The 288,358-nt window shown below is 44.8% G+C and overlaps 3 protein-coding genes across 8 annotated transcripts in view; all 3 read right to left on the bottom strand.

Moving 5' to 3' along the window:
• Nucleotides 1-21,793: 21,793 nt before the first annotated feature.
• Nucleotides 21,794-76,046, bottom strand: MTF1 (metal regulatory transcription factor 1). Of its 2 annotated transcripts, none has more exons than XM_073572075.1 (10): nt 75,043-76,046; nt 67,558-67,796; nt 63,678-63,809; nt 61,930-62,003; nt 61,703-61,830; nt 61,267-61,344; nt 44,741-44,843; nt 36,919-37,460; nt 35,039-35,099; nt 21,794-23,446 (listed from the first exon to the last, which is right to left on the bottom strand). In XM_073572075.1, exons 1-10 carry the CDS (start codon nt 75,463-75,465, stop codon nt 23,064-23,066), a joined length of 2,163 nt encoding a protein of 720 aa, XP_073428176.1. In that variant the 5' UTR covers nt 75,466-76,046; the 3' UTR covers nt 21,794-23,063. The 2 variants fall into 2 exon arrangements, with proteins under 2 accessions (XP_073428176.1, XP_073428166.1); XM_073572065.1 differs by having other exon boundaries at nt 35,039-35,102; nt 75,043-76,043.
• Nucleotides 76,047-138,383: 62,337 nt separating this feature from the next.
• Nucleotides 138,384-261,541, bottom strand: INPP5B (inositol polyphosphate-5-phosphatase B). Of its 5 annotated transcripts, none has more exons than XM_073572025.1 (20): nt 260,906-260,938; nt 256,957-256,977; nt 256,682-256,759; nt 238,060-238,150; nt 234,351-234,518; nt 234,062-234,163; nt 230,947-231,061; nt 198,965-199,081; nt 197,316-197,500; nt 191,407-191,518; nt 188,879-188,988; nt 170,179-170,314; nt 169,516-169,626; nt 166,370-166,535; nt 156,303-156,538; nt 156,100-156,213; nt 154,967-155,051; nt 153,687-153,814; nt 144,384-144,495; nt 138,384-142,631 (listed from the first exon to the last, which is right to left on the bottom strand). In XM_073572025.1, the coding sequence occupies exons 3-20, from the start codon at nt 256,755-256,757 to the stop codon at nt 142,510-142,512; spliced, it is 2,286 nt and encodes a 761-aa protein (XP_073428126.1). In that variant the 5' UTR covers nt 256,758-256,759; nt 256,957-256,977; nt 260,906-260,938; the 3' UTR covers nt 138,384-142,509. The 5 variants fall into 5 exon arrangements, with proteins under 5 accessions (XP_073428126.1, XP_073428132.1, XP_073428146.1 ...); XM_073572031.1 differs by lacking the exon at nt 260,906-260,938 and adding an exon at nt 257,318-259,293; XM_073572045.1 differs by lacking the exon at nt 256,682-256,759 and having other exon boundaries at nt 260,906-260,973.
• A 26,071-nt stretch (nt 261,542-287,612) lies between these two features.
• Nucleotides 287,613-288,358, bottom strand: part of LOC141088954 (type II inositol 1,4,5-trisphosphate 5-phosphatase-like) — a 20,910-nt gene continuing 20,164 nt past the window's right edge. The window contains exon 4 of the mRNA XM_073575214.1: nt 287,613-287,785. Within this exon, the coding sequence (XP_073431315.1) occupies nt 287,613-287,785 (173 nt within the window). The remainder of the gene's footprint in view (nt 287,786-288,358) is intronic.

The following is a 288,358-nucleotide window of genomic DNA, read 5'->3' as shown; positions in this document are numbered from 1 at the left end:
GGTGAGGATGGAGGGATTGATGTGGACCACCTCATCGATCTCGTCAGAGAAAGGGAGCCGCTCTGGAATATGGCTGACCACCGCCACGCTGACCTTATCGTTACCCGACGACTCTGGGAGGAAATCTGTTCGCTCCTTGTGGACCTCGATGCTTGGGCCCAGATTAAAGAGCGTAAGTATATACAGTACCGGTTGCTTGATTTAAACCAGTGTTTCCCGAACTCCAGTCCTCGTGGTCCCCATGGATCATGTGTTCAGGATTTCTATTTACTTTGGAAATCCTGAAAACATGACCCCTGGGGACCATGAGGACTGGAGTTTGGGAAACACTGATGTTGTATACTAACCACTCCTTTCTCGTTTCAGGGGAGAGAATTGTGAAGCGGTGGCGGTCTGTGAGGGATCGTTTCAAGAAGGAGTTCAATAAAGAGATGCGGGCCCCGAGTGGATCTGGAGGACGCAGGAGCAAGTACAAGTACGCACGAGCCCTGTCGTTCCTCCGGGATACAATGCTCACCAGAAGGTAAATATTACACACCACATGTGACAAAAAAATGTTTAGATGTAACTTTTTTTTTTCAGCCAGGGCCATACCATGTCACTATTTTAATTGTTTTTTTTTCTCTTTATTCCACAGCACGGTGAGCAGCACTCGGGAGCCTGCACGATTGGACCCTTCTGAGGCGATCCCTGAGGAGACCGGCACCGAGGGACACTTCGACCGCCCCGGTACATCTGCACCTTCCCAGCCTTCCCACACATTCGACCCCTCTGTCCCATCCACCAGCACAGGAGCATCGTGGCCGCCTACATTACATGAAGCTGCTGGTGAGGAGATCGCTTTCCCTTTACCCCACCCTTCTGCCCTTGCCACCTCTAGTACACCTGCGGGTACTGGGCGGCAGCGGCAGAGGGGTCAGGAAAAGAGTTATGCGCCAGAGTTCTTGCATCTTTCCAGAACTGTCTAAAAGTCTTGTCAGAGCAACTCTCCGCAGGCTTTCAGCAGATCAACTCCAGCATTCTGGAGGTGAAGACACTTCTGCAAACCATGCATTCAGAAGCAATATCTTCGCCAAATCACACCTTTTTCAGGTCTGTTGTGGAGCGCATGGAAACGCTATCTCCTACCCAGCAGATGCATGTAATGCATTCATGCCACGCTGCTCTACAGCAGGTTACCTCCCAACCTCCACCTCCCACCACTGTAGTTCCTCCACCTGCACCCCCTCCAGCCACTTTCCATCCTCCCCCTCCTATTACATCTGCACCCCCTCCAACCACTTTCCATCCTCCCCCTCCTATTACATCTGCACCCCCTCCAGCCACTTTCCATCCTCCCCCTCCTATTACATACCAGCAACCTCCCCAGTACCAGCAACCTCCCCAGTACCAGACATCTCCCCACTTCCAGCAACCTGCCCCGTACCAAACTCCTTCCCCATACAACTTTCCATCAACATCATCTGCTCCTACAGTCCCTGCCCAACCCTCCACTCCACCGCCCACCACCTCTTCTGCCTCCCACATGTCCACCCATTCTGTAGCTTTTTCCACACCATCACCTCTAACTGTTCCTTCCCCACCACGATCCCAGTCCTCTCTCCACACTCCCATTGTCGAAGTGTCCCGCAGCCCCTCCAGCAGTATTTCCACCCCACACTACACAGATTTATTATGTGTTTTGTAATAAAAATGCCCAGTTGGTTTCAAACCTTTATTAAAAAAGTTTTTTTAACTTTAAAAACAGTTTACAAAAAAAAAAATATTTTAAATAAAAGTTAAATTATTGTTTACACTGGTTGTCTGTCCTTTCTTTCTGCGGCAAAATATGTTTAAAAAAAAGGTTAAATACAGGGTATTTAAAAGGTAAAAAGGTATTCAAAACCAGGTATATAACTGTGGGTAAATTTTAGCTTTTTGCCACAGTTGTGTTCCTGGTTGTGTTTGAAGCAAAGTATTTCACCTAAAAAGTTGTGTTTATTGTTGGTGATTTCCTAACAATGTACACAACTTTTGTTAAAAGGTGAAATACTTTGCATAAAACACAACCAGGTACACACCTGTGGCCTAAAGCTAAAAATAGAGACCATGACAAGATAGCCAACTTTGGTTGCCAAAGGTATATACTGTTGGTACAGAAGGTACACAAGTTTGGTTAAGGGCACAAATCTTTCATACTCTGTCATCCTGCCAGTGTACTCTGCCTTGAGGTGACATAAAGTATAGTGCAAAATTGTCCCTCATTACTGAAACCGTCACAGAACTTCTAGTGGTAATGTCATGGTAATCTTGCAAGGTGGTTTCTTCAGAGGTGTCCTCAATGGAAATGGGTTCCTTGCAGATAACAAAATTGTGGAGTACCACGCAAGCTTTGATCACCTCGTCAACAGTTTCTGTCTTGAGGTTGATCGCAGTCAATAGGACCCGCCATTTGGCTGTCAGAATACCAAAGGTACATTCAACCATTCTTCTTGCTCTTGTGAGGCGGTAATTAAAAATGCGTTTTGGTCTTGTCAATCCTCTGCTAGAGTACGGTTTCAAAAGGTGTTCTGACAGCTGGAAGGCTTCATCCCCTACACAGACAAATGGCATAGGTGGACCAGATGTTTGCGGCAGCGGTCTAGGTGGTGGGAACTGGAAGGTGTTTCCATACAGTTTACGCCCCATGGCAGACAGTTTGAAAACTCGAGAGTCATTGGAGCGGCCATAGGCCCCAATATCAACAGCAATAAATTTGTATTCCGCGTCAGCGATGGCCATGAGGACAATTGAAAAATATTTCTTGTAATTGAAATATTCCGATCCCGATCCGGCTGGCTTTACAATGCGGATATGTTTCCCGTCCACAGCGCCCAAGCAGTTGGGAAACTGACATATCTGTTGAAACTTGTCAGCAATTTCAATCCACCTCTCTGTTGTGGGCTCTGGTAAAAACTCTTCAGCTAAGGAGTACCACAGTGCACGGCATGTGTACTTCACTATTCCAGATATGGTGGAAATCCCGAGTCTGTACTGGAAATGCAGTGACGAAAGGGATTCTCCAGTTGCAAGAAATCTGTGGGGAATTAAAAAACAATAAATTAGTTTTAAATCACAGCATTACATACCAAAACTGAGCTATAACACTTGGAGATACAAACTACCACCAACAAGATTGCAGTGAAAGTGTGCTCTGATGCGATCACATCCAATAAATGTGGCTTACCTTAAAGTCACCATCAGACGCTCTGCGGGTGAAACAGAGAAGCGGCAATAGGTGTCCGCTTTTCTTATGAGGTGTGCAATGCGCTCCACCAAGTAATCAAAATTCTCCATTTTCATCCGAACATATCCAAAAAATTTATCCGGGTTTCGTCTAAGGTCCATGCAGAGTGTAGAATAGACCCCACGCGTCATTCTCTTGGCTGTGATGGGGTGGATCCACAAACGTCGTCTACGATGCCTGATGCGCTGCTGTCTCGCTCTCTCCTTCTCCAGAACAATCACCCTCAAACGATTCGCCTCCGCTATAAAATCCGCCAAATTCTTCAAAATATTTCCAATGACAACATCCATCTTCGCCAGTAACTTGCTCTTCTCTCCAACCTGCACTTTCTCCTCTACAACCTGTCAAAGAAGGGCTGTAGGAACACGCTATATATAGTTTTCCAGTAGCCAATCCCGTTCGGAAGGCCACAAGGGTCAATTTTAAAAACCGGATCCGGCGTAATCTGTCGAAAAACGGATGAGACGGATCCGGTTTTGTCTGTCAAGAACAAACCAGATCCGGCACATCAGGTTTTACAAAACATTTGCCGGATCCGGCGTTCCGGCACGACGCCGGATCGCGCCTGACGCCGAAAACCTGATGTGTGAAAGTAGCCTAAGGCTGGTTTCACATTTGCGTTTTTTTTCCGCAGTAATTTAGCGCTAAATAGCGCATGCGGTTTTTTTTCCTATACTTTGCATGGGATGCGCTTATGTGCGCATACACATGCGTTTGTACGCGTTTTACCGCGCATGCGTTTTTTTGCGGTATGCGCTCGGGCGCACAAAATGCAACTTGTTGCATTTTTTGTGTGTCCGTTTTGCCTCAAAAAAACGCATGCGCGCGCAATGCGTTTTTTTACAGCAAGACACCCAATATAAGTCTATGGGTGCGCATATGTGCGCATTGGCATGCTTATGTATGCGTTTTTTTGCACATGCGTTTTTTTTTGTTAACCATGGAATTTAGGGGTTTGGGTTAGAGTTAGGGTTAGTTAAGGGGGTTTAGGGTTAGGGTTAAGTATGGTTTGGTTAAGGGTCAGGGTTAGGGTTAAGGTTAGTTAGGGTTTGGGTTAGGGTTAAGTATGGTTTGGTTAAGGGTTAGGGTTAGGGTTAAGTATGGTTTGGTTAAGGGTTAGGGTTAAGGTTAGTTAGGGTTTGGGTTAGGGTTAAGTATGGTTTGGTTAAGGGTTAGGGTCAGGGTTAGGGTCAGGGTTAGGGTTAAGGTTAGTTAGGGTTAGGGTTAAGTATGGTTTGGTTAAGGGTTAGGGTCAGGGTTAAGTATGGTTTGGTTAAGGGTTAGGGTCAGGGTTAGGGTTAGTAAAGTCATGGTTTGGGTTAGTGTGAGGGGCCACCTAATGTTGGAAAAACCCGCAAACGCGGTAAAAACGCACTAAAAACGCATACAAACGCACAAAAACGCTGCGTTTTTTTCATGCATGCTCATAAAAATGCTTGAAAAAAACGCAGCAGTTGTATGCTTTTGTATGCGTTTTTCAATGCGTTTTTTTGCGGGAAAAACGCGCTGCAAAAAAAAGCAAGTGTGAAACAGGCCTAACAGCCAAGAGCAAGCGACACTACTGCCCGCCTTTACCTGGACCTGTCCTCTTGCCTTTGACACTGTGGACCAGTGTTCACCAACTTCTGTAGGTTGTGGAATTATTGCCTGTCCAGGTGAGCATGTCTCACCTGTGCAATTTTAAGGGAAATCCTGAAAACATGACCTGTTGGTGACTCTTGAGGAATAGAGTTGGGGAACACTGCTGTAGACCATTCCCTCTTGTTACAGATCTTCTCATCTCTTGGCATCAGAGATTTGGCCTGATCCTGGATCTCGTCATACCTAACAGACCGGACATTCAGTGTCTCCCTCTCCCACCCTACCTCCGCATCTCAGTTCTTGGACCCCTACTCTTCTCTATCTACCCCTTCTGCCTGGGGCAGCTCATAAAATCACACGGTTTGCAGTATCATCTCTATGCTGATGACACGCAGATCTACCTATCTGGACCCGACCTCACCTCCTTACTGACCAAAATCCCACAATGTCTGTCCGCTATTTCATCTTTCTTTTCTGCTCGCTTTTTAAAACTGAACATGGACAAAACAATTCACCATCTTTACCCCCCCCCCCATCTCACTCTACCCCTCCATCAACGTCAATGGCTGCTCACTTTCCCCGCATGCTCGGTGCCTCGGGGTGATCCTCGACTCTGCCCTCTCTTTCAAACCACACATCCAAGCCCTTGCCTTCTTTCTGCTGACTCCAACTCAAAAATATTTCCCTGATCCATACATTCCTTGACCAAGAAACTGCAAAAACGCTCATGCACGCCCTCATCATCTCCCACCTCGACTATTCCAACCTCCTACTCCCTGGCCTCCCTTCCAGCACTCTAGCACCACTCCAATCTATCCTAAACTCTGCTGCCCAACTAATTCACCTGTCGCAACGTTATTCCTCCTCTCTGCCAAGGCTTTCACTGGCTTCCTATTGTCCAGAGGCTCCAGTTCAAAACCCTATGACATACAAAGCCATCCGCAACCTGTCTCCTCCATACATCTGTGACTTGGTCTCTCGGTATTTACCTACACGCAACCTTCAAGCCTCTCAAGATCTTCTCTACTCCCCATTTATCTCTTTTTCCCACAACCGCATAAAAGACTTCTCCCGTGTCTACCCCATACTTTGGAACTCTCTACCGCCTACCACGGAAACCTTCAAGCGGAACCTGAAGACCCATCTCTTCCAGAAAGCCTACAATCTGCAGTGATCCTGAGTCTACTGAAGTGCTGCATGACCAGCTCTACCCTCTCCTAGTGTATCCTCACCCATCCCCTGTAGACAGCCCTCGCAGGCAGGGTCCTCTCTCCTTTTGGTTTTGTGTGTGCCTTGTATTGCTCATGTTTATTGTACCTGTCTTTGTATGCCCCTTTTTCACATGTAAAACGCCATGGAATAAATGGCACTATAAAATGAATAATAATCACACTCTGATCAGAGCTTGATCATAGTGTGATCCGATTTGTCTCCAATCTGTCAGTCTGTGGAAATCTGACTCCAGTCTGGATGTTTTCAATGCACACATTGACTTGCGCGGTCAAGTGCGATCCGATAATTAGATCCAACTATGCATGCTGCAAAATACGCTTGTGTGACCCCGCCATAAGAGTAAGGATGCAGGTAGAGGCAAGCCCCCACACGTATCGCTGCTGTAAGACATCTTCAGGGCAAGACATCCAAGTGCAGTCCGATGTTTCACACACACCCATAAACTTGAATGGGTGCGTGAGATCCAATCATTGGATGCACTCGCAACATGGTTTGATTTTCTCATGTTGAATCAGCATGACAAAATAATCACTGATCTGCACTGCCCCATAGAATAACACTGGGCCAAGCTATCTGGTAAAACCTCGGATAGCACTTGGACATGTTATACTCCAGTGTGAGCCCTTACCTTGATCTAAGTATTTTGCTACACTGATCAGCTATATAGATACATCTATCACTTTCTTTCCAATATCTGTAGTCTTGCTATTTATGCGATACATTGTTTAGATATATATTGTGCATCTGAACTTTACAGGTTGTCATCTAATATATTTTTTATGTCTTTCATAATATTGATGCTACATGTTATATGTTGGTTATTATTAATGACCGTGGCCCTTTTTTTTGCCTGTATGCCTTTAACATACAGTACTTATCTTATTTCCAGTTACTGAATACTACAGGGTGGGCCATTTATATGGGTACACCTAAATAAAATGGGAATGGTTGGTGATATCAACTTCCTGTTTGTGGCACATTAGTATATGGGAGGGGGGAAACTTTTCAAGATGGGTGGTGACCATGGCGGCCATTTTGAAGTCAGCCATTTTGGATCCAACTTTATTTTTTCCAATGGGAAGAGGCTTATGTGACACATCAAACTTATTTAGGAATTTCACAAGAAAAACAATGGTGTGCTTGGTTTTTTTTTTTTATCATAAAGGTTTTTATTGAGTTTTCAGAAAAAATACAAACTTCTCATACAAAAACATCAAGAACAGGAGCAATGAGTAGCAAGAGGTGGAATAACCTCGAGCCATTATTAGAATATCAATCTGGGACATTAAATACCCCTTCCAACAACAACTTGAACATAGAAGCGGGGAGAGGGGGGGGAAGGGGGAAGGGGAAGCAGCTCTACATGCATGGCATTCTTAGGCACAATCAATTTATTTATGGTGTAGGTGTCTGTATCTGGGGGAGGGCCGTTGCATAAAGGGAAGTGGCCCACGGATGCCATTGTTTAAGTCTCACCGTTCTCTTCTCTAGATTGGGGGTCAAGTTGGTTTCGTATAGCCAGTGTAGGTTGGTCCTCTCAATTAGTTCTGTTTTTGTAGGGGGGCTCACCGACCTCCACTTGTATGCCACACAGTACCTGCCGGCTATGAGAATGTGAGAAATGATATTTTTTAAAAGATCCGGGATCCCATCTAGGCCAATGTGTAGCACCGCTAAGGTTGGGTTTGGGGAAAGACGGAGACTAGTAACTTCATGGATTAGATTGAACACCTCCTGCCAGAAGTTAGATAACTTAGGGCAAAACCACCACATATGACACAAGGTGCCCCTGTGGTTGCATCCCCTCCAGCACAAAGGTGACATATGTGGGGAAAAAGAAGCCAGTTTAGTAGGGGAGTTGTACCACCGCAGATGAACCTTTTTTAATTGCTCTATGTGATTGAGACATGAAGAGAATTTGTGGATCCATTTTGAGGCCGCGAACCATTCTTGCGACGGAAGCTGAGAGGCTAGATCTTTTTCCCATTTGAGCATATACGGCAATTGTTTGTCCGGTTCCGGGGAGTTTAGCAGGTTATGGATGTATGAAAGGCCTTTGATTTTGCTATTTTGAAAGAATTTTTTAATTGCGGCGTGGTCGGCTGTTGTGGGAACCGGTAGGTGAGGAGCGGACTGAAGGAAGTGACGTATTTGAAAAAACTGGAATAAACTGTGTCGGGGGAGGTTAAATTTAACACACATTTCTGAGTACGGGAGTAGGACGCCTTCTCTATAGAGATCTGCTAGGGTAATTGGACCTCCACGTGTCCAGGCGGCAAGATTCAAATTCGGAATGAAGGCTTCCAGCGATCTAAGGGGAAGGCTGGGACCTAGAGCCTGTGACACTGGCTTGCTCCATAAGGACCAAGCTTTCTTTAGAGCTGCTGTGGTGGGTAGAAGATCGCCGGGGGGCGAAGGGGTTAGGAGCAGGGAGTCTATGAATTGTTTAGGGGAGTGGGCCTGTGCCCAGGTGTACTCAATCTGTAACCATCTCAAGTCTGAATCATTCTTCCACCAATCTCGAGCCGGTTCCAGGATAGCAGCTCTGTGATATGTTAGAATATTAGGAATACCCATTCCTCCACCACTGAACGGGGCATGCATACATCTCAGGGCTATTCTAGGTTTTTTCCCAGCCCATATAAATTTACTCATTAGCGAATGAATTTTGATGAGATACCATTGCGGAATTGTTAGGGGCAGGCACCGAAGTAAGTAGATAATTTTTGGGAGACAGATCATTTTAAAAGTCTGCATTCTCGCCACCCAAGAGAGCGGGAGAAGAGAAAGGCGAGTAAGTTCTTTATCCAATGAGGTGTGCAGGGTCAGCAGATTTTTCCGGATCACGGAGTGTAGCGGGGCCAGTATAATACCCAGGTAGGGGATTCCCTCGTCTTCCCATTTGAAAGGGTAAAGATGAGAAAGAGTGGCTCTGGTAGAGGCTGGCAAGAAGAGCGGAAAAATTAAGGACTTGGTAATATTAAGCTTGTAATACGAGACTTGAGCGAAGGAGGACAGGATCTCCATTACGTGTTGTAGGGACACCTCTACATTAGTGCAAGATAAAATCACGTCATCTGCATATAGACTGACCACATGATTTATACTCCCCACTCGAATCCCCGAGATCCGAGGGCATTCACAGATAGTCTGCGCCAGAGGCTCTATAGCAAGGGCATAGATGATAGGGGAGAGCGGACACCCCTGGCGTGTCCCATTGGTTAATTCAAAACTCCGAGATATAAATCCGGATGCCAGAACTTTGGCGTTAGGGTTAGAGTACAGCTCCATTATGGCATTAAGTATGGGGCCTTTGAAACCAAACTTGGCCAGAACAGATTTCAGATATCCCCAGTGCACCCTGTCGAACGCCTTCTCTGCGTCCAGGGACAGGAATACACTGGGGATTTTCCTCCCCTCAGCCACCGCAATCAGATCCAGCATACGTCTCGTCCCATCTTTCGCCTGCCTCCCCGCCACAAACCCCACTTGATCCGGGGAAATCAGTGATGGAAGAACTTTATGTATTCTAGCTGAGATTATTTTGGCGTACAATTTTAAGTCGCAGTTTAGGAGGGATATTGGCCTGAAGTTTCCTGGTGAAATAGGGGGTTTTCCTGGTTTTGGCAGGGTAGTTATAATGGCCTCTAGATTATTTGGTGAAATATCTGCTGTGGTCTTGCCAAGAGGAGAAAAGTCTCAGGAGGAAAGGAGACAGGGTTTCAGTGAATTGCCTATAATAGGAGTTAGTGAGGCCGTCTGGGCCTGGAGCTGAATTTCTTTTGGCTGTGGTCACCGCCTGGCGAACCTCTTCCAGAGAAAAAGGGGAATTTAGTTGCTCCAGCTGTACTGCAGATAACCGAGGAAGATTAATATTGTTTAAGAAGGAATTAATTGCCGTTTGGGTAGGCTTTGGGGCAGTGGGGTCATTTTTAAGGTTGTAGAGAGACTGGTAAAAGTCAGCGAATGCGTTGGCTATTTCTGTTGGGTTGCGTATTGTGGCATTAGAACCCGTCACGAGGTATTCAATTTTATTTTGCATTTCTCGTTTTTTAACCCTCCTGGCTAGTAAGGCACCCGCCCTGTCACCCATCACATAGTACCGCTATTTGAGGGATCTTAAGTTTTTCTCATAGTCTGCCATCAACACCTGGCGGAGCTGTGTTCTTAGTTTCCTGAGTTCGTCAGATGTCGACAAGTTTGGGGCAGATTTATTGTGGGCTTCCAAAAGTACTATGTGGGACAGTAGAGCTTTGTAAGTTGCCTGACGCCTCCTTTTCTCCCTAGTGGCAATTTTGATGAATGACCCCCTAATATAGGCCTTGTGTGCAGACCAAAGCGTTTCCTCTGTCACCTCCTTGTTATCATTAAAGTTAAAAAACTCTGCGAGGTCGGCTTGCAACTCCTCAGAGATTTGTCTACAGGCTAGGAGGGAGTCATTCATGCGCCACCGGGCAAAAACAGGCGCGCGGTTTTGCTCCTGAACTGTCAGGTATATGGGGGCGTGGTCCGACCAAGCTATAAGTCCAATTTTTGAATCTGAGCAATCCATAATAAGTGAGCTATCAACCAGAAAGTAGTCCAATCTGCTGTAAGAGGTGAACCGAGGCGAGAAGAATGTGTAGTCCCTCTCATTTGCATGTTGGTATCTCCATATATCATGGAGATGCCTTTCTGAAATTATTGTGCTCATCTCCTTCCTCTTCACAGCAGTATTGGAGCAATCCAGAGTGCTGGACATTACCATGTTAAAATCCCCGCAGATTATTTGCTTACCCTCTTTAACGGATGAAAGCTTGGAAAGAAACCTCCGCAAAAAGCTGATCTGACCAGAGTTGGGGGCGTAAACGGTTGCAATAGTATACTTAGATCCATTTATGGAGCAATTAATAATGGCGTATCTACCGTCAGGGTCTAAATGTTGTGAATGTAGTGTGAACGCAACAGTATTTTTTACACAAATGAATACTCCAGCCTTTTTTTTTTTTCCACAAGCCAGCAGTATGAAAGGAAATTTAGCATTATTTAACCTGTGCGAGTCCCCTTGGAGGAGATGAGACTCCTGACCACATATTACATCACATTTGGATTTAACCACTTCCCGCCAAAACATGGATCTCTTGGCTGGCGAGTTCAGACCCCTAACATTTATAGACATACAGTTCAGTACCATTGTACATGAAAAAAAAGTCTCTTGCCTAGAGCTGCAGGGGGAAAAGGAAGGTTAGGCAGGAAAGAGATAACACTAACAATATTGACATCACTAACATTACTGATGTAGGGAGCATCAGTCCACAAAGAAAAAAGCCCAAAAAAGGGGCCTGCGGTATGGTGGAAATTTACCGCCATTGGGGTTCAGGGTCCTGGTTGAACAGAACCAGCGGACCTTAAAAGTAGCAACTAAGTCTCAGCCGCGACTCAACATATCACATAACTCACACGACGGACCAATCTTCATTCACTTTATCCTGTTGGGATGATCCTGTAGCTCTTGGAGATCTGGCCGGGAGATTTGCCAAGTTCCATGAGGATAGGAGCTTTGCCAACTGCTGTGGGGAATGGCAGGCGTGGGTATTTCCTGCTCGGAAAAGCAGGATCTTTACAGGGAAACCCCATCTATAGGATATAGCTTCATCCCTGAGAACTTTGGTATAAGGAGCAAATTCCCTCCTTTTTGCCAGGGTTCCTGCAGACAGATCTGGAAAAATGGACAGGTGCCGGAATTGCTCAGACAGAGGGGGTCTCTTTCTCAGGGCTTGCAGCAGGGCTTCTTTGGTCTTGTAAAAGTGCAGAGCTAAAGTGTCCCGAGGGACATCAGCACTGAGGGATTTAGGCTTAGGGACTCTGTGTATTCTGTCCACCAGGAAATCAGTTGCAGTCAGGTCTGGGAGCAGCTCCTGCAGCAAGGAGCCCAGAAAACTCTGCAGCCCCTTGTCTGGTATGGCCTCTGGAATTCCTCTGATTCTTATATTATTTCGGCGGGACCTGTCCTCTAAATCCAAGACCTTGGTATGGAGCTTTTGCACTTGTTCCTCCAGTGCTGCATTGGCATCAATGAGGCTATTGTGTGACTTTGTCAGCTCCCCCATTTTAGATTCAATATGTGCTGTGCGGCTGCCTATGGCAGTGATATCTCCCCTCAGCTCAGCCACCATATCTTTCCAATCCTGCTGCAGTGATGAGCGGAGGGCACTGAGCAGTTTCTGCATTGTACCTTTGGTAAGCGGTATATCTGCAGCGTCTGTGTCCAAGTCTGGGCCTGCTGTGGATCCCCTCCTGGATGAGCGTGAGGAAGCTGTGGAGGAGGATGCTGCCGCCATTTCCCCTCGCCCCGTGCTGGAGAAGTCGTCTGTAACTTTCGCCGGGGACGGCTTCTTCTGGGATTTTCCCCTTGGCATGCTACGATCCTGGATACCTCCGCAGCACTCCCCCTCCCCGTGTGCAGAGAGATTGGTGCCGCTGGCGAGCCGCAATGAGCCGATTAGGAGTCGAAGTGGCTGGAGCTCAGCAGCTAAGTGACCGGTGCCATTAGCAAGCAGGCCACGCCCCCCGTGTGCTTGGTTTTAAGGCAACTTTATTCTTTCATGAATTATTTACAAGTTTATGACAAGTTATAAAATGTGTTCAAAGTGCTGCCCATTGTGTTGGATTGTCAATGCAACCCTCTTCTCCCACTCTTGACACACTGATCACAGCACCGCAGAAGAAATGATAACACAGGCTTCCAGTATCCGTTGTTTTCAGAAGCTGCACCACTATGTGGGTATTATTGGTAATACTGGTCATGGGATGGAGGGATTTGTTCTTTAATAGTCTGGAGATACTGAATAACAAATATTAGATGTATGACTTATTTAGATGTATGACTTAAAATTCTTGATGCCATGTTTTTCTGTCATAGTTATATATTGTATTTGCATGGGGCCCACATAACTGAGCAAATTGGGAATTTATGCCCCTAAAGTGATGTAAATTGCAGCAGAGATTTACTCTAGTCTCTGACAGGAGTAATATTTCCGGCAGTTGAAAGATGTGCCAAATTCATTAATAGTTGTGTTTCTTTTGATGAATTAAGCACATCTTACCACAGCACACTCAAAACCTACAAAAGACAAAATGAAAAAAAACCCTGCTATAATTAAATAAGTAAAAGGCAAAAGTGCATTTAAATCATACAGAGTTCTTAGTAATACTGTATTTGATCAAACATAGCATAAAAGCCGTCCCATCATCGACAAGGTGGGACGGCTCCAGCACACTCAAGACTGGAGAATTTTTGTTTTAACCCCTTACCTACAATGGACGTAATATTCCATCCATGTGACCCTGGACCTAATTACCATGGACTGAATATTACGTCCCAGCGATCAGCGGCGCCCACGTGGTGAGTGCCGCTGATCGCGGCCGGGTGTCAGCTGATTATCACAGCTGACACCCGGCACAATGTGTCAGGGGCGGTCACGGACCGCCCCCGACATGTTAACCCCTTGTACACCGCGATCAAACGCGATCGCGGTGTACCGGGGTTTAAAGGGAAGCATCGGCAGGAAGGGGGCTCCCTCCGTGCTTCCCTGAGCCCCCCACAGCAGCGCAATGTGCAGCGCTGTTGCGGGGGTCTCTTTCCCTACAGGCCCCCGGATCCAAGATGGCGACGGGGGCCTGTAGGGAGCTGACTTCCTCACTGCCTGCAAAGCACAGGCATGAGGAAGTCTGCAGAACTGCCTGTGACAGGTAATAAAGTAAAAAAAAAAAAGTTAAAAATAATTTAAAAAAAAATCGCTAAATAAATCAGTAAAAAAAAAAAAAAATATTCCCCAATAAATCCATTTTTTCAAAATAAAAAAAAAACAATTAAAGTACACATTTGTTATCGCCGCGTCCGTAGCGACCCGCCCTATAAAACTGTCCCATTAGTTAACCCCTTTAGCGAACCCCTTAAAAAATAAAAATAAAAAACGAAGCAAAAAATAATGATTTATTATCATACCACCGAACAAAAAGTGCAGTAACGTGCGATCAAAAAGACGCACATAAATATCCATGGTACTGCTGAAAACGTCATCTTGTCCCGCAGAAAACGAGCCACCATACAGCGTCATCCGCAAAAAAATAAAAAAGTTATAGCTCGCAGAATAAAGCGATACAAAAATAATTATTTTTTATATAAAATTGTTTTCATTGCAAAAAACCGACAAAACATAAAAAAACGACCTAAATGAGGTATCACTGTAACCGTACTGACCCGAAGAATAAAACCGCTTTATCAATTTTACCGCACGCAGAACGGTGTAAACGCACCCCCCAAAAGAAATTCATGAAACGCTGGTTTTTGTTCATTCTGCGTCCCAAAAATCTGAATAAAAAGCGATCAAAAAATGTCACGTGCCCAAAAATGGTACCAATGAAAACGTCAACTCGTCCCGCAAAAAATAAGACCTCACATGACTCGGTGGGTCAAAATACGGAAAAATTATAGCTCTCAATATGTGGTGATGCAAAAACTATTTTTACAATAAAAAGCGTCTTTTAGCGTCTGACAGCCACCAAACATAAAAACCGCCATAAATAGTAAATCAAACCCCCCGTTATCACCCCCTTAGTTAGGGAAAAATAATAAAACTAAAAGAAAATGTATTTATTTCCATTTTCCCATTAGGGTTAGGGCTCAGATTAGGGTTAGGGGTGTGTTGGGGTTAGGGTTGGAGTTATAATTGGGGGGGTTTCCACTGTTTGGGCACATCAGGTGCTCTCCAAAGGCAACATGGCGTCTGATCTCAATTCCAGCCAATTCTGCGTTGAAAAAGTCAAATGGTGCTCCTTCCCTTCCAAGCTCTGCCATGCGCCCAAACAGTGTTTTACCCCCACATATGGGGTATCAGCCTACTCAGGACAAATTACAAAACAACTTTTGGGGTCCAATTTCTCCTGTTACCCTTAGGAAAATAAAAAATTGGGGGCAAAAATATAATTTTTGCGGAAAAAAATGATTTTTTTATTTTCACGCCCAGGCGTTATAAGCTTCTGTGAAGCACTTGGAGATTCAAAGTGCTCACCACACATCTAGATAAGTTCCATGGGGGGGGTCTAGTTTCCAAAATGGGGTCACTTGTGGGGGGTTTCCACTGTTTAGGTACATCAGGGGCTCTCCAAAAGCAACATGACACCCGCAGACCATGCCATCAAAGTCTGCATTCCAAAACGTCACTACTTCCCTTCCGAGCCCCGACGTGTGCCCATACAGTAGTTTTCTCCCACATATGAGGTATCAGCGCACTCAGGACAAATTGGACAACAACTTTTGGGATCCAATTTCTCCTGTTACTCTTGGGAAAATAAAAAAATTGGAGACTAATTGATCATGTTTGTGGAAAAAATACGATTTTTTTTATTTTCACGCCCGGGCGTTATAAACTTCTGTGAAGCACTGGGGGGTTCAAAGTGCTCACCACACATCTAGATAAGTTCCTTGGGGGGGTCTAGATTCCAAAATGGTGTCATTTGTTGAGGTTTCCACTGTTTTGGTACATCAGGGGTTTTCCAATCGCGACATGGTGTCCGATCTCAATTCTAGCCAAAAACGTCATGGTGCGGCTTCCCTTCCGAGCTCTGCTATGCGCAGAAATAGTCATTTACACCCACATATGGGGTATCAGCGTACTCAGGACAAATTGCACAATAACTTTTAGGGTCCTGTTACCCTTGGAAAAATAAGAATTGAGGGTGAAAAGATCATTTTTGTGGAAAAAATATGATTTTTTAATTGTACCGCTGTACGTTATAAACTTCTGTGAAGCCCTTGTGGGTTCAAAGTTCTCACCACATATCTAGATAAGTTCCTTGGGGGGTCTAGTTTCCAAAATGGGGTCACTTGCGGGGGTTTCCACTGTTTAGGTACATCAGGGGCTCTCCAAACGCGACATGGCATCCGATCTGAATTCCAGCCAATTTTGCATTGAAAAAGTCAAACGGCGCTCCTTCCCTTCTGAGCTCTGCCATGCGCCGAAACAGTGGTTCCCCCCCACATATCAGGTATCAGCGTACTCAGGACAAATTGCACAATAACTTTTGCAGTCCAATTTCTCCTATTACCCTTGGTAAAATAAAGAAAATTGAACCTGAATTATTTTTTTTGTGAAAAAAAGTTAAATGTTTATTTTTTTTTTAAATATTCAAAAAATTCCTGTGACGCACCTAAAGGGTTAATAAACTTCTTGAATGTGGTTTTGAGCACCTTAAGGGGTGCAGTTTTTAGAATGGTGTCACTTTTGGGTATTTTCTATCATATAGACCCCTCAAAGTGGCTTCAAATGTGATGTGGTCCCTAAAAATAAAATGGTGTTGCAAAAATGAGAAATCGCTGGTCAATTTTTAACCCTTATAACTTCCTAACAAAAAAAAAATTTTGGTTCCAAAATTGTGCTGATGTAAAGTAAACATGTGGGAAATGTTATTTATTCAGTTTTTTGTGTGCCGTATCGCTGTGATTTAAGGGCATAAAAATTCAAAGTTGGAAAATTGCGAAATTTTCAAAATTTTCGCCAAATTTCCGTTTTTTTCACAAATAAGCGCAAGTTATTTGAATGCAATTTTACCACTAACATGAAGTACAATATGTCATGAGAAAACAGTGTCAGAATCACCGGGATCCATGGAAGCGTTTCAGAGTTATTACATCATAAAGGGACAGTGGTCAGAATTGTAAAAATTGGCCCGGGAGTTAACGTGCAAATCACCCTTGGTAGTGAAGGGGTTAATAATTAAGAAAAATACAAAGTTTTAAGACTTGGAATTATAGATTTTATTTTGTAAAATGAACTGTACAATGTATATATTTTAGAAAATGGTGTTTTCTGCATTTTAGTGGGTTTTTTCTTATAAACATTCTCTTTTATACACTTTTCTGGCGGATAGCATTAGGCTGTAGAAATCTTACTTCAAACTTAGAGAAGCAGCATTTACTTATCAATGCAAATAACAAAACATAGCAGCACAGAATATAGGAGGCTCATTTCTGATGTGTCTCCTTGTGTTATACATTTGCACAATAAATATAAGCACGCGCTTGGTGGGTCCTCTCAGTAGCCTCCCCAGGGTTGTGTGATGGGCTCATAACTAGAACCACTAAAACCCTCCATTCTACTGTACTAAACCAAACTTGGATAGCTACATGATATCTGGGTGTTCTATCCAGAATACAATTCAATAGTAGAAAATGCTAGCATTACTCATACATGGTTCTTGATATACACTCCCTGACAATGTCAGTTATCCATGTTATGTAAATAAAAGCTTATAACCTGACGTTAAATTCATCCATTGGTTGTATAAATTATTCTTTTGAAAGCTGAAACCCTCCGAAATGTGGTTTAGGTTAAGAAAATAAATTGCCATCAATGCAGAAATATTGATCATTTAATGGACACAGAATGTTCAGATTTTGGTAAGACAAAAGTTTTGCCGGCCACAGAAAGTAATGTGATATTCAAACAAATAATTAACTCAAAATACAAATATATGTTGCATAACATTGGTGAATGAAGTTGTGGTGCTATGAGTCATATTTAATATTTTGTGTGACTTCCATGAGCTTGAAGGACTGCATCCATGCGGTTCAACAATGATTCATAAAATTTATTAATGAAGTCATCAGGAATTGCAAAGAATGCAGTCTTACATGCCTCCCAGAGTTCATCTAGATTCTTTGGTTTTGTCTTCCAAGCTTCCTCTTTCATCCTACCCCAAACATGCTCAATGATGTTCATGTCTGGTGACTGGGCTGGCCAATCCTTGAGCACCTTGATCTTTTTTGCCTGGAGGAACTTTGTTGTAGAGATGGATGTATGAGATGGAGCACCATCCTGCTGCAGAATTTGATTCCTTTTATGATTTGGAATATAAGAGGTAGCCAATACTTCTTGATATTTTAGGCTATTGATATTGCCTTCCACCTTGCAAATGTTTCGCACACCCCCATACTGAATGTAACCCCCAGACCATGATCTTTCCACCACCAAATTTAACTGTTTTCTGGGTTTATTTTGGATCCATACGGGCTCCAGTAGGTCTCCTGTAGTATTTGCGCAGGCTGTGGTGTAATTCTACTGAAGATTCATCAGAGAAATCCACCTTCTGCCACTTTTCCAGTGTCTGTTTAGCAGGCTGTGGGACTTCACAAATGCCAGTTTTTTATATGCCTTTTGTTTAGTGCTGGCTTCTGGCATGGATTCAACCATGGAGGCCATTTCGAGACAGAATCCTACAAACTGTTCTAGTTGACACAGGGACTTGAGGTGACCAGGCCTGTTGGAGCTCTGCTGCAGTGGAAGAGGGGCTTGCTTTGGATATTCTAACCAACAAACGTTCCTCCTGAGCAGTTGTCTTGCGTGGTCTGTCGGACCTGGGCTTATCAAACACATCTCCAGTCTCTTCGAATCTTTTTTTTAATTCTTTGTACTTGACGCTGAGACACATTAAAGGTGCCATACACCTCTGCAGTGGATCTGGTCTTCAGCCTCTTGATAATCCAGGCTTTGGTCGCAGGGTGGATTTTTGGCATGTTGTCAGAGCTCAAGTTGCAGCTCAAGTGAAGGTCTGGGGTGCTGGGTTTCTATTTATACACACCCACTAATTAACCGATCATTTACTGAGCACAGGTGAGGATGTAAACTAGGATTGGGTGCATTATACGACCAGGCGACAAAACTTTTGTCTTGCCAAAATCTGACCATTCTGTGTCCATTAAATGATCAATATTTCTGCATTGATGCCAATTAATTTTCTTAACCTAAACCACATTTCGGAGGGTTTCAGCTTTCAAAAGAATAATTTATACAACCAATGGATGAATTTAACGTCAGGTTATAAGCCTTTTTTACATAACATAGATAAGCGACATAACTTCTGTCAGGGAGTGTATTGCACACTTTCAGAAGTTTTGGTCAGACATGGTGGTACTCAACTTATAAGGATGCATAATTAACTATTCTACAAGATAAAACTAGCACTCACCACTAACGTAATATAATTTATCATTCGTGGTCATAACATGGAACATGAATAAATGATTATCAGAATGCCTCATTGTTCCATCTTATGACTATGAATGATCAAATAAATAATATCGGATTTATAAGTAGCGAGTGCATTTTTCCACTTTAATCCATAATAAAATCCAGCCCAAGGTCAGTTTCATACATCCTTGAAAAACACAGACCATTCTAGGGTCAGAAGACCCAGCCCGGTACTCCTGACATGAGCCAACTTCTTTGTAGACATATATGAAACAGTAGGAGGCCTGGCTGTCAGGTAGGATCTTCTGATGACAGGACAGTCAATGTTTCACAGATGCTTTACACACATTTAATTTAGAATAGAGCTTGTAGAATATTTAGGCAAGGGATCATAACGTTTCTAAGGGCATTTAGAAAAAGGCCCTGATTCATGAAACCTTTTATGCCATGTCACAGCTTGTCCAATTCATGATGAGCTATGGTATTCCCTACAACGGAAATCTTGGTCACTGTCTGGAGTAAGATTTCTGGCATGGCGCATGCCGCTCATCAGACACTCCAGATTCATGAAGAGATGTGCACCTTTACAGGAATCCAGAACGTCTGACTCCACCACACCCCCTTCATCAAGACCGGCAAGAAAGTCACCAGTCTTGATGAATCGTGGCCTATTGGCCCAACCTATCAAAGCTTTCAAGACAGAATTCTAGCATAAAGTTTTTTTTAAAACATTTCAAAATTTAGGTGCAACTCAAAAGTTATACCAAAGGTTTTTGGGCATTTTCACACCAGTTCCTTCGAGCTCCAAGGAAATAGTTGGACCTGGGGTGAGAAGCCACAGCTTGTCTAAGTCATAACAAGCTGTGGCTTTCCCAGCACCAGAAATCTCATTCCAGTACCGGAATGGAGTAAGATTCCTGGCGAGACACACGCCAATCTTCAGATGTTCCAGATTCATCAAGAGGCATGCAGCTCTTGAATAAGAAGTGTCTGACTCCAGGACTTGAACAACGCCGGCCTTGTTAGAATGCTAGAATGTGTCTAGCATGCTTGGCTGTAACCTTGAAGAAAAATATCAGTCAAGTAATATACCATCCAACATCTAGACCTTGTCATGGCCACGTGTTACTGAAATCTTAAAAGGTATTGTCTGACCCATTATGTTTTTTTTGTAAAACTGTTTAGAATGATGTATAAGGTTAAAAACTAGCAATTCTCAGCTTACCGTACCCCAGGTCACCACTGTTCTCTGTTCTTCCAGCTTCATCTGGTTCAACTGCAGCAGCCAATGACTTACTAGGGTTTTTTTTGGCTGCAGTGTTCACATGTCCACCAGATTAAGTAGAAAGTACAGAAACCCGCAGGGGTCCAAAAGGTGACAGAACGGGAGCCTTGGGTAGGTGGTGTTTTACACTTCTGGGGAAAAAATACCTGTCAACATGGAGCCTGTTTCTTTTTCTGTTGAATTTAAAGTACAAAATCTATATAATATAGGAAGGACCCTATATGGTAGGACCCGATACACTTTATCAGACTGATGTCATCAGTGCCTTATTACATTTCTGTACAATTAAGATTGAAACTAAACCAGCCCCCTCAAAAAAACAAAGGATTCAACTTGACAGAATTGAATCCATGTCATGTACTCTGTATACACCACAGTGTTAATCAATGGCTCCATTCTCACATCAGTCTGCTTACTTCATATACGGCAGCTATAAAAACAACCCAATCTGCAAAGCCTTGTTGTCAGGGCAAGGGAAAAACAACTGTACGTTTATAAACGTTTTGCAAGAAAAAACTACATTATACAAGCGTTGTTTGACAGCACACACTTCCACACTGGGTGATGAGCATTGCCAATGACATTGCGTTCCCACGTACTTGCCATGCATGATTCGTGCACGTCTCCTGGATGAGTGAATAGAACATGTGTTGACAACTGCAGATTGTGCGCGCGTCCTGACAGGTATGTGAGGATGCCACGTAATCAGCACCACTCCCTTCCTCTTTCATTCTAATAGGAGTGCTGAGGATCTGAAATCTCTGACGCTCCCATTAAGAATGAATAAAGCCGTAGTGAGCATGAATGACCTCTGCCCCATTCAGCCGGGGACCTGAAGAGCTCGGGTTCTCAGGATTAGTGGCAACCACGGAGATCAGACCCCCAGCAATCTGAGCGTTATACCCTCAGCAAATAGCAATTAATCCCATATCTTGTGAATAGGGGGTTACTTTTAAACAGACAAATGTTGTGCTGCTCTATTTTGGCACAGTCAGAAGATCCAATAAGCCACTGGCCGCTCAGTATTCACTATGTGGTATGGGAGACGCTATGTACAAAAACAACAAAGGGACATTTTCTTCAGTCTGAATGCCGGTGTTAAGAAATTTGGCGCATATTACATATTTATTTGATTAATATGAGCCTTTTAATAGATCTGACGGATGTTAGGCAACTTGTGCGTCACGTCAAAAATGGTATTTTCACATATGGCATATTTATTGCAGATGCAGTATGTCAGTGACTGGTGGGGGAAAAAAAAAAAAACACATTCAGATGTATAGAATTACAGCAACAAATCTGCCACTTGTGAATCCCTTGTACTGGGTAGCACTACCACGGATCCAGACAGCTTGTTGTGAAAGCAATGGAGCAGCAGAAACACATTTAGTATAGGGCATATTGACGATTGCAAGAAAGATCTTTCCACTTTCACATTTTACTGGCAATGAAAGGCACACTGTAACAATGAAACAAGTCCCTGAATAATTCCTTCCTGATAGCCGCTGAGCCATACAGTTATAGTTTTACACAGAAATAAAAAAAGAAAATACAGAAAACATCTAACATTGTTAAGTTAATGACTTTAATTAGAATTTTTCAGTTCTTTTTCTTGATAAAGAGTACATTATAAATCTGTTGCTACCCTTTTTATTTAAAATAAAAAACATTGGGGTGCTCCAGATTTGGCGATTTTGGTTTTCAACATCTATTAAAGAATGCTGGCAAGTGTCCCTAACGGCCCCAACTTTCTAGCAAAAGTGAGACCCGAAGTCCTGGGATGTGGGATCCCAATATGCAGAGCGAGATCCCACAGCCACTCTCAGAGTGAAAACGTGATATCTAGCTCTTTACACTAACCCAGAGTTGCTGCATCATTTACTAAGCGTTTACCTATTGGTAACATCTTTAGGGTTGTTCATGTTCAGAAACCGCTCAGTAAAGGATGTAGCAATTTAGTTGATAGGATATGCACAATCACGCGTTTTTATTTGAAGAGCATCCATGGAGGGCATCTCCCATGTCTGTACTAGTTACAGGCTAATCCTAGTGGTGGGTTAGGTGTCATACAGTGGACACATATTTTAGAGCACTTAGTAGTGGAAGCATTTGATGTTGTGAACCCTGGGCTTGGCTGCCATGTATTTTCCAGAATCATGCTTTCAGTTTCCCATAGTTGGGCATTTAGATTAAATGCCAAGAGATGAGACGGACAGCGTAGGGTAGTTCCACGAAAGCAACATGAACCCGGGTAAGTTTCCAGCATCTTCTGATGAAATGATGCAAATAAAGCCAATATTAAAATGTGGTCTCTTTTATATATCTGGCCCATTGTAAAATGTCTGGTAACAACATCTCATAAAACATGAACTCCAGTGACTTGCCTATGTCTTAAAATATATATATATTTTCCCCTGAAATTACACAAAAGTGACGTATAGTGCAATAAAGCAATGGGTTACCGTAGACCCGGCTCACAACCCTCATCAGTGCCACAAGGTAAAGCTATTACTTTCCTTCCATCGTGGGCTTCTATACAATAAGAGGACTCTGCTTATCTATCAAAAATTAAAATGCACTGAACGTAGATCCGTCCGTTGTGTTATGTAGCCAGAGACGTGTGCTGAGTGTTGGAAATAAGAAGACTACAAAAATATCCAAAATAACAGTCCATTGGCTGACTTCCAGTCTATTTAGAAAAACCGCTAAGGCTGATGTCATCCCCTTGCAGTAAGGCTTCCACAGGGACCAGAGAGGAGGGATTCTCTGGACTCTGGAGGGATAGGAAGTCTGAGATGTCTATAGAGGAAGGTGTCCATGGCTGAGAGTCTGTAGAGTTCAATAAGTGTCCACTGCTTCCTTCACAGGGGGACGGTGGAAGGGGTACCTTGTCAGGAGGGGGAGGCTCAGCTGCTGGTTTGGGGTCAGAGTTCGATTCTGATGTGGAACTTCTTTTGCGCTTTGTAGAGGTCTCTTTAACAGCGTCTCTGCAGGCACACTGACACTGACAGGACTCTTCTTGCTTTATGATGATAACAGGAAGGCTCAAACCAATCTGCTGTACAGCATTCACTGAAAAAGAAAGCCATAATAAGAATGTAGAATTAAAGTGGACATGGGGTGCACTTGGAGGGTGCCCTCCACCCTAACGTAAGAAATCACCAGGAAAGTGGGGAAAATGAAAGCTATCAAACTGCATAGTTGCTAGCATTGAGAATCTAACACCTCTGACCCTGATCTGTCTAAACACAGCTAGAACCAATTAGTTCTTGGGCAAAAAGCATGACAATCTGAGAAAAGAGGTTAAAGAGAACCTGTCAACAGGTTTCCACTACAGAAACTAAATCTACCACCTTTAAGTCTTTTTACACAGGACTCCAACTTGACTGATGTGACTGACAACTCCTACATCATCCAGTCTGATACATCTGCACAGCATTTGTTCTCTACAGTGGAGGCGCTAGAGTCAAACAGACTCTGTGGATGGCGTAGGAGACGTCCTCCACATCAGTCAATGCAGGAGGATAGAGGTGGCTCCAAGCACATCTACCAGCTACACCCATCAGACTCAACAGCGTTCATCAAAGCGGGAGAATTTGAAAAGATATTAGATACGCTGGATAGCTGAGGTCTTATGAACAGGTTGGTGGAGTACGGTTTAGGAGGACTTAAAAGAGGATATTCCCATCTTCAAGCTCCTATCCCAATATGTAGTAGGTGTAATAATAAGAATAATAGCAAATACCTCCAATTAGAAATGTAGTATAGTTTTTTTAATTTGCCATGTCTCTAACCTCACGTTTATGCATTGCAGGACCTTAGGAATCCATGGTTACTTCCACCGATCAACTAGCTGTCACTTTATCAATGGAAGTAACCATGGATTCCTAAGGTCACCTGCAATGCATAAAAAGGAGGAAAGAGACATGGCGAATAAAAAAAAAACCAAAAAACTATACTACATTTCTAATTGGATGAATTTGCTAATATTATTATTACTACTACTACACCTACTACATATTGTATTGGAACAGGATCCTTTAAGGGTGCGTGCCCATGATGAAGAACTGCTGTGCGTTTGATGCTGCGTACTTATGCAGCAACAAACCTGCAGTAGACAGATGTTACAGCATAGTGGATGGGATTTCTAGAATAGTGGATTGGATTTCAAGAAATCCCATGCCCACTATGCGTCCACAGACGCTTGTGGATCACCCATGGAGATATGCAGTGAGTCGTTCAAGACCGCAGCATGTCAATTTCTCTTTGGAGACACGAGTCTCCGCAACAGAAATTACATCAATAGAAATGTATTGGATGCGGTAAGTATGCATGGTTCAGTGAACTCATGTGGATTTACCTGTGTTCAATAGAAGACAGCACTTTGGACGCAGCGAACACGCAATATGTCCAAAGAGTTACTTCCGGATCGTGGGCACCCTGCCTAAAATGTGGTGGATTCACTTTACATAGGGAAAACCTAGTGACAAGTTCCCTTTAAGGGTATGTGCAGACAGGACTCGAACACACTTCACTAATTTTCACCCAGATGAGTCAAAATTGTGAATTCACACTTTTGCTACATCTTTAGGAAATTATTGAAAACTTTATATAGACTGCATTTTTTGAATGTGGTGGGGGGTTTTTTCGTGGGAGATGAATAATATTCTTGGGATAGCATGTTTTTCTTGCATTTTCCGCTTTAGGTTTTTTTTAAAAGACCTTAAAAGTTGGCTGAAATAAAAAAAAACAAAAAAAAAAAAACCAGGATTTTTGGGTTGCTTACCGTAAAATCTGTTTCTCGGAGCCTTCATTGGGGGACACAGAGACCATGGGGTGTATGCTGCTGCCACTAGGAGGCTGACACTATGCACAAAAAAAAGGTTAGCTCCTCCTCCGCAGTGTACACCCCACCGACCGGCAGGGAATTCCTCAGTTAGTGAGAAAGCACTAGGAGAAGTAACAGAATACAAACAACTCAACTGTAACCAATCAACCAAAGTAAAAACAGGACATGGGAGGGTGCTGTGTCCCCCAATGAAGGCTCCGAGAAACAGATTTTATGGTAAGCAACCCCAAAATCCTGTTTTCTCGTTCGCCTTATTGGGGGACACAGAGACCATGGGACGTCCCAAAGCAGTCCCTGGGGTGGGAAACAAACTTCCATCAGGCCAGTGGACTCACCACCGCTGCCTGCAGAATCCTTCTACCTAGGCTGGTGTCTGCCGAAGCGTAGGTGTGGACTTTGTAGAATTTCACAAATGTGTGAACCGATGACCAGGTTGCAGCTTTGCAAAGCTGTAGTGCGGAGGCTCTGTGGCGTACCGCCCAGGAAGCACCCACTGCCCGGGTAGAGTGCGCTCTGATCCCCGGAGGGGGCCACTCGATGCTTAACCCGGCAGGCCTCCAAAATTGGCGATCTGATCCAGCGAGTAATAGTAGCTTTGGAAGCCGGGTGACCTTTCCGCGCCCCATCTGGAATGATGAAAAGAGAGTGTCTTTCGCAAGGAAGTCGTCCTCGACAGATAGACTCTCATTGCCCTGACCAGATCCAGCTTGTACAGGGACCGCTCCCGAGGGTGAGTTGGACTCGGACAGAAGGACGGCAGAACAATATCCTCATTGAGGTGAAAGGAGGACACCACCTTCGGAAGAAAAGAGGGCGGAGGCCGTAGAACTACCTTGTCCTGGTGAAGTACCAAGAAAGGAGAGCGGCAAGAAAGAGCCGCTAATTCCGACACGTGCCGGATGGAAGTGATGGCCACCAGAAAAGCTACCTTCCAAGAAAGGAGAGAAAGGGAAACATCCCTGAGAGGTTCAAAAGGAGAACCTTGCAGAACCTCAAGAACCAAATTAAGATCCCTTGGATCCACGGGCGCTCGGTACGGAGGAGCCGTGTGAGCCACACCCTGAAGAAAGGTTTTGACCTGAGGGCGGGAGGCCAACGTCTTCTGAAATAAAATGGACAGCGCCGAAACTTGACCCTTCAAGGAACTGAGAGCAAGCCCCGCATCTAGCCCTGCCTGAAGAAACGCCAGAACGGAAGCACATGGGCGCAATGTTATTGGCCTCACACCAAGTGAAATAGGCCTTCCAAGTATGGTAATAAATTTTGGAAGATGATGGCTTCCTGGCTCGGATCATGGTATGAATTACTCAACCGGAGAATCCTGCTCTTTTCAAAACCTCGGTCTCAACAGCCACGCCGTTAAATTGAGCGGCCGAGAATTGGGGTGGCAAATTGGGCCTTGAGACAGCAGGTCTGCCCTGTCTGGAAGCTTCCAGGGGGCGTCTGTGAGAAGGTTGACAATGTCCGCGAACCAAGACCTTCTAGGCCAATTCGGGGCGATGAGAATAACTGGAATCCCTTCTGCTTTGATCTTCTTCAACAGCTTGGGAAGAAGAGGCAGGGGAGGGAACAGGTAGGGGAGCTCGAACTGCGACCAAGGAATGGCCAGAGCGTCAGCGCCCACTGCGAGAGGATCTCGAGCCCTGGATACAAACTGTGGGACTTTCCTGTTGAGGCGAGAAGCTAGCAGATCTACGTCCGGGGTTCCCCCAACGACGGCAAAGCTGAAAAAATACCTCCGGATGTAGGGACCACTCTCCTGCTGCGAGACCCTCGCGGCTGAGAAAATCGGCGGCCCAGTTGTCTACGCCGGGGATGTGTACCGCGGAGATTGTCGGTACCGAAATCTCTGCCCACTGAAGGATCTTGGACACTTCTGCCAGGGCTGAGACACTCCGTGTCCCTCCTTGGCAGTTGACATATGCCACCACTGTGGCATTGTCTGTCTGAATCCGGATAGGCAGTCCCCTGAGGAGCCTCTCCCAGTGGACGAGAGCCAGATGGATCGCTCGTATCTCTAGGACGTTGATCGGCAGAGCTGATTCCTGAGTTGACCAACGACCCTGAACAGTGTGATTGCGGAACACTGCACCCCAGCCGAGGAGGCTAGCATCCGTTGTTACAATCTGCCAGTGAATGGGAAGAAAAGACCGCCCCAAGAAGATGAGAGGTGACGTCAACCACCAGTTGAGTGACGGCTTGATCCGGCATGAAAAACGAACAGGGCGATCCAGGGACAGAGCCGACCTGTTCCACCTCGACAGAATGGTGTGTTGGAGAGGTCTGGCGTGAAATTGGGCAAAGGGAACTGCCTCTATCGCCGCCACCATCTTTCCCAGGACCCTCATGGTTGTTCGGAGGGACGGAAATCGTGTGGTCTGCAGCGATCGTACATCCTGCTGCAGGGAGAGAATCTTCTCTTGTGGGAGAAAGACCCTTGACCGACGGGTGTCGAACAGTAGGCCCAGAAACACAAGACGTTGAGTAGGAACCAGACAGGACTTTTTCCGGTTGACGATCCACCCGAAATTGGAAAGAGTGTCTAGGACGATCGTCAAACTTAGGCGCGCCTGTTGAAAAGAGGGAGCTTTGATCAGAATATCGTCGTGGTACGGAAAAAGAACGAGACCTCTGATCCTCAACAGGGCCATCAACGCAGCCATGATCTTCGTGAAGACTCTGGGAGCGGTGGCGAGACCGAAGGGCAGCGTGACGATCTGGTAATGTTCCTGGCGAACCGCAAAACGCAGGAAATTCTGATGTCCGGAGAAAATGGGAACATGTAGATAGGCATCTTGGATGTCTATTGAACACATGAATTCCTGCTCCTCCATGGAAGCGATTACCGAACGAACCGACTCCATCTGGAAGTGGCGAAGACGGACTCTCTTGTTGAGCCGCTTGAGATCCAAGATGGGTCGGACCGCCCAGTCTTTTTTCGGCACCACGAATAGGTTTGAATAAAACCCTGTGAACCGCTCCGATTCGGGAACGGGCACAATCACCCCGGAACGGAGGAGAGAGGCGATGGCCGCAAAGAACCCCGGGATCAAGGCTGGATCTTTTGGATGACGGGATTCGAAGAAACGATCCCATGGAAGAGAGACAAACTCTATCTTGTATCCTGACGATACAACCTCCCTGACGCAAGCGTCCTCTACTGAGGCCTGCCAGACGTCCTTGAAGAACAAGAGTCGACCTCCCAATTGGAATGGACCCTCGGGAGTCCGAGGATAGTCATGCTGATGTGGACCGTCCAGATCCGGATCTGGGATGGTCTGCCCTGTGAAGAGTGGGATCGCCATGAGGGAGTGGGTCTGAAGGAAACCTTCTTCCTATCTTGGCGTGCCTGCGGTCTTTGTTGGTTGGAGGAGGTCTCCGCCGTATTGAAACGGCGGTAAGCCCGAAAGGGTCGAAACTGACGCCTTAGTGGAAGTCTGCGAGGCTTGGACTGAGGCAGGACAGAACTCGTGCCTCCGGTGGCGTCCTTAATAATCTGGTCCAATTGGGATCCAAAGAGGCGCACTCCCTGAAAAGGCAGATTAGTAAGAGACTTTTTAGAAGACAAGTCCGCCTGCCAGGCCTTGAGCCAAATTGTACGTCGGATTGCCACTACGTTGCTTGACGCCTGAACTGCGCAGGATGCGGCATCCAAAGAAGCAGAGAGCAGATAATCCCCCGCATGGGAAATCTGATTGGCGAGATAGGCCAATCGATCTGGTTGTGCTTTCTCTAGGATGCCCTGACGAAGATCCTCTGCCCAAGTAGCTATGGCCTTTGCTGCCCAAGATGAAGCAAAGATTGGGCATACCGCAGTCGAAGCCGCTTCGAAGGCAGACTTCGCTAGGGATTCTATAATCCTATCATTAGAATCCTTTAGAGACGCCACACCTGAAAGCGGGAGAACCGTGTTATTAGAAAGTCTGGACACGGGCGGGTCCACCGAGGGAGAGGCAGACCAGTTGTCCGTGAGCTCTTTAGCAAACGGGTACAGTACGCCGAGACGCTTTCCTCTTTGAAAGCGTCTGGTCGGAGCTTCTCTTTCCCTGGTAATAATCTTTCTAAACTCGGAATGAAAAGGAAATACCCTGGAGGGTGTATCCTCCCGTCTGAACAAAACCTCCTGATCTGAGGATTTCGCAGGGGAGTCAGAGATTTCGAAGGTGTGGTTAATCGCCGCAATGAGGTTCTGTACTGTAACCTTCATTTCCGCGTCCTGGCCAGATTCCCGCTCTACAATCCCTTCAGAAGACATATCTGAGAACGCTTCACCTGACTCGGGTGAGGAGGCACGGGAGGGCGACTGCTGGGAAGGACTAGGTGCAGATGAGGGGCCAGGAGAGGATTCCGGCTGGAGATCCTGCCGGGGCCTTTTGCGGCTTCTGCTAGCTGGCTCAGATGGAATGTCTTGTGACCTGCTGGACCCTGCAGAAGTGTCCAGGGGCAACTTATCAAGAACGGCCACTAGGGACTGAGACACCCTGGTGAGGTCTGCCACAGATTGTGAAAGAGACGAGGCCCAGCCAGGGATGGGTGGTTCGCTTTCACGTGGCGCAATAGGTGGTTCCTGGACGGGGTCATGCTGAAAGGGATTGCTGCAGTCCAGGCAGATGAGAGTAGGCTGACCTGAGGGAAGTTTGCGATTGCAAGAGGAGCACGCGAAGAACTGGACTAGGGTGCCCGTGGGGACTGGCGGACGGCCACGATCAGACTTAGAATTAGACATGGTGAAGGAAGAGAAGATGAAAACCTGCGGAAATGCCGGAAGGTTGGGGGACAGAAAGGCAGAGTAGGGTGTCAGTCTGCAGTTGCAGAAGTACTCACGGTCTGGTGACCCCGAAAGAGATGTATTAGGCTCTTGCAACTGGTCAGGGACCGACAGGGAGCGCTGGCCTCTGCTTTTAGTCTCCGGCTGTCAGGCTGCAAAGATGGCGACAGCCCGATGTGAGGAAGCAAAAGCGCGGTTTCTGTGCAAGAAAGGCGGAGCTAATCGCCTCCACCAGAGGGCAAACCCGCCCCCCCCTTCCCAGCCACAAGCTTGAAGAGGCGGTGGGAGGGCTTAGGAACGGGCCGGCCTATGAGACTTAACGGGGGCATGGCCGCGACGGGCGCGAAGGCCCAAACTGAAGCCGGGGACTAAATTTGACACGGCAGCCGCCTGTCAGCGCGAGCGGCGCGGAAGAACTGCGGCGCAGCCGCGCCCGCCCCTAAAGAAGACGCCGCCATAGCCCTGCTCCCAGACGCAACCGTCGCAAGGATACCGGCGGTGGGGTGAAGAAGGCCTGCACCGCAACTGGGGCCAAAAGAGATGCGGCGACTGGGAGGTGCAAGCAGCTGATAACCTGCGGTGCTACTTTGGCGCCGCAACCAGGCGTCTCTGTGATCTTCCTGTTCCGGTCCAATAAAGGTACCTTCTGTATCCCACGCTGTCTGTTCATATTCTCCGTCTTCGCGCCTCGTCCAACCGACAGGCTCTGGTGGGCGAGTGGGTGGGAGGCAGGGGGCAAGGACCATCCGTATTCGCTGGCACGTCACCTGTGCTGAGCCTGCGGTCCGCCCGGAGGACTATGAGGATACGGGGTGACAGTACACGCCGTACTCATAGCCTCTTTGTGGGGGTACAGTTGTGACTGTTCACACTGTATCCCTCCTAAGACCTGAAAAGGAACGACACACATCGAGGTAGATATGGGTCCAATGAAGGACCCGTGACCACCTCCTACGAACACTAAGCTAAAACTGAGGAATTCCCTGCCGGTCGGTGGGGTGTACACTGCGGAGGAGGAGCTAACCTTTTTTTGTGCATAGTGTCAGCAGCATACACCCCATGGTCTCTGTGTCCCCCAATAAGGCGAACGAGAAAGTAGCATGATAAAAAAAATCCCCTAAATATGCTATGAAAAATACATGAAATTCATGTTTCTTTTCCTACACGCATTAAAAAAGGATGTGAAAGTGCCTTGGTTCTTTTGAGAATGTGGATCAATAGTAACGGTCTTTCAGATATTATGAAATCTTGGTAAGCATAGAAATGTTGGCAGCAGTCTCACTGTGCCATTACATGCTTATTCCTGCAGTAGTAATCAGATTTTTATGACAATTGTACTACAGTGGCATGTAAAAGTTTGGGCACCCCTGGTTAGAATGACTATTGTGAACAGTTATGCAAGCTGAAGATGAAATGATCTCTAAAAAGGCCTTAAGTTAAAGCGGACACATTTCCTTTGTATTTTAGGCAAAAAAAAGTAATTTTTACATTTAAAAAATTACAAAAGATATAATGTCCCAATGCAAAAGTTTGGGCACCCTTGGAGATTTGTGTGCTCAGCTAACTTTGCCCAAGGTTTCAGACTTTAATTAGCCTGTTAGGGTCATGGCTTGTTCACTATCTTCATAAGGACAGGTTATGCAAATTTCCCAGCTTGATAAAAACCCAGCCTCCTTTGACTTGTGTCAAAAAAAGCAGCCATGAGTTCTTCTAAGCAGCTGCCTAGCACTCTGAAAATGAAAATAGTGCAGGCCCATAAAAGAGGAGAATGCTATTAGAAGATAGCAATGCGTTTTCAAGTTGCCCTTTCCTCAGATCAAAATGTAATTAAGAAATGACAGTTAACGGGCACAGTGGAGATCAAGAAAAGGTCTGGAAGACCAAGCAAAATTTCAGTGAGAGCTGCTCATAGGATTGCTAGAACGGCAAATCTGAAGCCCAGCTTACTGCAAAATACCTTCAGAAAGATTTAGCAGACTCTGGAGTTGTGGTACATTGTTATACTGTTCAGAGACACCTGCACAAATATGAGCTTCATGGAACAGTAAAATTCAGCATCAGAAGTATGCAAAAGAACACCTGAACAAGCCTGATGCATTTTGGAAATAAGTCCTCTTAACCGATGAGATTAACAAATAACTCTATAGCCATAATGATCACAAAGTATGTGTGGAGAAAAAAGGCCACAGAATTTCAGGAAAAGTACACCTAGCCAACCATTAGGCATGGGGGTGGGTCAATCATGCTCTGGGGTAGTGTTGCAGCCAATGACACAGGGAACACTACATGGGTAGAGGGAACAATGATTTCAATGAAATTTCAACAAATTATAGATGCAAACATAACACCATCTGTAAAAAAAACAAAAAACAAATGCTGAAGTTGAATAGATGATGGCTTCTACAATTGGATAATGATCCTAAATCCACAATACACTACCGCAAAAGGCGCTAGCTGAAGGTTTTACAATGGCCGTCACAGTCCCCTGATGTGAACACTATTGAAAATCTGTGACTAGACCTCAAAATAGCAGTGCATGCAACACGACCTAGGAATCTCACAGAACTGGAAGAATGGATGAAAATCCCTCAAACAAGAGCTGAAAGACTCTTGGTTGACTAGAAAAAGCATTTACAAGCTGTGATACTTGCAAAAGGGGGAGCTACTAGGTATTAACCATGCAGGTGTCCAACATTTGAATTGGGCTATTTTCCTTTTTGTAATTTTTAAAATGTAAAAAATTACAACATATATTTTTTGGTGAAATGTGTGATCTTTAACTTAAGGCTTTGTAGAGATCATGTCATCTTCAACTTCCTTAACTGTTCACAACAGTAATTTTGACCAGGGGTGCCCAAGCGTTTACATGCCCAGTGTAGGAAGAGAAGCTCTTCCATACCTGAGGCAGAAATCATGCTGCCGAAACATAGAACATAATAAATATATATATAAATATATATATATATATATATATATATATATATATATATATATATATATATATATATATATATATATATATACACATATATATATATATAAAAATGGTCAGGTCAGGCTCCCTTGTTACAAACTGCTAAGCTTTACCTAAAAAGTAGTTTAACCCCTTAACGACCAGGGGTATTTTTGGTTTTGCATTTTCATTTTTCCCTCCCCTTCTTTCCAGAGCCATAACTTTTTTATTTTTCCGTTTATATGGCCATGTGAGGGCTTATTTTTTGCGGGACGAGTTGTACTTTTAAATGACACCATTGGTTTTAGCATGTCGTATACTCGAAAACGGGAAAAAAATTCCAAGTGCGGTGAAATTGCCAAAAAAGTGCAATCCCACACTTGTTTTTTGCTTGGCTTTTTTGTTAGGTTCACTAGATGCTAAGTCTGACCTGCCATTATGATTCTCCAGGCCATTACAAGTTCATAGACACCAAACATGTCTATGTCCTCTTTTATCTAAGTGGTGAAAAATAATTCCAAAGTTTGCTAAAAAAAAAAAAAAAAATTTGCGCAATTTTCCGAGACCCGTAGCGTCTCCATTTTTCATGATCTGGGGTCGGGTGAGGGCTTATTTTTTCCGTGCCGGACTGACGTTTTTAATGATACCACATTTGTGCAGATACGTTCTTTTGATCGCCCGTTATTGCATTTTAATGCAATGTCTTGGTGACCAAAAAAACGTAATTCTGACGTTTTGAATTTTTTTTCTCGCTACGCCGTTTAGCGATCGGGTTAATGCTTTTTGTTTATTGATAGATCGGGCGATTCTGAACGCAGCGATACCTAATATGTGTATGTGGGATTTTTTTTTTACTGTTTTATTTTGATTGGGGCGAAAGGGGGGTGATTTGAACTTTTATGTTTTTTTTAATTCTTTTTTTATTTTTAAACATTTTTTTTTTGTTACTTTTGGCATGCTTCAATAGCCTCCATAGGAGGCTAGAAGCTTGCGCAACCCGATCGGCTCTGCTACATACGGGCGATGAGCAGATCGCCCATATGTAGCAGATTTACTGCTGTGCTTTCAGCGCCGACCACCGGATGGCGCTGAAAGCCTTATGCCTGGAACAACCATAGAGGTCTCATAGAGACCTCTGGTTGTCCAGGCAACGTGACGCCAACCCCCGATCACGTGACGGGGGTTGGCGATGACGTCATTTCCGGCCCGGCGGCCGGAAATGCTATTTAAATGCCCGCTGTCAGCTTTGACAGCGGCATTTAACTAGTTAATAGGTGCGGGCGGACGGCGATTCCGCTCGCGCCTATTGCGGGCACATGTCAGCTGTTCATAACAGCTGACATGTCCCGGCTTTGATGCGGGCTCAGCGCCGGAGCCCTCATCAAAGCAGGGGAGATGTCCGATGACGGACTGTGTCCGTCATTGGACATTAAGGGGGTTAAAAGTGAGCCAGGAACTGAGAGAAGCAGAATGGGGCGAATCGCTGCTCAGCTTGATAGACAAGTCTCCTCCTATATGTGTAGGAAAACACATGACAATCACGATGAGACAAGCTGATGTGAATCCTCCTTATTCCTCGCTTGTTTTCTAACTATGGGGCAGATTAATTAAAACTGCCAAAGCTTTTGAAAAATATAAACTACTAGATAGTTTTAAAATGTGAGTAATTTAGCACAGTGGCTCCTGTTGGATGATAAATCGGTGCTGCTTTAGTCTTTTTTCGAAGACAGTTTCTATGGCACGGGTAAAAACGGTTTGTAATGGGCCCGTCACAGGTTAACGCTGCCAGTGATTCAGGCGGCACGAGTCCCCTGACAGCTTCTCTGCAATGTCAGTACGTATGCATTGCAGGAGCTAAAAATGTCAAAATACACAAAAACGCTCCTCACTTACTGCTGCGCAAGCATCTTTTACATGGTTCTAACAGTGTTCAATTTTTATTCACCAGTTTTAGGATATTTGGTGCCATAATGTAACCTTGTTATGTTGCATAATTTTCAATAAAACAAGTTAAAAAAAGTAGAAAAAAAAATACAGAAAATGAGTGTTCATAACAATGTTTAGAGATGTAGACATAAAAGTTTTCGGACATACCTCCAGGGCTGGAAAGTGGGACTGTAGTGGTGAAGAACACCTTCTCTACCTTCGGAGCTTGCTGCTGTGTGCAGAAATAAAAGTTCATTATTCAGGCAAAGCATGTCTTTTTTTTTTTTTTTTTTAAAGGGAATCTGTCACCCTATTTTTCGAATATCAGCTGCCGGCACCGCCATCAGGGGCTTATCTACAGCATTCTGTATTGCTGTAGATAAGCCCCCGATGTTACCTGAAAGATAAGAAAAATGAGTTAGATTATACCCACACCAGCGTTCGGTCCGGTACGATGGATGTGGCGGTCCCGTCCGGCGCCTCCCATCTTCTAACGGTGACGTCCTCCTCTTTGCTTCATGTCGTGGCTACTGCGCAGGCGCACTGCTCTGCCCTGTCGAGAGCAGAGCCCTGCAGTGCGCAGGCGCCGGGAGAGGTCTGACACCTGCGCACTGCAGTTTTCTGCTCTGCCCTTAACAGGGGAGAGCTGTGCGCCTGCACAGGAGCCATGACAGGTAGCAAAGAAGAGGACGTCACCGTTAGAAGATGGGAGGCACCGGACAGCAACACCCATCGGACCAAGACCAGACCGCCCCCCGGTAAGTATAATTTAACTCATTTTTCTTATCTTTCAGGCTACATCGGGGGCTTACCTACAGCATTACAGAATGACACTCGAAAAATGGGGTAACAGATTCCCTTTAAATAAGTTCATGTACAAGTAAAGGTAACTGGCAAATACTATTAAAAAGGCTCCTATAAAGCATCTCTTAAGATGACAAACCTAACTCTGATGAAAGGAATGTGTTTCATTGTTCCCATACTCGTATTTTAGATTAAGAGCATCAATTTTATCATCTTCTGCAGGAGGGCACCGTTCCCTCACCTCCCTGCTTATCGCAGATGATGTGCGACTGACAGTACAAACCAGCGAGATCAGAGCGCAGCTGCTCCGCAACTGTGCATTCACTTATGCTGTAAACAGACACCGCTTTGCCTCTGCAGAATGCAGTGGCACTAAAGCTGTCCTTGATCAATGGTAATAGACAATGCAGGACAGGCGAGTGCAGCGCCCGCAATCTGCTTCTATGTTCACTGCCACTGCTTACGTAAAACAAGACGTTGTCAAGGGTTGGAGATAGCAGCAGTGAGCTGCCCCACAGTTTCTACCATCGCCCACAAATAGTCATCAGGGAGTGGATATGGCGTCACTCACAGCTTCTATCACTGCCCCCTGCTGACAGTTTGAAGGAGGTGCTGGAAGCTGCGGGGCAGCGCTGAAGTTTCTCACTGCTTCCATCTCTGCGCCCTGATGACATCTTATTTCATAGTTAGAAGATGCAGCAGCAGCTGAATCAGGGTCTCAGCCCGTAAATCATGCTGCTCTCAGATGGAGTACAAAACCTGTTGATTCTTTTTAACTCAGCCTCTCACAATCAGCTTAGAGAGGGGTTGCCATTGGAAACAACCAGCCAAGTGCACCCCTAAAAACAAACATTTTACAAATCAGTTCAGACTGTTGACTCCTGCAGGCAACAGGGTTCATATTAAATCAAAGCAAGTGAAAATCTTGAAAACCCAGAAGAATTTGTAAGAGTATAAAGGAAAATTGTATAATCTTTCATTGGACAAAAAATAACCCCTTTAAGTATCAATGAAATCAGATGGTAATAAAGATCTATAAAAACCGTAATTAAAAGGTTGGCACAAAATATATAGTAAGTTACAAAATATATTGTAAGTTTGTTTTCAAACAATAATTTCCGATAATTTATGTCCTTTAGACACTATAGTTCTGTGTTTGAATTCAGTTCTGGATTATCAGATCCCAGATAAAAGGGTTTTTTTTTTCCCCACTTTAATTGCATCTGTAGTGAATTGGTACTTACTGATCGCTCATTGTTTTGTGACGCTCCATTTAAGATCCACTGAATGTTTTGCTCATCCATCACCAAGCTGGGCTGCAAGATGGCAGCATTGGGAGTCTGTGTTAATGTTATTGCAGGGTTGCTGCCCAATACTGTACTGGCACTGGAAACGGCAGCCTGCACCAGCGTTGGCAAAACAGTGTCCGAAGTGGCACCTATAGGAAGACTGGGTCCTGCAACCACAGATAATCCCTCTACTAAGGGCTGTGAGGTCTGTGGTGTAATGAAGTTCTCCTGGGTAACTGTGAAATGACTCCCATTAGGAACAGGCACTTCCAGAGGTTGTGGTGCTGTGGTGGACACAGCGGGTGCTGATGGAGTCCCACATCCTATGGTGCCAGATGGTAAAGGTATGGACGCTGTGCTAGGAGCAGACTGCAGGGAAGCCTCGGATACAGTGCTGGCGTTAATAACGGGGATAACCACAGATGGAGGGTCCGTTGTGCTGGTCTCTGTGCAGTCTATCTCCTGTGTTTCCGTACTCCAACTTTTCAAAAGCGCGTCTGTGAAACAGTATAGAAAAAGACTGATTAGTCTACTTTACCACAAGATTAGTCTACAGAAAGCGCTAATAGTTCCGTATCATTCTGATCTTACACAATTCTGTCTAAGCCTGGGTTTGACCACTGAGCCTCCATTCATGACTGCATCATGGGCTTCCTTCTGAACAGCCACAAACACAGGATTTGGACGTGGCCTCCGAAGAAGCAAAGGACTTTAATTAGGCAAGCCGAGTCCAATGCATGCAGCTTTTGATAGCTTTAATCTGGCAAGGTTTGTCTTTTAATTGGAACCTGTCACCAGGTTTTTATCATATAAAGTAGGGCCAGCAACTTTAAGCCCTTATGTACCACACTGTCTTGCTCCAGCACCTCCAATTGCGGTCCTTCTTGCTTCGTGTAGATGACGTGTCCCACGTTGTCCACAGAGTGTCCTCCACAAAGCAAAGTACTGTAGTGCACATGCGTCGGCACTTTGTGGCCTATCCCCATGCATGTGCATTACACCGCTTTGCTCTTCAGTAGGGCAGAGAGAAGTACACCATGTTTTCTCCCTCTAGTCTTCTTCTGTTCCCAGCGCCACTTCTGTCAGTCTCCAGCAGTCTGTGAGCTGCCGGATGGTTCTAGTGTTTGCTAGGAGAGCAGGAGATCACTTCTCTTCATAAGTTTATGAGAGCCAGTATGTGGCCCTCATAGACTTACATAGAGCTTGTGACTGTTACCTATGACTACCGGTCAGTCATAAATTTCGTCTCCTCAAATTTATGACAAGCGGCAGCGTTCACTATGCCACAAGTCTTACGCAGCAGGGACTGGAGTAAGATCTGTGACGGAGCGCACACACAGAGGTGCACAACACTTGTCCAGTGGTTCTGAACACCTCTAAATGAATCAGGAGCATCTCACCCCAGCCCATCTCCTCATTGAGTTGCTCATGCCAGTGTTCATGAATCGGGGCTATTTTTATTTTTTTTTTTTTCTTCATGACACAGCCATACTTATATAGTTATTTTTTTTTAAATTTAGGGTTAATTTTTTTTTTAATTTTATGAAACAAAAAAAAAAAATGTTGGAGACTTAACTGATAGAGCTGTGTGATGGCTTGGTTTTTGTACACTCAGCTATAGTTTTTTTTGCATACTACTCTGGATATACGCAAGGTTTTGATGGCTTTTTATCACTTTCTTTGCGGGTAGAAGGGTTGAGGGAGACGTGCAGCGACAGGAAAAATTCTCAATTTTTCTTTTGGCGTTTAATGATAGGGTCAAATAATTTGACATTTTGTAGACAATACCAAACATATTATTCTTTTAAAAGACGAAGGGAGTGGGAATTTAAACTTTTATAGATTTTTTTTTTTTTTTTTTTTTTACTGTTACTTTATTTCTTAATCTCCTTAGGGTACTTGAACCTGTGATTGCTTTATGCTCATACTACATGGTTGCTCTGTTAAAGGCAAATTTTGAATGTGAAACACAGCCGGTGTGTGACTGTATGGAGTCACACGAGACTTGTGCGGCATAGATATTTAAGGGGATAGTACTGGATAGCAGTTGTTTTTATGAGCCTCATTTTAAACTTAATGGGAATCGGTCACCTCCAGAAATACCATTTACCTGCAGGCATCTCTGCAATCTGCAGGTAAATAGTGTACAAACCATGCTTGGTAGGTTTACTGGAACAGCAGCTACAGGGAGAAAATACATTTATGTTCACCCTGTAGCCGCTCGCTTCCAGTCATTAGGGTGGTGCAGGGAGGGGTTAGTCACTCCTCCCTGTACAGTGAGCGCAGCCATAAGCTCCCTGCACATTGATTCATAGCTTCTCCCGCAACGTATGTGTCAGATGTGTGTATGAGCAGGTTGTCAATGTGCAGAGTAAGAATAGTTTTTGCTCTGTTTTTCACACGGATACCGTTTATTGCCGATCATTTTCAGCACCAAAAACACCACAAAAGTTGATACCGGCATTTTTGCACTTGTTCATTGCTTTCTATGGGTGAAAAATGCTGTAAAAACACTAAGTGACATGCTGCAGTTCTGAAAAACGTAGCAGTTTTACAATTCAATCAGGGGAAAAAAAAAAAGCTGCGCGCATGAGATTTCTGAGATCTCATAGCTTTTGCTGGTACTCCAAAACGCACCTTTTAATTTGCATTTAAAAAAAAAAAATCCACACAGCAAAAATGCACACGTGTGAACAAAGCCTTAGAACTTCCCTGAGCGGCTGCAGGGAGAATAGAACGTTAGAATTTAGTTTTCTACCTGTAGCTGCGCATCAAGTTTACCTGCAAGATAGCATTTCACCACTATTTACCTGCAGATTACCCCCAATATATGCAGGCTCATAATGTTTCTGGTATTTTGCAATTGGATTTTTTTTTCTAACAGTTTATGTTCTGCCACAAGATGATCTGTTCCCTTGTCGCTCAGATCCGTCAGTCAAGCTCACTGAAGGGTGCATCCCCACTCCGCTAAGGAACCCACACAGTTCTGAGCACGAGTATGGTTCTAATATGAAGGAAATAAATGTGTGCCGGGATCTGTCCATATTAACTAAGGCAGAGTTCAAATTATTGACAAAGGTCAATCATGTTTGCAAATTGTGGACTTGTTTAGCTCTATGCGCAGAACTCCAGGAGAATGCTGTTTTCACCATTTGAATAAGTCACCAGCTGATCACAGGTGGTACATGGGGGAAATAAGTATTTGATCCCGTGCTGATTTTGTAAGTTTGCCCACTGACAAAGACATGAACAGTCTATAATTTCAAGGGTAGGTTAATTTTAACATTGAGAGACAGAATAGCAAAAATAACATCCAGAAAATCACATTGTATAAATTATATAAATTTATTTGCATTTTCCAGTGAGAAATTAGCTTAGTTACTCCCAGATAACGGTGTTTCTCGGAACCCATGACAGCACCACGGAGAGAGGGGGTCCGCCCATCAAGGACAGGAACCTACAGATAAAAAGGCAGCACCTCTCCTCCGCCCCCAGTTGGTTACAGAGCATCAGAGGGTCTCCCGGTTAGATAACAACAAAAGTATATACATAACATTATAATATTGCATATTATGGAGAAGCCCCGTGTCTAACAAAAAACACTTTACACACATTAACTCGTGCTCACCGCACACGTGAAAGGGGGGGGAATAAGCGGGTGCTGTCATGGGTTCCGAGAAACACCGTTTCGGTGAGTAACTAAGCTATTCTCTCTCACCCATGACAGCACCACGGAGAGAATTTCAGAGATTGGTAGCTTAGGGAGGGACCACCGCCTGAAGGACCCTTCTCCCGAAGGTCAGGTCAGACGTAGAGGCTAGATCTAAGCGATAGTGCCTAAAAAAGGTAGAAGGTGTTGACCAGGTGGCCGCCTTACTGATCTGCTCTACTGATACCTCTGATCTTTCTGCCCATGAGGTCGCCATTGCCCTTGTAGAGTGAGCTTTTAGACCCTCCGGGATGGTATTCCCACTGGATGAATACGCCAGGGCAATCGCATCCCTTATCCACCTTGCTAGGGTACTCTTGGATGCCTTGAGTCACTTCCGAGGTCCCTGGAAACACACAAAGAGAGACCCTTCTTTCCTACATCCCTTGGTGGCCTCTAGGTACTGAACTAAACACCTCTTCACATCCAGGGTGTGAAATTTCTTCTCTCCCCTATTTCTAGGGTTTGGGCAGAAGGAAGGAAGGACCACTTCTTGGGACCTATGGAAGTGTGTCGACACCTTAGGTAGGTATGCTGGATCAGGTTTTAATATGACTATCGTCCAGGATTTTAGTGAACGGGGGTATTGCAGACAGAGCCTGAATATCGCTCACTCTGCGAGCGGATGTTAGGGCCACTGAAAGTATAGTTTTTAATGATAGGGTTTTTAGGGGTGCTGATTGGATGGGCTCGAATGGGGGCCCTGTTAGTGCAGACAACACTAGGTTTAGATCCCATGACGGTATTTTATGGGTGGTTATTGGCCTAGACCTGGCTGCGGCCCTCATAAACCGTGCCACCCAATGGTTGCCTGCCACATCCTGGTTATAAAGGGCACCTAGAACCGCTATCTGTACCTTCAATGTATTAGTTGCCAGCCCCTGCTCTAACCCTTTTTGTAGGAATTCGAGAATTTTGTCAATTTGGATTCCATCTTGAACCCTTACCCCAGAGCTAGATAGAAATTTCTTCCAAGTTCTACCATAGGCCCTGGTTGTGATCAGTTTCCTACTCTTTTGTAGCGTGGAAACCAGGTTTTCTGAAAACCCTCTCCCCCTCAGCAGTGCCCTTTCAAATTCCATGCTGTTAAATGGAGGTTCACTGCCCGAGGGTGTAACACGGGACCTTGGGACAGAAGGTCGGGGAGATCTGGTAGAACCCAGGGGTCGGTTATTGACAGTATTCTCAGCCAGGAAAACCAAGTTCTTTTTGGCCAAAACGGGGCTATTAGTATCATTCGTGCCCTGTCTTCTCTGACTTTCCTTATGACTGCCGGGATGAGAATGGGCGGCGGAAAGGCATACATTAGGCCCTGCGTCCATGGAAGCATAAACGCATCCAGGGTCCTGGGATTCCCCCTGGGGTCTAGGGAACAAAATGCTTCCACTTTTTTGTTTTTGTGGTCGGCAAACAGATCCATGTCCGGGGTTCCCCACATTTTTACAATTTTCCGAAAAATGGACTGTTTTAGAACCCACTCCCCTTGATGTAGCTGGGTGCGACTTAGAAAGTCTGCTGTCTGGTTTTCTGCTCCCCGTATGTGTAGTGCAGATAGGGACAGTAGGTTTTTCTCGGCTAGCGTTAATATTTCGGAGGATGTGTTCATTAGTGTTCGGGATCTGGTTCCCCCGATGATTTATGTAGGCCACCGTCACTCGATTGTCCGAAAATAATCGGATATGATGTCCCTTTAATACCGGTAGAAAGTGTGTTAGGGCGTAGCCTACTGCCAGCAGTTCCATTTGGTTCGAGGAGGCTTCTAGTTCCAGACCTCCCCATTCCCCCTGAGCCACCCTGTTGCTCATGTGTGCTCCCCATCCCTTGGGACTGGCATCCGTGGTGATTATGTGTGTGACTTATCACCCAGGAAATCCCTTTGGATAGGTTGTCTCTGTTTCCACCAAGCTAGGGAACGAATAGTTTTGGAGTCTAGTGTAACGCAACCTTCCAAGTGACCTCTTAATGCTGACTGGTTGGCTAAAACATCCCATTGGAGATCTCTCGTATGTAGCTGTGCCCTCTGGACCGCCGGCAGGCATGCGGAGAGGGACCCTAACAGTGACATTGCTTTTCTTAGCGTCATGGAAGGGTTCTGCGTTGCTCTTGCTACCATCTGAGCGATCCTCTCCTTTTTGTGGTCTGGCAGGTAACACTCCTGGGTGTTTGAGTCCAGTGTCAGGCCTAGGAACTCCTGGACTTTCCTGGGCTCCAGCCTTGATTTTTTTAGGTTTAGGAGCCATCACCCTGTCCCTCTGTTCCCTGCATCTTTGGGCTGAGTTGCTCGCTATTAAAAAGTCATCCAGATATGGGACTATTAGAACATCTTGTTCTCTTAGGTGAGCCATCATCTCTGCCACTAGTTTTGTGAAGATTAAGGTCTGGAGACTGACTAGGTCACTCCATGACCTTAATGTGCTTCTTTTTGAGCCACTCCTTTGTTGCCTTGGCTGTATGTTTTGCGTCATTATCTTGCTGGAAGACCCAGCCACGACCCATTTTAACGTCCTGGCGGAGTGAAGAAGGTTGTCTCTCAGGATTTTACGGTACATGACTTTAGCAGGGAAACACCCCAAACATGTTTCCACCTCCAACCTCCATGCTTGACAGTGGGGATGGTGTTATTTGGGTCTTAGGCAGCATTTCTGTTCCTCCAAACACGGCGAGTTGAGTTAATGCCAAATAGCTCAGTTTTTGTCACATCTGACCACAGCACCTTCTCCCAATCACTCACAGAATCATCCAGGTGTTCATTGGCAAACTTCACAAGGGCCTGCACATGTGCCTTCTTGACAGGGGAACCTGCGGGCACTGCAGGATCTTAAATGTTTAAGGCGTAATGTGTTACCAATGGATTTCTTGATGACTGTGGTCCCAGCTGCCTTGAGATCATAAACAAGTTCCCCCCGTGTAGTTTTAGGCTGATCTCTCACCTTCGTCATGATCAATGATAGCCCATGAGGTGATATTTTGCATGGTGCCCCAGATTGATGTCGACTGACAGTCATTATGTCTTTCTTCCATTTTCTTACTATTGCACCAACAGTTGTCTCCTCATCCAGCATCTTACTTGTGGTTTCGTAGCCCATTCCTACTTTGTCCAGGTCTATGATCTTGCCCCTGACATCCTTATAAAGCTCTTTGGTCTTGCCCATGTTGTAGAGGTTAGAGTCTGGCTGATTATAATTGTGTCTGTGGACAGGTGTCTTTTATAAAGGTGACTGTGTAAAAGACAGCTGTCTTTAATGCAGGTAACAAGTTGATTAGGAGCGTCTAACTGGTCTGTAGGAGCCAGAACTCTTAAGGGTTGGTAGGGGACCAAATACTTATTTCTCACTGCAAAATGCAAATAAATTTATATAATTTATACCATGTGATTTTCTGGATTTTATTTTTGATATTCTCTCTCTCTCAATGTTAAAATTAACCTACCCTTAAAATTATAGACTGTTCATGTCTTTGTCAGTGGGCAAACTTACAAAATCAGCAAAGGATCAAATACTTATTTCCCCCTACTGTAAGTGGAGGGAGAAGATGGCAGACAGATTTTGTTCTTGTTTGGCAGTGTGTGGGCATGGTTATGCTGAAAAAACTAAAGTGAACCTTTCACCAGTAGACCTCTGGTTGTCATGCCAACGAACCGGTGACCGACGATCACGTGACGGGAGGGGTCATCGGTGGGCTGTTTCCGGCCCGATGGCTGGAAGCACGAGTTAAATGCCGCTGTCAGCATTTGACAGTGACATTTAACAAGAATAGCCACGGGTGGCTCGCGATCCACCCGTGGTTATTATTTTAGGCACATGTTAGCTGTTCAAAACAGCTGACATCTCCCGGGAAAGTTGTGGGCTCACCTCCGGAGCCCACATCAAAGGGAGGGAGTCCGACGTCGGCGTACTATTACGCCTGACGTCGGAAAAAGGTTAAGGAGTGTGACAAAGCATGTACTGCAGATCATAGAGGCCAAACCAGATCAGTCACCATGTAATGACATTGCAAGGAAAATGGCAGAAGTGGAAAATGTATTATATGATAAACAAATTATATGTAACATTTCTGTTATTCTTCTACCTGTCTGATGAGCAGAATCATTATCTTCTGGGTGTTCAGGACTCTGGAACATTGACTGAAATAGGTTTTGCGTTAATAATGAGCCAAGGGCTTGTCCAGAGCTCTAGACAGAATGGAGAGAAAGAAATTTATATTAAATCTATATGCTGAAAAAAAAAATTATATATATTATATATTTTATATTGCAGCGCTGGGGTCCTGGGGTCAAATCCCACCAAGGAAAACATCTGCAAAGAGTTTGTATGTTCTCCATGTGTTTATTAGTTTTCCTCCGGGTTCTCCGGTTTCCTCCCACACTACAAAGACATACTGATAAGGAATTTACATTGTGAGCCCCATTGGGGACAGTGATGATAATGTGTGCAAAACTGTAAAGTGCTGCGGAATATGTTGGCGCTACTAAATAAAAAAATAAAATAACCTATTATATACATACATACACACACAGCTCTGGCAAAATTAATAGACCACTGCAAAATGTTCAGAATGTCTGATTTTTCTCTTTATAGGTGTCTTTTTGAGTAAAATGTAAATTGCTCTTTTATTCTATAAACTACTGACAAAATGTCTTCGAATTTCTAAGCACTAAATTTTGTATTTATTTTCAGAAAATGAGAAATGGTCAAAAGAACAAAAAAATGCAGTGCTTGCAGACCTCAAATAATGCTAAGAAAACAAGTTCATAATCATTTAGAAACAACAATAGTGATGTTTTAACTCAGGAAGAGTTCAGAAATCAATATTTTGTGGAATAACCATGATTTTTAATCACAGCTTTCATGCATCTTTGCAGGCTTTCCACCAGTCTTTCACACTGCTTTTGGAAAAATATTCAGGACTGAGAGTCCTCAGTAGTTGATACTTTTTAATGGCTAACTGAAAAGATGGTAACACATTGCAAGCTTTCGAGACTACTCAGGTCTCTTCATCAGGCTAGACTAATACAAAATCTGAAGTCACATATTTATGCACAATACAGCCTAGAAAAAATGCAATAGATAAGACAAGCGACGTGAAGCAGAACTATCAATATGGGAGAGGGAGAAACATAAATATAAACATTGGACCAGTTCATAGATAAGGAGTCCGGCTGTTTTTTGGTCCTCTGATTGGGGTCTAGTTCTGTGTTGTGATGCCCCCACAAGGTTTTAAAGGAAATTCCTTAATTGATGTAAAAAGACATAAATCCATGCGACACATTCATTCCAGCACTGAGAGTGTTAAAGGTCGTCATAAATTTGTACTCCCAAACTCGTCTCTCTCTGAGAATTGAAGTTACCTTTCAATACCAGTAATTTCATATCCACGTTGCTGTGATCAGGGATACAGAAATGTTTTGCCACAGGTATATCCATTCTTTTTTCTCTTATTGTGTGACGATGAGCATTCATCCTTGTTCTAAGCTTTTGCCCTGTCTCCCCCACATACAGACCCCCAGTTGGACATTTAGTACAAATAATTAAGTACACCACATTAGATGCAATGCAGGTGAAAGTACCTGGGATCTTGTAGTCCTGATGTGAGTTCGGGATCTTTATCTTGTCCGTGGTCATTATAAATGGACAGGTTCTACATTTTTTCTGGTTGCAAGGAAAGGTTCCTGCAGCTGTTGGAGAGGACAGGGAGCTTCTGACAATGATGCTTCTTAAATTTGGAGGCTGCCTAAAACACAGCAGTGGGGGGTCTGGAAAAATGGATTTTAATTGGGCATCTTTTTGTAGTAAAGGTTGTAATTTCCGTGCAGCTCCCCTTAGCACCTCCAGATTTGGGTTGTAGGTGACTACTAGAGGCACTCTGTTATTTTCTTCTTTAGCTTTGTAATGTAGCAGGTGATTCCTTGACAATCTGGTGGCTCTTGTAATTTGGTTTTCAATTGTTCTTGGATGGTAACCCTGATTCAAAAAGGTCTCTTTGAGTCGACCAAGGTGTGTGTCTCTATCCATGGGGTTGGAACATATACGATTGTATCTGATAGCTTGGCTATAGATAATAGAGTTCTTTATGTGTTTTGGATGGAAACTGTCCCATTTAAGGTATGTTGGACGGTCGATTGGCTTCTGATACAGGGATGTCTCTATTTCATTGTTTTTTAGCTTAATGATGGTGTCAAAAAATTAATCTCAGTACTGGAGTAGTTGAGTGTTAAATTGATGGTGGGATGAAATTGATTAAACTGTTCGTGGAACGTCTTTAGCTGTTGCTCAGATTCCGTCCAGATGATTAAAATATCATCAATGAAGCGGTAGTAGGCCAGGGGCCTGATGGGGCATGAGGACAAAAAGTCGCTTTTGGGTGACCTTATGCCAATCCTGGTACAAAAATTTAAGCAGTTCATCCTTTTTTGATGGCTTGTGACTATCCTTCTTCCTCTTGATTACATTCCAGGTTTTCATTGGGGTTCGAGTCGGGAGATTGGGCTGGCCATGACAGTGATTTGATGTGATGGACCTTCATCCACACATTGATTAACCTAGCTGTGTGGCATGGCGCATTGTCCTGCTGGAAAAACCAGCCCTCTGAGTTGGGGAACATTGCCTGAGCAGAAGGAATCAACTGTTTTTCCAGGATAACCTTGTATGCGGCTTGATTCATACGTCCTTTGCATAGATTAACCTGCCCAATTCCAGCCCTGCTGAAGCATCCCCAGATCATCACCGATCCTCCACCAAATTTCACAGTGGGTGCAAGACACTGTGGCTTGTACGCCTCTCCAGATCTCCATCTAACCATTAGACGACAAGGTGTTGAGCAAAGCTGAAAATTAGACTCATCAGAGAAGATTACCTTACTCCAGTCCTCTATGGTCCAATCCTTATGGTCTTTGGCAAACTTCAGCCTGGCTCTCCTTTGCTTCTCAATGATGTAAGGCTTTTTTCTAGCTTTACATGACTTGAGCCCTGTCTCTAGGAACCTGTTACAAACTGTTCTTGCAGTGCATTTCACCCCTGTTGCCATTTGCCATTCCATTTGTAGGTCACTTGATGTCATCCTGCGGTTGCTGAGTGACTTTCGAATAAGATGACGGTCATCCTGGTCAGTGGAGAGTCGTTTTCGGCCTATGCCGGTCTGTAGCTTTGTTGTCCCCAATGTTTGCTGCTTAACCTGGTTGTAATGGACTGCCGTCTTAGAAATTTTAAGGATGAAGGCAACATGACGCTCACTGTGACCCTCTGCTAGTAAAGCCAGAATTGAGACCTTCTTTTCCTCACTCAAGACTTTTCTTTTCAACTCATTTGGCATGGTAACAAGTTATTTTTTCCTTCCTATTATTTTTGGGATATTACTAGCACTTGTTTTGCCATCCAGCTTGTCCTATTGCAACAGGATTGTGAACACCACAGCAGGGTTTTGTTTTTTTTTATACAATTGTGGCCAAAAGTATTGACACCCCTGCAATTTTGTCAAATACTCAGTTTCTTCCTGAAAATGATTGCAAACACAAATTCTTTGGTATTATCTTCATTTAATTTGTCTTAAATGAAAAAACACAAAAAGAATTGTCCTAAAGCCAAATTGGATATAATTCCACACCAAACATAAAAAAGAGGGTGGACAAAAGTATTGGCACTGTTCGAAAAATCATGTGATGCTTCTCTAATTTGTGTAATTAACAGGTGTCGGCAATAACTAAATCACACTTGCAGCCAGTTGACATGGATTAAAGTTGACTCAACCTCTGTCCTGTGTCCTTGTGTGTACCACATTGAGCATGGAGAAAAGAAGACCAAAGAACTGTCTGAGGACTTGAGAAACCAAATTGTGAGGAAGCATGAGCAATCTCAAGGCTACAAGTCCATCTCCAAAGACCTGAATGTTCCCGTGTCTACCGTGCGCAGTGCCATCAAAGTTTAAAGCCCATGGCACTGTGGCTAACCTCCCTAGATGTGGACGGAAAAGAAAAATTGACAAGAGATTTCAATGCAAGATTGTGCGGATGTTGGACAAAGAACCTCGACTAACATCCAAACAAGTTCAAGCTGCCCTGCAGTCCAAGGGTACAACAGTGTCAACCCGTACTATCCGTCGGCACCTGAATGAAAAGGGACTGTATGGTAGGAGACCCAGGAAGACCCCACTTCTTCCCCTGAGACTAGTGTTGAGCATTCCGAAACCGCAAGTATCGGGTATCGGCCGATATTCGCTGTATCGGAATTCCGATACTTAGTTCCGATACTTTTTTCATATCGAATACCGGAATCGGAAGTTCCCATAATGCTAGTAGCCCGCTCGATTTGATTCAGCCAATGGGGATCCTCAGAAGTGTGGGCACATCCTGTTAGGCATGTAGGCATGTTAACTACTGGCATGGCTGTGATTGGCTGCTGAAATGATGTCATGATGCACTATAAAAACCGCAGCAGCCGCCATTTCGGGTTCACTCTGCTGTGAATTCAGTTAGGGACAGGCTGCTGTTGAAGACTGTGAGGGACAGTTAGAAATAGAGATCATCAAACATATCTATTGCTCTACCCAGGCTACATAATCCACCACTGTAGCATTTTTGTAGCCCAGCAGCGCTGTTTTAATAGCTGTCTGCAAGGGCTGTGTGAGTGGATACCCACGCTGTGTAGTGTGTCCTGCAGGCACGTCTGCTTGTAGGCCGCCCAGCGTGTGTGTCTGCCTCATACACATTTTTCTTTTATTGCTGCTTTTTTTTTCTCCTGTATAGTGTGCTTCCATACGTATCCATATACGTTGGTTGCAAACACTAAAGGATTGGACAGCGGAGCCTTTCAGCGCTATAGCCCATTTCTCTGCACTGTTTTTGGCCGTCTGATAGGTCTCTCTGTGTGTGAGTGCAGCTCACGTTGCAGTGTGTTCTACAGCCACCGCTGGTTGTAGTCCGCTCAGCGTGCGTCACTGCTTCATACATAGTCCTTTTTTTACAGCTAATTTGTCCAGATTTTTGCTCCTATATTAGTGTGCTTCCATCCGCATCCATTGTCATTGGTTGGTTGCAAACACTATATAGGATTAGATAGAGGAGCCTTTTTGCTGGCTTGTGCCCTTCAGAGCCAGCCAGACTAGTATCACCCTATTTTTTGGAGCCTCATCAATTGCATTGTAGGTTAGCTTCCTGCATTGTAATCGCTCCAAAAAGTTTGTGATACTATAGCTTTCAAACTTTGGTCACATCCTTTTCTTTTTCCCCCCCCCCCCCAAAAAAAAAGGAAATAAAGTTCACCAAACACTCCACTTTAGAGTTGTGTAGGCCACATTAGATCATATTAAAGTGTAGTACACACACTCATAGCCAAAATAGTGTTTCTTATACTGGTTAGCAGGTGTTCAGGAATAAGAAAGCCACCCCTTTTTTTTACTTTTTATGTTTGCCTATCTTTATCAGTCTACCAAGATGAAGAAGGCAGGGAGTAAGGCACGTGGTCGTGGCCGTGGAGTTTCAGCAGGGAGAGGACGTGGGGATTCAGTGTCTGCTGCGGCCACCAGTGACCCGGCATCCCCCACTTTTACCAGGCAACAGTCCTTCATGCGCAGCTTTGTAGGACCTCGCCATACCCCACTGCTGCGTGACGAACAAATTGAAGCCGTTGTCGGATGGATGGCAGCTAATGCATCAACTTCAATGACTTCCGCATCCTCCCAGGGCCAGAGCACTGAAGAGCAACCATCTGTCTCTTCACCACCTGCCAAATTGCCCAGGCAGTCTGAGAGCCCTGGACAGGAGACATCTCAATCTTTACTTCTGTTCTCAGAATCTGTTGGCTTGGAAAGAGGTGGCCAGCCAAGCAGCATTCTAGAGCGTGAAGAGGGAGTATGCAGTGATGCGCAACTGCTTTGTCCCTCTGAATTTGAAGAGGCGGGTGGGCCAGTGCCTATTGTCAGCACACCTCAGTGCTCATCTGATGAGACTCAGTTGCCAATTTCTGGTGCGTACGGTGCTGGCGAGACAACCCAGGACCAGCCGGTGCTTGAAGAGGGGAGTGGAGATGATGAGGTCCTTGACCCATCATGGCGTCAGCCACAGGAAGGTGGTGGGAGCAGCTCTGAGGAAGAGATTTCCCGAACGGCCAAAAGAGGAGGGAGAGGGCGGGGGCAGACTTGGTTGCCTGTAGCCTCCACTTTGGCACCCGTGAGGAGCAATCCTCTTCCAAAACAGAAAACGGGCGTTCCCAGGACTTGCAGTGCGTGGTCTTTTTTTGACACAGTTGCAGATGACATTTGCTGTCAAATGCAAGCTGTGTCATCAGAAAGTTAAACGAGGGAAAAATGTGAGCAACCTCAATACCACAAATATGTGGAAACATGTGCGTACCAAGCACGAGGTGGAGTTGCACAGACACACTGAAGATGTAGGCCAACCTTCAGCAGCACCTACCACCTCTTCAGCTCGTTTTGGGGCCTCTTCCTCCAGCTCACACACAGCTGGTTCGGCTTCCTCACTGGAACGCCATGGAAGAACCTCTGCCACTGTTGTCCAGTGACCCAGTGAAATTCCACCCACTGAACCACGTTCTCAGTCATCAGCACACTCCCAGGCCACTCACCAGCAATCGGTAGCACAGGCATGGGAGAAAAAGCGGCCATACTCGGCAAATCATCCCAGAGCACTGGCTCTGAATGCCGGCATTGCCAAACTACTGGCCCTTGAGATGCTGTCATTCAGGCTGGTGGAGACTGACACCTTCCGGAACTTGATGTCATTGGCAGTTCCACAATACAATGTGCCCAGCCGCTTTTATTTCAGCAGGCAAGCCGTCCCTGCCCTGCAAAAGCATGTGGAGGGAAAAATTAAAAATGCGCTACTAAACGCCGTCAGTAGCAAGGTCCACCTGACCATCGATGCGTGGACCAGTAGCCATGGACAGGGACGATACCTTTCCCTCACTGCCCATTGGGTCAATGTTGTGGAGCCGGGTACAGATCTGGAGAGTGGCTCTGTACGTATTCTGCCAATTCCAAGGATTGCAGGAATGCAGTCTGTACATATTGAGTCATCCTCCTACTCTAGTTCCTCGGAATCAGCACTGCATGAGCCTGTTAGGCCAGGTATGAGCACAGGTGTGGCCAAACGTCAACAGGCCATCCTTAAATTAATTTCTTTGGGGAATCGGAGCCACACAGCACAGGAGCTCTGGAATGCCATCAAGCAGGAGAGCGATGTGTGGTTTTGTGCCAGCGAATCTCCAGCCAGGTTTGGTAGTGAGTGACAATCGCCAAAATCTAGTGGCAGCTCTGGGCCTAGGCAACCTCACTCACACGTGCTCAATTTGGTCGTGCAGAGCTTTCTGAGGGACTATCCGAATCTTGATGCACTGCTGCACAAGGTTCGCCTAGAGTGTGCTCACTTGCGGCGTTCCAGCATGGCAAATCGCGCATTGCATCTCTGCAACGCCGATTCCGCCTGCCAGAACATCGCATCATATGTGACCTCCCCACCAGGTGGAATTCAACGTTACATATGTTGGAGCGGTTGTGTGAGCAGCAGGCAGCAGTAATGGAGTACCAGCTGCATCAGGCGCAAACAAGTCACACTGTGCGCCGGACACACTTCACCACCACTGAGTGGGCCACTATGAGGGACATCTGCCAAGTTTTGCGTGCCTTCGATGACTCCACGCGGATGGCCAGTGCAGATGATGCACTAGTCAGCATGACTGTCCCCCTTATCTGTCTGCTTCAAAAAACCTTACAAGCACTAAGTGAGGAGGTTTTTGAAGAGGTCGAGGATGAGGAGTCAGAAATGCCATCTGCTTCTGGCAAGTCTGCGCAACGTGCTTCCACACAAAGGCCCAGGCAGGGGACACTTAGTGAGGAGGATGACGAGGAGTCAATGGAGGAGGAGGAACACATCTCTCCAGAGGAGGGAGGTACACAAGGCTCTAGTAGTCAGTGTGTACAGCGAGGGTGGGGTGATGCTGAGCAGGCTGAGATGCTGCCTCAAGCTGGGGACAGCGTTTCCTGTCCAGTTGGCAGTCTGCAGCACATGGTTGATTTCATGCTGCAGTGCTTGTTAAATGACCGCCGCATCACCAACATTCTCCACACGGCTGATTACTGGGTGTACACTAGGGTGACCGCAAAAAATCGATGTCGGAAGAGCACGCTAGGGTTGTAAATCCAAAAGTTAGGAAAGAAAAATTAAAAGAGGTAGGAAGTAACCGACTTTAACGACCTTCTGACAAAAGATGAAGAACAAAAGCAATATGTCCTGCAAGTTGTAAGCAAATGCCGAGCATTATATTCTGACGTTTCAAAAACTACTTTAACAAAAGCTCTAGAATAGATTAGATAACTATGTAAAATTATCAACTCATGTAGGTTAGCGTGCTCTGATGGTTCATCTGTGCTACTGAGCAATTTATTAGCCATTAACAACTTTTCATTGTCTGTAATGGTGGGATCAAAAAACGATAATCCCACCAACTCTGCATTCAAATACCACAAATGGTTCGAAAATTTGGTCAGGGCTATTTCTGCAATGTTGTTGTCACATTCTTTATAGTCTAACAGACTATGCAAAATACCTAAATCTTAAAATACCTCAATTTGGATTTTTTCAAACTTTGAGCGACGAGCGGCACGGGTTAACGTCGTTTGATCGAGCTCAAATTTTGGCTCTCTCAATATCTGGAAAGGGGAATCGTTTTGTGGGGTCCAGACCAACAAGATTCTGACATTTTTTCCCCCCATATGAGATCCGGTCACCCTAGTGTACACCCTCCTAGATCCTCGCTACCGGGACAACTTACAAAGCCTCATACCACAGTTGAACCGGGAGCGTAAAATGCGGGAGTACCAAGAAACACTTGTGCAGGCCATCATGTTCTCCATTCCCCCCGCAAGTGTTGCTGGTAGTGCTTTTCAAAGCAGCCATGTGGGTAGAGGCAGTGGAGGAAGCTCTGCACAAAGAGGTAGCAGAGGCAGTGCCGCAGGACAAGGCAAGGCCAGTATGGCCCAAATGTGGAAAAGTTTTGTGGGTCCGCCACAAACGGCTACACCATCACAGACGGCTCCATTCAGCAGGAGGCAACGTTTCTGTCAGATGGTGACAGACTACTTGTCTTGCCCTGTTAGTGTACTCCCAGACGGCTCTTCCCCGTTCAAGTATTGGGTCTCTAAGCTGGATACATGGCCAGAGCTTAGCCAGTATGCATTGGAGGTGCTGGCTTGCCCTGCTGCCAGTGTATTATCGGAACGTGTCTTTAGTGCTGCAGGTGGTGTGGTAACAGACCGTCGCACGTGACTATCCGCCGATTAGGTTAACCGGCTTACTTTTCTGAAAATGAACAAGGCCTGGATCTCACCTGAATTTGCCAGTCCTCTTCCAGAATAAATAATTGGCTGGCAACAGGATCCAGGTCTCCTGTTGTGTTCATGTTTCTATGACCTGAACTTTATTTCCTGGGCTACAGCAACGCCCGTTGTTGCTCAGAAGTGCTGTCCACACAGACAAAACACTCGCTCATGTGTAAGTGGGGTTCGGTAACGTCAGCTGATCCCCTGCTGTGTGTACGGCAAACTCTCCTGCTGCCTACAACTTCTGACTACCTCTGATTTAATATGTTCTCTGATTTGCCCTCTGTCTCCACTCTGTTTTGAGTATTTCCTCCGGCCTACAACACCGCCTGTTTCTGCTCTCAAGTGCCGTCTGCACAATCAACACTTGTTCCTGTGTTACCTGGGTCCTGTAACATCTGCTCATCTCCAGAGGTGAGTCCGGCAATGTCTCCTGCATTGTCTACATTCCCACTACTTGTAGTGGAAAAGTGGACAGAGCAGGAGACATTGCCTGACTCAGCTCTAGGGAGAAGTTGCTGTTACAGAACCCCAGTAACACAGGAACAAGTGTGGGTTGTGCAGACGGCATTTCAGAGCAGCAACTGGCGTGGTTGGAAGCCAGAGGAAATACTCGAAACAGAGTGAAGACAGAGGCCTAATTGGAGTACGTTGACAATTTGTAGTAGTCTAGAAACAATCGAAAACTGCCACCAAGTAGGCCTCAGCCTACTACCTGATTTTCCCTGGGCTCCGACACCGCCAGTTGGTGCTCAGAAGTGCTGTCCACACAGACAAAACACTCGCTCATGTGTAAGTGGGGTTCGGTAACGTCAGCTGATCCCCTGCTGTGTGTATGGCAAAGTGTCCTGCTCCCTCCACAGTCAAACAACCTCAGATTTACACCTGGTTCCAAGTAGGCCTCGGCCTACTACCTGAATTTCCCTGGGCTCCGACACCGCCAGTTGGTGCTCAGAAGTGCTGTCCGCACAGACAAAACACTCGCTCATGTGTAAGTGGGGTTCGGTAACGTCAGCTGATCCCCTGCTGTGTGGAGGGCAAACTGCTGCTGCCTCCAAATTGTAACTATTTCAGATTTAAACATTCTCTGATTTGGCCTCTGTCTCCACTCTGTCTCTAGTATTTCCCCTGACCTCCAACACCGCCAGTTCCTGCTCACAGTTGCCGTCCACGCATTCCACACTTGTTCCAGTGTTCCTGGTGTTCTGTTACGTGAGCAGATCCCCCAATGTGTGTCCGGCACTGTCTCCTGCGCTGTCCAACTTCCCACTGCAAGCGGAGGGAATGTGGACAGAGCAGGAGACAGAGGCAGACACACATCAGGGGATCTGCTGACATTACAGAATGCCAGTAACACAGGAACACGTGTGAATTGGGCAGACGGCTGCTGTACGCATAAACTGGCAGTGTTGGTGGTCACGTGAAATCCTGGAAACAGAGTGGAGACAGATGCCTAATTGGAGCACGTTGACAGTCTGTTGTAGTCTACAAACAATCTAAAACTACCACCAAGTAGGCCTCGGCCTTCACCATGATTGTCCCTGGGTTCCAACAACGCCAGTTGGTGCTCGGCTGTGTCTTTGGCACGGGTACTCCCTGTTGCCCAGCCTGGTTCCAGCACGCCTGCTGTTTCCGGGTAGTGTCAAGGTCACTATGCCACCAATCCGTTGTCCTGTCGTCTTGCGGCCAGGTTAGCCGACTCTACTGTGTCTGCAGTTTAGGTGACTCCTATGTGGGCTGCGGGAACTGGCACTGAAGGCTTGATCCGTAGTGCCAATGGGACATGGACCCCCTGTAGGACTGTGGGTTTCGGTAACTGCGGCCGGCTTGCGGCCTGGCTGCTTTGCTTTGGATGGGTACCTTCTGCTACCCACCCGGTTCCAGCACTGTCAGCTGGTTCTCGCCAGAGCCTTTGGCCTAGGTGCCTCCATCTCGGTATCCGAAGGTCCAGCACCGTCAGCTGGTCCTTGGTAGTGCTTTCTAGCACAGGTACCTCCTGCCTAGTAACCGTGGTCCAGCAACGTCAGCTGTTCCTCGGTAGTGCCATTGGCTCTTGTAGCTTTTGCTACTCATCTGGGTTCCAGCACCGTCAGCTGGTTCTCGGCAGTGTCTTTGGCACGGGTACTCCCTGTTGCCCAGCCTGGTTCCAGCACACCAGCTGTTTCCGGGTAGTGTCAAGGTCACTATGCCACCAATCCGTTGTCCTGTCGTCTTGCGGCCGGGTTAGCCGACTCTACGGTGCCTGCAGTTTAGGTGACTCCTATGTGGGCTGCGGGAACTGGCACTGAAGGCTGGATCCGTAGTGCCAATGGAACATGGACCCCCTGTAGGACTGTGGGTTTCGGTAACTGCGGCCGGCTTGCGGCCTGGCTACTTTGCTTTGGATGGGTACCTTCTGCTGCCCACCCGGGTTCCAGCACTGTCAGCTGGTTCTCGCCAGAGCCTTTGGCCTAGGTGCCTCCATCTCAGTATCCGAGGTCCAGCACCGTCAGCTTGTCCTTGGTAGTGCTTTTTAGCACAGGTACCTTCTGCTTAGTAACCGTGGTCCAGCCCCGTCAGTTGGTCCTCGGTAGTGCCATTGGCTCTTGTTCCTTCTGCTACCCATCCGGGTGCCAGCACTGTCAGCTGGTTCTCGCCAGAGCCTTTGGCCTAGGTGCCTCCATCTCGGTATCCGAGGTCCAGCACCGTCAGCTGGTCCTTGGTAGTGGTTTCTAGCACAGGTACCTCCTGCATAGCAACCGGGGTCCAGCACCGTCAGCTGTTCCTCAGTAGTGCCATTGGCTCTTGTTCCTTCTGCTGCCACTAGGGGTTCCAGTACTGTCAGCTGGTTCTCGCCAGTTTCTCAGCCTTCTTGTACCTTCTGCTACATTTCCAAGATCAAGCTTTTTGAAATTGTCTTTGGTAATCCTTATTGATCTCCATGACGACGACCCTGATGACGACGACCCTGAAGACCACATCAAAGAAGACCAGAAATATGACCCTAAATAATAAGACCAAGAGGACAAAGAACATGAAGACAACCACCAAGATACAGAACAAAAGACAGAAGAACAAGAAGCAGAATAAGCAAAAGCAGAAGAACAGTAAGCAAAAGAACATTAAGCATAAAACTAAAAATCAACATAGAAAAAACCAAAATTATAAGCAGAAGAAGACGAAGCAGTAAATGGGGGTGAGTCCGTTCCTCCTCGTGGTGCCCCTGGAAAATGCCTGCTGCTGCAGGCCAAACTGAACGCGGACAAATCCTGCTGTAAATCTTTTGTGACAGACAGAACGTAAGGTGTAATCTTATAACTTTTATAGATAAGTACTACAGGAATGCCTGTCACCATAAGAAAATTAAGAAAAAGAAGAATAGGAAGAAGATGAAGAAATAGCATATGAAAATTAATAATAGCTGAATAAGAAGAATATGAAGAATGGAAAAAAAAAAATTAATGGGAAGAAAGGGAAGAAGATGAATAAGGTGAAGAAAAAGTTGATGAAAAAAATGCTACTGCTGCAGATCATGAAGGAGAAAGTGTGGGAGAAGTACAAAAGAAGGTGAAGAGCATGGAAGTTGTGAAACATACATATCTGACTAAATATAAAAAAGGTTAACATAGTCAATATCTTTTTAACTCCGAACGTCTTGAAAAAAAAATTGGAATTAATGCTATGCCATGTGATTTGAATAAACCACTATGCCTTTAATGTCTCCTCCACCTCCCACCATACATTCTACATGACTCTTATTTGTTTTCAATTACGTAGAATTAGCCAACAAGGAAATAAAGGGCTTTTTTAAATTCCGATACCGGAAGTCCCATTGACTTGAATGGGACTTTCGGTATCGGAATCGGCGATACCCGATATTTTTTTTGGATCGGGCGATACCATCCGATACGATATTTTTGGGTATCGAACGGTATCGCTCAACACTACCCGAGACATAAAAAAGCCAGGCTGGAGTTTGCCAAAACTTACCTGAAAATGCCTAAAACGTTTTGGAAGAATGTTCTCTGGTCAGATGAGACAAAAGTAGAGCTTTTTGGGCAAAGGCATCAACATAGAGTTTACAGGAGAAAAAAAAAGAGGCATTCAAAGAAAAGAACACGGTCCCTACAGTCAAACATGGCGGAGGTTCCGTGATGTTTTGGGATTGCTTTGCTGCCTCTTGCACTGGACTGCTTGACCGTGTGCATGGCATTATGAAGTCTGAAGACTACCAACAAATTTTGCAGCATAATGTAGGGCCCAGTGTGAGAAAGCTGGGTCTCCCTCAGAGGTCATGGGTCTTCCAGCAGAACAATGACCCAAAACACACTTCAAAAAGCACTAGAAAATGGTTTGAGAGAAAGCACTGGAGACTTCTAAGGTGGCCAGCAAAGAGTCCAGACCTGAATCCCATAGAACACCTGAGAAGAGATCTAAAAATGGCAGTTTGGAGAAGGCACCCTTCAAATATCAGGGACCTGAAGCAGTTTGCCAAAGAAGAATGGTCTAAAATTCCAGCAGAGCATGGTAAGAAACTCATTGATGGTTACCAGAAGCGGTTGGTCGCAGTTATTTTGGCTAAAGGTTGTGCAACCAAGTATTAGGCTGAGGGTGCCAATACTTTTGTCTGGCCCATTTTTGGAGTTGTGTGTGAAATGATCAATGTTTTTCTTCATTCTCTTTTGTGTTTTTTCATTTAAGACAAATTAAATGAAGATAATACCAAAGAATTTGTTTGCGCAATCATTTTCATTAAGAAACTGAGTATTATCTGACAAAATTGCAGGGGTGTCAATACTTTTGGCCACAACTGTACTTTCCTTCGTTAAATAAGATTTGGTTCAGGTGATCACTTAATCAGAAGCACATTAAGTAGAATGAGGTGTACTCTGGTTGGAATTCAACTGACACTGGAATGGAATGGCTGTCAGACATGTAGAGATGATTTTTATAAAACTGTGCAGTGGTCTCTTAATTTTTGCCAGAGCTGGCTGGCTTTACTTGCAGAAAATAAAGCCCAAATTTTCCTCTTTTAGCTGGCTTGACCATCAAATTACAAGATACTTTTCTTATTTTCTTAAATTGTCTTTTTGTGAGGGGAACACGTGAAACCCCTTCACACTTCAAGATCTATATACATTCTGGAGTGGGTCAAGGTAGGAGAGTGGGCTCAGGACTTTGTTATATAGCCTGCATTTGACTCCAATAGCTGTGCTTTAAATTGCTAAATGTCTCTGTCAATCACTGTCAGTGGCATATAAGTTGTGCCACCCTAGTGGTTCTTCCATTGGCTTTGTCAGCAGAGGCTCTACTATGGGCGTGTTGACAGAAAAATATAACAGATTATTATGTGGGGGCATGATCATTATAAGCTTCCCACTTTACATTGCTGTAATTGGAAAAACTGATTTATATACCACACACTGGAAAATTACAGTTTCATTTAAAATAAGCTCTGGAGGCAGATTCTCAGGAAGATCAGTGTTTGATCCATAGGTCCTAACTGCTTGTTCACATATTAAGAAAAAAAAATGCGGATTTCTAGATAAGACATCCGATCACCAATATTGAGATATTTTATTTATGACCTACATGCCCATATAGATAAGCTTAGGAGGGTCGATCAACGGACATATTCCTTTTAAAGTGTTGTCACAGTGTTTCTTATTGTATCCAAGCAATAAGCTGTAACATCAATGCCTACATTTATAGAAGGGTGACACAATGTGAAACAATGTAGTTTACCAGATGGATGGGTTCTGAATCCCTAGGCAAGGACTTTGCATCCCAGCAGTGCTTGTAATTCCAGCCGAACAGGATACTAACAGTGTTAAAAAACCATACAGAACACAAAGCTGACACAGCATAGCGACCTACGTGTTTCAAAAGTAAAATGTAAGTATTCACAATATAGCTCAAAACACATAGGTCTGTATCCCTGTGTGTCAGCTTTGAGTTCTGTATGGTTTTTAACACTGTTTAGTATAGGATTAAGTGGCTTATCTCTCGTTTAGCTGGGATTACATCGATTTACTGACCGAGGTCTGTGATTTACACTAAGCACTAGAAGTAAGCCATTATGAAGTACTGTGTCACCTTGTCTACAGGTCGAATCAATATATTCATGTGGCCTGCAGGGACAGCTAAGCAAAGCCAACAGGAGAACACAAAGCACAGCGGTTTTTCCAAGTCACACCTTTGACCTAGAGAGCAACAATGTTCAGAAAATAGGATACCAATATCTTTACTCAGAAAACACTTTTAAATTCACTTTCCCAAATTACCGTATATACTCGCATATAAGCCGAGATTTTCAGCCCATTTTTTTGGGCTGAAAATCCCCCCTCTCGGCTTATACGCGAGTCATATACCGGGGAGGGGGAGGGGGATCTGGGGTGTCAGAGACCATACTCACCCCTCCTGGCACGTCTCTGCACCCCTGCTTCTCCCTCGGTCGTCTTCTTCCTGCGTTCAGCGGTCACGTGGTATCACTCATTAAACACATGAATATGCGCATATTCATGAGTTTAATGAACGGTACCACGTGACCGCTGAACGCAAGAAGACGACCGAGGGAGAAGCAGGGGCTGCAGAGAAGACCGTGCGCCAGGAGGGGGTGAGTAGGACGAGGACAGAGCAATATTCACCTGTCCCCGTTCCATCGCCGTCCACCGCTGTCTCTCCCGGGTCTCTGCAGTGACGTAAAGCAGAGGGCACGCACTGACTAAGTCATCGCGCGCCCTCTGCTTTATGTCACTGCAGAGACCCGGGAGACACAGCGGTGGACGGCGATGGAACGAGGACCGGTAAAAATCGCCAGTGCCGGGGGCTCAGGACACCGGTACTTTAGCGAACGAGGACCGGTAAAAATCGCCAGTGCCGGGGGCTCAGGACACCGGTACTTTAGCGAATCCTGCTTTGAGCAGGGGGTTGGACCAGATGGCCCAGGAGGTCCCTTCCAACTCTACGATTCTATGATTCTATGGGGCAGCATTAACCCTTGTGCAGCAGCATATTATGGGGGGTATTTATGAAGCATCTTATGGGGCAGCATTAACCCTTGTGCAGCAGCATATTACGGGGGGTATTTATGGAGCATCTCCTTGGGCCAGCATTAACCCTTGTGCAGCAGCATATGGGGCTTTTTTTTTTTTTTATCTATGGAGCATCTTCTTGGACCACCATTAATCCTCGGCTTATACATGAGTCAATAAGTTTTCCCAGTTTTTTTGTGGCAAAATTGGGGGGGGGGTTAAGTCGGCTTATACGCGAGTATATACGGTACTTACTCCATCTGTATTTTCCCGCAGTTCCGAATCAGTGGATAAAGTGCTTAAATCACTGAGGCAGAGCCAATGATTGGGGTCCTGAAAGAGAAAAGCAGAATCATTAGTATGGCCCAAAAGCAATTATACTATGGCCTTATTTCAACATTTTATATACTCCTATTGGAGGGGGGGAATGTACTACCAATGTATAAAATGCCAAAACAGGATGCATAGCTTGAAAGGGTTAGGGCAGAAAGCGCCTTTTTAAACATATAAGAGCAGATCAGAGTGGCTGGTCGAAATGGTGTGGAACTTGTCTCTGATATACATATGCTTGTAGCTGCATGACTGGGAAAAAGCCATCGGTAAAATGCTGCATCAGGCAGATACTGTGTTCTCATCTCATCAATTGTATACCCACAAGCCTACACGGGGCGCATACAGCATCAGTCAGTACCTCCGCATTGTGAGGGAACTGATCATCCACACCAGTAAGATCGTGACCCTTCATGTGACTTTTTAAGCTGTACTGTGTGCTGAAAGTTTTCTCACATCCATCACTGGTGCAAAAAAACGGTCTTTCCCCTGAAAAAAAAAATACAATAGAGGATCATCAAAACCTGACCCTATAGAACAAATATCCATAACTTTGTACAGACCCTGGCACAGCACTGTACCACTCACCTGTGTGTTTCCGGAAGTGCGTCTTCAGGTGGTGGCTAGCAGCAAATGCCTTGCCACATCCATCATGGTCACATCTGCATCATTAAATAAGGCTACATTAAAATATGTACATATCCTACATTCAATATCCTCTAAATGGAAACTGCTAAAAATCTCTCAGATGGTTTAAACTGTACCACATTTGGTACATCTATCCTACCATAAAGCTTTGCACTCTGGTGACAGGAAATAAGGGCAATATTGAGTTTAGCTTTACGTATAATATGTAAAAATAAGAAACTTGAAATCAATATAAAACATAAATAAAGCATATTTTGATCACTTTTTTTTTTTTTTTTTTTATCTATAAAAGGGTCCTTAATGAGTTTTTTTTTTTTTGCTTTTGTGCCCAAAATAAAAGTTTTTTTTGTCTTGGACATAACTATGATCCCTATAGATATGCACTGGATTTGGTCCAGTAAATAACGGCGATGGAAGATTTTTTCGGAACTCAGCAATTAAGGTGGAAGTGAGGCTGTGATTAACAGCTGTCCTCCTCCCATGTATTGTGAAGGTACAATGGTCATGTCCATGTATTACCAGGACATCTTGTGTAACAGATAATGTATGTAAAGACCTATTCTATGACAAACATTTTTATTTCTATTTTTACAAGATGTACTCACACAAATAAGTATTTATCCATTTATCCACCCCTAACCAATGACTCATTGATCGCTGGGTGTCCAATGGCTGGGGGAACCCAGCGATCCCAAAAGAGGGGCTTTAGAACACCAAAAACAAGGCTCAGCAGCCGAGTCATTAACGGAGCAAAGGTACGCGTGGTCAACCTCTGCTCCATTCACTGTCAATGTGTCTGCTGAGTGCAGTGCTCGGTTATTTCAAGCAGTCCCATGGACAATGAACGGATCTCTGCTACAATAAGGATAGGGATGCTGAGCCCCACTCTCTTTGTTCCAAAGCTCCGATCTCAGCATCACTGAGAGACCAAGTGGTCAGACCCCCAGTGATCAGCAAGGTATACCCTATCCATATCTTGCTTTTTATGGGAATAACCCATACCCTGTACAAAATAAACAATGTTAAACATATAAGTTTAACCTTTCTGTGTAAACAGTATCAGGATTCAGGAGAATGCACAGATTTTGGCTCAATGCAGCAAACACCACGTGATATCACAAATGACAGTCACCATGGTAAAACAGGAAAGATGTATATCTTTGTACCGTGTTAGCCAGTGGATAGAAAAATATTCAGGATTGAGAGTCCTCAGTAGTTGATACCTTTTAATGGCTAACTGAAAAGATGGTAATACATTGCAAGCTTTCGAGACTACTCAGGTCTCTTCATCAGGCTAGACTAATACAAAATCTGAAGTCACATATTTATGCACGATACAGCCTAGAAAAAATGCAATAGATAAGACAAGTGAACGTCACGTCACTTGTCTTATCTATTGCATTTTTTCTAGGCTGTATTGTGCATAAATATGTGACTTCAGATTTTGTATTAGTCTAGCCTGATGAAGAGACCTGAGTAGTCTCGAAAGCTTGCAATGTATTACCATCTTTTCAGTTAGCCATTAAAAGGTATCAACTACTGAGGACTCTCAATCCTGAATATTTTTCATGGTAAAACATAAATTTCAGCACTTGTAATGAGAATGGAGATTATCTGAGATGTCATTCATCTGAAACTGGCATAAGAATGTCTTGGACGGAATATGGGAAGTGCGGACACACACTTACCGGAATGGTTTCTCTCTAGTGTGCGTGCGAATGTGCTTCCGTAAGTCGCTGTGGGTAGTGAAATACTTGCTGCAGCCTTCTGTCACACAGTTAAAAGTTTCACCCGTGTGGAGTCTTTTATGAGCTCTTAACCTACAGAGCGCAAATCATTACATGAAAATTGTTTTCTGACATTTTATTTATGGCATTTAGTTTCATATATAATTCCTCAGAGAATATAGAGCAATAAAAAAGCCTGGTTTACTCAATTATCATACCGTAATAGGAAAGGCCATTTCCTGTCTGCTTGCAATTTTCTTCCGAAATAATTAAAAAAAAAAAAAAAAAAAAGAGTTTGCATTGGTATTTTCCAGGTTGTGTGTGGCTGTCATGTTTATTTATATACCATGGTGATGTAGAGCCATGAATGTCTACAGTGCTGTACAGACATCATCATCACGGTCATCATTGGGGCGCACAGTCTACATTCCCTATGCGTAGGTCTTTGGGGCGTGGGAGGAAATCCACACAAATACAGGGAGAACATACTGTACATGCAGCATTCTGACAAAGCCCCAAAGCCGACGTACAGTGGCATGTAAAAGTTCGGGCAGCCCTGATCAAAATTACTGTTATTGTGAACATAAAGATGAAATAATCTCTAAAAGACCTAAAGTTGGACATGACACATTTTCTTTGTATTTTATGAAAAAAGAAAAAATATATTATATGATATGATAGATATATATATATATCTCTATGTATGTATATATATATATATATATATATATATATATATATATATATATATATATATATATATATATACACACACTCACTGGCCACTTTATTAGGTACACCTGTCCAACTGTGTGTTAAGACTTAATTTCTAATCAGCCAATCACATGGCGGCAACTCAGTGCATTTAGGCATGTAGACATGGTCAAGACAATCTCCTGCAGTTCAAACCGAGCATCAGTATGGGGAAGAAAGGTGATTTGAGTGCCTTTGAACGTGGCATGATTGTTGGTGCCAGAAGGGCTGGTCTGAGAATTTCAGAAACTGCTGATCTACTGGGATTTTCACGCACAACCATCTCTAGGGTTTACAGAGAATGGTCCGAAAAAGAAAAAAAATCCAGTGAGCGGCAGTTCTGTGGCCGGAAATGCCATGTTGATGCCAGAGGTCAGAGGAGAATGGGCAGACTGGTTCGAGCTGATAGAAAGGCAACAGTGACTCAAATTGCCACCCGTTACAACCAAGGTAGGCAGAAGAGCATCTCTGAACGCACAGTGCGTCGAACTTTGAGGCAGATGGGCTACAGCAGCAGAAGACCACACTGGGTACCACTCCTCTCAGCTAAGAACAGGAAACTGAGGCTACAATTTGCACAAGCTCATCGAAATTGGACAGTAGAAGATTGGAAAAACGTTGCCTGGTCTGATGAGTCTCGATTTCTGCTGCGACATTCGGATGGTAGGGTCAGAATTTGGCGTAAACAACATGAAAGCATGGATCCATCCTGCCTTGTATCAACGGTTCAGGCTGGTGGTGGTGGTGTCATGGTGTGGGGAATTTTTTCTGGGCACTCTTTGGGCCCCTTGGTACCAATTGAGCATCGTTGCAACGCCACAGCCTACCTGAGTATTGTTGCTGACCATGTCCATCCCTTTATGACCACAATGTACCCAACATCTGATGGCTACTTTCAGCAGGATAATGCGCCATGTCATAAAGCTCGAATCATCTCAGATTGGTTTCTTGAACATGACAATGAGTTTACTGTACTCAAATGGCCTCCTCAGTCACCAGATCTCAATCCAATAGAGCATCTTTGGGATGTGGTGGAACGGGAGATTCGCATCAGGGATGTGCAGCCGACAAATCTGCGCCAACTGTGTGATGCCATCATGTCAATATGGTCCAAAATCTCTGAGGAATGCTTCCAGCACCTTGTTGAATCTCTGCCACGAAGAATTGAGGCAGTTCTGAAGGCAAAAGGGGGTCCAACCCCTTACTAGCATGGTGTACCTAATAAAGTGGCCAGTGAGTGTATATATATATATTTTTATCATATCAGGATAGGGGATATTTGGACAGAATTGGGGGACATTAGCCCTTTATCAGTGTCCGCAGCACATCCCTCCCACCCCATAACAGTGTGTCATAACCACATTTTTTGCTTCAATTTTTGTTCCTCCTTTAGAACCTAGGTGCATCTTATAGTCCCCAAAATACAGTATACATGCTTAAAATACAAAAGGAAATATAAGTCATCTTTAATTTTAGCCCTTTTAGAAATCATTTCATCTTTAACTTGCTTACCTGTTCATAATAAAAGTAATTTTGAAATAGGGTGCCCAAACTACAGTATTACATGACACTGTATATTCCTAAAACAGAAGTTTTACTGGTTCTACTGGGTGTGAGTGTTATGCATCTATTCAGACTGTCTGGACTTTCTACCTTTCCTCACATCCATATATGATTGTATAAATCTACTTTACTGCATTCATAAAGATATTCTAAGCAAATGGATACAGGCCATCTGGCCCTCTGTTTCTAATCTGTCGTCTTATAGAAGATATAGGAGATTAGGGATAGCCATCGCACGAGCGGGGGCGCCATTCTCGTATTTCTTAGGGTGCCAACCTCCGCACCTAGGTAGGTGTTCAGATAGTCATTTTGTATAGGGCCAGGTCACTCTTTTCTTCACATCGGCTGAGTGAGATTTTTATCAGATGGTAGCACGTATTATCAATTTTTATACATCTTCTTTATGTCCATTTCCCCTTTTTTTCCGTTTTTTGAGGTTTTTGGGCTATAATAGTATTGTGCAGTTTTTAACTGTTATGGTTCAGGTTTTTCTGACCACATGATTGGATTGGCAGATTCAGCTGGTTAGATTTGGTTTGACTGCTATACCTTATCTCTTTCCAGCAATACAATAGCCCGTTTTTTACTAGGCTTTATAATAGGGGACATCTGTGCAATTTTATATTGTTACTTTTGTACTTAATAAAACTTATATTTTAATAGGGTATTTTTTCAGTTAGTCGGTTATAGGTAACCCCTGTTCACATTATACTTGTTAGTTGGTTAAAACAGAAGAATGCCGCGCTGGAACAGAGGAAAGGTCACCATGTTTAGGTAGGTGTCAGACGAAACAATGTAGAAGATTGTAAGTAATTAATCTATACAGGGAAAACAAAAAAAGCAACATGTAGACAAGGACAAACGAAAGACAGCAACAGCTATAATTATCCATAATAAATGACTCCATCTATTAACCAGAGATGAAAAGAGAAATTTGTTGTGTTGTTCTCCTTCGCTTTGTTCCTCTACATTCATTACCTACATAACACAGTCATTAAAAATCATCACAGTCATTAAACTGAGAAAATAAACAACAAGCAGATATATAGGCTGGGCACACAAATTATCGTACATTTAGAAGATAATCCTTGCACATAGCAAGGATAACAGACTGTCTCCTGAACAACATTTAGATCTGCAGTAATCACAGAGTCAGCTTTACTCATGGAAGTAATAGGTCTTGTTTGGGGTGGTGGTGGTGGGGGACGAGAGAGATGGGGTCAAAATTGAAGTTTTACTTTATACAAACCCCATGAGGAAATGTAATGTTGCTCATTTACAGCTGATTTAAAGATTCAAGCCTGAATCATATGTGGTTGATTCTTCGCCCATCACCGATTCCTAAAATGAAAGAGCGCTAAGAAAAGTTTCTGTTCCCAAACAGCCAATGTTATCCTCTATGATACAGGAAAGGCTTATTTTGAGCGGATGTCTCTTTAAGGCCCAGCTTTAATCGGGAAAACTTTTTGAAAGAATTAGGATTTACTTTAATTAGATTTCCTTGGACACCACATGCCTTTCTCACCTGTATAGGGTATTAAAGGCTTTTTCACAGCCTTGCACATCACATTCAAAAGGCTTTTCTTTAGTGTGCACACGGACATGGATCTTGAGGCTGTACGAGGTAAGAAACGCCTTCCCACAGCCCTCCTGGTTGCATACAAAAGTGTATTCCCCTCGGTGCGTTTTCTGATGGGTGCGCAGATTGCCCGCTGTGCTGTATGTACGAAGGCAGCCTTCAAACGTGCACTGATAGCGCTTCACCTGCAAAACAAGAAGCAGCTATATACATTAGCCAATCATTTACTATACTTCATGAAAGGGGTACAGATTTAGATCGCTTCCGGAATTAGAGAAGACAAAAGCTCTTTGAGAAGTCCCCTTTTTTTTTTTTACGGTTCATCAGCAAGTGTGGACCACCTGCATAAAAGCAGAAGTTTTGGAAGTTTGCTGGTCTGGAGCAATTAGGTGTGTGTTAACACGATGCCAACGAGCAAAGACTTCAGCAATGTCTTACAGAGAAAGAAGCAAGTTTGCTGCCCATCAATGTGAGAAGGGTTTATAAGGCCATTTCCAAACAGTTTAGAGTCCATCATTCTTTGGTTAGACAAAATTAAAAATGGAGATGTTTGGCTGGAATGTCCAGTGTAAAGTTTGACAAAAACCAGAGAGAACAATCAGCACAAACGCCTCATTCCATCTGTCAAGCATGATGAAGGAGGGATAACGATTTAGGCTAATTTTTGCAGAAACAGGACTAGAGCATTTTGCAGTTGTTGAGTCGACCATGATGCCTCTATATATCAAAGTACTCAGGAGCCAAATGTGACACCATCTATCCAAAATCTAAAGCTTGGTAAAACCTGGGTCACACAACAGGACAATGATCCCAAGCACATGAGCAAATCTATATAATAATGGCTGAGAAATAAAAGAATCAAGGTGTTGCAAAGGCCTAAAGTCCAAACCTCACTCCAACTGAAATGCTGTAGCCGGACCTCAATAGAGCTGTGCACTAACAAATGCCCACACACCTATACTGAACGTGAGGAGTACCTCATCAATCTGTGGTGCCCTATTTATTTTAAAACTTCCTGGTTGTGGGATTCCAGCTTGCACAATGGATCCCACGTGCCTCCATGGCCATGCTCACAGTGAAAGCATGAGATATCACTCTCTGCACTAACCTAGCACTGATGAATGGTTTAGTCTAAGCAGTGACGATAACCGCTCTAAAGCCCCCGCTACACACTGTGATATCGCTAGCAATATCGCTGTAAAGTCACCGATTTTGTGACGTTGCAGCGATATTACTAGCGATATCGCTACATGTGATACTTACCTCCGACCGGCTCCCCCGCTGATTATCGCTGATCGCGCGAGAAGCTCCTGGACCATTCCTCGTCGGGCGCTTCCTGCTGGGCTTCCTGTGTCGCCGACGAGCGAGGCGTGGAGCCGGGCGGGAGGACGCAGGATCGCCGCGTCTGACAGGTAAGTAGCGATCCCCGACCCCTGCAATGTCGCTGGTGAGATCTGCCTGTGTGGCAGCTCACTAGCGACCACTTAGCGATGCACCAGCGATCCTGACCGCGTCATATCGCTGGTGCATTGCTAGGTGTAACGGTACCCTAAGGCTATGTTCACACTGCATTGTGCTTTTTTACTGAGGGCAAAACTTGCTTTTTTTGGCAGTAAAGAAGCTTCTTAAAAAAGCAATTTTGCTACCTTTTTCACGTACATATTATGTCTCTTGTGCATGCTGACAGTTTAGTGCCTGTTGTTCCTGAGTTTTCTGCACTAAAAACACAGCAGAACCTGATCCCTGCATTTTTTGCTGCTGTGAGAATCATGTGGGAATAGTGGATGAGGGCAGGTATATCTCGCCCAGATACCTTTCCTATGTGGCCTAGTCTGGTCAGTATCGCACCTGGTTACTAATGAATAATGGGAGGCGGATATAAAAGGATGCCAGGTGGTTGTGTGAGTGTCTCAGCCTGGGAACACAGAGAGCCTGTGTGAGAGACACATGTGAGTGAAAGCAGTGCCCACTGCAACTGTGGTTTGGCTGGACGGGAGAAGCCCGCCAGTTGGTAGTTAGGTTGTACCTTGTTTAGTTAGTGCCGGACAGGCGAGGATTTGTTTTATGTTTTATTTCTTTATGCATTGCTTTCACCGTTAATAAACCTGACCCAGTGTCAGTTATACCCGAATCCCAGCTCTGCGCCTGAGTTTCATGCTGAACGCATGTGACCTTTGACCCCAGCAAAGGCGATCCCGGAGTGTTTTATCACACTGCGTATTGCTCTCTATGGGTGCAAAAATGCTGAAAGGGACATGTTGCCGGTTTCAAAAATGAAGCAGCTTTCCAATTAATTCAGAAAAAAAAAATCAATGTGTGCATGTGATTTCTGAAATCTCATAGCTTTTGTTAGTACTATAAAATGTAGCTTTTAATTTGCATACAAAATGCAGCAAAAACACTTGTGATCACAGCCTCAGTCAATGCTTAATAAACAGGGTGGCAGCACGGGTTTATCGCTAAATGCTTAAGGCCTCTTTCACACATCAGTTTTTCGCCGTCAGGCGCGATCCGGCTTTTTTTGTAAAACCGGATCCGGCGAAATGCAATGCCGGATCCAGTTTTTCCCCCATTGACTTGCATTAGCGCCGGATGGCATTGCGTTTCATCCGTTTTTTGCCTGATCCAGCTACTTGTCTCATTCCGGCGTCTGGAAAAAAACGGCTACTGTAACGTTTTTTGTCTCCGGCGAAAAAGCCGGAAGCGCCGGATCCAACGCTTCCGGCTTTTTGCCACAATGAAAGTCTATGGGCGCCGGATCCAGAAAAAGACGGATCCAGCCACCGGATCCGTTTTTTTAAAGTCTGCGAATGCTCAGATCCAATTGGCCAGCCCCCAGGAAACAGATATAACCTGCTAGACGGATCCGGCAGAAAAACGGATCCGTTTCTTCAGTTCTCCAAAATTTATGCCGGATCCATTTTTTCTAAAAATAGCCGAATCCTGCCTGAAGGCAAAAAACTGATGTGTGAAAGTAGCCTAAGCGAACACACAAGAGTTGAAAAGTTTGGGCCTGACTTTTGCTTGACAGGTAAGCCCTTTTACAGGGCATTACGCTGCCTTCTGTGCATTTTGGACTATAACTTTTATTTGTAAAATCATCAGTCTGGGGTTACCCACTCTTAATGAATAAGAAAAGGCAGCACCAGATTGGCGATAGGTTAAGCCATGTTGTAAAGAAGAGTGGTCTAAAATTACTCCAGGGCGATGTGAGACTGATAAATGTCACACTCAAATAGTTTACTTCACAGCTGTTAGGCCGGTTTCACACGTCCTGATATTTCCGGTACCGGAGATATCAGTGTCTGTGTGTTCGTGTGTCCGCGGGTATAACACTTGCGGCACGTGTGGAAACCATGTGCCACATCAGTACCACACGGACAGGCACCAGGGAAGAAGCGCTTAAGTAAACGTTTCCACGCCCGAGCGCCGAGTGCTGAAGAAGGCTTTCACCATTCTCACCAGCAGCTGATTGGACTACTACTCCCATCGGCCTACACCTGCTGCCGCTAATAACCGTGAGAGCAGGAGCGGCTGATGGGAGTATTCCTCACCCGACGGCTGCACTGTAAATAAACAAATAAATGGGGAAAAAACGGCGTGGGTTCCCCTCTATTTTCTATAACCAGCCAGATAGTTTTTATTATTTAAAAAATGACACTTGAGGATGTAATTACCTAATACCGTCTAACTTCTAAGGACCAGATTTTTTTTTTTTTTTAATAAAAAAAGGGTGTATTTAGTTTTGCTTATGACTGCATATAATATAATGAGGTGCAATATAGTGGGTAGCAGCTTGGCACTTATAGAGAATCTGTCAGAAGAATCCCCCAGCCCCCAAACTCCTATTATGTATGTGCATGTAGTTCTTGCAAAGCCAGGTTCAGCAGTGCCTTTACACGGCCGGGCCAGTCGTCCGTTACTCAAAAAGCAATGTTTGAATCAATATGCAAATGAGTTGAGAGACTTTAGGCCCATAGAAGCTGTTCCCAAGGCTCAGTCACTGCTCGGTCTATTCTCCGCTCAAACAACACAGGAGCTGTCAGACAAGCAAGATATGGCACTGGGAAGTTGAACTGGAAGAGCTTCGAAGCATGGGCAAAAAGTGCTTCAGCCTCCTTTACATATTGATTCAAACATTGATTTCTCAGTAATGGAGGAGTGGACTGGCCATGTACAGGTATTGCTGGCCTTGTCTGTGAAACACCATCAAGCACATACAAATAGCTTGTAGAGTGCAATCCTGCTGACAGATTTCCTTTAAACAGCTTTAAATCAATTGTACTAATAATAATAAAAGTAATATTCAATCACTCTCCCTCTAGATGGAAAGTTACAAGTCAGCAATAAGAAATCCTCCAGAATCCTTGTGACTTCCTTAACAGCTATTTGTGTGTATTCTGCAAGATTCTGCTTCCTCTTCTCATTTCCTACAAATCAGGCATAAGATCTGGTGTATTATACAAACCATAAATTAAAGATATACCCTTTGTTGGTGGGAGCCGACAGGTACTATTATATATACGCTATGTGTACTGGCTACTCTGCTTCATGGTATGGTCCAGTGTGCTAACAATGTGCAAGTATGTAGACAGACATCTCTATCAACTGTATTTATGATGTAATAAAATCTGCCTACACAGGTGTATATAGCCACAAACACATTTCATATACACCCTTATAGCAGTATTGATGTAGAGGGCCACTAGAGGATCACAAACCAACAAACACCAAGTGGACATTAGACCAGTGGAAATTGGTACTTGGTCTGAGGAGTCAACATCTTTAGATTTCGGTAACAACCACCAGCAAGTCTTTATGAGTCGCAGAAAGGTGAGCGGATGGTTTCTACATGAGTGGTGCTTACTGTGTAGCATTTAGGAGTAGGTGTGATAGTGCGTAGGTGCTTAGCTTGCTGGCGATTTATTCCAAATAACAGAGATGGTTTGGGATGAGTTGGACGACAGAGTGAAAGCCAAGCAGCCAACAAGAGCTCAGCACCTCGGGGAAGATCGTTGGAAAACTATTCCTGGTAACTACTGGATACAACTATTGCTATAGCTGTGAATCAACTGCCCCATTAGGACAGCTATCTCTGAGGGTATGTGCACACGGTCGGTAATCGCTGCGGGTTGGATTCTGTGTACTTGTGCAGCATCCAACCTGCAGCGTCCAGATTTTACAGCATACTGGATGGGATTTCAAGAAATCCCATCTCCACTATGCGTGCTGAGGCGCCTGCGGCTCACCCACAGAGACGGACATGTGGCGAGTCTTTCCAGATCGCAGCATGTCTATTTATCTTGCGGAGAAGCCAGAAATTTCACCCGTACAATGTATTGGACACGGTGAATCCGCACGGTTCAGTGAGCACATGCGTTCAATAGACGGCAGTTCTTTGGATACAGCGGACATGCTCAGTGGTGGCTCACTGGTTACCACTGCAGCCTTGCAGCGCTGTGGTCCTGGGTTCCAATCCCACTAAGGCCAACATCTGCAAGGAGTTTGTAAACATCAGACTGCACTTGGATGACGTCTGATTCCAAGAAATGTTTTTCTCCATCTTCTCATCTGAGAGAATCTGATCACAGTTTGATGAGCATGTGATTAGCATAATGGACACAATTTTCTCATAAAGCATAAGTGGTCATTCTCAGCCTCTAGGCCACTCACTGTGTATGGGAATGCCAGGGAGAGTGGAACACAGCGCTCCGTTATTTCCTGCAGTCTCAATAACAATGATTGGAGCAAATGCCAAGAATGTACCCCTCTGCTCCATTTAAAAAGGGGCTCTGGAGTTTCAGTCTTTAGATTGCTGGGGATGCAACCACTGGGTAAAGGATACCCTGTGGTTTTGAGAAAACCTATGTAAACTAGAAGGCATGATATATGTTAAAAAAAAAAAAAATAGATAAAGAAACACTAAATCAAATACACTAACTATAAGAAGAGGAAAGTCTAATGATAAAGGTAAAACTGCAGTAAAGATGAATGCTGTGTACCTTTTAGTAATAAAGTACCGTTTTTTTTCGCTTTATAAGACGCTCCGGATTATAAGACGCACCACAAATTTTGAGGAGAAAAATAGGAAAAAACTTTTTTAATAAAATGGTGGTGCCTCTTATAATCCAGGTGTCTTATTGCTTACCGGGGGGGTGGTGGCTGCGGTGAAGTGGGGTCCCAGGGTCGCTGCTGGAGGAGGCAGGAGTGGGGTGATACTGCAGGCCGCAGGAAAGGATGAGGGGGTGCTCCGATGTGCAGCGCGCTGCCAGGGGGGGGCTCGTGCTGCTGCCAGGGGGAGGGGCTCGTGCTGCTGCCCGGGGCTCCGCCCACATTTACCGGGTGTCCGTTGGCACTGTGGGTGTCTCCGGGTGCCCAGCCGTGTCTCCAGTTCCAATCCCGGAGCTCTGGCGACATTTTGCGACAGGCCAGAGCCCCGGGGCTCCCTCTGTTTTGGCTCCGGCAATATGGCGGCCGCCGCCGGGGGCAGCGCATGCGCTGATTGTGATCTCGGGACTGAGATCTCAAGAGATGAGATTTCAGCGAGATCTGTCCCGAGATCACCATCAGTGCATGCGCTGCCCCCGGCGGCGGCCGCCATATTGCCGGAGCCAAAACAGAGGGAACCGAGGGGGCGCCCCGGGGCTCTGGCCTGTCGCAAAATGTCGCTAGAGCCCCCGGGATTGGAACCGGAGACACCGCTGGGCACCCGGTGACACCCACAGCGCCGACAGACAGCCGGACACCCCTGCGGCCTACACCCGGTAATGTATATCCTCTTTGTAACACGCACCCCAATTTTCCCCCTAAGTTTGGGGGAAAAAAAGTGCGTCTTACAAAGCGGAAAATACGGTAAATGCTTACCAACAACCAAATATAGACGGGGGAATTTTAAAGAAGGGCATCTAGAAAATGTCCAGAAAGGGCACTGTACTATTACTAGGGGCATGCTAAAGGCCCCCTGCAATGAGCGACTCTCCTGCAATCAGTATTCGGCCTAATGGATTCACGGTGCATTTTATTAAGCAGCTGACCAGTTGAAAAAATGCTTAGATGTGCTTAACATACATGCAGCTTACCAATACCCATCAGTAGTGTGTGTATAAAAGGGGCTTGTAGACTGGCTCATTTCCATAGCAAAGCCAGTCCCCTTCTCAGTGTATGCACTGGCTGTGAGAGATGGCAGCTGGCTTAGCAACTAAAATGACCAGTCTGCCAGCACCCTTCATAGACAGCACTGGTAACACGCCAACATCAGAAGAGGTCTTCAGCACAAAGCACTAACTGGCCGTGGAATGACAGAACCTGGCACCTAGAAGTTGCAGAAAGTTGGATATATTTGCATTTCAAAGTTCCTTTGAAGTGAACAAACCCTTAAAAAATTGCCGATTAACATATCCAGATATTAGGGAGTTTGTGTGCCTGCATTACCTCCTTCTGCTTGGTTTCCGGGCACTCGGAGTGAAGGGTCAGTGTGGCCCCCTCGATGTTCCTGGGCATAGGAGTTGAGCCAGGGTTAATGGTGAGGTGAATCTGGTCCGGTGAAATGATGTGCTGAACGTAGCCTTGGGACAGGGCATCCTGTTCGGGCATAAGCAATAGGCCTTCCTCATTAGCAGCATCGAGGAATGGGAGATTAGCGCTAACGTTACTCTCATCCTCCTCCTCCTCGTCATCATCTTCCTCTGATGGCTGCCGGTCCTGCTCTATGAGGACGGTGGTGGTATCATAGACTGTGGGCACCTCTCGCCCGCCTTTATCCAGGAACCACTTCCTCATCTTGTCATCTGGGCACATGCCCTCCTCCTCCTCCTCCTCAGACATAAGGGCCAGCTCTGGGCTATTTTCTCCCATGACACAAAGCTGGAGAGATCACTCTCTTATCCTGGAGAAACGAGTATTCAGAAGGGTCACAGGAGCGTCATGGTCCACATTCACATCCTCATAGGAGGTCCTGGCCAGCTCAGGCTGCCTCCATCTCCTCCACAGCCCTCAGGGCAGTCACATGGAGATAAGGGGGGAGGATGGGACATGACCAGTGCCTGACCACGTCCAGGCTATGGAAGAACATGGTGAGGCAGGACTCCCGTGCCCCAATGCAGGCGCATGGAGCCACCGACAATCAGCTACTTCGGTCTGGCGCTGACAGAGGACTTTAGGGCCCTACGTCCAGCTCCCCATACACACGGGGCCGTACAGACAACGTCTCACTCTACAGCAATGGCTCCGACCAATACGGAGGCAAATGGAGAGCCAAACCTGCCCCTGCTCGCTAGCCGTGCTCCGGGGTCCTCAGCTCATGCCCAAGCAGCGCCACTTCCTGATCCGCTTCCTTCTCTCCGCTGCTAAGGAAGACGACGGACCGCCGAGAGGGACAAACATGAGGGATGGCGTTCAGTGTGGTCATGTGACAGGAGCTGGGACTTGCCGAGTGTGTCACGTGTCACTGCTCCGGTCACAGCCCTGCATGGACAAGTCATCACATACGTGACTCATGTCACACACGGACATGCACCCGTCCCATGCATTCATGTCAGGGTGACTGACCTCCTACACAATAAGCGGCAGCAGTCACCACAGAAATTATTACATAATGTAAACTTCACCGGCGTGCCAAACACTAACATATACTAGCTATGAACCCGTTCTACGCCCGGGTGGCGAGCATTTTAATTGGTGTATGGTCTCCCAATCCTGGTATGTGCTGCCTCCTCCTATCCTGGTACGCAAGGTATCCCCCCCCAATCCTGGTATGCATGGCACCCCATTCTTCATCCTGGTATGCATGGTCCCCTCAATCCTGGTATGCATGGTCCCCTCAATCCTGGTATGCATGGTCCCCTCACGCCCCTATCCTGGTATGCATGGTCCCCTCACGCCCCTATCCTGGTATGCATGGTCCCCTCACGCCCCTATCCTGGTATGCATGGTCCCCTCACGCCCCTATCCTGGTATGCATGGTCCCCTCACGCCCCTATCCTGGTATGCATGGTCCCCTCACCCCCCTATCCTGGTGTGCATGGCCCCCTCACCCCCCTTTCCTGGTATGCATGGCCCCCTCACCCCCCCTTTCCTGGTGTGCATGGCCACCTCACCCCCCCTATCCTGGTATGCATGGTCCCCTCACGCCCCTATCCTGGTATGCATGGTCCTCTCACCCCCCCAAAATCCTGGTATGCATGGTCCCCTCACCCCCCCTATCCTGGTATGCATGGTCGCCTCACCTCCCAATCCTGGTCTGCATGGTCTCCTCACCCCAAAATCCTGGTATGCATGGTACCCCTCATCCCTCAATCCTGGTATGCATGGTACTCCCTCATCCCTATCCTGGTATGCATGGTCCCCTCACCCCCAATCCTGGTATGCATGGTCCCCTCACCCCCCAATCCTGGTATGCATGGTACCCCTCATCCCTCAATCCTGGTATGCATGGTACTCCATTCAATTCAAAGAAGCTTTATTGGCAGGATTAAATACACATTAGTTTTGCCAAAGCAAGTGTACAAAAGGGAATAGGGATAGGGACTGTAGGAATGTTGGGTAGGGGCTGTAGGAAAGGTGGATTAGAGCAGATCCAGGATGGGGCTATAGAAGTCCATGGCATAGGGAAGGTGAATGGGGGGCATGGGGCAGATCCAGGGTGGGGGCCATAGATGTCCATGGCAGATCATAGTTCTCTTTCTCGCAGTCTATGACATTCTCTCACATATTGTGCTGCTATCTCCACTGCTCTCTCCTTCCCCCAGCAGGATATATGTTTTCTCTTCCTCCTTCATGGTGATGAAATCTGGGAAGAGATGTGAGTCTCCTGAAGTGTGTCCCTCACTGCTGAGTATTTGGAGCAGTGTAGCAGGAAGTGGGTCTCATCCACCAGGGCCCCCAGGTCACAGTGTTGGCACAGTCTTTCCTCCCTGGGCTTGTAGCTCTGCCTGTGTCGGCCGGATTCGATGGCCAGACTGTGGGCACTGAGTCTATACCGGCTCAGGATCTTGCAGTCTCTGGGGTCCGGGAGTTTCTCCAGGTATGGGGCCAGTCTGTAGTCTCTCTGTAGACTCTGGTACATGGTCAGTTTCTGTGAGCTGATGATGTCGTTCTTCCAGTCACTTACGTACCTCTCCTGGCCTTCGTCTACCATCTTCCTGGTTCCAGCTTTTGTCAGGTTGTTGTGATTGGTGTTCTGGTCAGGTTGGGTTTGGGTGGGCTGTTCCGAGGATCCTGGTTTTTCTGTTTCACCTACATGTGTCAGGGCTTTATGGTGATGGGAGCTTGGATTGCTCCTATGTAGGTGAGCCCGGAATGACAGTGCCCTCTTTAGAACCGTTAGGTGTAGAGGGAATCTGCCCAGCTCGGCCCGGCAAGCACTGTTGGAGGTACTCCGATGGACTTGGAGAAGGTGCTTGCAGAATTCCAGGTGGAATATTTCTGTTGGGCTGGAATCCCACCTTGACCAGTCTGAGTAGGTGTGAGGACCCCAGACTTCGCTGCCATACAGGAGGATTGGGGCGATGATAGAGTTGAAGATTTTTAACCAGACCCTCACTGGTGGCTTCAGATGGTAGCGTTTCCTTCGGATGGCATAGAAGGTTTTGCATGCTTTGTCTTTCAGGGTCTCTATGGCTTGTTTGAAGCTCCCTGACCGGTGAATCTCTAGGCCCAGGTAGGTATATTTGTCCGTTCCTGTAAGGGTGCAGTTGTTGAGGACAAATGAAGGGTGCTGGTCTGATTTTCTCTTTCTCTTCTGGAACACCATGATGTTGGTTTTCTTTAGGTTGTCCGGTAGTGCCCAGGTGGAGCTGAATTTCTCTAAGATTTTCAGGTTTTCTTGGAGACAATTCTCGGTTGGTGACAGAAGCAGCAGGTCATCTGCATACAGCAGGAATTTCACCTGGGCGTTGTGGAGGGTGAGGCCTGGTGCTGTGGAAGATTCCAGAGTGGTAGCCAGCTCGTTGATGTAAATGTTGAAGAGCATTGGGCTTAGGCTGCAGCCTTCCCGGCTCTGCTGGAAATAGGCCATTCTTCTGCCGTTCACACTCACACTGCAGAGGTTCTCGGTGTAGGAGCTTTTGATAACATCATAGGTCTTTCCTCCTATTCCGCTCTCCAGCAGTTTCAGGAATAAGCCTGGGTGCCACACCGAATCAAAGGCCTTTTTAAAGTCCACAAAACAGGCGTATATCTTCCCGTTCTTTGTATTGTGGACGTGTCTCTGAATGAGGCTGTGCAGGGTGTAGATGTGGTCAGTAGTGCGGTGGTTTGGCATGAACTGTGCTTGGCTCTTGCTGAGGACATTGTGCTCGGTGAGGAAGCTGAGGATCCTCTTGTTCAGGATGCTGTTGAACAGTTTTCCCGGGTTGCTGCTGACACATATTCCTCTGTAGTTGGCTGGGTCATACCTGTCCCCATTCTTGTGGATGGGTGTGATGAGGCCTTGGTTCCAGGTACGAGGGAAGTAGCCGGCACTTAGCACAATATTGAAGAGTTTAACCATTGCGGCCTGTATTTCTGGTGGGCTGTACTTCAGCATTTCTGGTAGGATTCCATCCAGGCCACCGTCTTTTCTACATCTTATGGAAGAGACTCTCTCTGCTACTTCCTGTAATGTAATAGGTGTATCCACGGGGTTTTGGAAGTTTTTTACTTTTTCCTCCATTGCTTTTAGTTTTGCCATTATGCTTTCCTGTTCTTGGCTTAGTTCTTCCTTTGAAATGTCTTTATAGAGGTCTCTGAAGTACTGGAGCCAGATGTTGCCATTTTGGATATGGGTGTTGTTTTTCTGGTTTTTTGTGCCCATGTGGTTCCATAGTTCCCAGAAGGAGTTGTCTTGGAGGGCGTCTTGGAGTTGGTTAAGCTTGGTGGAGATGTAACTCTGCTTCTTCCTCCTGAGGATGGTTTTGTACTGCCTTTGTATGGTTTTATAGGCTTCCCTTAGACCCAGGTGGTTGGGGTTTCTGTGTTTCTTGTTTGAGGCTGTTCTCAGGGTCTTCCGTACGGCTTTACATTCTCTGTCAAACCATCCGTTGATCTGTTTTTCTTTTGGTCTCTTGTAGTTGACTTTTTTAAGGTCGGACAGTCTGGCCATTGCATAGAATATATTGTTGAGGTCTTTTGCAGCTTGACTCACTCCCTTTGGGTTAGGCTGGTACTCGTAGTTGTAGAAGTGGTGGAGCATCCGCTGTATTTCAGGTCTGCTGGGAGCCTCTTTATACTTTAATGCCAACATTTTGTGCCATTTATAGGATGGAGATCGGGTGAAGAGGCCGCTCTGCTGAGGCTTTTGAATGGATGGTTTCTCTGTAGATTTCAGGTACAGAAGAAGTTGGCTGTGGTCTGACAGGTGCATTTGTGGGGAGACTATGAAGGCGCTGATATTTGCCAGGTTCATATCTGTAATGGCATAATCTACTACACTTCTCCTCCCTACATGGGAGTTTAGTGCACACCTCCCTAAGGAGTCTCCTTTGGTTCGTCCATTAAGAATATGAAGTCCTAAACTTCTACATATGTTCAGGAGCTTTTTACCACTTTTGGTGACTGTACTGTCATAGCTGTTTCTCACTGTGACTACTGAGTCTTGTCCGTCATTCTCTGCTCCAAATATGTAGATGTTCCCATCCGTGGTCAGGAAGTCGTTTTCTCTCCCTGTTCTTGCATTGAGGTCTCCAAAGATGAGAACTTTGCCCAGGCCCTGATAGTGGGCGGCTTCTCTTTGTAAGATCTCGAAGCAGTCTGGATTGAAGTAGGGTGACTCTGGTGGTGGTATATAGGTGGCGCAGAGGTGGACATCAGACTGAGAGGTGAGGATGGAGCTGCTGATCCTGATCCATATGTGGCTGCCTCCTCTCTTCACCGGTTTGATGTACTGGTGGAGCTCCTCTTTATACCAGATCAGTATTCCTCCTGAGCTCCGGCCCTGTTTGATGTTTTTATTTTTATGGGCAGGGACAGAGATTTCCCTGTATCCGATGGGCACCAGAAATTCGTTTTCGGCTCTGGTCCATGTTTCCAGGAGGATCTGAATGTCTATATTTCTCAGTCTTTGCATAAAGTCAGGGTCATTTGTTTTATATCCAAAGGCCGAGGTGTTGAGACCTTGAATATTCCAGCTGCTGATTGTAAGTGAAGTCATTTTTCTATATATCTTGGGTGTATATACCTTGTAATGAATATGGCTGTGTAGGACACATCGGATTTCTGACTGATTTATTAATGATGTTGATTCCGTCCAGTCACATTAGTTTCCTGCACACTGTGTTGAGCAGAGTCTTTATCTCCTCCATATCTCTGCTCTGTATATCTCTGCTCTGGATGCCTCTGTTTTGCATGTCTCTGTGTGAGGTTGGTGAACTCCTCCATGGTGGTCTCCTCCTTTGATGGTCCAATTTTGGGTGAGGGTGTATGTTTTCAGCTTCCTTTGATATTATTGTTTCTTTCCTTCTTATTGTCGGGGGTCTTTTCATGGGATTCTGGTTGTTGTTGAATCCAGGCCTAGGGTGGTCCCTGTTTAGGACAATGTCCTTCAGCTCTTTGGCCAGAAGGCTGACCCCTGATTTTTCAGGTGCTTACTGTCATAGAGGTGATGGTGATTTATGGAGGGGTGTTGTGCCAGAATCACTCCTGGCACAGATTTCATTCTTGTTGTTAGGTCCATATTGATGTTCTGTATGGTGTGGTTGGGTATATCCTTTCTTGGGAGCAGAAATGACAGAATGATTTTGCTGTCAGGGAATTTTAGTTGTGCCGTCTTTGCTAGTTGGGCCAGTTGTCCTGAGATCTGCTGGTGCTGGTCTGGCAGATTGTTTGTGCCGGTGTGTATAATGATATGGTCTGGGTTGGAGAACCGTGGATTATTGATGACCACAGTCACCTGCTCAATAGTTGCACAGCGGATTTTATTGACCCTTTTTCCTGGGAATAGCCGCCTTGTATTCAGGTATTTCCCATTTGAGTCCATTATGAGGACGGTGTCAGGACTTTGTGATGTTGTTGGTGGGGGATGTGGCTGCTGATGGGGGTCTGTGCTGGAGATTATGCTGGTAGCAGATTCTCTTCTCTCTTCTATGGGTCTTATTTCTGGCTCACATTGATTAGACTCGGGTTCCTCCATATTGGGGTTGTTTGGCCTCTCAGCCTCCTGGCCAGTGGAGGTCATGTCCTCTGCACTCCTCATTTCCATGGCCCCCTCCTGGCTCAGATGTCCAGGTGTTGTTGGTGGTTTCAGCTTTTCTATCTCCTGTCTCAGCCTGGCATTTTCTTTCTGCAGTTCACATATTGCGGCTCTTATTTCCTGCAGGGATGACCTGTATTCACATTTCAGTTTGTTTATCTCAGTAACTATGTGGACATTAGCATTTCTGTCACCAGTGTTTCTCAGATGGTCTTCCTTAAATTGGACAAATTCTCTTTCTACTTGAGATAAACAGTCTTTGAGGGTCTGGGGTGAGGGGTGTGAAGCATTGGGAGCAGTGGTGTCTCTGGAGGTCTCTATAGGCGTGCGGATATCAGAGGTGGCTGTAATGGTGTGGATATCAGAGGTGGCTGGGGTTTGTTGTTCTTTGTGAGATTGGGCCTGGAGTTTAATATGAGGGAATCTGTCTTCAAATTGCTCCAGATTGTCCTCAGTCCCTTCTACCAGGATGGTGCCACTGTTGTACAGAGTGATGGTAAGTGAGCTGCACTCGTCGTCTTTATGGTTTCTGACTCTGATCTGCTGGCCATTATTGGTATCAGACTTGGTTGTATATTGATATTGCTTGCACAGGGCGGTGTGCCAGGCCCGGAGATGCTCTGTGAAGAACAACACTCCCTCATCTCTATCCTGGTATGTATGACCCCCTATCCTGGTATGCATGGTACCCCTCATCCCCCAATCATGGTATGCATGGTACCCCTCATCCCCAAATCCTGGTATGCATGGTACCCCTCATCCCCCAATCCTGGTAAGCATGGTACCCTTCATCCCCAAATCCTGGTATGCATGGTACTCCCTCGTCCCCCAATCCTGGTATGCATGGTCCCCTCACCCCTCAATCCTGGTATGCATGGTCCCTCACCCCTCAATCCTGGTATGCATGGTACTCCCTCATCCCTATCCTGGTGTGCATGGTCCCCTCACCCCCTATCCTGGTATGCATGGCCCCCTCACCCCCTATCCTGGTATGCATGGTCCTGTCATCCCCCAATCCTGTAATGCATGGTACCCCTCATCCCCTAATCCTGGTATGCATGGTACCCCTCAATCCTCAATCCTGGTATGCATGGTACTCCCTCATCTCTATCCTGATATGTATGACCCCCTATCCTGGTATGCATGGTACCCCTCATCCCCCAATCCTGGTATGCATGGTACCCCTCATCCCCCAATCCTGGTATGTATGGTCCTCTCACCCCCCCTATCCTGGTATGCATGGTACCCCTCATCCCCCAATCCTGGTATGCATTGTCCTGTCATCCCCCAATCCTGGTATGCATGGTAACCCTCATCCCCCAATCCTGGTATGCATGGTAACCCTCATCCCCCAATCTTGGTGAACATGGTCCTCTCACTCCTATTAAAACTACACACATACAAAAAAAAAACATTTATACTCACCCTTCTTTCCTGTGCTCCCGTGCTGTCAACACGGGGGAGGAGTCTGGCGCCGTAGTACGCGCATGCCCATAGCGCTGTCCGGCGCCATATTGCTGAAGACACTGCAAATGTGTCTTCAGTAAAATGGCGCCGGATCGCGCTATGCGCATGCGCGATTCCGGCCGCAGTCCCTCCCAGTCTCCAGCTGAAGAGAAGCGCCGCGGCAACGCTTCTCCCGGTCAGGAAAGTATGGCGTCGGAGATGGCGGTATGCAGTGTGTACGGTACCGCCATCTCCGGCGCCATACACACTCCTTACCGCTGGCTGCCTCATTCTGTCTGGAGCCAGACTGCGCAGGCGCGTCGCACTTGCGCAGTCTATAAAGGCTTCAGACAGAGTGACGTTTACAGTGTTATAGTATAGATACAAATAATGTATTTCTTTATTTACATAGCTGTCTTATAGCTGTAGGAGGTGGAGTCCCTGCTGTGTGTCCGGGCTGGAACCAAGGGGGCCGTCACCAAGGTTCCTAGGGAGACTATTTCCGGGGGACATAATTAGAGGATGGACCACAGAGACTTCTAGAAAGGTTGGGGGAGGAGCTAATATAAAAGGGGCTGAGGACACCAGCAGAGGGCAGTCGATGGAGCAGGAGAGATGGAGCAAGGAAGCTAGAGAGAGCCAGAGCAAGGAGAGCAGAGCAGCAATGGGAGAGACTGAAGGGAGTCTCACCACCGACAGAAGGGAGACGGCACCGAGCCGTCCAATGGAGAGACACCAACCGCCTGCCAGCGCTCCCAGCAGCCGCCACCGCCCGACTCCACCCCGCGGGTGCGGCCTGTCAGCTGCCGCCCGCGGCCACCACCACCCGACTCCACCCCGCGGGTGCGGCCTGTCTGCTGCCGTCCGCGGCCACCGCCCGACCACCCCACGGGTGCGGCCTGTCCGCTGTCACCTGCGGTTGCCACTGCTCGTCCCCAGCTGGTGGCTGCGGCCTACACTGTCCAGTCCCCGGGCAACGCTGCCCCACCTCCGCCGGGAGGTGTGACACAAAGCAACTCTTCAGGGGCCTGCTGTGCCCCCACTTCGCCGGGGCATAGGAATGCCCAAAGTCTCCGCCAAGTCCTCGTCGGCTGTGCCCAGAGGCTGATACGCTGAAGCATCATCGACCATCGCTCCGCCGGACGTCAGAGAAGATAAATGACACGTAGTTAACATTCTTAGTCGGCCATACCGCAGCCCTATAGTGACCAGTCTTTGCCGGGTTAGTTGTGTTTATGTTACCAGTGTATTCTTGTGTTGATCCCTGCGAGGATAACTGCTGTTAACTTGCTTGGTTGCTCGAGATAGCCCCTATAGGCATCTACATATATATACAAAAGTTACATCTTAAAGTTCTTCTCGTCTCCCTTTTACCATTTCCTGTTGTTTCCAGGTACCAGCCGGCAGAGCTCGGTGAGCACACTGCACATGCGCCCAGTGTCGGACTGGGGTGCCAAGGGCCCACCAGTAACATTGACTTTGAGGGACCCACCTTTCACCTGCATACAAATATTACACTCCCCTCATTCACAAATTAACCTATATCTCCATATAATAATAAACTCTGTAGTTTGGTTAATGATGAGATGATGATGATGAGATAAATGATGAGATGCTGCTTTTTTCTGTACAGAGTAAAACGTGAATTATGAAAAGTACAGGCCATTACAGTGGGGTTGGGGGCCCATGTCTGCACAGGAGCCCACTGAGGGATTCCCCTGTTCCCCTGTGGGCCAGTCCGAGCCTGCATGCGCTCACCATTTTTTCTTGCAGGAAAATGATGCCGGGCCAGGGGATGGATCAGGAAGGCCCAGGGATGCCTGAGGTATCAGTGGATCTCAAGGGGCATCATGTCTCTCTCCTCTGACATGTATATTATCATTGAAATAGTGGGCACACTTTTCTTTGTGATCGGGCACCAGAAAATCCAGCCCTGATCATGTACTCCGGAGATTTTCTGACTGTGGAGCGCTACAGCCTTATTCCCAATCATGAGGAAATATGTACCCTTAGCACCTGCCGTTTTAATGCCTATCAGCAGTCGTTAATGAGTTAATCTGTTGATGATCAACTTTTTGGGCAGCACCCCACAGCCTCCCAGACACATGTTTAGAGAGGTGTACTGTTTCCTTCACCGTAAATCTCCAGTGTACAGTAGGAAGGGTCCACAAGTTCTCCATAGGGTTTAGGTCAAGTGAGGAAGGGGCCATATCATTATTCTTTCATCTTTAAGGGAATCTGTCAGTAGGCTAACTCTCATAAAGCTACTTTCACACATCAGGTTTTTTCTGACAGGCAGGATCTGGCTTTGCGCCGAAGCAACAGATTTGGCGTCATCCGGCGTCTTTTTTGAAAACCTGATGAACCGGATCTGTTTTGTCAGGTTTTCCATCCGTTTCTTCCGGGGTTTTTTATCCGTTTTACGACGGATCCGGTTTTTAAAAAAGCCCATGGGAGGCTCCCAAATGTGATTGGCTACTGAAAACCTATATATACAGTGCTCCGACAGGCCATATATGACAGGTTGTAGAGGAGAGCAAGTGTTTGGCGAAGATGGAAGCCGTGATAGCAAACATTCTGAAGATTAACGTCGATTTTACTGTTGAGGTGAATCGTTTGAAAGCGATTGTTCTGGAGAAGGAGCAAGAGACACAGCAGTGCATCAAGCGCTTGTGCCGACCGACGTTTGTGAATCCACCCCTTCACAGCCAAGAGAAAGACGCGTGGGGTGTATTCTACACTATACAGTACATTGAGCTTTGAGGAAACCCTGAAAAATTTTTCTCATATGTTCGGATGCAAATGGAGAACTTTGATTTTTTGGTGGAACGCATTGGACACCTCATCAGAAGTGACACATATTGACGCTTCTCCATTTCACCACGGGAGCGTCTGATGGTGACTCTTCGGTAAGGCATTTTTATTGTATCTCCTCCTTGTAAAGCACACTTCTACTGTAATCTTGCTGCTGGTAGTTTTTAATAAGTGTTTTGATTGCATCTCCAACCAACTGTTAAGCTGACTTATAAATGTAATGTGTTTTTTTTTTTTTTATTATGTACTCCCTTTTTCTCTTTTTTTGTCACAGATTCCTTGCAACTGGAGAATCTCTTTCGTCACTCCATTTCGAGTTCAGACTTGGTGTTCTGTCCTCACTAAATGAAGCAGACTTCATGTAGCTATACATGCAGCAATACCACTATACGGGGGGTCCAATAAGGAGACTGTAGGTTGAATCTGTGTTTTATTGAACGTGGTGGTATATTGATGCGGTGAAACTACAAGTAAAACATATAAATACAATCAGTACTGGATTCATAGGAATACATAATATACATAACATACATTATCTACACTACTAGCTGAACAGGGGAGAGCTAAGCAGGCTGATCTGAGACAGAAATTATATACAGGGAGCATGTTTATGTACCAGTGATGCTGACACAAGGGGGAAGTGAAATGAGATGTTCCCAGGAAGCAGGCTTGAGAAAAAATGGAGGACTGGAGGGAAAAATGGGGGCTGGACTGAACCATAATGCTTTGCAAGCTTTCCCAGAATACATTGTGAATGGAGGGAAAGATTCAGGATGCAAACACAATAACAATGCGGTTGTGACTCTGGCCACTAGATGGAGCTAGAACAATGAAAACATTAAATCTATGGAAGAGACTGAATATTCTGGATATTCACAGCAAATCATTGTATAAATATAAACAAGCAGACAGTCAAAGATCATAAATTATGTCAGGGACAGAACACTTGGGATTTCCATCATCTCCGGAATTGTGAAGCACACATGCCGTGCATTGTGGGACTCTTTACATGACAAGTTTATACCACATCCCACATTGGAGAATTGGCTTGAAATTGCAGATAAGTTCCAACAAATCTGTCAGTTTCCCAATTGCTTGGGTGCAGTGGGCGGGAAATATACCCGCATCGTCAAACCTTCTGGATCGGAATATTTTAACTTTAAAAAATATTTCTCCATTGTGCTCATGGCCATCGCTGATGCTGAATACAAGTTTATAGTGGTTGATATTGGAGCCTATGGCTGCTCCAATAATTACCAAGTTTTCACATTGTCTGCAATGGGGCGTCATCTCTATGGAAACACCTTCCAATTTCCACCCCCAAGACCACTGCCTGAAACCTCTGGGCCACCAATGCCATTTGTTTGTGTTGGGGATGAAGCCTTCCAACTATCGGAACACCTGCTGAAACCATACTCCAGTAGTGGATTGCCGCGAACTAAAAGAATTTTTAATTACCGCCTCACACGAGCACGAAGAATGGTGGAGGGCACTTTTGAAATTCTGACAGCGAATTGGCAAGTTCTATTGACCGCTATCAACCTGAAGACTGAAACTGTGGACGAGGTGGTGAAAGCTTGTGTGGTTCTGCACAATTTTGTTACATGCAAGGAACAGATTTGCATTGATGACCACCCTGAAGAAACCACCTTGCATGATTATCACAACATTATGAAGTTCTGTGTCAGTTTCAAGAATGAGGGACAAATTTGCTGAATACTTTATTTCACCTCAAGGAAGAGTAGACTGGCATGATGAGAGAGTTTGAAAAATTTGTCTTGTACCTTGTAACCAAAAGTCATTGACCTTCTTTACTCAAAGTATTTTACCTTCTTTAACCAAAAAATTTTACCTTCTTTACCCAAGTTGTGTACCTGGTTGTGTTTTACCCAAAGGATTTTACCTTCTTTACCCAAAGGATTTTACCTTCTTTACCCAAGTTGTGTACCTGGTTTTTACCCTAAGTATATTACCTTCTTTACCAAAAGTATTTTAACTTCTTTACCAAAGTTGTATACCTGGTTGTGTTTTAACCATTGTATTTTAACTTCTTTAACCACAGTATTTAACCTTGTTTTAAAAACCTTTTTTTTAACTTAGAAACCTTATAACCAAGTAAAAGACCAAATTTTTAAGCTAACTGTTTTTTTATTAACAAATTATTAAATAGAAAAATTACAAATCTACATAGTGGGGGTAAGAAATAATGCTGGAGGGGCTGTCAGATTGGGACACTTCGACACTGGGAGTGTGGAGAGAGGAAAGTGATGGTGGTGGTGGTGAAGGATCAATAGGAACAGGTGAAGGGGTGGAGAAAAAAATGGAACCGGTGGACATGAAACCGGAAGTTGTATTGAGAATTTGGAAGGTTTGAGGGGTAGAGTCGAAGGATTGGGAGGCAGAAGTGGTGGAGGCTGGAGAAGAGGGGTGGGTTTGGGGCATGATGGGTGTTGAAAGAGAATGGTGGTAGAGGGCAGGGAGTGGAGGCGCGAGTGATGTGGTTGGTAAATGGTATGGGGAAGGCTGCTTGTATTGCATAGGAGGAGGAGGAGGAGGGACAGTGTTTGGAGGGGGGGGCAGGTGTGGGAGGATGTACCGGGGTGGGTGGAGGGGGATGGGAGCTAACTTGCGCTAGAGCAGACTGTCACGATTGCATTACATGCATCTGCTGGTCAGGAGATAGCTTATCCATGCGCTCGAGTACCGACTGCAAAAATGTGTGGTTCGGAGCTTTACTTGCATCTGACTGCATCCGAACCAGAAGTGTGCGCAATTCAAGAATACTGTTGCTGAGCAAATTAAATCCTGCGGTCATTTGCTCAGACAACAGTTTCAGACAGTTCTGGAAGGGTGCATTCAGATGTAAGAACTCGGGCGCATAGCTCTTTTCCTGACCCCTCAGGCGCTGCCGCCCAGAACCCACAGGTGTACTAGAGGTGGCAGCAGCAGAGGGGTGGGGTAAAGGAAAAGCTATATCCTCACCATCAGAATCATGCAATGCAGGCGGCCACGATGCTCTAGCGCAAGGGGGTGGTACCGTAGGATCAGATGTGAGGGAAGGCTGGGAAGGTGCAGATGGTCCGGGACTGTCGAATTGTCCCTCGGTGACGGACTCCTCAGGGATCGCCCCAGAAGTGTTCAACGGTGCAGGCTCCCGAGTACTGCAGATGGTGCTGTGGAATAAAGAAAAAAAAAGATAATTAATATATTGATATTGCATGCCCTGGCTGAAAGCAAAAAAAAAGGTTTAGACATGTAAACATTTTGAATTTAAATGGGGTGGGTAATATTTACCTTCTGTTCACCATCGTCTCCCGGAGGAACGACAGGGCTCTTGAGTATTTGTATTTGCTCCTGCGTCCTCCAGATCCACTCAGGGACCACATCTCGTTGTTTAACTCCTTCTTGAAGCGATCCCCGATTGAGCGCCACCGCTTGACAATTCTCTCGCCTGAAAAGTGAAAGCACAAATTGGTTAGTATACAACACTTTTACATCCAGCAACATGACTGAACTGTGTATACTTATGTGCTTTAAGTTGTTGGCAGACTTTCTCCTAGAGCAGACGGGTCACATTGAGATTGGCGTGGCTGCGGTCCCCCATATTCCACAGTGGCTCCCGCTCTCGGATCAGATCGATGAGGAGGTCAACATCTAGGCCCGCCTCCTCCTCACCATCCGAGTCAGGAGCCCACTGTGAAGCCTGTTAAAAAAAGACCAAAAAAAAATACATTAGACTCCAAACAACAACATATAGTAGGGACAAAAAATAAATTTTAAAACAACAAATAAAGGTGCTTACCCCATGTTAACCGCCCGTCCAACTCTGGGAGCCGCTTTGAGGACCTCTGGATCAGACACCAGAATCTGAAGACTATAACATAAAAACAAACAAAAATTATGTGCTTGTATGTAGGCTTGTGCTTGTGGGTGGATCAAGGAAATGCTGTAGATATAGTATATCTTGACTTCAGCAAAGCATTTGACAAAGTATCTCATACAATCCTTATTGAAAAAATGACTAAGTATGGAATGGACAAGGCAACTGTTAGGTGGATTCATAACTGGCTTAGTGATCGGACCCAAAGAGTGGTCGTAAATGGCTGCACATCCAGTTGGAAGAATGTCTCAAGTGGGGTACCACAGGGCTCTGTCCTGGGCCCTGTATTGTTCAACATCTTTATCAATGATTTAGATGAAGGAATTGAGGGTAAACTGATTAAATTTGCTGATGACACAAAGCTAGGAGGATACCTAATACTAGAGAAGAGAGAGAGAGGATTCAAAAAGATATAAATAAACTGGAGAAGTGGGCAGCAACTAACAGAATGGTTTTTAACAGGGAAAAATGCAAAATACTACATCTGGGCAATAAAAATGAAAAAAAGCATATACAGAATGGGAGGAATAGGGCTAAGCAACAGCAATGTGAAAAAGACTTGGGTATACTAATAGATCACAGACTAAATATGAGTCAACAGTGTGATGCAGCAGCAAAAAAGGCAAATGCAATTCTAGGATGTATTAACAGAAGCATACAGTCTAGATCACGTGAAGTCATTATTTCCCTCGACTCCTCTTTGGTCAGACCTCATCTGGAATATTGTGTCCAGTTTTGGGCACCACATTTTAAAAAAGACATCAACAAACTGGAGCAAGTTCAGAAAAGAGCGACCAGAATGGTGACCGGTCTGCAAACCCTGTCTTATGAGGAAAGGTTGCAGGATTTGGGAATGTTTAGTTTGCAAAAGAGAAGACTGAGAGGAGACTTAATAGCTGTCTACAAATATCTAAAGGGCTGTCACATTGTAGAAGGATCAACTTTATTCTCATTTGCACAAGGAAAGACTAGAAGCAATGGGATGAAACTGAATGGGAGTAGACAGATTAGATATTAGAAAAAACTTTTTGACAGTTAGAGTGATCAATGAGTGGAACAAGCTGCCACGAGAAGTGGTGAGTTCTCCTTCAATGGAAGTCTTCAAACAGAGGCTGGACAGACATCTGACTGGGATGATTTAGCGAATCCTGCTTTGAGCAGAGGGTTGGACCAGATGGCCCCTTCCAACTCTACGATTCTATGATTCTTTTTTTTTTCAGTGTGATGTCTGTAATAATCAATTTTTTATATGTTTTATGTAGTGTGATAATGACTTTCTGCAATGCATGCAAGAAACTTACCAATTGCGAGCCCACTCCGGGTATCTCTCCAACCCTTCGGTCTTCTTCTGGAAGCACCTCTTCTGCTGCTGCAGCTTCCTGTTATACAAAAATTATCAATTAATATATTTAGAAATATATATCTATATACACATACATATACAGAGGGGCATTTAAGCTTTATTGCTATAAGAGCACTTATGTGACCATCAAAAGAATACACAGGGCATCATTACTTTCTAGGGGTAGAATTTGGTCACCCTTTTTTCTATGGAACTTGCACAGGGCATTAATATTTTCTAGGGGGCAATTTTAACATCTAGAGGGCACGAATATGGGGGACAGACAATGGATCACTGGTATTGTGCCAAATAGCCGGTGCAGTAAAAGGGACGACTTGCTCGGAGATGGCATATCAGAGATGTATTGTGATATACATAAAGACATAAATAAAAACCAAAACATTTTTTTTTACCTCTAAGTGCGGACGACGCGAGGGAGGGCTCCCAGAAGAAGACGACATGTCTGGCTGGCTGGCCTGGCTCGGCGGCTGCTGGCTTCTCTGTGGCTGGTGGCTGGCCTGGCTCTGCGGCTGCTGGATACGCTCTGTTGCTGTCTGCTCTGTGGCTGGCTGTTCTGCAGATAGCTGCTCTGTGGCTGGATCCTTTATGGCTGGATCCTCTATGGCTGGCTGCATGGTAATGGATGGATGAGTGCCTCACTGGCATTGTTTATATATGTTATCTGGGGGCTGGGCAATGGGATCTGAGCATGCTCAGACATACAAACCGGATCCGGCTTTTTCCGAATCCGGCGCATTGCGGCGCCCATAGACTACCATTGTAGCAAAAAGCCAGAAGCGCCGGATTCGGCGCTGTCCGGTTTCTCGCCGCAGACAAAAAACGTTACAAGAAACATTTTTTCCAGATGCCGGATTGAAACATATAGCTGGATCCGGCGAAAACCGGAAGAACCGGAAGACCATGCAGCGCAATCCGGCGCTAATACAATTCAATGAGACAAAACCGGATCCCGCGGAATATTTCGCCGGATCCGGTTTTTGAAAAAAGAGCCAGATCCAGCCTGTCAGAAAAAACTGATGTGTGAAAGTAGCCTAAGCCATCTATATGGACATGTAAATAATAGGAAGCTGAATAAATTGATACCTTGATATCTGCAATCTGATGTCGTATTCCAGAGTATTCCATATTTTTTTAATATACGTCACAACACTGAACCAGAGCAATACATATACTGTACATCAGACAAATATTTATATATCGAATATAGATAGTGATGTATATGTTCACAGAAGGGAATGGCAGTCCATTCAGAATAAATAGTAGAACCTATAGAGAAAAGACTGAATATAGGTCAAGATGGAATCAAAATAAAGGATCGGTGAAAAAGAATAGAATTAAAACGCCTTTATTTAAGACACTTGGTGAAGTGTTGGCACAACTAACAGGAGCGCCTGCACATTCAAACAGCAAAGGATCATGAAAGACATGTACAATATAAATATGGTGCATCAAGGTAAAACCTGACAATGCATATGTAAAAGATACAACAAGAAAACACAGAATGACAGATTTGCAAAAATACTCTGCAATAAAAAATGGCAGTAATCAGCAAGTGCTAGATAACAAATACAGGGTATTTAGTCGATACGTTTCTTTGCGCAAAAAAATGTACACCAAGCTGCTCCACCACGTCAAGGTAACCACTATCGAAGCAGTCCCTATCTATTGTATTAAAAACCTGAACATGTGAACACTGTCTGATATGAACAGGATTCAGACAGGCTGCTCCCTAGTATGGGTTTGTGGTCTGAGACAGTTCTCATGTGCACGTCACACAAGAGAGGGGTGGGGTCTCCCAAACCATGCTAAGCAAGGAAAAAAAACGGATTAAAACACACGTGACATGCACAAATGTGAACACATCGATCAGACAATGCTCACACCACCCACTAACTGAGATACAACAAGAAAACACAGAATGACAGATTTGCAAAAATACTCTGCAATAAAAAATGGCAGTAATCAGCAAGTGCTGGATAAGTCTGATCGACGTGTTCACATTTGTGCATGTCACATGTGTGTTTTTAATCTGTTTTTTTTCCTTGCTCAGACACTGTTCACATGTTCAGGTTTTTAATACATTAGATAGGGACTGCTTCGATAGGGGTTACCTTGACATGGTGGAGCAGCTTGGTGTACATTTTTTTGCGCAAAGAAACGTATCGACTAAATACCCTGTGTTTGTTATCCAGCACTTGCTGATTACTGCCATTTTTTATTCCAGAGTATTTTTGCAAATCTGTCATTCTGTGTTTTCTTGTTGTATCTCAGTTAGTGGGTGGTGTGAGCATTGTCTGATCGACGTGTTCACATTTTTTGTGCAGGTCACGTGTTTTTAATATGTAAAAGATAGTATAATGTAAAGGTGTCCAAGTGGACAAGTAAATAGCGTATGACAGGATATCAAAGATTGTGCTAAGGTATTTAGAGAATAATAGCAGAGGTAGGTATAAATCAGAGCCAAAGAGGCCACACTAAAGGTTAAATGTAAATGTAGGCACCTAGATGCATATGTTACAATAGCAACATGTCACCCATGGTGTAATACTAGAAAAGAAAAGGGGGAGACAGGGCGCTTCCAATGCGTAGGTCTGTATGGAAAGTAGATGAGTGCACAGCAAGTGTTAGGCTCACCTGATAGGGTTGTGAGAGTCACAACACCTATAATCGCATAAAACAGCTGCAGCAGTCTGCACGAGGTCCAAGGACTTGGTACAAAGAGAAGGCTGGTAGTGCAATAAGAGACTGCGCTGCTGTGGTAGAGTTCAAGGTATCTTTATTGCCAATGCGTTTCCTGAGCCAGTCCCAGCTCACTTCATCAGGGCATGTTACAAAGTTCATTGCAGGGGTATATATACACATAAAAAAATAAAAAAAAGGGGGAGGCGCCAAGAATAGTGAGGTGACACGTCAGCATGGATACATATACACATCATACATTTATTGTTTTGTATGATTCATGTATATGTATCCATGCTGACGTGTCACCTCACTATTCTTGGCGCCTCCCCCTTTTTTTTTTTTTTTTTAATGTGTATATATACCCCTGCAATGAACTTCTGTAACATGCCCTGATGAAGTGAGCTGGGATGGCTCAGGAAACGCGTTGGCAATAAAGATACCTTGAACTCTACCACAGCAGCGCAGTCTCTTATGGTGTAATACTAGACATTATAGCAGCGATAATAAACCCATATGCTGATGTGGGTGGGCAATATTACCTGGTGAGCTGTGTAGGCGTGGCACATACCCCGAAGCACGTTTCGGACAACGTCCTTCGTTAGGGAGTAGTGTCCAGACTGCACTGGGGGGTTTTATATAATGAGAGCGATGCGATATCACCGGAAATGAGCACCATATGCGCCACCCGGAGGACCTAGAAGTTGCTGGCCCATGCATCATGTGACTGATGATGTCGGAGCACAGTCATGTGATCCAGCGTGTCAGTGACAAAGAGATGCAGGGGACATTCAATAGTAGGGGCACGAGCGGGCGCATGAGTGCGCAACCGGTGGTATCGGATGGGTGTAGGAGGAGGGGCCATGAAAGTAACCAATGGATGTGGTCAGGCACAAAGGGCACCAGACTCTAGTCATTAGAAAGTGTACTTACTGCATTACTTTCTTCTGGAGATAGGTTGGAGTTACAGTGGACCAGACTCTAGTCCATCTCACACCCAACATGGTGTATGTCCCCATCAAAGAAATGTCTCTACAGGGGGATTGGTTTTTGGGGGCATATAGGTACTAGGTATTCTGAGCCCCGAATTATGGAGATTAATAGAGGTTCCAGTTGCCCTACATCTCCCATCTACACTAGCGCAGCTAAAATAAGCAAGGGCAAAAAAAGCTGACCATATAGTCCAAGGTATTATGTATGCTAAGAAAAGTTAATTTATTAAGTTAATCAGGCAAAAATAACAGAAAAAAACAACAATGTCAGGTTAAAGGCAGCGTGCCGAAACGTGCGTTGGGGTGGACGCCATCCAGGAGCTAGAGATCTGCAATGATACTGTAAATCACTCTCCACCTTGGACCAATATTCTTACACTTTCACATAATCTCATGTCTCCCACATAACACATCCGCTTTATGAGGTTACTTGGTGCCCTTGATATTCAAATGGTATACACTTTTTTTATTAACTATCTGAAACTGAACCTGTCAAAAACTGAACTCTTTGTGTTTCCTCCCTCTACTAACTTACCTATGCCCGACATTGCCATTTCCGTGTATGGTTCCACCATTACTCCCCAGCAACATACCTGCTGTCTTGAGGTCATACTTGATTCTGAGCTTTCATTCACCCCCCATCCGATCACTGGCTTGCTCTTGTTATCTGCACCTCAAAAACATTACTAGAATTCGACCCTTTCTTACTTTCAACTCTGCAAAAACTCACTGTTTTTCTTATTCATTCTCGTCTGGAATATTGTAACTCTCTACTAATTGGTCTCCCCTCTCCAATGTGTTGTGAATGCTGCAGCCAGGATCATATTCCTCACCAATCGTTACACTGATGCCTCTACCTTGTGCCAGTCATTACACTGGTTACCCATCCACTCCAGAATCCAGTACAAACTTGTTACCCTCACCCACAAAGCACTCCATTGCTCAGCACCACCCTACATCTCCTCCCTCGTCTCAGCCTACCACCCTACCCGTGCCCTCCATTCTGCTAATGACCTGGGGTTAACATCCTCAATAATCAGAACCTCCCACTCCCGTCTCCAAGACTTTTCACGTGCTGCGCCATTTCTTTGGAAAGCACTACCCAGGTTATTACGATTAATCCCCAATCCCCACAGTTTTAAGTGCATTTGTTCAGACTGGCCTACCGCCTCAATGCATTAACCTCTTCCCGACCGCCCACAGTAGATAAACGTTGGCGCTTGCTGGGCTTTGTGCAGCGCCGTTTATCTACTGTCGGCTGTTTTGTGCCCCCCAGGACCCCCACATACCTTACAACGCGGGATCCCGGTGCACAATGCATGCTGGGACCCCCGACGTCATCGAGACCTGATTGGTACAGGTCCTGATGACGTCAGCGTCACAGCAGCCAATGGGAGCGATCGCTGGGAAAGCTGCTTGTTTCCCGGCGATCTCACTCATTGTAACGCGGCTTCCCCTCTGATCTAACACTGACAGATGATCAGAGGTGAAGCAGCGTTACTGTGTGACTAGATCGCTGCCTGGCACAGCTGTGCCAGGCAGCAATCTTGTCACACAGTAACGCTGCTTCACCTCTGATCATCTGTCATTGTGAGATCAGAGGAGAAGTCGCGTTATTATGTGCCAGGCAGCGATCTTGTCACATAGTAACGCTGCTTCACCTCTGATCATCTGTCAGTGTGAGATCAGAGGAGAAGTGGCGTTATTATGTGCCAGGCAGCGATCTTGTCACATAGTAACGCTGCTTCACCTCTGATCATCTGTCAGTGTGAGATCAGAGGAGAAGTGGCGTTATTATGAGTCAGATTGCAGGGCAGCGATCTTGTCACAAAAATAAAAAAAAGTAAAGAAAAAAAAAGCAGGTACACAGGTTAGGGCTAGGGTTAGGGCTTGGGTTAGGGTTAGGGCTGGGATTAAGGTTATGGGTGTGTTGGTGTTAGGTTTGTGGTTAGGGTTATGGTTAGGGCTGAGATTAGGGTTAGGGGTGTGTTGGGGTTAGGGTTGGAATTAGAATTGGGGGTTTCCACTGTTTAGGTACATCAGGGGCTCTGTAAATGCAATATGACGCCCGCAGACCATTCCATCAAAGTCTGCATTTCAGAACGTCACTTCTTCCCTTCCGAGCCCCACCGTGTGCCCAAACAGTAGTTTTCTCCCACATATGGGGTACCAGCGTACTCCGGACAAATTGGACAACTCTTAGGGTCCAATTTCTCCTGTTACCCTTGTGAAAATAAAAATTGGGGGCTAAAAGATCATTTTTGTGGAAAAAAATGATTTTTTTATTTTCACGCCTCTACAGTATAAACTTTACTGAAACACTTGGGGGTTCAAAGTGCTCACCACACATCTAGATAAGTTCCTTGGTGGGTCTAGTTTCCAAAATGGGGTCACTTGTGTGGGGTTTCCACTGTTTAGGTACATCAGGGGCTCTGCAAACGCGACTTGACACCCACAGACCATTCCATCAAAGTCTGCATTTCAGAACGTCGCTACTTCCCTTCCGAGCCCCACCGTGTGCCCAAACAGTAGTTTTCTCCCACATATAGAGTACCAATGTACTCAGGACAAATTGGACAACAACTTTTGGGGTCCAATTTCTCCTGTTACCCTTAGGAAAATAAAAATTGGAGGCTAAAAGTTCATTTTTGTGGAAAAAAAATGATTTTTTTTATTTTCACGGCTCTACATTATAAACTTTAGTGAAACACTTGGGGGTTCAAAGTGCTCACCACACATCTAGATAAGTCCCTTGGGGGGGTCTAATTTCCAAAATGGGGTCACTTGTGGGGGGTTTCCACTGTTTAGGTACATCAGGTGCTCTTCAAATGCGACATGGCATCCGATCTCAATTCCAGCCAATTCTGCATTGAAAAAGTCAAACGGCACTCTTTCCGTTCTGAGCTCTGCCGTGTGCTCAAACAGTGGTTTAGCCCCACATACGGGGTATTGGCGTATTCGGGAGAAATTGCACAAAAAATTTTGTGGTTCATTTTCTCTTTTTACACTTGTGAAAATAAAAAAAAAAATGGTTTTGAAGTAAAATGTTTGTGAAAAAAAGTTAAATGTTTATTTTTTCCTTCCATATTCCATTCATTCATGTGAAGCACCTGAAGGGTTAATAAACTTCTTGAATGTGGTTTTGAGTACATTGAGAGGTGCAGTTTTTAGAATGGTGTCACTTTTGGGTATTTTCTGTCATATTGACCCCTCAAACTCACTTCAAATGTGAGGTGGTCCCTAAAAAAATGGTGTTGCAAATTTTGTTGTAAAAATGAGAAATCGCTGGTCAACTTTTAACCCTTATAACTTCCTAAAAAAAAAATTATGTTTCCAAAATTGTGCAGATGTAAAGTAGACATGTGGGAAATGTTATTTATTAACTATTTTGTGCGATATCACATCTAAAAATTTTTACCACCATCATGAAGTACAATATGTCATGAGAAAACAATGTCAGAATCAGTAGGATCCATTGAAGCGTTCTAGAGTTATGACCTCATAAAGTGACACTGGTCAGAATTGAAAAAATTGGCCCGGTCACGAAGGCAAAAACAGGCTCGGGTGCGAAGGGGTTAAACTAACTATCCCTGTGTTGCCCTTTCAAAATTTTTACCATAACCTGGTTCCTCGTATCATGTTCTCAAATGCTTTATGCATTTAATAGCCCTCTGTGTCTGTATTGTTACATACTTAGACTGATAACCGGTTCATGCAGCACTACATGAACACCCGATTCTTACACTATGGCTGGTCCGAACAATAAAAGCAATTGTTACCATCCCCTGTTGTCTCCCCTTTTTCTCGAAGACTGTAAGCTTGCGAGTAGGGCCCTCATTCCTCTTGGTATCTGTTGATCTATGTGTTTATTGTTATGCTGTAATGTCTATTGTCTGTACAAGTCCCCTCTAAAACGTAAAGTGCTACAGAATATGTCGGCGCTATAGAAATAAAATTATTATTACAATTATTATTATCTGTGTTACACTGCATGAGCACTTTACTCACTTGCTAACATTTTGCACTATTACGCTCGTTGTTTTATACTATTATATATACTATTTTCTGTACTGTACATACTATTTTGGCACTCATTCACCCAGCTCCATTGTTATCTTTGTCCTGGGTGTGCGTCCTTGTTTTTAAATTTTAATTCTTACCTTAGTATATTGTTGTTTTTTCTGTTATTTTACCTGATTAACTTAATAAATTGAATTTTCTTACCATAATTCCTTGGACTATATGGTCAGCTTTTTTTGCCCTTTTGTTTTTCCGCCATTCTTCCGACTGTCCACATATTATCACTTAGGTCCAGCTTCTTGGTCGCAGAGATATCCCTTTCCGATTCTGCCACCATTAAACATTCCTTTGTTGTCTCTGATACCACCGCAGCTAGTGCGTGCGCACATCGCGGCACACGTTCACCACCACCCACTGTTGACATCACACATAACTCCTCCTCTTCTCCATAAGAAATTTAGCCGTGGCATCACATGAATCAGGATGCCGCGGCCTTGTTCCACCCAGCGCCATCGTCACACAGGTCCTGACAGTTCTCTACCACTGCCCCTTTACCACGTCACCTCTGGGCGCGCCGCCTATAAAAGATGGCCACTGCCACAACATTAAAGCACCATACCGCTCTGACATAGTGCTGTTCCATTTATCTCAAGTGTCTACCCCCAGACAGCAATTAGGTACAGATACAGATACAGTGATGAAAAAAAGTATTTTAAAAAGATGAGAGAGGCCTGTAATTTACATCATAGGTAGACCACAACTATGAGAGTCAAAATTAGAAAGCAAATCCACAAAATCACCTTGTCTGATTTGGCAAGATTTATTTTGCAAATTATGGTGGAAAATAAGTATTTGGTCACCTAAAAACATGTAAGATTTCTGGCTCTCACAGACCTGTAATTTCTTAAGAGGCTCCTCTGTCCTCTACTCATTACCTGTAGTAATGGCACCAGTTTGAACTTGTTATCAGTATAAAAGACACCTGACCACAATCTCACACAGTCTCACTCCAAACTCCTCTGTGGTAAAGACCAAAAAGCTGTCAAAGGACACCAGAAACAAAATTGTAGCCCTGCACCATGCTGGGAAGACTGAATCTGCAATAGGCAAGCATCTTGGTGGGATCAACTGTGGCAGCAATAATAAGAAAATGGAAGACATACAAGACCACTGATAATCTCCCTCGATCTAGGGCTCCACGCAACATGTCACCCAGTGGGGTCAAAATGATCACAAGAACGGTGAACAAATATTCCAGAACCACACAGGGGGACCTAGTGAATGACCTGCATAAAGCTGGGAACACCATAACAAAGGCTACCATCAGTAACACACTACGCCACCAGTGACTCAGATCCTGCAGTGCCAGATGTGTCCCTCTGCTTAAGCCAGTACATGTCCAGGCCCATCTGAAGTTTGCTAGAGAGCATGTAGATTATCCAGATGAGTATTGGGAGAATGTCATATGGTCTGATGAAACCAAAGTAGAACTGTTTGTTAGAAACAAAACTCGTTGTGTTTGGAGGAGACAAAATGCTGAGTTACATCCAAAGAACACCATACCTACTGTGAAGTAAGGGGGTGGCAACATCATGCTTTGGGTCTGTTTCTCTGCAAAGAGACCAGGACAACTGATCCTTGTACATGAAAGAATGAATGGGGCCATGTATCGTGATATTTTAAGTGCAAACCTCCTTCCATCAGCAAGGGCATTGAAGATGAAACGTGGATGGGTCTTTGAGCATGATAATGATCCCAAGCACACTCTGTGTTGCCCAGCGACAGGCCAAAAACATCACTGCTCTAGAGGAGATCTGCATGGAGCAATGGGCTAACATACCATCAACAGTGTGTGGCAACCTTGTGAAGACTTACAGAAAACGTTTGACCTCTGTCATTGCCAGCAAAGGATATATAACAAAATATTGAGATGAAATTTTCCACCATAATTTGCAAAATAAATCTTGCCAAATCAGACAAGGTGATTTTCTGGATTGGTTTTCATTTTGACTTTCATAGTTGTGGTCTACCTATAATGTCAATTACAGGCCCCTCACATCATTTTAAGTAGGAGAACTTGCACAATTGGTGGCTGACTAAATACTTTTTTCCCCACTGTATGTACATGTTCTTGCCTTCTTTTAGATACTATGTATTGTTCGAAAGCATCATGCGTTTCTACACTGGTCCACTTTACTTCAGACTAGTACTCTGCATTAGATTAGAAGGACAGTTTGCCTCATTCAATAAGGTTAATACATAATCCCTGACTCATAAGGTGCATGCATCACCTTTACTACACTTCAATGACCTCACCCTTGGTGTGGAACATCTAACTCTTTCTACCTTTATGATCTGGATCACTACGAATATGCTAACATGCTGTTCTTTTTTTACAGGCCTCCATTATGATAGTCTTTAGGTACCTCGTTTCATGCAACTTCCCTCATCTCCTCTCGTTTTTACCTATTTTGGCTGCATGTTAAACGTTATAATTTGAACTATAGAGGACCATAATCCCTCATAACATGTAATAAATGTTCTTGATGTACCATTGCTGTTAATCCGTAGTGTGCAAAATATTTTTTTTCAATTAACATACCGATTGTGTTATTATTTTGGTTCATTTGTTTGTTGTTTTGTATGTTTTCACACAGTTCTGATGAAGGTCTAAACTTATTGTGGATAGCCAATAAAATTCACATGTCAAAACACTTTCTGAGTGCCAAGTTTATTGCTACTACCCAACACCATAATCCCAGGTTCACACATGTTCACCAGACCAATCTCCAGGTATCATTACATCCAAGACAAAAGCAGCACTTATTGCTGAAGAGGATAGACCTCCATTCCATCCTCCAATGTCACCTTGCTCTGCACTATAACAACATTTGATAGCAGATGCTTTAGGTCAATGGGCACATTGCAATGCCATCATGAGGCCTTTGTGAGAGAATGTCACACCAGACCTACTCCAAGGATTATGGTGTGATGTGGCATAATGTATGGTAGCAAATCCCCACATATCAGGTACAATAACAGTTCGGCGTTACATTGATTTGGCAATTAAATGAGTGATACTGCCATTTCTTCAACGTGTCCCAGGAGCCATTTTTCAACATGACAATGCCCGGCGGCAAATTAGTTTGAGTTAGATTTCGCTTTTGTTCACTCACCTCATTTTTATCAATTGACAAAATTCAACTTGTTAACACTTTTTTGCTTGAAAGCGTTCTTAATTTGCAGCAAGCGTGTGAAAAAATATGTCCTCAATACCTTTACTTGAACCTTCCCAATTCTGAGTATACGTGAGCATTTTCTTCCAGTACAGAAACGTTTCCCAGATTCAATATATACATCTGTTGTAGGACCTAATCTCTAATTATTACATCAATGCACAGCAGGGAGTGCTAACCATGTTTTAATAAAGGTCCGTTTACCTGAATTTTTTGTTAGATGAAGGTCTGAGCTGAACATCAACATTACACTGTTTTGACTTGTTAACATTTTGGAAATGTTATACAGTTATTTATATCACAATTTAGTGTTTGTTAGTGAGGAAGCCATCCATACCCCAAAATCAAGACCCAATTGACCCAAAGCTCATTCTGACTACAGGTCAGATCCCCTAAACTCATTCAGACTCCAGACCACTCCACTAAAATTAAAGGGGTTAATCAAATTAAAAAACAATAAAACAAAAACCACTGAACATATAATAAAAAAAACCCCACTACTTAGCTATCCTTTGCCCAACGATCTAATGCTGGTGTTCTGGGCAGAATGTGACCTCTGCAGACAGTCCATGCCTTACTGGAATCACCACACCATGACGGCAGTAGTACGGTGCAAGACCACTGTTGCTGGTGATTGGCTGCAGCCTCACATGCTGGCTACTACTAAACAGAAACTTGGAGCCTCACTGGAGCATTTTTCAGAAGTTGAAAGTTTTTGTAATGAGACTCCTAACCACATCTTACAACAAATTTAGAATCTGGCCCAATAAATTTAGGTGTCCAGACAGCAGTTTTGCAGAGGCATTGGAGGAGACATCATTACCATATCTAACCTTCTAGTCACATTGTCATTATTCTCTAGTCTCGGTCTCTAAATGACTGTGGGGTACTTTCCACTGTGACCACAGACATCACTGTGGCCACTCCTGGACAATTCCGCAAATAGTTGATACAAACTAGTGAAGAGCAAACGTGCTTGCCACTACTCGTTACTCGGCATCATTTTACTCAGTGTACTCGGCGAGCACCAAGCAATTCTGAGATTACTCGGCGGGAACTCGGGCCTCCACCCTGCATTTTTGGTGGTCTTTAGAGACCCAATCATCATGCAGGGATTGTGTGCCATGCACTGTAACACCGCAGCCATCTTTGTTGTGGTCGTGCAGTGATTGGCTCACCGCTCAGATTATTTTATTGTAAAGCAATCCAGAGCACTTTATTTTCTCCATTTGCTTTTTGACACTGCACAATACAGCCAGATCCTTTTCCTAGCACAGCATGAAAATCCAGCAATTTAAAAGGGTCCCAAAAATCACTTTTGAGTGCGCAGAGAAATCTTTCATTGTTATGTGGTATGGTAGAGTAGAAATTTTTTTTGAGTGTATTACGCAATTTCTTGACACCATTTTGCTGAATCCAAACAAAAATACATGCAGGCCACATATTTCACTGTGGGGTATATCTGTGACATGCCACATACATCCGAGTGCTAAAAATTTGGGCATTTTAGGCCGGTATTCCGTTTTTTTGCTGTCTGACACTCTAGTTATATACAGCACTATTTTGCAATAAAAAAAACAGGCCACATAATTGGCAATGTGGTATCTCCGTACCAAGCCTCATATATCTGCTTGCTCCAAGTTAGGCCATTTTAAGCCGGTATTCCAGTTTTTACCTGCCTGTCACTCTAGCTTTATACTATTTAATGCAAAATATATATACTATATATTTTGCATTAAAATAAAAATTACAGGCCACATATTTGGCAGTGTGGTATCTCCGTGAAAGGCCTCATATATCTTTGTGCTCTAAGTTTGGGCATTTTGGGTATTCCAGTGTTTTCCCTGTCTGTCACTCTAGTTATATACAGGACTATTTTGCATTAAAAAAAAACCAGGCCACATATTTTACAGTGTGGTATACCTGTGACATGCCTCATATATCCGTGTGCTAACATTTTGGGCATTTTAGGCCTAAATTCTATTTTTTTTTGCTGTCGGTCTCACTAGGTATACAGCATAATACAGCACTATTTTGCATTTCTAAAAAAAAACAAAAAAAACAAAACAGGCCACATATTTGGCAGTGTGGTGTCTCTGTGCCAGGCCTCATATCTGCGGTTCCCAGTTTGTCTATTTTAGGTCGGTATTCCAGTGTTTTCCTGTCTGTCACTCTAGTTACATACAGCATTATTTTGCATTAAAAAAAATACAGGCACATATTTGGCAGTGTGGTATCTCCGTGCCAGGTCTCATATATTTGCATGCTACAACTTTGGGTATTTTAGGCCGGTATTCCAGTGTTTTTCCTGTCTGTCACTCTAGTTGTATACAGTACTATTTTGCATAAAAAAAAATACAGGCCACATACTTGGCAGTAAGGGTACCGTTACACATAGCGACGCACCAACGATCCCGACAACGATACAATCTGGCAAGGATCATTGGTGCGTCGCTAGTAAGCTGCCAAACAGGGCGATCTCCTCAACGACGCATCAACGATCAGCGATGTTAAAAATGACCTCGGCGATCGTTGGGACCTTGTCACACAGCATCTATTGTGACGATTCAGACCTTGAATAGGCGTGCATCAGCGCTACCTTTTCCACGCCCCTCTGCACCAATTGGTGGCCACAGCTGCGCTCTCGTTATCTGATTGGGCGACGTATTTTACAACGCCCCCTCTGCTCCGATTGGCGGACACTACTTCGACCTCCTCATAAAATGGAACGTATTAGCGCTCACATCAGTTGCTCTGGAGAGCTGTGGATCGTACTATACGGTATTCCTGCAGCGTTCCCGTGCCAATTGCTATTGCGTTCTCGTTGGATTTAACCTGCTTTCTTGCATGACTCAGCAACACGGTCTGTGACGCTACTGCAAATTTTTTTTTCTTGATCTTCTGGATTTTTGCTCTGTCTTTCAAAGTTGGCATTGTTTGTTGCATTTACATTTATCGGTCATCTATTATATTTAATCATAATTTGATTCTCCTTTTTTTATGCTTTTGCTTAGGCATTGTCAGCCATTTTATTTTTCCAGCCGCGCCCGCCACCGCCATTTTAGGTTCTTGGCTGCGTTTACATTTATAGGTCATCTTTTCATTATATTTAATAATAATTCGATTCTCCTTTTTTATGCCTTTGCATAGGCATGGTCAGCCATTGTAGTTTTTCTAACACACCCGCCACCGTCATTTTAGGTACTTGGCTGCGTCTACATTTATAGTTCATCTTTTCATTATATTTAATAATTCGATTCTCCTTTTTTATGCCTTAGCATAGGCATGGTCAGCCATTGTAGTTTTTCTGCCACACCCGCCACCGCCATTTTAGGATCTTGGCTGCGTTTACATTTATAGGTCATCTATCTAATATATTTAATCATAATTCAATTCAACTTTTTTAATGCCTGTGCATAGGCATGGTCAGCCATTTTAGTCTTCCTGCCGCACCCCCCCCCTGCCATTTTATGTTTTTTGTAGCGTTTTCTCGCATAGGTCAGCTATCTATTATATGCAATCATAACTGCATTCTACATTGAGGTCATGCTAAAAAAGACTTACAAGGTAATGGAGGGCCGCTTGACTTCTGTGTACCAGTGGCGGATTATAATGAGGTCAATCTGGGCGGTAGCCCAGGGCCCAGTGGTGTGAGGGGGACCACCAGCCCAAGGAAAATTGCCCCATTATAATCCGCCACCATAGCGCCATGCCCCCCCATGTACCGACCCCCTCCACCCCCTCCCAGACCCACCGGCCACCGCAGCGCCAGCCAACTAATAAATCCCTGCTCTGTGTGCACAGGACCTGTGATGCGGTCACAGGAGGGGAGGAGTCAGGGGGTTACATGATGAGGGGCCCTTCAGTGGACGCCCCTGATCATGTGACACCTGACTCCTCCCCTCCTGTGACCTCATCACAGGTCCTGTGCACACAGCCCTCAATGTATTGTATGTGGGACTGCTGTGCTGGTTGTCATGGTGCTGGATGAGGGAATTATGTGGGGGGTCAGGAGGGGTTTACAGGGTGAATGTAGCTGCGTGTGTGTGCGAGGTGTACAGAGCAGAGCCACGAATGTGCGAGGTGTACGGAGCGGAGCTGAGCGTGTGCGACGTGTACGGAGCAGAGCCTCGAATGTGCGAGGTGTACGGAGCGGAGCTGCGCATGTGCGAGGTGTACGGAGCAGAGCTGCGCGCGTGCGAGGTGTACGGAGCAGAGCTGCGCGCGTGCGAGGTGTATGGAGCGGAGCCATGTGTGTACGAGGTGTACGGAGCGGAGCTGCGCGCGTGCGAGGTGTACCGCGCAGAGCCGCGTGTGCGCGAGGTGTACGGAGCGGAGCCGCGTGTGTGTACGAGGTGTACGGAGCGGAGCCGCGTGTGTACAGAGCTGAGCCGTTTGTTTATGGAGCGGAGCCGCGTGTGTACGAGGTGTACGGAGCGGAGCTGCGTGTGTGTGAGGTGTACTGAGCGGAGCTGCGCGCGTGCAAGGTTACGGAGCGGAGCCACGCATGTACGGAGCGGAGCCGCGTGTGTGTACGAGGTGTACAGAGCGAAGCAGCGTGTGTGTACGAGGTGTACAGCGTGAAGCCGCGTGTGTGCGAGGTGTACGGAGCGAATCCGCGGTGTGTACAGAGCGAAGCCGCGTGTGTATACAAGGTGTACGGAACAGAGCTGCGTGTGTGCGAGGTGTGCGGAGTGGAGCTGCGTGTGTGCGAGGTGTATGGAGCGGAGCTGCGCATGTGAGGTGTACGGAGCGGAGCCACGCGTGTACGGAGCAGAGCTATGTGTGTGTACGAAGTGTACGGAGCGAAGCCGCGTGTGTGTACGTGGTGTATGGAGCAGAGTCACTTGTGTATGAGGTGTACGGAACGGAGTCCTGTGTGTTCAAAGTTTACAGAGCTGAGCCCTGTTTACGGAGCGGAGCCGCGTGTGTACGAGGTGTATGGAGCAAAGCTGCATGTGTACAAGGTTTATGGAGCAGAGCCATGTTTGTACAAGGTGTACAGAGCGTGGTCGCTTGTGTATAAGGCATACGGAGCAGAGCCGCATGTGTACGAGGTTTACGGAGTGGAGCCATGTGTGTACTGAGTGAAGCCGTGTGTACCTCGTATGGAGCGAAGCCCTGTGTACGAGGCATACAAAGCGGAACTGTGTGTGTATGAGGTGTGCGGAGCCATGCGTGTACAAGGTGTATGATGTGGAGCATTCATACCTCCCAACCGTCCCAGATTTTGAGTCTGTCCCACTGCCCCGACCGGGAGCTTACTTTTCCCGCGGACACAGGAGTATACGGCGGAGCCCCGAGGAGCACTTGAAAACTCACATGTGACATTCCATCGGAAGTGACGTGCTGGGAGCTGACCGGAGGAGATTGTGACGGAACCATGGAGGCACTTCAGGGAATGCTTCAGATCATCACCATGTCCTAAGTCCTCTTCCGACAGCGGGACTCGGGGATGTCGGCCATATGAGTGGATCATGATATGTCCTGCACCAGGAGGCTCAGGTGGGCACTACAATGTGAGCCGGGCTGGTATAGTATCTTTCTTTCCCCAATTTCCTTGGTCTTTCTTTCTCGCTCTGTTCTTTCTTTTACTTTCTGTTCTTTCTTTCCCCTCTTTCTCTCTCCCTCTCTGTTCTTTAATTCCCCTTTCTTTTTTTCTCTCTTTGTTCTTTCTTTCAACTCTTTCTTTTTGTTCCTTCTTTCCCCTTTTTTGCTCTCTCCCTCTCTGTTCTCTCTTTTCTTTCTTTCCCATCTTTCTCTGTTATTTCTTTCTCTCTCCCTCTCTGTTCTTTCCCCTCTTTCTTTTTTTCTGTTCCCTCTTTCTCTCTGTTCTTTCTTCCTTTCTCTGTTTCTCTCTCCTTTCTTTCTCTCTCTTTTTTCTTTTTACTCTCTCTGTTCTCTCTTTTCCTCAGTACCAGTCAGTGTGCCCTCAGTACCAGTCAGTATGATCAGCAGTGCTAAATGGGTGTGGTTGGGGCGTGGACATGGGTGTGACTAGTTGTGAAATGGGTGTGGTCGGGCGGCCAGTAACCAATCATCATAGTGGAAGTCATCTGTTTCCATCAACTTTGTTATATGTGGGCAGTGGGCACCTCTAGTAAGGTGGGCACGAGATGGCGGGTCTTGTCACCTCTGCCTCACCCAAGTTTCTATGAGGTGTACTTTATTCCTGCCACATTTCTTCCTTGGCCTACTGAGAGAAATGTTTTGACCAGTTCAAAGTTATACAACCTGAGGATTGTGCATGTGTGCGTGTCCCATATATACAGTGGGGAAAAAAAGTATTTAGTCAGTCAGCAATAGTGCAAGTTCTACCACTTAAAAAGATGAGAGGCGTCTGTAATTTACATCATAGGTAGACCTCAACTATGGGAGACAAACTGAGAAAAAAAAATCCAGAAAATCACATTGTCTGTTTTTTTTTCATTTTATTTGCATATTATGGTGGAAAATAAGTATTTGGTCAGAAACAAAATTTCATCTCAATACTTTGTGATATATCCTTTGTTGGCAATGACAGAGGTCAAACGTTTTCTGTAAGTCTTCACAAGGTTGCCACACACTGTTGTTGGTATGTTGGCCCATTCCTCCATGCAGATCTCCTCTAGAGCAGTGATGTTTTTGGCTTTTCGCTTGGCAACACGGACTTTCAACTCCCTCCAAAGGTTTTCTATAGGGTTGAGATCTGGAGACTGGCTAGGCCACTCCAGGACCTTGAAATGCTTCTTACGAAGCCACTCCTTCGTTGCCCTGGCGGTGTGCTTTGAATCATTGTCATGTTGAAAGACCCAGCCACGTTTCATCTTCAATGCCCTTGCTGATGGAAGGAGGTTTGCCCTCAAAATCTCACGATACATGGCCCCATTCATTCTTTCATGTACCCGGATCAGTCGTCCTGGCCCCTTTGCAGAGAAACAGCCCCAAAGCATGATGTTTCCACCACCATGCTTTACAGTAAGTATGGTGTTTGATGGATGCAACTCAGTATTCTTTTTCCTCCAAACACGACAAGTTGTGTTTCTACCAAACAGTTCCAGTTTGGTTTCATCAGACCATAGGACATTCTCCCAAAACTCCTCTGGATCATCCAAATGCTCTCTAGCAGACTTCAGATGGGCCCGGACATGTACAGGCTTAAGCAGTGGGACACGTCTGGCACTGCAGGATCTGAGTCCATGGTGGCGTAGTGTGTTACTTATGGTAGGCCTTGTTACATTGGTCCCAGCTCTCTGCAGTTCATTCACTAGGTCCCCCCGCGTGGTTCTGGGATTTTTGCTCACCGTTCTTGTGATCATTCTGACCCCACGGGGTGGGATTTTGCGTGGAGCACCAGATCGAGGGAAATTATCAGTGGTCTTGTAAGTCTTCCATTTTCTAATTATTGCTCCCACAGTTGATTTCTTCACTCCAAGCTGGTTGGCTATTGCAGATTCAGTCTTCCCAGCCTGGTGCAGGGCTACAATTTTGTTTCTGGTGTCCTTTGACAGCTCTTTGGTCTTCACCATAGTGGAGTTTGGAGTCAGACTGTTTGAGGGTGTGCACAGGTGTCTTTTTATACTGATAACAAGTTTAAACAGGTGCCATTACTACAGGTAATGAGTGGAGGAAAGAGGAGACTCTTAAAGAAGAAGTTACAGGTCTGTGAGAGCCAGAAATCTTGATTGCTTGTTTCTGACCAAATACTTATTTTCCACCATAATATGCAAATAAAATGAAAAAAAAACAGACAATGTGATTTTCTGGATTTTTTTTTCTCAGTTTGTCTCCCATAGTTGAGGTCTACCTATGATGTAAATTACAGACGCCTCTCATCTTTTTAAGTGGTGGAACTTGCACTATTGCTGACTGACTAAATACTTTTTTTCCCCACTGTATGTATGTATATATATATATATATATATATATATATATATATATATTTACTTACTCCGACCCCTTTATAAACCCTGCCCCTCCGACTGCCGTCCACTTTCCCATGCTCCAATCCTAGGGTCTTTTTTGGTCCCCCCTTGGTCCTCCACATGCTGAACATCTGGGACAGGACTAACATTGCGTAATGTGCGCTTGTTCGTCGCCAGATGCAGCGTCGTGCCCAGTGTGTGAGGAGACGGCGACTTGTCTGTGGCATTAACCCCTCTGCTGACATGTTGGGCACAGCCCGTGACGAGGAGCGTCTCTTCCTGTGTATCCGGCCACAGGCTGCACATCGGAGGCTGCTTCTTTTATCTGGGGAAGTTCATGAAGCGGAAGCCTCTGTGTGACTCATGTGAAGTAACTTGTCTGACAGGTCATGGGTCCAGGTCAGCAGGTGATTGCAGACTATTAGCTGGTTTCGATGTTAGGTACAGGTGAGGCAGGACTAGATGTTGGGTGGAAGCCTTCCAGTATTTGTAAGGCCTCATGCACATGCTGAGCATTTGGTGAGTTTTTACCTCAGTATTTATAAGGCCTTGTGCACACGCTGAGTATTTGGTGAGTTTTTCACTCAGCATTTGTAAAGCCTCATGGACACGCTGAGCATTTGGTGTTTTTTGCCTCAGTATTTGTGAGGCCTCGTGCACACGTTGCGTATTTGCAGAGGGTTTTTTACCTCAGTATTTAACCCCTTCCCGCCCCTTGACACACCGTATGTGTCATGAAAACTAGTGACTTCCCGACCCCGTCACATGACCAGTGGGCCCACAGAGTCTGAACAGCCTGGGGCCCTGGCTACCCTTAATCCACCCCTGCTGTGTACATACACTTTTGCATTTTATTTTGAAATTTAACAAATGATACATGTATTATGCCATTCTCACTGGTTTTTTTTGTTTTTGTTTTTTTTACAGATGTCGTCCGACTAGCAAGAATTCATTTGTGAATTCATTGAGAAGTATCGCGCCCTGCCCTGTCTGTGGAAAATTAAATCTGCAGACTACAGCAGATGAAAAAAAAGGAGGCATATGAGCAGCTTATCAACCTGTACAAAATTCACAACCCAACTGAGACGGTGGATGAGGCTGTGGTGAAAAAAAAAAATACAAGGCCTCCACACAGTCTATAAAAAAAAAAAAAAAAAAAAAAAAAAAAAAAAAAGAGTTAAGCAAGGTCGAAAAAACAACAAAATCTGTTGCAGGTACACTGAAGATGTGTATGTACCAAAACTTTGGTACTATGATTTAATGTCGTTGACGAGAGACCAGGAGGTACCAAGAAGGATGGTAGCGATGTTGACCGAAGAAACTGAGATCCTGCCTGAATCACCTGTAGGAGATGTAAGTACCTTATTTTCTTCCCTCTAAATGGCATTGTAATGTTGTATGTACATGGCATAGTTGAATAGAAAATAGTAACTCTGGTTTTACATGATTAATTTAGCAGATTACAAAAGTTATCCCTTCCTGTACAGATAAGTATACTCCTTAACTTTTTTAGGCCCACTCATCTTTCCAGTACCGTTGTATGCCATTTCATATCCTGTAGTACTACTTGCGTCCTCACATTTGTTTCCAGTGCACGTGTACGCTTGTGACTGCTGCTCATAATATCCAAAGTAAACGCATTACTGTATTTGGGTGTTGCTGTATGATTTACAATAGCTCGACTTTTTTGCTTTAATGTTCCTTTTTTATGTTCATGCAGGTGCCTGATGATGCCTTGTTGACAATGACTTCAGCCACTCAGGATATTGACTGCACGTCTATCGTCACAGAGGAGGATACCAACGAACCTGCACCTTCAGCATTACTTCGGCGACTACACTTTTCAGCTCGCAAAAGAAAGGCTCTGATACACCTGAATTCATACAACTGGCAAAAAAAAAGTCCTTACAATGCAGCAAACCCAACCAGAAGTCAGCGGATTTGCCCAATATGTGAATGAAAAAATAAGGACACTTGAAGAAACTCAACGTGTTCATGCGTTCTGCGTGATTCTTGATGCTTTAAGCAAAACAGCAACGGGAAAATTCTGTGACACGTCTGCTATCGTTGAGAGACAGCCAACACCGCTTTAATCCTGGGCACAGACTCAGGAACCTCTGGAGAGTGCAATGCGGAGGGGGATAGACACTCCGCAAAATCAAAACCTTGGGCCCCCGCAAAATTTTTATTTCACTCCACCGAGGCAACGGTTTAATGGCTCAGACCCATATTACCATCAGTTGTGATTCTAGTGGTGTTTTCTTTACTTTATCATTTATTTGTAGAAATATTGTTTTAATTTTTTTTTTTACATATTGTTTACTGTAATAAAAATGTTATTTTTATTTTAACTTGTGGTCTACTTTAATCAATTCTGCATACACTTTTTTGCTGTCCTACTAATCCGGGGTAATGGGCTGGGTTCAGGGCTGATGAGGGCCGCCATCAGGCCGGTAATCTAGGACTAGATGCCCAGATATAATGGGTGTGTTATTTTTTTTTTAGTTTATTATTTCTTTAAAAGTGTTATTACAATGTCTATTTTAACCCCTTCCTGACATCTGATGTACTATCCCGACCACGGGACCTGGTCCCATATGTCCTTGGACGTGATAGTACGTCATAGCCATCAACGCTGCTTACGGGGGGAGGCGGCTTCCTCAGTGCCTGCAGAGTGCAGACATGAAGAAGCCTTGTGCAGCACCTGTCAGATCGCTGCTATGTACCCCCCTGGGACAATGTAATAAAGTAAAAACAAAAAAAAAAAAAAAAGATTTGGGGGTCCAATTTCTCCTGTTACCCGTGGGAAAATATAGAAACTGGGGAATAAATAAGTTTGTGGAAAAGATATGATTTTTTTTCTTTTCACGCCTGGGCATTATAAACTTGTGTGAAGCACTGGGTGGTTCAAAGTACTCACCGCACATCTAGCTTTCTTGGGGGGGGGGGTCTAGTTTACAAAATGGGGTCACTTGTGGGGGGTTTCAACAGTTTAGGTACATCAGGGGCTCTCCAAAGGCAACATGACAACCACAGACACCTCCATCAAAGTCTGCATTCCAAAACATCACTACTTCCCTTCTGAGCACCGACGTGTGCCCATACAGTAGTTTTCTCCCACATATGGGGTATCAGCGTACTCAGGACAAATTGGACAACAACTTTTGGGGAGTAAAAGATCATGTTTGTGGAAAAAATATATATATATTTTTTTTTTAAAATGCCCGGGCGTTATAAACTTCTGTGAAGCCCTTAGGGGTTCAAAGTGCTCACCACACATCTAAATAAGTTCCTAGGGGGGACTATTTTCCAAAATGTCATTTGTGGGGGTTTTTTTTCCACTATTTAGGCACGTCAGGGGGTTTCCAAACGCGGCATGGCGTCCGATCTCAATTCCATTAAAAAAACTCAAATGGCGCTGCTTCCCATCCGAGCTCAGCCATGCGCCCAAATAGAGGTAACCAACCACATGTGGGGTATCAACGTACTCAGGACAAATAGCACAATAACTTTTGGCCCTTGGGAATGAAAAAATTAGGTGTTGAAAAGATCATTTTTGTGTAACAAATGTGATTATTTAATTTTACGGCTGAACGTTATCAACTTCTATGAAATCCTGGGAGGTTCAAAGTTCTCACCACACATCTAGATAAGTTTCTTGGGGGGTATAGTTTCCAAAATGGTGTCATCTGTGACGTGGGTACCGTATGAACGTGCTGACCAACCTTGGGGGGTAAAGGGATTTCATTGTTTTTATTTCATTGTTTTACTTGTATTTTTTAAATAAGTTGACACTGCTGCGGGTGTAAAGTATAACTCAATATTTTTTTATATATTGCATATATCTAAAAAATATATATTTTTGATTTCAAAATATTTTTTTACCTTTGAACATACAACAAAAACATTATAGGCTGCCCCCCTGTTGGAGGCCAGCCACGAACCTTTCCAGCATCACTCCGTGTTGATGCATAGCTGCATTAATCGCTGCAATCATCCGCCGATGCGAGGCCACCAGGTCCTGTGCGGTGGGGATTTCTGTTGACGGAATAGTAAAAGTTAACCAGGCTAATTCTTTTATCTCTGTGTAAGATATCTCCGTGACAGGCCTTATCTATCTATACCAAAAATTTGGCCATTTTAGGCCTATATATTCTAGTGTTTTTCCTGTCTGTTACCATACTTATTGACACCAATTTGATAGCCAAAAAACATTTTTAACTACAGATCAGATGGTTTAAAGGGAACCTGTCACCCCCTCCAGGCGATTTTAAGTAAAAGAGCCACCTTGTGCAGCACTAATGCTGCTTTCTGTCAAGGTGGCTCTTTTATTTAGGGTACCTTCCACTGCATAAATAATCTTTTTTAAAATTGGTCAGACATACCTGATATTTGACAGGGGGGCAGGTCTTTCCCCATCTTACCGAGACAGCTCACATCCGTCACTCATGTCTTCCTGCGTTGTATCCTCCGCCTCTTCATTTTTCTCTTCAAATCCTGGCGCCTGCGCTGTAGTATGTATTCTGGGGCATGCGCAGTGACCGCTGCCTGTCCTCTCTCATGACTTCCTGGCCTTCCTATCGCGCGGCCAGAGATCCCGCCCCGCAGTCGCTTATGATTTATTCACACTGCTGGGCATCTTGGGCATGCACAGTAGTTATCTGCGGCTCTCATGCCCAAGATTCCCAGCCCCGCAGTATGAATAAATCATAAGCGACTGCTACAGCTTCAGCCGCCCTTGCCGTGCTTCAGCAATGATTGTAGATTCCGGCTCACCGACTGGTGTGTGATGTCCCCACGCGATGGAACTCTACACTGCATATGTTGGAAAGGATTTGTGAGCAGAAGAGTGCAGTTGTTGAATACCAGCATCAACAAGACCGTCGTTATTCAGGTTTGTCTCCACACATAAGACCTCAGGAGTGGACATGGATGTCAGACATGTGTAACATTCTCCCAAACTTTGAGGAGTCCACCAAGATGGTAAACGGTGATGACACCATAATTAGCATCACCATCCCGCTTCTCTGCATTCTGAAAAGCTCTCTGCTCACAATGAAAGAGGATGGATTGCAGGTGGAGCACGAGGACATGGAGCAAGGAACCATACAGGGTGATTACACACAGCCCTGCCTCATGTCATCCCAAAGTGGATTGGTTGACAATGAGGAAGAGGAGGAGGAGGAAGAACTGGAGCTAATTTCATGTGCTATAGACGGTACTATAAGCACAACTGTCATACCGTCTATTCAGTGTGGATGGCCTGAGGACAGGGAGGAAGAGGAGGACACCTTGGTCAGTCATCCCGTTGGTGAGGACACGGAAGGCTTGCCTGTTACCAGTCTGGCACGCATGGCTGACTATGTTGCGCTGCCTTTCCAGTGACCCTCGTATTGTCAAAATATTGTGTAACAGTCATTACTGGGTAGTTACACTTTTAGACCCACGCTACAAGGAGAACTTTCAATCTCTTGTTCCAGAGGAAGACAGGTGTACTAAAATGGTGCAGTACCAGAGGGCCCTTGTTGCAGAAATTTTAAAAAAATCTCAAAACACTGGCGGCAGACATAACAGTTCGTTGGACAACCAAGGAGTACAGGTGAGAGACAATTCCAATCCAGCAGAGGCAGGGTAACACTGGCAAAGTTCTGAGACAGTTTTTGCAGACCCTCCCATCACCCTGGCCCTGAGGCACGGGGTAATGTCACAAAAAAATTGAATGTTTTCTAAGATGCTGAGGGAGAACCTTGCTGAGCGTACCAATGTCCTCCGTGATTCCTCTGTGCCTTTTATTTATTGGGTATCCAAGATGGACACGTGGCATCAACTGGCTCTGTACACCATGGAGGTCCTGGCCTGCCCTGCTGCTAGCATTTTGTCAGAGCGGGTTTTTAGTGCCGCTGGTGGAATTATTACAGATAAGCGCATTCGCCTGTCAACAGACAATGCAGACAGGCAGACTCATAAAAATGAACAAGGGCTGGATTGGGCCAGACTTCTCGACACTGTAAGATATCAAGCAGGAACACGGGATGCAGTGATGGGACGCAGGCAGAGCAGGGGCTTACAGGTTTATTTTACAGGGGAAATTACTCCACGCAGGGCGATAAAAGAGTTAAACGGTATTAAAGGCACAGCACAATAGTAACAGTACAAATACACGATAATTTGCACAACAGGTATATTAGGAAGTCCTGACTCCACAGCTTCTGCTGCGTACTCCATAGCGCCGACAACAGCAGGCGCTATACCTCCTCCTGGAGGTCACTGTAAACATTGGTCCATCTTCTGGTGACAGTGGTTAGCCTGGTTAGTCTCCAGCACCTTCCACTGCACCTTGCCCATATATATTAACGAGGCATGGGCCACAGTCCTGTATGGGTCCAACGTGGCTCCTCAACTGTTTCACTAGTAACCTCCAGTCAAAAATGTCAGAGCAACTATCCACTGACCCAGTCAGGGCGCAAGTGTCAGTCTGGTATACGGTCTCTCTTGTGCAGCATGTGTGCGGTACTCCGGTCACAGCACCCTGTACGTCCCCGCTCTCCCTGATCCCCTCGGTTGACGGCGGGCAAAGGCGGACACTGGTCTGCGTGGCACTGCTCTATGTGTATGGCTCTGCATGGCTCCGCACTCTCTGGCTCAGCTTCACACGGCCCTGCACTCTCTACCCCAGCGATACATGGCTCTGCACTCTCAGCACAGCAGTTCCTTTCTCCGTCTCTCTCATCGGGTGCAGCACCGCCTGTCACTGCTCCGGTACGCTCTGGGGAGGGAGGGGGAAACTGTGCACAGTCTTCACCACTCTCCTGCGCACTGCCCTCAGATGGCGCCGAACCCCTCTTTTTTGCGCGCTTCCTCTTCTTTGACTTGCCCTCCTGCGCGTGCTCTCCCAGGTCTCCCCACCCTCCTGTCACTCCAGGAAGCTCTCTCTCCTCCCCACTCAAGCTTCCTCCCGAGGACAGGAGATGCAGCCTCTCAAATTCCGGACCCACCATGAAGGTACCCGCGGTCTGGTCCACTTCCCCACAACACCACTAAATGATCACAGCGAAACATAGCCTCCAATCTAGTGCCTTTTCGGAAGGTGTATTCCCATGCACCTCTTCACATTCACACAAGGGTATATGCTTCCTGATTTTGGCTATTTGGTGTCCTCCTCATCATCCTCACCATCCACCACCACTAGAACACCAGGGTGAACGTATTCCGTCATGCTCCAGCCACTCTAGTTTTTGGCAAGGGTATTATGATGCTTGTCACCAAATTTAAAAAAATATGTACTCCCCCAAGGGGAAATGTTTGCCAGTCCATACACTTAGTGCATGGGCATTACAAGTCTAGGAGACCTGTTCCTTTAAATTGGGCATATTTTTTAATGAGGCCTTCCTCCACGTCTCATCATCCACCGCCACTAGATCACCAGGGTTAACGCGTTCCGTGCTGCTACAGCCAATGTCGATTTCTTAACAAGGGTGGATGGTTATGCTGGGCGTAAAATACTTGTTATGAAAAAGGTTGAGAGTCGGGAGTGGTTTGGCGCCTGCGAACTGCAGTATTCTACTCTGCCCTCAACAGGGCAGAGCAGTGCACCTGCGCCGGAGCTACTAGAGGAAGGGAAGAAACGCATATATCTGCACAGAGATTGAAGCTTCAGAGACTGGGAGTTCTGTGGAAACTGTTTGGGTAAGAATACAAGGACAGAACAATGGAAAGGACACCATTGTAGGCATTTACTACAGGCCGCCTGTGCAAGCTGAAGATATGGATGAACTCTTTATGCATCAAATGGCCAAGTTCTCCAAAAAATATGACATAGTTGTCATGGGAGATTTCAACTATCCAGACATTTGTTGGGAATCTCTCTCAGGCAAAACTAACAGATCAAGGAAATTCTTATCCTCTCTTGCTGACAACTTTATCTTCCAAAAGGTAGGGGAGAAAACAAGGGGAACTGCTACCTTGGATCTAATCCTTATAAACAGGGAGGAAATGGTTGAGGAGGTAAAAGTGGCTGGAACCCTAGGAGGTAGCGACCATGCTATTTTAGAATTTTGGATAACTAGAGGCGGAAGACCTGTGAAGACTCAGACGTCAAGGTTAGATTTCAGAAAGGCAGATTTTAAGGGATTCAGAAAGATAATTGGAGGAATCCAATGGCTGGATATCCTTAAAGACAAAAATGTCCAGGAAGGATGGGAAATCTTGAAAAATGAAATTCTCAAAGCACAGTTGTTAACAATTCCGAAAAGAGGGAAGAATAGGAAGCATTTAAGGAAACCAGGATGGGTGAACACAGAACTTAAGCACATGCTAAAAAGGAAGAAAAAAATGTTTATAAAATGGAAAGAGGGAGGCATATCTAAAGAAGAATATAATGCTGTCTGCAGAATCTGCAGGGCACAAATCAGATTAGCTAAAGCTGAAAATGAATTGAGGCTTGCAAGAGATGTCAAAAGCAATAATAAAGGATTTTGGGGATATGTCAAAAGTAAAAGAAAAGTCAAAGATGCTATAGGATTTTTACAGGATGAAAATGATGAAATGGTAAGACAGGATGTTGAGAAGGCTGAACTTTTAAATTCCTATTTTGCATCTGTTTTCTCTCAGAAAGGAAATGTAACACCAACTGTTATTCACTGTCCTATTAAGGGAATAGAAGAATCCAGGATATCTATAAACAGAAAGATAGTGAGGAAACACTTAGCTAACCTAAATGAATTCAAGTCTCCAGGTCCAGATGAATTACACCCCAGAGTACTGAAGGAGATAGCAGAAGAAATTTCTGAACCACTCTCCATAATCTTTGAAAATTCTTGGAGAACAGGAGAAGTGCCAGAAGACTGGAGAAGAGCAAATGTTGTTCCTATCTTCAAAAAGGGGAAGAAGGTGGACCCAGGCAACTATAGGCCGGTGAGTCTGACTTCTATACCAGGAAAGATCTTTGAACAAATTATTAAACAACATGTAAGTCAATACCTGGATAAGAATGAAGTGATCAAACAGAGTCAGCATGGGTTTGTAACTAATAAGTCATGTCAGACTAACTTAATTTCCTTCTATGACGGTATCACTGATTGGGTGGATCAAGGAAATGCTGTAGATATAGTATATCTTGACTTCAGCAAAGCATTTGACAAAGTCTCTCATACAATCCTTATTGAAAAAATGACTAAGTATGGAATGGACAAGGCAACTGTTAGGTGGATTCATAGCTGGCTTAGTGATCGGACCCAAAGAGTGGTCGTAAATGGCTGCACATCCAGTTGGAAGAATGTCTCAAGTGGGGTACCACAGGGCTCTGTCCTGGGCCCTGTATTGTTCAACATCTTTATCAACGATTTAGATGAAGGAATTGAGGGTAAACTGATTAAATTTGCTGATGACACAAAGCTAGGAGGGATAGCTAATACTAGAGAAGAGAGAGAGAGGATTCAAAAAGATTTAAATAAACTGGAGAAGTGGGCAGTAACTAACAGAATGGTTTTTAACAGGGAGAAATGCAAAGTACTACATCTGGGCAATAAAAATGAAAAAAGCATATATAGAATGGGAGGAATAGGGCTAAGTGACAGCACATGTGAAAAAGACTTGGGTATACTAATAGATCACAGACTGAATATGAGTCAACAGTGTGATGCAGCAGCAAAAAAGGCAAATGCAGTTCTAGGATGTATTAACAGAAGCATACAGTCTAGATCACGTGAAGTCATTATTTCCCTCTACTCCTCTTTGGTCAGACCTCATCTGGAATATTGTGTCCAGTTTTGGGCACCACATTTTAAAAAAGACATCAACAAACTGGAGCAAGTTCAGAAAAGAGCGACCAGAATGGTGACCGGTCTGCAAACCCTGTCTTATGAGGAAAGGTTGCAGGATTTGGGAATGTTTAGTTTGCAAAAGAGAAGACTGAGAGGAGACTTAATTGCTGTCTACAAATATCTAAAGGGCTGTCACATTGTAGAAGGCTCAACTTTATTCTCATTTGCACAAGGAAAGACTAGAAGCAATGGGATGAAACTGAATGGGAGGAGACACAGATTAGATATTAGAAAAAACTTTTTGACAGTTAGAGTGATCAATGAGTGGAACAGGCTGCCACGAGAAGTGGTGAGTTCTCCTTCAATGGAAGTCTTCAAACAGAGGCTGGACAGACATCTGACTGGGATGATTTAGCGAATCCTGCTTTGAGCAGGGGGTTGGACCAGATGGCCCAGGAGGTCCCTTCCAACTCTACGATTCTATGATTCTATGATTCTATAAGATGGGAGGAGCCGGACAGGAACGCGACAACCTTCGGACTAGACCGCCCCCTCCGGGGAGTATAAGCTAATGTGTTTTTCTCATCTTTCAGGTCACATCGGAGGATTATATACAGCATTACAGAATGCTGTAGATAAGCAACTGATGTCAATGCCGGCAGATGATAGGGCAAAAAAGGGTGACAGATTCCCTTTAAGCAAAGCATCGCATTAGCTAAGCATCCAGCAAAAGACAGTTACTCCTTGACAAGGAATTAACATACACCTTCTCTCTTCACACAGGTAACCATGTCATTCAACTTCTTATCAGAACCAGCCTGCATATACAGTATTTCACCCCATTCAATGTTAGCAAGCAGTGTGAATGATAACCATGTCATTCAACTTCTGATCTGAACCAGTCTGCATGTATTTCACCCCATTAAATGTTAGCAAGCAGTGTGACTGGTAACCATGTCATTTAACTTCTTTGCGACAATTGATCTGTTACACTGTTCTCAGTACTTACTGTTGTATATACATGGGAGGGGACCACTGTAAATGTTATCTCAGGAGAGGTGTTTTAGCATAGTGATGGAATCAGGACTGTGTCTTTGATCATCTATTGCATGCCAAGATGTGTGGAGCAGCTGTTGCTAATTTATAACTAAGCAGCTACCCCAATCCCTCTCTCCTGGCCCTTTATTGGGGTCTATAAATTTAGAATCAATCTAAGGGGAACACGCATGTGAGGGATTGCATGCATTCAGCAAAGCATCGCATTAGCTAAGCATCCAGCAAAAGACAGTTACTCCATGACAGTTAGGGCAGGAGTCAGGTAAATCACACTTTGCTCTCTTTTAACCATGTTCTTTTTCTCTATCCTCCTGTGTTCCCTTGCCATCCACATTCACCACCCCATCCCTCCTCCACCACCACTTATATAAGTCAGTCCCTCTATACTTCCCTCTCCCATGTACAGCTCCCATGCACTTCTCACCTTCCTGAAAAACCTCAGTCCATCTTGCCCAAACACATTGCATAAAAAAATTTGAACATTTCAAAGAACTACTTGCTCTTTATGTTCCTACCCCTGATTTCAGGGGACATCTACCCCAACCCCAGTCCACCATCCCCCAACCTCAACCCCTACCCTACCCCGTATCAGAACCATAATCTCATTAATATTACTTGCATTCCTTCATCTCCCTCTTTCAGAAATCTACAAGCTATTAACCCTCAGACACTTTCAGACTCCCTACAATCTTCCCTGTCCCCAATCTCCTCTTTTTCCTGTCCCGATCTGGCTGTTCATCACCACAACGACACTCTTAGAAGCACCCTTGACCAGGTAGCACCCCTCACCCTCAGAACCTCCAAACAGAGTAAAACAGGCCTGGCTCACATCGCAAACTCGACTTCTCCAGCGATGCTTTAAGTTTGCTGAACGCCGATGGAGAAAAATCCGCACACCAGCAGACTTCATTCACTTAAAATTTATGTTAAAGGGGTTGTCCGGGCTTTTCACATAATCTCAGTACATATCTGGGCTGCAGAATTATGACAATAAGTAATTTACTTTGTCACTAGTTTGCACGGTTTTCTAGATATTCTGAACAGAACGTCCAAGGGGGGGGGGGTGTTATGGCATTGAAATGAGAACTAGTCGTAACCTCCAACTCTACTCCAAACATGCCCTCTATAGCAACAACCCCACCCTCCATAGCTACAGGCCCTCCCCGTCCACATGAAGAAGCCCTCATCACACAGTAACAAATCCTCCCTGTCATGAACTCATTTTCTGCTCCACCAGTTGAGAGTTCCCCTTCCGTTCTCCTTCTGGTGGTGACAGGAGGTAGTGCGGTTGGTTTAAGTGGTAATGATCTGCCACCTGATGAGGAAGATAACGATTGGATCTCTGGAGTATCAGACTGGATATAAGACAGCCGACGCCCTATCCAGGTGCTGGTGATTCAGTCTGCTTCTCAGGTCCTGGACTTCAGCTCTCTTCCAGTCTTCTCAAATTAAGTTTGTTTTTTGCTATTGTTCACACTTGCGCTTGTTGGTCAATTCAGTTTTTTGTGCAATCAGCCTGCCCCTGCTGGGGCTATGCTGAAATTCCACTCCTATTAATCAGTATTTGCCAATCTGCTTCTTGTCCCTTATTAGATTGGCCTCTTTTTTGCTCTGTCTCAGAATATTTCAGAGTGCTGATATAGGTTTAGAAGTCTAGTGACTTCAGGGTTAATTTTGCTATCAGAAGTGTTGGACAATATTTTTGTAGGTTTTTTTGGGCAGATTGCAGACAGTGTCTTTCCTTTTCTGTCCTTTTTAGTTAGCCGGGCCCCATTGTTTGCTCAGCCTATTTTCCCGCCTTTGTTTGTGTTTTCATCTTGTTTCACCGTCAATACATGTGGGTGGCTGTCTTTCCTTTGGGGTCTGCTCTGGGGCAGTTAGTTTTCCTCTTTTCCTGCTTTAGGTTTATGTAGTTCTCCGGTTGTGACGAGGCGTCTAGGACCAACGTAGGAACGCTCCACGACTGCTGCTAGTTGTGCGGGTAAGATGAGGGATCTGCAATCTGCATAGTTACCAACTTCTCTGGTTTTCTGAGACTTAGCTTGTTGTCTTTTTTTCCTCCTCGGTTTCCCATTCATAACACCTCCCCCTCTAGCAGCCTCACTGCAGAGAGCAGCTGCTCCTCCCCCAGACACACACTGAACAGTGATCTATGGAAAGTGAAACTAGTGAGGGAAAATCGTCCTGTATTCTGGGACAGGCTGCTCCCATCAGTATTTGTGTCATTAGAGACACAATGCTCACACATACACTGCACCAAATCTGCTGCAGTGTGAAGACATCAGTGACACAGAGCTGTCTCATTCACACAGCAGATGCTTTGTCACACAACAGATTACATCAGTGACTGCCATCCCCAGCGCAGATTAGAAGCTGCAGACCCCCATCACTGGCCATCACACAGTCTGTTCTCACTGCTGCCAGGAGCCTGGGACAGTGAGGGAAGGAATTACTGATAATGAGTTATGTAATATAATCATGGAGTGGCCCAGAATACAGGACGATTTTCCCTCCTCACTAGTTTCACTTTCTATAGAACACTGTTCAGCATGTCTGGGGGAGGAGCAGCTGCTCTCTGCAGTGAGGCTGCTATAGGGGGAGGATTTGTCACTGGGTGATGAGGGCTTCTTCATGTGGACGCGGAGGGCCTGTAGCTATGGAGGGGGGGTTGTTGCTATAGAGGGCATGTTTGGAGTAGAGTAGGAGGTTACGACTAGTTCTCATTTCAATGCCATAACACCCTCCCTTGGACGTTCTGTTCAGAATATCTAGAAAACTGTGCAAACTAGTGACAGAAAGTAAATTACTTATTGTCATAATTCTGCAGACCAGATATGTACTGAGATTATGTGAAAAGCCCGGACAACCCCTTTAAGAACCTATAACTCTGCCCTTCACCTCGCCAACCAGAACTACTTCACCACCCTGATCTCCTCACTAGCCAACAACCCCAAGAAACTTTTTGAAACCTTTCACTCCCTCCTCAGGCCAAAAGCACAAGCCCCTATCATGGACATTTGTGCGGATGACCTTGTCTCCCACTTTATAGAGAAAATAGATAATATCCATCAGGAAATCAGCTCCCAACCACCAAGTACTGTGACTCCCATCCCTCCCTGCATTTCCCCTGGCTCACTCTCCACATTTGATCCCATCACAGAAGTCTCCAGACTCCTCACTTCCTCTCATCCGACTACATGCACTACCGACCCCATTCCCTCACATCTCCTCCAGACTCTCTCTCCAGTCGTCACAACTCACCTAACTACAATCTTTAATCTCTCGTTCTCCTCTGGCATTTTCCCATCCTCCCTACAAACACTCTATGGTTACTCCATTACTAAAGAAATCCGCCCTCGACCCATCCTGCACAAACTACAGACCAGTCTCCATCCTCTACATCTCATCTTTTGTAGCGCCTAGTCTACTCCTGCCTTAACCATTACTTCTCCACTCACTCCCTCCTAGACCCTTCACAGTCCGGCTTCTGCTACATTCGACTGAAACTGCACTCATCAATGTTACCAATGACCTTCTGACAGCAAAATGTAACGGTGACCACTCTCTGTTCATTTTTCTCGACCTTTATGCAGCTTTCGACACTGTTGACCACTGTCTCCTACTCTCTAGGCTCCAGTCACTAGGCATTAGGGACACCGCTCTCTCCTGGTTCTCTTCCTATCTTTCTGACCGGTCCTTCAGTGTTTTGTTCGCTGGCTCCACGTCATCTCCTTATACTCTCGCTGTCGGGGTACCTCAGGGCTCAGCCCAGTGACTGTCTGTCCACAGTCTCCAACATCATGTCCGCTCTCTATCTGAAACTCAACTTCTTCTGCTCCCGCCGTCTACTAACTTCCGTAAATATGACATTTACCTCTCCGTGGGTGGCACCATAATAACATCCCAGCAGCAGGCGCGCTGTCTGGGTGTTATGTGTGACACCAACCTCTCCTTCACATCCCATATACAATCTCTTGCCTGCTCTTGCCGCTTACACCTAAAGAACATCTCCAGAATCCGCCCTTTTCTCACCATGGAAACAACAAAAACCCTCACTGTCGCATTGATCCACTTCTGCTTGGACTACTGCAATGCTCTATTAATTGGCCTCCCCGTTACTCGACTATCCCCTCTACAGTCCATACTTAATGCAGCCAGGGTCATCCAGCTGGCTAATCTGTACTTGGACTCGTCCGATCTTGGCTAATCGTTACACTGGCTGCCCATTCATTATAGGATCCAATTCAAAGTACTTGTTCTCACCCACAAAGCTCTCCACAGTGCGGCACCCCCCTACATCTCCTCCCTCATTTCTGTCTATCGGCCTAACCAACCGCTGCGCTCTGCAAACGACTTTCGACTAACCTCTGCACTAATCCGCACCTCACACTCCCGACTCCAAGACTTCTCCCGCGCTGCGCCAATCCCCTGGAATGCTCTACCCCAAGAAATTAGGACTATCCACAATTTGCACAGTTTTAGGCGCTCCCTCAAAACGCATCTGTTCAGAGCGTCCTATCACGTTCACTAATCAGTCATTTTATGTGTAAGTGTGCGTGTGTAGCCCATTCACTATCTCCATCTATCCCTCACTCCCTCAAGATGGCTGGACCATCATTGTAAATACATTCATGTAAATACACACCTGTACTTTGTATCTCCTTCACTTCATTGTAGATTGTAAGCTCTCATGAGCAGGGTTGTCTTATTTTGCTTTAATTATTGTATTGTTAAAGTTGTTACTTATGACTTGTGTTTTGAAACTGTTAAACTGTAAAGCGCTGCGGAATATGTTGGCGCTATATAAATAAAGATTATTATTATGCAAATGTACCCCATCTTATTGTTGGTATATATAAGGATAGGTGGCACCTGGTCTAGTGTCTTGGAGTATTTAAGAGTTATTGCTAGAGATGAACCTTGTGTGATTTTTAGATGCTGTTTGTCCTCATTGTTATATATTTGGCATTTTATCTTATCGCTGTATTAAGTTATATTTTAACTTTCACTACTTGCTATACTATCTGAAACCAAGTGGGCCCATGTTAATTCAACATACATTTCATAAAGTAGACTATGGAGAATACATGAAAAAAAAAAACCTGCTGAAAAAACCTGTAGTGTTCTGCAGCATTTTTGCAAAAACACCAGGAAAGAAATGTTTAAAGAATGAATATCAATGTGTAAAACAATTACAGATTCTTGTGGATTATGTGTGATATATACGCAGGAAAGATCCTCAGGTATATAGCAAATTTATTAATAGCTTTTAATGATACCAAGGTAAAAACCGGTGATATGACCTGGAACATATTTTTTCTCACTCTATTTAAAAAGAATGGTCAACTAAACTAAAAGGAATTGTTCATCACCAAATTACTACTGGATCTAAACATCCGTCAAGAGTAGTTTCTCCCAACAATAGAGGGGCAATATGGTGATGAACAATGCTTTTTCCAGCATGATAGAGACCATGTCACAAGGCAACTAAGTGGCTGGGTGAACATTGACATTTTGGGTCCATGGCCATGAAACTCCCCAGATCTCAATCCCACTGAGAACCTGTGGTCTATCCGCAAAAAGGAGGTGGGGAAACCAAAATGCAGAAAAGGCTCATTCGGACTACCGCATTGTTGGTCTGAACCTGTCTGTGGAAAACCCGGGCCGCACTCTGAACAATGTTCTTCAATAGGGGACAACAGATGAGCGATTTTTTTTCACTGACTGAATCTGCATACACTAGTGTTGTCTGTAGATTGGATAAGACTGACCCATTCAAGTCTATGGGTACGTAAAAAAGAAAAAAATAATATATATCAGATACCATGTGGAGCCAAAGTATAGCATCTGATTCTTACGGACGCATTGAAATTCTGTATTATAGGAAACTAAGTGGTATTGTAAATGATATCTGCTGCTGTAAAAAACTGATTGTATACAGATCGCAAACGAGAAAAATATCTTCCCGCATTTCTGGATGAAAATCATGACTGATTTTGGAGGACATTCTGAAGTTCCCATGAACCTACTCAAATTGTGATAAACTCCAAGCACTGATTAGCAAGAATGGGTTGTCATAAGTCAGGATTTGGCCCAGAAGTTGATATTTAGCATGCCAGGTAGAATTGCAGAAGTTCTTAAAAGGGAACCCTTGGTCCAGCCCAATGGACATCATTTCTCATAGTCTGTGTCACCTCTTTTGTTTGCCCCCACAAGCCATTTGCCAGATTTGATTGATGAGGATGACACGTCCAGCATCATCCACATAGCCAAATCAGATATTGCACATGCGCATTAGCATAGTCAGCTAGCGCTGGCGCACTTTGCTCTGCCCTACTGCGAGCAGAGCACAAAACACAACTGTGCATGTGCCTGGGAAACTTAATTCCGTCGAATTGGTTCCTGTAAGAAGAAAAAAGGGGGGGCTGTAATGACATACGTTAATTTTCAGGTACTTGTGATACAGTAGCTCTTCTGCTGGACCAGATCAGACTGGTAAGTTGTTATATCATACATATATCAATGAGCCTTAGGCTACATTTACACATCTGTGAGACACCTCCTTGTGTTGTCCATTTTTTTCTCAGACAGCACACTGACCCATAATTTCATTGTGCCATACACAAATCTGTTATGATGAGTCACCGAAGGAGGAAAAAACAAAATACCAGCTAAGTCCAGGAAAACCAGAGAGGTTGGCAGCTATCGGATTGCAGACCCCTGGACCTATCCACAACAACTAGCAGTAGCCGTGGGGGGTTCCTATGGTGCCCTAGACCCCTCGATCACAGCCGGAGAACTATATAGCCTAAAGACAGAAAGGGGAAAAACTAAACTGCCCCAGAGCAGACCCCAAAGCAATAGGCAGCCCCCAACATATAATGACGGTGAAGCAAGATGAAAACACTAACACAGATAGAAAGATAGGTTGAGCAAATGATGGGGCCCAAGCTAACTACATAGGACAGGATAGGAAAGCTGCTGTCTGCCATCCGCAAAAACCCTATCAAAATGAGCCAACCGACTGATAGGAAAAACAGGCCCTGAAGTCGCTAGGCTTCAAAAGACTATCAGAACTCAGGTATATTCTGAAGACAGAGCAAAAGATAAACAGATCAGAGACAAAAATGGAATTCAGCTCACCCCCGGCCGGGGATGGCAGAACTCCCAAAAAACAAGGCAAAACAAAAACAAAACTGAAGAGTACAAAGCAGAGCAGAAAAACTTAGCTTTGAAATGCAGGAATCAGACTGGTCTCCAAGAATCCAGCAGGAAAATCACCAGCCAGGAAGAAGGGCGTCGGCAGCCTTATATCCAGTCCTCAATTCCAGCCACCCAGTCATCATCTAGCTGCTCAGGTGTTTGGTAATCAGCCTCACCACCTTCCTTCACCAGAGGAGGGAGTTCATCAGACCTCAATGGTGAAGGGAAAAATGAACTCACAACACAAATCAGTTTTAAAAACAGAGTCTGTGTCTCTGGTCTTTGAGACTCAGAGCACGTCCTATTCTCATCAGTTTTGCAGATCAGACACAGATAAAACTAGAGAGACATACTTTGTATTCCAAAAGGTCTTCCTTTTAAAAGGGTTAAGAGTCTTAAGGGGAACCTGTCACCAGGTCTTTTTTTCCGTATAAAGTCGGGCCAGCACCTGTAAACACTCATACCCAGCATTCTGGAATGCTGTATGTGTGTCCCCAATCCTCTCTGCAAGGCAAAAAAAAAAGTTATTATACTCCCCTACGGTGCAGTCTGGTCCAATGGTCATCTCTGGTCTTGATCCGACACCTCATCTCTCTTTGCGATCGCCATCTTCCTGCTCTGCTTCTTGTAGATTACGTGTCCTATGCCATACACACAGTGGCCTCCATTGTGCTCCTAAGCAGGCGTCCTGCTCTCTACCTCACCCTGTGTGTAAGAAGACTGGATAAAAGGATATAATGATATTTGCAATTCAATGTCTTATTCCAGAGAAAACCACTTCTTTCTAATATGTAAATGAGCTGTTCATGACTATGGGCCGGACACTGATCTGCATCAGAATCAGCCTCCAGAGCTTATTTTACAAGAAAAAGGTGGTTACCTTACCAGTATGAGACAGGTCACCATCACAGTACAGTAGAACGGAACTTTGTAAGCAAACACGTTAGTAGCTGCAGCTCTCACAGCTCTACTATATTGCAACTCTGTCTGCCTGTGTGAGCTGGAGGCTGAAAGGAACCTGCAGATGTGTCAGTTATAATCACACAAAGCTCTGCAGTGACATCAGGACTGCAACAATTACATGTCTCACACCGGTAATGCCCCCATTTAATTTATAAGAAGCTCTGGAGGCAGATTCTCATGCAGATCAGTGTCCGGCTCATAGATCTTAACAGCTTATCTACATATAAGAAAATCATGGATTTCTCTGGAATAAGAAAATCGGATTGCAGAGATCAAGCTATCATTTTATTCAGCTTCCCATGACCTTCCGAGAGTTTCAACAGTGCTATTTGCCAGACACGTGTTTTTTTTTCCCACTCACAATAGCAACAGCCGTAACCTAGATGGATACTAATGAAATCTTAATCCCCTTTGTTGCTTAATATCTATTAACCCCTTAACCCCCAAGGGTGGTTTGCACGTTCATGACCGGGCCAATTTTTACAATTCTGACCACTGTCCCTTTATGAGGTAACTCTGAAATGCTTCCATGGATCCCGGTGATTCTGACATTGTTTTCTCGTGACATATTGTACTTCATGCTAGTGGTAAAATTTCATTCATATAACTTGCGTTTATTTGTGAAAAAAACGGAAATTTGGCGAAAATTTCGCAATTTTCCAACTTTGAATTTTTATGCTCTTAAATCACAGAGATACGGCACACAAACAACTTAAGTAACATTTCCCACAAGTTTACTTTACATCAGCACAATTTTGGAACCAAAATTGTTTTTTGTTAGGAGGTTATAAGGGTTAAAAGTTGACAAGCGATTTCTCATTTTTGCAACACCATTTTATTTTTACAGACCACATAACAATTTAAGCCACTTTGAGGGGTCTATATGACAGAAAATACCCAAAAGAAAAATACCCAAAAGTGACACCATTCTAAAAACTGGACCCCTTAAGGTGCTCAAAGCCACATTCAAGAAGTTTGTTAACCCTTCAGGTGCTTCACAGGAATTTTTTGAATGATTTAAAAAAAATAAAAATGAACATTTAACTTTTTTTCATGAAAAAAATACTTCAGGTTCAATTTTTTCTATTTTACCAAGGGTAACAGCAGAAATTGGACTGCAAAAGTTATTGTGCAATTTGTCCTGAGTACACTGATACCTGATATGTGGGGGGAGACCACTGTTTCGGCGCATGGCAGAGCTCAGAAGGGAAGGAGCGCCGTTTGACTTTTTCAATGCAAAATTGGCTGGAATTCAGATCGGACGCCATCCATGTCACGTTTAGAGAGCCCCCGATTACCAAAACAGTGTAAACCCCCCACAAATGACCCCATTTTGGAAACTAGACCCCCAAAGAACTTATCTAGATGTGTGGTGAGCACTTTGAACCCCCCCAGTGCTTCACAGAAGTTTATAACGCCCGGGCGTGAAAATAAAAAAAATCGTATTTTTTCCACAAACATGATCTTTAGTCACCAATTTTTTTTTCTTTTCCCAAGGGTACCAGGAGAAATTGGACCCCAAAAGTTGTCCAATTTGTCCTGAGTACGCTCATACCCCATATGTGGGAGAAAACTACTGTATGGGCACACTTCAGGGCTCGGAAGGGCAGTAGTGACGTTTTGGAATGCAGACTTTGATGGAATGGTCTGCGGGTGTCATGTTGCTTTTGGAGAGCCCCTGATGTACCTAAACAGTGGAAACCCACCCACAAGTGACCCCATTTTGGAAACTAGACCCCCTAAGGAACTTATCTAGGTGTGGTGAGCACTTTGAACCCCCCAGTGCTTCACAGAAGTTTTTAACGACCGGGCGTGAAAATAAAAAAAATTGTATTTTCCCTTCACCCATGACAGCACCACCTGAGGGATCCGCCCCGCCAGGACAGGAACCTACTGAGACATAAGGGGCGGCACCTCTCCCCCGCTTCAGTTGGGTTCCTGTCCTGGAAGGAACCCCATTGTCGGCGGTGCCTGTCATGGGCGAAGAAAAGGAACCCAGCCCCGTCCCGGCGCGGGAAGAACAGGTGGCCGGCGCTACAGGTGAGACGTCGGGTGCTGGACGCGCAGTCCCCGGGCCCTCTGGGTTCGTGCGGGCGCTGGTGGGATCCCCGGGAAGCCCCTACCGCGCCGCCCTCCCCTCGCGCACGCTGCATCTCGATCCCCATGGCAGGGGAGAGACGCTGGCTTCTTCCGGCCGCTGACGTCAGCTGTGCGTTGCATGCTAGGTGCGCCGGCTGACGTCAGAAAAAGGCGACGGTGTAATGGCGCCGGGTGCGACGCCGGCCGGCTTTCTGAAGCGGTGGGCCGGCGGTCGCAGGGGGGAGGGGAGAGACACGCTTACCTGAGCGGAGGCGCATCATTTGAAATGAGGAGGCAGCAGCAAACGGGCGGTGCAACATGGAGTCAGAGCAGGAACGTTCAGCCCTCTGGCAGAAAGCATGGAAGCCATTCAAGCAGCAGTCGCCCCAGCCGCAGGTCGGGGGACTCCTCAAGATCCAAAGAGCGCAGGTCACGTGCTCCGACGCAGCCTCCGAGTCCGGTACCCTTAATTTCGGGTGGTGAGTGATCTTCGTGAATGTTAGCATTATGTTAATAGGGGCTTCTATTGTATGCTTCACCCTGTAGGTAAGGCCCAGAAAAGCGGGAAGCAAGAAGAACAATAGGGATTGTGCCATATGTAAATCTCCCCTAGCAAGAGATTGGCAAAAAGATCTCTGTGCTGCGTGCATTCAGCGGACTATGGCGGAGGAAGCGCCTAGTTTCGCAGCCAATCTGATATCTGCCCTAAGGTCAGAAATGGAAGGCTCAATTAAGTCCCTATTGAAAAAAGGGGAAAAAAAGCAGGAAGGTTCCCCCTAGTTCCCCCTCGGATTCTGCGTCAATGTAATCTCAGGCGGAAAAATTATCCTCCTCAGACAGTGACATGGGGGTAAACCATGTTTCCCCATAGAAGACAGACGCCCTCCTAAAGGCCATTAGAACTACAATGGGCCTACAGGAAGAAAAGGCGGCTAAAACCCTAGAGGACGTCATGTTTTGGGGGCTTCAGGAGAGGAAAAAACGAACCCTTCCAGTAAACGAGAAAATCCAGGCACTTATTGAGAAGGAGTGGAAAAAGCCCGAAAAATCAGGGGCCCTTCCATCCACCTCCAAGAGACGATATCCCTTTGATCATAAGGATGCGGAGATATGGGACAAAATCCCCAAAATAGATGCAGCAGTGTCCAGGTCCTTCAAAAGGTCGGCCCTGCCCCTGGAAGACCCAGGGGGTTCTTAGAGACCCACTAGACAAGAACGCGGACTCATTTGAGGCACGCATGGGAAGTGAAAGCAGGAGGACTAAAACCAGCGATAGCGGGCACTTGCACGGCACGCTCCCTCATGATCTGGCTGCAGCAGTTAGAAGAAAAGCTGGCTTCAAGGGTCCCAAGAGAGAAAATGTTATCGGAGATGTATCTCTTGCACGGGGCAGCAGCTTTTTTGGCCGATACCTCGGAGGACTCTATGCGGATGACAGCCAGGGCAGCGTCACTATCAAATGCTGCTAGACGCGCGTTATGGCTTAAGGGCTGTCCGGGTGACCTTTAGTCCAAGGGCAAATTATGCTCTCTCTCCCCTGCGATGGTCGATTCTTGTTCGGCAAGAACTTGGACGATATTCTGGAGAAAGCAGACGATAAGAAAAAAGGCTAAGGCTTCCCCAGATTCCCTAAGGATCAGAGGAGACAGCCCTTTCGGAGGGGGAGATTCAATAGGGGGCGTCCTCCCACTGACAGAAGATGGGAGGATAAGAGAAAAAAAGAATCGGGGTTTATGTTTGGTGGAGGCACCTCCACCTCAAAGAAGTCGCCACAGTGACGCCAGTATTCCAGTGGGGGGGGGGGGGGGGAGATTGGCACTCTTTCCAGGCTTGGGAAAAGATCTCCTCCAATGCCTGGATCCTGACCATCCTAACAGAAGGCCTGAAAATTCCCTTTATTGGTCAGCCAAAACCCGTGGTCGTCATCACACCCATCAGGAAGGTGACCGAAGAGCAGGTGGCCTTAGAAACAGAGATCCTGAGCCTGATAGACAAGCGGGTACTCTCCGAGGTACCACGCATACAGGAAGGAAAAGGGTTCTAGTCACCCCTTTTTCTGATAAAAAAACCAGATCAAACATTCAGGACAATCATAAATCTCAAACGGCTCAATCTATGGATAAGGAACCCGACCTTCAAGATGGAATCAGTAACTACGGCGGTGAAGCTGCTACACCAAGATTGCTTCATGGCCGTAGTCGATTTAAAGGATGCGTATTATCACATCCCTATCCACCCAGATTACCAGAAATACTTGAGGGTAGCACTTTATATTCAAGGCATACTAAGGCACTTTCAGTTCAGGGCTCTTCCGTTTGGCATATCTATAGCTCCGAGAGTTTTCACCAAGGTCATAGCGGAAGTGACAGCCTTTCTCCGGATTCTCATTACGGTCATAATACCATACCTGGACGATTTTCTTATAGTGGGCAGCTCAGAGGACCACTGTACAGCGCAGTTGACCCGGGTGATCACCACCTTGCAGGAATTAAAGTGGATAGTCAATTTCAAAAAATCAAAATTGCAACCCCTAAAAAAACGGACCTTCCTAGGATTTATACTAGACTCTGGGAGCAGACACTCTTGCCTTTCTGAGTCCAAAATAGAAAAGGTGCAAAATCTGGCCTTGACGGGCCGAAACCAACCACGTATGACAAGAAGAGCAATGTCCCAGCTAGGTACCCTAACATCCTGTATTCCGGCGATCAGGTGGGCTCAGTTTCACACCCGGCAACTCCAGGGGGAGATACTAACAGCACAAAGATCGCTAAGAGGGCGTTTAGAAGGAAAGCTGGAGCTTTCCTTAAAAACCAGAGACTCTCTCAACTGGTGGCTGGACGAGACAAATCTGACCTTGGGAATACCGTGGGACAGACAGACGTCAGATATAATCTTAACAGACGCAAGCTCCTCGGGGTGGGGGGCACACCTAAGGGGCATCATAGGTCAAGGTTCCTGGACGCGTCAAGAAAGGAAGCATCCTCCAACCTGAGAGAACTGTGGGCAGTGAGCAAGGCCCTAAGTCACTTCATTCCGCTACTCCAGGGTCGAAATGTACGCATCATGTCAGACAACAAGGTAGCAGTGGCATACATCAACCACCAAGGAGGGACAAGATCACACTCCTTAATGGAAGTGGCGAGAGACATTCTGAGCAGAGCAGAGGAACACCTACACTCCTTGACAGCCTTACATATAAAAGGGGCAGAAAACAGAGGCAGATTTCCTGAGTCGCAATACCCTGAAGCAGAGGGGAATGGGCGCTAAACCGGTCCATTTTTCAAAAAATAACTCGGCTTTGGGGGAAACCGGTGATAAACCTCTTTGCCAACAAGCACAACAGGCAAACAGAAAGGTTCTGCTCTCTAAACCCGAGAGAAAAACCATGGGCAGTGGACTCGTTGCACATCCAGTGGAACTTCAGGCTGGCTTATGCGTTCCCCCCAGTGGCTCTGATCCCAACAGTTGTCAGAAAAATCAGAAACGATCAAGCCAAGGTGATTCTAATAGCTCCATTTTGGCCAAAAAGGCACTGGTTTTCTCTGCTACGAAGGATGTCCCTCTCCGATCCATGGTTTCTGCCAGAAATCCCGGACCTACTAGCTCAGGGTCCAATATTCCATGCTCAGGTCAAAGGATTCCATCTGACGGCGTGGAATTTGAAAGGTCGCTTTTAACGGATAGAGGGTTCTCCCCCGGGTTGGTGGCCACCCTGCTAAAGAGTAGGAAACCAGTGACAACTAACATCTACGGCAGAACATGGAATAAGTTCCTGCAGTTCTTAGGTAGGCCGTTAGGAAAAGAACCCCCGATTAATGCCATCCTGGAGTTCTTACAATCGGGGTTGCAGATGGGGTTAGCAGTGAACACACTTAAAGTTCAGGTGTCTGCACTAGGGGCGCTCTACAACTGCAAATTGGCATCAAATAGGTGGGTAGCCAGATTTATTAAATCCTGCCATAGAGCTAGGCCTATCCCAATACCCCGGATAGCCCCCTGGGATTTAAACCTGGTGCTAGAAGCCCTTACAAAAGATCCGTATGAGCCATTACATCAGCTACCCCTAAAGTTTCTGACCCTAAAAACAATCCTGTTAGTGGCCCTTACGTCAGCCCCCAGGATAAGCGACTTACAGGCTTTCTCAGTAAATCCACCTTATACGCAAGTCTTTCAGGATAGGGTAGTGTTAAGAACAGAAGCCGCTTAGCTGCCCAAAGTAGCATCAGAATTCCATCGGGGCCAGGAAATTGTCCTTCCATCTTTCTGCGAGAACCCAAAAAATCTGGGGGAGGAAAAATTCCATAGTCTGGATGTTAAGAGAGGTCTCGTAGAATACATATCTGTCACTAGGCAGTGGAGGAGGTCCCAGTCCCTATTCGTAGCTTTTCAGGGTGCCAGGAAAGGCTATGGGGTTTCAAAAGGGACTATTGCTAGATGGATTAGGGAGGCCATTAGTGTAGCCTACACAGCTAGTGGTTTCCCGATTCCTGACAGCATCAAAGCTCATTCCACCAGAGCCGTGGCGACCTCCTGGGCTGAAAAAGCAGAGGTATGGATTGAACAGATTTGTAAGGCCGCTACCTGGGCCTCACCTTCAACCTTCTTTAAGCACTATAGGTTAAATCTATCCTCCTCGGCTGACTTAACCTTCGGTAGAAGGGTGCTGCAAGCGGTGGTCCCTCCCTAAGGTGTTTCGAAGTCTCCAAAAATCTCTCAGGTGGTGCTGTCATGGGTGAAGGGAAAACCACCATGGTTACTTACCGGTAGCCGGTTTTTCCGGAACCCATGACAGCACCCGTATATCCCCTCCCCTTTTTCACCATATGGGTGTGCACAATTAGTAGGGTGTTTTTTGAGTGTTGTGGTGTTGGATTAAACATGTAACTAACCGGGAAGTCCTCTCAGTGTTCTGTAACCCAACTGAAGCGGGGGAGAGGTGCCGCCCCTTACGTCTCAGTAGGTTCCTGTCCTGGCGGGGCGGATCCCTCTCTCAGGTGGTGCTGTCATGGGTTTCGGAAAAACCAGCTACCGGTAAGTAACCATGGTGGTTTTTTCAACAAACATGATCTTTTAGTCCCCATTTTTTTTTTATTTTCCCAAGGGTAACAGGAGAAATTGGACCCCAAAAGCTGTTGTAAAATTTGTCCTGAGTACGCTGATACCCCATATGTGGAAGAAAACTACTGTATGGGCACACGCCGGGGCTCGGAAGGGAAGTAGTGACGTTTTGGAATGCAGACTTTGATGGAATGCTTTGCAGGTGTCATGTTGCCTTTGGAGAGCCCCTAATGTACCTAAACAGTGGAAACCCCCCACAAATGACACCATTTTGGAAACTAGACCCCCCCACGGAACTTATCTAGATGTGTGGTGAACACTTTGAACCCCAAAGTGCTTCACAGAAGTTTATAACGTCCGGGCGTGAAAATAATCATTTTTTTCCACAAAAATTATATTTTTGCCCCCAATTTTTTTTATTTTCCTAAGGGTAACAGGAGAAATTGGACCCCAAAAGTTGTTTTGCAATTTCTCCTAAGTATGCTGATACCCTATATGTGGGGGTAAAACACTGTTTGGGTGCATGGCAGAGCTTGGAAGGGAAGGAGCACCATTTGACTTTTTCAATGCAGAATTGGCTGGAATTGAGATCAGACGCCATGTTGCATTTGGAGAGCACCTGATGTGCCCAAACAGTGGAAACCCCCAATTATAACTCCAACCCTAACTTATTTTTCCCTAACTAAGGGGGGTGATAACGGGGGGTTTAATTTACTATTTATAGCGAGTTTTTATTTTTGGCAGCTGTCGCATGCTAAAAGACGCTTTTTATTGTAAAAATAGTTTTTGCATCACCACATATTGAGAGCTATAATTTTTCCATATTTTGACGCACATGTGAGGTCTTATTTTTTGGGGGACAAGTTGACGTTTTTATTTGTACCATTTTTGGGCACGTGACATCTTTTCATCGCTTTTTATTCCGATTTTTGGGACGCAGAATGAACAAAAACCAGCGTTTCATGAAGTTCTTTTGGGGGGTGCGTTTACACCGTTCCGCCTGCGGTAAAATTGATAAAGCGGTTTTATTCTTCGGGTCAGTACGGTTACAGCGATACCTCATTTAGGTCTATTTTTATGTTTTGCCGCTTTTATGCAATGAAAACAATTTTATATAAAAAATAATTTTTTGCATCGCTTTATTCTGCGAGCTATAACTTTATTTTTTTGCTGATGATGCTGTATGGCGGATCGTTTTTTGCGGGACAAGATGACGTTTTCAGCGGTACCATGGATATTTATATGCGTCTTTTTGATCGCGCGTTATTGCACTTTTTGTTCGGCGGTATGATAATAAATCATTATTTTTTTGCTTCGCTTTTTATTTTTTATTTTTTAAGGGGTTCGCTAAAGGGGTTAACTAATGGGACAGTTTTATAGGGCGGGTCATTATGGACGCGGCGATACCAAATATGTGCACTTTTATTGTTTTTTTTTTTATTTCCAAAAAATGAATTTATTAGGGAGTATTTTTTTTTTCTTTTTTTATTTATTTAGCGATTTTTTAAAAAATTTTTACACTTTTTTTTTTAAACTTTATTACATTGCCCCAGGGGGGACATCACTGTCACGGGATAGATCGCTGATCTGTCACAGGCACTGCACAAGGCTTCCTTCTTGCCTGCGCTTTGCAGGCATGAGGAAGCCAGCTCCCTGCAGGCCCACGAAGGGATGGAGCCCCCCGCAGCAGCGCTGCACATTGCGCTGCTGTGGGGGGCTCAGGGAAGCACGGAGGGAGCCCCCTCCCTGCCGATGCTTCCCTTTAACCCCCGGTAAGGGGGTTAACGTGTCGGGGGCTGTCGGTGACCGCCCCTGACACATTGTGCCGCGATCAGCAGCGCTCACCACGTGGGCGCCGATGATCGCTGTGACGTACTATCCCGTCCCTGGGAATTAAGTCCCAGGGCACATGGACGGGATAGTACGTCACATGACAGAAAGGGGTTAATAGACACGGATGACCTTAGTCCTAGGGTACTCGAACTGTCCTAAAATGCTGGTGAATCACAGGTTACATAGAAGGCTATTGAGCATTTCTGACAAACACGTCATTACACATTTTCCATATTGAAAATATCCTTGTGATTATGTGACCTGATCAGTGACCGGATGGCAGCAGAACACTGGTCGCTTAGAGAGGAAATAAGACAGAAATAATCACTATTATTTATTAGTATCTTACAGGTTCTAGAATATAAACCACATTTCTAAATAGTTTATTTTCTATTAATAAAAAAAAAATTAAATAAAATAATTAGAACACCAAGTGTTGTGCAAATACATAGGTACATGATAGGCTTGTACAGACATTTTCTTTCAGCAGAACACTTTACAATCAAGAATAAAAATTAATCAGACACGTGGCACAAGTGATCTTAAAAAAAATAGAGTAAAACTTTTGTACAATTGACTTTACAGTCTAAAAATACATATTATATGTATATCTCAAAATGGCTATCCATCATGGACAATAAATGATATATGGCACATTATCTAGCTGGCAGTATCTTGAGGTTCTAATAGGCTGGCTGGCACTGGTAATGGGGCACAACTACATTGCTGCTGACTGGATACCTGTCATTAATATTTACAATTAGGAATGTAGTAGACTATTACTTCTCATATCGGAAAAAAAAAAGTTAGTTAGGAATCATTCAGAAAGCAGTAATTTGGGTGCATTATAGCATTTGTATTTACTATCGTATATTGTGAATCTATGAACCTGAGCTACCAGCATCATACATCCCATTGATGCGCATGCTAAAACCCGAATATGGATGCTAAAATGCAGCCACATTACAGAAGTCTGTGAGGTTTTAATCTGGGGCATAAAAGACAACTAATCCACTACTCTTTCCCCTCTTCAGCTACACACGCTGCTCCTATGTACTTCAATCTGGCTTCCCAATCCATGTTTGCCTACAAAGACGGTAGACATAAATAAGCATTGGAAAAGCCCATCACTGTTGTGATTGGGTCACCGAGGAGGAAAGCAAGACCAAGCTAAGCCACAGAAAACCAGAGAGGTTGGTAACTAAGCGGATTGCAGACCCCTGATCCTAACCACACAACTAGCAGTAGCCGTGGAGCGTACCTACGATGATCCTAGATGCCTCGACACAGCCGGAGAACTAAATAAGCCTAAAGCAAGAAAGAGGAAATCTAAACTGCCCCAGAGCAGACCCCAAAGGGATAGATAGCCCCCAAACATATATTGTCGGTGAGACAAGATGAAAACACAAACGTAGGTAGGAAAATAGACTGAGCAAACGATGGGGCCCACACTAACTAGACAGGACAGGAAAGGAAAGACTGTCTGCAATCATGCAAAAAACCCTGCAAAAAATACCCAACACGTCTGATAGAAAAATACTGAAGTCACTAGACTTCGCCCACTGTATCAGCACTCTGGTATATTCTGAAAGCAGAGCAAAAAGAGGCCAATCTAATAAGGGACAAAAACAAACTGGCACAAGCAGTAACATAAGGATGGAAATTCAGCACAGCCCCAGCCGGAGCTGGCTGACTACACAAAACTGAAATAGACAAAACCAGATCAAATGTGAATAGCAAAATAACACTTAGCTGAGCATGCAGGGACTGAGCTGGAAACTAAGACCTCAGGAGGCAGGAAAAAAATCACCAGCAGGGATAGAGGGAGTCAGCTGTGTTAAATCCAGTCTGAAACCCCAGATCTCCAATCGTCCTCCTCATTATCAGGTGGCAAGCCTCTGTTAATCAGATCAGCTCCATTACCTCCAGTAACCACCAGAGGGAGCCCAGAAAGAGAACTCGCGACCACTCTGTCAATATAACCAGCTCCACTACCTTCACTAGTAACCAGAGGTAGGCCAGAACGTGAATTCACAACACATCACCTTCAGAGTCGTCATAAATAGATGGCCCTGTAATAGGGTAACAGATGAGCTATTCATGTGGAGAAGCCATAACATTACAAGGGCAGTTTAGTGAAAACTTACTATCTGTGAGGGTCTGAGCACCGGAACGTACACCAATCAGCAGAACAGGAAATTTTTATCAAGTTGGGCCACTTTTGTCTCCATTATAAAATGGAGCGGCAGGTCGGATCCCTGACAGCTTGCCATTCATACTCTAAAGTTCGCTGCTAGAAAAGCAGCCCTATAGTGAATGAATGGAGCGGCAGATGGACATGTGCGCTACCGCTGCATTCTAATGGGTATAAAGGCTTCCCGATCTGCTGATCGGTGCTGGTCCCAGCGGTTGGACACCCAACAATCAACAAGTTATCACCTATTCTGCGGCTTTTCCAGTGAAAACAAGTATATTAGGATTAGACTGTTAACTAGTTTGGCACACTGTAAATATCTAGATTTAGGCTATGAATGTGTTTTCAGGACCACACTTATCTAGACAACAGACATGATCTATGGTTCATGGAAGACATGATTATAATATTGTGGCACCACTTTACATCAGATGTACTACCTAATCAGTGTGACATTAATATTTTTGGATGTAAACACTACTAGCTATTTAATTGAAAGAAGGGAATATTTCAAATCCTGCTCTGTATAGAGCAGCAAGGCAGTAACAGATAGTGGTATTGTGAGCGCATCCCAACAGAGATGACTGCATCACACATCTGCATTTTATGGTTTGTGTGTAGATTGCAATGCCTACACTGAATGCAGGTCGCCTGATCCAAACTGTATGCCTCATAGGTATATATGAGGCAGTGAATGCCGGCCAGGAGACCTGTGGCCGGCCCACAGAACGCAGCACATATACGTAGTGTAAAATGCAGACATATGAAGTAGGCGTTACAATGCAGAAGGTAATCACAGATGTGGGCATGTCACCGAGATTGACAAATGGGAATGAAAGCATTAGCCAAGGTTTACTGCATTGCACGTTAACACATTATAATAAAAAATTTTTTTTTAAAGAGGAACTGTCAAAAATATGTAATAAAAAACCTTGTAAAAATCCCACAGCTCCAGTAATTCTGCGGCTCTTTTCTATTTTGAGCTGCAATAATATTCATATCTGAAATCTCTGCTTGTAGTACAAATGGGCATTACTTCAGTCTTCTCTAAGGGTGTGTTCTTCACCCCTCCCTCCTAGGCACTCAGCTCAGCAGTGTCTGAGACTGACAGACTGCTACATCAACTGCTAAGCTGTGATTGGCAGCATCTGGTAGGCTAGAAGGCACACACCCCTAGAAAACATGTAAGAAACACCCAGTTGGACTCCAGAACAGAGATTTCACATAATGCACTCCAGAAGAAACAAATGTGAATATCTCTGCATTGGATGATGCAGAGCAAAACAGAAATGCACGGAAGAATCAGGGGAGTTGAGAGATTTTTAGGCTGGTTTTACATTAGCGGGTTTTTTTGCGCAGCACATCGTGCGCGTCCATGCGTACCTATATTTAACATGGCGTGCGCATGGTCTTGCGTTTGCACACGTTCATATGCATTTTCTCGGGCATGCATTTTCTCAAAGTGTGCACCTAGGCACGCCAGACGCAACCTGTTGCATTTTGGGGTCCGCTAAAAGGTGTAAAAAAATGCATGCGGACGGAATGCGACAAAATAACACATTACAGTCTATGGGAACGCAGGTGTGCGCATGAGTTTTTGGGGTAAAAATGTGTAGATGCTAGTTTTAACCCCTAGAGAACGAATGCACATAACAAACGCAAATGCATGCAAAAACGCATGATGCGCTTTTTGCATGTGTTTCTATTGCGCATGATGCGCTGCGCAAAAAACGCTAATGTGAAATTAGCCTTACAAGGTTTTACACACAGTTTTTTCAAAGCAAGTGACAGGTCCTCTTTAAATGATACACAAGATATGCTTTACAAATAAGGGGGAATTTGAGATCAAAATGATGAGAGCAATTGTTATTATCAATGCACTGTGTAATTGTTATTTAAGCAGCCCTTAACAGATAAAGTAAACTATTTCTAAAAGGTCGAACCATTAAATTCTGGGACCATGAACAGATTTAGTTTTAAAATGAATATGAAAAGCTATACCCTAAATGTAATGTCATGGTAGTGATACGCATATTTCCAACAGTGTTTTATCCATTGCAGCTCATATCATAGGGTACAGGTTATTAAAAGGCACACTGGTATTTGTTAGGAGTCCCTCCAGGAGATCGACAATATAATAAAATATAATTCATACGGCTGGGACACCAAAAGTACAAATGAGATTTACAACCAGGATATAAAAGCGAGTACAGCTTTTGGGAAAAAGATGGCAGATCAAACAGGATCCAGACACTATGGACTTTCTGTCGCAATGAGGAACTGCTGAATAAATTCCTGACACCTTCTCTTGTCCAGGTTGCTCGGTGTGGAATGATCAGGCAAGGGTCTGAGCATTAGGTTTCCGAATATACTGGCTGTGAATAAAACAAAGTTATTAGAACAGGGAAACCGTGTGCCCAATTTGCAGGCAGCACGAGTTCAGCAGATAATGAATGTTTTTGTCAGCTTAACTTCAGGTTGAATTTATGGACTTAAAATGGTCGGGGGTAAAATGGATTGGTGGTCGCTAGAGATGAGCAACTTCATTAGCGCTGTCCTGGGCCTCCATGGGAGCCTGGTCTTCACTTCTGTGCCTAGAATTCTCGGCGCTTACTAGGCCGCACAAAGTTATGACGTCACAGGGCCTAATAAGCAGATGAGGCACCAAGCAAGCTGGGCACAGAAGTTAAGTCTGGCAGTCAAAGAGGTCCAGACAAGTGCAGCACAAATAAGATTTTCTCCTCTCTACAGGTCACACTTCCTTCATTTTCTATGGGACTACAGGACATGGAGTACTGCCAGCAGTCCAACTGACAAAGAAAAAAGCAGTGGTAAATTACCAGGGTATTTCAGAGGCCTATTCCTAACACTGGTGGTGGTCTAAGTGATCAGATGCCTAGTGATAAGGTGCCAGCATGGAAATATCCCTTAAATAAATATGTTCCACTTTAGGCTATGTGCCCACGTAGCGTTTTAAAACGCTCACTAAAAACCGCACTCCTTCCCAGAAATCGCGCGGTTTTTCCGCACGATTATGATCGCGATTTTCGCGTGCGATATTCAAGCACTTTCCAAGCGATTTGAAGCATCGCTTGAAAAGTGATTGACAGGTTGGTCACACTCGTCAAACATAGTGTTTGACAAGTGTGACCAGGTTTTTACTATTGAGGCCGCCTATGCGGCCTCAATAGTAAAAGATAGAAGGTTAAAATGCTAAAAAAAAAAATCAAAAAAAAAATCGGGGTATATCTACCTTCCGGCGTCCCGCGCTGCATTCCCGGGCCTCAGCGTTCCCAGTAATGCCTTGCGAGACCTGTGATGACGTAGTCTCGTGTTGCTATAGCGATCTCGCGAGAGCGCTAGAGTCACGCGAGACTACGTCATTACAGGGCCTTGCCGCAAGGCATTACTGGGAACACTTAGGCCGGGAATGCAGCGCGGGACGTCGGAAGGTAAATATACCCCGATTTTTTATTTTTTATTCTTTTTTTTACAGGGGTATGGTACCCAGGGCCGGGAGGACAGTCTCCTCTCCTCCACACCGTGGGTACCAACCGCACATGAGACGCTTAACTTCCCGCATAGTGGGCATAGCCACATGCGGGAAGTAAGCGATTCTCATGCATTCCTATGGGTGTGGAATCGTGGCAATTCTTTGCGATTCCGCACAAAAGAATGAGCATGCTGCGATTTTTTCCGCGATGCGATTCCGCCACGGAAAAAAGCGCAGCATTAGCACAGCATGTGCGGAATGCCATAGGAATGCATGGGGTGCGTTCTGTACACGATTTTTAAACGTTTTCGCGCCAAAAATGCTTAAAAATCGCCACGTGGGCACATAGCCTTAAAGTGAACTTTTCAAAACTATACATCAATTTGCTCTGCTCTTCGGATGGTATAACATGCTTCCTTCAGATCGTAGCAATTCTTATTCAAAGTGTTACAGAACTGCTCATAATACAATTTCTTATGCCAACATAGAAGGCTACCTTTAACTAGGTCGAGGGAACGACTGCGCAAAACTTTGATTACTTACAACAGATCAAACACTGGGTACATTTTTAATAATTTGTTATTAAACTGTAAGTAAAAGTAAACCCAATGTCAATAGGGAAAAAAAAACTCACCTAAAATGTTGACATCCAGATGATTCTGTAATGCATTATTTAGCAGTCCCCGTAAAAATGAGATTAAGTAGTTGAAGACATTTTTATGATGCAGTGGTAATGTGGAAATGATCTAAATGACAAAAGGTTTTGTTTATTTTTTTTATTAATAAAAAGGGCTCATTCAGACGTCAGTGCCTTTTCATGAGTGTTTGCATGCCAAAACCAGTGGAACATACAAAGAAAAACTATAATTAAAATACAGACACTTGTTGGAGACACTCCTGGTTTTGGTATGCAATCACTGATGAAAAAGCACTGATGTCTGAATGAGCACTAATTTTAGTATTTTCAGGCACAGGTTAATTCACTATACAATATTAATTGGCAAATATCACATCTTTACAAAAGTGCATTTTGTTCTGCAGGACAGAGATGAAAAAAAACACCCGCTTACAGTTTTGTTTTGTAAAAATACTATGAAAGAAAAACCATGTTTTACAGTTGTGGTGTATGTTTTTCATGGTTATAAACTGGATCCACTTAGTGATATGCTTCAAATACTCTGACATGGAAAATGCTCTGTGTGAACATATTCAGGAGACATACAGTTTATAGATGCTGCTTACACCATTGTCAAGATGGACATACAGGTGCTCCTCACAAAATTAGAATATCATCAAAAAGTTAATTTCAGTTCTTCAATACAAAGTGAAACTCATATTACAGAGTCATTACAAACAGAGTAGCCTGTTTTTCCAGACCCCATGACAGCACCACCTGAGAGAGGGATCCGCCCCGCCAGGACAGGAACCTACTGAGACATAAGGGGCGGCACCTCTCCCCCGCTTCAGTTGGGTTACAGAGCACTGAGAGGACTTCCCGGTTAGTTACATGTTTAATCCAACACCACAACACTCAAAAAACACCCTACTAATTGTGCACACCCATATGGTGAAAAAGTCGGGGGGGAATATACGGGTGCTGTCATGGGTTCCGGAAAAACCGGCTACCGGTAAGTAACCATGGTGGTTTTCCCTTCACCCATGACAGCACCACCTGAGAGATTTTTGGAGACTTCGAAACACCTTAGGGAGGGACCACCGCTTGCAGCACCCTTCTACCGAAGGTTAAGTCAGCCGAGGAGGATAGATTCAACCTATATTGCTTAAAGAAGTTTGAAGGTGAGGCCCAGGTAGCAGCCTTACAAATCTGTTCAATCGATACCTCTGCTTTTTCAGCCCAGGAGGTCGCCACGGCTCTGGTGGAATGAGGCTTGATGCCATCAGGAATCGGGATACCACTAGCTGTGTAGGCTACACTAATGGCCTCCCTAATCCATCTAGCAATAGTCCCATTTGAAACCCCTTAGCCTTTCCTGGCACCCTGAAAAGCTACGAATAGGGACTGGGACCTCCTCCACTGGCTAGTCATAGATATGTATTCTACGAGAGCTCTCTTAACATCCAGACTATGGAATTTTTCCTCCCCCAGATTGTTTGGGTTCTCGCAGAAAGATGGAAGGACAATTTCCTGGCCCCGATGGAAATCTGATGCTACTTTGGGCAGATAAGCGGGGTCTGTTCTTAACACTACCCTATCCTGAAAGACTTGCGTATAAGGTGGATTTACTGAGAGAGCCTGTAAGTCGCTTATCCTGCGGGCTAACGTAAGGGCCACTAACAGGATTGTTTTTAGGGTCAGAAACTTTAGGGGTAGCTGATGTAATGGCTCATACGGATCTTTTGTAAGGACTTCTAGCACCAGGTTTAAATCCCAGGGGGCTATCCGGGGTATTGGGATAGGACTAGCTCTATGGCAGGATTTAATAAATCTGGCTACTCACCTATTTGATGCCAATTTGCAGTTGTAGAGCGCCCCTAGTGCAGACACCTGAACTTTAAGTGTGTTCACTGCTAACCCCATCTGCAACCCCAATTGTAAGAACTCCAGGATGGCATTAATCGGGGGTTCTTTTCCTAACGGCCTACCTAAGAACTGCAGGAACTTATTCCATGTTCTGCCGTAGATGTTAGTCGTCACTGGTTTCCTACTTTTTAGCAGGGTGGCCACCAACCCAGGGGAGAACCCACTATCCGTTAAAAGCGACCTTTCAAATTCCACGCCGTCAGATGGAATCCTTTGACCTGAGCGTGGAATATTGGACCTTGAGCTAGTAGGTCCGGGATTTCTGGCAGAACCCATGGATCGGAGAGGGACATCCTTCGTAGCAGAGCAAACCAGGGCCTTTTTGGCCAAAATGGAGCTATTAGAATCACCCTGGCTTGATAGTTTCTGATTTTTCTGACAACTGTTGGAATTAGAGCCACTGGGGGGAACGCATAAGCCAGCCTGAAGTTCCACTGGATGTGCAACGAGTCCACTGCCCATGGTTTTTCTCTCGGGTTTAGAGAGCAGAACCTTTCTGTTTGCCTGTTGTGCTTGCTGGCAAAGAGGTCTATCACCGGTTTCCCCCAAAGCGGAGTTATTTTTTGAAAAATGGACCGGTTTAGCGCCCATTCCCCCTGCTTCAGGGTATTGCGACTCAGGAAGTCTGCCTCTATGTTTTCTGTCCCTTTTTTATGTAAGGCTGTCAAGGAGTGTAGGTGTTCCTCTGCTCTGCTCAGAATGTCTCTCGCCACTTCCATTAAGGAGTGTGATCTTGTCCCTCCCTGGTGGTTGATGTATGCCACCGCTACCTTGTTGTCTGACATGATGCATACATTTCGACCCTGGAGTAGCGAAATAAAGTGACTTAGGGCCTTGCTCACTGCCCAAAGCTCTCTCAGGTTGGAGGATGCTTCCTTTTCTTGACGCGTCCAGGAACCTTGACCCATGATGCCCCTTAGGTGTGCCCCCCACCCCGAGCAGCTTGCATCTGTTAAGATTATATCTGACATCTGTCTGTCCCATGGTATTCCCAAGGTCAGATTTGTCTCGTCCAGCCACCAGTTGAGAGAGTCTCTGGTTTTTAAGGAAAGCTCCAGCTTTCCTTCTAAACGCCCTCTTAGCGATCTTTGTGCTGTTAGTATCTCCCCCTGGAGTTGCCGGGTGTGAAACTGAGCCCACCTCACCGCCGGAATAAAGGATGTTAGGGTACCTAGCAGGGACATTGCTCTTCTTGTCATACGTGGTTGGTTTTGGCCCGTCAAGGCCAGATTTTGCACCTTTTCTATTTTGGACTCTGGGAGCAGACACTCTTGCCTTTCTGAGTCTAGTATAAATCCTAGGAAGGTCTGTTTTTTTAGGGGTTGCAATTTTGATTTTTTTTTTTTTTTAAATTGACTATCCACCCTAATTCCTGCAAGGTGTTGATCACCCGGGTCAACTGCGCTGTACAGTGGTTGTTTGAGCTGCCCACTATAAGAAAATCGTCCAGGTATGGTATTATGACCGTGTCGTGAATCCGGAGAAAGGCTGTCACTTCCGCTATGACCTTGGTGAAAACTCTTGGGGCTATAGATATGCCAAACGGAAGAGCCCTGAACTGAAAGTGCCTTAGTATGCCTTGAATATAAAGTGCTACCCTCAAGTATTTCTGATAATCTGGGTGGATAGGGATGTGATAATACGCATCCTTTAAATCGACTACGGCCATGAAGCAATCTTGGTGTAGCAGCTTCACCGCCGTAGTTACTGATTCCATCTTGAAGGTCGGGTTCCTTATCCATAGATTGAGCCGTTTGAGATTTATGATTGTCCTGAATGTTTGATCTGGTTTTTTTTATCAGAAAAAGGGGTGAATAGAAACCCTTTCCTTCCTGTATGCGTGGTACCTCGGAGAGTACCGCTTGTCTATCAGGCTCAGGATCTCTGTTTCTAAGGCCACCTGCTCTTCAGACACCTTCCTGATGGGTGTGATGACGACCACGGGTTTTGGCTGACGAATAAAGGGAATTTGGAGGACCTGGACACTGCTGCATCTATTTTGGGGATTTTGTCCCATATCTCCGCATCCTTATGATCAAAGGGATATCATCTCTTGGAGGTGGATGGAAGGGCCCCCGATTTTTCGGGCTTTTTCCACTCCTTCTCAATAAGTGCCTGGATTTTCTCGTTTACTGGAAAGGTTCGTTTTTTCCTCTCCTGAAGCCCCCAAAACATGACGTCCTCTAGGGTTTTAGCCGCCTTTTCTTCCTGTAGGCCCATTGTAGTTCTAATGGCCTTTAGGAGGGCGTCTGTGTCTTCTACAGGGAAACATGGTTTACCCCCCATGTCGCTGTCTGAGGAGTCTCCGGAGGATGAATTTTCCGCCTGAGATGACATTGACGCGGCATCCGAGGGGGAACTAGGGGGATCCTTCCTGGTTTTTTTCCCTTTTTTCAATAGGGACTTAATTGAGCCTTCCATATCCGACCTTAGGGCAGATATCAGATTGGCTGCGAAACTAGGCGCTTCCTCCGCCATAGTCCGCTGAATGCACGCAGCACTGAGATCTTTTTGCCAATCTCTTGCTAGGGGAGATTTACATATAGAACAATCCCTATTGTTCTTCTTGCTTCCCGCTTTTCTGGGCCTTTCCTACAGGGTGAAGCATACGACAGAAGCCCCTATTAACATAATGCTAACATTCACGAAGTTCGCTCACCACCCGAAATTAAGGGTACTGGACTCGGAGGCTGCGTCGGAGCACGTGACCTGCGCTCTTTGGCTCTTGAGGAGTCCCCCGACCTGCGGCTGGGGCGACTGCTGCTGGAATGGCTTCCATGCTTTCTGCCAGAGGGCTGAGAGGGAGGCAGGGACGCTGAACGTTCCTGCTCTGACTCCATGTTGCACCGCCCGTTTGCTGCTGCCTCCTCTTTTTAAATGACGCGCCTCCGCTCAGGTGAGCGTCTCTCCCCTCCCCCCTGCGACCGCCGGCTGAACGCTTCAGAAAGCCGGCCAGCGTCGCATCCGGCGCCATTATACCGCCGCCCTTCTCTGACGTCAGCCGGAGCACCCAGCATGCAACGCGCCGCTGACGTCAGCGGCCGGAAAAAGCCAGCGTCTCTCCCCTGCTATGGGGACCGAGATGCGGCGTGCGCGAGGGGAGGGCGGCGCGGTGGGGGCTTCCCGCAGACCCCGGGGATCCCACCGGCGCCCGCACGAACCCGGAACCCCGGAGGGCCCGGGGACTGCGCATCCAGCACCCGACGGCCGACGCTACAGGTGAAACACCTGTTCTTCCCGCGCCGAGACGGGGCTGGGTTCATTTTCTTTTCTTCGCCCATGACAGGCACCGCCGACAGTGGGGTTTCTTCCAGGACAGGAACCCACCTGAAGCGGGGGAGAGGTGCCGCCCCTTATGTTTCAGTAGGTTCCTGTCCTGGCGGGGCGGATCCCTCTCTCAGGTGGTGCTGTCATGGGTGAAGGGAAAATGATTTTAAAATCTGAAATGTTGGCATACTGAATTGTATGTTCAGTAAATGCACTAAGTACTTGGTCGGGGCTCCTTTTGCATCAATGTGGTGTTGCATGGAGGTGATCAGCCTGTGGTACTGCTGAGGTGTTATGGAAGCCCAGGTTGCTTTAATAGCAGCCTTCAGCTCATCTGCATTGTTGGGTCTGGTGTCTCTCATTTTCCTCTTGATAATACCCCATAGATTCTCTATGGGGTTAAGGTCAGGCGAGTTTGCTGGCCAATCAACCACAGTGATACTGTTATTTTTAAACCAGGTACTGGTACTTTTGGCAGTATGGACAGGTGCCAAGTCCTGCTTCAGAATGAAATGTCCATCTCCAAAAAACTTGTTGGCAGAGGGAAACATGAAGTGCTCTAAAATTTCCTGGTAGATGGCTGCGCTAACTTTGGTCTTGATAAAACACAGTGGACCTACATCAGCAGATGACATGGCTCCTGAAACCATCACCGATTGTGGAAATTTCACACTAGACCTCAAGCAGCTTGGGTTGTGTGCCTCTCCACACTTCCTCCAGACTCTGGGACCTTGATTTCCAAATGAAATGCAACATTCACTTTCATCTGAAAACAACAACTTGGACCACTGAGCAACAATCCAGTTCTTTTTCTCCTTGACCCAGGTAAGACGCTTCTGGCATTGTCTATTGGTCATGAGTGGCTTTACACAAGGAATGCAACACTTGTACCCCATGTCCTGGATATGTGTGTGTGGTGGCTCTTGAAGCAATGACTAACTGCAGTCCACTCCTTGTGAATCTCTCCCAAATTTTTGCAATTACATTTTCTTAACAATTCTTTCAAGGCTGTGGTTATCCTAGTTGCTTGTGCACCTTTTTCTACCACACTTTTTCCCTTCACTCAACTTTCCATTATTATACTTGGATACAGCACTCTGTGAACAGCCAGCTTCTATAGCAATGACCTTTTGTGGCTTACCCTCCTTGTGGAGTGTTTCAATGACTGCCTTTTGGATATCTGTCAAGTCAGCAGTCTTCCCCATGATTGTGGAGCCTACTGAAACAGAATAAGGGACCTGTTTAAACTCTTAGGAAGCCTTTGCAGATGTTTTTTGTTAATTATTCTATTTTACTGAGATAATGACTTTTGGGTTTTCATTAGCTGTAAGCCATAATCATCAACATTAACAGAAATAAACACTTGAAATAGATCACACTGTTTGTAATGACTCTATATGAGTTTCACTTTTTGTATTGAAGAAATGAAATAAATTAACTTTTTGATGATATTCTAATTTTGTGAGAAGCACCTGTATGTTCACAAACAGAAAATGGAAGGCCACGGTCACATGTTCAGTACAGTTTTAGTATAGCCTGGAATTGCACCAGAATTTGGCATAGTTTCAAAACCCTTTTCACAAGAATTCTGGGGTAAAAGCTTTTATGAATAGGGCTCTAAGTCTCAACCCTGCTAAGATCCTATTCTATCCACAATAGTGGGACACAGCGAACACACAGACGCTGTAGAGAGCTGTATAACAGGCCTCTATAAGAAAACAATAGCAGTGCGGAAAGTTTGTGAATAGCAATGCATGCTGCTTCATTTATTACGCACTGTGCTCTTTTTTGTATTTTATTTTAAGAAAGCGGCTACATTTTTTCTGATGCTTTGTAATCATTTTCAACTGATGCCAAGAGAAGTTGAGCATTAATAACGCAGGATAAAATCAACTAATAGTATATGTAAATAACATCAGTACTTAGTTGACACTATTTTGATCAAAAGATTGTAAAAGTCATCTCACCACGACAAGGTGTGTCTACCCAATCGGCCTGGTCCCTAACTATTGTAGTTCACCTTGCTATGTATCAGCAGGCCTCAAACAGATGAGGGGGCAGAGAGGTACCCACATCTGGCCACAGTGTAAGAGTGCACCTACACCAACATGTGTGTCAGCCCATTTCTTTGGTTTCTTGTACTTTGTACATACAGGGGCATGGCTGTCCCTTTTTGGGCTGTGCATTCCATCTATATAGCTTTCTATTGGCAGGTGCCGAAACAGTCAGGACTGGGTCCCGCTCTGCGCACCCTGGTTTAATTTTGATGCTTGTTCATGCGTAGCAAGGTGAACTATCAGAGTTAGGGACCAACCTGATTGTGTACCGTTTGTCACAGTTGGAAGACTTTTACACTCTTTTGATCAAAATGTTATTTACATGAACTATTGACTATTTATTTACTTGTTTGTTTTTATCCCTGGTTCTGTATGTTAAATGGCTATAGTGTGAATGTTCACTTACACACTGCACTTATACCAACACATATGTAGGCCCATTTCTTCGGTTTTGCTTTAGGTTGAGCATTAAGAATAACATTTTATTTCTCTGAAGTTTCTAATTAAACTTCACAGGAGAGGACTTTAAGGGCTTGCTCACACTGGCATATAAAATACGGAGGTTTGCAATACAAGAAAACATATTGCACTCTGAGCAATGTTATTCAAAGAGGCAGTGCTCATCTGCGTATTTTCTCGGGTCTATTCGGGGTCAGCATGAATTGCAGCATGCTGCAACTGACTGAGTATATAGAACGAGACTCACCAATGCAAGTCAACGGGTGCGAGAAAAAAGAGAAAAAAAAAAAAAAAACGTATGACCATGGACCATCCATCTTCCACCTGATTTTTACGCACACATCTCAAAAAGAAACCACAAAATTTAATCAGCAAAGTACAGTAAATTCACAGCCAGAACCATTAGAATAGTTGGACAAGAAATGTAGAATAGATTTTCTGTAGATATTTAATGTCACAAGCCCCCTACATATAATAAACTTGCACTCTTAAGTGTCTTTCATGTGTCACTAAAGGGTGTTTAGCTTTGCATAACCTAATAATTAAAAAAATGACATGGGGGGTCCCCCTTATTTTTATAGCCAGCAAAGCTAAAGCAGACAGCTGTAAGAAGATATCAGGTTGGGAAGGTCCAAGGTAATTGGGCCCTTCCCAGTCTAAAAAAAACAGGCTGCAGCTGCCCTAGGAACAGCACATGAGATGCTCAGATTCTGGCGCTTTGCTTCGCTCTTCCCAATTTTTCATGGTGCACCGAGTCTTATGGACGGCAGCACGATTCAGTGACTCTGATGAGCGGTATAGTTACTCACATCACGGCTTTTGTGAGCCATTGGGTCTCTGAGCACAGAGGGAGCCAGCAACTCTGATAAGTGGTGACTTCATTACCCTTCAACTGTGAATATCAGTAATCTTACTGCTATTCAGTTGCCGAGGTTGCATTCAGGGAACGCTGTACTATATCGGACCTGCGTGGGAACATTTTTTGTAATAAATTGGTGAATGAGGGACAGTGTTTTGTTTTTTTATTCTCTGTTTTTATTTTTTTTCCAGGTTGTGGACCACGTTGGATTCCTTGGACTACAGTGGACCTGCATGGGTTTTGCCATTGGTAAAAGAATCCGCTAAAAACTTTGTGACAAGCCATCCATCAATTAGCCTTCAGAGCCTCTGCTGGTTATGGCATGTGTATCACCTCTTCCAGAATTCCTCTAAGATAGATAGGTTTGCATCATCATTGTATATTTCAATAGTGGCCATATTAATTGTAACCCCGCTTTCCTAAACGGAGAAAACTAAGACAGAAATGGAAAGAAATTTTAGTGGACTTGCATTAGCATTAGAAACCTCCCAGATACTAATATGCTGATATTAATGTAGCTGAATGTTTCCTGTATAGGGGTCTCTGTGTATACAAGTGCTAGCTACATGTAAGGAAAAACAAGCCTTTTAAAACAAAGAAAAAAAAGAAACCTCTAAGTTAGGTTTGATGGATAATTACCCAAAAAAGTATTAAAAGTAAAAGTTATTGACCACCTAGTGCCCTTTGAATCCAATTCTGTCTAGCGATGCTAGAAGATAAACAATGAGAAATGATATACATGCAAGTCATTACCTCTCCACTGCCGATATAGTCGCCAGCATGCTGTAAACATCTGTTATAGTGGCTGTAGCAGATTACAGGCTCTGGGAGGCCTTCTAGAAATAGTAGCAATGCCTCAATAATAGAATGGTTGTTTCCAGCTTGCAGAATATTAAGGACACCAGATTGCTCCACAAAAGCACAAAAATACAAGAGCCGATCAGATTTCCACGTGGTATAAATCGGCAGACTTTAAGCATACAATACATGATCGGGCTTTCTTCACCTTAATTAAAAGCTCTGTATCAATGGAAGACTGGTCACATGAATAACTTCTTAAAAGGCACTCAATGTTAACTAGTCATTATATTAGCCATGGCAGGAGGAAGTCAGCATTTTTTTTGATAATTATATTATGGGCTGAAGCTGTATAATTGCATTTCCATGGTGGCTGTAGACTTGCTGACATTTATATACTTAATGCGATAATAACAATTACAGGTGTATGCTCACTGTGATGTGTATCTGTCCTCTACCATCACCTAAAGGCTTCATTTTTGTACTACCAATCCTTTATTTCCCATTACACCCACGTCTAGTTGCCCCTTTCCGGTCCACTTGTGTTGTGCTGCAGTGAGCTGGTAGGTAATTAGCACTCCGCTGGGAACCATGGATGGTGCTCCTTTCTATGTAAACCCCAGCAGACAGTCTCTTGCTGCCAGATATTTAGTTTAGCTAGAACTAGTTAGTTACAGTTCTAGCCTGTTGTGCTACTTTGCGGATTCCATTTTGAGACCTTGTCTCATATTTTGTAACCCGCTTGCTTTCCAATTTCGGCGCTCATCTGATCTTTTGCCATCAACCCCTTCTTGCCACAAGCTTGTTCCACAGTTCAGCAGCTTACGCCATGACTTTACCCCAAGGGTCACTGGGTAAGTCCAGATCCCTGTACAAGGGAAGGCCAAGAAAACCCATAGGAGGTAGTTAACAGAACGGCTTGTGCTAAGCCTGTCCATGGAAGCCTTATTAACAGCTGCCAGGCTTCCATGGGCAGTGAGCCTGTGACACTTCCATTCTTGCCATTACAACTGTGTATGTATAGAATTACAAATGCACATCATATTTTAAATGTAATTATGTGGTCAGGGACACATTAATCCATAGCTCAACACTAAAAGCATTCAGGTCTTTCACTCCCCAACTACAGCATAGAAGGGATGCCATATTGCTAGTAAAACAAACCAAAAACTGATGAACACAGAAAAAAAAAAGGGAACATCTGAATGAGTTATATTTTACCACTTAAAGGATACGGATAGACTCTGGACATCCAGTATCTAAATAGTCTCTAATGGCTTCAAATTCAGATCTTAGCCCAGGCTGCTGAAATAAGTCTTCCTAAAACCAAAAAAATGTATAGTCATGTCTAATTCCAGAATTATTCAATGTCACAGGCGCTGAAATTAACATATCTTCCATATGCAAAATTAGAACTATCAGCGGCATTAAATGTAGAATTGCCAAAAACGGGGTCAGAGAAATGTAATGTGAACCTAATATTAACAGGAGAACCATCTAATGTGTCCCAACTTTTCACTGCAGATTTCAGGGGACAAAAAATGAATCATAATTGATCATGTTAAAGCTGTCATATTAAGAAGCATTACATGTTTGGCTGAGCCATGCATTCATATGTAACATGTACATGTACAGGGGTGGGGCAGGATTAATAGCTGCCAACCAAAGGTGCCTTATACAAAAGGTATGGTGGAGCTGTATCTATTAGTGCACATTTAAAATTAGGGCGCGTGGACTAGACTGAAAGCCCCATAGAAATGCATGGGGTCATGCTCGGGTCAGGAAAGTCGCCAGCCAGTCAGAGCAAAGCGACTGCCGTCCATATTATACGGCCGTCTGACTATGCCCTCAGGGAGGTAACTGCAGTATGCAACACGGTGCCTCAGTGGTTAGCACTGCAGCCTTGCGGCAACGGGGTCCTGGGCTCAAATCCCACCAAGGACAACATCTGCAAGGAGTTTGAATATTCTCCCCATGTTTGCTTAGGTTTCCTCCGGATACTCTGGGTTTCCTAACACATTCCAAATATAAACTGATAGGGAATCTAGATTGTGAGCCCCATCGGGTCAGTGCCAATAATGTCTGTAAGCCTGTGGAATTAATGGCACAAAATAAATTAGTAAAATAAATAAATATGCTGAAAAAGCTCAATTAAGTGCAGGTGACACACACTGTATATGAGTAATACGTTTTTCCATAGGACATTACATAGGTATGTAGTCAAGATCCCAAACAAGCCTGTGACTTTTATGTTTATTAGTATATTGAGGACCTGTGCATGAAAGGTTGTACTATAAAACCCATCTCTTCTACCGATAAACTTCTCAATAATGGCTCAAATTGAGTGAGTAATAGGAAATAATCTGACCTGCAGGGATGCATTCCGGTATAAGTGATCCACCATCAGGCACAGTTCTTTTGGCACATCTAAAGGTTTCTCTGCACCAACAAAATCATCCTTCATTTGAAGAGGCATATGTGCCTAATGTGACAAAGAAAACATGTCATTTTTATATAGTCCTACAGATCTAGAGCTATAGCATTTGGACCAGAACGACAGGATGACCATACCAGATCTCGGATTTTGTCGGCAGACATGTCTCTAATGGGCTCTCTCATATAACACAACATCTGGATGGAGGATCCAAAACTGCTGTACAGATAGTCTCCGCTCACAGACAAGAAGAAATCTTTTCCTCTGTCCAGGTGTAGAATCAAAATGTCCTCCAATTTTTCCTCCCCAGAGTTTAGTCGAGCTGCCGTCTGGTTATTGACGAATAACTCCAGCTCTATTTGTGCTTCTGATCCTACAAACAGAAAATAAAAAGGCTTGGTTGGCATTTTCAGACCTTTAAAATATGGATTACTATCATGTAAAATGTATACAGACTGTCATTCCTGACAACAGGAGAATAGTCATTGGAAATGCCAAAGATTTCTGGCTTGTCCTGGTATCTATAAGCAGGCTACCAACCTGCAGCAGTCTATCGTCTACAAATGGGAAACAGGCTATGGACGGTCGCAAACAGTCTAGAGCCAGGCAAAAAAGATATAGGCAGATGATGGGGATATTAAGTCTCCAGTAGCATTATGCCCCATATATCCCAGCCTAGCTTGTGATACACATTAATTGCTATTGGGCTCCATATACTTCTGCACTAAGGCTGACAATATAATAGAAGACCAGGTACAATGCTGCATCCAGGACAGTGCCCATGGACCACACTGACCCAACATTGGAGCCCATATGGTTTAGACTGCAAGAGCAGCTCAGTCTGATCATCTCCCGCCTCGACTACTGCAACATCCTTTTCTGTGCCCTCCTTGCTAACACCCTCGCACCTCTCCAGTCCATCCTTAACTCTGCTGCCCGACTAATTCATCTCTCTCCTCGTTACTCCTCCGCTTCTCCCCTCTGCAAATCTCTTCACTGGCTCCCATTCACTCAGCGTATCCAGTTCAACTTACTAATATTGACCTACAAGGCCATCTATAACCTGTCTCCTCCATATATCTCTGAACTAATCTCCCGATACCTTCCCTCACATAATCTTCGATCCTCCCAAGACCTCCTTCTCTCCTCCACACTTATTCCCTCCTCACCCAACCGCCTCCAAGACTTCTCCCGAATAACCCCCATCCTCTGGAATTCTTTGCCCCAACACGTCCGACTATCAACCACATTCGGATCCTTCAGACAGAACCTGAAGGGTGTGTGCACACGCTGCGGATTCTGCTGCGGATCCGCAGCGGATTTGGCCGCTGTGGATCCGCAGCAGTTTTTGCTGCGGTGTACAGTACCATTATTCCCTATGGGAAATGGAAACCGCAGTGCAGACACTGCGGAATTTTCCACGCGGATTATCTGCGGTTTCTAAACCACAGAAAGAATTGACATGTCAATTCTTTCTGCAGATTCTGCAGCGGTTTCCCATCTCCTCCATTGTGGAGATGGTGAAACCGCAGGGCCAAACCACAGAATAATCCGCAGATAAACCGAAGGTCTTTTGACCTGCGGATTTATCTGCGGATTTTGCAAAATCCACGCGGATGAATCTGCAGACCAATCCGCAGGGTGTGCACGTACCCGAAAACCCACCTCTTCAGGAAAGCTTACAGCCTGCAATGACCCCTCTGCCTCCTCATCACTGCCAGAGTTACCGACTCACCATCACCCCCCAACCTACTGTCTCCTTCTCCACCATCCTGTAGAATGTAAGCCCGCAAGGGCAAGGTCCTCTCCCCCCTGTATCAGTCTGTTATTTTAGTTTGTTTACTATAAGTGATACCTGTAATTTATATGTTATCCCTACTCATGTACAGCACCATGGAATCAATGGTGCTTTATCTAATATATAAAGCTCAATGTATGTATGTATGTATGTATGTATGTATGTATGTATGTATGTATGTATGGGATCGGCATCCGCACCGTCGCAGCTACAGCCACAAAATTTGGCACAGTCACACGTCTGGACCCCAAGAGCGTCATAGGCTATGTTGTGAGGTGAAATTTTAACCCCGCGCGTTGCAATTCACCAAACAATTTTGCCCCTATTTACATAATGGGGAAAAAGTGTATGTATGTATTGGCAAATGCACCGTCGTAACTACAGCCACAAAATTTTGCACAGTCACGTCTGGACCCCGAGAGCGTCATAGGCTATGTTGTGAGGTGAAATTTTAACCCCGCGCGTTCCAATTCACCAAACAATTTTGCCCCTATCTACATAATGGGGAAAAAGTGAAAGGAAAAGTGTTGGAGGCAAATTGACAGCTGCCAGATGTGAACAAGGGGGACTTAAAGAATGAGAGCGATGGCGCCAAACAGTATATACCATACTGTTGCTAAGGTGGGGCCCTGACATGGGATACTCCCCACACACAGGGATATGAACACACACACAAAATGCGTCACACACTACCACGTGCTTCAACACATATACCACCCTCAGCACACATTTCACCACACATACACCAACCTCACCACAGAAAAGTCAAAACACAAAAGTCGCCACTCAAAACTCGCCACGCTGTCCCAGAGCTGTTTAAAAGATGAAAACACGGGTATTACATACCTGGTAATGTGTTTTTTCAGGGGACATGACGGCACCACGAGAGAGGGGATCCGCCCTACGAAGACAGGAAACCTTCAAGATAAAAGGGGCGGCTCCTCTCTCCGCATCAGTTGGTTTTACAGAGCATGAGAGGAACTCCGCAGGTTAGTGCACGCATAAATAATACCTGTTTTACACTGCTAAATTTCCAACACCAAGGGAGTGTATAATACTAACAAAAAACACCCAACTAATGACGTGATCAAGTAGGGCGAGAATATAAGGGTGCCGTCATGTCCCCTGAAAAAACACATTACCAGGTATGTAATACCCGTGTTTTTCCATGGTACATGACGGCACCACGAGAGAGTTACAGAGATTTGTATTCTCTTTAGGGGGGGATCACTGCCTGTAACACTCTTCTCCCAAATGTGAGATCAGAGGTAGCAGATAGATCTAATCTGTAATGTCTGAAAAAGGTAGATGGAGAGGACCAAGTGGCCGCCTTACAGATTTGGTCGATGGAGGCGTCCGCTCTCTCTGCCCAGGATGTTGCCATGGCCCTCGTGGAGTGGGCTTTTAGGCCCTCTGGAACAGCCCTGCCTGCACTACTATATGCTAGTATGATGGCCTCGCTCACCCATCTAGCTATAGTTTGCTTAGAGGCTTTAAGGCCTTTCCTTGCCCCCTGATATGAGATAAATAAGGCCCTCTGTTTCCTCCATGGTTTTGTCACCTCTAAATACTGTAGGATACATCTCCTAACGTCTAGACAATGTAATCTCTCTTCCTTTTTGTTACCAGGGTTAGGACAGAAGGATGGCAAGATTATTTCCTGAGCTCTGTGGAATTTCGACACTACCTTAGGGAGGTATGCTGGGTCTAATCTTAGCACGACTCCATCATCCATAACCTGAGTGTATGGTGGGTCTGCTGATAGTGCGTGTAGGTCCCCAACCCTACGTGCCGATGTGAGTGCCACTAATAAGGCTGTTTTTAAGGTTAAGACTTTGTCTGATGTTGCGTCTATTGGTTCAAATGGACTTTCCGTTAGGGATGATAGGACTAAATTTAGATCCCAGGGAGGAGGTTTAGGAGATGGGACAGAGTCAGCTCTAGTACAGGCCCGGATAAATCTGGCGACCCATCTATCGCTTGCCAGGTCATGGTTGAATAATGCTGCCAGGGCTGAAACGTGTACTTTCAGGGTGCTGACCGCTAAGCCCAAGTCTAAACCCCTTTGTAGAAACTCTAGCACTGCCCTTACCGGTACTTCCCCCTCCTGTATTGGGCCTGAGGTGGACAAAAACTTCCTCCATATCCTCCCATATATTTTTGTAGTCACTGGCTTTCTGCTGCTGATTAGGGTGGAAATCAATCTCGCTGAAAACCCTTTCTTTTCTAATATTGACCTTTCAAATTCCAGGCTGTCAAATGCAGCCTGGAATTCGGAGGATGATTGAAGGGACCCTGTGTTAGGAGGTCATGATCCTCTGGGAGCACCCATGGGTCCGTCACTGACATCACTCTCAGCCAATAGAACCACGGCCTTTTTGGCCAAAAGGGAGCTATCATAATTACTCTGGCTTGGTCCTCCCTGATCTTCTTCAGGACTAATGGAATGAGGCATATCGGAGGGAATGCGTACAGGAGACCCGATGTCCATTTTATTCTGAAGGCGTCTACCGCCAGTGGCCTGTCTGCTGGTCTTAGGGAGCAGAATTTCTGAACTTTTCTGTTGGCTTTTGATGCGAAGAGATCTATTATAGGTTTTCCCAACCTTTGCACAATTTGTTGAAAAATGGACTCTTTTAGGCACCATTCTCCCTGCTTTAAGTGGTTCCTGCTCAGAAAGTCCGCCTTCAGGTTGTCTGTGCCTCGGATATGCAGGGCCGATAATGAGAGGAACTGATGTTCCGCCAGAGTCAGGATTCTTCCTGCAATTTCCATTAATGACCGAGAACGGGTGCCCCCTTGATGGTTTACGTATGCAACTGCTGTACGATTGTCCGATAAGACTTTCACATGATGTCCTCTCAGGTGTGTCAGTAATCCTTCCAGCGCTCTTTCGATGGCTAGTAGCTCCCACTCGTTTGAGGAGAGATCTCTTTCCTCCTGAGCCCAAGGATCTTGGAGCCACAGGGTGTCTAGATGGGCTCCCCAGCCCCAGGGACTGGCATCTGTCGTGACTACTCTGGAGGCTGTATATGTCCAGGGTACTCCCCCCGGAGCGGACTCTATCTGTAACCACCATCTTAACGACTGGAGTACAGGATCCGGGATGGTGAGCTTCTGTTCTAACTGCCCCTGAAGCGTCAGATCGCTTTGCAACACACACCATTGAAGTTCCCTTGTGTGAAACTGCGCCCATTTTACCGCTGGTATGCAGGAGGTTAGGGACCCCAACACCGACATGGCTTTCCTCAGAGTTATTGTTGGTTTTCCTAATGTTGTTCTGATTAGGTTTTTGATTTTTTCTTCTTTCTCCTCTGGGAGGCGACACTCCTGTATTACCGAGTCTATTGTTAGGCCCAAAAATTTCTGGACCATCGTTGGCTCCAACCTGGATTTTTTGAAGTTCAATTGCCAACCCAGAGTTTGAAGAGTCTCTACCACTACCTTGACTTGTTCCTGACAGTGAGCGAAATCTTTCCCCACTATCAAGTCGTCCAGATATGGTATTACTAGGGCATCTTTTTCTCTGAGATGTGCCGTGACCTCCGCAATTAATTTCGTGGAGACCCGGGGGGCTGTTGCTACCCCAAAGGGCAGAGCCTTGTACTGAAAGTGATGCCACTGAGATTTTATCTGGACTGCCACCCTGAGGTATTTGCGGTCTTGCTGCCGGATCGGAACATGATAGTAGGCGTCCTCGAGATCCAGGACCGCCATGTAACACCGAGGGAAGAGGAGTTTTACTGTAGATCTTATTGTCTCCATCTTGAATGATGGGACTACTAGATACTTGTTGAGGCCTTTCAGATTTACAATCGTCCTCCAGGAATCGTCTGGTTTCTTTATCAGAAACAGGGGGGAGTAAAAGCCTTTCTTCTTTTCTTTTTCTGGAACTTCTTCCAGTACGAGTTTTTGTACAAGCGATAATACCTCCTCTTCCAAACTCTTTTGTCTTTCCTGAGATGATTGTACCGGAGTTTGAATGAATTTTTGTGGTGGCCAATGGTGGAATTTTAACTCCAGACCTGACCCTACTATCTGTCGGATCCAGGTGCTGGATGAGATCCTTTCCCAGGCTGGGAGGAAGTGAGAGAGCCTTCCCCCCACCTGAGAAGGACCGTCACTGGGTGGGTTTTTTGGCTTCTCTCGGGGGCTTACTGAAATAGAAGCCTCTCCTTCCTCTGTATCACCTGTCGGAATTGCTCCTGTCACGATCTTTAAATTGTTGTCTCCTGAACTTTCGGCCCCTCTGAAAGGAGCGCCGAAAGGCCTGAAATGGTTGTTTCGGAAAATTCTTTTTGGTATCACTCGCTTTCTCCAGCACTTCATCCAATGCCGGGCCGAACAAGAAATTTCCTTCACATGGTAGAGAGCAAAGTTTCATTTTCGCCTGGGTGTCCCCCGGCCAGCATTTGAGCCATACCGCCCGCCGTCCTACATTGGTTAAGGCTGCTGATTTTGAGGCTAGTCTGGCCGAATCTGCTGACGCCTCTGCGAGAAAGTTTGCCGCTGCCCTAATAGCCGGCAATGATTCCAGAATCGTCTCTCTGGGAACCCCTTGTTCCAATTGATCCTCCAAGTTGTCTGTCCATATCTTTAAGGACCTAGCCACACAAGTGGCTGCGATGGCGGGTCTTAGTGCGCCAGCTGAGGTTTCCCAAGCTGCCTTAAGGAAACTATCCGCCTTTCGGTCCAGTGGCTCTTTTAGAAACCCCAAGTCCTCAAAGGGTAGGGAGGATTTTCTGGCGACCTTTGATATCGCCACATCAATTTTGGGGGCCCTATCCCAGGATGAGGATGCCTCTTCCTCAAATGGGTATCTCCTCTTCAGGGAATTTGTATTCTGGGACTTCCTTTCTGGTTTTTCCCACTCGCGATTTATGAGTGCTTTCAGTTGCTCATTAAACAGGGAAGGTTCTACGTTTTCTCTTTTGCAGTCCACTAAACATGAGATCTTGGGCTGTCTTTTTTGTCCGCTCTTCCACTAGCCCCATGGTAGATCTAACTGCTTTAATGAGTTCGTCCGTAGCTTCTACTGGAAACGTATCTTCCCCGTCCGAGCTACTTCCTGAAAACTGCGACTTATTTGAGTCGTCTTCTGACCCTGCAGAGTCCTGTTGAGAGACCCCTGAGTAGCTTGATCTCCTAGCTTTTCTTTCTGTATCTACCGTTTGTAATGCTCTTACTGACTTGGAAACTTCTGTCTGAATTATGGCCCTCAAACTATCCGAAAATGAGGGTGTCTCCTCCGCTATGGTCTTGTTAATGCACTCCTGGCATAATTTTTTGTTCCAGGCTGCTTCTACGGGACTTTTACATAAAGCACATTCTTTATTTTTTGACTTTCCTCTATACTTCTTAGGGACCTCCTATACTCCACCCCGTCCATATATATAAGAGGAGGAGGAGAGGAAAAAAGAGAGGCAAAAAAGAGAAAGAGAACAGACATTAGATTACTGGACTTTCTCGAAGTTCACTCACCACTCGGACGCTTCATAGAACGGGTACCGGATCTGGAGGTTGGCTGGTCCTCTCACTGTCTCCCAACGAGACTATGGACCCCTCTTTTCTGCGGTGACGATCCGCCCGTGCGCTGCCCGAGTGGCTCACACTACTGCTGCGGCGTGCTTTTGCTTTTTCGTCTGAGCACGACCGCCTCTCCTTCGCTTCCTGGCGCGGTTGTATATGCTCTGGTGAAGGGCTATCCATTATGCTGCTTATGGCTGCAAGTAGTCACCCCACTCAAATTTGGTGCTGTGACGCCTGCTCGCCTTTCCTGGCGACTTAAATAGTACTCTTTTTTTTTTTTTTTTTTTTTTTTTTTTTTAAGACCAGCTGGTCTCGCACCTGTTCTGCTATATGGACGCGTGCGCGCCCCTTGCGTCTGCGTGCTCCCCCCCCGGGACCGCGCACGCTTCCTGCCTCTCCCAGGCCCCGTGGTGCTGTGCGCCCCCTCCACTTCCGGGTCGCACGCAGCCACTTCCGGTTCGGCGGCCATCATGCGCGCTCCGAGTGCGCGCCGCCCCCGGTGCAGCCAGACGACCTGCTGTGCGGGCCGGGTGAGCGCTTGGGCCCTGCCTATTTCGGGGCCCCCAGACACCCCTTACCCCCGATGGACCTGGACCACGGATCAGTTACACCTGCCGCACCGCTGATATCATCCATGGCTGGGATCTGATCCCTGGCCTCCCATGCTGCAGAGCACCTTCTGACTGCAGGTACGCTGCGGGGTCCGGTGTCTGGGCTTCGACAGGGAGGGTCACTGTCCGTGGCCTCCGAGGAGCTCTTCTGCCCGGGCACCGATGTGTCTCCTGGGCTGCATGGCCACTTGTATGTCAACAGGGAGGGAACACTACCAGTGGCCTCCCTGGACCTTCTTTGCTGACATCTTGGAGGATCCATCCGCCAAGGTACCCCGCTTCGCCTGGGCATCTGCCCAGCTGTGGCCATGCCTTCGCTCAGTGGGGACATAGGCATATATGGCCCCCGAGGCGACTACCGGTACCTGGCGTCGGGTGTAGCAGACCCATGCCTGCCATTAATCACCCGACCCAGGCCCAGGCATCCTCTTCTTCGGAATCTTCCAAGAGGCTTTCATCTTGAGGGTTCCCCGTCAAGGACAGGAAACCAACTGATGCGGAGAGAGGAGCCGCCCCTTTTATCTTGAAGGTTTCCTGTCCTCGTAGGGCGGATCCCCTCTCTCGTGGTGCCGTCATGTACCATGGAAAAAATTAGCTGTGATTGGTTGCTATCAGCAACAGTTTTCTTTGTAGACAGTTGTGGTAACTGAGGCCTATTATTCTTATCATTTCTATGGTGTTATCGTCCTGTAAAGTTGGAAATAACACAATTTATTACCGTGCCAACACAGACACAGACTGCAGGGGGAGCCCAGTATCACACAGGATAGGATTAGATACACGGCTCAGCAGTCAGTATCACATAGGAGAGGATTAGATACACAGCTCAGCAGTCAGTATCACACAGGAGAGGATTAGACACATAGCTCAGCAGGCAGTATCACACAGGATAGGATTAGATACACGGCTCAGCAGTCAGTGTCACACAGGATAGGAATAGATACACGGCTCAGCAGTCAGTATCACACAGGATAGGATTAGATACACAGCTCAGCACACAGTATCACACAGAATAGGATTAGATACACGGCTCAGCAGTCAGTATCACACAGGATGGGATTAGATGCATGGTTTTTATGTGCAATATAATCATTATAATTTGTTATAACTAACCACAGTTGGTTACTATGCCCAGGCAACGCCAGGCTCTTCAGCTAGTAAATAAATAATAACAATAATCAGAAACGGTACAGTTTATATAAATATCCCCATTGGAAGGCTTAGATACAAGTATGAACACCGCTTAAAGGTGGCGATGTGCATTAGTTGAACGTTGATTTCTATTTATCTAGTGAAATTTAACAAAGGATTAATGTTGACTGGCCTGGTGTGAAAAGAAAGCAGCCAAAATTTAACATTTTCATCCAATACTTACTAGTTCACAAACACTCTTTGCAAGATCATTTCCAGAAAAGGTTGCTCGACCTGCGGTTGAGGTCACTGAAGACGTAAGGCGAGTTTGGGTGTGTGCACAAGCTGCGGATTCTGCTGCGGATCTGCAGCGCATTTGGCCTTGCGGATCCGCAGCAGTTTCTGCTGCGGTGTACAGTACCTTTATACCCTATGGAAAAAAAAAACGCTGTGCAGACGCTGCGGAATTTTCCGAGCGGATTTGCTGCGGTTTCAAAACCGCAGAAAGAATTGACATATCAATTCTTTCTGCGGATTCCGCAGCGGTTTACCATCTCCTCCATTGTGGAGATGAAAAACCGCAGGGCAAAACCGCAGAGCAATCCGCAGGTCTTTTGACCTGCGGATTTTGAAAAATCTGCGCGGATCAATTCGCAGCAGAATCCGCAGCATGTGTACGTACCCTTTGAATGAGAGTAATGGTTAATTATAGGTGAAAATGTGTATGGCTGCAGACTTCCCGGTCATCATGACACGCCAGTCATTCAACCATTAACCTACTTTCATCAAATATATGGCACCTGAATTCAAGCGGAACAATCCTCCTCTCCCGTGACAGCTGTAGGGAAGCCATATACATTACATGGTTGGGCCTTCATGCTGAAATTAGCCAGCTTTGTCAGGTTTCATCGAATATGTCTTGTGTGAGTGGGGGGGGTCTTTAGTCTTTTTTTTTTTTCTTTCTTAAAATGGCAGCTTTAATCATTGTGAAAATGTAGATACAATACCATACTTTAATTCCATTGCCAAATTAAAGGGTTTCTCAATAAATCTAACACAATTCCTACATATAGATTAACTTGTGGGAACACAGTGAACCCCGGGAGTGTGGGCACACAATAGAAAGTGCACATACCTGGGGTCAGAAATCCTTTGCTTGGATTCGCTCGGAGCCATTGCTTACTGTACGACCGTTCATCCAGCTTACTTATGAATTCATACTGACATGCCACCTGCCCATCATTATGAATGGTAAATGTCTGGACTTGTAGCTGCATGTACTTCACATCCTTAAAGGAGAACTGTGGAATAGATGACACATCAGAATGCTGAGCTTCCTTTATCGGTAAGGCTCATCTATCGTTCCATTGTATGTGTGGACATGATATAGAAAACAAAGAAAACTTATGAAACAAGTCTGCCATCACGTTATGAACAACAACTTTGATATGACGTGATGGGCAGCCATCCTTAGCATCAATTAGTATTCTGCATCTAAAGCACTAAACAAACATTTCAAAAATCTATAAGTGGATAACCCCTTTAAATGCACACATGCCCCAAGTAAAATCAGAAAAGCTTAAATCGCACCTTCTTCATCAGCGCCATAACAGCAATGCTGGCACCGAGTCTCCTAGTGCTCGTGTGACATGGGCTGTGGTGCTCACGTCACATAATCAGTGGAAGCTGATCGGCTGATGCTCATTAATATTTCGTCAGATCAGACGTCTACTCTGATGAAATAGTAAAGGAGACCCTGTGCAGACATTGCTGGAATGGCACCAGTGTGGGAGGAAAGAAGAACAAGCTTTTATTTTCCTCCGGGAACTCGGGCATTTAACAAGAAGCTGTCCAAGTAGTGGACAATCCTTTTAAAACTTGACCTGAAAAAGTCAAATTGTGTCCATTGTATTAGCTGTAGTAGAAGTGTAAGCATATGTACATATGTATATGTCATTCATGCTAGCCGTGGCACGGTATGTACAAAGCCATGTAAGGTGTGTGACCATGTTAATGTCTTCCAACCTCAGCAAGATTTATTTTTTTTCTATTCCAGTTTGTCATCCCTGCATTCCAAGAGCCATGACCTTTTGTCATTGTGCTATGCTGCAATCAGACAACTAGTATTGTAATTCTCAACATAACAGGCAGGCTGCACTTTAGATCTGCTCCTTGCCCATGAAGTACATGTCTGTTATACACTGCGTGCAGAATTATTGGGCAAGCGAGTGTTCTGACCATATCATTTTTATGTACTGTAGATTTTCCAACTCCAAGCTGAACAAACTTGAATGCTTATTAGGTGAAGCAGATCAGGTGCTGTCTATTTGTGTAATGAGGAGGAAGGCCTATGGATATCAGCACCCTTTACCAAGGTGTGCAGAATTATTAGGTAACTTGTTTTCTTCAGGAAAAATGAGCCCAATAAGAGATTTAATTGTCTCTGAAAAATAAAAAAATAATACAAGTTTTTCAGAGGAATACAGCACTCTTGAAATTGCTAAGATTTTTATTATGCTTATATAGTGTCATCATATTCCATAGTACATAATACAGACATTATAAATCGCTGTCTCCATTGGGGCCTACAATCTAAATTCCCTATCAGTATGTATATAGAGAGTGTGGGGAAAAAAACGGAGAAAACCCACGCTCTCCCAGGGAGAACATACAAACTTCTTGCAGATGCTGTCCATGGTGGGATTTGAACCAATGACCCCAGCGCAACAGTGCAAACCACTGAGCCTCCACGCTGCCCTAAGATATTGGGGTGTGATCACAGAAGCATCAAAAGTTTTGTTACAACTGGGTCGCAAAATAATATGCATCTATCTTTCTCAACATTAACTGCCAAAGACTTCAGAAGAATTAAATGTGGAGCAACAAGAAACATCATCATATTTCAGAGCTGCAACTTCCCTTGAGAGCACAGAAGAAGTCCAAGGACTTCAGTGGTCAGAGACATGGCCAAGGTAAGGAAGGCTGAAATCTGACCATCACTGATCAAACACAGACGTTGAAACATCAAGACTGGGCCAACAAATATCTCAAGACATTAAGGACAGATGAGAAGATAGTGACTCTTGATGGACCAGAAGGATGGGGCCATGGTTGGATTAGTAACAGACACAGACCTCTACTTCGACTCAAATATGCGCATGCTGAAGGTGGGGTACTGCTATGGGCTGGTATTATTCAAGATGAGCTATTTCAACCTTTACAGGTTGAAGATGGCCTCAAAATCAACTCCCAAACCTACTGCCGGTTTTTAGAAAATACTTTCTTCCGTTAGTGGTACAGGAAAAAGTTTGCATCTTTCAAGAAAGCCACAATTTTTATGTAGAACAATGCTCCATCACGTGCATTGAAGTCTCCACTGCTTGGCTATTTCTTGGCCCAGTCTTGATCAGTGGTGGTCGGGTTTCAGCCTTCCTTACCTCCCACGTGGCTGAGCACTGATCACCTTGTACTTCCGGGCTCTCCAGGGAGGTTGCAGTTCAGAAATATGACAACACTGGAGAATAATAGGTTCCTAGTCATTTCACGCTTGATTCTTCTCAAATCTTTTGCCGTTAACGTGGATCTTTTCTTTTCAACATTTTTTTTGCAACTTGTTGACTATTTGAAACAAAACTTCTGACAAATCTGTGATCACACCTCAATATCTTAGCAGTTTCATGAGTGCTGCATCCCTCTGTAAGACTTAACATTTTTTTACTTTTCAGAGTCAGTTAAAACTCCTCTTTGGCCCATGTTGTCTGAGGAAAACAAGCTGCCTAATAATTATGCACACTTTAAACCTTGCCCTCCTTCATTACAAAAATAAACATCACATGATCTGCTTCATCCAATAAGCATTCAAGTTTAGACAGTTTAGAGAAAGGAAATCTGCATTAAAAATTATTGTATGGTCAGAACACTCACTAGCCTAATAATTCTTTACACAGAGTATACTGATCTAGTGAGTGCAAACTGCGGGGGTCATTGATAATGCCAATAGTAGTCATTTAACCCTTTGACTGCTGCAGTCAATAACAACCAACGCTTCTCAGAGGGTCCCTCTGTAGTCTCGTTGCTCTGCTCCCCCCAAATCCCACCACAAACACTTCCTTGTTCCCCACACGAGATTTGCCACAGCATTTAGTGTGCAAACAACGGCAGCGTTGTCTCTAGCTTTCTGCATTTTTTTGTAACCAAATCCAAAACAAAACTGCCAAAATTCTAAAAATTCCAACACATATAAAAGAAAACAAACCACCATATTGCTCTTGACTAATATACCTCTCGCTGAGATAAAGTAGCTGAAGGAATGCAGTCATTTTCCATCTTGTCTAAAGAACGGACAATTTCTTCAAACGTTTTTCTATATAGCTCTTCATTAACCACTTTTACCTGTACAGATAAAAGATCATAAATATATTGGGTTGATCTACTATTAAATCGGTAAAAGAACATTATAAATAAAGAAAAAATAAATCTCTAATGATGCCATTGTGTTTTTGGACTATTCTATTAAAATTACCTATTTGACATTTTTAGCACGTTCATAGAATTCGACAAGTATCCCATAGGTAGAATTCACAACTCTGCTTGTCTACTTCTGTAACTCCATTAGATTTCAACAGAGCGAGAGAACCATGGTTCTCCATTCATATCTTGCTTATATGCTCAGACATTCATGACATCAGTGGGAGACTGTATGTTGACACTTTCAATGGTCCTTAAACTGAAGTCACATAGTTGATGGTTGACCATCTGGCCTCCAGACTAAGCACTGTACCTCTCGCCTTAGGCAGTGGTCACAGCCGTTGGACGCAGACACCTGACAGTAATGGTATATCACACATGAACCAACCCTTTTAACTCTATGAAGATTTTGGCAAATGTTGGAATTCCACAGAGGTTAATGGGATCTGGCACACTACACAAATCATGAATACTCACCCCAATTTTAAAAACAGAGTTGACTGGTTTATGGTCACTGGTCTTTAGACACATGACACTTTGATAATCCAGCTGTGTCACATGTTTGCCTTTCCAGAGAATACGATCACACCAGGCAGGCGCACGGCATTTTTCACTACCAATAAAAAAAATGGAGCATCATATTGACATCATTAAAACCGTTACAATCACAGGACAACCAAAAATACAGTATTAGGAGTGTAAGGCGGAAAGAAAATACAAACAAACAACATAAACCTGGTATGGGTCTGACTTCTGGATTCCCAACCGATCCTGAGAAAGTAAAGCAAAACTGGTTGCTATTTAAAGACTGGGTCACAGGGGTCATTGTGCATCAAAACTGTGAATAAAGCACAGTGGGGTTCATGCAGCTGGTTAGGATGTTCGGCTATCTGCTATTGATATGTCAAGACTTTTGGTGGAAAATCTGTCACCACCTTTCTGTTGCCTTGAAGCTACTGACAGCTATGCTTACTACAGGCATATATAGAAGACACTGACCTGAAATCAGCATGTCTGTTACTATCACAAGGTCACCATGAAGGTGTTTTTCAGCCGAAAGTCCTGAAATATCAATAACATATGGAATCACATCCTGACCAATGGGAGGGACGCATTGGCCCATACAATGTTTCATTCGGACGTCCATGTTCTAACCATATATTTTAAGTACGTTTTTTCTTTTTTCACAGAGAGAACATCTACACATTATAATCTACTTTGCTGTTCAAATGTCTTTATGGCCACAAAATAAATCATGGAGACATGTCATTTTTTGATGCAATACACTGATCAGAATTACCCACACAAGTCTATGGGTCTGTAAAAAATCAAGGACTGCAAATACCGTCACATGTGTGCTGTCAGTTTTGAACATTGCATGTTTTAGAAGAAGCTTTGCAATTCACTGTACTTTTACTTCCTCATATAAAGAAAATGGAGCACAGATTTTAAAAATTGACACAATGAGGGGCACAGATGCACGTAGAGGAGCTTCGAAATAACCAGCCCTAAATCCAATACAATCCATGGAAGAGACACCCTGCAGGCAATTCCAAGAGGCAAAAACAGTACCCAGGCATCCTGAGGAGCATTTTGAGCCCTATTTTCCAGATATGCTAGGTAATAATAAGATGAGGCCTACTATGTGGCCGGCGGTACCCTGCCGCAACCTAGTGCCCAGTGACATCGTCCCTGCTATCCTTTGAAGCCTCAGAGAGGGTGTGGAGGCTTCGGGACTATTAGAGACTCGGCACTCTGCTTGGAAAGATTTTCTGACTCCCAGCCACCTGAGGGTTCCAGACACGTCCCCTGCATGTAGAAAGTGAAAAGAACTGGGAGCGCAGGTGGTCTTCTCTTCCATCCTCCCAGTGGATGGCCATGGAACAAGGAGGTGGAATAAGATTCTGCAGGTGAACAACTGGCTACGTCGATGGTGCCGTCAGCAACGATTTGGATTTCTGGATCACGGAGTGAACTACTTATACGATGGACTACTTGCTAGAGATGGGGTGCACCTTACGAAGACTGGAAAGCAGGTATTTGGAAGTTGCCTTGCTACACTTGTAAGGAGAGCTTTAAACTAGAACAACACGGGAAGGGAAGCAAAAGACCAGAAAAAGCAATACACCTGACAAATGCTATTGAGAACTCTGCTATTAGAAGTGAAAAGGAAGAACAAAGACAAAAGAATCTAATTAATAAAAATATTGGAGAAAGAGAAACCAATGACAAACTATAATGTTTCTATACTAATGCACAAAGCATGGGCAACAAACAAGGAGAATTGGAACTACTAACACAGGAAAAGAAATATGATGTCATTGGAATCACTGAAACTTGGTGGGACAATACACATGATTGGAATACAAGACTAGAAGGATACAACTTATTTGCAAGAAACAGACTTGATAAACGAGGAGGGGGTGTTGCATTGTATGTTAGAAACGCGTATATCTGCACAGAGATTGAAGCTTCAGAGACTGGGAGTTCTGTGGAAACTGTTTGGGTAAGAATACAAGGACAGAACAATGGAAAGGACACCATTGTAGGCATTTACTACAGGCCGCCTGTGCAAGCTAAAGATATGGATGAACTCTTTATGCATCAAATGGCCAAGTTCTCCAAAAAATATGACATAGTTGTCATGGGAGATTTCAACTATCCAGACATTTGTTGGGAATCTCTCTCAGGCAAAACTAACAGGTCAAGGAAATTCTTATCCTCTCTTGCTGACAACTTTATCTTCCAAAAGGTAGGGGAGAAAACAAGGGGAACTGCTACCTTGGATCTAATCCTTATAAACAGGGAGGAAATGGTTGAGGAGGTAAAAGTGGCTGAGACCCTAGGAGGTAGCGACCATGCTATTTTAGAATTTTGGATAACTAGAGGCGGAAGACCTGTGAAGACTCAGACGTCAAGGTTAGATTTTAGAAAGGCAGATTTTAAGGGATTCAGAAAGAGAATTGGAGGGATCCAATGGCTGGATATCCTTAAAGACAAAAATGTCCAGGAAGGATGGGAAATCTTGAAAAATGAAATTCTCAAAGCACAGTTGTTAACAATTCCGAAAAGAGGGAAGAATAGGAAGCATTTAAGGAAACCAGGATGGATGAACACAGAACTTAAGCACATGCTAAAAAGGAAGAAAAAAATGTTTATAAAATGGAAAGAGGGAGGCATATCTAAAGAAGAATATAATGCTGTCTGCAGAACCTGCAGGGCACAAATCAGATTAGTAAAGCTGAAAATGAATTGAGGCTTGCAAGAGATGTCAAAAGCAATAATAAAGGATTTTGGGGATATGTCAAAAGTAAAAGAAAAGTCAAAGATGCTATAGGATTTTTACAGGATGAAAATGATGAAATGGTAAGACAGGATGTTGAGAAGGCTGAACTTTTAAATTCCTATTTTGCATCTGTTTTCTCTCAGAAAGGAAATGTAACATCAACTGTTATTCACTGTCCTATTAAGGGAATAGAAGAATCCAGGATATCTATAAACAGAAAGATAGTGAGGAAACACTTAGCTAACCTAAATGAATTCAAGCCTCCAGGTCCAGATGAATTACACCCCAGAGTACTGAAGGAGATAGCAGAAGAAATTTTTGAACCCCTCTCCATAATCTTTGAAAATTCTTGGAGAACAGGAGAAGTGCCAGAAGACTGGAGAAGTGCAAATGTTGTTCCTATCTTCAAAAAGGGGAAGAAGGTGGACCCAGGCAACTATAGGCCGGTGAGTCTGACTTCTATACCAGGAAAGATCTTTGAACAAATTATTAAACAACATGTATGTCAATACCTGGATAAGAATGAAGTGATTAAACAGAGTCAGCATGGGTTTGTAACTAATAAGTCATATCAGACTAACTTAATTTCCTTCTATGACGGAATCACTGATTGGGTGGATCAAGGAAATGCTGTAGATATAGTATATCTTGACTTCAGCAAAGCATTTGACAAAGTCTCTCATACAATCCTTATTGAAAAAATGACTAAGTATGGAATGGACAAGGCAACTGTTAGGTGGATTCATAACTGGCTTAGTGATCGGACCCAAAGAGTGGTCGTAAATGGCTGCACATCCAGTTGGAAGAATGCCTCAAGTGGGGTACCACAGGGCTCTGTCCTGGGCCCTGTATTGTTCAACATCTTTATCAACGATTTAGATGAAGGAATTGAGGGTAAACTGATTAAATTTGCTGATGACACAAAGCTAGGAGGGATAGCTAATACTAGAGAAGAGAGAGAGAGGATTCAAAAAGATTTAAATAAACTGGAGAAGTGGGCAGCAACTAACAGAATGGTTTTTAACAGGGAGAAATGCAAAGTACTACATCTGGGCAATAAAAATGAAAAAAGCATATATAGAATGGGAGGAATAGGGCTAAGTGACAGCACATGTGAAAAAGACTTGGGTATACTAATAGATCACAGACTGAATATGAGTCAACAGTGTGATGCAGCAGCAAAAAAGGCAAATGCAATTCTAGGATGTATTAACAGAAGCATACAGTCTAGATCACGTGAAGTCATTATTTCCCTCTACTCCTCTTTGGTCAGACCTCATTTGGAATATTGTGTCCAGTTTTGGGCACCACATTTTAAAAAAGACATCAACAAACTGGAGCAAGTTCAGAAAAGAGCGACCAGAATGGTGACCGGTCTGCAAACCCTGTCTTATGAGGAAAGGTTGCAGGATTTGGGAATGTTTAGTTTGCAAAAGAGAAGACTGAGAGGAGACTTAATAGCTGTCTACAAATATCTAAAGGGCTGTCACATTGTAGAAGGATCAACTTTATTCTCATTTGCAAAAGGAAAGACTAGAAGCAATGGGATGAAACTGAATGGGAGGAGACACAGATTAGATATTAGAAAAAATTTTTTGACAGTTAGAGTGATCAATGAGTGGAACAAGCTGCCACGAGAAGAGGTGAGTTCTCTTTCAATGGAAGTCTTCAAACAGAGGCTGGACAGACATCTGACAGGGATGATTTAGCGAATCCTGCTTTGAGCAGGGGGTTGGACCAGATGGCCCAGGAGGTCCCTTCCAACTATATGATTCTATGTACAATACAACAAGTTTCACTTGGCCATTACCAGCTAGCCACTGCCATCTTGTGGTCCGTCAGCTCTGCACTGTGTAAGAGCTCCTGCCTCTAGCTCTTACAAACTGGGAGATGCATCTTACTTCCTCTCCGGGTTCCTACATTGTCTCTCTGCCTCACTGCCTACCCGCCTTGGTCCCTCAGACCAATTCTGACTGCTGCCCTGGAGAGCGTAAACTTGTGAAAGATCTCTCTACGGGAGGGTAGTGTGTGTGGTTTCCTGCCATGAGAAGAGAGCTACTGTTACTTGGATTGAGCAGAGTGTTATCTTCTTGTAAAGTTGAAGGGACTTTCCATAAGCAAGTTCTCCCTTCAGAGAGGAAGAGGTCCAGAACTCTATTGCCACCTACTGGAAGTAGCAATTCTAAAAGGTAAAAAAGTAATATTGACCCTTTAATGAGGCTTGCCACGTAACTTAGGATAAAAGCCAAACCAGAATCTCAATTTGCAGACACTGTCTCGGGGTGCTGCCCCTCATCAGTGCAAACTGTGAAATTTGCTTTGGCTGGGTACATTTTCTCCATAGAACTCAATATAAATCAAACATTAGTGGTGCTTTATGCAACTGCAATCATCCATAGCTTGGTTACATTGCCCAAACAATATCGAGTGAAAACAAGTGTTAATAGTACTCTATGGTCCCAGATACCTGACATGGACATGCTCTTTTACATATACCCTAGGGGATGCCTGGAAAGCACCAAGATCACAGCATAAGATTTGCAACGCCAGTTTCACGCTCCAAAGGCGCCTAAAGCAACAACAACATGAGACGGTATTTTACACCTGCAATCCTCAAAGCATCCTGTCCTTCCACTAAAATGGCTCCGATGCCTAACCAGCCAGTGGGCTCACGTGAAGTACCCAAAGCGAACTCAAGGGACCTCCTGAAAAACTACAAGTATCACTTCCAGAGAGGATACCCCCTTCTCTTCTCCCTCTTCTTTGGACACTTATACCCATCCTGTTGATATAGAGGACATGGATAGATCACAGTCCATGCAGTCAAGACTGCTGCTGCATGAACCCTCTCTTACAACACTACACCCTCTCCACTGTACTCAAATCTCCAGGTGTTACGCGATCTCATACAAGCCTTGCCAACAAAACAAGACCTTGATTCCTTAGCCAAGAGAATTGAAGCCTCTCACAAACAGGCCATTGATTCCTTACAGTGTAACGGGGCCTGGGTGCCAGCTGTGATAAGGGGCTTTAACTCTTCAGCACCTGGGCACCCCGATACTACAACTATGGAGTTCTTCACCCACCTGCGGGACCGGAGCCTGATCAGGATACAGAGTCTCATGGGGATCCGAGCACAAACAAATGTCTGCAGAATCCTTGTTCTTTTTCTTTAAGGTTTTATTTGAACAGGTTCTAACAGCACAGTTACAGTCCTTCCATTCCAGTAACATGTAAACATGACATCTTCTGTACAGTACCTGGTCTGGCCCTGCCACTTCTTGTCCTGCACGTTCTCTGAGCCCAAGGCCTGCAGAATCCTCCTGTTAGCAGTCACTGGACGCTCCCCATCTATATTGCTCATCTTTGGCAAAAGAACCAGACTGCCGTTCGCAGCCTCAACTTGACCTTAGGTCCCTGACAGTGCCAGACTGTGTCCCCAGACTCCAACCCGAGATCCTCTTCCTGGCCTCTCCCAGACAGTGCTCCCCAGAAGCCAAACTTCAAACTTTCTTCAGACCACTGCACCTCGTCTTGCCTGTTCTCACACTCCACTGGGACTGTAACTCCAGTCTGCACTGCTGTTTGCTACTCACACACACTCTCTGACTAACTTTTTCTAGAACAATTCTGTCTCCTCTGGGTAACCCCTCCCACCAACAATCCCATTGGTACAGCTACTTAACTGTTTCTATTCTGGCTAAAACCAGCTAACTATTGCCAACCCAGCTAGCATCTAATCTCCCTAACTCTACAGTGCCCCCTTAAGGGCCTGTCACACTAAGCGATATCGCTAGCAATATCGCTATAATGTCACTGGTTTTGTGACGTTATAGCGATATTGCTAGCGATATCGCTATGTCTGATACTTACCTCCGACCGGCTCCCCCGCGGATTATCGCTGATCGCGTGAGCACGTCCTGGACCGTTTCTCGTCGTCAGCTTCCTGTGGCGTCGACGAGCGACGAGTGGACGCGGGCGGGAGGACGTCAGGATCGCATTGTTTGACAGGTAAGTAACGACCCCTGCTATGTCGCTGGTGAGATCTGCCTGTGTGGCAGCTCACTAGCGACCACTTAGCGATGCACCAGCGATCCTGACTGCATCATATCGCTGGTCGTGATCGCTGGTGCATCGCTAAGTGTGACAGTACCTTTAGTGTCCTAACTACATATCTATGCTGTCCCTACCTTACTATCGCATTACAATAACACATTATATATACACAGCAATTAAAGGGGAAGGCACAAAGCATATACAGCACCCCCTTTAAATACCTCCCTTCTTTAAACATGGTCGTCCCAGATCACAGCATCACGAAAGACTTATAAAACAAAACATAGCATTAGATACATAATATATATATATATATATACAGTGGTATTCTTGTCACAGGCTCCGTTCACTTTTGCCAGTCCTCCAGGACCCGGCTCCACTAGGTTGGAGCCCCGGAACAAGAGTTCAAGTTCTTTTTAATCAGGGTCCCGCAGACCCTAGTCACTCTGCTCCTGTTAGAAACAATTTTTTTTCCTGCAGCCACTCGGTCATTCCTGCTCCAGGTAGCCAGACACAGGACACAAGAAGGGCCACACAACAACTCCAGCTTTCATCCTGATCGGGAAGATCAGCCAAGAGTTCACACAGTCATTTTTCCATCCTGATCCAGAGGACCAGCTAACAGTTCACACAGACCTGAACCTCTCAGGCCATTTTCTTCACACAGGTCCGGAGGACCAATCATTGATGATTCACTCAGTCCTGTCCCTTTGGGTCATAAATGTTCCATACTGGTCCAGAGGACCACTCGATTATGATTTACTCAGTCCTGACCCTTCGGGTCCTTTTAGCACACATATGTTTCCCCCTCCCTTCTTTGAGAGCTCCAAGACTTTACGCAGTCCAATGTGAATAACCCTGTAAGGATTTTAGTCCCGCAATCAGCTGGGGAGGCGCAACATGTGCAACAAAACAGGGGAGGGGGAAAACCCAAAAATACCACATTCTCTTCATCGGCAGCCAGTCTGACTGCCTAATTTTCTTCTGCAACCGCGACCTCTGACCGCCTTCACATCCGGGCTCCTGCCCGCAAAACACAAACAGTCCGTAATTAAGCATTGATCCAGACGTCATCTGGACGACTTCCAGGGCTCCTGCCCTCAAGGACGCAGAACAGTCCCACAAGCTTCATCATCATTTTTTTTTCATACGTGCAACAGGCACAAATCCCTTTAAGGACCAGTGCACGTTACTGCTCCTCACCAGCATCATCAGCTTCAGGGCTCCTTGCTCGTGCTCCAGACATCTCTGACATCTTTCTGGCCACTGCATTCTCTGGTGCGTAAGAGCACACAGACATAGGCCTTATCAGTTCTCTAGGCCTCAGGTGCAGTGCTTCTCGCTCCTGGTCCCATCCCAGGAACGCCTGCAACTCTATCATCCACAACTTCTGCCACCGAGGCCGCCTGACTGAAGGATGGAAACAGGCCCACCATCTGCCGCGTGCAAGGCGAGGGCCCATGGAATGGGGGTCTGGCACGGCAGGATTGGCACACTGCAGCTGGGGGCCGGGGGTCGCGGGGTTGAGAGACACTCATCGGAGGTTCCAATGCTGCCGCTCCGTGATCACCAGTGACCTCCACCCACGTCTGCCATGGGCCGGAACTCTTCCTTCCGGTCGCCATCTTGGTCCTCCTATAATGGCGCCGTCCAGCCATACATGTGGGTTTCTTCTTTCTTGCCTTTCCTGGGCCGGGGTGGAGCCACATCCGGACGTTCCTCCTGCTCGCTTGGAATCAACTGTGGGAGGAAACTCTTCTTTCTTCGCCACGCCCACCGCGGGCGGGCACAGCTCACAAGGGGATGGGGCCGAGGAACAAGGCACCCTCCCCATCAGCCGGATTTTCGCGTCCAGACCATTTTTGGCGCCAAATTGGGCCCACGACGGGTGGAGCTATCGCTAGCCTCCGCACCATTTTCCACCCTGTTAGTACTCACGGCCGCCATCTTGACCATGCTGGGGTTTCCTCTGCTTTCTTTAGGCAACAGTCTGTTACCCTGCTCGCAGCGCCACTTTGTAACGGGGGCCCGGGTGCCAGCTGTGATGAGGGGCTCTAACTCTTTAGCACCTGGGCGCCCCGATACTACAACTTTGGAGTGTGTCTTGGTGTTGGTGCGGCATGTGTGCAATTCTTCACCCACCTGCGGGACCGGAGCCTGATCTGGGTACAGTGTCCCATGGGGATCCGAGCACAAACAAATGTCTGCAGAATCCTTGTTCTTTTTCTTTAAGGTTTTATTTGAAACAGGTTCTAGCAGCACAGTTACAGTCCTTCCATTCCAGTAAAATACAAACATGACATCTTCTGTACAGTCCCTGGTCTGGCCCTGCCACTTCTTGTCCTGCACGTTCTCTGAGCCCAAGGCCTGCAGAATCCTCCTGTTAACAGTCATTGGACGCTCCCCGTCTACATTGCCCATCTTTGGCAAAAGAACCAGACTGCCGTTCACAGCCTCAACTGGACCTTAGGTCCCTCTGACAGTGCCAGACGGTGTCCCAGACTCCAACCCGAGATCCTCTTCCTGGCCTCTCCCAGACAGTGCTCCCCAGAAGCCAAACTTCAAACTTTCTTCAGACCACTGCACCTCGTCTTGCCTGTTCTCACACTCCAGTGGGACTGTAACTCCAGCCTCCTCTACTGTTTGCTGCTCACACACACTCTCTGACTAACTTTTTCTAGAACAATTCTGTCTCCTCTGGGTAACTCCTCCCACCAACAATCCCATTGGTACAGCTACTTAACTGTTTCTATTCTGGCTAAAACCAGCTAACTATTGCTATCCTATCTAGCATCTAATCTCCCTAACTCTACAGTGCCCCCTTAGTGTCCTAACTACATAGCTATGCTGTCCCTACCTTACTATCGCATTATAATAACACACATTATATATATATATATATACATACAGACACACACACACATACATACACACACATACATATACACACACACACACACACACACACACACACACACACACACACACACACACACACACACAGCAATTAAAGGGGAAAGCACAAAGCACATACAGCACTCCATTTACAACAGGAGGACATTAACCTTCCTTCTTCTAAGATCACTATCTCCAAGAGCCGCTACTGTGCAAGCACGGGCAGGGCGGCGCCATTTTGGAGGAGGTGATTTTTTTTCTTCGCCAGCAAGAGGACACCGCCGGCGCAATAGCAGCAAGCGGATCTCTATACACACCGATAGCTGCTACTGTGCAGGCGCGGCTAGCGCCATTTTCAAATTTACTTTTTTCTTTTTCTTCGCTCAATTAAATAAGCAAAAGGGATCAAGTGCACAGTAAACATGCAAACACCTGGCAACTGCCTGCCGAAGCATTTTTTGTCTTTCTTCAGTATGTTAGATATTCATTATGTAAACTAGGGGGCAGGTCAGTGAGGGATCAGTGACCTATCAGCAGTCTGCATTATGAATAGCTAAATCGGAGCACCACATGAAGACCCCCCCCCCACAGTCCACGCTGGGGCACGAGCATATCATTAACTGAAAACAAAGATTAAATAACAACCATAAGATGGATTTCATCAACCAAAGTATCATTTTATTCAGTATATCGGCGCCGACCTGATACTGTCTGTATGTTACTATGCACAATCCTGCTGACAGGTTCCATTTAAGCTCTTCCCTGATGTCTCTGGCAATACCATTTAAATGAGGCGTCACCTACAACCAATTCTGGCATATATTCGTGATACTGGCACTTCCTAAAGATGGAGACATGCTCTCTATACCCAACTGGCTCTCTATGCAAGGATATCATCTCCAGACGCAATGCTCACAAAGCCGTAGCTGCTCTTATCACCCGCCAGGACCGTGTTCAAGTTGCATCTGACTTCCTTTCAAATTGGCAGGATCTCCCGATGACCACCCCCCCGGTCATCACTACTCATATATCTTACACACTCTAGGTTTGAAGACCCTACAGAGTACAGCAAGTTGGAGTATCCTTTTCCCTGATCACTACTGCCCAGTGGACTGGTATGAAGGAGCATTGACCGCTATACTTTTTATTACTGGCAGACATACTAGCAGACATTAGTTCTAGCCAGATTCTCCTCTGAGGAAAAAGAGCATGATGGGGGTTTTAGGTTGGTATGGGCTCTCTGATTGCCTGAAATGTGGTTATAATTGATCACATTTCCTTGACTCTGGGGGTATGTGCTGTTTATTTGCCATCTGTTATTTTGCATACCTAAAGTAGGTATATAATAGCACTATTAATAGTTTAAGATGGTGCATCTCCCCCATCCTTTAATGGGTGATTCCTATGCTGGCCGGGGGATGTTGTTTTCTCATTTACTAGGTGTCTAGTGTTCCGCGGTACTCTGCTCCATGGTCCCCCCCCCCACCCCCAAAAGTTTGGGGGCTACTATGGATTTTTCCCTGAGCAATTAGCGTTGCTTTGATCTTCTTTGGTCTTTTCGGTTTACTTTCTGCTCTATTATTTTGACTAGGTTGTCTTTCACCTTTCTTTTCACTTCCTAATCTTACTGTTCTGCCATCTCCACAACCCCTAAGAATGTAGTCAGACCATAATCCTGAACTAACAGTGAGCTCCTCAAATGTTAAAGGTCTACACAGTCGTGAGAAACTGTCTATACTCCTTCATGTCCTTTATATAAGAAGGTTGGACTTTGCCTTAGTGCAGGAATCTCCGCTCCTTTTTCCAGGGGACTCCTTATAAGCTCATATATCAGTTATAAATAAGAAAGGGAAAGATCCATCCCAATGTGCAAGCTACAGCCCTAGCTCACTCCCTTAAGGTAGATATTAACCAGGACCGTTATCCACTCTATTTGGGAACCCTGGGCTCCCCACTGAATTGCAGCATCCAGCTTCTATAATCCCTTCTGCCATACAGGGATCTATTCCACGTATTAGGGATGTGACTAGTTGTACGGGCATTTTGTCCTTAGAAGACATTTTGGGAGATAGGAGGCGGGCGCCGGGGCATTGGCTACAAGTTTAACAGCTACAGAGTTACATTAGGTCTTTGGCTTTGGGGGGGGACATGCCACATGTCCACCTCTTTTCAGTGGCTGTGTTCCCTGCCACAGGGACCGGCTCATGCGGTCTCTTTGATATACGGTATAATAGTGTCCGGGGGGATGGGCCTCTTAGATGTACGGTTCAATGGCAAAAGGAATTGAACAGGGAAATCACATCTGAAATGTGGACCAAGGCATTCGCCTCTGCGCACAGGCTGTTGGTGTCCCGCAGGATCTAGGAGTTGAACTATAAAATATTGACACAATGGTAAAGAACATCTGTTAAGTTGCACAAGATGTGTCCGACGGTTTCGGACTTGTGTTGGAGGTGTAATGGGGCAGTGGGATCCATGTTACATATATGGTGGAGCTGTCGGGGTGTCAGACCTCTGTGGAATGAAATATTTGCGCTATATAATTATATTGCTAACAAGTGTGGGTGACCCCAGAGATAGCATTGTTATCTATTTTTCCAGGCTCCTTATACAAAAAGAGTGTGTTGCCATATTTCATGACTGCCATGCGTCAATTTATATCCAGGCTTTGGAGGTCTTCGGTTGTGTCGGGGCAGATCGATTGGGTGGAGGCGGTAGATGTTCTGTGTCGGTTGGAGGAGATGAGGGCTTTCGATGACAGGTCCGGGTACCAGCTGGTTTGTGGTGTGGCATCCGTGGATTCAATTCAAAGAGTCACGACACTTTCAGTCCTGGCTAATGCAAGGTGCGCTACCTCGCCCCCCATAGCAAATGGCCCTTTGGTGCGGGGCTTTTGACATCCTACTAATATTCTTGTCTTGTTTCTTCTTTCTTTCTCCCTATTCTTATTTCCTCTTACGTTTTCCTTTTTTATCTTCTCTTCTTTTACTTAACTAAACCTTTCTCCCTCTCCCCTTGATATACATTCATACGAGATATGTATGATGATTTAATGGGATGGGTCAACCTTCAGAGGGATGATGCTGCAGATGATGGGAGGAGGGTTGAATGCTGTCATTTTTATTACTGTGTGCTAAAGTTGTAATGTTTGATAATAAATATATATATATTGTGAGGTGCCAAGGGGAGAGGTACTAGAAAACAGGTATGTTTCTCCCCGTTTCATTTCATATGTCTCCCTGTACTGATGATGAAGCCAGTTTATTTCACTGCAATCCAGTCCTGGTTTCCTTAGTGATCAGCATGGAAAGGACTGGTAGTTCCCCCTCCACTAATTCAATCCAGGTTTTGGTTTCCTGACTGGTCCAGCTGATATAATCAGGAGGAGCTGGAATCTCTCAGTCTATCCTCTGCTGAGCTGGGAGCTGACACAGTAAGATAACATGGACTTGTTTGCCGTTATATAGGTTTATTTTGTAGTTAGCCTGCTATTGTTAGTTAGTGGCCAGATGGCCTTAGACGTTTTATTTCATGTTTGGCATGTGTAACATTGGATAACAAGTGTGCACAATAAATATGCCGTGTCCATATTGCTAGTCTGCTGAAGTGACTTCATAAAATTTCAAAATAAATTTCCAGTCCATCCTACTCTTATCTACAGACAGATAGGGTAAACTGGTCCTTCATGAATGAGACATTCTGTGGCTTAGGTGCCTAAAATGCTGCATTGGATCTCCATATACAAAAATCCAACTGCCAGTGTAAGGTTATCACAGAAGTTTGTTATATGTAATGGTACACATCAAGGGTGTCTGCCATTTCCTTTAATTTTTAGGCTGGGTTCACACGTAGCAGAACTCCCGTGGAAGTTACCGCAAGAATTCCAGAATTCCATTCCGCGGGAAAATTGCATTTTAAATTCCCTCGATTTTCCAACGGAAAAACTAGTGATTTGCAAGCGTAATTAGCTTGCAGAATGCTAGCGTTTTCAAAGCGATCTGTAGCATCGCTTGGAGAACTGATTCACAGGTTGGTCACACTTGTCTAACATAGTGTTTGACGAGCGTGACCAACTTTTTACTATTGAGGCTGCCTATGCAGCATCAGTAGTAAAAAGATCTATTGCTAAAAATAATAATAAAAAAAAAAAAAAATCGGGTTATATTCACCTTCCCATGTCCCGCGCAGCGTCCCCAGGCCTCGACGATGCTCCGGCAGGTCGCGTTCCCAGTGATGCATTGCGGCAATGACCTTTGATGACATCGCGGTCTCGCGAGACAGCTACAGTATCGTGAGACAGCGACGTCAGCAAAGGTCATTATCGCAATACATTACTGGAAACGGGACCTGCCGCATGTATCGCTGAAGCCTGGGGACGCTGCATGGGACATCAGAAGGTGAATATAACTCAATTTTTTTTTTATTTTAATTCTAATTTTTACAGGGATATGGGACCCAGAGCACAGTCTGTTCCACATGCGGAAAGTAAGCAGAACAATGCATTCCTATGTGGGTGGAATTGCCGCGATTACACAAAACAATGAGCATGCTGCGTATTTTTCCATGACGCGATTCCACCGGGGGAAAATCCGCAGCATTAGCACAGCATTGCGGAATCCCATAGGATTGTATGGGGTGCTTTTTTTTGCGTTTTCGCAGCAAAATTGCGCGTTAAAAACATGCGAAAAAACCGCGACATGTGAACACAGCCTTATACTTACACTGGAGCCCTTCCTCAGGAGTATCAAGTCTAGTACGAACATTATGGGCTCTTGTAGTTGCGGCTCTCCTTACAATATTTCTGCATATGATCTGCTTTTCTTTATTACGAACCTGTTCATCTCACTTAATTTTAATGTTAGATAGGCTATTGTATAAGCAGCATCTTGCCATCAAGTTTTTAACTTCTCTAAGTCAGAGTCCCTGAATATTGACACTTCTTCCTCCATTCTAATGCCCTTGAAAGATGCCATTAGGTTTAAAAGTGCCAACTCCCCAATTATTTTATAGTCATTAACAAGAAACTTAACTTCCGAAAACTAATCCAATCAGTACAAGAGAACTGCTTAAGATGGACGAGGAACGCTTTTACCTGGTTTGGTAAAAGCACAATCTTTAAAATGAACATTCACCTTGAGATCTGGTACGTTATACAGGCTATCCCGAATGAGGTTCCCTCGTCTTTCTTCAGGAGTCTTGCAGTGGTCCAATTTAAGTTCAAAAGGTCTGTTAAACCTCCACGTACCAGAAGAGCGATTTTATAAGACATCAGAGGGTATAGCTTTGCCCAATTTCAAATCTTATTACATAGCTATCCACCTCGCTTGGGTCGCAACTGAGCGAAGCTTTACAAATATCCCTCTTTAAGCAACTCCTTGGCAGGACTTGTCTCTGGTTAAATCACACAAAACACATCCCACTATCAGGGCAACCCTTGTCTTGTTGCATCAATCCTGCAGTCTGTTCCTATATCATACTGCAATCCTCCTCCATGTATCCCATGTTGGGTAATCTGCTGTTCCCTCCCCAGTTTGGAGGACAATGTTTTCCGCACCCGGCTAAACAATAGCTGCTTCAAAGTGTCTCAATTTGGAGCTGGGCGTGTCTGACTCTCAAAGGAAGACCTTCTCGTCATCACTATTCCTACTACCCTGGGAACTTGAAGAGTTGGTCAGCTTCGAAGAACATGGCAGGGCTTGGAAGGAAAGGAGTGCAATTTTATCATGAATAAATTGCAAATGCCAGATCACATTTTGAAGAGCCACTGACATGCCAAAATACACTTCTTGAGGAATTCATCTAGTGGAGTAGTGAGAATTTTTAACCCTCATGGGATTCACATAATTGTATAACACTTAACGGAGTCATTGGTAAATTACCATTTTTTCCACTAAAATGTTGCTTTGGCCCCAAGTTTTCAAAAGGGATAATAGGAGAAAAGGAACAGTACAATTTATTACGCAATTTCTCCCAAATATGCCAATACCGCATACGTGGTCAAAAACTACTTTTGAGGCACAATGCAAAGCTCAGAAGGGAAGAGGCACCATATTGGAGCTAAAATTTTACTGGAATGGTTTGAGGGTGCCATGCTACATGAGCCCCTGGAGGTTACAGACAGAACCCCTCCATAAGTGCTCAAAGTTTTCAAATTACATCTCTCAATGACTTCATGTAGGGGTGCAGTGATTATATTGACGTCACAGGTATGTCACAGAATTTTATACCATTGGGCAGCGAATTACATTTTTACTCCAAAGATGTTTTTTTAACCGCAGCTTTTACATTTTCGCAAGGAGAAATAGGCAAAAACAACACACAAATTTTTCCCACAATTTCTGCTGAAAGTGGCAATTTCCCATATTTGGCTGTACAGTACTGATTAGCCATACGGCGAGACTCAGAAGGGAAGGAGTGCCATTTGACTCTCGGAAGACCAAATCATAGAAGAGTTTGCAGACTCCATATACATATCCCCCAAGTGCCAGAAGAGCAGAATCCCACCTCAATCATGAAGGATGCCAGGTCACCTGAAACGCGTAGATATTGTATAGCAAGTAAACTGTACTGCTGACTAGCTGTTTTATCATCATCTATCAAGCACTTTCGTGAATAAGTCTGTTTACAGTTCGTTGACCTGGATTTCCACTTTCCACATATACTGGAAGACTGTCAATTACTAGCTGCATTTGTAAATGGCGCCATTCTGGAGTACATATAACTTCTAAATTTAAAACTAAACATGCAAATTCACTTTTTTTGTTCAATTTTACACCATTCACTGTGCATTATAAATAATGTGTTCCTTTTTCTTTGGGTCAATCTAGTCATGAGGATTGCAAACGATTTATAGATTCTTGCACATTTTATGGGATAAACATTTTTACTAATTTGCAGCATTCCAAGACCTACACCTTGTATGAGGGTTATTTTTTAAATGTGGACAATTTATTTTTATACACTTTTCAGCAGAGTTGCAGGGTGAAATTTTCATAGACTGTTGTAATTGCAGGTCATGGAGATTACGCAATCAATGGCATATAAATATACATGGATATGAGTCACTTTGGTTGTATAAGCAGCATGATACGCATTTAAAGAGATCCGTGAGAACGATACCTCGCAGCTCAGTTGAAATTTATGCGCATATTTTTTAAAAGCTTAATGCAAAATTAAAACTACCGTATATCACTTTTCTCCCTCCTTATATGTACTGTAACAATAACAAATTGGTGACTTAACCGGAATAGTGATAAATTGATTAAAAACAAACAAACATTCAATTGGAAAGTTACACCATGATAAGCAACTTCAATACCCATTGTATTTACTTCCTCAACCTGGACAGACTAAACAATGGCCATTGAGTGCAAATTATAAAGAGAAATTCCCGCCGTGCTTTCCATAGCTGGAGTAAATCATTTCTACAATTAGAATTGAAGTAGAAGAATCATAATGGATACATATTAAAAGAGTTTAAAAAGGAGATGTCCACCATTTCAAAACCCCTGCCTAATCAAGTACAGTGCCCCATAGAAAATAAAAATGATCTACCCCCTGTAGTTCAACGTATACAGATAACTATATGCTACTGGTTTAAAGTAAGGGCCCCGTCACACATAGCGATCTCACTAGTGAGATCGCTGCTGAGTCACAAGTTTTGTGACGTAACAGCGATCTCACCAGCGAGATCGCTGTGTGTGACAGCGATCAGCGACCGGCCCCCCTGCCGGTATTCGCTGATCGCTGTTGAAAAGCCCTAGACATTTTTTTGGTTGCTGGTCTCCCACTGGTCAGCACGCATCGCTGCATGTGACAGGCGGGAGACCAGCGATCAGCTGGTAACTAAGGTAAACGCAGGGTTTCTAAGCACGGCGCTGTGCTTAGAAACCCTCTGTGTACCTTAGTTACCAGCGCGCTAATGCAGGGAGCTGGTAACTAAGGTACACATCGGGTTTCAAGTGACGCATGTCCCTTAGAAACCCGATGTGTACCCTAGTTACCAGCGCGCTGGTAACTAAAGTACACAGCGACGCCGCACGCTGGACGTCGCTGGTCCTGATTGCTGGTGAAGCTGTCTGTTTGACAGCTCACCAGCGATCCTGACACGTTGATATCGTTGTTGGGATCGCTGGTGAGTCGCCATGTGTGACGGGGCCCTAAGGCATAACTTTCGTTGTAAGCGTAGACTGCACGCCTGTCCCAAAAGTAATACAGAGGAGAGAAGTACACCAGAGACAGGCAGCATGAAACAAAATGAGATACCCAAAAGGTAAAAATGGATTGCACATTTTTTTTAATCATTTTTAATTACGGTATTCTTAGCATGTTGTCCCCATTTTTTTAAAAAAAGTGGAAAAAAAACCCACAAAAGAAAGATGAGGCAACCCATTTAAGAAGGTATTCACATATCAAGAATTTATAACTTATCCACGAATACACCATAAAAAAAAAAAAAAAAACAACAAAATAAAAAAAAACAAAAAAAAAAAAAAACACTAAAGGGCTGCTTGTTCAGCTTTTACCAAATATCCCATACACTTACAAGGGTATGCCCATCTCCCAGATCATTTCTCAATAAGTAGTAGACGTAATATTAGCAAATAACTCAAATTAGGACTTTAGTATACGGTAATTCTTCACATTCGCCATGTTGCTTACGTATGGGAATACCCCTTTAAATAGAGAGACTACAGAGCACTGCATGAAAACGCAGCTTTCAATGTTATTGTGTAACAGGTGGCCACTTTGCTTTGATAAACAGGGTTAGAAGAACTCTATTCTCCCAAAAGGTTGGGGATTCCAGAGGTCACACCCCACCTATCAGGAACTATTAATATGCTATACATGCTTCTGGGGGGGGATTTATCTTTACTCTTCAGTGTAGTGAACACTAAGTAATTGAACTCACTTTTTTTTGTTCACTTTTCCATAACCTACCTTGTATCCCATTCATCAGAACCAGTGTCATACTTGTAAGTAGGTTGAAACTGTATTTCTCCCTCTGTGAAGCCATCAAAAACTGCTTTGTCATCCATCTGCTGTTTCAGCTTTATAAAACAAAAAAAACAAAAAAAAATTAAACTTGGGATGGTTGGGCGATAGTACTTCTAAACTTGGAAAAATATATTTCTCGTTCGCCTTATTGGGGGACACAGAGACCATGGGTGTATGCTGCTGCCACTAGGAGGCTGACACTATGCACAAAAAAAGGTTAGCTCCTCCTCCGCAGTGTACACCCCACCGACCGGCAGGGAATTCCTCAGTTTAGCTTAGTGTCAGTAGGAGGTAGACACAGGTCTTTGATTAGACCCATATCTACCTCGTTGTGCATCGTTTCTTTTCAGGCTTTTCCGGAGGGATACAGAGTGAACAGTCACATCTGTACTCCCACAAGGAGTCTGTGAGTACGGCGTGTACTGCCACCCCGTAACCTCGCAGCTCTCCGCGGCAGGACCAGCAGCCTTCCTGGCGGACGCCAACACGAAGACGTGTCAGCGATTCAAAGGGTCCTTGTCGCCCGTCTCCCACCCACTCGCCTACCAGAGCCTGTCGGTTGGACGAGACACAGACACTCTTCAGGAACAAGGTACCTTTATTCAACAGGAATCCGGGCCCGGGGCTTTTTTGGTACTCCACCAGGATAAGGTAGTTCTGCGGCTTCTGCCCTCTTTCCTGTCTAAGGTGGTGTCCTCTTTCCACCTCAATGAGGACATTGTTCTTCCGTCCTTCTGTCCGAGTCCAACTCATCCTCGGGAGCGGTCCTTGAACAAGCTGGATGTGGTCAGGGCGATGAGAGTATCTATCCAGGATGACTTCCTTGCGAAAGACAGTCTCTTTTCATCATTCCAGATGGGGCGCGGAAAGGTCACCCAGCTTCAAAGGCCACTATTGCTCGCTGGATCAGATCGGCAATTTTGGAGGCCTACCGAGTTAAGCATCGAGTGGCTCCTCCAGGGATCAGAGCGCACTCTACCCGGGCAGTGGGTGCCTCCTGGGCGGTACGCCACAGGGCTTCCACGCTGCCGCTTTGCAAAGCTGCAACCTGGTCTTCGGTTCACACGTTTGTGAAATTCTACAAAGTTCACACCTACGCTTCGGCGGACGCCAGCCTAGGTAGGAGGATTCTGCAGGCTGCAGTGGTGAGTCCGCTGGCCTGATGGAAGTTTGTTTTCCCACCCCAGGGCCTGCTTTGAGACGTCCCATGGTCTCTGTGTCCCCCAATAAGGCGAACGAGAAAACAGGATTTTGGGGTTGCTTACCATAAAATCTGTTTCTCGGAGCCTTCATTGGGGGACACAGCACTCTCCCATTTTCTACAACTCCTGTTATTATGTTTGTTGGTTGTTTACAGTTGAGTTGTCTGTTCTGTTTTCAATCTATTCTGTTACTTCTCCTACTGCTTTTTCACTAACTGAGGAATTCCCTGCCGGTCGGTGGGGTGTACACTGCGGAGGAGGAGCTAAGCTTTTTTGTGCATAGCGTCAGCCTCCTAGTGGCAGCAGCATACACCCATGGTCTCCGTGTCCCCCAATGAAGGCTCCGAGAAACAGATTTTACGGTAAGCAACCCAAAAAATCCTGTTTTTACTCACTGGCATACAATAGAATAAATAAAAATGTTTTGGGTTTTTTTTCTTTCTACAGCCTAGTTCAGGAAGAAATCTCTCCCTATGTAGCAATTACTGCAACAACCACGCACTCAGCCCCCCAAAAATAGACAAACAAAAGAAACACTACACTAAAGTGAACAAGTCTTGTTGGCAAGTCCTGTTTAAATAATAACCGATTTGATGTATTTTTCTGGAAAGCTTTGCAATTACAATAGACGTTTCTAAATTACTTTCTCTGTGTACATCCAATAGGGGGCGCTAGAGTTCAAGTCCTCTCATTCTCTGAAGAGGCTATTTGCATATTTAAAACACCATTTCAGTCTGTTCTCTTCCTTATTTCAGTGTTGGGGTGGTATTAATGCAAGTTCCCTGCCCCTAGTAATATACTTGCCAACCGTCGTCTTCTGCTCTTCCCTGCGCCACTTCCTGATCTGTCATCTTGTGACTGCAGCTTCGGACTGACCAGACGTCAGAGCTAACAGTCAGAATCTCTCATTGTGGCTCTTAGACTTACATTAAGAAGTGACCTCCAGCTCGTCAAGCGAACACTGGAGTGATTCGGAAAGTCACCACCTGCAGAAGACAACAGCAGAAGATGGCAGGTGGTAAGCATATTACTAGGGGCAGCGAACTTATATTAGTGATACCACTCCAGCAGACAAAAAAAGAGAAAACTAAAAATAAAGCTCCACTGAGGTGGTGCTTTCATTTCAGCAAAGGAGCATTGCATGGCTTCTAAATCTCCTTACACGGCTTGGCTCTCTCCACAAGGAGAAATGTTTCTCTGTAGCCACTAGGAAGAATAATGGTTTAACCTGATAGCAGGAGATTTTACAGACTTCCTCATAATTCATACCTGGTCAAACTTGTAGAGCGTTTTGAAGTCCTTGCAGTCAATGAGCTTCTTAACTCTCTCCATGTCAATGTCCTTTAATCTGTAATTTAGATCTCCGAGCCATAATACAACACTGTAAAACAAGGAATAATATTTGCAGCGTAAGTCCAATAATAAGAAAGCACAACTCTCTAAGTATGCAAACTAAGGCTAAAGTTGAAGCTCTTTCTACCACTGCTGTACCTTCAGGGACTTAGAACCTCAGCTAACCCGGGAGCGGCAGAAGCGAGGATGACGCCAAAGCCGCCTGCAGTGTCTCCTGACCTGGTACTGGACATCAGACGGGACCAGCTAGTGTGCTACATTGAGTGTTGGAGCAACATAAGTGCCAACATTTATATCAGCCCAGATAGAAAACCATGATCCTTACCCCTTAACGTTATTTGATGTATTTATCAGTCCTGAGAACAATGTCCCTTTTGTTCCATAATAAATATGCATCTCATGCTCATTGCAGAGTACACCTTCTGGATTGGTGCGACCAGTTTAACCCTGGTCAATGTTTATAGCGACACATAAGGAATCGGACAGTGGCAGAGTGCCCTCTCCATCAGCACAGCCGCACCCTTGCAGGCTGATCGCGGTGTGCAGGTGGGTGGTTAAGACAACCAGGCACCTGACAAGAACACGTAGGTCTACCATACACTACAGCCTGTATGAGCTGGGGTCTGATAGGATGAGGTAGTGCAGTGCACTACAATAGGAGTGCAATGTATTGCCTATGCAATCATAGAATTGCATATTCATGTCCCCTAGGGCAGGGTTCCCCAACTCCAGTCCTCAAGGCCCACCAACAGATCATGGTTTCAGGATTTCCTTTGTATTGCACAGGTGATCCAATTATCACTTGAGCAATACTAAGGAAATCCTGAAAACATGATCTGTTGGTGGGCCTTGAGGACTGGAATTGGGGAACCCTGCCCTAGGGAAACGAATATTAAAGAAAAAAGAAAGTTATGTCTTTGAATAAAAAAAAGTAAAAAACACCTTCTCCAAAGTCCCTATATTCTTAGAAAAAAAATTGTTACTATGTAAAACAATAAACGTACCTTAACCCCTTAACGACCGTTGATACGCCTTTAAACGGTTGCAGTTATAGGCATTATTCCTCAGCGCCACTTATTAACATTGCTGAAAAATAAGAGTATAGCACCCCCCAAAGTCAAAAAATCTTCGGGGTCTCAGCTACCGGGGGGGTAACAGACCCCAGGGAACATGATTTGGGTTGGGTTTTACCATCACCAGTCTTGTGATCGCTGTTATTCACTGAACAACGGTACCTGTTTAGGTACATCGGGGATCTCGAAACGCGGCATGGCGCCCGCCACTGATTCCAGACAATTTTGCGTTCAAAAAGTCAAACGGTGCTCCCTCTCTTCTGAACCCTGCGTCATGCACCCAAACAGTGGCTTTCCCCCACAACCCCAGTGTACTCGTAGAAATTGCACAACAAATTTTGTGGTCCATTTTCTCTTGTTACCCTTGTAAAAGTAAAAACATTTGGGTATAAAGTACCGTATCTACTCGAGTATAAGCCGACACGAGTATAAGGCTATGTGCACACGTTGCGGATTCAGCTGCGTTTCCGCAGCGGTTTTGGCCCTACGGAAACGCAGCAGTTCCGCTGACCATGTACAGTACAATGAAAGCCTATGGGGTTTAAAAAACGCTGTGCTGATGGTGCGGATTTTTCCGCGCGGTTTTGCTGCTATTTACAAACCGCAGCATGTCAATTGTTTGTGCGGATTCCGCAGCGGTTTCACAATTTTACCATAGTAGAGGTGTGAAACCGCAGGGCAAAACCGCAGACCAAACCGCAGGAAGACTGCAGGTCACTTTACCTGCGTTTCAGCGCGGAAAAACCCGCAGCGGAATCCGCAACGTGCGCACATAGCCTAAGCCGAGGCACCTAATTTTGCCACAAAAAACTGGGTAAACTTATTGACTCGAGGATAAGCAGGGTATGCATTGTCCCTTCATCCGTATCCTGGTATGCATGACCCCCCATCGCTGACATAGTATGCATGGCGCTCCCCCATCCCTGTCATCGTATGCGTGGCTCTCCCCCCCGTCGCTGTCATTATATGCGTGACCCCCCAGTCGCTGTCCTTGTATGCATGGCTCCCCCCCGTCGCTGTCCTTGTATGCATGGCTCCTTATGCCCAATCCTTGTATTCATGGTTCCTATATAAAAGAAAAAAAAAAAAAATTCCTACTTGCCTTGCCTGTGCGCCTTCGCTGCATCTCATTCCAGCTCCAGCAGCTCTTCCTGCTGAGCGATCACATGGCCCCGCTCATTAAGGCAATGAAAATTCACTCCACGCCTATGAGAGTGGAGAGGCGTGAACATTCATTACCTTAATGAGTGGGGCCACGTGATCGCTTGGCCGGAAGAGCGGCTGGTGTGGGAATGAACTAGATGCAACGCGTAAGGAAGTTAAGAAGGATGTGTGCTGAAAGCAGGTGGCTGTCACTGTGCGCTATTACAGAGAAATGAATAATCACTGCCAGCGCAGTGAATATTCGTTTCTCTTTAGCAGCGGCACAGGTTTTAACCACAGCCGCCAACTCCTGCCTCTGTGACCCACTGCACCACCTCACCTGCCCTCTTTCTGGGACAAATGACCCGTGTATAAGCTGAGTGAGGGGTGTTCTCAGCACAAAAAAATGTGCTGAAAAACTCGGCTTACACACGAGTATATACAGTACATTTTTTGTGAAAAAATTAAAAATGTTCATTTTTTCCTTCCACATTGCTTTAGTTCTCGTGAAGCACCTGAAGGGTTAATAAGCTTCTTGAATGTGGCTTTGAGAACGTTGAGGGGGTGCCGTTTTTTAAATGGTGCCATTTTTGGGTATTTTGTGTCATATTGACCACCCAAACTCACTTCAAATGTGAGGTGGTCCCTAAAAAAAGTGATTTTGTAAATTTTGTTGCAAAAATGAGAAAATCACTGGTCAATTTTTAACCCTTACAAAGTTATAAAAGCAAAAAACAAATTCTGATGTAAAGTAGACATGTGGGAAATGTTATTTATTAACTAGTTTGTGTGACACGACTCTGATTTAAGGGCACAAAAATTAAAAGTTTGAAAATTGCTAAATTTTCAAAAATGTTGCCAAATTTTCGTTGTTTTTTTTTCAGAAACGCAAGTCATTTCAAAGAAATTTTACCACTAACATGAAGTACAATATGTCATGAAAAAACATTCTCAGAATCAGTGGAATCCATTGATGCGTTCCAGAGCTATAACCTCAAAGTGACAGTGGTCAGAATTGTAAAAATTGGCCTGGTCATTAAGGTCAAAATTGGCTGGGTCATTAAGGGGTTAAGAGAGATAACATTTGTACACACTACTTTATTCTGCACAGTCCAATCACTGCACCCCCCTCCTGACACAAAAAAAGAAAAATAGAAAAAATAAATGCCAGAATTGCAGGAGGGAGTACAAAACTAGTTAAATGTTGTTTATGCCTAGTGTTCTTTATGTATTACATAATTTACCTATTTGGATTACTAAATACTAGTTTTGAAAGATGTACAATAATTTTCAGTGATTTGGTTTAGAGAAGAGGAACACCTAGGATAAAACTAGAAAAGTTGCTAGCCTCTCAATTCCAACATTTTAAAGGGTGGGTTCTGGATGGGATGAAAGGTGCAGGGGTCCCAGTACTAAAATTTATGGGTTGGAGTGGAAATCTGATAGATATTCTAGAGACCACTAAGTTTAAAGGTCAATTTTAGGCATTTTCCGACTTTTTCTTAAAATTTGGAGGTACTATAAGTGGTTGGGAATGTGTGAATATACATACACTAGCTAAAGAGCCCGGCGTTGCCCAGGAATAGTATTCCCTGTGTATAGTATATACAGTACGTGTATGTCATCTCCCCCAGTATATAGTATATACGTGTATGACATCTCCCCCTGTATATAGTATATACCTGTATGTCATCTCCCCCTGTATATGTGGCGCCCCTGAGGCTCAGTCGCCACAGAGGTACTGCACCTTCTCCTAAGGTGCAGTGCCCCACCACCTAGGTAAGTTGGGAACTCCTTTCCACGCTCCAACACCTGCACCCCACACACAGGATAGTTCAGCAGGACCCCATTGCGACTCCATGCTTAGAGGGTAGCAGAGCACCTTTCGTGGGTCCTTGCTTCGTAACACAAGATGTGCTGGGAGGTGGGTGGAGTTAGGATATATAAAAGGTTGGGTAGGTTTAGAATTACAGGTTCAGTCTGGAGGTCAGTCAGTCAGGAGAGTCTGAGGACGGATCCCTGGAAGAAGGGATGGAGGAAGGAGTGCTGCAGCTGCCTCAGTGACCTGAGCCAGCTGGCACGGGAAAGGAACAGAAGGAGAAAGACGTAGAACTGCAACCTAAGCTTCCATAAGAGAGAGAAGGAACAGTGCGGAACGAATGAGTAGGAGAACAGAGAGGAGTTGTGGGTTGGAAGAGGAACCCTGCCTATAGCTTCTCAGCGCAAGGCCGGGGCCCGGTACCCGAGGTTGTATGTACACTTATGGTTCTGCAGCAGACACCGGTGGAGTAGTTGGCTGTAAATGCATTACTCCCATCCAAGACTCGGGGCACAACAGCAACTGAATAGAGAGCCAGGACTCTGGAGAAGGGAGTCCCCGAGAGAGGCTACAGCTGTCTGCCATACGAGTAGAGTTGTTAGGAACATCTGACAGGAGGAACTTCAGAGTACCACGGTACTGGAGCTCTTCACACTAAAAGGCGCAATAGAGGATTCGTTCAGGAGAGGTACATGTTGGCGGAGTGTTGGAGAGGAGAATCCTGACTTGCCCGGGAGGTTGATTGAGTCTCTGCCCCGGAGGACACGGCACGGGGGCAGGCACCAGTGTGTACCACGAACTGTGAGTAAAGCTTTGGAACTGCAAGCCCTGGTGTCTTCCATTCATTTGTGCGCCAACACCGTCAGCACCGCTACATCTGGGTAGCAACATTACTCTCACCGCCTGCACCTATTCTCATCTATTGCCATTACACTGCCCTGGGGTTACAGCTTCACCTGTGGGGAGCTACACCATCTATGCTGCAACACACCATCAGCCCCAGAGGATCTGCACACAGCGTTGGCTTAACATCTTGCTTGCCAAACACCACAGGTGGCGTCACGAACTACCACATAAACTATATCACAAACCACCATTGATTTGGGTGTCCAGGGCCACGGACCGGGTCACCGCCGCTGTGACACCACATACCCCTGACACCGGCCCGGTACCGAGTACCCCACAGCCCTGGGAGGGCGACCCAAATATAGTATATACGTGTATGTCATCTCCCCCAGTATATACGTGTATGTCATCTCCCCCAGTATATAGTATATACCTGTATGTCATCTCCCCCTGTATATAGTATATATAGGTGGAAGATGACATAATTATTGGCTTTTGATCACTGTGATTGGGTCTATTGCAATGATCAAAAGAAACCAATGGAAAAAAATCCCTGCTGTTGACAGCCAGTCTCGGCTGGCGCATTGAGAATGCACCTGCCATTGTTTTTTTTGAGGAAGAAGAGGCGAAGTGCCATGGGACATAATTTCTCTGTCATCTAGCATGTACTTCATGTAAGAAGAGAGAGAGACATGATTTTAATAACGTGGTTGGGAACCGGAAAATCCAGCCCTAATCATGTTCACTAGGGTAGCTGAGACCCCGGACGAAGACACTGAACGCAGTGGCAAACACTATGTGAATGATGCAGTCTAATTCATTATGGATTGGCTCGGACCTCTCAATTGGTCAGAGCACTTATCATTCATGTTTCAATTTATTCCAAATTAGCTGTAGGAAATCAACATCACAGTGGTGGTAAAATTGTAAAATGGGACACATACTCATGCTTGTGAATAGTCAGGGGAAGTGTTGGGTCCACCTCAGGAAACTGCATCCTGGAGCAGATGTCTTTGAAGTCCTGGTTCCTCCTCTCATATTCATCAACGTGAGCAGCCAAATGGGAGTTAACAACGCAAATGTGAGTATTATGGAAACGAAAACGGATAGCCACACCTCCTTTGTTACCCTGCAGAGTGCACATGAAGATACACTTTAATTGTTTGCTGTAGTCTAGCAGAACAAAAACTGTCACTTTTATAAAAACTTCATAAAACTGTGATTTTGGATTGTTACTAGTGATGAACGAGTAGACTCTTTGCCTGGGTTTTCCCGAGCATGCTCGGGTGTCCTCTGAGTATTTTGGCATGCTCGGAGATTTAGTTTTTGTCGACACAGCTGCATAACTTGCAACTGCTAGACAGCCTGAATACAACATTTGGGGATTGCCTGTTTGTTAGGGAATCTCCGCATTTATTCAGGCTTTCTAGCAGCCGCAAATCATGCAGCTGCGTCAACAAAAACTAAATCTCCGATCATGCCAAAATACTCGGAAGACACCAGAGCATGCTTGGGAAAACCTGAGCAACGAGTATACTCGCTCATCACTAATTGTTATTGAAAATATAACTAAGCAACAGGTTTGAGCAACCCCTAACAATGTAATAGGTCTCCGGGAGAAGAGGTCAGTAGGTCCCAATGTCCACACCCTCCACCACTCATGAGTTAGGAGTCTTTTTAATAAAGCACTCAAAGTAAAGAAGCATTTGTGGTGCATATAAAACTAATTGACATGTACGTTATTAAATGCTTACATTATAAAATGTCAATTATAGGTTTGTGTATCAGAGAGGACCTGTCACCAGGTCAAAAGTTGGTGTTGTGGTTTTTTTTTTTTTTTTTTTTAATTTTATTTCCACTCTTCACCTGCTCTGTTTTTACATCGGCCAAACAGTTAAAGCGATATCATCCTTTTTATTTGGTGGTAATTTCTATGGCCTTTACCAAGGAGGCATTGCTCACAGGATTCTCTGGGGGCATGTCTTTGAGCAACTCTGCATTATTACCCTACGAGCCACATACCCGTGATAAGACCAAATTAGTACTAAACGAAAAGGCCCATGACTATATGAAGCATTTCAAAAACACAACGAAAAAAACAGAATGCCCAGGAAATAAAATAAGATCAAATACCGGTCCTCTTTAAAAAGCATACACAGCAATTCTTATATTATACAATACCAGTCAGTAGATGATTATAGGAGAGCCCCAGCTCTATAATATGATCACTTATATTGCCCAATCATCCACAAATACTTTCCTTGCACTACAACTACAAATGCTTCAAGGCTCAAAATGCATCATCAGAAGAAAAAAAATGTTCACATCTCTTTCTGGTTCTAGTTTTTGCTCTTTGATGTGTATTCAAGGTTACATTTTAATGGACTTTTTAAAAAAGGGGCTATTTAGTTGATATCAGAAATGAAGGGTTTCTGGAACACATTTTGGTTTTAGTACTACTTAGGTGGAGACCAGACAGATTTTTTTCCATTTGTGCATCTCATTGATAATCCCTCTGAATCCATTAGCCAAAGAAAGGTGTGGGCGAGTTGCTAAAATGTTTCGGCTTATTATTTATATAAACTCAACTCACCATCCTTCCCATGAGTCCTGTGCCCACAGTCTCAGCTTCCACCTCCGAAACGCGATTTGCCAGATCCTTCTTCACATACAGCAGCAACATTATCCCCACAAGTCGGATCAACTTAATCTATAGACACAATAAGGAATAGAAAGGACACGGCTGGTGAATTATCCACTTCTCATAGTCAATGAGACATGACAGGTGATGACTAAAGGAAGAGATCTTGGAATTGTTCGGAGATTCATTAATACTTGAGCGCCGATAAATTATACAACATACTAGTTTTCCAAATTCCATCACAAGGACACAATTTGAAGCAATCCTAACATTTTTGTATTATAGTGATAATGCGCAGTGCCTAACATTTTTGTATTATAGTGATAATGCGCAGTGCCTAACATTTTTGTATTATAGTGATAATGCGCAGTGTCCTCCTCAAGACGATTCTCACTTTGATTGTCTAGATAAAAGTCAACCAGTAGTAGACCACTTCAGCATAAAATTTGCCAATGTATACAAACCCCAAAGGGACATCTGTATAGATGAATCTCGAATTCACTTCAAAGGGAGGCCAAAATTCTGACCTCAGGGTACACCCACAGATTTAGGGTTTACGAAGAAAGACGATACAATTGACCACTCTCTCCTGGGAGCGAGTGGAAAAATAGTGAGGGGAAATGGTGCACCAACTGCTGGATCAGGATCAGGAGAAATTGCACACAAAACTTTGGGGTCCATTTTCTCCTGTTACCCTTGTGAAAATGAAAAATTTGGGGATACTGCAACTTTTTCGAGGGGGAAAAAATGTATTTTTCATTTTCACGGCTCAACATTTTCAAACTTTCAAACTGTGTGAAGCAGCTGCAGGTTCAAGGTGCTCAACACACCTCTGGATAAATTAATTGAGGGGTGTAGTTTTCAAAATGGTTTAATTAGTGGGGGGGATTTCATCTTTTAGGCACATCAGGATCTCTCCAAACGTCACATGGCATTCGCTATCACAGCTAATTTTGCGCTCCAAAAGTCAAATAGTGCCACTTCCCTTCAAACTCTTGCCGTGCGCCCAAACAGTAGTTTTCCGTCCGACATGGGGTATTGGTGTACTTAGAAAAAAATGGTTTTGAGCACTTTGAGGGTCACAGCTTTTAAAATGGTGTCACAGAGGTATTTTCTGTCACTCAGGCTCCTCAAAGTCAACTGAAATGTAACAAGGTGCTTAACCCCCGGATATTTTTTCGGTTTTGCGTTTTTTTTTGCTCCTCTTCTTTCCAGACCCATAACTTTTTATTTTTCCGTCAATAAGGCCATGTGAGGGCATGTTTTTTGCACAACACCATTGGTTTTACCATGTCTTGTACTAGAAAATGGAAAAAAAAATTCCAACTGCGGTGAAATTGAAAAAAAGTGCAATCCCACACTTGTCTTTTGTTTGGCTTTTTTACTAGGGTCACTAATGCTAAAACTGACCTGCCAATATGATTCTCCAGATCATTATGAGTTCATAGACATCAAACATGTCTATGTTCTTTCTTTATCCAAGTGGTGAAAAAAAATCCAAATGTTGTTAAAAAATCTAAATAAAAATTGCGCTATTTTTCAATGCCCGTAGCATCACTATTTTTCGTGATCTCAGGTTGGGAGAGGGCTTAGTTTTTGGGCACCGAGCTGACGTTTTTAATTAAATGTTTTGGTTCAGATACGGTCCCTTATTTTGATTGCCCATTATTGCATTTTTTTTAAAACACAAATTTTATTTCAAATTTTCATAGACATTGCTTCATTTCACATGACAAGTCATTTTTCCAATAAACAGACAATAACTCAGCCTATCATCCTCCCTTCCAACTCTCCCTCTTCCTCTTACATTTTCAATGATCTCCCCTAGCAACTTCACACACATGTTATGTCTAGACCACTTGTAAAACACAGATTGCAAGCATCGCCTCTGTAAAATATCACCACAGAATTTTCCTTTTTAACTCCTGTCCCAACCAGGACCTTACACCTCGCCTTCATTAGCCAACTTCAGTTTCCCCAAATTGCTTTGGATGTCTTCCAGTAGGTACCATTCTGTATATTTAAAGGGCCTTACTATTCTCCTCATTTCCTCTTCATCACATTGTCTTACTATGAAATGCCTCCATTTTTTAAAGAATTTACCCGTCAGACCCTCCTTGTGCCTTTCCGCCTCTAGCTGTTCGATTCTGAGTAAAGATTTAATCTGTCCCATCACCTCTTCCATCGACGGCACACTTCCCTCAAGCCATTTGGACAGTAAAGCCCTCTTACCTATCATCGCCACCCCATGAAACAATTTTGGTAATTTGGGCCTCTGTTCCTCCCCTCCTCTTACTACCTGTCCCTTGTTCCTATAATGAAAGATCCACAGCAATGGATCCATCTCAATTTCCACACTCCCCACTATTTGCATAAATGTTTGCAATCTTTTCCAGAATTTCTGGCTCTCTGGGCATTGCCAGATCCCATGGAATAGGTCTGTTTTTGGCAATTTACATTTGGGGCACTGAGTTACTCTGTTTATCTGTTGTGTATTTGGGATGTTAAAACTATAGATTGCTCTATGCATCAGTCTATATTGAGTGTCCCTCCAACCTTCATTAATCACCTCCTTCCTCATCTTCATCCACCCCTGTAATATCTTATCCCCTGCTTCAGAGTCACCCAGTTGTCTTGCCCATGCTCTCCAAACTTGTTCTGGGCATATTGGAATCAAAACCTCCCTCAAAGCTTTATATAATGCGGAGATCGAATTCTCATGTCGGTCTTTCATAATAATTCTGTCCAAGTCATTCGTCACCTGTTCCATTCTAACATCCCTCAGTTGTGACATTAGCCCCTTTTCTATCTGTTTGTATTGGAGGATTTGAAATGTGGATAGCCCATATTTTGTCACGATTTCCTGGTATGTCAGCCATCTATTCTCCGTCTCATGTATTAGATCTGTCACCCTTTTTATCCCCTTGTTCCTCCATTCTGAAAATAGTTTGTGTCTCTTCCCGCTGGGAAATCTGGGAACCTCCATATATCAAGATGTTTGGATATTCTCCAAGACAACCTGAATTTTTTCCTCACTGCTTTCCAGGCCATCACCGTATCTCTACATACCAGTGAGTGTTTAATGTTCCTTGGTATGTTGGCCAATGACGTGTGCAATAGTGCCCCTAAATCCCAGGGTTTACAAAACTCACTCTCCAAACGTATGTCAGAATGCCCATTTGTCTTCCTCAACCAGTCTATGGTGTGCCTCATCAGGCATGCCAAATTATACCCTCTAATATTTCGCAGTTTAATGCCTCCTTGTTCCAAAGATTGCATCAATTTTTCCGTTTTAATTCTCGGTCTTTTCCCCCTCCATAGGAATGTCGAAAATGCTTTATTCAATCTATTTATGTCTGTGTGTTTCAACAACATGGGGATGGTCTGCATTGGGTAGAGTAACTTTGGAAAGCACATCATTTTCAAGAGATGATTTCTACCTAGCAAAGATAACGGTAGCCCTTCCCACATCTTCAATTCCCGTTCTATTTTCTGTATCAAAGGTTTGTAGTTTAATTCATATATCGATGCTGACGTACGTCCCATCTGTATTCCTAGATATTTAAGATGTGACTTTGCTATTGGTATCCCACAGATTTCCCCCCTTGTTCCATCTGCTACCATTAGTGGCATCTTTTGCCCACAGAGAAATAGTATTTCACACTTTGTTCTGTTCAATTTAAAACCCGACAAGCTCCCGTACTCCTCTATCTGTTTTATCACTTTTGGTAGGTCCCTCTGAGGATTGTTCATGAATAATATAATATCATCCGCAAATAGTGCTGAGTACAGTCGTTCCTTCCCAACACTAATACCTTCGAAACAATCTCCTTCATTTAACAGTCGAGACAATGGCTCAATGGCAAGGTTAAACAGGAGAGGTGACAGTGGACATCCCTGTCTAGTCCCTTTGTTCAATGGGAAAGACTGCGACAGGAACCCGGGCGTTGCCACCCTCGCCTGAGGATTCGCGTATAATACTCCTATAAATGTACGAAAAGCTCCCTCTATCCCCATATTATCTAGTACCGTCTCCAGCCATGTCCACCCCACGCTGTCGAACGCTTTTTCAGCATCAAGCGTGACCATGGCTGGACATTCCTCCTTTCGAAGATCTCTGTGTCTAATAGCATCCATTATCAACATGGCCCTCCGCACATTTGTCACCGCTGCCCTCCCTTTAACAAACCCCGATTGTGCCGGTGAAATTAAATTTGGTATTATCTCCGCCAACCTATTGGCCATCAATTTGGCCAAGATTTTAAGATCCTGATTTATTAATGAAATTGGCCTATAATTTGCTGGGTTGTCTAGATTCTTATCACCCTTGGGTATCAATTTTATGTACGCAGTGTTGAGATGTCCCGAAATGTCACATCCTCCCAGTATTTTATTGTACATTCTAGTCAAAACCGGCGCTTTCTGCTCTCTCATTTCTTTATAAAATTCCCCATTGAACCCGTCAGGTCCCGGTGCCTTGTGTACGTTCAAATCCCTTATTACCGACTGTACTTCTTCTATTGTTATTTCCGCGTTCAATCTAGACAGCTCTTCCGAATTTATTTGCGAAAGTTTTATTTTTCCCAACAGATCACTTCCCCTGTCACCCGTCTCTTCCCCCCTGCTATATAATTTCGCATAATACTTCCCCAAAATCTCTGTAATCTCCTTTGGGTTTGAGGATTTGCTCCCATCCGGTCTAGTCATATTAGTTATCAAGGTCATTGGTCGTCGTCCTTTCGCCAAATTGGCCAATAATTTCCCCGCTTTATTGCCAAATTTGTGTAGATCAACTTCCTGTTGTGATCGTATCAGATCCTCTCGTTTCCTCGCCCAAGAATGAAATTCCTGTCTCGCTGCCTTCCACTCCTCTTTCGCACTTTGTGTCTTGTTTGCTAAGTACCCCGCGTATTTCTCTCTGAGGGCCTCACTTGCGTCTTGGTATTGTTTATGAGTATGCTTTCTAAGTTTAGCTACATGTCCCATCAATCTTCCTCTCAGTACTGTTTTTGCAGTTTCCCAGAACAACATTACATCCGCCGCATGTTCACTATTAGTTCTGATATAATCATCCCACCATTCGATCAGTTTTGGCAAATTCCTTGTCTCTAAGCAAAAACGACGGAAACCTCCACAGATAATCTGTCCCCCTCTGTATTATATCAGTGATGTCTAAAAGCACTGGGCTGTGATCCGATATCACCATATCCTCAATAACCACATCTCTAACCCTATGCATCAGAAGTTGGTCAACCAAAATGTAGTCAATCCTGGACCACGCTTCATGAGGATGTGAATAGTGAGTGTACTCCCGGTCATTTGGATGATGCAATCTCCAGCTATCTTTCAAATTTGTGTCCTCCAAAAGCTTGGCCATTAAACCTTTTACCTCCCTAATCGGCCTACCATCATCCCTACTATATCTCTTGTCTTCCCCCCTTGAAACCACCGCATTAAAGTCCCCTCCAACCACCCTTTTGAGTTCTGTATCCTTTTCCAATTCCTGAGTGATGAAGTTAAAAAAAGAAGTTTGTTCATAATTGGGGGCATATATGTTATGTATACCAAATTCTCCCTGTGGACTGGAAATTTTGATGTGGATATACCTCCCTTCTTCGTCATTGGTCTGAGACACTATCGTGTGGTTGAAATTTTTGTTGATCAAAATCATCACCCCTGCCTTGCGTCCCATGAAGCCTGACCCAACTACTTTTCCCACCCATAATTTCTGCATACAAAAGAAATCTCCCTGGGGTAGGTGGGTCTCCTGTAATAATGCTATATCCACTTTCAATCTTTTGAGGTGCCTCAATATCATCATACGTTTATGTGGTGACTTCAATCCTTTCACATTCCATGTCACTATTTTAACCATTATCCCAATTCCTCAAATATTTCAAGTCGCCATGTGGTCTTTCATATATGTGGTGTTGTGCTTCCTTCAAACGTTCAGTGCGCTTATGCCGTTGCATTCCCTGTACCCATCTACCCTTCCTGTATCCATTAACAATTAACAACCCCTCAACTATCCCCCCCTTTACAATCAAGCGTCTCTGCACTCCCATTTTTTCTGTGATGCTCCTGGCTCCGCTATTCCCCCTCAGCCATTTAATTAAGAATTTTACGTAGTCTATCCCTCGTTAATTTGTTACCCAACTCACCCAGACAAGGCCTTCTTGGTCAGTAGTCGAGCCAACATATAGCACCCCCTCCCTCCTCTCCCATGCATAATATTTGTCATTACTGAACCCAGAATCCTTCTTCTTCCCAGCGTTGTGGATACCTCAACATCCAACAGAGAAGTTTATCAAATAAAAATATAAATGCGAAAGAGGCCCGATCCCCCCCAGATATTAGTACTCCCCTACTCCTACCCCTCAGAGTAAGCAAAACTCCAAGATCAATAACATCTGGAGAGACGAGAGGAACCAATAAGAAGAGGCCACTTCAACCCCCACTATCCGCCAATCTCTCCTCCCATAAATCCCTCAGTTCAGTCTTCAAACCCACTCCCCAGAGTCTCTCTCAAGGCACTCCCCTGCCCTGGTTTCCCGACTTGTGTGGCGGCGATCTTCGTGCCTTAGGGTTCTCCATGTGAGACTCCTTCCCTTCCTCTCTCCTTTCAGTCCATTCGTTCCAGCCCTCCTCCCGAACCTCCCCCTCCCTCTCCCCGTATCGACCACCCCTCTTCTCCGGAGATTCACTTGTCAGGTTTCTGTCCTCCATCTCCTCCATCCATCTCTCCGCCTCTCTCAAGTCCTTTGTCACAAAAAAAGATCCATTTCGTTTTGTCACTCTCAGAAGAGCAGGATAGAGTAGCTGAAACTTTATACCCTTGCGGTACAGTGTGGTGCATATCTTGCTGAAGGATTTCCTTTTCCGGGTGACCTCTGCCGAATAATCCCCAAAGATCAATATTTTATGTCCTTGAAGAGACAGTGGGGTCCTCCGTCCTCTAAATGCACGCAACAACTCTTCTTTGTCCTTGTATTCCAAATATTTTATTATGACTTGGCGCGGTCTGGCTGATCCGGTCACCCCTGCATTACCCTCCTTCCCGTTCGCTCCCCATGCGCCCGTGTTTTTCCTTACAGGGCCCACTCTGTGCGCTCTTTCCACTCTGCATCTGTGTGTCAGGCCCAGCGCCTTGGGAAGCTCTGCTTCACAAATGTTATCCAGCTGCCACATGGTTATTGATTCCGGTAACCCCACCAGTCTTAAGTTGCTTCTCCTGGAACGGTTTTCTAGATCTTCCAGTTTGTCTTTCATAGCCTGGGAACCCTCCTCCATCTCCTTCATTTTCCCCCTTAACGTTGTCACCTCATCCTCTGTGTTAGATAATCTTTGTTCCAGCTCTGCCACTCTGGCTCCCTGCTGTGTGACCTGTTCTTTAATGGGAGATAGCGCCACCCCCACCATGGCCTCCAGGGACTCCTTTATCTTGTCCGCCAGATGTGCTGCCACTGCTCCTGCCAGGTGATCATAGTCTATGAGCACGTCCGCTAACTGACTGCTCTGCTGGGCTGCCGGCTGCTCATGCTGCCTCCTCCCCTCCTCCTCCATCAGGCTCTGCTCACCTCCCTGCAGACCGCTGTATCCCGCGTCTGCCGCGCACGCCGCCATTTTGTGATCTCGTTCTGCGTGATCTTCCCCAGCAGCTCCTGGCTTTAAGTGCTTGCCGCCGCTCCGGAGAAGGTACCGCTCCATATACCGGCGTCTCCTACTTCTTATCCCTCACTTCCCGCTGTCTCCCGCAGCCTTGGGGTGATCTGTGTCAGTCTTTGTAACTGAGGGGAGCGCGGAGCTCTGTCTCCTGCGTCCTCACATCACAGCGCCGGAACCGGAAGTATTATTGCATTTTAATACAATGTCGCGGCGACCAAAAAAATGTAATTCTGGAATTTTGATTTTTTTTTTTCTCGCTACACCATTTAGCAATTAAGTTAATCCTTTTTCTTTTATTGATAGATCTTGTGATTCTGAATGCGGCAATACCAAACATGTGAATGTTTGATTTTTTTTTTTTTTTTTTGAATGGGGCGAAAGGGTGGGTGATTTGAACTTTTTTTAATAAATATTTAAAAACTTTTTTTTTTACTTTTGGCATGTCTCAGTCTCCATGGGAGACTAGAACCTGCCATAAGCCGATCGGCTCTGCTACTTACAGGCGATGATCAGTTCGCCTGTATGTAGCTGAATTACTCACTTGCTATGAGCGCCAACCACTGGCGCACTCACATCAAGCCGGCACTGACAACCATAGAGGTCTCCAGAGACAAGTACAGGAGTTATCAGCAGCCTGCGATTACGTTACCGTTACGGGTGTGCCGATGGGATGATCCTCCTTTGCCGGCGTATGTTAAATGTCACTGTCAAGAGAGCAGTATTTACAAGGTTATCAATAGTTAGAGGCAGGTCCTGCCTGTAACACGCAGCCACCATCACCTGCCAAGTATGGGGCAGGCTCTCCCTGTGAGCTCTGTCCATACAACTGCTTCCTGACTACTCAAACTGCTGATCCTTTTAATTATACTGCTACGACTGTGTACCGAGTTCTGGCTATTTCTGACTACGCAACCTGCTTATCCTCCCAACTATACTGCTGCCCATAGTGGTTGAAATACCACTACTCTAACTCAGGTCAGTCCATAACAATTAGGCAGAAAAAAAAAAAATCAAAGAAACAAGAACATATTTTGGAACATAGTGTACACTCTGATTCTTTTAGATTTTTTTTTTTCCGCAAAGTTCTGGAAAAGCACTCTTTGGATAGATGAAACTTAAAACAAAACTTAAAGAAGATGTCCAATATTTGCATAACTTCTTCTCATACCTTGGCCTCGATAAAATAAAGCCTATAATTACATGCCGTGCTGGTGCCGTTCTCACGGTGTCAGCACTGTCACCCAGGGATCTCGTATTGTTGTTGTGACACGTGCCGCCGGTACCTAATCAGCGCTAGCATCACAGTCCCTGCCTCATGTCAAGTTTAGCAGGAAGAGAAAGTCCAAGATCAGCTACAGTCTGGACATCCTCTTCATTTTAGACTTGTCCGAAGGCAGGGACAGGGGACACTAGCGCTGATTGGGCTCCAGCATCACAACAACCGCACAGAACCAGCCGGGAAAGTGAGTGCCGATGCCGCAGGAACAGCGCTGGCACAGAAGGAGAGTATAGGCTTTATTATTTTCTCGGCACCAAACATTTTGATCAAGAAGGGGACTGCCCTAGTAGTGGACAACCCCACTAACACAGAAAGATCCACAAACATGCAACAACTGAAGTCAGCTCCAGTAGAGGCCTGGTAAAGCATCACATATTAGGAAAACCAGCGTTTGGTGACATCCATGGCTTCCAGGCTTCTTCCATTTGTCTGCAAAGGATTCTCTAAGAATGCTGACATTTTTTGGAGTATTGTTTTTACAGTGTACATTGTGAAGTAAAAATGACCTTGCAATACGATTCTGCTCATCAGCTTGATTTCATATATAGCAAACTTCCAGGTTTTTTTTTTAATGATTATATTAAAAGGTGAATGGAAAAAAAAAAAAAAAAAATGATAAAAAGAAAAAAAAAAATGTTTTAAATTGTGTCACCATTTTCCAAGACCTGTATTGTTTACATTTTTTGGTTAACGGAGCTGTGTCTTGATTATTTTTTCCCCCATTTATGGTGTTTACTGATTGGATTATTTTTATTTTTTGATGGAGTGGACTTTTCTGAACGTGGCAATACCACGTGTGTGTTTTTAATATTCTTTATTTTAATGGGAGAAAATTGTGGGTGGGGGGAGTAATTTGAACTTAAAGTGAACCGGTCATCAGGATTTTTATAAGTAAACTACAGGCATTGTCAGGTTGGCGCTGTTACACTGATTGAAATGATACCTGGTTTGAAGAAATCCGTCTTGTGGTTATTTAACTAAAAATTGCAGACAAAGATTAAGGAGATTTTTGTGCTTTGGGGTGGGCATGTGGACGGGGCTTTCTTTGGTGCTCTGGCCTAATCTTAATCCTTGTTTGTTGGCTTAAAGGGAATCTGTCACCCTTTTTATCCCCTATTAGCTGCCGGCATAGACATCGGGGTCTTATCTACAGCATTCTGTAATGCTGTAGATAAGTCCCCGATGTAACCTGAAAGAGAAGAAAAACACGTTATAATATACTCACCGAGGTGGGTGGTTAGGTCCGATGGGTGGTTGCGGTCCGGTTCCTCCCTTCTTCATGCGATGACGTCCTCTTCTCCCGTCCTGTAATGGCTCCGGTGCAGGCGCATTGCTCTGCCCTGCCCTGTTGAGGGCAGAGCAGAATTCTGGAGTGCGCAGGCGCCAGACCTCTCCCGACGCCTGCGCACTGCAGGACTCTGCTTTGCCCTCAACAGGGCAGAGCAGTGTGCCTGCATCGGAGCCATTACAGGATGGGAGAAGAGGACGTCATCGCATGAAGAAGGGAGGCGCCGGACAGGACGGCGACACCCATCGGACCGGACCGCCCACCTCGGTGAGTATAATATAACGTGTTTTTCTTCTCTTTCAGGTTACATCGGAGGCTTATCTACAGCATTACAGAATGCTGTAGATAAGCCCCCGATGTCTATGCCAGCAGCTACAAAGCCAAAAAAAGGGTGACAGATTCCCTTTAACCCCTTCACTTCATCTAACCAGCCATTATGATTCTCCAGGTCATTGCGAGTTTATAGACACCAAACATGTGTATGCTCTCTGTGATGAAGGAGCAGCCACAATCTTAGATATGGGGCCACATGTCTGAGATTGGCATCCATTTTGGTCTAAGTTCAGGAATTCCAGGCAGTTAACGGCTTCTATACCCCCAGGTGCTGTGTACTTAGTAAATACAAGCAGGATTTAGTGTTCCAATGCTAAATAGCCAGGGCCATTGGTGTGATAATGAGGATAGGCCCAAAACAGAGCTTCAAAGCTCAGGTACGGAGCCGTGCCAGCTGGGGGCCGGAAAAAAGCCTAGGGCTTCAATTAGAATGTACATGCTAGCAGACGCAGGAATATACGTCCTTTGTGTGTCCCAGACGCTTTGGCTCCATCCTAGGAGCATGGATTATTAGCCCACCCTCTGACACAGGGGGAGGAACCTAGCGTGTTTAGTGTTTAAGGACTAGCAACCCCTGGCAGATATTCATTCTTTCACACAGAAGATCCGGACGATGACTATCTAAGAAGGACCTGGGGACAGACCTGCCGAGGGGAGCAGCGGCCCATGCTTTGGGGGTCTGTCCGGCAACTAAGATTCTTGTACCTGTGGACTGCAGAGCTCCCCAGCACCCACATGACCCTACAATATCTTAAGTCTTGTACCCTTATTGTTTTATCTTTTCTCTGACTGTAAATTTACTGTATATTTTTGTAATTATCTAGTGCGCCCTTAAGGCAATTAAACTATAAACTTAATCTTGGGCTGATGCTTTTACTCTGATCACGAATCTTAGAACCCCCAGCGGGTAACAGGACCTCCTCCCTGGCGACCATTTGCTCTAGGTGCAGTTCCCTTACTGACCTGAGACACAAAGGGGGCGCCGGAGAGCTGTACCTGTGTAGTTACGTCACGGTGGTGACGTGGGAGGAACGGGTCTGTGTGTGTTCCTCCACACTTGGTGGCAAGCGGTGGGATCAGAGTAATAGTGTGCGTGGGACCCCTATTCCCAGACACTAGAGACTACCAGCGGTAACTTTCACTGCTGGGGTCTTAAGGTCAGCCCAGCACTAGACGGTCAGAGTGCAAATATAATAAGTTGTGTGCGAGGCCAGGGTTGCAGCTGTGTGAGTAACCAGAGGTTCCCAAGATGGCGGAAGGCACCAGGAGTAAGACAAAGGGGGAGGCCAATGCTATGGTCTATGAGGTGGTGGAGGACAATACCAATGAAGGCGAGGGGGAGCTCAGCCAGGGCTCCCCAAGGAGCCAGACCCCCGTGCTCAGTCCCACAGTGGACTGCCCACCACCTGCCCACACCAGCCTGTCCAGATCGGAGGCCCTTTTCCAAGCGGCTATGGCACAGCTCAAGGCTGGTAACGACGCCGCCCATGACAGACTCCTAGCGGCGGCCGAGAGAGCAGCGGAGCGTGAGCATACTGAAAGCCGTGAAGCTGCGGAGCGCCGGCACCGACTGGAGATGGCTCAGCACGGGCTCCCGCTGGACGCTCCAGCCCCACCAGGGACCAAGGCTTCCAAGGTCCGGGCGGAGGACTTCCCCCTGCTTGAAAAGGATGGAGACCTGGATTCCTTTCTCTTGGCCTTTGAAAGAACCTGCCTCCAACACCATCTGGCCCTGGATCAGTGGGCAAGGTACCTGACCCCCCGTTTGAGGGGTAAGTCCCTGGAAGTTTTGGGGGACTTACCTGCCGGGGAGGAGCAGGACTAAAACAGCATCAAGCGGGCCCTGATCCAGCACTACAACCTCACCCCGGAGTCGTACCGCAGGAAGTTCCGGAGCCTGCAGCGGGGCTCAGAGGACACCTGGACAGACCACATGCGGGCACTGCTGAGAGCTGCGAAGCACTGGATCTCGGGTCTAGAGCTCACCACCCGCCAGGAGGTCCAGGAACTGTTTGTCAAGGAGCAGTTCTTGTGGAACTGCCCAGAGGACCTCCAGCTGTTCCTTCGTGACCGGAAACCAAAGGGGGCTTCTGATACAGCCGCCCTGGCAGACGAGTATGCCAACAACAGGGCCTCTGAGCCGAAGAAGCCTGCTAGCAGCACCTGGAGAGGGGGTAAGCCCAGTCCTGCCCCTGTCCCCCCAGCCCCCAGAGTGCAAGGGGTGTACCCCCCTGCTGCCCTCTCCAGGCCAGGAGCAGAACCCAGACGTTGTCATCATTGCAACCAGCCGGGACACTTTAAGGCTGCGTGTCCCCAGCGCCATAAGGCCCCATCCCTGTCCCAGAAACCGTCCACTGTTTTGTGTGTGGGAGGGGGTGGTGGGAGGTCCCTGGACAATTACCAACCCGTCACCATCGGCCGCTCAGCGGTCATGGGACTGCGGGACACAGGCGCTGAACGAACCCTGGTACGTCCTGAGGTGGTGTCCCCTCAAGACTTGGTGCCTGGGAAAACCCTTTCCATCTCCGGAATTGGAGGTGTTGAACCGGCGCTGCCCGTCGCCAAGGTGTTTTTGGACTGGGGCGCCGGGAGGGGAATGCGGGAGGTGGGAGTAACGCCAAATATTCCTGCCAATGTGTTGCTTGGGACCGATTTGGAGCGGCTAGTGTCTCAGTATGTGGACACTGAACCCCCAAGTCCGGCTCCCCAAGAATGTCATGACCCTACTGTGACTGCCAATGCTAATGTATTGAATGTGCCTCCAACAATGGAGGTGGGAGTAATGCCAAATTTTCCTGCCAATGTGTTGCTTGGGACCGATTTGGGGCGGCTACTGACTCAGTGGGTGACCATGAACCCCCAAGTCCGGCTCCCCAAGAATGTCATGACTCTACTGTGAATGCTAATGTTAATGTGTTGAATGTGCCTCCAACAGTGGAGGAGGGAGTGAAACCTGATGGTAAGCCATGCACTGACACTACACACACAGGGCTCACAGTGAGGACAGGTGAGAAGTCTGCAGGGGAGAGCTCAGAGGTGGAGGGAGGGGCTGCTATGGGCAGTGTAGGGCCCCTAAGTGAATCCAGCCTGCTGAGTCGAGGACCTCTGCAGAAAGAGGAACAGGCCATGGGGGGAGGGGGTGTCCCGAGAGAGGAGCCACCAGGTAAGACCCCAGGGCAGGAGTTCCCCACATTCGGGATGTCAGGAGGCCAGGGAAGTCTGCCTGACCCGGCGACTTGGTCGGGGGCCGAGGGGAAGCAGGCGCTACCTGTGGTCTCAGCAGTTGTGGCCGCTGTTACCAGGAGTAGGAGCGCCGGAGCCCAAGGAGCCTCGCGGAGGTCCGACGGTTCCCCTCTCTCCGACCAAGTGGCTGCCGAGTCAGACAGCGGCCAGGAGACAGATCCCGGGGAGCTGACAGAGGAGGTGGCAGTTTCGACAATTCTTGCCACATCGAGTCAGGGATTTCAGGCAGCGTTGGAAGCTGACGCTAGCCTGAAAGCTCTCAAGGAGCAGGCGGCACAGCCTCCCCTGGAGTCCGACCGCAAGCGAGTGGTCTGGGACCAGGGACGGCTGTACCGGGTAACGGTCCAGCAGGGTTCACCGGAGGCGTGGCCCAGGGACCGACAGTTAGTGGTACCCTATCCGTTCAGGGCAGAATTGTTGCGGATCGCACATGAGATTCCCATGGCCGGACACCTAGGGATCGCTAAAACCAGGGCCAGGCTAGTTCAGCATTTCTACTGGCCAGGAATGAGGACCGAGGTGATTGCCTACTGCCGTTCGTGTGACACCTGTCAGAGGGTGGGGAAGGCGGGGCGGCGCCCCAAAGCCCCATTGGTAACTCTGCCCATCATCGAAGACCCTTTCTCGAGGGTGGCTGTGGATCTCATTGGACCTCTGTCCACTCCCAGCCGCTCCGGGAAATGCTTCATAGTAACGGTAGTGGACTATGCCACCCGGTACCCGGAGACGGTAGCTTTGTCGTCCATTCGGGCAGACAAAGTGGCCACTGCCTTACTGGAGATTTTCTCCAGAGTGGGGTTTCCCCAGGAAATGCTCACCGACCGAGGGACCCAGTTCATGTCGCAGCTGATGGAGTCTCTCTGTAAGCAGGTACAGGTACAACATCTAGTAGCCAGCCCGTACCACCCACAGACCAACGGCCTGTGTGAGCGGTTCAATGGCACCTTAAAGCAGATGCTGAAGATGTTGGTCGACTCCCACGGGAGAGACTGGGAGCGGTATCACCCACACCTGCTGTTTGCCTACCGAGATGTCCCACAGGCCTCAACAGGGTTCTCCCCCTTTGAGCTCCTGTACGGGTGATGTGTACGGGGGCCCCTTGCTCTGGTGAAGGAAGCATGGAGAGGGGATTTGGCTACCCCTGGAATGTCGGTCAGAGTATGTTGTGCGCTTCCGGGACAGAATGACGGCCTTGACACGGCTGGTGCATGACAATATGGCCCAAGCCCAGGCTGACCAGAAGCGGTGGTACGACCAGAATGCTTGTGAGCCGACCTACGAGGTGGGTCAAAAGGTGTGGGTACTGGTCACCGTACCTCAAAACAAGCTTCAGGCGGCCTGGGAGGGTCCATACCTCGTGCACCAGCGGCTCAACGCTGTCACTTATCTGGTCACCCTGGACCACGCCCGTGGAAGGAGGAAGGCCTTCCATGTGAACATGATGAAGGCCCATCATGAGCGGGAGGCTTGTGCCCACCCAGTATGCAACCTTCCCGAGGAAGGAGAGGTAAAAACCCTCCTGGATCTGCTCACCCAAGCCAAGGCGGGTGGGTCCATCGAGGATGTGGGGGTTGGCCACCAGCTCTCAGAGGAACAACGTTCCCAGCTGAGGGTCACCCTACACCCCTTTAGGGAGCTGTTCAGCAGCCTGCCTGGAAGGACTGAGACACCCGTCCATGACGTGGACACCGGCAATCACCCCCCGATCCGGCGTTCAGAATATCGGGTCGCTCGAGGTGCAGCAGCACATGCGCCAAGAGATAGACGAGATGCTGAAGCTGGGGGTGATCCAAGTGTCCAATAGTGCGTGGGCTTCGCCTGTAGTCCTCGTCCCTAAAAAGGACCGAACTACGCGGTTCTGCGTGGACTACCGGGGGCTCAACGCTGTGACGGTCACCGATGCGTACCCAATGCCGCGCATCGATGACCTGCTCGATCGGCTGGCCGGGGCCAAGTACCTGACCATCATGGATCTGAGCAGGGGGTATTGGCAGATTCCCCTGACCCCTGGGGCACGGGAACGCTCTGCCTTTATCACCCCGTTCGGACTGTACGAGTCCACGGTGATGCCATTCGGCATGAAGAATGCCCCTGCCACTTTTCAGAGGATGGTCAACACGCTGCTCGAGGGACTGGAAGGGTATGCAAACGCGTACCTAGACGACATCGCCATCTTCAGTCCCAGCTGGGAAGATCACCTAGAGCACCTGGCGCAGGTGCTCGGGCGGATCCAGCGAGCAGGCTTGACCATTAAGCCCGAAAAGTGCCAGCTGAGTATGAGTGACGTCCACTACCTGGGGCACCGGGTAGGTGGGGGAGATCTGAAGCCAGAGCCCGGGAAGGTGGATGCCATCGCATCCTGGCCCACCCCCAGGACCAAGAAGCAGATGATGTCCTTCTTGGGGACAGCCAGGTATTATAGGAGGTTTGTTCCACACTATAGTGCCCTGGCCAAGCCCCTGACGGACCTCACCAAGAAGAGGCGGTCTTTCCAGGCGCTCAAGACCGCCCTTTCTAGTTCTCCTGTACCTACAGGCAGCCGACTTCACGCGGCCGTTCATAGTGCAGACCGACGCCAGCAACTTCGGCCTCGGTGCTGTGCTCAGCCAGGTCGACACTATGGGCCATGAACACCCCGTTCTGTACCTGAGCCGGAAGCTCCTGCCGAGGGAAGTGGCCTATTCCACGATGGAGAAGGAATGTCTGGCAATTGTGTGGGCCCTGCAGCGTCTGCAGCCATACTTGTATGGACGCCAATTCACCGTGGAAACAGACCACAACCCCCTCAGCTGGTTACACACGGTCTCTGGGACGAATGGGAGTTTGCTACACTGGAGCCTCTCTCTCCAACAGTATCACTTCACCATTCGCCACAAAAGAGGCAGGGACCATGGTAACGCTGATGGGCTGTCCCGGCAAGGAGAGGGTGCGGAAGGGCGCATGGGGGATCACAGGAATGTGATACCCCCTAGCGCCCTCTAAAGCAGGGAGGTGTGATGAAGGAGCAGCCGCCATCTTAGATATGGGGCCACATGTCTGAGCTTGGCATCCATTTTGGTCTAAGTTCAGGAATTCCAGGCAGTTAACGGCTTCTATACCCCCAGGTGCTGTGTACTTAGTAAATACAAGCAGGATTTAATGTTCCAATGCTAAATAGCCATGGCCATTGGTGTGATAATGAGGATAGGCACAAAACAGAGCTTCAAAGCCGTGCCATCAGGGGGCCGGAAAAAAGCCTAGGGCTTCAATTAGAATATACCTGCTAGCAGACGCAGGAATATACGTCCTTTGTGTGTCCCAGACACTTTGGCTCCATCCTAGGAGCATGGATTATTAGCCCACCCTCTGACACAGGGGGAGGAACCTAGCGTGTTTAGTGTTTAAGGACTAGCAACCCCTGGCAGATATTCATTCTTTCACACAGAAGATCCGGACGATGACTATCTAAGAAGGACCTGGGGACAGACCTGCCGAGGGGAGCAGCGGCCCATGCTTTGGGGGTCTGTCCGGCAACTAAGATTCTTGTACCTGTGGACTGCAGAGCTCCCCAGCACCCACATGACCCTACAATCTGGTAAATTAACCTCCAGCTTAATATCGTAAGTCTTGTACCCTTATTGTTTTATCTTTTCTCTGACTGTAAATTTACTGTATATTTTTGTAATTATCTAGTGCGCCCTTAAGGCAATTAAACTATAAACTTAATCTTGGGCTGATGCTTTTACTCTGATCACTAATCTTAGAACCCCCAGCGGGTAACAGGACCTCCTCCCCGGCAACCATTTGCTCTAGGTGCAGTTTCCTTACTGACCTGAGAGACGAAGGGGGCGCCGGAGAGCTGTGCCTGTGTAGTTACGTCACAGTGGTGACGTGGGAGGAACGGGTCTGTGTGTGTTCCTCCACACTCTCTTTTGTCTAAGTGGTGAAAAAAAATTCAAAAGTTTGCTTTAAGAAAAAAAAAAAAAAATGTACCATTTTCTGAGACCCGTAGCGTCTCCATTTTTCGTGATCTTGGGTCGATTGAGGGCTTATTTTTTTTGCATGCCGGGCTGATGTTTTCAATTATACCACTTTTGTGCAAATACGTTCTTTTAATCGCCCGTTATTGCATTTTAATGCAATGTCGCGGCAACCAAAAAAAACGTAATTCTGGCGCTTTTAATTTTTTTCTCACTACGCCATTTAGCGATCAGGTTAATGCATTTTTTTATTGATAGATCGGGTGATTCTGAATGCGGCGATACCCAATATATGTACGTGGGATTTTTTTTTTTTTATTTTGATTGGGGCGAAAGGAGGGTGATATGAACTTTTATTTTATTTATTTATTTATTTTTTTACTTTTGGCATGCTTCAATAGCCTCAATAGGAGGCTAGAAGCATGCACAAACCGATCGGCTCTGCTACATATGGGTGATGAGCAGATCGTCCATATGTGGCAGATTTACTGCTGTGCTTTGAGCGCCGACCACCAAGCGGCGCTCAAAGCCATCTGCCTGGAACAACCATAGAGGTCTCTATAAGACCTGTGGTTGTCCAGGCAACGTGACGCCGACTCCCGATCACGTGATGGGGTCGGCGATGAGCTCATTTCCGTCCCGGTGGCCGGAAGTGCTATTTAAATGCCTGCTGTCAGCTTTCATATCAAATAAAGAAATGGTTGTACTCAATTGCATTAAGGCATATCAAATATGAAATATGTGAAATACGAATAGCATAATGGCTTTTGTAATCTAGAAAAACATATGAGATACTTAGCACAAAATTTGGCCAAAAGATGTGAGCCCATTCACCAACGTCAAGATGATCTCATTGAACGGGTCCCTATACTATCTGCCTAGTGTGAACTAACCTCTGGCTAATAACATGGTAAAGCCTGTATATATAAAGATAGGAACCAAAATGTGATTGGATGTAATTAAAATCACAGCCTGATGAAGGGCAGAGTGCTCAGTCAGAAAGCTAACATACAAATGACAGAAAAAACTGACGGCACATCTAGAACTAGTCTGAATGGGTGCATACCAAAAAACAGCTTACATTTCTTTATTTGATATGTAAGCTGGTGTTTGGTATGCACCAGCGATCATGTAGCGACTCACCAGTGATCCCGACACGTTGATATCGTTGTCGGGATCGCTGGTTAGTCGCTATGTGTGATGGGGTTCTAACCCTAATTCCAACCCTAACCCTATTTCCAACCCTAACCTTAATTCTAATCCTAATCCTAATGGAAAAATAAAAATAAACATACTTTACTTTATTATTTGTGCCTATCCTGTTTCCCCGAAAATAAGACACCGCCTCATATTAATTTTTGCTCCGAAAGTTGCACCATGTCTTATTTTCGGGGGGGGGGGGGGGGTGTCTTATTTTCATGAGAAACATTCCAGCGCGCTCTACCCTTACATAAGGAACGTTCTGTAGCGTAAAACCAGTAGTCAGACATATAGACCGTTTAGCAGAAAAGCAGACAACAAATCAAAGTAACACACTACGGTACGGTACTGTAATTGCCTGACTCCCACACAGGGCCACAAAACATAAGGGCTCTATAATGGCTCCCACACACTTTCTGGACACTATACCGCTACCGTAACAATCACCCACAGCAGTTCCTTTACTGTAGCAGCCCATCATCATTTTGAAGCCCCAAATATTCCCATCAACCCATTGCAGCCCTCATCATCTCTTTACAGTCCCCAATACAGCACCCCCATCATTCCATTACAGCCCCCATCATAGCCCCCATCATTCTACAGTACAGTATTGCAGCCTCCCATCATCCCGGTATCCCTGTGCATCCTCCTATTATCACAGTATCCCACTGCAGCCTCCCATGTGTGTACCGTACACACACACACACACTTTCACTTTCTTACTGGTTTCCTCCGCGGTGCTGCTTTCAGTGCTTTGGTGGTGCAGGAGCCCTGGGCCAATCAGAGGCTATGGATGACGTCAGCTGGCCCATGATTCCTGCGCTGTGATTGGCGCAGGGCTCACGGGCGGAGATCGGCACACAGCTCCGAGGCTGTGATTAACTCCTGTGAACAGCGCGGCTGCAGTGGCGGGCACCGGACAGCGGGAGCGAGACACAACTGCATGCCCCATGCACAGAACAAGGTATGCCTTATTTTCGGAGGGGGGGGTGCCTGATATTAGCAGGCACAGTGCTCCCCCTAGCATGCCTTACTTTCGGGGGGCGCTCTATTTTCGGGGAAACAGGGTATCTATGAGGGTGATAAAGAGGGGGGTTATTTACTTTTTATTTTATATTGATCACTGTGAGAGTTTATCACAGTGATCAAAATGAATGAAAGGAATCTGCAGCCGGCAGATTCGAGCGGGCGCATTGCAGATCGCCCCCGTTAGCCGGTGGGGGCGGGCTTTGAAGTCATGACACAGCATATGCGTCATGGGTCGGATTGGCACCGACTTTCATGACGCATACGCTGTGTCACAGGTCGGGAAGGGGTTAAAATTTAAAAAGTAGCACGCAGAGCCCAAATTACAAAGATTCAATCACTGTCCAAATACTTCTGGACCTAATTGTATATAGGACGAGAGATGGGAAGAATATGAATGCCAAACTGGCTAAAACAAGCAATACCCATATTATAATATGCAAAAATGTTCATAATTTACTGTTATGTCAATAAAGCGCTCAGTTAAAATAAAACATATTGGAGTAAGGTAAATCAGAATTTTTTTTTTCAAATTTGGCAAAGATGGTAGGATCATAGAAACATATTGGAGTTATTGTTTTACTTTTGCACAAGGAGGGGTAACTAGGGTTGTTTATTTAGAGATAATTGAGGGGATGAAATGCACATGAATTTGATATGGATGATTGGGTATTTTCAGTTGATGTTTTTCTTATGAATTGGTATTTACGTGAATATATAATGACAGATATAATTTTTTTTTTTTTTTAATTATTAGGGCCCAACGTTAAGAATTTCTGTGAAGCATCTGTAGGTTAAAATATCAGAAGAAAGGGGGGGGCGTGGTTTGCAGGGGCCAGGAGCAGACGTGCTTTGCAAGAGCTCCTGAGATTCCCCTAAAAGAAGCTACCTAAAGCCTACAAGAAGTGGATTTTCTGCAACTACCTGATATGGAAGACCTATGAGAACATGCCAGGAACTAAAGAAATGAAGGAGGAAAATCCAGTGGATAAAAAGCTTTCTGCAGGGGCTGGAAAGAAGCGGCCTGAAAATGCTGTGTCATCCCCGCTGTCTGGTGGAAGAAAGATGGCGGCTGCAGAGAAGCCTGTGACTAAGAAGATGGAAGCGCTGCCGCTGAAGGAGCCTACCGGCTCAAAATCAAGCAACCGGAGCATTTACAGAGAACCGGGAAGAAGGGTGATGACGTCACCACCGGCTCCCGGCGGCAGGAGGAGAGGCAGTAATACCGCTGCAGCAACTGTACAGAAGAAGAGCGTGGAACCGGCACTACAGAAGAGGCCTGTCTGGATGCTGTCATCTAGCTCAGGGGTGAGGAGCGGGCCAAGGAATGCAGCGGTAATTTCTCCCCAGGCGGCCGGCAAGAAGGATCGCATGGTTGCCGTGGAGACAGAGAAGCAGGAGATCACAGCGGTGAGTCCCGTCGGGGCCTTGCTGGGACGCGACGCAGAGGGAGATGGAGGAGGCAGAGCGGGAACAGCAGCGGCGACCTTATTTGTGATGGAAGAAGCCACGGCTACGCTCTCCATACTTGATGCGGCTTTGTCAGCAGCTGGAGGATCCGGGGGACATCGGGAACCTGGCGACAGAGGTCAGGATATAATACGGCCGGCGATGGGACTGCAGAGGCCAGCGCGATCTTTGCAGCGGCTGGTGTTGGACGCAGGGGGGGCGTCAGATGCCCGGAGACATGGACTGGAGCTTCATACAACAGGCGGTGGAAGGTCGGTGCTTATGTCTGGGGAAGAGACTGATGGGAGTTATCGAGTGAACATACAAGGGACAGAAGTTGGAACATGGCGGGGGGAGATGGGAGTGGAATGTTTTGAACCAGGAGAAGGCAACTTGAGATATGATGCAGCGGTGTTTGTGCCTGCAACACTCAGAAATGGAGGTGCCTGGACTCAACCGTTGGGGGAGGAGGAACGGGGGAAAACTCCGTCACAGCAGAGCATGAATTGGGAATTATACTTCAATTCATCACAAGGGGAACAATTAAAAACCATAAATGAGCAGAAGGCTCTGGATGAGGCCTTAAATTATAAAAAAGAATTAGTAGAATATGGAGGGAAGGGATCTGTGGATCGGTCATCTGGGGTGATTAATAACACAATATTTTTAGAAAACAATGCTACTAAAATCCCTGAGGTCCAGGAGTGTAAAAAACAACATTCTAAACAATTCAAATTGGGGGATGGGGAAAAAAATGGATTTCATACAGACCCTACCAATTTTATAGCATTTAAAGGGGAGGCATACCAAAAAAAGATGGCAAGTTCCCAGATAAATGAGATTACATTTGGTTTTGATGATGATCTGGAGAGCATTTATACTACAGAATCCTTTTATGAAGTTGATTCATATGAAGTAAATGGTAGTGATAAGATTTTATCTTCATACTCTTCCTCTGAGGGAAATAGTACTTCTGAGATTAACACTACGTTGATAGACGACATACCCGCCTCAGGTGACCATCCTTCAGAAGATTTCGTAACCAAAATGTGTGTTGCCCTCTTGAAATCATTAGATGTTTCGGTAGAAAACCATACTATCCAGAGTAACTTATTTAAACAAAACGAGTTCAAGGCATCTGAAATCTTTATTAAAAATCTTTTTAGGGACACTTTATTGCGCCTCACCGACGACTCCTATCCTAATTCTGCTAGAAATTTTAAAACCACCATAAAAAATCTTGAAGTTCCCGACCCCCATGGAAAGCATGAGTCCCAACCCCCTATTACTTTAAAATTGACCGACCTTCCTAATGGAAATCACAAGTCATCAACAATACTAGCCGACGATACACATTTAATTGCTCCGATTTCTTCAAGGGCTTCTGGATGTTATCCCCATGATCCAGAGATAATTGAGTCACTCAAACCTAAAAACAACATATTACAATCAAGCGACTCCCATATGCTGTCCGCGTTTTCAGACTCACTGAATGCTATTAAAAAGGACATTGCTTCTTTCAACTCCACCTTGTCCAATTATGAAGATTTTAAAAGAAAAAACAATGTAAAAATACGAGGGATTCCTGAGTCAGTTCAGGTCTTCCAGCTAAAGAGTTACATATCCTCAATGGTCACCTCCTTATTCCCCAATGCCAACGAAGCTTATCTGATTGAAAAAACTTTTCGAATACGCAGACCACTTGAACTGCCGCAAGATTTAGCAAGAGATGTTATTGTGTCGTTTTATCCAAACTGGTTAAGAAGTGCGCTTCTTGGACTGTCTAAAGATCCAGAATTCAAATCTTCCCGCTATAGTCATCTATCCTTTTTTAAAGACTTATCAAAAAGCACCTTGAAAAAAAGGAAGTCATTCTCCTCTACTACACGTGAACTGCTACGTGCCAAGATTCCATATTTTTGGACACAATCTTCGACTCTATTGGTGAAATATGCAGAGAGGCTGGTCCCCATCACTTCTTCAGACGAAGGGACTGATTTCTTAGAATTTTTAAGATCCTCCGCAAAATCTTTTCCTCCTTGAACTCAGACTATCATCGCGACTGAAAAATTGCCTTTAATATTTGTACTTGTTCCAAGTTCTCACATTGGTCTTAATTACTAATGTATTCCACTTTTTAATATTCTGGAATTGAACCGGACATTCCCCCCAATAGGTCTTAGGGACATCAATGGTTGTCCCGGACGGGGCAGGCTACTATACCTCCTACATTCTACCTTATATATGTTTGTTAATTGACACATTGGAGGCGAATAAGGATAATTGTTTTTTTTTTTTGCAGGTACTGATAAGAAGACTTTAAATCATTCTAGTAAGATACGCAACTGGTTGGTTACGTCGAGGTTGCAACTTTTAGTAGCTAACACAGATATGTGAAGTATAACATAATCCTGTGTATTGATTTTACTTCTACTGATATTTAACTTGACGATCACTCAAATGATTACTTGCATTTTTTTAAGCTAATATGTAAAATTTTGTGATCTCTGATGTGTTGTGTATATAGTCTGCCTATTCCCCCATGCTTGGGGGTTTCCCTGTCTTTACAGGGATTTATGTTTCCCTACCCTTCCTTTGTTTTGTATTCCCTTCCTTTCCTCAAAAATTTGAAACTCTAATAAAGATTATTGGAAAATAAAATATCAGAAGAAAAACAAAGAAAAAGCACAGAAAGTAAGCGCACTCACAGCTGAATTTAAATATGCAAAAAAGTCTTATTGTTCATACAAATGCCAGGAAAACCAAGTGCATAATAAAAACAGTTGAAAAACACCAATGAAGAGAGTGTGGGCAAGTGAAATAAGAGCATACATATACAGTTAGGTCCATATATATATTTGGACAACATTTTTCTAATTTTGGTTCTAGACATTACCACAATGAATTTTAAACAAAACAATTCAGATGCAGTTGAAGTTCAGACTTTCAGCTTTCATTTGAGGGTATCCACATTAAAAGTGGATGAAGGGTTTAGGAGTTTCAGCTCCTTAACATGTGCCACCCTGTTTTTAAAGGGACCAAAAGTAATTGGACAGATTAAATAATTGTACAGTAAATAAAAATGTTCATTTCTAGTACTTGGTTCAAAACCCTTTGTTGGCAATGACTGTCTGAAGTCTGGAACTCATGGACATCACCAGGCGCTGTGTTTCCTCCTTTTTGATGCTCTGCCAGACCTTCACTGCGGTGGTTTTCAGTTGCTGTTTGTTTGTGGGCCTTTCTGTCTGAAGTTTAGTCTTTAACAAGTGAAATGCATGCTCAATTGCGTTGAGATCAGGTGACTGACTTGGCCATTCAAGAATATTCCACTTCTTTGCTTTAATAAACTCCTGGGTTGCTTTGGCTTTATGTTTTGGGTCATTGTCCATCTGTAGTATGAAACGACGACCAATCAGTTTGGCTGCATTTGGCTGGATCTGAGCACACAGTATGGCTCTGAATACCTCAGAATTCATTCGGCTGCTTCTGTCTTGTGCCACATCATCAATAAACACTAGTGACCCTGTGCCACTGGCAGCCATGCATGCCCAAGCCATCACACTGCCTCCGCCATGTTTTACAGATGATGTGGTATGCTTTGGATCATGAGCTGTATCACGCCTTCCCCATACTTTTCTCTTTCCATCATTCTGGTAGAGGTTGATCTTGGTTTCATCTGTCCAAAGAATGTTCTTCCAGAACTGTGCTGGCTTTTTTAGATGTTTTTTAGCAAAGTCCAGTCTAGCCTTTTTATTCTTGATGCTTATGAGTGGCTTGCACCGTGCAGTGAACCCTCTGTATTTACTTTCATGCAGTCTTCTCTTTATGGTAGATTTTTGGATATTGATACGCCTACCTCCTGGAGAGTGTTGTTCACTTGGTTGGCTGTTGTGAAGGGGTTTCTCTTCACCATGCAGATTATTCTGCGACCATCCACCACTGTTGTCTTCCGTGGGCGCCCAGGTCTTTTTGCACTGATGAGTTCACCAGTGCTTTCTTTCTCAGGATGTACCAAACTGTAGATTTTGCCACTCCTAATGTTGTAGCAATTTCTCTGATGGGTTTTTTCTGTTTTTGCAGCTTAAGGATGGCTTGTTTCACCTGCATGGAGAGCTCCTTTGACCGCATGTTTCCTTCACAGCAAAACCTTCCAAATGCAAGCACCACACTTCAAATCAACTCCAGGCCTTTTATCTGCTTGAGAATGACATAACGAAGGGATTGCCCACACCTGTCCATGAAATAGCCTTGAAGTCAATTGTCCAATTACTTTTGGTCCCTTTAAAAACAGGGTGGCACATGTTAAGGCGCTGAAACTCCTAAACCCTTCATCCAATTTTAATGTGGATACCCTCAAATGAAAGCTGAAAGTCTGAACTTCAACTGCATCTGAATTGTTTTGTTTAAAATTCATTGTGGTAATGTCTAGAACCAAAATTAGAAAAATGTTGTCTCTGTCCAAATATATGGACCTAACTGTACATGCAAAACATGATATAGCAACAATTGTCAATGACTGATTCTCAACAATGCTCTTTTCTCCCAATAGAGGAAAGGGTTAATATATTAAATTTCTTATGTGATGAGTTAAGGAAGTCCCCTGACGAAGCTGCAGGCTGCAGCGACACGCGTTGGGCGTCTGTGGGCAGTGTGCTCTCCCTTGGTAATTATCATGTGATTTTCATTTTGTTCTCTCTCTTTTCCCCATATGCATGGGATGGTAATTGTTCATTGTATGGCCTTGTCTGGATAAATTACTACTATGTAAATCAACATTGTCTCATTTCATCCATATATTTGTATCAGGCATAAGGCCTCCTGTGTTCTAGGACGCAGGTTTACTTGGCATAAATGAATTATTTACTTCATTGTGAAATTATATACTATTTATTAGCCAGTTATCCAAAATAACAAAATGCCTACTAGACAAAATGCTTCATAAGAAGTACATCCAACACGAAAGGGAAGCAATGCCTAAAATTCCAAAACTTTATTATGACATAAAAGGTTTCACAAAAGAAATTTTTTATGAAAAAGTTCTATGTTAATATGAAAGGGGGACATAACACACAAATAACCACACCCTAGGCAGGCAACAATGCTACATGTATGCATGATAACTGAAATACTCTCATAATTCCCTTGCAAGCAAAAAAAAAAAAAAAAAGCCACAAGGATGCAAGCCTGATTACTGATAGAACCGCAATGGTATAAAAGTGCTAAATACAATAATGCGGCTATTACATGCTTACAAGAGTGCAATAAACCTGCCTAATTGGGCAATAAACCATCCAAATTGAAGGTATAGGGCAATATAACATAAATATGCGCTAGTGGCAGTAAAAAGTAAACCCAGTATATATCCAAACAGTGATGAAAAGCGGCTGCTACAGCATGTTTACCTTGGGGTGCGGGCAGGAAACCCCGACGCGCGTTTCGCGTAGCTTTCTCAAGGGGCACATAATAAAGCTGCCTTTGTATTCATTTATGTAGCGGTAAAGTGAAAAAGAGGGCGGAAGTGGTAAGCGCTTACTGTGCGCGGTCCGGGTAAGCAACGTCACAGATCGGCGCCGTGTGGAGCCGCGCCTCCTCCAAACTCGACGCGTCAGAGCAGGAGAGGAGAGGCGGCAACACAGAGACGCGTCGCCATGACGATGCTGGAAACCGGATCACACACCGGGCGCGTCGTATTATCAGGAGTGAGGCAGGGAAATTATGAGAAAAAGTGAAAGCAATAGTGCACTAAATAAATGTAAATATAAGAAGTTCCGTGCATGCCCCAATAAAAATATGCCTTTTATAAGTATACCCATTATAAAAAAGGGGGCAAGAACAATAAATATAAGTGTACTAAAAAATGTGATAACATAATAGTAGTGTCAGTGACAATGACATGCCCGTAATGCAATTAGATTAGATAAGCAAACACCATCTAAACAGACAGAAATTGCTAATTTAGTGAAACAGTGGTTCACCGTTAGGGAAATTATGACGGTGATACAATCACAATAAATATATTTAAGGGTAACCCCCCCTCAAAAAAGGGGGGAGGGGGAAAAGGACATCCAAGTCTCTATACAGTGAATAACTACATAACATATAAGACATATAAAACACGTGGAGAATCTTCTTTCAAATACGACGACCAGAGCTGGACGGGCATGGAACCGTAAAACTTCTTCCAAATACCGCAGAGAAGATGAAAGCATGGAACATCTCATCCACATGGATATGCAGTCAGAAGCAAAAACAGCTATATTTCAATAGGACATCTAAAAAAAATACAATTAAAATTTTCGCTTCTGACTGCATATCCATGTGGATGAGATGTTCCATGCTTTCATCTTCTCTGCGGTATTTGGAAGAAGTTTTACGGTTCCATGCCCGTCCAGCTCTGGTCGTCGTATTTGAAAGAAGATTCTCCACGTGTTTTATATGTCTTATATGTTATGTAGTTATTCACTGTATAGAGACTTGGATGTCCTTTTCCCCCTCCCCCCTTTTTTGAGGGGGGGGTTACCCTTAAATATATTTGTGATTGTATCACCGTCATAATTTCCCTAACGGTGAACCACTGTTTCACTAAATTAGCAATTTCTGTCTGTTTAGATGGTGTTTGCTTATCTAATCTAATTGCATTACGGGCATGTCATTGTCACTGACACTACTATTATGTTATCACATTTTTTAGTACACTTATATTTATTGTTCTTGCCCCCTTTTTTATAATGGGTATACTTATAAAAGGCATATTTTTATCGGGGCATACACGGAACTTCTTATATTTACATTTATTTAGTGCACTATTGCTTTCACTTTTTCTCATAATTTCCCTGCCTCACTCCTGATAATACGACGCGCCCTGTGTGTGATCCGGTTTCCAGCGTCGTCATGGCGACGCGTCTGTGTTGCCGCCTCCCCTCTCCTGCTCTGACGCGTCGAGTTTGGAGGAGGCGCGGCTTCACACGGCGCCGATCTGTGACGTTGCTTGCCCGGACCGCGCACAGGAAGCGCTTACCACTTCCGCCCTCTTTTTCACTTTACCGATACATAAATGAATACAAAGGCAGCTTTATTATGTTCCCCTTGAGAAAGCTACGCGAAACGCGCGTCGGGGTTTCCTGCCCGCACCCCAAGGTAAACATGCTGTAGCAGCCGCTTTTCATCACTGTTTGGATATATACTGGGTTTACTTTTTACTGCCACTAGCGCATATTTATGTTATATTGCCCTATACCTTCAATTTGGCTAGTTTATTGCCCAATTAGGCTGGTTTATTGCACTCTTGTAAGCATGTAATAGCCGCATTATTGTATTTAGCACTTTTATACCATTGCGGTTCTATCAGTAATCAGGCTTGCATCCTTGTGGCTTTTTTTTTTTTTTTTTTGCTTGCAAGGGAATTATGAGAGTATTTCAGTTATCATGCATACATGTAGCATTGTTGCCTGCCTAGGGTGCGGTTATTTGTGTGTGTTATGTCCCCCCTTCATATTAACATAGAACTTTTTCATAAAAAATTTCTTTTGTGAAACCTTTTACTACTGTATGTCATAATAAAGTTTTGGAATTTTAGGCATTGCTTCCCTTTCGTGTTGGATGTATTTATTAGCCAGTGTTTGGTCTTCTATCCTCTATTTTTTGAGCTAAGAGACAAATAACTCATCACTTAAGAAATTTAATATATTAACCCTTTCATCTACTGGGAGAAAAGAGCATTGTTGAGAATCTGTGTCATTTTGACAATTGTTGTTGCTATATCATGTTTTGCATGGATATGTATGCTCTTATTTCACTTGCCCACACTCTCTACATTGGTGTTTAACTGTTTTTATGATGCACTTGGTTTTCCTGGCATTTGTATTAACAATAAAAGTCTATTTTGCATATTTAAATTCAGCTGTGAGTGCGCTTACTTTCTGTGCTTCTTTTTCTTTGTTTTTCTTCTGGTATCTCTGGCACTGTGCTGCACCCAGCAGTTATTTAGGTGTTAAATACTGTGGTGCCCACCCAACACACATATATAATGTAGGTTAAAATATGTCATCTCTAAATAAATTCCTTGAGGGGGGATAACTCCCTTTTAGAAGCGTTCTCTCTTCAGAGTTGCTGCAAATTTAACATTGAGAAAGCAAATTATTCCATCAAATTTTCTGTCCTGTCATGTGCCCAAAAGCGGTTTCTGACCACATATGCAATCACTCCTAAGTGATTCTGGACTATTATAGATTGTAAACATGAAACTTTGTCTCATCTCACATTGCAATTGCTTCCAAGCACTGGAGGGGTTCATAAATTCACGAAATCGGGTTTGAATACTTGGAGGGCTGCAGTTTGCAAGATAGAGTACATCACTGGAGGGAGGGTGGGTGGTGGTTTGGAATATATAAGCCTTGCAAAACAGTTTTGGAAGTTTTCTTAAAAACAAAAAAAATTATGCTAATTTTATAAGCCTTATAACAACTCCAAAAACTAACACAAAAAAAAAAAAAGGGAGGTGCCCATGTAAATAAAACACGGCGATTGTTATTTTTTAGCTATTCTGAGTGGTATAAGTATTTGGCTTATAAGCAGAAGAATTAAAAGATTACTAACTTTCCAAATTTTCATTGCGCTTTAGATTTTTTTTTTTTATAAATAAATGCAAATCATATTGACATAAATTTAACAGTAACAAAACACAACGGCCCCGATTCATTAAATCGATTATGTAATAAATCTAGAGTTAAAGGGGTTGTCCGGGCTTTTCACATAATCTCAGTACATATCTGGGCTGCAGATTTATGACAATAAGTAATTTACTTTCTGTCACTAGTTTGCACGGTTTTCTAGATATTCTGAACAGAACGTCAAAGGGGGGGGGTGTTACGGCATTGAAATGAGAACTAGTCGTAACCTCCTACTCTACTCCAAACATGCCCTCTATAGCAACAACCCCACCCTCCATAGCTACAGGCCCTCCCTGTCCACATGAAGAAGCAATCATCACACAGTAAGGAATTCTTCCCCTCCAGCAGCCTCAGTGCAGAGAGCAGCTGCTCCTCCCCCAGACACACACTGAACAGTTATCTATGGAAAGTGAAACCAGTGAGGAGGAGGGAAAATCGTCCTGTATTCTAATCTGCACAGGGGATGGCAGTCACTGATGTAATCTGTTGTGTGACAAAGCCTCTGCTGTGTGAATGAGACAGCTCTGTGTCACTGATGTCTTCACACAGCAGCAGATTCGGTGCAGTGTATGTGTGAGCACTGTGTCTCTAATGACACAAATACTGATGGGAGCAGCCTGTCCAATCAGCAGCTGTAACAGTGTGAAGTGTTGGGGGGTGTATGTATGTATGTATTGTGCTGCTTTCACAAATACAGGATCACTGCTGTGTTCTTTCCAATGCTGGAATAATGATAAAGATGAGTGCTGGTGCAGTTTACTGCCAGCCAATGAGTGGGCAGTGGGTGGTGCTGGTCACTGGAGCTTGCTGGGAGTTTGGTGGAGCTTCACACATACACTGCACCAAATCTGCTGCTGTGTGAAGACATCAGTGACACAGAGAAGTCTCATTCACACAGCAGAGGCTTTGTCACACAACAGATTACATCAGTGACTGCCATCCCCTGTGCAGATTAGAATACAGGACGATTTTCCCTCCTCCTCACTGGTTTCACTTTCCATAGATAACTGTTCAGTGTGTGTCTGGGGGAGGAGCAGCTGCTCTCTGCACTGAGGCTGCTGGAGGGGAAGAATTTGTTACTGTGTGAGGAGGAATAGGCTTCTTCATGTGGACGGGGAGGGCCTGTAGCTATGGAGGGAGGTGTTGTTGCTATAGAGGGCATGTTTAGAGTAGAGTAGGAGGTTACGACTAGTTCTCATTTCAATGCCATAACACACCCCCCCTTGGACGTTCTGTTCAGAATATCTAGAAAACCGTGCAAACTAGTGACAGAAAGTAAATTACTTATTGTCATAATTCTGCAGCCCAGATATGTACTGAGATGTGAAAAGCCCGGACAACCCCTTTAACTAGGAAAAGCATAAAAATGTTTCCACAACGAAGACTTTTTGCATTTTCAAACCAAATTTGTGCAGCTCTGCCAAAATGGACTGATCTTGGACAGGACGGGATGCGGGGTACTTTTCACCAGAAAACTTTACTGGGACTGGAGGAAGATTTGTTGCAAGGTGCGTGCCACTTTTTAGACTTGTCTCCTAATGAATCAGCTGTGTTTGACTCCAACACGTTCCCTCATCAAGTGTGGCATAATTCACACTGGACTTGATAAAACAGTGGGATATGTGGAAGCCTTTTAAAAAAACGTATTACAACCAACTGACATGTCAGATTTGTAAATGAGGCTGTGTCAAGGAGAGAACTAGGAGCTATAGGAAAAAGGCTAATGGCTGATGTATATATACATACATGATACAAATATATACTCCAACACAGAGAAGCAAACTGTTCGTTATGGCACTTTGAAATCATTATTTTTCTTCTACCTTTGCATATTTGGCTCCAGGGTGTAGCCCCTCGGAGACGGCTTTAAACCATTCTTCTTCCTTAGGCGTGTCATTGAAGAAAAATGCTTCCTTGCTTAAGTCAAGCTCTTGAAATCTGGGAGGGAGAGGAAGCTTTGATTTTCATGTTACAAACAGAATCACAGTCAATGGGATTTCACGACAGTTAATAGGAACGCACTGCTGGCTATGGCTCTTGGTGGATGTGCACGCAGGAGTTCAAGCCCCTCAGCTAAGGGGTTTACTTTTTTGATAAATTCCAGTTGTATTCCTGCAGTGAGTCTATTTGCTTTCCTGCCCAGCACCTTGATCTTTTACCACTGTGTTTGGTTTCTGGAAGATTACTTGTTCCCTTTGTTTTGGTTTTTTTTTTTCCTTCTACGTTTTCCCTCTCTACCCAATATGATCACGTTTTCGTTTCTCACCCTGGGTTTTCGTATCATACTTTACGCTTTCCTCTTCTGTTGTTTGCAGTATGTTACAGCCTGGCCTCTAGTCCCTCAGGAAGTAACACCCGAATGTCCTTTTATGTAGCTAGGTCCAAGGAGGTGTTTTTAGCTGCGCGGCTAGGACCTTTCTAGTCTGTACAGGGACAAGATGGGCCTAGGTGCGGAGTCTCCCGGTGGTTGAATCTCCATTTTTCCCATTACCCATGTGTGAGTGTGTAATAAACCATCTGCATCATACAAAATCTAACTTTTATTACACTTCCATACAACGCAGTCTGGTCCTATGGGCGTCACTGGTCTTCCTTTGGTGCCTCCTTCTCTCCAACAGCACGGTCCTCCTGCCTTGCTCCATGTGGATGACGTGTCGTATGTCATCCACACAGTGTCCCCCAATCGTGTGTCACATGAAGCAGGGCAGGCGGACCGCACTTGTGACGAGAGAGGAGGCCAAAGGAAGTACAGTGACGCCCATCAGACTGGACTGCACGGTATGGGGTATAATAAGAGTTACATTTAGTACTATGAAAAGAGAATTGGGGCCATATGTATAGTTTACTAAAATACTGTATGAGGCATTAAAATGTGATGGCCGTACTTTATATTGGGAAAACCTGGTGACCGGTTCCCTTTAACTCTCTTGAAATCCCATATTATATTATATTATATATATATATATATATATATATATATATATATATATATTATTTTACACACAGTTTGGGCCACAAATACATGGACAGTGTCCGAATTATGGAGTTATGGACACTGCATGCCACCATTTTTTATTTAAAATGAAACAACTGAGATTAAATTGAAGGGTAGACTTTCAGGTTTAAATCAAGGGGGTTGAAACAATTAGCAATTGCAATCATTTTTCTACAAAGGCCTCATTTCAGGGGCTCAAGGTAGTTGGCCAAATTAACTTTACTATAAATAAAATGCTTATTTTAATATTTTGTAGAGAAACCTTTTGCAGGTAATGACTGCCTGAAGTTTGGAAGCCATGGTCGTCACCAAACACTGGGTTTCCTCCTTTGTGATGCTTTGCCAGGCCTTTACTGCAGCTGACTTCAGTTGTTCCTTCTTTGTTGGTCTTTCTACCTTAAGCTTTTTCTTAAGTATGTGAAATGTTCGATGGGGTTGAGATCTGGTGGTTGACTAGACCATTGAAGAATTTTTCACTTATTTCCCTTAAAAAAAAACAAAAAAAACAAAAAAAAAAAAAAAAAAACCACACTCCTGGGCTGCTTTCACAGTATGCTTGGAGTCATTGTCCATTTGTACGGTGATGCACTGTCAAATCAACTATACTGCATTGGGTTGAATTTTAGCAGATAGTATTGCCCTGTACAGTTCAAAATTCATCTGACTTCTGTCTTCAGTCACATTATCAATAAGCACTAGTGACTCCGTGCCAATGGAAGCCATACATGCCCATGCCATCACACTGCCTCCATCATATTTTACATAGGATGAGGTGTGCTTTGGATTATGAGCCGCTCCAAACTTCTCCATCAATCTGGAACAGGTTGATCTTAGTTTCATCTGCCAAAGAATGATTTTCAAGAACTTGACTGGCTTTTTAGATGTGTTTTGGAAAAGTCTAATGTGGCCTATTTTTTTAGGCAGATTAATGATTTGCTTTCATGAAGTCTCTTTATGGTAGCCTAACATATTGAACCATCTACTTCCCTGGAGAGTGTTCTTGACTTGAGTGGATGTTGTGAAGGGGGGTTTTTCTTCATCATGAAAAGAATTCTGCGATCATCCACCACTGTTGTCTTCTGTGGATGTCCAGGCCTTTTTGAGTTCCCAAGCCCACCAATGTTATTTTTATAGAATGTGCCAAACTTTTGATTTGGCCACTCCTAACATTTCTGACATTTCCTTGATGGATTTCCTCTTTTTTTCCAGCCTAATGATGGTCTGTTTCTCTTCATTTGAAAGCTCCTTTGACCGCATTTTGTGGGTTCACAGCAACAGCTTCCAAATGCAAAATGTCATACCAGGAATCTGCTCCAGACCTTTTACTTGTTTAATCGATGATGAGTTACAGAGGGAATAGCCCATGCAGTCCATTAAAGAGCCTTTGAGATACCATATTTTTCGGATTATAAGACACTCCGGATTATAAGACGCACCCCAAGTTTTGAGGAGAAAAATTGGAAAAAAATGTATTTTCTAATAAAATGGTGGTGCTTATAATCCATGCGTCTTATTGTTTAACAGGGGTGGTGGCTACGGTGAAGTGGGGTCCCAGGGTTGCTTTTAGAGGAGGCAAGAGTGGAGCGCTGCAACAGGCCACAGGCTGGGATGAGGGGGTGTTCCGATGTGCGGCGCGCCACTGCAGGTGTCCGGTGCTGCCGTAGGGGGGCTCTGCCGACATTTTGTGAAAGGCCAGAGCCCCCGGAAGTTCCATGGTCTCCTCCTGTGCGGTGGACTCTGGGAAAATGGCCACTGGGGGGGGCCGTTTATGCACAGATGAGATCTTGGCACCAAGATCTCGGGAGATAAGATTTCAGCGCTGAGAGTCTAGAAGCCCAGTTTTAGCACATGAAATACCTTGTAAACAATATGCTTCACCTATAAAAGATTCTTCATACAAATCCAATATCTTTTAAGTATATAAATAGACTTTTAGAACATACCCAATACAATACACATCAGGTGGCTCAGGATCCACCCTGAGCCAAGGTTGCAAGTTCTCTTTTGGGGACTGTCCATTGATATTATATGTTCCAACAAAAAACCTATAAATAAACATGAAAAATCTGGTTAAACTGTAAACATATTATAATTAGGACTGTCATTGGGATGAAGCTTCCTATATTACTTGAGATTACTTTTATGTTGGGCACGAATACTAAAATTAACCCATGATATAACAAATATTCTGATATTTTGCCAAAATCAAAATACAGTTTACATTCACGGTACCTAAAGTCTTGAATGGATGTATAGGTTGGTTCTTTCTTTAAGAGTTCAGACTTTATCAAGTTGTCCCGCAGACCAAATTTGGGGAAGGGTAACATTTCCACTTTGTTAGTAGAGATCACATCTGCTGCTCGGACCATGTCGGTAATGTCAGATCTCGTTTTATGAAGTCTGAGATTAGAAAACGAATATTAAAAAAAAAGAGGAAAACAAAAACCACACAGGGTCATAATTTAACTGGTAAACTTCAGACATAAACGAAAGGAGATGCACGAAAGCTAGTGCAAAGAACAATAAATTGTTGCCTGTAGAAATCACCAGCACTAGACAAGTTACTGTACTGCTTGTGCTCATTTCACGTACAGAAATGAAAGGAGGCAGGTTATAGATTATAGAAGGCACGTCCTGACTCCAAGCGGGTGACAGATGATTGCTTTATTGTAACTATTTGGAAAGTGAAAAAACGGTTCCTTCTATCTGGAAGCTTGAAGGGAAGATTTTAGAAATCGATACCATATTAACAAATTGTGAACTCCGTACATCTGTCCTGTACAACATTTAAAGGCAACTGGTCACCAGATTTTTTGCAATGTAAGCCGAGAGCTGCATGATGTAGGGACACAGACCATGATTCCAGCAATGTGTCACTTACTGGTCTGAATGCTGTCAATTTGATACAATCACTGGTTTCTCTGCTGAAGATCTAGCAGTACTCAAGAATGCTGAGCCCTGTACAACTGCATCCCACCCCTGATTGGCAAATTTGTGTACACTATGTATAAGCAGAAAGCTACTAATCAGGGGTAGGGGCCTGACTACATAGAGTGGCCAACTAGGAGGTATGTGACAACTAGTCATGCAGTTATAATCTCCTGCTAATAAAACACTGATTTTATTGACACAGCAACACACAGCCCAGTAAGTGACACATCCCTGGAATCAGGCTCTCAGCCCCTACATCATGTTGCTCTCAAATTACACAGCAAAAGCTTGCTGACAGATACCATTTAATATTTAATCAGGACAACTTAATGCCCCGTGATAGATCAAATAAAATAAAGCCATTTTTACATTGTTATAGCACACCTGCTGTTTTCCTGATTTTTTTCTCAGAACATTCACCTAATGAGTTCAGTGCTGATGAGAAGGCGGATGCTTTTTAATTGACTGGTCTTTATATTAATCTATTAAATAGCAAGAATTACTGGACTGACCGTGAAACCGAGCAAATGCGATCATCGGCACTGGACACATTGCGTGAATGTTTATGGATGAACTACGTATATTAGGGGGATCCACAACATGTATATAACAGAATTGGCTATATTATCACCTGCTCACATAATCCAATGTGTCCAACAACAGATCTGATTATACGTAATGCAGCAGTAGCAGGGGGAATAGGACATCCGCGCCCCCCACTTATAACATTCCATCCTAGAATCCGGTGGATGACTGGTGTACATATCCAGTATCTCACTGCATTCATGTGCAATGAAGCATTGATGGATATCCTGCAAGGTGACTCATTCGAAGATTTGGACATTATAAGGGCGATTTCAGTCACTCCTGCATTTGAGTGTACAATAACAACACAAATCCTGTGTGTGCGCTGACTTCGCAGTGCTTTCATCAGGCTGACCAGTGATCTGCAGTGGAATTCATCTGTGAAGGCAGCCAATGTTTGCTTTCCAGGAAAGATACACAACTGCTATATTCCACAACTGAATGTTGAGCTGAAACTAGAACCTGCCTTTCCATTCCTGTTTCTCCACCATCCCCTACACCGATTCCCTAGAACGGCGAAAATTATACTTTTAGATATCAGTAAACTGCAGGCCATGATTATTTAAATACCAGCAGGACTTGAGAAAAACGGATAGTGTTCCTTCATTAGGTTTCACCCTAAATGTACAGCCGTTGGGGTATGTTCACATGACAAGTTTTCAGCATTATTTGTTAATGAAGCCAAAACTTTCACTTTTGGTAGTAAAATTGCTGCAAGTAGCTGCATTTTTCATGCGTGATTTGTCTTGAGTACATGTTAATAAAGTTAAGCTTTTACAGAGTTTTCCCTTTCAGCAGGGAAAATCCACAGCAGAAACGGACATCCTGCAGATTTTCCCAAAAAGCTGCTGTGCGCCAACTGCTTTCCAAAACAAGGTGCGTGCATCAGATTTCTGAAATCTTATTGCTTTTGCTGGTATTGTAAAACTTATTTTCCATTGAAAACACGCCACATGTGAACATATCATTAACTATTATATTGCAGAACTGCTCAATTAAAGTGAACAGGCTATCGGATGCATGCTGCCCAATCGGAGGGCAGCACATATCAGGCACTGGCTGTACGATCTCGGCAAGAAGGGTTTGACTCTCAAATGCTGCAGCATTTCAGAGGAAAGCATGCTTTTAATAGCCACCGGGGACCAAGATGCATTATAGACTAGTCGGTAAGGCAGGTGCCCGTCACCCTCTCCCTGCCCGCTGCCCTGGATTGGCAGGTCTCTGCCTATGCTCGCAGTGGGCAGGGAGAAGCCTCCGGGGACCCATCTGTCCTACTAGTATGTCATGCAGCCCGGTCCACGGCGGCCATTAATACTATGTTTTTCTCTGAAAGGCCGCAGTATTTCATACCTGGCTGAGATCGTACAGCCAGTGCCTGATACATGCTGGTTGCTTTTAAAGTAGCACTTCGGAGACTTTTCTCCTGTGCTGGGGACAAGAGAAGAAGACAGTGACTGCTAAGTATTTGAATTGATGCACTGTGCACATAATTATGGATAATGTGCACATAAAAAAATAATCATATGAACACCTGTCCTAGGCTTCATTAGGGCAAATTGTGTCTTCAGAGAGGAAGACGACTAGAACTCTATTGCCACCAATTGGAAGTAGCAATCCTAAAAGTCAATATCAACCCCGGTCATGAGCCAAACCAGAATCTCACTAGAATTCAGGTCCTCTTTCACACTGAATAGGCAATTTGGATATTTAATTTCCCACAGGAGCATTGCATGGCCAATAAAGGCCGCGTTACACGCATCAATGTCCCAGCGATCCGACATGGATAGGATTGCTGGGACATCGTTAGCTGATCGCTGGTGAGCCGTCACAGACAGCCCCTCCAGCGATCAGGACCAGCGAGCAAGCTGGTTTCTAATGTAAACAGCGGGTATCTAAGAGCCGCGCGTCTCTTAGATACCCGATGTTTACACTGGAAATCAGCATGCAGCGTCGCTGATCGCTGGTCTCTCGCTGTCACACGCAGCGATGCATGCTGGCCAGCGGGAGACCAACGATCAAAAAAGGGCCCAGGACGATGGAGCGCGATCAGCGATACCCGGCAGGGGGGCCGGTCGCTGATCCATGTCACACCCTGCGAGATCGCTGCCGAGATTGCTGTGGTGTCACAAAATCAGCGATCTCGCTGGCGAAATCGCTGTGTGTGACGGGGCCTTAAATCTCGTTACCCTGGCATGTCACTCTCTACAATGAGAAAGCTTAGCCTTTAAACCTTAATCTAGTATTACACAATCTGTAAACGACATAGTGAATGATGGAGGTGAAAACTAAAAATTATCGGTATTTTGCAGCTATTCTTTCAGTGTGCTCATAAAGTCACATACTGCCATACTGATCCAGAAGTTTTTGGGTTTTTTTATAAAAAGTTAAAAAAAAAAAAAAAAAAAAAAAATTAAGTTTCCTATACCTGGGTAGAGTGTGTGGAGAGCGTGAAGGCTCAGGTCTCTGGGCAGTCTTCAACCACTGGCCGTTCTGCTGGAGCTGTTCAGGACTGTGCTCTGTGAAGGAACAGAAAGTCTGTGAACCTGCCATGAACATGATGCCCTGACAACCAGGCTGGCGCTGAAGGTTTAGTGATTTACCTTTACAGCCACACCATGTACCCAGTACATTAACACCATCAGGAAAACTATAGTTGGGAAGGAACAGCCTTTGTAGTGTCATTCCTTGCTATAAATCACATTAATGGGATTATGGAAAGCTCATTACCGAGATGTCTGACTACATTATTGAACAGATGCGGCCATTATTATTGCTAAAAAGATAAAATAAGGGTCACTTCTACAAATACAAAATCAAAAATTTCAACTCGCCCTTGATTAAAGGGAATCTGTCACCCCTTTTTTTTTTTTAATATGAGCTGCCGGCAATGCCATCAGGGACTTATCTATAGCATTCTGTAATGTGTAGGTAAGCCCCCCCCCCCATGTAACCTGAAAGAGAAGTTAGGAAAAGAGTTAGGGTACCGTTACACTTAGCGATGCACCAGTGATCCCGACAACGATATGGATCGCTGGTGCATCGCTAAGTGGTCGCTAGTGAGCTGCCACACAGGCAGATCTCACTAGCGACATAGCAGGGGTCGCTACTTACCTGTCAGACGAGGCGATCCTGACGTCCTCCTGTCGGCGCCACAAGACGCGCCCGACGAGAAATTATCCAGGACGTTCTCGTGCGACCAGCGATGAGCAGCAGGGGAGCGGTCGGAGGTATCAGACATAGCAATATCGCTAGCAATATCGCTGCTACGTCACAAAATCGGTGACGTTACAGCGATATTGCTAGCGATATCGCTATGTGTAACGGGGGCTTTAGATTATACTCACCTTGGCGTCCGATCCGATGTATGTAGTCTCTATAGATACAATTTCATATTAACAGTTAATCCACTACTGTATAATTTGCAAGGTGGTAGACAGTGAAATAAGGAGTGTTGACAATCGCATTTTGTTTTAATTTTAACTTTGTCTATTTTTTATTATATATCAATAAAGATTTAGGTTTCAGTATACTCTGGTTGTTGGGCTTTTTCCGGTGCCGGCATTCATATCCTAATATCACGGCCAATACATAGAGCACAAGTAAAATTTGGAATTATTTACTAAATACTAGTTACAAATTTTAACATCATAGAATCCTGCTAAAGCGAATGTAATGGTACATACTAAATGGCTCTGTTGTAAATGAGAGTATAGGTAAAAGTCATACTATGAATCCCCAACACTGATGTCATGGATTATAATGTATCAGGATAGAACACTGATGGGCTGCCTTTTAGAGAGAAATTGAAATACGCCACTGTGAAAAAAAAAAAAAATCAGCTACACAGATCAGATATACAGTAGATTACATACAGATTGATTAATTTTAGTAAAAACACTTTGTATGCTAGAAATGGATGAGAGTACACCAATATAAACTCCCATGTGATCAGTTACAGAAAGGAAAAACACACACACACTATATATATATATATATATATATATATATATATATATATATATATATAACACACACACACACACACCTGTGCCCAAACCCCAAGCAGAATGAATCAGACAATGGCGAGCTTATAGCATTCACATATATCTCCCTTGTCCCTCGAGCAATCACCAACAGGTTTCCCGCTATGAAGTGTGCACTGGAAGAGACCTCTCAGTCATAAGGGGCATGGCGGGCAAAAACCAACTGGGGACCACATTGTACTGGACTAGTCTAAAATTTCAGAATGAAACATACTTGACTACAAGCTACCTGAGCTACATTTCATTGATACCATCTTCATTTCACAAATGTGCTGCTTTATATTGAAAGAACATGCTACTATCACCATTTAGATGTGCATTTTTTCTAAATGCATGGTGCCTACAGTGAAATATGGTGGTGGCTGTATCCTTATATGGGGTTGCATGAGTGATTTTGTTGTCAAGGAGATACATTTCATTGATATCATCATGAATTCTCAGATGTACTGCTCTATATTGAAAGAGAAGATGATACCATCAATCCATGTCCTCAGTAAATGTGCATTTTCCAATAAGGCTATGTTCACATGTTGCGGGTTTTTTGTCAGGAAAAACCTGCTCAAAGAAAAAAAAAAACATTTTGCAATGTTTTTGTTGTCTTGAGCATGCTGATAAAGTTTAGTGTCCCCAAAAAACTTGTAATGAGCTTATGGTTTTTGCACCAAAAACGGATGCCTGCGTTTTTGCACTTCCTCATTTCTTTCTATGGGTGAAAAAACACTGAAAAATGACATGCTGCTTTTTTCAAAAAACAGTTTTTCAAATCAGTCAGAAAAAAATGTGAGCATGAGATTTTTGAAATCTCAGCCTTTGCTGGTACGTAAAAAGCAGACTAAGATTTGCAATTAAAAAATGCAGCAGAAATGCAGAATGAAAAAAAAAAAAAAAAAAAAAGGGTGAAACTGATTCAGTGGCCAAATACTGTAGGTCTCCTGATCTCAAAACACCTATGGCGAATTCTGAAGAGCCAAGTTGAGCATCACTCTCCAACCAGCATCCAGACTCTACAAGAGGTCATTCTTGAAGAATGGAAAAAGCCGGATTACTTACCGGTAATGCTCTTTTAATGAGTCCACGACAGCACCCACTGGAGGTATCGGATCCGCCCATTTGGAACAGGAAACCCTACAGGAAAGATAAAAGGGGCGGTCCGCCTTTCCTCCTCAGTTTTACGTTTCAGAGTACCAGAAGGACCGCCAAGGATTAGGCAATGTTCTCTTATTTTAACATCTTTCTTATCCATTATTTGGTAATACTTTAACTATTGATATCTTTAGGGGGGGAAGTGAACGGGTGCTGTCGTGGACTCATTAAAAGAGCATTACCGGTAAGTAATCCGGCTTTTTACTCTTCGCCACGACAGCACCCACTGGAGAGATTCCAGAGACCATCACCTGGGTGGGACCACCGTGCCAAGGATAGTCCTGCCAAAGCTTAAGTCAGAGGTTGATGAAAGATCAAGTCTGTAGTGGTTATAGAAGGTAGAAGGGGATGACCAAACTGCCGCCTTACATATAGTTTCAATCGGAACATCTCCCTTTTCCGCCCAAGAGGTTGCCATTGCCCTGGTGGAATGCGCCCTGATGTTCCCTGGAGGATCTTCGTTTTTTGCGGAGTAGGCTAAACGAATGGCCTCTCTGATCCACCGGGAAATGGTGCTCTTCGTGACTCCATACCCCTTCTTACAGCCCTGAAATGAAACAAATAGGGCCCTACTCTGCCTCCAACTGTTGGACCTCTCAATACATTTTAGGACAGTTCTTTTGACGTCCAGAGTATGGAACTTCTGCTCTTCCGGAGTAGAGGGATTTTCATAGAAGGTTGGGAGGAGTATCTCCTGAGATCTATGGTATTTTGTTGCCACTTTTGGCAGGTAGGCATGGTCTGGTTTTAATACTAATCTGTCTTGGTATTCTTGGAAAAAAGGTGGATCTATTGACAAGGCTTGGATATCACCCACTCTTCTAGCTGAGGTTAGTGATACTAAGAGGGCCATTTTAAGTGCTAAGTATTTGAAGGGTATTGTGTCGATCGGCTCAAAGGGGTCTACCGTTAGGGCGTCTAAGACCAGATTTAGATCCCATGTAGGGACGGAGGGTATGTGGATTGGAGTTATTCGTTCACATGCTGTAATAAAACGAGTTATCCATTTGTTGCCTGCTATATTATGGCCATATAGTGCTCCTAATGCCGATATTTGTACTCTCAGTGTATTTACTGCTAAGCCTAAGTCTTTCCCCTTCTGCAGAAATTCCAAGATTGGGATTATCGGAACTTCTGTTGTATGAGGTACTGTATGGAATTGAAGAAATTTTTTCCATATTCTAATGTAAATCTGGGTCGTGGACTGTTTTCTACTTTGTAGTAGTGTAGCAATTAAGGACTCCGAGAATCCTCTTGTCCTCAATAACTGCCTCTCAAATTCCACGCCGTCAAGTGCAAGCTGAGCACTTGAGGGTGGAAAAAGGGGCCTTGGGAGAGTAGATTGGCAGTCGGAAGGACCCAAGGATCTGTTATCGACATAATCTGCAGCCACGAAAACCACGGTCTTTTTGGCCAGAACGGTGCTATTAAGATTATTCTTGCTTTGTCGTCTCTGATCTTCCGAATTACTTGAGGTAGGAGGATCAATGGAGGGAACGCATACGCTAGGTTGAAATTCCATGGAACTAGAAAGGCGTCCAGTATGTTTGGGTGATCTGACGGAGATAGGGAGGCAAAGGTTTTTATCTGCCTGTTCTCCCTTGTGGCAAAAAGATCCACCTCGGGTTGTCCCCATGCGGCTACTATGTCCCTGAAGACCTTCCGATTGAGGCACCACTCTCCTTGTCGTAGAGTGTGACGGCTTAGGAAGTCTGCCTTTTGATTGCTCTCGCCTCTTATATGAAGGGCAGAGAGGGACAAAAAATAGTTTTCTGCTAAGTTTAAAATTTTTGCCGCTGAAGACATCAGAGTCTCTGATCGAGTTCCTCCTTGTCTGTTTATATATGCCACTGTGGTGGTATTGTCCGACAGGATCCTTACATGCTTCTGTTGGAGCTGCGGAAGGAAGTTGTATAGAGCATAGAACACTGCAGTCAGTTCTTTTAAATTAGATGAGTAATCACATTCCTCTTTACTCCACATTCTCCATGTGGGCTCCCCAGCCCTGGGGACTGGCATCGGTGGTTACAATACAGGATGGAACTATAACCCATGGGACTCCTGAACATAAATGGTCATCGTCTAACCACCACTCTAGGGAAGTCAAGACTTTTTGTGACAGGGTTATTTTGCTCTGTAAACGACCACTATGTCGCTTATCCTCCTGGAGGATCTGGTGTTGTAGTGTACGGACATGGTACTGGGCCCACCGGACTGCCGGGGTGCAAGAATTTAGTGATCCTAATAGTGACATTGCTCCTCTTAAGGATACACGTGGTTTATCTATAGCTGCTTGTATTTTTTGTTTTGTGAGGATGATTTTTACCTGGGGTAGTAGACATCTCTGGGTCAAGGAATCTAGTTGAAATCCTAGAAATGTCTGGAGAGATTGCGGATCGAGTCTGGACTTTTGGATATTGATGATCCAGCCAAGGCTCTGAAAAGAGGAGACTGCGTCAGTCACGCGTTCAGTACATTGTTTGACTGAATTCCCAATTACTAGGAAGTCGTCTAGATATGGTACAATTAGTGTGTCCTTTTGGCGAAGGTAGGCCATCACTTCTGCCATCACCTTGGTAAATATTCTTGGTGCCGTGGAAAGCCCGAAGGGCATGGCCGCGTATTGGAAATGACGAATCCTGCCCTCGACTTCCACTGCGACTCTTAGGTATTTCTGGAATCTGTTGTGTATAGGGAGATGATAATAAGCATCTTTTAAATCAATCCCTGCCATTACGCAATTTGGGAAAAGAAGCTTTATAGTGGATCTAATCGATTCCATTTTGAACTTATAATTTTTTATAAATGAATTTAGCTTCTTTAAATTAATAATGGTTCTAAATGTACCGTCTGGTTTAGACACCAAAAACAGGGGAGAGTAAAAGCCTCTACCCTGTTGTTCCTCAGGGACGTCAACTAAAACTTTTTTAGCTAGCAGGACTCGAATCTCGTCTTCGAGAGCCTTTTGCTGAAGTGAGGAATTAAGGCGAGTTATAACAAAGAACTCATAGGGGATTCGAAGGAATTCAATCTTTATTCCTTCCTTGATTATATTCAAAATCCATGGGTTTAACGTAATTTGTTCCCATTTGGTAAAAAAAAATTTTAATCTGCCCCCAACCGGTGGGTCTAAACTTTTAATTTTTTTCTCTCCTATATGTTGGCCCTCTGAAGATGGTACCCTTCTGCTTTTCGTCTTTCGTGGCCCATCTCGTTCTGTCCAATTGTCTTCTTCTCCCGAATGGCCGTCTTTTAAAGGTTTTCCTATAAAACGGAATGGGAGAATCACTGAAGGCCTTTTTTCTTTCTTTTGCCTTGGCGAGAATTTCGTCTAAGGCTTTTCCGAAGAGGAACTCACCCTCGCATGGGGTTGCACTAATTTTGGATTTTGATTGTGCATCCCCTTTCCAGCTTTTTATCCAAAGCGCGCGTCTGGCGTTATTCACCAGGGCTGCCGACCTTGCTGCAAGTCTTAGGGTGTCCGCTGAAGCGTCTGCCATAAAGGCAGCTGCCCCTCTTATCAACGGGATGGCTGCACGCAGTTTCTCCCTTGACACTCTTTGCTCAATCTGCTGGTCTAATTGATCTAGCCATACCAGCATTGACCTAGCAGTACATGTGCTGGCTATTGCGGGTTTGAATACCCCGGTGGTGGACTCCCAGGACCTTTTGAGCGAGGATTCAGCCTTTCGGTCCAATGGGTCTGCTAACAATCCTGCGTCCTCGACCGGGATCGAGGTTTGTTTGGAAGTGGAGGATATGACAGCGTCCACCTTTGGTATTTTAGACCATTTTAATAGATCTTCATCAGTGAACGGGTACTTCCGTTTTGAAGCGGATGGGAGAAAACCCCTCTGGTCGTGTTTTTCCCATTCCCTTTTGATGAGATCTTTAATTGCCGGTATTACTGGAAATGATCTCCTCTTTTTTTCTGCCAATCCCGCAAACATAATGTCCTGCGCGGTCTGGGCTCCCCTTTCCTCTTCACACCCCATAGTATTCCTAACCGCTTTTACCAGGTTATCTACGCTGTCCAGAGGAAAACATGCGCGTCCTTCCGCCTCCGAGGATGATGATGAGGACGTGGATGCGGAGCCTGAGTTTAACCCGTTCTTCCTCTGACTCTGAACTGACAATAACCTGTTTTCTATGCCTGGACTCTGCGGGAGTGCTGGCGCGGTTGATGGCTTGTATTTCCTCCCTAATTATGGCTCGGATATCCTGAGAAGATATCGTCGGCCCCTGCCTGGTCTCTTTCATGCATTGTTTGCAGAGTTTTTTGGGGTAGGAGTCAGGGAGAGGCTCTGAACATAGTGCACATTCTTTATGTTTTGTTTTTCCTTTTTTCTTTGACTGAAACGGGAGGTCAAAGGTAAAGAGAGGGGGGAGGGGGGGGGGAGGAGAGGAGGTTAGCTTAATAGGTAGAGCATATGCTTTGCACACTCACCCAGTGAAGCTTAATACCGGTTCAGATGGCTGAGACGGTTTGGATCGGGTTTCTGCTGCCTCGCTCCTGCGGGCAGTCTCCGTCCTGGCGCTGCGGTCCCTGGTGGAGTTGCCCCCAGCTGAATCCCCTGCTGGGGTTTGCGACTCTGCGGGGGACGACATGTTCCAATGTTGCAGCGCTGCAGCGCTGTTTTATCTGTATCGTTGCCCCGGAAGTCGCCCTGTCACAGGGCGCATGCGCCGCGTCATCGCCATCTTACCCCGGAAGTTCAACCATTACTTCCGGGGTATGGGAGCGTCGGGCGCCGGCCTGCTCCCGCGCCACCGCTATTAACACACGCGGCTCGCGCGCACATGGCCTCACCATCCACGCTATACCCCCACCGATGGGAATGGGGGGGGGGGGGGAATCTCCCGGATGCCAGACCGGCGCGCTCCCTGGTAAGACCGGGCGGCCCTCCCCGGACCCGGCCATTACCACTATGCCACCAGACGAGGGGGGAGCCGTCAAACGGAGTCTCCCCCGACGCTGCCTCCGGACCGCAGCCCCTGCCGTTCCCGAAGAGACCGCACAGGCGGATGCATGGCCCAGGTAAGATCCTGCAGGATCCTGCTCCATTTGGAACAGGAAACCAAAACTGAGGAGGAAAGGCGGACCGCCCCTTTTATCTTTCCTGTAGGGTTTCCTGTTCCAAATGGGCGGATCCGATACCTCCAGTGGGTGCTGTCGTGGCGAAGAGTAAAAAGATGTTGTAAAATCTCCCCAACTTGTTAATTACATGATTGGAAGACTTGGTGATGTCCTTAAACTATATGGTGGTCATACACCATGTTCCAAATTATTATGCAACTGATATTTTTCTCTGATTTTCCTAAATGGTTGGTGCAAATGACAGTCAGTCTAATAAAAGTCATCACCCGTTAGAGTATACATCGAATTTTATTGAAGAAACCTCCCAATAATAACAGTATAATCTCCAAAATGAATAAAAATGCAAAGTGCACTGTTCCAAATTATTAGGCACAGTAGAATTTCTAAACATTTGATATGTTTTAAAGAACTGAAAATGCTCATTTGTGTAATTTGCAGCATTAGAAGGTCACATTCACTGAATAAAAAAGCTAATTAACTTCAAAACATCCTAACAGGCCCAGTTACATGTTAACATAGGAACCCTTCTGTGACATCACCTTCACAATTCTTGCATCCGTTGAAATTGTGAGTTTTTGGAGAGTTTCTGCTTGTATTTCTTTGCATGAAGTCAGAATAGCTTCCCAGAGCTGCTGTTTGGATGTGAGCTGCCTCCCACCTTCATAGATGTTTTGCTTGATGATACTCTAAAGGTTCTCTATAGAGTTGAGGTCAGGGGAAGATGGTGGCCACACCATGAGTTTATCTCCTTTTATGCCCATAGCAGCCAATGACTCAGAGGTATTCTTTGCAGCATGAGATGGTGCATTGTCATGCATGAAGATGATTTTGCTCCTGAAGGCACGTTTCTGCTTTTTATACCAAGGAAGAAAGTTGTCAGTCTGAAACTCTATATACTTTGCAGAGGTCATTTTCACATGTTCAGGAACCTTAAAGGGCCCTACCAGCTGTTTCCCCATGATTCCGGCCCAAAATAGGACTCCTCCACCTCCTTGCTGAAATCGCAGCCTTGTTGGGACATGGTGGCCATCTACCAACCATCCACTACTCCATCAATCTGGACCATCCAGGGTTCCTCGACACTCATCGGTAAACAAGACTGTTTGAAAAGTAGTCTTCATGTATGTCTGGGCCCACTGCAACCGTTTCTGCTTGTGAGCTCTGTTTAGGGGTGGCCGAATAGTAGGTTTATGCACCACAGCATGCCTTTGAAGGATCCTACACCTTGAGTTTTGAGGAACCCCAGAGGCACCAGCAGCTTCAAATATCTGTTTGCTGGTTTGTAATGGCTTTTTAGCAGCTGCTCTTAATCCGATGAACTTGCCTGGCAGAAACCTTCCTCATTCTGCCTTTATCAGCACAAACACGTCTGTGCTCAGAATCAGCCACAAATCTCTTAACAGTGCGATGATTACGCTTATGGTGTACAAAATACTAGACATACGGTAGTCATGATTGCATCAACTAATTTGAGAAAAAATGGAAGATTTTGTAATGAAAGTTATATCATTAACCTTACTTTCATGTTATGAGTTAATTAAAAAAAACTTATTCTTGTAAAAAAATGTGGAAATTGTTCTTGTAGTCAGTGAGATATTAAACAAACACAGGACAATTTACCACTGTGACAATGGATAGTACATCAGAAGCTAGTCTGGTCTGTGTGGGTGGAAGCAGAACTTGTGGTCAATCATCTCACATAAGGTCTGTTATTCACATACGGTCTAGCCGTACATTATAGTAAGTGCCATTACTGACAAGCAGCAAACCTAGCACTTCCTAACTAAACCACACTGACATTTGCTTATAGTGTCTTGAAAATTTGTCTATTTTTGTACAGTACACTCTAAGTGACATTAGATTGCTCAGCGTGAAAATCAGAAAGATTTATGTACCAGGAAAAAACTGCCCTACCCTAGCTCTGCTCTTAGCACCCCCAATGATCTGACAGGCTAAATATAAATTACTTACTGTTGATTACAAGTTGATGAAATTGAACGTTTCCACCCAAACTGAACAACGGTCAGAAAAACAATCGTTTTAGCTGATAAATCATCTGCCATCTTTCGTCTTTGATTGAAAGATCTTGTGCCCGTAAAAATAAAAAACAAAACAGTTTATCCACGAATGTTCTATTCCAAGACAGTTCGTTTGTCATCAGGAATCAATGAACTTGTGTGGGCAGGTAGAATGACAGCAACGGGCAACGTGAACTAAAATGTGGCTCTGTTAGTATTATGACTGGTTGTTAATAGTGATGAGCGGGTATAATCGTTGCTCGGGTTTCCCCGAGCATGCTCGGGTGTCCTCTGAGTATTTTGGCTTGCTCGGAGATTTAGTTTTCGGCATCTCCCATGCATGATTTGTGGCTGCTAGCCAGCCTGAATACATGTGAGGAATGCCTGTTTGTTAAGGAATCCTAACATGTATTCAACCTAACTAGCAACCGTAAATCATGCAGCTGCGTCGACAAAAACAATCTCCGAGTACATCCAAATAATCGGAGATCACCCGAGCATGGTCGGGAAAACCCAAGCAACAACCATACTCGCTCATCACTAGTTGTTAAATGATTGTTCAACCAGCAACGTATGCCAACACTTTATACTAGTAAGAAATTTAGATTAGAAGGTCCAGTGGTGGCAATGGTGATAATGTCTGTAAAGCCCTGTGGAATATGATGGCACTATATAAATAAATCTAATGCGTTGAGGCCTTTATGGCAGACAAATGTTTGCTTTGTCAGAAGGGTCCTACCTGGTTACATCTGCGTAATCCAGGAGACATGGCGCTCAAGTCACTTTTCCTGTGTAAACACTGAAGATCTCCTTTCAATCTTCTCATCAGTTATGGACCCGGGTGTGAAACCAAGATCCCAAAAGCAGTCACACACTTTCAATAACCATTGATTGAACAACCATTCTGCCTCAGTCCCCTCCGTTGCACGGAACATGCATTTCATTCAATAAGAAGCCTAAAAGGGTCGGATGGAGGAATTCAGGAAGACTGTAGCTGTGCTAAATAAATGGTTAAACATACCTTATCCTGTAGGCAGAGTACAGACGAGTCCCACTCACAATGCAACCTTTTCCGCAAAGCTAACACATTTTTGGTCCACCATAAATAACCCAAACTATTGGGAAACCTACTAGAAGGCTTCTGACAGATGGGGCAGATTTGCATGTCTATCCTGCACCGGGTATTCTTTGTACCTTTCTCCCTATAAAGAACACAGCAGTAATCCAGCCATGAAAAAAAAAAAATAAAACATGTTTGAATCATGTGTTATGTTATTCTTTGAGAATTACTACATGGTACCCAAACAGCAGCCACAGATATGGTCAGCACATTCAGACTACTATGCCTTTTTTCATGACCGGATACAGCGTGGCATTGCAGGACACCTGGAATGTTAAGGCCACTGCTTCTTAAACTGGGCTGTATGGTGGAGTTTGTAGGATTCTGGTTTTGGGTAACGGCAGAAAGAATTCGGCCTCATTCTTAGGTCAGCAATTGTTCTCGTACATAAAACATGATCAGATTTTTATCAGTATTTTGGATGTGATTTTCATGTGTGTACGTTCTTGTCATCAGTGTTTCATCAGCAATTTTCTCGTATGAGAAAAATGAATTGCAAAGCTTCTCCTGCTCGATAATGTTAATCCCAGAAAGGGATGGAAGGGGGTACAGTTTCTCCTTGTGGAGGGTGGCATGCCAGTAGGAGGAGGCCTAAACACCTTGCATGCTTCTATGGGAAATTAAAGAGAGGAAGAGGACTTGAACTCTAGTGCCACCTATTGGAAATAAAAATCCTACAAGTCAGTAGCGGCCCTTTAAGTCTTAACTTCTTACTTAGCCAAATCAGATCTCATACTTTGAACTGATGAGGAGCAATACCCCGAAACAATGTCTGCAAATTGAGATTCTGGTTTGGCTTTTATTCCAAGTGATATTGCAAGGCTCGATAAAGGATCGATATTAGCTTGTAGGAGTGCTGCTTCCTATAGGTGGCGCTAAAGTTCTAGTACTCTTCTTCTCTGAAGAGACAGTTTGCATATGTAATCACAGACAGCATCCCAAGATTTTCACACACCTATAAACTTGTGTGTGTATTTTTGAATCGAGTTGCAGATGATAATCAGAAATATCTGATTTGTTTTGTGGACACGTGAGCCGCAAAAAAATAAGGACATGTGAACAGCTTCATAGACTCTAAAGGGTACATGATCTATTAATGAAAATCACGTATAAAACATGTCCATAAAAAAACAAAGCGTGTAAGAGGCCTTGAGCGGCATCAAAATTAGCCCGTTTGGCCTCGGTTATGCGATTTTCATGCTTTTGTCTTGCCAATAGGTAATAATGTGACCATAGGTAGCAGCTCTTTAGCCTGGGGGTGATACACCAGTACAGTTCTGTCTTAGCCTTCAGGCAGTGGCTATGTAGAGGCCAAATTACTGGAGCTTGTTGGTGTAAGGAGACTGTACCGCAAAGAAAACACTGATCTTTAGTGATCCATCATCAACCCTTCCGGTTGGAAGAGACACACATCCATGTCACTAGCCATGTGGCAGACAGGGGTCCAGCACATAATGGCATAACCCTGCATGAAGTGGCACGTGCACCCGTCTACCATGCACCACTTACTCGATGAAATATCTCAATTCACAGATGTATGGAAAATATGTCTGAGAGGTGGAAGACAAGCAATGCACACGGTGTACATGGAAAGGTAACTACTACCACTGTGGAAATTACAATAGTGTAATGACCAAAAACAAAGCACAGTCTGAACACAAACACTAAAAGGAAAAAGAGGCACAAGCCAAACAAGACATGCGGAGAACTCCTATATAGTAGACTGAACACTACCGCTGCCACACAATGAGGTCTAGAAGCACAAAATCAGGGGGCTTTTCACAGTCGCCAGAGCTCTTGCTGACTTTTCCCAGTAGTCTCCCGGCAGCTGCTACCCCACTGGTGATGGTCCTGTGATTAGGGGAGAATGGGGGACATAGACCCCCACCAATATAAACATTAGCCATTCAGGAGCTAGAAATGCGAGGGACCTAAAATACAGCTGGTTTTTATCATCCCGAGTTGCTGAGTTTAAAAAATTCCCTTTTGGGAATACATTTGGGTATACATTGGACGCGTGCTATGCAATGTTTTATCAGATAGCACTCGGACCAATGTTATTCTGTGGGGCAGTGCAGATCAGTGTTTTTCTCAGGGCTCATTCCCTCTCATGATGCAAATGGATGAGTGCAATCCAATCAAAAAAACCAATCAGATTGCACTCACCTCAATGATTCTCTATGGTACAGCTCACATCCGCAATTATTTTCTCATGCCGATCCGGCATGCTGCAATTGCACCCAAGAATCGGATCACAAACACCCACATAAGTCTATGGGTGCGTATGAAACATTGCGCTGCACTCGGATATCACCCGAGTGCAGTGCGATTCTAACAGACGCTGGCAGCAGAGGAGACTGAGAAATGACTTTCTCCATCTCCTCCACAGCAGCGCGAGAAGATCAGAGCACTGACACGTGGATCACGCTCTCAGCAGAGCAGGAGCCGAGGGTCATTAGCATATCGCATCCGATGCTCTCACATGAGAGAACAATCTGATGCCATATGCTAATGGGACCACGGACTTCAACTGATTCTGCATGAGAGAAAAAAAAACAAAAAACAGCATGCTGCAAGTTACAGTACAAATCACGTCACACACCCATTCAAGTCTATGGGTGTGTGGAAATCATCAGACTGCATTCAGATGACGTCAAAGTGCAGTCTGATATCCGTGGTCTATCACAATGGAGAAATTTTGTCCTCGATCTTCTCCTTACCTGTGCTACAATTCTCTTATCCGAGAGAGTAGGGTTACACTAAGCTGACACTCTAATCAAAGTGTGATCCAAGTGTAATTGCAATAATCGATCCAATTCTCTGGCATGAGAATATCATTATTGTGAGCTCCAGACAGAACAAGCGATTATACGGCTGGCTGATCATTTCGACTACCAGAATAAAACCACTGCAGATCTCAGCTCGGATTCCTAAAGGCGGGTCCAACATGACGTATTGCGGTTTCCTGACAAACAGGTTTTAAAGGGACTGTCCAGTCATTAGCTGAAAAGACACTTCCAAGTCAGTACCTTTAGGTAAAGCTACCCTGATCGATATTCTCCTCGGCATTTGCTCTTCGTGATCTGCAGCTCCAGTGCTGTGGGGTCATGACTCACTTTTGGAGGAAATGATAGCTGTATAAAGATTATGGCGTCAAACATTATATACATGATAGTGATGACTACAGAAAGTCGTCTCACTAATAATTGTCGTGAGCCAATTATAAAGAAGCTGGAATTTTTGCCCATTCATCCACAAGAGCACTTGTTAGGCCAGACAGTGCTGACGGATGGGCAGGGACCGGCGTGGAATCTCCGCTCTCGTTCATCCATAGCCGTATAATGGGACGGAGGTCACGGCTTTGCGTTTCCTCTCAAAAATCAGCCAACCTTTATGTACCTTCCTTTGTTCACTGGGGTACAGTCATGCTAGAGCACAAAGCATGTGTTTCACTTTCCGAAGCTTAAGGGTTCAGTGTACACATCTGATGTTTTGTCTTTTTTTGGTCGCATTTCTTTCTGCACAGATTTGTCAAAAAACCTGAAGGATTTTCTACTGCCAGCAAAGTGAAAGGTTGCTTTTTTCAGCCGTTTTTTCCCGTAGCAAAACCTGATCTGTTGGCAGGAAAGTAGCTGCAAAAAAACAACAGGGTTTGCTTGGTTTTTCATGAGTTTTTTAATGTTTTTGTGCATGCTGCTAAAGTTTAGTGCAAAAAAAAAGTCCTCTACAGAGTCAGGTTTTGGCACAAGAAAACCGGATACCTGGGTTTTTGCTGCGGATTTTCAGCGTTTTTTTTTTTTTTTTTTTTTTTACCACCCATTCGTGTCAAAATGCCATTCGGTTAAAAATGAAACCATGAAAGATTTGACATGATCTATTGTGAAAAAAAAAACAAACACGCAAAGCACAAAATAACGATAAAGCTGAACATTTGCATAAAAAAGAAAAAACCGCTGCAAAAACGCCTAGTGTGAACTTACCCCAAGTCTTGGTTTTCTCCGTGCAGATATAAATCTGTAGCATGTCAATTCTTACAGCGGTTTTGCTACAATTTCACCCAGACTAATGAGAGGATAAAATTTGCAACAAAAAAAAAAAAAAAAAAAAGCATGTGAAAAAAGACATCTATTTTACACGGCGTTTCTCCTTCCAATAGATGCAGAAATTTATGCTGAAGATTTTTAACGTGTACACATACCCTTAAAATTTCTCTTCACTAGAAATAAGGGGCCTATGCCAACCCACGAAAAACAACCCCAAAGGTTTATCAGGACGCTCCTGGTGCAGTCTGATGTTCGCCTTGAAATCTGCAATCACACAGGCAGCAGAGCTTGGCAACTTATGTACTATGCAACGCAGCACCAGGCGACCCCGTCCGTAACTTCCCGTGGTCCTCCACTACATGGCCAAATGACTGGGATTCCTTCCACTTTTCAATAACTCCAGTCACAGAGGAAATCCCACTTACTAACTTATTACAATGGCGGCAACAGGGCCGAATGTAAAAATAGATCACTACGATTAAGGCTATGTTCCTATTGTGCTTGGGCAATACATTAGTAACTCCTTCAGGGCTACCGTCTAAAACACTGAAAAATGGGATTTGGAGGCAACTCGAGGACCACAAAATGTAATGAGGCAGAGAGAGTCAACCATGTTTTTGTGCCCACCTCAAGAAAGCAGACACTGACCAAAAAGGTCAGACACCGCACAAAACGACTCCATCTACCTCACTATAGTAAATGGGTCCATCAGGGGTTAAGCCAAAATCCAGATTTTCAAGGATTTAGACAAAAGCGGTCCAGACACAATATGAACATACCCCTGTGTTCCAATCCTTTTCTCCATATAGTCTACATCAGGCGCCCCCAACCTGTGGTTTGTGGGCCCGTGACGTGTGGCCCGCGGGCCAATGCCAGCTTGACGCATTTGGACCAGGTCTCCAGATGGTGGACTTTACTGAGTAGCCCCACACAGAAGAGCACATTTGGGTGTTGAGAGGCAACTTCAGTATGCTATGCTGGAGATGGCACGATACTGGCATTCAGAAGAGGTGGTGGTAGTGCTTGAGAGGTGGGTACACCGAATGGGGGTAGGGTGGGAACCCCTGGATGTAAGTATTCTGCCTGGGTGGGATTTCTGTGGGGAAGATTTGGCTGTGACTGGACTAGTAATTGGGAATGTGTCAGTACTGTGGGGAGGGAGCAGAAACTGGAGGTCATAACTTGGAGGGCTCTGTATGTGACTCGCGACCCTCTCTCAGGCCTAGAGGTGGTTCTCAAGGTTAGACAGGCTGGCGACAGTTGGTCTAATCTATATGAAGTCAATCAGCAAATACAAACACCCCATTTCATGGTCCATCCACGTGTCATATGTTTAATGTAGATGATGCCCTGTGTAAATGGCTTTGTTTTGCATGTTCTTATGGGAGCTGCCAGGTGATCATGTCAGATGCTCAGGAATAATACTCATTTGACTAGCGAAGTCACACCAGAAAGGTCAGAAGAACAAATCCCTCAGGTAACAGGAACCCGGATTCTGCCTGCATGTGAGAGTTCACTTTTCATGGGAAATTCATTGAAAATTATTTCAGATGTTTTATTGTGCAGCGATACAGAAATAAATCATAGGAAACGAGAAGACCCTTTACCTCATCAAGTCAACACGGAAATCTGCAAAAAAAAAAATCCTCAAATTGTATTGCAGAAATAATCTCGCTAATCCTAATCAAATCTGCTAGGTGAGCAGGCACCCTGTAGGAGAGCAGGCACCCCGTAGGAGAACACTCACTTTTGAAATGCTGCAGGTTTTCAGTTCAGATTTGATCAGAGAAATCTGCAAGCGGAGCAAAGTACTGTATTTTTCAGATTATAAGACGCAACCCAGGAGGAGGAAAAATTTATTTTTTTGATGAAATGGTGGTGCTTCTTATAATCCATGCATCTTATTGCTTTCCGGGGGTGGTGGCTGCGGTGAAGCGGGGGTCCCAAGCTCGCTGTTGGAGGAGGCAGGAGTGGGGTGATGCTGCAGGCTGGAATGAGGGGGTGTTCCGATGTGCAGTGCGCCGCTGCGGGTGTCCACTGCCGCGGAGATTCTACCGACATTTTGTGAAAGGCCAGAGCCCCTGCAGTTCTATGGTTTCCTATACGGTGGACTGTGGGAAAATGGGCAGTGCATGCGCAGATGGAGATCTCAGCACCAAGATCTCAGAAGATGAGATTTCAGCGCTGAGATCTCATCTCCCGAGATCTTGGCGCCGAAATCTCCATCTGCGCATGCACTGCCACCAGGCAGCCATTTTCCCAGAGTCCATACATAGGAAACCATGGAACTGCAGGGGCTCTGGCCTTTCACAAAATGTCGGCAGAACCCCCGCAGCACCGGAGACCCCCCACATCCCAGCCTGCAGCAACAGTACCAGTAAGGTATATATGTATTATAAGATGCACCCCCATTTTCCCGCCAAACTTTGGGGGGGAAAGGTGCGTCTTATAATCCGAAAGCATGTTAATTTCTATTGAGGATTTTCAGTGCAGATTTCACCTCTAGATGGGTACATTTACAGGTTTTTAATTTTACAGCAGGGTTTGCCACTAAGGCAAGGTCCAAATGACGGCATTTCACGCATTATGCGGTCCATGTTAAGATCGGATAGCGTGTGGACAGCACATGGACCAATGAATAAGGCAATTCTGAGAAGCCTTCACTCACACAGTGTCGGTGTGAAAACATTCCCAGTATGCAACACTCTAAGGCCATGTCCTCACAATGGACTTTTCGGGGGTTATTGATGTTGAAGATTTCCTGCACCTATTAAGTAAATTAGGTTACTTGCACTTTGCATTTTTTAGTCTTGTGGGTATGCCATGTTTTACATAAAGCTGCTTTGCTTTTAATACGTCTTGATATTTGGCTTAGACAAAGCTTTAATCCTACCGTTAAGTGCGGATTCCATGCATTTTTGGGTACATTTCCGTTTCATAAACATTAAAAATGCATGGGCATTTTTTATCTGTGGACTTTCTGCATTTAGTCTATGAGAAAAATCTGTGCTTAAAACGCTATAAATACCAGCAAGAGAAATTGACATGTTGCCGATTGCAAACAAAAATCAAAGGCGAGTTTACACGGAGTAAAAAGGGAAGAAGGTTAAAAAAAAAAAAAAGCACAGTACACATGACATTTCTATAAATCCCATCCACTTTTCTGTAACTGTAAGACGCCGCGCTTTAAAAGCACAAAACGCTCATCATGGGAACGTAGTGCAATTGTGTTTTTTTTTTTAGTCAGGCTCATCCATTAAACTCAATGGGTGAGTTTAAAAAAAACAAAGAAAAAAAAGGGATATCAAAAGGGACACCATCCTGTTTTTTTTAACTATCCAATTAAACTAACTTAGAAAATTGTATAAATTATGTTAACTTTTGATATATACAAACAAATGTTACTCGAATCTCATGGAAATAACACGTGGATGAAAAGAGGTTTTTCTCTTGGATGAAAAACAAACTTTTCTTTTTCTTGCTCGTCTAGACCTGGCTTAAAAACACAAAGAAAACATTACTCTTGGAATACATTTACCATTGATTTCATTAATAAAAAGACACCCAAGGCATATGACGTACTGTGTTCTTTCACAAGTTTTGTGGGGAGGAGAGGGTTCATTGTGGATGGAAAGCAACGCTTAATTTCTTGAAGCATTTCTGCAAGACAGAAAGCTCAAAATGTGGACACAGAATCAATAGGATCAGAAAAAGAACCCGTGCACAAGAAAAAAAGGGAAAAAAAAAGCACCCAGTGCATAATGAAAAAAAAAAAAAAAAAAGCTAGGTTTTTTTTTTTTTTTTTAAACGTAGCTTTTCCAAAAAGAAATAGCTACATAAACTTTGCTTGAACATACCTCATTAACGGCTTGAAAGACCTATATATAAAAAAAAAAAAAAAAAAAGTTAAAGAGAGCTAGCGGTTTCTCCATTATTCAACGAAAAAAAAAAAAAAAAGGTGGCGGCCAGAACTATAGGAAATATTCTCAGGAAACAACTGAAAAAAATGACACAAAAGACACTATGGGGAAAAAAAAACCCTCCGGTTTCCTGAATCTTCTGCTTGAAAAACTTTTCGGCTTTTTCTAAGTTTATAGCCGTTGTAAGCACATAGCCTGTGTGCACACGTGCCTTAAAAAAGGTCAAATCCACCAAAGTGGATGAGGCGAGAGCAAACCTCATTCACAAGGCGCAGAGATTTTCTTCATCGGGATTTACCTGTGCGTCTCAATTTCTGATGCAGAGAGAGAATTTGTTGCAGATTTTATTTAAGTGAAAATCTGCTCCAAAGCCTCGCGTTCGGGACGTTGCAGTGGATTATGTTTGGATCTATAGTAAAAAAAAAAAAACGGACACACCACTGCATTGTTGAAGTCAGAATAAAGAAATCTTTAAACAAGAGCAGTGGAAGCAGATCTGCATGATTTAGTGCATTTCCCTCCATATTACAGGTACAATTTTCCCCCGTGCAGTCCAAGGTGTGCCGTAGTTCTTTCCTGAGTTCCACATGACTTCCCCCACAAAAGTACAGGATTCAGGTGAACCCCTGAAGGAGCCACAGGCTGTCACAACATGGGTGGAGTTGAAATGAACGCCACTTGCACTTTTTTCTGAAAGTGTCCATCTATTCAGACTATGTTTCACTGAATCGGATAAGATACTTTCAGAAAAGACAAATGGCGTTCTTTCACACTTCACTTGTGTCACAGCAGCCTATGGCTCCATCGGGAGGGCTTTCCAAATCGCATTGTTAGGTGGTGGTCAGGGGGAGATTTCATTCAGGATTTTAAGACTTAGGCCGGAGTCACACTTGCGAGAAACTCGCATGAGTCTCGCGCATCAATACCCGGCAGCAGGACCGGAGTGTGCGGCGGCATGTATTTCTATGCAGCTGAATGCTACGGTCCCGAGTGCCAGGTATTGAAGCGCGAGTTTCTTGCAAGTGTGACCCCGTCCTTAGAAGAACCTCCGTAATATCCAAGAGAAACCCTGTATATAGTTCATCCCAGTAAGCTGCTACGACGACTAGATAAAAAGAAGACCTCTGGACTTGTGTATGGCATTTCCCACCTTCCTGCCTCTCATTACACACACTGTACATTCGGCATCCTTAAAGATCACTTAAGAGGTCACTAATCTATGACAGAAATTACTGTAGAAAGGTTCAAAGTGGTAGAATGTCCAGCACCCAAGGAAAAAGACGTAAACAAATAATATTAAATCATGACATGGTTAAACACTTGCAAAAAAGAAAGAAAAAAAAAAAAAAAAAGGGGAAAAGCACATGTGTAATTAATAAGTACGCCTAAAACTTACATGTTTTGCATCATTTACAGATAATTTACGTACATAAATCTCTGCATAATGATTGTATATATACTGAACATGCAAGTTATTGAGAGTTTTTAAAATGTGCTTTCACTTTTTTGCAAGTTTCTAACCATGAAAACATTCACCCCCGCAAGAAGAGATTTCGAAACGCGCGTCGGGGTGATAGAGGTGGCATTCCTCTGCTCTTCTACTAGGTAATGAATGTTTTTATGCGGCCCATTATAGAATTTTCAGTTACTATGCACTGATGCAAGTGTGTGTGTATATATATATATATATAAAAATCTTTTGATTTTTTGAGGTTTGCCCTATGGTAATTGTTATCAGGAGCATGAATTAGAATAATGGAGGATATTTTTTATTTAGTACTCACTCACAAGCACAGCACCACCTTATATGTGTCAGTGTGAAGTGGTCTTTTCACAATTGATAATGAAATGTGTTTACAACATCATAATTTGATGATTAAATGTGGAATATTTATTGAGACCAGTATAATAACGGATTTATGTAAGGTATAGTGTGCGTTTGTGATGAATACTCTCTATATATCATGGTATAATAGAGCAGTGGTGTGTTTTTAGTCTTCTTTGGACCTGAGGGTGTGTGCACACGCAGCAGTTTTTGCTGCGGTGTACAGTACCATGATTCCCTATGGGAATCAAAATCCGCAGTGCAGACTGTGCGGAATTTTCTGCGGTTTTCAATCCGCAGAATGACATGTCAATTCTTTCTGCGGATTCTGCTGCAGTTTGCCATCTCCTCCACTGAGGAGATGAAAAGCCGCAGGGCAAAACCGCAGAGCAATCCGCAGGTAAAACCGCAGGTCTTTTGACCTGCGGTTTCACCTGCGGATTTTACAAAATCCGCACCCCAATCCGCAGCGTGTGCACACACCCTTAGACATCTTTTTTATGTTATGTAAATCTGTGATTAATAAAATTGAATGTTGAAAAGTACACTCCTTTGCTTTTCATTTTATTTATGAAGGCATGGTAGTTTAGTTTTGATACAGAGTGGTACCTCTTTTGGAAGGTGTTATTGGACTAATATGTATATGCAAGTTTCTAACCATGACATAATTAAAGGTTTTTTTTTCCTTTTTTTTTCGTGGGTGCTGAACATTTATGCGTCCTAGCATAAATACCTGAGACCTGGCTAAGCGTCTTCTGGGCGTTGCACCTGGGATCACGCAGCACCATAACATTTGGGGGACGTTACGTGTGTCTGGGAACGATGAGCGGTTTCTTACTTTTTGGGAGGGGTGGAGGAGGACCCTACTAGAAGACATTGGACATGGGTATCTTAGTGATAGCGGCCTGGACCGTGAAATAATATTCCTGCTACACCATTTCCATCTGAGAACGACCTCTATAGCACTCATAGCATCATTACCGATCTCAGGGGTGGAGGAAGTGGCCCTGTCACACGACTGGAGGTATCACAAGGAAACGCTCCATTCCTAGGACCCCCGGCAAGTACAAAGGTGGTATTTGTATGTGCCAACACTATGGTACGGCGCAAGTGTCGCACGGCACAGGCGTCGCACGGCACAGGTGTCACACAGCACAGGTGTCACATGGCACAGGCATTGCACAGTACAGGTGTTACACAGCACAGGTGTCACACAGCACAGGCGTCGCACGGCACAGGCATTGCACGGCACAGGCATCACACGGCACAGACGTTGCACAGCACAGGCGTCACACGGCACAGGCGTCACACGGCACAGACATTGCATGGCACAGGTGTCACACGGCACAGGCAGGCACAGCACAGGTGTCACACGGCACAGGCATTGCACAGCACAGGTGTCACACAGCACAGGCATTGCACAGCACAAGTGTCACACAGCACAGGTGTCACACGGCACAGGCGTCACACGGCACAGACATTGCATGGCACAGGTGTCACACGGCACAGGCAGGCACAGCACAGGTGTCACACGGCACAGGCATTGCACAGCACAGGTGTCACACAGCACAGGCATTGCACAGCACAAGTGTCACACAGCACAGGCATTGCACAGCACAAGTGTCACACAGCACAGGTGTCACACGGCACAGGCATTGCACAGCACAGGTGTCACACAGCACAGGCATCACACGGCACAGGCGTCACACAGCACAGGTGTCACACGGCACAGGCATTGCACAGCACAGGTGTCACACAGCACAGGCATCACACGGCACAGGCGTCACACAGCACAGGTGTCACACGGCACAGGCATTGCACGGCACAGGCGTCGCACAGCACTGCCTGGCATACACCATCCATACAATCACCATAGCCATTATTGGTGGTGCCTATTGAGCAGCATTAGTAGATGCAGGACTAGGTGTCTGTATACAGTGAGTAACACTATATAACTGGCCTAAATCCAGACAGGAAACACTGCAAGAAAAATAACAGGTAAAGACTAACACAAAGCCACCGCTCATTCACATCGCCAGCCGTCTGCGCCTCCGCCCTTACCGCCGAGCTCCGACCCCCGAGCAGCGCACATCGCCACAGCTCTTCCTGCCGTTCTGTCAGAGAACCCAGCCTGTCACCCATGGCTACCACAGCGACCCCTCCGCCGGCCAATCAGCGCCAACAACCACGTTCACTCCGCCCAACCAATCACACCTGCTCTTCAGAACAGAGGCTTGACACGCTTGTCTGTGTGACGTCAGGAAGGAGCCCACGTGACTAGTGACTGCTGCGCTGAGCGCGGCTTCCGACCACCGCTGTACGAGACTGTTCGTATCTGTACCACAGCCATCCATATCCCCACCGCTCCTCTACCACAGCCACACATGCGTCCCCCAAATTACCCCTGGCTTCACAGCTCTACGTAACCCTACCTACGAGCTGACTTTCTCTATGCTGCTGCTGTACTTTTGATACTTTTTATGTTTGCAACAAACATGGCATTAATTAGCACTGTAGCGCTGTCCGCTCTGTGGCTCACAGACAGTCACCGCTTTTCTGAGTCTTTTTTCCTAATGCAGAAAACAATGATAAAAGTCACCAAATATGCAGTGTAAAGAAACTGTAGCTCCCACTGTGCAGCCCCCAATTCTCTCAGGTGTGGAGTCACTAGGAGGTCACTGACTGGTGGAGCGAGCAGTCTAGTGGAGCGCGCAGTCTGGTGGAGCGAGCAGTCTAGTGGAGCGAGCTGGCTGGTGGCGAGCTGGCTGGTGGAGCGAGCAGGCTGGTGGAGCGAGCAGGCTGGTGGAGCGAGCAGGCTGGTGGAGCGAGCAGTCTAGTGGAGCGAGCAGTCTAGTGGAGCGAGCAGTCTGGTGGAGCGAGCAGTCTGGTGGAGCGAGCAGTCTGGTGGAGCGAGCAGGCTGGTGGAGCGAGCTGGCTGGTGGAGCGAGCTGGCTGGTGGAGCGAGCAGGCTGGTGGAGCGAGCAGTCTGGTAATAACTGATAATCACTGGTATTTTGTATCAAGGTGGGGGTGATGTCAGGAGAAGAGCTGTATAATTGGGTGTCATCAGCATAGAGAAAACCAAATCTACTGATGGTTTGTTCAAGAGGGGTGGTGTATAAAGAGAAGAGGAGGGTGCCTAAGACTGAGTCCTGAGGAACAACATTAAGGAGAAGAGGAAGAGGAGCTAGTGAAAGATACAGTGAAGGAGCAGTCAGAAAGGTAGTGCATGGGGTTACCGCAACAGAGAGGAGCCAGAAGACCACAGCGTCTGATTGCTCCTACTCTTTTGCTGAAAAGCGCTTCACCTTCTTTTTAAATGTTAATTTCTTTTGGCAGAACAGGGGTTAATCGGCCATGTTGGGATCTCTGGGAGTCTGAACTCTCAGTTGAGCTTGGTTAGCCACTCCTGTTCCCTTTATAAACTGGGTCCTGATTGAAACCCATGTCAGAGCTAGTTTATGCTGCATGGCTTGGAGGAGAGGTGTTTATATGAGAAGTTTGGAGGAGTTATCTGTGAATGTTGCGTTGGTTTGTAAGTGTGATCATTTCCATCCTTCCTCTTACTTTGGTTATTCCCCCATCCTCCACTCCCCGGTGCATTCCTCTGTTATACGTGAGTGAATATTTGTTTGCCTGGTATTTTCAGTTACTCTCGTTCGTGTTGCCTTGTTCGTCAGGTTCTTGTACTGCGGTGTAAAGTAGCGCACCTCTTTCCTGTTTGGTGGAAGAGAACAGACGGAGGGTTGATTCAGGAGCTAAGGCAATGTTGGTGGCCCCGGCATCTTCACCTTCAGAAGTATCCTGGGGAATAGGGTGAGCTAGGGCACCCCCTAGGGTTAGGGACAGGGAAAGAGCCCCTGGTCCCGGGTCACCCAACAGCTGAGTCATGACAGGTAGGAGGAGAAGCAACAGAGAGCTGGTGTCCACAGTGTTGAATGCTGCAGAGAGATCCAGAAGAATCAGCATGGAGTAGTGACTATTAGATTTAGCTGTTAGTAGATCGGATACCTTAGTAATGGCAGTTTCAGTAGAATTAAATGAGCGGAAATCAGATTGTAAAGGGTCAAGAAGAGATACATCTGATCCATATCTCATCCACACCCTGCAAAAATATCTATGTGGATCTGCAAAGTGTTGAAGTATTCCAAAGTAATTTTCATCCTGAATCCCCATTAGTGCCATAATCTAAGCTATTTTCTAATATACTTGAATTAAATAATCCCTATCCTCCCCTAACTACACGGTCTAATTGCTTTTCTTTTTTTTCCCCCCTAGTTTCCTTTTGAGGATGCTTCGTTTGAGAATCCCATTGCATGCTGGAACACTCAAACTAAGCGTCATCAGGGGGCATAGGTTGCCGTCACTGTCTCATCCCCTGCCCCCTCCCTGAAACAAAGCGTCATCAGTGACAATCGTTTCAGGGGCTGGACTAGTAAGTAAAGTGAAAAGTAGAAAAAAAGTTTAAAAAAAATGTAAAACTTTGAATCACCCCCTTTTTCTTCATTTAAATAAAAAAAAAAATTGGTATCTCCACATTCGTGAAAGTCTGATATACCAAGATACAGTGGGGAAAAAAGTATTTAGTCAGCCACCAATTGTGTAAGTTCTCCCACTTAAAAAGATGAGATTGGCCTGTAATTGACATCATAGGTAGACCACAACTATGAGAGTCAAAATGAGAAAACAAATCCAGAAAATCACCTTGTCTGATTTGGCAAGATTTAGCTTGAAAATTATGGTGGAAAATAAGTATTTGGTCATTAACAAAAGTGCATCTCAGTATTTTGTTATATATCCTTTGTTGGCAATGACAGAGGTCAAACGTTTTCTGTAAGTCTTCACAAGGTTGGCACACACCGATGGTGGTATGTCGGCCCATTCCTCCATGCAGATCTCCTCTAGAGCAGTGATGTTTTGGGTCTGTTGCTGGGAAACACAGACTTTCAAATCCCTTCAAAGGTTTTCTATGGGGTTGAGATCTGGAAACTGGCTAGGCTACTCCAGGATCTTCATATGCTTCTTACAAAGCCACTTCTTCATTGCCCTGGTGGTGTGCTTGGGATCATTATCATACTGAATGACCCATCCACATTTCATCTTCAATGCCCTTGCTGATGGAAGGAGGTTTGCACTCAAAATCTCACGATACATGGCCCCAATCATTCTTTCATGTACACGGATCAGTCATCCTGGTCCCTTTGCAGAGAAACAGCCTCAAAGCATGATGTTGCCATCCCCATGCTTCACAGTAGGTATAGTGTGCTTTGGATGCAACTTAGCTTTCTGTCTCCTCCAAACATGACGAGTTTTGTGTCTACCAAACAGTTCTACTTTGGCTTCATCAGACTAATGTATATGACATTCTCCCAATACTCTTCTGGATAATCCAAATGCTCTGTAGCAAACTTCAGATGGGCCTGTACATGTACTGGCTTAAGCAGGGGGACACATCTGGCACTGCAGGATCTGAGTCCCTGGCATCGTAGTGTGTTACTGATGGTAGCCTTTGTTCAGCTCTATGCAGGTCATTCCCTAGGTCCCACCATGTGGTTCTGGGATTTTTGCCCACCGTTCTTGTGATAATTTTGACCCCACAGGGTGAGATCTTGCATAGAGCCCAAGATTGAGGGAGATTATCAGTGGTCTTGTATGTCTTCCATTTTCTTATTATTGCTCCCACAGTTGATTTCATAACAACAAGCTGCATGCTTATTGCAGATTAAGTTTTCCCAGCCTTGTGCAGGGCTACAATTTTGTTTCTGGTGTCCTTTGACAGCTCTTTGGTCTTCACCATAGTGGAGTTTGGAGTGTGACTGTTTGAGGTTGTGGACAGGTGTCTTTTATACTGATAACAAGTTCAAAAAGGTGCCATTACTACAGGTAATGAGTGGAAGACAGAGGAGCCTCTTAAAGAAGTTACAGGTCTGTGAGAGCCAGAAATCTTGCATGTTTTTAGGTGACCAAATACTTATTTTCCACCATAATTTGCAAAATAAATCTTGCCAAATCAGACATGGTGATTTTCTGGATTTGTTTTCTCATTCTGACTCTCATAGTTGGGGTCTACCTATGATGTCAATTACAGGCCTCTCATCTTTTTAAGTGGGAGAACTTACACAATTGGTGGCTGACTAAATACTTTTTTTCCCTACTGTATATGAATTAACCCTATTGGAAAATGCGACAGTGAGAAAAAAATATAAAAGTCAGAATTTCATTTTTTTAATCAACACACTTCCCATAAAAAAACAGCAAAGTGAAAATGTCATCTACTGTATATCCAAAAATGATATGAATGAAAACTTAAGCTATCCGCTCAAAAAACAAGCCCTCAAGCAGGTCCATTGATGGAAACGCATGCAGTAGTCTACAATATTTTATGGGCCTAACCCCTCACCACTAAGAGCCACCATGAATACCGGCAGATACAACAGTGAGGTACAAGCATTTTTGTATACAATGGGATAGATAGCATCTGTATACTTTTTTTTTCACAAACACAGGAAAGAGGAAAGTGAAAGCATAGTCACTCTTATCTCTCATGAATGGTCAGAGCATTGTCTGTTTTTATCAGTCGCATGTACATGGCAAAGAGCTGTAGGGCATTGTTTTTACACTTCTACTAGCCACTATTTTGTGGCAGTGGAGAATGAAAAACAGGTTTACACCTCCACCGATTCAGCATTTATCACCTATTCAGTGGATGCGAAATAAATACTTGAGGCTAGGAGAGCCGATGAAATAAATGCTGCTGGTATGGTGACGGTGCTAATCTCTGCTGTACTACTATTCTCCAAGCTCTGAGCCATCAGTTATCTCCACACCACTGCACCTTCTTACACTTGCAGTCTCAATACAGAGAAAAAGAAACTGCCCCTACACCACTGTCTCCTTTTTCTGTTATTCTAGACACTTTTTGCAGACAGTCTCAAAGCATTTCCAGAGCTTGCAGGCAGCGAAAGGGGAACTACATGTTGCTGAAAAGTTAGGTACATGCCATTTTACTGTTTTGTACAAAAAGTAAGTTTAGATCACTGGATACAATTGCCACAATCATGGCATTTAGCTCTCTAATCTAGCTACAAAAAAGGGGGGTTGACAGACATACCCCTTTTTATCACCTCTATATGTATTCCCAGATTCATATAGATGGGTTCTTTAACGTTCTTCACTTTCATTTTGCAAAACCTACAGTGTGGTTCCCTTCAGGCAGTAAGCCACAAGTCAGCTATACCACACTAGCAGTCATGTGTCCCTGCTATTTATTCTAAACCCTTTCCATTAAATATATCATCGCTTATCTGACAGTACATAGCATTCCATACTTACCACTTTCTGAGGATCTCCAACTTGTATCCATGTCAGGGAGCGCAATATCAGTTTTTAAAATGATAACTGAGCAAAGTAGACTTTGTTCCTGTTTTCCAAAAAAAGTGAAAGATCAAATAGGCCTCAGTTTTTAAAGGCCACCCCGAAAAGCAAGGAGCGAGTGCTTGACAGTACCCAGCGTCTCCATAGACTGCTTCATACCCTTCTGTCTCTGCTAAGATAAATAAAAGGAAACAGTGCTGCAGATAGTCAGAACACTATTAACCTCTCCATTACTCAGCGACTCCTCAAGGACTTGCTGCACTGTACATGATCTATGTCACACCAGCAGTGCTCCGGCTAGTAGAACACCAACTTTGAAAACGAGCACCAAAATACATTCTGCCTGTTGGCTATTAGAAGGTATAGGTATAGAAAAAGGTGGATTTTAACAATGAAACACCATACTCATGTTTAGCCTTAGGGCTTGTGCAGACAACGGTATTATCGGTCAAAGTGCAATCTGGCTAAACATCAGATCGCATTTGGACCAATATTATGCTATGGGGCTGTGTATATGTCCTATTTTTTTCCCAAGGACAGAGTTTGAAGCGATATTTGGATTGCACTTGGTTCTTGCAAGTCAATGAGTGCATTGAAACCATCAGACTGCACTTGGATGATGACAATTGAGTGCAGTCTGATTTCCCCAAATTTGATTCTCCATCTTCTCCTTATCGGAGAGAATCGGATCTCACTATTCTCACACTGATCATAGTTTGATCAGAGTGATTAACAAAACATTTCTCAGATGACAAAAAATAAATAGCCTTAGGGTTTATATAGAAGATGAGACAAACCCTTTAAATCCATGTATTCTAAAATAAGTATACATTTTCCTTTTTAGCCATATGCCTAATGACAACGGCATGTTACAATTCCTCTTGTCAACGGGATTTATCCCTACACAGTCTGATACTGAGCAATGATTGAACACAGCTCTTAGGCACCTACTTGTCAATTTACTCATACAAACAGAAGCAGTATATATGGTTTAGCCATGATTTAACCTGCTAGCACTGAAAGGTGGTATTGACTAACGATATGGTAAGGCAGTTTTGGGAAACAGCTCAGGGCCTTTGATCCAAATTTGTTCTGAAATGGCTTGAGGAACATTACAAAGAGTTTAAAGGTGGTGACTTGACTTCTGAATTCCCGAGATATCAATCCAGTCAGGCTTTTGGGGAAAGTGCTGGAAAACCAAACCTCACAATTTAGGAGGATTTTACTCAACTTGCCCACAAAGAGGGAATGTTATAAAACAGGGAAATCACTATTTCTTTAAACTCCATTATGACTCAAATCCCATCACGTCCCATCCAAGGACCCGTTGAAGCGCAGGTGCGTGAAACGGCCGTTGTCCACAGTGTACACATTGCTCCCGAGCTTATGCTTTTTATCCGGCAATACATTTTCCACTTCAGAACGGTGAGTGTCATCCTTTCTTTCTTTTTTATACTATACAGTTTTGTGCATCCATCTTGGATTGAGCACCCGTTCTGTAGGTAGTTGGCATACAGTTCAGGTGTGTAAAGCTTGCACCCCATTCATGGTGCCACCATACTAAGGTGGGTGCAGCGGTGCCGAATTTATCTTCTTACAGTTGACATTTCATTGGACGACTTTAGGAATACTTTGGGATGTGTTACAATTCTGAAGCTTCATTTGTATTGAGAAATAGAGTCAACCACACTTTTCAATACAAATTAAAGAAAAAAAAAGCGCGTTGGGCAGAATATTTTTTCGGTCAATGATGGTGTCTAACAAGGTGTAAAAGAGTCAAATACATGACGATGTGATTACAAGTATATTTTCATTTTACAAACATAACATTATATCATCAGGTATCCAGTATCCTTTTGCAATTATCCCTGAAACATAGAAAAGATGTAAAAACCTAATAAAAGGCTATAAAAGTTTCCAAAATTGTCCTGTTTCATGTGTACACAATGACATTGAACAAGTAGTGGTGCGCAATGAAAGGGTTACACTCTTGCATTCCACAAGTTACAACAAAATGTGCCACATGAGATTTAGAAGATCCTCCCTCACTGGCTTGGGAATAAAGCAAGGGCCACCCATCTTAACTAATAAGGAAATTTCTGACCTTGTGACTGCCTGCTCCAAAAATAGAAGCAGATGTTAAGCTAACATGCGGATGTGCAATTATTTTTATACAAGACTTGAATTTAGCACACTGCTGATATTTGAAGAGTCATTCCCACTAACATTGAGGCTAGGGTCACACAAGCGTCTTCGAGAGAATCAGATCTTTTATGTTAATGACACTCCAACCAAACTCTGATCTGAATAGCACAAATATTCTCCAAGTCAACATTATAGTTAATTATAGTGCCTCAATATGCACCCAAAATGCAAATTGCATTGCAAGCATAGCGACTCTATCAATATATAGAAAAAAACGAAAGCCTGAGTCTAAAGCTATTCTAAAATATATACATTTTATTCCAAAATGTTTTTAAAAGACATCAATTGCAAAAACTGACATAAATTGAACAGACAAAAATGTGGCATAAGTATCAGTCAGTGATTAATAAACCCAATGTTGCAAAACAATGGTGACCAGGTAAGTTCCCTAACTAATGGGTACAATAATAACAACCTACATTCCCCAAATATATGCCCCCTGAGGAAGGAAAAATGTACCGAAACGTACGTCGGGGACCGGGTCTCCTGGGTGTTCACTGCATAAATGACGTGTAATTTGTGATATGTTACTTTTACTTCTTTTTTCCCCCTTTATATGCAATTGAGAGTTTGATCTGTGTTAATAATTAGCGTGATTTGTCTTCAGCCTACGTGGTATATACTCTGTTATTTCATGGAGTGAAAAGTGTGCACGCTATACCCTTTATAAACTAGGAGCTCAATGAAGCCACTCAATTACTAATAGCATATATTTGGGGGATGTAGGTTGTTATTATTATACCCATTAGTTTTGGAACTTACCAGGTCACCCTTGTTTGGCAACATTGGGTTTATTAGTCCCTGACTGATACTTATGCCACATTTTTGTCAATTCAATATATGTCAGTTTTTGCAATTTATGTCTTTTAAAAACATTTTGGAATAAAATTTATATATTTTATTATAGCTTTAGACTCAGGCTCTCTCTTTTTTTCTACAAACTCTGATCTGAGTTTGATCATAGTGTCAGCTTAGTGTGATCTGATTCTGTCAGATGAGAGGATTGTAGCACTTTGAGGAGTAGATGGAGAACAAATTTCTACATTTTCTCTATTCTGTGAGTTCGCAGAAATAGGACAGCATTGGATTTCATTCCAGTGGAGTCCGATCATTTCCATGTACCCGTACACTTAATTGGTTGCATGCCATACGATTTGCACTGGAATTTTTTTTTCCCCATGCCAAAAAAATGCTGATCAGCACTGCTCCATAAAAAAAAACTTGGTCCGGGTGCTATCTGATAAAACATCGGACAGCACTCGTCCAATGTATAAACTTGTGTGAGCTAGCCCTGAGAGAGATTTACTGAGTGAGGTTCACCACCCTCTCCATTAGGGCTCATTTAGACTGGCATATAGTCAGTCCTTGTCCCTGTGCACCACACTGACAGTATTTGGGCCCTTTTTCGGACAAGGTATTTTGGGGACCTAGGCAGATGGGGCCAGTGGTGTTTTCCCCCCTGCAAAAAAATGGGTCAGAATCCCTGGCACCTACAACCCCCAGGTAGGTCAAGTAACAAGCTCTGACTACTACTTCCACCAGTATTTTCTTACCTTTTTCACCAAAAATGGCAGCAAAAGTAAAAAAAAAGTGGTGTACTATAAGGGTATATCTTAATAAGGAGTGCAATGTTTGGGACTGTTTACTCGATACCAGGGACAAATTGTGATGTTAATCTCTGACATCCTATATTTTGTATGTGAAACCAAATGATAGTCATGAAAACTAAAACAAATTGTCTATAATGGGGTCCCTTTTGTTTAAATTAATGTGCCTGGCATTTTACAGATACCGTAATGGAATCCCACCATATCCCATTATAGCTATAAGGGGATACATCTGATGGTGTCTGAGTCCGTCATAAGACAAATGAAACTTGCAACAAAACTGATGGTGGTGTTTGTACTGTATACAGGTAATGAAGATATCCTCAAAAAGTTAATTTATTTCAGTTCTTCAATACAAAAAGTGAAACTCATATTATGTAGAGTCATTACAAACAGAGTGATCTATTTCAAGTGTTTATTTCGGTTAATGTTGATGATTATGGCTTACAGCCAATGAAAACCCAAAGGTCATTATCTCAGTAAATACTTTATAACACCAGCTTGAAAATTGATTTTAAAATCCGAAATGTTGGCCTACTGAAATGTATGTTCAGTAAATGCACTAAGTACTTGGTCGGGGCTCCTTTTGCATCAATTACTGCATCAATGCGGCGTGGCATGGAGGCGATCAGCCTGTGGCACTGCTGATGTGTTATGGAAGCCAAGATTGCTTTGATAGCAGCCTTCAGCTTGTCTGCATTGTTGGGTCTGGTGTCTCTTATCTTCCTCTTGACAATAACCCATAGATTCTCTATGAGATTAAGGTCAGGTGAGTTTTCTGGCCAATCAAGCACAATGATACTGTTGTTTTTAAACCAGGTATTGGTAGTTTTGGCAGTGTGGACAGGTGCCAAGTCCTGCTGGAAAATGAAATATCCATCTCCAAAAAGCTTGTCGGCAGAGGGAAGCATGAAGTGCTCTTAAATTTCCTGGTTGACAGCTGTGCTGACTTTGTTCTTGATAAAACACAGTGCACCTATATCAGAAGATGATATAGCTCCGCAAGCCATCACTGATTGTGGAAACTTCACACAAGACCCCAAGCAGCTTGGATTGTCTGTCTCTCTACTCTTCCTCCAGACTTTGGGACCTTGATTTCCAAATGAAATGCAAAATTTACTTTCATCTGAAAACAAGACCTTGGACCACTGAGCAACAGTCCAGTTCTTTTACTCCTTGGCCCAGGTAAGACGCTTCTGGCATTGTCTATTGGTCATGAGTGGCTTGGCACAAGGAATGCGACACTTGTAGCCCATGTCCTGGATACGTCTGTATGTGGTGGCTCATGAAGCAATGACTCCAGCTGCAGTCCACTCCTTTTGAATCTACCCCAAATTTTTGAATGGCCTTTTCTGAACAATCCTTTCAAGGCTGTGGTTATCCAGGTTGCTTGTGCACCTTTTTCTACCACACTTTTTCCTTCAACTCAACTTTCCATTCATATGCTTGGTTACAACACTCATTGAACAGCCAGCTTCTTTAACAATGACCTTTTGTGGCTTACCCTCCTTGTGGAGTGTGTCAATGACTGCCTTCTGGACATCTGTCAAGTCAGCAGTCTTCCCCATGATTGTGGAGCCTACTGAAACAGACTAAGGGACATTTTTAAATCTTTTAGGAAGCTTTTGCAGGTGTTTTTGTTAATTTTTCTAATTTATTGAGATAGCGACTTTTGGGTTTTCATTGGCTGTAAGCCATAATCATCAACATTAACATAAATAAACACTTGAAATAGATCACTCTGTTTGTAATGACTCTATATATGAGTTTCACTTTTTGTATTGAAGAACTGAAACTTTTTGTTGATATTCTAATTTTGTGAGAAGCACTTGTACAGTACGTGGTATCGGAGTGCTCAGGAGAAATTGCCCAACAAATTTAGGGGACCATTTTTTCTTGTTATCCTTGAGAAAATAAATTTTTTTTTGGCTAAAACAACATTTTTGTGGAAAAAAATGTGTTTTTTTAATTTTCACGGCTCAACAGCATAAAATTCTGTGAAGCCTCTGAGGTTTCAAGATGCTCATCACATATCTAGATAAAGTCCATCAGGGGCCTAGTTTCCAAAATGGGCTCATTTGTCAGGGGTTTCTTCTGCTTAGGCACCTCAGGGGCTCTCCAAACGCGACATGGCTTCGGATATTGATTCAAGCCAATTTTGTATTCCAAAAGTAAAATGGCGCTCCTTCCCTTCCAAGTTCTGCTGTGTGGCCAAACAATAGTTTTCCTCCACATATGTGGTATCGGCATACTCAGGAGAAATCGCACAACAAATTTTATGGTTCATTTTCTTCTGTTACCCTTGTGAAAATGGAAAATATGGCGCTAAAGTAACATTTTTGTGGGAAAAAGTTAAATGTTCATTCCATTAATTCTTGTGAAGCACCTGAAGAGTTAATAAACTTCTTGAATGTGGTTTTGAGCACCTTGAGGAGTGCAATTTTTAGAATGGTTTCGCTTTTGAGTATTCTCTGTCATATGGGCCACTCAAAGTCACTTCAAATATGAGGTGGTCCTTAAAAAAATGGTTTTGTAAATTTTATGGAAAAATGAGAAATTGCTGATCAACTTTTAGTCCTTAGGCTGTGTTCACACAATGTGGGTTTTTTTTCGTTTTCGTGGCGCTTTGCCGCTGTGGAATTGCCACAAAAACGCAACGAAAATGCTTCCCATGCAATCCTATTTTTCTGCAACGCTGTGCTAATCCTGCAGATTTTTCTCCTGCGGAATTGCATAGCGGAAAAATACGCAGCATGCTCATTCTTTTTGCGGAATCATAGCGATTCTGCACCCATAGCATTGCATTGAAACGCTCACTTTACGCATGTGGCTATGATAACAAAGCGTAAAATGAACGCTCAATGTGTGGATGGTACCCAGGGCCTGGAGGAGAGGAGAATCTTCTCCATGCCCTGGGTACCATATTCCTGTAAAAAATAGAATTAAAATAAAAAATAGTGATATTCTCACCTTCCGACGGCTGCCGCGAGCGTGGCGTCATCTCAGGTCCTTCGCGAAAAGCATTACTGGGACCGGAAGATGCCGGGAGCGTGGCGGACAGGCAGGAAGGCTCCGGCGGCCGTCGGAAAGGGGAGAATATCACTATTTTTTTATTATTTTTAACATCCTATCTTTTACTATTGATGCTGCATATGCTTGACAAGTGTGACCAACCTGTCAATCACATTTCCAAGCGATGCTTGAAATCGCTTGGAATGCGCAAGCATTCCGCAAGAGAAAAACGCTTGCAAAACGCTTGTTTTTCGCGAGAAAAACACATGCGAATTCGCATGCGTTTTACCCACAGCGGGAGTTGTGGAAATGTTGCTGAAATTTCCGCAGCATTTCTGCAATGTGGGTACTTAGCCTTATAACTTAGTAAAAAAAAAACGTTATGTTTCAAAAATTGTGCTGATGTAAAGCATACATGTGCGAAATGTTATGTATTAACTATTTTGTGTGACATAACTCTCTGGTTTAAGGGTTAGGGGTTGTACTCAGGTGGGTCAGGAGGAAAACAGGAGGCACCTTTCTTTAAAAAGTCTGTGCGGGTTTATTTACTTCATAAACCCCTAAGCAACAACAAAAGGTAAATGACCCTCAGAACAGGCAAAACAACAACAAAATGTCCTTAGCCAGGTTCTGCTCCCTCAGGCCTGTGGGCACACAGGCTGGGCAATGTCCAGCACACAGGCTCGGTCTGGAACCAAGCATACAGGAAGGCTTCTCTCTCTCTGCACACAGACCATGTACCAAACAGCCTCCATTATGTAGGTTGTAACCTAACCCACAGGTGAGGTATTTGGATAGCCAGAACCACCCATCTCTCATAGCTACCTGCATCCCGGACTCAGGTGCACTAAATTACATCTTAGTGCTAACGTGCACTAAAGAAAGATACTCTGGGTTGCATCATAGGGATCAGCAATCCCTGTGACACATACCTCCCATTGATTACGCGGCCATTAGCCTCCTTACACACCTCCCCCTCTGCCTAAAGCCGTGGAGCTTGGCACCTTCCCTTACCCACCCAGAGACCCTTCTCGGTCGCCTTTGGAATTAACCCCATCTGTTAAAATCGTGCCGTCACTGAACCCTTTTGGAATAGTATGTTACAAGATTCCGTCACCTCCTCTGATAGGGTTGCCCCTTTTCCGGACCACCCCCATAGCCTGCGGTCAGTATGCTGTTGCGATTCCCTTGGCCCCATACCTTCTCTCTGGTCTGACCCTCTGTCACCAAGTCCGCTACAGGGTCTCCCACATAGGTCACTCAACACTGAGGTAACAGAGGAGCCACTACTTCTAACTCTTCCATTCTTTAGGGCAGGGTTCCCCAACTCCAGTCCTCAAGGCCCACCAACAGGTCATGTTTTCAGGATTTCCCTTGTATTGAACATGTGATGCAATTATCACCTGGGCAATACTAAGGAAATCCAGAAAACATGACCTGTTGGTGGGTCTTGAGGACTGGAGTTGGGGAACCCTGCTTTAGGGAACCCCTTCGTTTCTCCAGACCTCGGGTTGAAAGTGGCCGCCATCTTCTTTGCATTTCCTGCAGCAGTTTATTGACCTGCAGCCTGTTAAGTCTTAGCTGCTCTCTCTCTCTTAAGTACGCCACGTGATATTCCAGGAGTATTCGGATATTCTGCATGCTCTCCATTTATCCGACAATAAAGAATGGAACCATCCCACCATCACTAGCTACCTGGGCTTCGTCATCAGCCAGAATCCTCACTTTCACCACACCTGACTTATCTACGATCTCCTGCATTACTTTGCCAAGTCTCCCAATGATTTTTCTCACCAGATTTCTGGGCATTCGATTGATGTCCTCCACCAATTCCAACCAACCTTGGGCTTTCTTTGCAACTCCAGACGTTGAGCGGCTTCCTAATTCCTCAACAAGATCCTCTGTTTTGTGCGAAGACAGTGTAGGTGCATGTCACTCAGTATAGCCACCCGCTTCACCGTGACTTCCCTAGTCGACAGTATCACAAACTGCTTAGACTCTGGCGCCCAGTTCACACTACATGCTTTCGCCGCCTTTCTAAAGGCCTCACGCACAGCCTCACTGTCACAAGCTTCCCTCATGTCCTCGGGTACCTCTACCACGCACTGCAAGAGCGAAATCTCATCTTCTTGAACATAGTGTTTGATCTTCTCGTCCTGAGAGTCAGAACGGTTTTTCAAGATGTCGACTTCCCTTGTGAGGCTGTCTGTGTGGCACTTCCCCTTCCTGTTGGATTTCTTCCTCCCTTGAGGCCACTTCTTTGGTCAGTCTCTCCAGCTCACTCTCCTTCATTGCCATCAGATCGAGAGAGAGCGACCGTTCCTTCTGTAGAGCAGAGAGCTCGTTTTATCGTCCGTCCATGTATTTCTGGAGCTGGGCCTTATCCTCCTGCTCAACCTTGAGCTCTCGGAGAACTATGTCCCGCTCTTGTGCCAGGCATCGACGCTCGTCCTCTCTCCGGAGAAGCTCCTGCTGATGCTTCTCATGGGCCTCTCTGATGCATGCGTTCTCCATGTCGGCGGACAGTTCCTGGAGGGCTTTTCCACTTTGTGTCCTCGCTTTTCTCATTGAACTTATTTTTTACTCCAAAGTCGCGATTTCCTCAGATTTCTGTTCTTTCAGACATTTAATTGGGCCTGTAAATCTGCCACTTTTTGCTTCCCACGAGAAAACTCTTTGGTAAGGTCCTGGAACCCCTGCACTTTGTTGCAGCAGGTCATTTCCAGCTGAGACATGTGTTCTGCGTCCTCCTGTCAAGCAGAGCACAGCTTCTCCTCAGTAGAGCGGATGGTATGAAGCAGCTTCTGCTCCTGTGCTTCCTTCTCTCTGAGCTTAGCCTTAGCTGCTGAGAGCTCGGACTCCAGGTGATGCACCTGATCCAGTGGCGCGAAGTTGGCGGCTTCCATGCTCGACAGCTCTGTGCTGGGCTTTGTCAGTGGTAAAGTGACCTCCTTAGCAAGGACATTACCCTTGTTTGCACATGATCCTGTCTCTTCTTTATCCCTCTTCTCAGAGGGTGCAGCCTGTCCTTCCTTTCTGCGGCCGCCGTGTCCCCGGCAATGAGAGGCAGAATTGTCATTTGTACTCGGGTCCACCTTACCGCACTCTTTTCCCCTTACGTCACAGTCTGAATGGGAGTCACCACTACTCACCCCGTCACCCTAGAACAAGTCCACACTTAAACTGGTGTCGGACCCCTTTCCTGGAGCTACTCCGTTTTCAACGGTCACACTGTTGGTCACTCTGCTAAGTCCCAGAGTTGGTCAGACCCATACTTTTCCCCGGTCACCCCTAACTCTGGGACATTGACCTTAGGGGTTGCTACCTCCTCCTCTTTATGCATCACCCCACCAAGAACCCCTACCACCTGCTGCGGTGGGGCTCCCTTAGAGGTATTCTGGCTTCCCTCTGAGCAATCATACACTCCCCTTTTCTTCCACAAGTCCAAAAACCATTCAAAGTACTAGCCTATTACAACAGGATATGCCAAGTCCAGGACTACAGGGATGTCATGGCTGGTAATAATCGTGGGCGTTTCAATGATTACCCTGGACACCAGATAATCCCTAGTGACCTCATGGATGCAGTGGACTTCCATCTTCTTTCCGGGAATCAGACAGACAGTGAGTGTGGTGCTCACCAGGGTCACCGGGTTCTCTGAGTTCAGAAGTCCAGCCACACCCTCCCCATTGACTTCCACAGAACACCTCTGTGACGTTTTGTCAGATGGATAGCTGATACAGGATACCAGACACGCGCAGATTGAACACTGTTCCCCGCAACAGACCCTCGGCGAATTCACTGCTGCCCCTTTTTGGGCCACCACCCCTGTTTGAGTCACCGCCCCCTTTTGGGACTCCATCCCTTTTGGGTCACCACCACCTTGTGGGACTCCACCCCTTTTGAGTAACTGCTCCCTTTTGGGACTCCATCCCTTTTTGGGGAACCACCCCTGTTTTGGTCACCGCGCCCTTTTGTTACACCACCCCCTTTCGGGCAACCATCCCTCCTTGGGGTGCACACCGTGGACTCCCCCCGCCTGTGCATGTCAATCTGTCTGCCCCAGCAGTTCCTCACAGCGAGGCTCGGCCCGGCTCCACAAGACTCTGCACGGCTCCGCACCGCGAGGCTCCGCACTGCTCTGAAAGGCTCTTCATGGCTGTGCACGGCCCCACTCCTCTCTGCGTGGCTCTGCACCTCTCTGTACTGCTCCGCTCTGCAGATTTCATGGACCCGCCAATCCACAGCACCTGTCCAGAGTTCGTGGACTCTTCGATCCACATCAAGCCGCCCGAAGTTCGTGGACCTGCCGATCCAAAGCAAGCTGCCTGCTGCAATCTTCCCAGGTACCTCCTGGACTGATGCCCACTTCTAGCACCAATTGTAGGGGTTGTACTCACTCAGGTGTGGCAGAAGGAAAACAGGAGGCGCTTTTCTTTAAAAAGTCTGTGTGGGGTTATTTACTTCAAAAACCCCTAAGCAACAACAAAAGGTAAACGACCTTCAGAGCAGGAAAAACAACACCAAAATTTCCTTAGCCAGGTTCTGCTCCCTCAGGCCTGTGGGCACACAGGCTGGGCAATGTACAGCACGCAGGCTCATTCTGGAGCCACACAAAGGAAGGCTTCTCCCTCTCTGCACACAGACCATGTTCCAAACAACAGCCTCCATTATGCAGGCTCTAACCACACCCACAGATGAGGTATGTGTGTAGCCAGACCCACCCATCTCTCATAGCTACCCGCTGTCACGTGCCCCGTCCTGTGTGACACAGCCCACAGGCTGGTAACTGAAACAGGACGAGGCACGTGTAAATGTCCTGTGTGACGCGGCCCGCAGGCCGGTAACTAATACAACAAGACACAGGGGAAAGGGAAACAGTTAACAACGGTGGGCCCTGCGATAGGGAACGGGGACTTGGAGACCTCCTGCACTCCCCTGAGTCAGTGTCCCTTACACTCCTAATGTTCCCTATGCCGGTTTCGCACCGGGCGACGCTCAGGAACCTGTGACCCTAGCTCGCCCTGCACCTATCCCTTACTAGTGCAATGGATGGTGCAAAACTAATCCCACCACTGCACTAACACCAACATGAGGAAAAGAAACAAACAGGGAAACACTTAGCTTTGCTCTGTTGCTAACGCTCCCAGCAACAGAGTTCAACACCTGAGTGCATCTTCCTCCGACCGTGTCCACACCTGGGTGCAGCTTTACAGCAACAGCGTCCAGCACTGAGTGCCGCCTTGGAGCAACAGAGTCCAGCACCTGAGTGCAGATTTCCAGTTACAGAGTCCAGCAAACTGAGTGCAGCTCTACACCATAGCTGCCACTCCACCATGCTTTACATGAACTCCTCGCTGACACCATAGCTGCCACTCCAGGTCTCTGACTGAGCTGCCCTGGACTCTCTTCCAGCTCCGTCCTTCACCCAGCATGGTTGGAAAAGACCAACAATAATATCACCAACGTCAGTGAGCACAACTGACACATCTTTATAGAGCAACACACCTGTTAGTGATTCCCGTGCAATTACACTAACCACCACCGGGGGCAAACTAGAACAAAAAACAGTGCAATGACCATACTGGCCACCGGGGGCAAAACTCTCTAAGCCAAGAAAACATCAAGTGCAATGACACTTGTGGCCACCGGGGCAAAACCAAACTTGAGCAAACAGCTCAAAGAAAAAAAAGGTTACCAGTGCTTTTATCTGTCATGATCCAGCATGGATCATGACAGTACCCTCCCCTTAATGAGGGGCCTCTGGACCCTCAAAACCACTCCTCATCAGGAACTACCTACAAAGGGGACGCCCATATCCAGACTTCACCCCAGTAACCACCTGCACTTCAAGTTTATGACAAACGCACCGCTGGTATTGGCAATATATGTTCTGGAGGCACCACACATCTCCAAAGCGCCGACCTGGGGAAAGCGTTATATATGTGTATGTTTGGTATGAGCTGGTAAGACTCCACAACACACTTCCACTAGATGTTTTTAGGTGGGACCCATACACACTCGTTCACACACAGGTCCGGACCTGAACGTTTATTGCCACACATTCGTTTGTCAATATACGGTGAACTCTTTCTGGGATTGACAACAGAGGCATCCCCCTTTGTCACCACACTCACACCCCCGCACTCCACAAGGGGTACACCCCCCCCAACCCTTTTCACCACGAGGTCTGCGCCTCCCAGGGTTGGCTAATGGCGAGGGTAGAAACTTGCCCCTACTCCCCTGCAGCGCACCTGCTGCTCACACCAGAGAGGGAGGGGCCTAGCATATGGAGGAAAAATACACTCCCTGGTCGCCTTCCTCCACACGACCAGGAGGGGGCGGCTTTTTTCGGTGGTATGGAAGATTTGGCGCGAGCCCCGCGGACCATATCACCAGTCTGCTCACTACAGGGATGCACCCCTTCACCTCAGGGAACTCCAGACAGCACCATGGGGACACCAACTCCACCCACCTGCCTGGGTATGTCCCCCTGTATGAGCAAGTCTCACTCCCCAGCAGGGACTCTAGGGGGCATCTTTGCCAGAGACGCAATTTGATTTTCTGGTTGAGCCAGGGGGCAGGGCCAGACCCAGATTACTGCTGCTGGAACTGCTTCAACACACCATGCAGCTCCTCACTCACCCTAGTGAGGCCCAACAGCAATTGCTCACATGTCTGTACATGGCCAAAGGCTCACCAGAGAAAATGTATGGTTGGTGATAATGTCACGTGCCCCGTCCTGTGTGACACGGCCCACAGGCCGGTAACTGAAACAACAGGACACGGCACGTGTGAATGTCCTGTGTGACGCGGCCGGCAGGCCGGTAACTAATACAAGACACAGGGGAAAGGGGAACAGTTAACAACAGTGGGCCCTGCGATAGGGAACGGGGACTTGGAGACCTCCTGCACTCCCCTGAGTCAGTGTCCCTTACACTCCTAACGTTCCCTATGCCGGTTTCGCACCGGGCGACGCTCAGGAACCTGTGACCCTAGCTCGCCCTGCACCTATCCCTTACTAGTGCAATGGATGGTGCAGAAACTAATCCCACCACTGCACTAACACCAACATGAGGAAAAGAGACAAACAGGGAAACACTTAGCTTTGCTCTGTTGCTAACAGCAACAGAGTCCAACACCTGAGTGCATCTTCCTCCGACCGTGTCCACACCTGGGTGCAGCTTTACAGCAACAGCGTCCAGCACTGAGTGCCGCCTTGGAGCAACAGAGTCCAGCACCTGAGTGCAGCTGTCCAGCAACCGAGTCCAGCAAACTGAGTGCAGCTCTACACCATAGCTGCCACTCCGCCAAGCTTTGCAAGAATTCTTCACTGACACCATAGCTGCCACTCCACCATGCTTTACACGAACTCCTCGCTGACACCATAGCTGCCACTCCAGGACTCTGACTGAGCTGCCCTGGACTCTCTTCCAGCTCTGTCCTTCACCCAGCATGGTTGGAAAAGACCAACAATAATATCACCAACGTCAGTGAGCACAACTGACACATCTTTATAGAGCAAACACACCTGTTAGTGATTCCCGTGCAATTACACTAACCACCACCGGGGGCAAACTAAAACAAAAAACACCAGTGCAATGACCATACTGGCCACTGGGGGCAAAACTATCTCTAAGCCAAGAAAACATCAAGTGCAATGACACTTTTGGCCACCGGGGCAAAACCAAACCTGAGCAAACAGCTCAAAAAAAAAAAAAGGTTACCAGTGCTTTTATCTGTCATGATCCAGCATGGATCATGACACCCGCAACCCGGACACAGGTGCATTAAACGACATTTTAGTGCTTACGTGCACTAAAGAAAGATACTCCGGGATACATCACAGGGCAAAGCCATCCCTATGACACAAACCTCCCATTGATTATGTGGACAAACCTCCCATTGATTATGTGGCCATTAGCCTCCTTACAGGCATAAAGATAAAAAATTTGAAAATTGTGACATTTTCAAAAGTTATGCCAAATTTCTGATATTTTCAGAAATAAATGTAAGACATATTGAACAAATGTTACTACTATCATGAAGTACAATATGTCACGAAGAAACAGTCTCAAAATCAGTGGGACACATTGAAACATTGCAGAGTTACAGTTGTGGCCAAAAGTATTGACACCCCTGCAATTCTGTCAGATAATACTCAGTTTCTTCCTGAAAATGATTGCAAACACAAATTCTTTGGTATTATTATCTTCATTTAATTTGTCTTAAATGAAAAATCACAAAAGAGAATGAAGCAAAAAGCAAAACATTGATCATTTCACACAAAACTCCAAAAATGGGCCAGACAAAAGTATTGGCACCCTCAGCCTAATACTTGGTTGCACAACCTTTAGCCAAAATAACTGCGACCAACCGCTTCCGGTAACCATCAATGAGTTTCTTACAATGCTCTGCTGGAATTTTAGACCATTCTTCTTTGGCAAACTGCTCCAGGTCCCTGATATTTGAAGGGTGCCTTCTCCAAACTGCCATTTTTAGATCTCTCCACAGGTGTTCTATGGGATTCAGGTCTGGACTCATTGCTGGCCACCTTAGAAGTCTCCAGTGCTTTCTCTCAAACCATTTTCTAGTGCTTTTTGAAGTGTGTTTTGGGTCATTGTCCTGCTGGAAGACCCATGACCTCTGAGGGAGACCCAGCTTTCTCACACTGGGCCCTACATTATGCTGCAAAATTTGTTGGTAGTCTTCAGACTTCATAATGCCATGCACACGGTCAAGCAGTCCAGTGCCAGAGGCAGCAAAGCAACCCCAAAACATCAGGGAACCTCCGCCATGTTTGACTGTAGGGACCGTGTTCTTTTCTTTGAATGCCTCTTTTTTTCTCCTGTAAACTCTATGTTGATGCCTTTGCCCAAAAAGCTCTACTTTTGTCTTATCTGACCAGAGAACATTCTTCCAAAACGTTTTAGGCTTTTTCAGGTACATTTTGGCAAACTCCAGCCTGGCTTTTCTATGTCTCGGGGTAAGAAGTGGGGTCTTCCTGGGTCTCCTACCATACAGTCCCTTTTCATTCAGACGCCGACGGATAGTACGGGTTGACACTGTTGTACCCTCGGACTGCAGGGCAGCTTGAACTTGTTTGGATGTTAGTCAAGGTTCTTTATCTAACATCCATACTATCTTGCGTTGAAATCTCTTGTCAATTTTTCTTTTCCGTCCACATCTAGGGAGGTTAGCCACAGTGCTATGGGCTTTAAACTTCTTGATGACACGGCGCACGGTAGACACAGGAACATTCAGGTCTTTGGAGATGGACTTGTAGCCTTGAGATTGCTCATGCTTCCTCACAATTTGGTTTCTCAAGTCCTCAGACAGTTCTTTGGTCTTCTTTCTTTTCTCCATGCTCAATGTGGTACACACAAGGACACAGGACAGAGGTTGAGTCAACTTTAATCCATGTCAACTGGCTGCAAGTGTGATTTAGTTATTGCCAACACCTGTTAGGTGCCACAGGTAAGTTACAGGTGCTGTTAATTACACAAATTAGGCTGGTTTCACATTTGCGTTTTTTAGCGCTGGAAAAAAACGCACACCTGCGCATGCGTTTTTTCCCCTATATTTAACATGGGTGCGCATACCTGCGCACTGGTCAGCGCATGTATGCGATTTTCATGCGCTGCGTTTTTTTGGGGTGTGCGTTGGGATTTTCCAGACGCAGCATGTTGCATTTTTTGGCCCTGCAAAAAAGCGCATGCGCACATATGCGCACGTTTTGCGCTAAAAATGGCCATTATAGCCTATGGATGCGCATATGTGCGCACTGGCATGCTCATGTATGCGTTTTTTTGCATATGCGGTTTTTTTTTTAAACCATGGAATTTAGGGGTTTGGGTTAGAGTTAGGGTTAGTTAAGGGGGTTTAGGGTTAGGGTTATGGTCAGGGTCAGGGTTAGGGTTAGGGTCAGGGTTAGGGTTAAGTATGGTTTTGTTAAGGATTAGGGTCATGGTTAGGGTCAGGATTAGGGTTAAGTATGGTTTTGTTAAGGGTTAGGGTCAGGGTTAGGGTTAGGGTCAGGGTTAGGGTCAGGATTAGGGTTAAGTATGGTTTTGTTAAGGATTAGGGTCAGGGTTAGGGTCAGGATTAGGGTTAAGTATGGTTTTGTTAAGGATTAGGGTCAGGGTTAGGATCAGGATTAGGGTTAAGTATGGTTTTGTTAAGGGTTAGGGTCAGGGTTAGGGTTAGGGTCAGGGTTAGGGTTAAGTATGGTTTTGTTAAGGATTAGGGTCAGGGTTAGGGTCAGGATTAGGGTTAAGTATGGTTTTGTTAAGGGTTAGGGTTAGGGTTAGGGTCAGGGTTAGGGTCAGGATTAGGGTTAAGTATGGTTTGGTTAAGGGTTAGGGTCAGGGTTAGGGTTAGGGTTAGGGTTAGGGTTAAGTATGGTTTTGTTAAGGGTTAGGGTCAGGGTTAGGGTTAGGGTTAGGGTCAGGGTTAGGGTCAGGGTTAGGGTCAGGGTTAGGGTCAGGGTTAAGTATGGTTTTGTTAAGGGTTAGGGTCAGGGTTAGGGTTAGGGTCAGGGTTAGGGTCAGGGTTAGGGTTAGTTAGGGTTTAGGTTAGGGTTAAGTATGATTTGGTTAAGGGTTAGGGTCAGGGTTAGGGTCAGGGTTAGGGTCAGGGTTAGGGTCAGGGTTAGGGTCAGGGTTAAGTATGGTTTTGTTAAGGGTTAGGGTCAGGGTTAGGGTTAGGGTCAGGGTTAGGGTCAGGGTTAGGGTTAGTTAGGGTTTAGGTTAGGGTTAAGTATGATTTGGTTAAGGGTTAGGGTCAGGGTTAGGGTCAGGGTTAGGGTCAGGGTTAGGGTTAGTAAAGTCATGGTTTTGGTAGTGTGAGGGGCCACCTAAAAATGTTGGAAAAAAACGCAAACGCGGTAAAAACGCGCTAAAAACGCATACAAACGCATAAAAACGCTGCGTTTTTTTCATGCATGCTCATAAAAATGCTTGAAAAAAACGCAGCAGTTGTATGCTTATGTATGCGTTTTTTCAATGCGTTTTTTTGCGGGAAAAACGCGCTGCAAAAAAAAGCAAGTGTGAAACTAGCCTTAGAGAAGCATCACATGATTTTTCGAACAGTGCCAATACTTTTGTCCACCCTCTTTTTTATGTTTGGTGTGGAATTATATCCAATTTGGCTTTAGGACAATTCTTTTTGCGTTTTTTCATTTAAGACAAATTAAATGAAGATAATAATACCAAAGAATTTGTGTTTGCAATCATTTTCAGGAAGAAACTGAGTATTATCTGACAGAATTGCAGGGGTGTCAATACTTTTGGCCACAACTGTATACCCTCATAAAGTGACAGTGGTCAGAATTATAAAAATTTGCCCGGTCATGAAAGCAAAAACAGGCTGTGGCACGAAAGGGTAAAAGGCAATCTGTCTTCAGGTTTTTGGCCAGCTAACCTGAAAGCAGTACAATGTAGAGACAGATTCCAGCAATGTGTCACTTACAAGAATCTGTAGCTTGTTGTCGTTTTGATAAGAACACTGCTTTATCAGCATATTATCACCAGAAGACTAATAAGCCTCCTTCCATGTAGTTCTTCATATTAATGAGCTCTGAATAACACCGGTCCAACCATTGATTGGCAGCTTTCTGCCTATGCACAGTGTACACAGAAAGCTGCCAATCAGTGGTGTGGGCGAGGTTACACAGAGCTCAGCATTCAGAGAACTGGTAGATCTGCAGAAAATAAAAGTTTTGATGCTGCATATTGTCGATGTTGCTTTAAATGCGGAAAATCTGCATCTAAAAAATTGCATATGTATTTTTAGTACATTTCCATAGCATGTATTATACACATGATTGTATCAATAAAGTTTTGCCAAAGCAAAATAACAGGAAGAATACAAGACAGCTTTATTTAAGACATGACATGACATAAACCACAAAAAAACTGGGTAAAAAAATAAGTAACCTAATTTACTTAACCCCTTCATTTTCATTTTTGCTTTTTCGTTTTGATCCCATTCTTATTTTTATGTCAATAAGGCCATGTGAGGGCTTGTTTTTTGCAGGAAAAATTGTAATTTTGAACGACACCGTTGGTTTTAACATATCTTGTACTGGAAAAAAGGAAAAAAAATTCAAGTGCGATGAAATTGCAAAAAAAGTGCAATTCCAGTTTTTTTTTTAATCATGTTCACTGACCTGCAATTATGATCCTCCAGGTAATTACAAGTTCATAGACACCAAACATGTCTAGGTTCTTTTTTATTTAAGTAGTGAAAAAAATCCAAACTTTGGTTAAAAAAATTGGCGCAATTTTACGAGACCCGTAGCGTCTCCATTTTTTGTGATCTAGGGCTGGGTGAGAGCTTATTTTTTGCGTGCCGAGCTGACATTTTTATTGTATTTACACCAAAATGGTATCAATATTCTAATGGCCCATTATTGCAGTTAATTGCAATGTAGCGGTAACCAAAAAACGTAATTCTGGTGTTTTTAATTTTTTTTCTCGTTACGCCGTTTAGGCCTGTTTCACACTTCAATTTTTTGACGTCAGTCAAAATCCGCCACTTTTAGAAAAAACGGATCTGCCCCTTTTTTTGGCGGATCCGTCTTTTTCCCCATAGACTTACATTAGCGGCGGATTTTGACTGATGGTCATCCGTTGCATCCGTTTTTTGACGGATCCGCCAAAATTTTAGCGGTTCCCGGGCGGAGCAGACGGACAATGAAACATTTTTTTTACATTGGCGGACTGCTTTTTCTGACTGCGCCTGCCCAGGAGAATTTGTCAGCGATGCATTTTAACCCTAAATGCCATTCTGGAAAAAATTCTCTCTCTCTTCCGTTTTTTCACACTCTGGCGGATTTTGACTGACATCAAATAACTGAAATGTGAAACAGGCCTTAGCGATCGAGTTCATTTTTTTAAATATTGATAGATCAGGTGATTCTGAGTGTGGCGATACTAAATATGTGTATATTTATTATTTATTTGTTTTTATTGTTTTATTTTTAAAGGGGCGAAAGGAGGGTGATTTGAACTTTTATGTTTTTATCTTGTTCATATTTTTAGAAACTTCAACTTTTTGCATGATTCTAAGCTGCAGTTGTCTAATCACCTCTTCTACACAGGCGATAATCAGATTGCCTGTGTGTAGCAGAAATGCTCACTTGCTATAAGCGCCGATCACCCAGCAATGCTCTTAGCAATCCGGCAATGACAAACATAGAGGTCTGCTTCATACCTCTGGTTGTCATGCCGACCCATCGGTGACCCGTGATCACGTGACGGGATCACCAATGGGCAGGATTTCTAATGCGCTTCTGGTAAGCACGAGTTAAATGCGGCTGTCAGAGATTGACAGCGGCATTTAAAAGGTTAACAGTCGCAGGTGGATCGCGATTCCACCCGCGGCTGTTGGAGGCACATATCAGCTGTCTATTGGGTATTGTCAAGAAGAAGATGAGACACCAGAACTAACAATGCAGACAAGCTGAAGGCTGCTATCAAAGCAACCTGGGCTTCCATAACACCTCAGCAGTGCCACAGGCTGATTGTCTCCATGCCACGCCGCAATGATGAAAAAGAGACCCGACCAAGTATTGTGCATTTACTCAACATACATTTCAGTAGGCCAACATTTCGGATTTTAAAATCATTTTTCAAGCTGGTTTTATAAAGTACTAGTTGAAGAGCCTGATGTTTCCCTGGCATAGTAACTAACTGTGGTTAGTTATAACAAGTAACAGCGGCAGTTAAGGGGCCTTATTCCTCCTGCACCTCATGTTCCTTCTTTTTACACAGCCTCTGCTTTTTTTCCTCTCTTCCCTGCCTGTACTCTAGATGCGAGATCCTGGGCAGCTAAAGGACCGGTGATGATGTCACGACCATGTGACCAGTCATCGGTTTGGGAGGAGGAGTCAGACACAAGGCTGTGGCTAGAGTAGAAGTGTCAGCTGGTGTCACAGAGCAGGGTCTTATGTCACATCACTGGGGGAAGTATAGTATCCCCATATACATGGGATCAGAGGGTCCCTGCAGCAGAGCTGTGTGTGCAATGTATGTGAGGCCATTGACACGAAGCAGAGGTGAACACATGAGGAGCGGATAGACATTGTGTTGATGTCTGGTGAACGCAGCACCCGGGTCCTTGCAGCAGATCTCAATCCAAGACACCCTACACAAGAAAACTGTCACCATTCCCATTTTATTTAGGTGCATCCATATAAATGGCCCACCCAAAAAACTTTGCCTCATCACTGAACATAATGTTCTGTATAAACTGAGGGTCCTGTTCCAATTTGTTTTGCCCATTCTGCAAATTCAGTGCGCCGGTCTGGGTCACCAACCATTCCCATTTTATTTAGGTGTATCCATATAAACGTCCCACCCTGTATATAGATTATAATTTACTGAGATAATGACTTTTGGGTTTTCACTGGCTGTAAGCCATTATCATCAAAATTAACAGAAATAAACACGTGAAATAGATCACTCTGTTTGTAATGATTCTATATAATTTATGAGCTTCACTTTTTATATTGAAGACCAGAAATAAATTAACTTTTTGATGATATTCTCATTTTGTGAGAAGCACCGTTATATATTTATTGAATGGATTTCCATTAACTTTGCAAAATCCTCAAAATATTTGCTCTTACCCTGAAGTGACTGATTGACTTTATGTAGAAATTCCTGTGTGTGGAAACCAAATGGAAGCCGAATCTCAAGCTCCGTGTCTGGAGTTTTTATCCTCACCGTGATGTCGGAGCCTGAGAGATATATGGAAAGATAGCAGACATTTATTATTTTTCTATATACAGTGTGTGAAAAAGTGTTTGCCCCTTCCTGATTTTCTATTCTTTTGCATATTAACACTTAAATGTTTCAGATCACCAAATTTAACCCCTTAACAATCAGAGGTATTTTTGGTTTTTCATTTTCATTTTTTGCTCCCCTTCTTCTCAGAGCCAAAACTTTGTTATTTTTTGGTCAAAATGGCAATGTGGGGCTTGTTTTTTTGTGGGACGAGTTGTACTTTTGAACGACAGCATTGTTTTAACCATGTTGTGTACTCGGAAACGGGAAAAAATTTCCAAGTGCGGTTAAATTGCATAAAAAGTGCAATTCCACACTTGTTTTTTTGTTTTGCTTTTTTACTAGGTTCACTAAATGCTAACACCGACCAGCCATTATGATTCTCCAGGTCATTACAAGTTCATAGACACCAAACATGTCTAGGTTCTTTTTTAACTAAGTAACATAGTTATTAAGGTTGAAGGGAGATTTTAAGTCCATCTAGTTCAACCCATATCCTGTCCTAACTTGCCCTAACATGTTGATCC

This window comes from Dendrobates tinctorius, unplaced genomic scaffold, assembly GCF_039654945.1.
Source record: "Dendrobates tinctorius isolate UK_male_01 unplaced genomic scaffold, ASM3965494v1 ptg000007l, whole genome shotgun sequence".
NCBI lineage: Eukaryota > Metazoa > Chordata > Amphibia > Anura > Dendrobatidae > Dendrobates > Dendrobates tinctorius.
This window is presented reverse-complemented; position numbering and strand designations above follow the sequence as displayed.

Bases quoted from the DNA above. Each gene is read 5' to 3' on its own strand.
- INPP5B (XM_073572025.1), bottom strand. From the start codon at position 256,757: ATGCTTCAAGAAATTAAGCGTTGCTTTCCATCCACAATGAACCCTCTC. The intron at 197,501-198,964 runs GTGAGTTGAGTT...TGCACTCTGCAG, and splicing joins CAGGACTCATGGGAAGGATG to GGTAACAAAGGAGGTGTGGC. The intron at 156,214-156,302 runs GTATGGTCATCC...TTGTCACATTAG, and splicing joins CCGACAAAATCCGAGATCTG to GCACATATGCCTCTTCAAAT.
- MTF1 (XM_073572065.1), bottom strand. From the start codon at position 75,465: ATGGGAGAAAATAGCCCAGAGCTGGCCCTTATGTCTGAGGAGGAGGAG. The intron at 37,461-44,740 runs GTAGAAGAATAA...ACTGTTTCACAG, and splicing joins TGATTCTGCTCATCAGACAG to ACGCGCTTTTGAAAAGTTGG. The intron at 23,447-35,038 runs GTATGTCCGAAA...TTTCTTTTTCAG, and splicing joins CCCACTTTCCAGCCCTGGAG to TGAATGCTGTACAGCAGATT.